The sequence below is a fragment of the Tamandua tetradactyla genome, chromosome 11 (assembly GCF_023851605.1).
Source record: "Tamandua tetradactyla isolate mTamTet1 chromosome 11, mTamTet1.pri, whole genome shotgun sequence".
NCBI classification, from domain to species: Eukaryota; Metazoa; Chordata; class Mammalia; order Pilosa; family Myrmecophagidae; genus Tamandua; species Tamandua tetradactyla.
In genome coordinates, this window is record NC_135337.1 from 29,753,440 (window position 1) to 30,041,797 (window position 288,358).

The 288,358-nt window shown below is 40.0% G+C and overlaps 3 protein-coding genes, 1 long non-coding RNA gene, 1 other non-coding gene and 6 pseudogenes across 6 annotated transcripts; 6 read left to right on the forward strand and 5 right to left on the reverse strand.

Annotated features, from left to right (window-relative positions):
- The first annotated feature begins 16,007 nt into the window (after positions 1-16,007).
- Positions 16,008-17,221, forward strand: LOC143650013 (homeobox protein Hox-D8 pseudogene; annotated as a pseudogene).
- Positions 17,222-23,205: 5,984 nt separating this feature from the next.
- On the forward strand, positions 23,206-31,756 carry LOC143649099 (retinal-specific phospholipid-transporting ATPase ABCA4-like). Its single transcript, XM_077119352.1, has 4 exons — positions 23,206-23,655; positions 23,818-24,008; positions 26,893-27,069; positions 31,284-31,756. Exons 1-4 carry the CDS (start codon positions 23,206-23,208, stop codon positions 31,483-31,485), a joined length of 1,020 nt encoding a protein of 339 aa, XP_076975467.1. The 3' UTR covers positions 31,486-31,756.
- Positions 31,757-71,907: 40,151 nt separating this feature from the next.
- Positions 71,908-190,494, reverse strand: LOC143650015 (uncharacterized). 2 transcript variants are annotated; one of them, XR_013159317.1, is made up of 5 exons: positions 190,141-190,494; positions 189,334-189,612; positions 184,736-184,820; positions 183,639-183,708; positions 71,908-74,632 (listed from the first exon to the last, which is right to left on the reverse strand). It is a non-coding gene; the product is annotated as an uncharacterized LOC143650015 (long non-coding RNA). The 2 variants fall into 2 exon arrangements; XR_013159316.1 differs by lacking the exon at positions 71,908-74,632 and having other exon boundaries at positions 178,199-183,708; positions 190,141-190,490.
- Positions 103,070-134,740, forward strand: GCLM (glutamate-cysteine ligase modifier subunit). The gene is made up of 7 exons (XM_077120224.1): positions 103,070-103,596; positions 114,330-114,395; positions 116,379-116,463; positions 119,338-119,397; positions 120,364-120,566; positions 121,549-121,663; positions 131,471-134,740. The coding sequence occupies exons 1-7, from the start codon at positions 103,471-103,473 to the stop codon at positions 131,638-131,640; spliced, it is 825 nt and encodes a 274-aa protein (XP_076976339.1). The 5' UTR covers positions 103,070-103,470; the 3' UTR covers positions 131,641-134,740.
- Positions 125,226-132,091, reverse strand: LOC143650011 (phosphoglycerate kinase 1 pseudogene; annotated as a pseudogene).
- On the forward strand, positions 151,197-151,978 carry LOC143650920 (cyclin-dependent kinase 4 pseudogene; annotated as a pseudogene).
- DNTTIP2 (deoxynucleotidyltransferase terminal interacting protein 2) lies at positions 160,673-178,200 on the forward strand. The gene is made up of 7 exons (XM_077120223.1): positions 160,673-160,794; positions 161,688-163,354; positions 164,623-164,761; positions 171,129-171,224; positions 172,274-172,438; positions 174,101-174,210; positions 177,005-178,200. The coding sequence occupies exons 1-7, from the start codon at positions 160,723-160,725 to the stop codon at positions 177,096-177,098; spliced, it is 2,343 nt and encodes a 780-aa protein (XP_076976338.1). The 5' UTR covers positions 160,673-160,722; the 3' UTR covers positions 177,099-178,200.
- TRNAR-UCU (transfer RNA arginine (anticodon UCU)) lies at positions 189,687-189,771 on the reverse strand. Its single transcript is given in 2 exon segments — positions 189,687-189,722; positions 189,735-189,771. It is a non-coding gene; the product is annotated as a tRNA-Arg (tRNA).
- Positions 190,495-242,511: 52,017 nt separating the features above from the next.
- On the reverse strand, positions 242,512-244,692 carry LOC143649100 (proteasome subunit alpha type-1 pseudogene; annotated as a pseudogene).
- A 1,004-nt stretch (positions 244,693-245,696) lies between these two features.
- On the reverse strand, positions 245,697-246,777 carry LOC143649448 (large ribosomal subunit protein uL13-like; annotated as a pseudogene).
- Positions 246,778-254,508: 7,731 nt separating this feature from the next.
- Positions 254,509-257,197, forward strand: LOC143649449 (USP6 N-terminal-like protein pseudogene; annotated as a pseudogene).
- Positions 257,198-288,358: the final 31,161 nt, after the last annotated feature.

The window sequence follows — 288,358 nt, forward strand, 5'->3', positions numbered from 1 at the left end:
GGGTTGGGAGAGATCCCATCGCAATCCTGCTCTCAGTGGCACGAATCACTTTTGTATCTCTGTCCAGCAATTGCCCAGCCTCTCCTTCAACACTTGTGGGGCAAGGGCGTTCACGACCTCTTAAGGAGCCCCTGCCTTATTGGCCTGCTCTGTATTTCTCAGTATAGAAAGTCCTACATTGAGTTATATATGCTTCTGTGAAATTAATTTGAAAGGACTCTGAAAAAAGGAGGGAAGTAGATGGGGCAGGGATGTGCTTTGTATAAGATGGCCTAAAATGGCATTAATTCCTTATATGGCCAACTCCCAATTCTAGATCTCTCTCCCCCCACCCCTTGTGAGAAAGAAGGGAATTAGAGAGAGTAGTTTAAATATATCAGAAATCCTAAAGTTTAGTATAATTTTATGCTCTTCTTTTATCTTGTCTTTTTCAGGACTATTGATAAAGACCAAATTACACTGATCTCAAACTCCTCTTTCATTTGTTCTTATCTCAGCAGCTAGAGGCACTAGGAGAAAAGAGGGGGTTGAGACAGTCCACGGACACGTACCCAGCTCCCTTTCCCTTTGTTTAGGCTGTCAGCAAAACCCTAGCCATGATTTCTCTTGGCTACAAACTAACCTACACATTTAGAAGGCACACAGTCCGATGAGAATGAGCAAAGGCATCACTCATTTCTAGGGATTTTCATCAACTTTGGGGCTGATGGTGACATATTGTTCTTGACTTCTATTAGGGAGTTTCCCTGTGGCGATTCAACCTCCTGGGAGACGCCGTCTGTGTCTCCGAACATCACCCACCTGTTCCAGAAGCAGAAATGGACGCCGGACAACCCGTCACCGTCCTGCAAGTGCAGCACCAGGGAGAAGCTCACCATGCTCCCCGAGTGCCCGGAGGGGGCAGGGGGCCTCCCTCCCCGCCAGGTGCCTCAGTCTCTCCAGGGGGAACCATTTGAGCCCCGACTCTGCCAGGACGGCAGGGCTTGGGGAAGTATTTGATGCCTTCTCAGTCTTTAGCCAACTAACATTTAAAGCTAACAGTTGAGGGAGGGACCACGCTGGGCTCCGTGGAGTCCTCTCCGGGGAACGTCCCAGAGGCCCTAGAGGAAGTCACTGACCCAGAATGTCATTGTCCATCAAACACTGCCTGCTCGATCTAGTGAGAAAAGAATTTTAAACTTCCATACGTAATACATGTTCATGATAGAAAAATTAGAAAACACAGATCAGCCAGAAGAAAAAAATCACCCTATCACTTGAAGATAACCACCAGTAACATTTGGTTTTTATCTACCCAAACAGTATTATATTCAAAATACTGTTTTGTACCATGATACTTCCACTTAATAACATATCATAAACATACTTCCATGTCAGTAAAAATACAGCTAATTATTTTTTAATGCCTGCAAACTGTTTTGATGGATTTACTTTAAATTAGTTAAGTAATCTTCCACTGTTGCACATTTAGGCTTTCAATTTTTTGCCACTATAAACAATGCTATGATATGCATTAGAACACATATATGTCTTTACAAACGTATTAACAGACTTCATTAAGAAGCTTACCATGCGTTATGTATCTAACGTTCACACACATATGCAGCCAGCAGCCTGTGTTTTGCAGGGACATCAACAATCTTGTTTCTGAGCTGTATCCTCTCTTGGGAGTTGATAATGGGCCTTCCAGATGCCTAAATAGAGCTGAGCACTTAGATGACCTTCTCTAATGACTTGTCAGTGAATGAATGATTCCCAGGGAAGGAGTGTGGCATAGTGGGGAGAGCGTGGGTATTGAAGGTAGAGAAGCATATGCTGATTATTTGGCTTCTCTGAACTTAATTTCCTCACTTATGCATTGGGGATAACTGCACTTATTTCATAGCATTATTAGGAAGATTTAATGAAATAATGTGGGTAAAGAAACTACATTCTTTAGAATTAGATTCAGCTCAAGTGATGGCAAACCCCAAACTATCCGTAGATAAAACCAGACAGGCTTATTCCTCCCTCACGTGAAGCTCTGCGTGTGGTCCATGATGTTCTCTTTAGTTGTGTCTCCATGCTAAGTAGGCCTTGGCCTTATTTTCCAACATGGCAGCATCTCCTTTCCAGACAGCAGAATGGAAGAAGGGATGAAGAGAAAAAAAGGGCAAGGTGTGCAAATGAGCTGCCTTTTAAGGAAGATTTCTATAAGCTACCACATAGAATTTCCACTTGTATACCATTGTTTAAAACTTAGCTCCAAGGGAGACTGTGAACTGTTGTCTTTATTTTACCCTTGTACCCAATAAAAAGGACTTACTATGTCAGAAAATAAAAGAAGATAATGGGGGACAACTAAATTTTGCCTTAGCAACTATCACAGTTACTGGTTTGCAAATGATTCTGTTTGTGTGTCTTTAATCTTTCTCTTTTTTTATATTCTAAAAGCATGTACTTTTATGTTTCTCAAGCTGTATATTCTCTCTTTGAATCACATGTTAACCACTGCTGCATCACAAGGACCTAAAAGAATTCAATGAGCTAGTCCTAATTCTCTGTACTCCAAGACAGAACTTTGCTTCTATTTGGTTTGTAGTCAAGTGTGTCAGGGGCCCTGAGTCTTCTATTCAAATACATCAAGCATCAGGACACTGTGCATTGAGTTCTTGGCCAAGAAAAGGGGGGAAGCCAAGCCTAACTATATAATGATTCATTTCCTAAATGAATCCTAATTTGCAGGCTGCCTGTTTATTTTAGAAACTTATTTTCGGTAATGTTAATACTTGGTCCCTAGGAAAATATTTAGCAGTCCACTGTAGCCAAAGTCCTGGAAAAAGGCAAACCAGTTCCTGTTATTTCCTTTCACTCCTCTGTTCACTCACTCTTAGCCATGCCTCTCTTTGGAGCAAAGTTGACTGTCACACATCTGCACAGGAGCTATTCCATCTACACGCACACACGCACACACTCATATTCACATCCAGTAGTCCCAATCACTCAAACACACTCTCCAATTAACCTGAAATAAGTCTGGAGGGTATGGACTTAATTTGGAGGTGGTAAATTATCCTCATCTGGAAAATAAAAGCTTTGGGTGTGGTCGTCTTTAGTGTGCCTTCCTGCTCCAATATTCTTTGAATAGTGAAGGATCCAGGGGTGGAAGTGTTCCTTTCCTGATTTCTAATAGCTATTGGAATATCTTATTTGTCAGAATTTTTAGAAAACAAACGATCATAAGCTGCCCTAGGCATTGCCAACTGTTCCAGCTTGAATTCCAGCAGAGGAGCTTGGCAGTTCCACTGGGCTCCATTTGCAGCTTGAGAAGCAAATGGATAGAGTGAAGAGAGCAAGGTCTATGGAGTCAGGCCGATGTAGATTCAAATTTTGGGTCACCCACTTACAAGGCCTGTAATCCAGTACGAATTACTGGATTAGCTTTTCTGGACCTCAGCTTTTCTGTCTTTAAAATTAAAGTAATAATTTCTTTTTTCAAAAGGGTCATTGAAATAAATGAGATAATGTATGTATACATGAGATAACGTATTATTTAACATAATATCTTGCAAATAGTAGGCATTCAATAAACACTAGTTCTCCTTCTTAGGGAGAGGAACAAGGTGAAGAAAATGAATACAAGAGGGAAAGTAAAATGGGAAATGGAAGGGGGAGATAGAAAGGGTATAAACATGAAAACAAAGGTGCATGATGGTGATTTAATGCCACCCAAAATTTCCTGAGCCACCCCTGGGTGGCACCCATGCCAAAGTGAGCAGTTTTGACTGAGATCAAAGCTTGGACCTATGAAATACAAACTGGCTAATACCAGAAACCAAACAAACCTGTGTGCTCCCAAATTTAAAGCAATATTGCCACCTGGTGGCCAAACTCAAGCACCTCTGAATTCTCCAAAGTTTTGTCTGTGTTTTTACTATGTTTTTATTAGAGAAGTTAATGGATTTACAGAACAGTTATGCATTCTAAGTCTTTTTATGTCCTAGACGCATTTTGAAAGTGATTTGTAAATTGTAAAGCACTACTCGAATTCTTCCATTCATGTCACAGGTATTACTGCGTGCTAACCATATGCCAGGCACGGTGCTGGGTGCTGGGGACACAACAGCCCCCATCCAGGGAAGTTGGCTGCTCTCACCGAGCTTATGTTATGCAGAGGTGCAGTTAAAAACAAGAAAACAGATACATTGGAAGTCAGTTTCAGTTGGAGATGAGTGCTGTGAAGATAATAAAACAGTATGCTATGATAGGGAGCCACCAGAAATAGTAGAAAACACCTCTCGGAGGAGTCAAGTTTGGGCTGAGACGTGGATGATGAGCTAGACGGGACGTTCTCGGGTAGAGCATTCCAGGCAGAGCAAACAGCACGTGCTGAGCAAAGGCGGGAATGAGGGGCGCCCATCCAGGAACAGGGGAGAGTGGCTGGGGGGGAGGGGGCGGCCAATGAGAGGGGCAGCAGGGGAGCAGAGCCAGCCTAACCCTCCCCCACCGCACCCCCATAGGCCTGTTTGGAATTGATGTTAGGGTTCACTGGAGTGTTTCAAGCAAGGTGCCTGGGATGTTCTGCTTGCTTTTTACAGCTCTATCTGACCTCTGGGTGGAGAAAGGTTGTTGGGAAGGCCAAGAGTGGAACCAAGAGACCAGTCTGGAAGTTTCTGTAGTGCCTAGGCCAGGGCGATAGTGGTAGTGATGGAGAGAAGCAGTGGGTCGGGGACTCTTCTGCAGTTAGCGCTGCCCCATCCTGTGGATGGAGTGAAGAAAATAGACCACAGATGATCCTGCGTCATTGACGTGGCAACCAGGGCAACACCGGTGCTTTATTTAGTATTTTTCAAGAAACTGGGTCCATATATATATATATTTTTTTTTAACTTGCATTACAAATCTTATTTTATTAGAATGGTTTTAGGTTTCAAAAAAAAATGCTGCAAGCACAAAGTTCCCATACACAACCCAGTCTTCCCTGTCATTAACATTTTCCGTTAATGTGGTGCGTTTGTTACAATTGATGAAATCATACTGTTATAATTGTATTATTAACTATGGTCTATAGTTTACATTAGGGTTCACTCTTTGCATTGTACAGTACTGGGTGTTGGGTTTCTTTTTTATTCTGGTAACATATATACAATTTATAATACATAACAATATATAAAATTTCCCATGTAGTCACTTTCAAGAATACTGAATTTCAGTGTTGTTAATTATAATCACAATATTCTGCAACCATCACCATCCATAAATACTTTTTGGAGAAGGAGCAATTTCTTCAAATTGTAAAGCCTTGAATTCCAAAGTAATCACCATGGTGGATTTCCAATTGCCTCAGAGACTATACCATAGCACTGAAACTCTCCAAGACCTTACAAACAGGAATGTTTCCGACTTCTTAGTAAAAACGTATCCTGCTCTTATAAGCAGCAGGTAAGAAGAAACCCTTTTATTCTTTTCATTCTGCCTTCATCCTTCTTTCCTATGGACCAGGGAAAGAAGATCATTTACTTTATGATTTATCTAGGGAAGTGGACACTTTTTTTTTTTTGACAGCCTCGTCCAACAGAAAAAGCAATCAAAAGTCATATACAAGTAAAATGCAACTTAAGATTAATTTAGCTTTTTGTTTAAGGCAAGCAGTCTTACTGTCTAACCCACAGACTATGAAAGGTAAAAGCAGAGAGCATAGAATTTAGTCAATAATGCTGCCTCACATTTAACTAGTTAAGGAAGAGAGACAAGTGACAGAAGGATGGAGAATAAAGGGAAAAGGTAGAGGAAGAAGATAGAATACGGAGGGAAAAGTAGGAAGCGCAAAAGAGAAAGTAAAAAAGTTAGACAAAGTCCTAAACAAAATTAGGAGCAAGGATGATGTCCCACTGCACCCATAGAGCAGGGGTTATCCAGATTAACCACACTTGTTACACCTGAACTGTAAACTGTCATCTGCTATCACTGTCCATTAAAGTTCCAGTGATCTCTTCACTGGTCTCAACTCTTCAGCTGTTGTAATCAAGCCTCAGCCCTGAATGGAACAGCTTTAGCAGCCACTATTACAGAAAGCAGTTGACAAAAGCATGCTTCCAAGAGAAGAACCGATCCAGTCCCCACATGTACTGGGGCTTTAAAATAAAACATGTCTAATTTTAGCAGTAGTTTCAGTTGCTTTCCCTACCAGAGGCCTGAACAAGGGATCAACTGACTCAATTAACTAGCATACACCGCAGATGGTGAAAGCAGTTGCTGAGAAGGCAGTGCCGAGAGAGCAGTCAGCAAAACGAAGCGCGCCATCCAAGCATAGAAATAAAAGCAGAGCACACAGTTTACTCACTAATGCAGCGAGGGAACAACCACCATCATCCCGAGCTTTGTTCTCAGCAGCGAATTTGCAATACGTAATTTTGGATTTTGTACTTGATGCTTGGTAACAATGACTGTTGGTGGTACAAACTCTGAGTTCTAGAGTTGATGTCTTCTCATTTCCTATTTTATAATTTTGTCCCTGATTGGCCAGAAGTCGGTCTCTTAACTTTGGGCTGTGAAGTAAACCAGAACTTCCCTCAAATGAGCAGGTTATTATTAAAGTCTCATTTGCACAGGAGTAAAGAAGGGAGGGCTGCAGCCTTCATCCATGGGGACATGGCCATTGCTATTTCGGGGTGTCCAGGTTTTAGGTGTCCAGATTTCCTGTGTAGGATGGAACTGGGCCTCTAGAATGGATGCAGAGTTGATGTCCACTTGATTTCCTGTGTAGGATGGCAAAAGGGTCATCTCAGGAGAGCTGGCATGGGGGTGTGAGTTGTAGAATTGTAGAGCTAATGATAGAAGACATGTAGTCCTTTTTCCGCATGTGTAATCGGGCTCAGTGCTGGGCGGGGGGGTGGGGGGCCTTCCACATTGTTTGCATGTCAGGAAAGGCAAAAACCCCACTAAAAACACAAACACTCATTGGGGAGAAACAGTTAAAACTAGTCCTGTACTTGTCTTCATTGTATGATTTCATTGTATGATTTTTCAGCTTAAAAAGCAAATTCTGCACATAACAAGGTCCAAGATGGCAGCTTAGTGAGGTGTGGGATTTAGTTCATCTTCCAGAGCAGATAGCAAATAGCCAAGAACAGTACAGAACAACTGCGGGGGCCACGTCAGTGACCAGACACACAGCGTACCCCAGTCTGGACCAGCTGGACCGGCTGCGAGCCCACCCAGAACCGTGAGTCCCCCAAGCCATGGTGGCCGAGCCCCTCCCCCACAGGCTGTTTCCCAAGGGGGAAAGGAAAGAGACTTTACCAGCAACAGGGGCTGAACTCAACCAAGCTCCAATTGTGGAATTAATTAACAAATTCTGATTGCTAAAAATAGAGCCCCAGCACAACAAAACCTCAAGTAGAAGCGAGGTTGCTGGGTTTTGCCCTGCACAGAGAGGGCAGGGCTGATGGAAAAAGAAAAAAAACAACAGAGGTATTTTTCGGATGAGACAGCACAAAATACTTGAAAAGTTCTACTCCCTGAAGGAAAGGTGAGGACACATAGGCCCTGGGGATACAAAGAGTAACGTACCAACTTAAGCCATTGATTGGCAAACCTGAGGAATGGGGGTCCTGCTCTGAAAAGGATTTTTTCTTTTCTTTTTTGTGGCTGTGTTTCTATGGCTTGACTGCTCTTGGATCCAACTGCTGGGCTTCTCAGGCTCCAACTGCCCCAGGTCAGGGTGGAATTAAGCTTGTCTTTTCCCCAGGTCAGGGGAAAAGGAGTAATTCCCGAGGAGCTGTGCCTTCCCCAGGAGAGAGGTGGGGCTCAGCTCGGGTGGAATCCCTCTCTCAAGGAATTCAGTTTTACCGGATCTGGAACTGAAACAAAGCCAAACTCTAACCTCTACTCCGACTCTACCATGCCCCAGCACAGAGAGTCTGCTGAAGTTAAAGCTTAGCCCCTTGCTGTTGGTAAATCCTCAGCAGAGAGAGTCTGCTAAAGCATCACTTTATGCTGGTGGGACCCGCAGGCAGACAAGCAGCACATACTGGGCAGGATAGGAAAAACAGAGTCTAGAGGTTTCATAGGAAAGCCTTTCACTCTGCTGGGTGTCATCTGCAGGGAAAACTGATGCAGGTGACTCTTCCCTCCTGAGAGAAGGCCAGTTTGGTCTGGAAAAATCAGACTGGGGTCTTTAATACCTAAGTACACCCATCTAAGGGGGGGAAAAAAGCACCATACAGGCAGGGCAAGAAACAAGAAAACAAGAACTGAAAAATTCTGATCTGTTAAACAAAACCTAAGCTAGAGGTCTAGAATAAGCTGAACTGAATGTCAAAGAACAGATAGACAACAAAGTCATCCAGCAAGAAAATCCTAGGTAAAAAAGTGAAAACAATCTCCAGAATAAACTAATTAAGAGAATTAAATGTCTAGATGCCAGCAAAAAATAATGAATCATACTAGGAAAATTGAAGATATGGCCCAGTCAAAGGAACAAACCAACAATTCAAATGAGATACAGGAGTTGAAACAATTAATTAATGAACAGAGGTAAGAAACTATTTTTATAAGATATTAAAATTTCAAATTGAGCCATTTTTAATTAGGTCCACATAAATAAACCATAAGGCACATGCGATGGGCTGTTCTGTATATGCTCAGGAATTCACTAGACATGCCCTGAAAGTTCTGCGGTTAGGGACACCCTGGCCTCAGAGAAAACACTCAGTCATAAATGGGAAAACATAAATGGGAGATGGCATTCCCTGAAGAGGAGTTCCAGAGAATTCTCACCTAAAGGGAGACTTCCAAGCATAATACAATTTAGAATGCTCCAATGAGAGAGCATGTAAGCTAAGACTTAGGCATTCCTTGGCCCATTCCTCCTAAGCCTAAGTGAGGGGAGTCTGGCCCAGTCCCAAACTCATCCCCTTCCTGGAGGCTCAAGTGGCTCCAGAGGCTTGGAGACTCCTGAAGGGATGTTCTAGGAGCGACCTGGCCTCCAGGTTCCCTTAGAAATTGGGCCTCTAGAATGGATGCAGAGTTGATGGCCACCTGATTTCCTGTGTAGATTCTAGACCATAACAGAATCGCCCCCTAAGTGAAATCCAGCTTTTAAAATTACCCCCAGGAGGGAACTGAGGAGGCTCAACTTAAGCAGAAAGTCGGGAAGTGGGGAACAATGAAATTCTAGGTCCGGAGAAGTAAAGATCTCCTCTGCTTTGCCTAATCCACAAATTAATTTTCTTCATTTGAGGAGTTTGACTTTTATCTTGCCATCAAAGTTTTTTTAAGCCAGAGTGAAATGCTTCGATCTGTGTTTTACCAAGATTGCTTTAAATTTCCAGATCAGTGTGGAAGATCTACTAGAGGGAGAGAGAGCCAAGGCAAGGATTCCAGTTAAGAAGCGAAGTAAGAGTCAAGGCAGAAGATGCCGAGGGCCTGCCCGTGGGTGGGATTGAGAGGTACTGAGAGATAAGGATAAAAGAGCTGGTCCTGATCAGATGTGAAGGAGAGTCCAATGATGCCAGAACTGCCTGCAGGAACGGAATCGTTGTTGGGGTGGGAATATGTAGAGAAAGAGATGACGCATAAAAGACAAATTTGAGTTGGCCAGATCCTCAAGAAGGGGAAAGACACCCCAGGGGCTAGTAGCCCTGCAAAGGCAGAGAAACAAGGAGGCAACTTGAACCATTTGAAACTCTGGAAGGGATGCAATAGCGCCAGAATATGCCATACAAGGAGGGATGAAGCTGGAGAGGAGGGCAGTGGCCAGGCTCAGAAGATGCGGAGTCTGGACTTCATCCCTGACCAATGGGGAAGAGAGTAAAGTTGCTTTATAAAGTGGAACAGTGTCACTCGCTAGCTTAGACAATTACCCCAAAAGTACGTTTCCCTTAAGTACCAGAGCTCCTGGTAGGCATGGAGTGTCACAGATGGCTCATGCCACTTAACTGAGGATTTGCTTCCTTATCATCTATGGAGGAATTTCCACTAGAGAAAAACTTCCCATTCTCCCATCACGGGGAAGCACTGGTTGGTTTTTTAAGCGACCTTGGCCAGATAATGAATGTGAGCAGGGTAAGTAAATAGTCTGGAGATTTGGATAAAAATTTTGACTTGCTCAGTTACCCTGAAAGATAAAATTATCATGAGTGTTAGACAAAAAAAATTAATACCCTCTTGATTATTTATTATGGTTTTCTATCACCAGAGAGGCCTCTAAAGAAATGTATGATTTCCTTAAATATCTAGAAACTGAAGACAACATCAAGCTACTTGACCTACATAATCTGCCCTAGAGCTTAAAAAATCACAAGGGCTGCTTATTTTGTTTTTATTTTCCCCGCTTAATTAAATTCCATCCCTCTTCTTGTTGAAATCTAGAGAGGAATGTCTTCCAGCTGCCAAACCCTTCCTCCTTCTCACATTCTTTTTCCTGCTGCTAATGTCTTCTCTGAGCAGCTGTTGTTAGTGCCGCGTCTCGGATGGCACGGCCGGGCATGGTCTAACACAGCCCCTTCTAGGTGTGGTTTAACAACAAAGGCTGGCACGCCGGGGTCAGCTTCCTCAGCGTGGCCCACAACGCCGTCCTACGAGCTGGCCTGCGGGAGGACCAGGACCCCGAGGCGTTTGGCATCACCGTCATAAGTCAACCCCTGAACCTGACCAGAGAGCAGCTCTCAGAGATGACAGTGTGAGCCTCGGCACCCCCATATCTCACAACTTCCTTGTCACTTTCCTACACTTTTGGGATACCCTGAGAGAATTTTTACTGACTTGGGGTGCTGGGCTCAGTGGGATCACTGCCAGGCACTTATGACCACAAGACTTCCAAATACCTCGTGCACCACACTGCTCGGCCATTCTTTCTCCCTCATATTTATCTGGAAAGTAAGCTTACGTTTGGTTCCATTGCCGTTTGGCTCCTGACAGCACTCTGTTCCAGGAGCTTGCACAGATATTTTCTTTGCCAATATGTGAAGTGACTGCTTGGGAACTGGGAAAGTTCAGTAAATCTTTCATCTCCCCAGTACCTTAGAGTCCAGTAATTTCCCTCAGATGGCCAGGCTTTGGACATGTCTGATGGGTCCTTGCCTTCCTCAAGCTTAGACTCTTACTGCACAGCTTCAGGCAGTGAAAGCATCAATCTTCTGCATTTTATAGTATGTTTGTTGTGTTCGACGTCTATATTGAAGAGAGCTTGTTTTTTTTTGTTAATGGAGACTTCTTCTGGAAGTTTGTTAGGGTCCTCCTCTTTCTATTCCCAGTGTATTCTGAGTGAAACTGAATATACTAGTATCATCTGGTAAAATTTGGGCCCTGGCCCCTTGGTACCTTTCCTTGGACACCCTCAGGTCCTTAGCCTGGGCAAAAATAATCCACCCTGAAGTAATTCTGACAGCCCAAGTTTCTGTATCTCATGACAAGACTTTTCAGGATATATATGAAATGTAGAGGGTTTTTTTGTGATTATAAAATAGTATGTGTTCATTAAATAAAGCTTATAAAACAGAGTCGAGAGTGGAGCAATGATTCAGTGGCAGAATTCTCACCTGCTGGAGACCCGGGTTCGATTTCCGGAGCCTGCCCATGCCAAAAACAAAACAAAACAAAACAAACAGATTAGAGTTTTAAGAACTTGTTATCTATAAACCTGCAGAGTTTAGGGCATTTCCTCTAAACATTTTTGCGTGTTTCCATTCAGCTATTTGTTCTGTGCTTACATTTGTGTGTGGTTCGGGCTATTTGTAGTTTACCAGGACACTTAGCACGTTGGGTGCCTTTGTGTGAATTAGTAAAAGGTGCTCCTTTCTACAGGTGGGCACCACCCCCACGAGGTTCACAGCTTGAATGCAGAGTACCAGGCTGGATTTCAGCCTCCACTTACCCCCTTAACCAGGCACCATCTATTTAATCCAGGAAAGGGTTAATAACGTCAAGCTCTTATATAACCTGCTTTTTCTCTTTTCATTTAAATTTACATTTTGAACATTTCCCCATGTAATGAACATACTTCTTGAAAACAGGATTTAGCAGTATACTTTATTTCATTTAACAAAAGAAATATATGTCACAGACCATATGGCTGTTTGCATAGAAAATTCAAGGAAATCTATAAATTAGACATCCATCAGGAGCATTGTAGCTTATAATTATGATCAATATAAGAATATTTTCCTGCACACCATCAACAAAAAATAACAAAATATAATTAAAAGGAAGATTGTCTAGGAACATTAATAAGAAATAAAAAGGCAACCCATAAATATCTCTTAACATTGACTCAGATTGATTAAGACAATTTGGTGGAATGGGATGCTTCAGTACAGGAGAGTCTGGCAGCTCATTACCCGGGGATTTTAAAGTCAGGTCGATATCTGACTCCTGCCCCTCCTTCTTCATATCTCTCTCCCTGTGTCTTCCGGTTCTGCTGCAGGCTGACCACTTCAGTGGATGCCATGGTTGCCATCTGTGTGATTTTAGCCATGTCGTTCGTCCCGGCCAGCTTTGTCCTTTATTTGATCCAGGAGAGAGTGAGCAAAGCCAAGCACCTCCAGTTTGTTAGTGGAGTGAGCCCCATCACCTACTGGTTGGCCAACTTCCTCTGGGACAGTTCATGGCGCCTCCTTCACCTCCGGGGTCCCAAGGTGGGCATTTGTGTCTGCTCTGACAGAGGGGACATGGCAGGACAGGGTTCTCACAGTGCTAGGGCTGCTGGGAGGTGCTGTGCCAAGAGCCTTGTGTGGCTCCTTTCACCTGAACATCTTCTTAGAAAGTCACAGGACCAGTCGTCCACGCTGGGGAGGGACACATGATATGGCTTACCATCTGTAAAGTGTGGCGTGCAGTGGCCTGCTCCAAGAGGACTTCTGACCCATGGAATAATCACTGCGCTATGAGGCATGAGGCTGGCCTTCCTGAGAATATCCTAGAGCTGAGGGGTAATCCCAAGGGATCCTTTACCCTACAACCCCTTATTAAATCCTGCCCTTACCACAAAAGGGTGAAGGTGCAACTCTTCCAGAGATAGCATTGCCAGATAATAGAACACATAGGTGAATCTGAATTCCAGACAATGAATAATTTTTCAGTATACATATGTCCTGTCTTGAATATTCCATGAGACATACATACACTAAAAAAGTATCTGTTTATTTCAAAATTCAAATATAACAGGGCATCCTCTATTTTTATTTGTCAAATCTGGCAACCATGCTTATTTTGCTTTCCCAAACACATCAGATCTTCCCTATATCAGATTCTTACATTTAGCCACACTTTAGGAAAAATAAGGAGAACACTGTCAAATCAAGAGCAGACAACCACCTCTCTCACAACCACTGCCAGAACTGGTTGCAGAGGAGAAGCAAAGCTGAGGTGCTTTATAACGGGCTATAAGGTCAAAATTAATTGATAGCATAGGTTTAGTTATGATACACCAGGGTTCATTATGACAACCCCAGTCTATTCTGGGTGTCTCGTGAAATGAGACTCTGATTTATCGCAACATTCAAAGACCAGTGTGAGCCTCCATTTCATGTGATGATAAGATGTATCAACTGATGGGGACCAGCACCATCAACCTTCTCCATTATGGCTTTTAATAATGAAGGTGAAAAGGAGGATTCCTGAAGACACGATTTTTTTTATGTCACTCAACTCACTAAGCAGCTGTTCCTTAATAATACAAAGCCAGAAATTATCAGGAGCAACTAAACTCTTTCACCTCTCTTCTCTCCATGAAAAAGCACTCATGAATATACGGGAAGGAGGTCAGAGCCTGCCAGCCTCACTTTGGACATGAACATCAATTGTAGGTGGCCATATCAGCCCCATGCTTTTTCACATGAAAGGAGCTAGAATCACCTGTACTGGAAAAGTACTTGTTAAAGTGCTGATTTTTTTCTGCATTTTTTAAGAGACTAGGAATAGAGTTTACATTTGGGGTGACGCATGAGTGTGGCTAGCTACAAACGGATCTCTGAACCTTGGGATAGATATGTGGCTGGAAGGAGAGAGCAGGGGTCTGGATGGGGGATGATCTTGGTAATGTGGCTACTTGGCAGTCCATGAAGAGTTAGCAGAATTGCAGGTACTGTGCTGGCAGGTTCCCCGATGCGCTAGAATTGTAAAGCTAACCTGGAATCTGAACTCTAGGTTCTACAGTGTTGGAGCTTAGTGTTCTTGTTAGTCAATGGCAAAGAGACAACACACTCCTGAAGGTCACTGTTGAATGAGCACTTATTATTTATATCATTTACTCAGCATATATATAATATTTAAAGTTCTATATTTTATAGGCCATCTGATTTTCTATTTAAATATTGAAAAAAATTCACAAATTTACAGAAAAGTTGTAAGCAGAGTTGGAATTTTTTTTTTCTGAACTGTTTGCTGGTAACCTTCCAACAAGATGCTCCTTCACCCCTTACCCCCAGCCCCCCAGCACTCTAAGGTGCCCTTCCTACAGACGAGGACACACCCATACAACTACAGTACAACTGTCAACAATCAGGAAATAACACTGATACATTACTACCTTCTATTCTCATGCCCACTCAAGTTTCCCCAATTGTCCCATGCATGTCTTTTACATAAAAAGATCTAGGTCAGAAAGATGCATTACATTTACTCGTTCTGTCTCTTCAGTCCCTTGCAGCTAGGAACAGTTCCTCAGTCTTTCCTTGATGCTCATGACTTAGACACTTTTGAAGATTAAATGCCAGTTATTTAGCAGAATGTCCTTCAACTTGGGCTTGCCTCATTTTCTCATGATCAGATTCAGCTTATACATCTTTGGAAGTGACACTGTGATCTCAATGCATCCCATCTCATACCTTATGACTGTCATTTGTCCTCTTACTGATGATGTTCACTTTGGTCATTTGATTAAGGGGATGTCTGCCAGGTCTTACTGTAAACTTATTCTTTCTTTTGTAATTAATAAGTATTTGGGGGAGAAGTACTGTAATACTATGTAAATATCCTGCTTGTTATCAAACTTTCCATTTATTGATTATATCTGTATGGACTCATGGTTCCTTGGTTATTCAGTGAATTACGATCCATTTTCATCATTTATTTTGGTGCTCAAATGGTCCCCGGTTTGGTCAGTGTAAGATCCTTTTAGCTAGCTTCTGTCCCCTCTTGACTTGTGCTCCCATCCTTCTTTCTCAAACACTCCTGTGCTTTCTGGCACAGCAAGATGTTCCAGGCTCGTGCTGCATCACTTCTCACCCCAAACCTACAATCTGCCATCTCTCCAAGGAGTGTGGGTTCCCTCTAGTGGAAAATGGCCATCAGAAGCCATGATCTGGACACTAGATACATTTCTTACCACTGGGGTATCAATAGCCCCAGGCCCGCTCAGGTAACAGAACTAGGGAACATATGCATGTATATACATAGGTATACACACATTTTCCTCCATATTTCTATATCTATCTATAAACTGAACACTACGAGTTCACACTAAAAACCTCACTTCCAATCCAACACCCCAGCACTCATTCTAGTTTTCTGTCTTTCCATGTTAGTAGCTTTCTTAGTGACCAGGCTTCCATCACCCTCAGTTTATTTGCCCATTTGATAATACTCTTGTGTGTAATAAGTCCCCCATCTCCACCAAGTCCCCCTCCCACAAGCATGCCGTCCTCACCTGCTTGAGCTTTGACACAGCCCACCAGACTGCCCCTCTGCAGGACGCCCTCCTCTCCCCACCGGGGCTCTCGTCCTGCTCTGGACCCCTGGGGCTCGTCCCCTAACCCTCCCACAGCTACCCCACCTTGCCCTGACCACCTAATGCCTTTAGGACTGAATTGTTCTGGAAAGGCAGATGAAGGAGAAAGAGATAAAAGGCGGGCATCTACTTGTGCTCAGTGAGGCCAAGGACTGTATTTTACCTTTTTCTGAATTCTGGAGAGATGCTTGGGAAGTAGAATCAACAGGAGCAAGCAGAAGGAGAGGGTAAGAGATCAGGTGGAATTTTATGTTTCTCTCTTTAAAAGATACATGCTGCCCTAGCCGCCGCCGCCCCGATGAGCTCGTACTTCGTGAACCCGCTGTACTCCAACTACAAGGCGGCGGCCGCAGCCATCAATCCCACTTACTACGACTGTCACTTCGCGCCCGAGGTCGGCGACCGCCACGCCGCAGCCGCCCTGCAGCTCTATGGCAACAGCGCTGCTGGCTTCCCGCACGCGCCCCCGCAGGCGCACGCGCACCCGCCGTCCGCGGGGCCCGGGTGCGGCGGCGGGGGCGGCCCAGGCCCCCGCCGGGACTATTTTCACCCCGGCGGGGGCAGCCCGGCCGCTGTCTACCAGGCTGCCCCCCTCCTCCGCCTCCGCCTCCGCCGCCGCCTCCCCCCAGCGGCGGGATTGCCTGTCACGCGGAGCCCGCGAAGTTTTACGGATACGATAACTTACAGAGACAGCCGATTTTTACAACCCAGCAAGAGGCCGAGCTGGTACAATATCCTAACTGTAAATCGTCCAGTGGTAATATTGGCGAGGACCCAGACCATTTAAATCAGAGTTCGTCTCCTTCTCAAATGTTTCCCTGGATGAGACCACAAGCAGCTCCTGGTAGACGAAGAGGAAGACAAACCTACAGTCGTTTCCAAACTCTAGGGTTGGAAAAGGAATTCCTTTTTAACCCTTATCTGACCAGGAAGAGAAGAATCGAGGTTTCCCATGCTCTAGCCCTCACCGAGAGGCAGGTAAAAATCTGGCCAGAACAGGAGAATGAAATAGAAAAAAGAAAACAACAAGGACAAATTCCCTGTTTCTCGGCATGAGTCGAAGGACGGGGAAACCAAAAAGGAAGCCCAAGAACTGGAGGAAGACAGAGCTGAAGGCCTGACAAATTAACTTCCACCTTTAAAATGTTAACACAGACTATTAAAACTAATGTTCAACATATGCTGGTAGACACCATCTATTTTCTTTGTTGGAAAAGACCTTACCTGCGTTTCAAGCTACCTTCATGTCACTCACTGCTCTTGAGGTTTCTGTGCTTTGAGAGGGTTTTGGGTGTTAAAAAAGTTTCTAGTACCACATAGAAGCAGCCCTTGAGCTGTCCTGTGTAAGGGTAATTTGATACTGACCTTGTAGCTATATTTTTATAATGGTAGTTTTTAATGTCTGAGCTGGTGATTTGCCTCAACAACATAAACTTTCTAATGATTAGCACTAAATAGTTGAATATAAAATGCTTTATTAATCAAACAAGTGCACTTGAACATTTTAAATCTTTTTCCTTACGGAATTAAATTAAAAGAATATTAAATTTAAAAAATTATGCCTGCAGAATATTCACTTTATCTTGTTTGGTTAAAAGTATTATTTATGTTTTTTTTTTCTTTTTGCTTAATGGTTTGGATGCCTTTTGTTTACTCTTAAAGAGTTCCTTTGAGTATTTTGTATGTGTAATTTCTCGATGAAAAGTCTGGGCCAAATATTCGAAAAGCACATGTTAGCTGAAGAGTGTAATATGTAGTCTTGCCTCTTCAGCTTCCTTAATCTTCGGGAAACTGTTGGGTCGTTGACAAAGTTTCAGGACGATGTCAAAGTTGACGTTTAATCATTTTTCTATAGTCCATACGCATTATGGCAATTAAATCGTCTAGCGTGAATGAATACTTGAAAAGCCAATTGTAACATTTCACTCAACTTTTCACTCTGCAAGTCGCCTTGAGGAATGCCTTTCCTACTTTCGCTTTGAACCGCGCTTGTAATCGCCTGAAATCGCCAGCCAGCCGCGCCGCCGCTGTGATTCCCTTTTTTTGACTAGGTGCCATATTTATTTGTATTCCCTGCGCTCTGTTCGCACGCCCATTTTGGGCCAACTTGCTATGCGCACCTCAGATGTCGGTTGGTACGTCCTCTGTTCTTCTCCAGGAAAGCTATAGCCTCTCCTATTTGAAATAAGCACTGAGAGCAAACGCAGAAAAATCCGAATGTAAACAACCGCTCCAGAATATATCTAGTTCCTTAATAAATAAAAGAATCTCTTTCTAGAAAAAAAAAAAAAAGATACATGCTGTGGGTTCCCTGAGCAGAGAGGGGATGGGTGGGGGGAGACTGGAACCTGGCTCACCTTATGTTTACTAACCAAGAACTGTTTTGACAAATAGAATCAAATTCCCCAACCACAACCTGGAGGAGCCTGGTCTTACGCACTCATTTTAGAGAAGGAAAAACAGAGGTCCCAAGAAGTTATACAACTTGAACCCCTTTTTGCCTCTTAAAGATGAATTACGCTGTGAGTGCCAGCCTGGTGGCGGGCATCTTTGTTGGGTTCCAGAAGAAAGCATACACTTCTCTCAGCAATCTTCCTGCCCTCGTCGCTCTGCTCATGTTGTATAGGTAAGTTGTTTGGGCCATTTGCTAATACCACCAAAAGAGAAGCCAGGTGAGAGGGAGTTTTATCTTCTGACAGTGAACCTGGGGTTTCTGGTGGCAGAAGTATGTAGGAGCTTTTAGTTCCAGCTCTGGGCAGGTTCTGCAGCTGCTATACAAAAATGAGCCTGGCTTCTGATTGTGACTCTAAGGACTGAGGTGTTTCTGAGCTATGGTCCATTCAGGCACAGTGGGAGAAGCCTTTCGTGGTCTGAATCTTCTCTCAAACGGTGGCCTGACTGAAGTCTGGGCACCAGTCATATTCCAGTTCCTCTCCAGCACTAATTCCAACTCCTCTGTGGCCCATCTGTTCATCTCAGCATCCGCATCTGGACTTGCTAAGAGTGGTTTGCACACAGTTGAAGACTCCTGCTGAAAAGCTGCTCTTGTGCCAAGGCCAGGGAATGACTTGGGGATTAAGTCCAGTCAAATTATAGAGCAGTGCATGCAGTTTTATAATGCAGGTCTACCACCTACTACATGTGTAAAGGTGAGCCAGTGACTCATCCCATCTGGGCCCAGTTTGCTCATCTGTCAAACGGAAGTAACGACTGCCTGGCTATTCTTTTGGGAGACAGCAGACTCTTGCTGGAGGAATGGTGTCCATTTATACCTCTTGGAAATAGAGAATTCAGGAACCAGCATGACTGAAACGACAGCTCCAGCAAACTGTGAAGATGATCTTGTTGGGACCTTCAGCTCTGCCTGGCTGACTCAGACCAGGGTGGAAAGAATTGCAGGGTAGAGAAGTATGCTATGCATTATGCACGTTTTCATAATTTACAAATTATATTCACAGCTACTGTCTCATTTGTTCCATAAAGAACCCCATGAGGTGGTCAGGTGGACAGTATCTCCATTTTTTTTTCTTTTTCTTTTTTTTATTAATTAAAAAAGTTTTTTAAACATAACAAACACATTCTTACCATATGATCATTCCATTCTACATATATAATCAGTAATTCACAATATCATCACAGTTATATATTCATCATCATGATCATTTCTTAGAACATTTGTATCAATTCAGACAGACATAAAAAGAAAACAGAAAAAAATTCATACATACCATACCCTTTACCCCTCCCTTTCATTGATCACTAGCATTTCAATCTACTAAATTTATTTTAACATTTGTTCCCCCTACTATTTATTTTTAATCCTTTTACCTACATGTTTTAGGTAGATAAAAGGAGCATCAGACATAAGGTTTTCACAATCACACTGCGAAAGCTATATATTATACAATCATCTTCAAGAAACATGGCTACTGGAACACAGCTCTACACTTTCAGGCAGTTCCCTCCAGCCTCTCTGTTAAGCCTTAACTAAACAGGTGATATTTATTTATTTAATGCGCAAGAATAACCTCCAGGATAACCTCTCGACTCTGAAATCTCTCAGCCACTGACACTTTATTTTGGCTCATTTTGCTCTACCCTCTTTTGGTCGAGAAGGTTTTCTCAATCCCTTGATGCTGAGTCCCAGCTCATTTTAGGATTTCTGTCCCACATTGCCAGGAAGGTCCACACCCCTGGGAGTCAAGTCCCACATAGAGAGGGGGAGGGCAGTGAGTTTGCTTCTTGTGTTGGCTGAGAGAGAGAGGTTCTGAGCAACAAAAGAGGTTCTCTTGGGGGTGACTCTTAGGCCTAATTTTAAGTAGGCTTAGCCTATCCTTTACAGGGTTAAGTTTCATATGAACAAATCCCAAGATTGGGGGCTCAGCCTATTGCTTTGGTTTTGTCCCCACTGCTTGTGAGAATATCAAGAATTCTCCACTTGGGGTAGTTGAATTTTCCCCCTTTCTCACCATTCCCCCAAGGGGACTTTGCAAATACTGTTTTATTCACTGTTCAGATCACTCTGGGCATTATCTCCATTTTTAATTGAGGCACAGATACTATGGGAAGGAGTACGTCTTTCATCCCACTGGGTCTCTGGCCTGTTCAGGCATTTCACCTCATATAGGAGGAAATGCATATATCTAGAGGTACAACTGATCCAACGAACATTGGAACTCTCTCCCACTCAGCTGTGTCATTTCAAACAGATGGGCAGTCATCCCCATGATGTACCCGGCATCCTTCCTGTTTGATGTCCCCAGCACGGCCTATGTGGCCTTGTCTTGTGCTAATCTGTTCATCGGCATCAACACGACCGCCATCACCTTCATCTTGGAATTATTTGAAAATAACAGGGTGAGCATGACTTTGTTGGCTTCCTTGTTTAATTGGCAGAATACTAGAGAGAATGTGTTGATAAGCAAGGCATTGGGAAAGCTTAGTGCTCAGATGAATCCCCCTTCCTTTCCTCCTTCCCTCCTTTCTCCTGCTCTCCCTCCCCCCTTCCTTCTTCTCTCTCCCTTTCCCTCTCACCTTCTCTCTCTCTCTTTCTTTCAGTCACTTGTTCATTTGCATGCTCTCAGTATCAAGGGTGTCTTAGCTCATTTTCTAAATTGACCTTTCATAATCCAAAACTTTTAGATTTGTTTGCTTTCAAGGTTGCCTCTGGGACCTTGGGTATTAGGTTTTATATAAATATACACATGTAATCCATTCATGTAATTTCAAAATTTTAAAAGGATAAAAGGGCATAGAGTGAAAAGTCTCCTTTCTGTCACTTTTCCCCAGTCACCAGTTCCCCACTCTAGATGCAACAGTAATTCAGTTTCTTATGTGTTCATCTAGAGATGTAAATCCATATATATTGTTTCTCCCACTTTCTTACAGAAATTGTAGCCTATACTAACATATACTATTCTACATGCAAGTTAATCCTGAGGATAGGATTAGGAATTTATGGTGTTGAATGACTCATTTCTCTATGAACCACAAAGTCTAGTTGTCTCTAGACTTCTCCCTGCCCAGAATGAGCTGGTCAGATCTGAATCCTAAAAAAAATAAAATAAAATGTCAGTGACAACAGGGCTGTCTTGACTCCACTCCCCTAGTCCTCCCTGCTGTGCTTGATTGACTCCTGGCCACAACTGTCCTCAGAAAATTCTCAAGGATTGGCCTACTCACCATGTGCCTATGGCCCCAGTAGCCTTTCAAGCTTCCCCGTCCCTTATTAGGTCTTTACTGTTCCAAGGGTGGGCGCCAGCCACCACTTCTGCACTGCCGTACTGATGCCCTCATCCCCACTACTGCCTCTCGGCCCCTCTGGGGGAAGAGAAGGCAAATCTGAGGCTGGGGTCCCACAGCCAACCACCTCTTGGGATCAGTTGTTTCCCAGATCGTGTTAGGCTTTCTGTAGCCACTGAGCAAGAAGTGACATCCCATCTGCCTCCATCACAGGCAAATCTTGTCAAAGTCAGACCCCAGAAAAGGGATGGATGAGCGCACAGATCCAAGCAATGGCCAGAGTGTCTGGGGGACTGGAAATCCACGTCGTGAAGCTGTTTCTTTTTCACAGACTCACAGCTCATTAAGTCTTAAGAGCATGTTTCACTTCAGAATAATTGAACAGCAAGCCTAAAACAACTTAAAAACATTCTTCCTCCTGTGGCTACACTCATTTAGCCAACATTTACAGACCATACCCTCAACCCCTATAAAAGCCTACTGCTTTCGTGTAAATTATTAAGTAGGCAGAGCCAAAGAAATTCTCAGAACCCCACAGGGAACTACCCAGATCCTAATAGCTGCCAACCCTGCTCAGTCAAAAGATAATTCCTAAGTGTTCAGCATGGAATGGATGTGCCAGTATAAACAAGTGTAACCCATGAGCCCTGCCCTCAAGGAGCTCCAAGTCCAGTTGGGAAATGACCTGCATACCAAGTTAACAACTGATATAAACTGTGGTACAAGAGATCGCATAAGACAGAGTATGTGTGATTGAACATCCAAGGAGCAAAATGATAAAATGCTACAGATCAGAACAGACAAAAAAAGTGGGCTGCAGGATCAGGAGAATCTTTGTGGAGCCTTGCCTAGAAAAAGTAGAATTTCATTATCCGATTGAATAAATATAGGCAAGCCCACTGTGAGCCAATCACAGTGAAGAATGTTTAGGAAAGACCCAAAAATAATTAGGACACAGTTCCTGCCTTCCTGGATTAATAAAGAAAATAGGCAGGTAAGAAAAATGAATCATTGTGATGCGATAAGTACTGTAAGAGAGAAATGGATCTTTTAATTTGGAATTTCCATCCAAATGGAATTTGGGAAGGTTTATAAGAAAAGGGACTATTTGAGCTAGCTTTCCAAAGAAGAGTAGGAATCTGAAAGGGAACAGAAGGAAAAACGAGCATTCTTTCCTGCTAATAGCAGCAGGTAATAGCGGCAGAAGGGGAGCGTACCTCTGGCTCTCTTGAGGGACGCTCTCTGACCAACACTCCGAGCCTGGGGCACAGCAGGGTCTGGCCACCTGTGGACAAGTCCCCTCAGCCCAACACAGACCTCAGATTGAGTCTCCAGCTTTCTTTTCTGCTGGTGACAGCCCCTGATCATGGTAGCTGCCCCCTGTGAGGAGATGCTAAGAGCTCCCAGGAGTGAGGCACTTTGTGGCTCCCTCCAGTACTAACTGGGCTGAGATAGAGCTGAAGGGAGAGTCTGAGTCCCCCACGATGGTTCACAGCTGTACCAAAGGGAAGAGACCCCAGCCGTGCTCCCTGCAGCTGCTGCGTCTCCTGGGGACAAATGCCTTGGAGGGTCAAATCCAGTGCAGCTAACAGGTGAGCCTGCTAGAGTTCCCCAAGGGAGACTGTGGGAAGGCTGCTCCCTGCAGATTTCTGCTGTGGCCCACAGCCACCTGCAGTTTGAAGGAAAATAACTGGGAAGTTCTCACACTGTCCAGTTCTGGGCATGGTTGGTTTTGGAAAACGCAGCTTGGCCAGATGAAGGGAGCAGCCCCTGCCCTCCAGAAGCTTGCAGGAAGCCGGGGTCACCTCTCGGGAGTCCTTCAGGACGTCCACATCAACCCCGGCGTTTCCTCCTCTGGCCAGCCTGGCTGCACAGATGGCTTTGCCCGTGGGCCTTCCCTCTGTCCCGCCCCCCGAGGGCGACGGGACCCCACCCTGGTCAGGCAGGGGGCCTGGCGGGCCCGTCCCCCACAGGCCTGGTTCTCTGTGTTTCAGGCGCTGCTCAGGCTCAACGCCATGCTGAGGAAGCTGCTCACGGTCTTCCCGCACTTCTGCCTGGGCCGGGGCCTCATGGACCTGGCGCTGGGCCAGGCCGTGACGGAAGTCTCTGCCCGCTTGGGTGGGTGGTGGGCGTCGCCGTGGGGGGCGGGCCCGGGATGGGATTCCTGTACGAGCTGCGGCCTGGGCTGGGCGCTGGAGCCCCGTGTTGGGCCGGGATCGCCCTGCCTCTTCACAGGGCTCTGAGGGCCTCTGTGTCCGTGGCTGAGGAGCCCAGGAGGGTGAGGGCCACTTTCCCTTGGACTAGAGGAGCCCAAGATGACGCTGTCAGGGTGAGGCCTGGTCCGGCTGGGCCGCGCGTCATCCCAGCTCTCACACGGCGCGGGGCAGCGGAAGCGGAAGCGGACTCACTTCCTGTCCCCCCTCCCAGGCGAGGCGCGCTCTCCACAGCCCCTCCAGTGGGACCTGGTGGGGAAGAACCTGGTCGCCCTGGCGGCAGAAGGGGTGGCGTACTTCCTCCTCACCCTCCTCATCCAGCACCGCTTCTTCCTCGAGGGACGGTAAGGCTGCCCGTGTCCCTGGCCCGAGGTGCCTGCGCCTGCCCACTGCCTGCAGGGTCACTGCACCCTCCCGTGTCTCTTTCCCCCTGAGCCCCCCTCAGAAAGTCTTTCTTTTTTTGCATGCCGTATGTGGGGGTCACATTTCATTCTATGTGAGTAGCCTGTTATTGCAGCACCATTTGTTGAATTTTTTTTTAGGGGGGCAGGAAAGTGCATGGGCTGGGAATCGAACCCAGGTCTCCCACATGGCAGGTGAGAATTCTTCCTCTGGACTACCCTCGCACCCCTAAAATATTTTAAATGCATTATTACTTTCGATCACTAATATTTCATCCTTCTCATGCAATTAACAGTCATTTTAATTTGGATGATAACATTGCAAATACCAATAGTTAAGGGATACCCAAAGTGCTAGGAAATAGATTGATGTATTCAATAGAAAGTAGACAAAACTGGCCCTATACTAATTAGAGACTGGGGAGCGGGTTATCAGGGCAGGGAAAGAGGCGTCATCTGGGTGCAGCGTGTGAGGCCAGCGTGCCAAGGGCCTGACCCCTCCGTTTCTGGTAGCAGTCGGCCATTCTTCCCCAGGCCCTGCCGGCCCCAGCTTTCCTCTGAGTCTGACTTTATGTACATAACGGTTCTGAGGACTTGTTTTTATTTTTTATTTTTTGCCATGATGATTCACTTTATTTTTTTTAAATACAGTTTTATTGAGATATATTCACACACCATGCAGACCATCTGAAGTATACAATCACTGACTCACAGTATCATCACATAGTTATCCGTACATCCCTATGATCAATTTTGGAACATTTTCATTACCCCAGAAAGGAAATAAAAATAGAAAATAAAACCAAAATCTCCCATACTCCTTATCACCCCCCACCATATTATTGGTGTGGTACATTTGTTAACTGTTAATGAAAGAATATTAAAATATTACTGTTAACCATAGTCCGTAGTTTGCAATAGGTACATTTTTCCCCATGTATCCATCTATTATTATATTTTTACATTTGTTCCCCCTATTACTTATTTATTTTTAATCCATACGTTTTACTCATCTGTCCATACCATAGATAAAAGGAGCATCAGACACAAGGTTTTCAACAATCACACAGTCACATTGCGAAAGCTTTATCATTATACAATCATCTTGAAGAAACATGGCTACTGGAACACAGCTCTGCAGTTTCGTCACTACCTCTAGCATCTCTAATACACCTTAAACTAAAAAAAGAGGATAGCTGTACAATGCATAAGAATAACCTCCAGGATAACCTCACAACTCTTTGAAATCTCTCAGCCACTGACACTTTATTTTGGCTCATTTCTCTCATCCTCATTTCGGTGGAGGAGTTTTTTCTCTGAGGACGTGTTTTTAGGTTTTTGTTGTTTTGTTTTTTTTTTTAGTGTTTTTAGGTTTTGATCCACAGGGAATTCATTTACTGGAAATGAGTCCACCTTCTTCCTCGCACAGGGTTGTGGTGATGATTAAATGAGCTAATGGGTGTCAACACACTGGGAATAAAATGACATGATCTGGAAGTGGTTCTGGTTATGGGAGACAGTGTGAGAAATTGTCCTTGGGGTCCCTCAGCCTTTGCAGGCCCCCTCTAGAGTTTCAGCCACATCTTTAAGAGGCGTGTAGGGTGGGGGGAGGGGGCGTTACTAAAACAGACTCATTTTTCAAGCTGATATGAACACAGTTGAGGGAATCCTGCTCTGCGTTAGCTCTGAAGGGGACGCGAGAAGCAAGGAGCAGTCTCTGGAGTCAAGAAGTCCACAGCTGGGGAATGGGATAATGGGGCGGCGGAGGGGGGCAGGTGTCAAGCCAGGCGCATACAGAATGGTAACCAGGCAACAAGAGGGGACAGGAAGATGACAGCACTATTTCTACAGGACACTATTTCTAAGGGAAGAACTAGGAAGCTTGTTTGATAGTAACTCAGGATTACTATCCTGGATTAACTAATTTCATCTTTTCCACCATCCTATGAGATAGATACTATTATTGCCCCTCCCCCATTTTCTGGTTGAAGGAACCAAGGGTTAGAGAGGTTCAGGGACATCCCGAGGCCCCATGGGGAGGCTGGGTTTGGAACCCAGGGCTGACCCTGGAGGTGAGCCTTGATTTCTCTGCCTAATGCACCTCCTGGTGGCAGCCCTTTTTAGAATCCAAGCTTAGAGGACAGAAGCCCACGCTGGGGCAGAGGTGGGAGGACAGTAAGAAAGGTAAGAAAAGGACAGTCCCAAGGACGCTGTCCACCCAGCCCAATCCTGTCTCACGTCCTTCCCCTAGGATTGCTCAGCCCACCATGGAACCCGTTATCGATGAAGATGATGATGTGGCTGAAGAAAGACAAAGAATCCTTAGTGGGGGAAATAAAACTGATATCTTAAGACTAAATGCACTGACCAAGGTAAGGGAGGGAGTTTGGAGGTAGATGCCTGCAGGACCCACAGGCACAACTTTGTAATCTGCCTTCTGCAGAACAAGCAAGCAGTTAGTTTTCCTTATTTTAGGTGGGGTCTTCATCTCTGTTTTGAACTTGTCTTCTGAGACCATCTGATTTCCGTGCATTTTTCCTGCGGTTTATCCTGCATCCTGGCACAGGGCCTCACTGGGAGCCCCTCCCAGATCTTTCTCTGCTCATCTCTGCCCAGTGCGGGTTAACTCCCAGCCTCAGCTCCTGGATGATGGGGCCCTCCACGGTTCTTTCTTGGTGTTTACAGCACTGCTCTGGATGCCTGCGTCAATATTTAACCTCCTCATGCTACACGTTTTTACCTAAACCATCCTTTGACTTTGCTCCATCTTCCCCTCCCTGCTGTAATCCTGTCTCAGTTCTAAATTTGGTTTCCCTGCATCTTGCAGATTTATTCAGGCACCTCCAGCCCAGCAATTAACAGGCTGTGTGTTGGAGTCCGCCCTGGAGAGGTGGGTACTCTGCAGACCACACGTGAAAGAGCTTCTGATTATCAATTCTGGTACACGTCTCTTCTTCCCTCTAAAGCGCCATTGTCCAGGGAAAATACAGCACAACCCACATAGGTAATTTTAAATTTTCTAGTAGCCACATGAAAACAGGTGAAATTCATTTAATTTAATTACTATATTTTATTTTATCCAGTATATCCAGCATATCATCATTGCAACCTGTAATCAATATAAAACATTATTAATGAGGTATTTTATATTCTTTTTCTCATGCTCAGTCTTTAAAATCCAGTGTATATTTTATACTCAAAGCACATTTCAGTTCAGACTACATGCTTTCAAGTGACTGTGGCCATGCATGGCTGATGGCCTCTGTGATGACAGGTCCATGTGCCTCTCCCCACCCATATACTTGCCTTGGGGCCTGACATCCCAGACCTTCTTGGTACCTGTTAAGACGTCCAGACATGCTGATGCTGCCTCTTTATCTTCTTCTGCAGCCTTCCATAGCTTTTCAAAACACTCACATACATTGTTTCACTTATCCCTCAAAACAACCTTTTGGTATGGGTCTTATCACCAACTATAAATAAGGAAACTGAGGCCTGGGGAGGAAAATGTGGCTGCTCAAGATCATACAGCAGGCAATACAAACCCAAATCATTTGACACCTAGTTCAGGCCTTATACCACTAGAGTGAGTCATGATCCAGTCATCTACATAGCAAAAATTCTGTATACATTTAAAAAAAAGGATCTTGAGCAAAAGGTATTGGAAATTATAATCTGGTTTGGGAAATAAGCCCTTAAGGTGTAGGAAGCAAAATCAAAGAAGTCAGCTCATGGAGGACCTAGATGAGATACATTGAGAATATACCTTGCAATAGCTGTTTTTGCTAGATGTTTAGATGCTTTTCATATGTTATCCTACATCCGATTTATCAAAAGAAAAAAGAAAGACACAGAATTTTGCTACAGCTAGCCCTGCTCGAGGAACTGCAAGCACTTATGTCTTTGATTCCAACTTTAAGTCCTCTTTCATTCTCCAAGTAGAACTGTATATAGAAACTGTGTTACCTCCTCCTCAGTTTCTGACTATGGTTAAATCTACCCCCTGCTCACCACCCTATAGCTCCTTCTTTGTTACAGCCCCTATTTCCATTTCTCTAAGACAATTACCATAGTCTTCCAACTATTCTTGAAGCTTCCAGCCTTGATCCCTTCCAATCCATGCTATACGCTATAGCTGAGGCCTTTCTAAAATCCAGTTCTGAACCTGTCACCACTTAAACCCATCAGCACTCCACGTTGCCTCAGAGTGAAGTCACCGCCCCTTTGGCCTGTGAGTCCCCCACAGTCTGTTCTTCCCCAGTCCCCAAGATCATCTCTCTGTCTCCAGCTCACTTCCCATATTCCTATCAAACCAAACTGTGTGCAGTTCTGATTCATTATAGCTTCTTTCACCATTGCTTATCTTGCCCCTTTGCCTTTTCAGAGTAGATCACCTGTAAAATATGTCATCTTTTAACACTCAAAAGAAAGTCACATCCTCTTTGAAGCTTTTCCTGGCCCTCCATGTAGAGCCAACCCTAGTGAACGCTGTTCATAATCAGAGTTCCTATGGTGGGTAAAGCTCTCATCTGTTTCCCATCTTTCTCTCCCTGATAGACTGTAAGCTCTTTGGGGGCAGAACCCTGGCTTATTTGCTTTCATGTGGTATCATCCCTGGCATATTGCAAGGCTGAATAAATGAATGCATGAGTAGAAGGAAGGGAGGGGAGGAGGAAGGAAGAGGAAAAATGAGGAAACTCCACCTTGTTAGGGTGGGGCCAATTCTGGCTTTCTGTCTTAGTGCTTTGGCCTCCTGGGAGTGAATGGTGCTGGCAAAACAACCACATTCAAGATGCTTACTGGGGACACCACAGTGACCTCAGGTGATGTCACCATGGCAGGCAAGATGTGAGTGTCCTACTCTGCCTCTCGCAGGGCCTGGGCCATTGCCCTGTTCCAGGTGCACAGGAAGGGTGATCACCAGACTCCATATCTGAAGGGGACTCTGAGGTCCTGAGAGATCTGTGTAGAGAAATGTACCTCCTGGAGAGCAAGATCCAAAAAAGTCCGAGACATAGACTCTTTGGAAAAAATAAGCAGAAGTGCAATTATTAAGAGTATTCTCCTTTCTTAGAAAGTTTGGGGAAGCACTAAGTTACTAGTTCTTAATCTTTTAAAAGTCATGGACTCCTTTGAGTGTCTGATGAACATTTGCATCCTCTTCCAGAAAAAATACTGTTGTTCCCCATTATCCACTTGCATCCAAACTTGCAAATAGGTTCAAGGAATTTATTGAGCTCTGAAGCACATTCATGATCCTGCAGCAATCCCTGAGTCCCAGGTTAAAAACCCCTGTGATGAAGCATCTTTCCTTTGGCTCAAACTTCTAGATGGAAATGGGCTGAAGGGCACTTGTAAGCCCTTATCTGCATGGCTTCTTCTGTGCTGGTGCTTGGCATTGCCAAGCCTAGGACTATAAAAGGAAAACAGGCTGTAGTGGAGAGGCTCGAGGGAATTGCCTGAAAATGTAGTGCTGTGTTCCAGTAGCCATGTTTCTGGATGATGATTGAACAATGATACAGCTTTCGCAATGAGACTCTGTGAATGTGAAAACCTTATGTCTGATGCTCCTTTTAGCTACTATATCAACAGAAGAGTAGAACATATGGAATAAAAATAAATAATAGGGGGAACAAATGTTAAAATAAATTCAGTTTGAAATGCTAGTGGTAAATGAAAGCAAGGGGTAAGGGGTATGGTATGTATAGTCTTTTTTTTCTCTATTATCATTTTATTTCTTTTTCTGTTGTCTTTTTATTTCTTTTTCTAAATCGATGCAAATGTACTAAGAAATGATGAATATGCAACTATGTGATGATATTAAGAATTACTGATTGTATATGTAGAATGGAATGATTAAAAAAAAAAAGGAAAACAGGCACGTGCCCTTGGATTTTGGGGTGGGGGGCGGTGACTACTGACTGCACTGTGTAATAAGGCATGTTTGGCCAACTAGTCCTCTAAGGGACAGGACAGAGAGGACAAACTCTTGCTTGTTTGCCTCTTTCCTTGCTGCTCCTTAAACAGTAATGTTTGTACACATTAGATGTGCCCAGAAGCCCCTGCCCTGGTTTTTAAGTGGGTCAAGCACTTCTGACATGGCATCTTCTTGACTGGGCCTCCTTGCCTCACCTGAGGGCCACTGTTTGCATGGAATTGGTTCCCTGGCCAAAGAGATTGGCAGAGGTAGAAGCAGGCCATGGCTGGGTCTGTTTCACCTGCAGATCCAGCATAGACTGCAACCCAGCAGATGACTTCATGATGATAGCAGAATGAGTCATGGTGGGACAGGAGTGAGATGCAACAGGAGTTTACCATGAGACATCAAGCCATAATCCAAATGAGACACAAGTCTGATATCCAGAAGACAAAACTGAGCTGGACTAGAAGCTAGGAAAAACTATAGGTTTAAGTCACAGGATTGGGAGTGCCAGGGCGGGGGGAGGGTAACTCTTATGAATTTGGCTAAGCCTCCTTGCTTCTCTGGGTGGGGTGCCCAGTCATATGTGAAGTAGCTTTTGTCACAGTGGGGACTACATGGGCTTTCTTTGCCCCAACCTATTATATCCAGCCTTTAGTCATAGGCCCTAAGCTGAAAGGGGGGGTGGTGGGAGAGAGGTTAGACCAAATAGTCTGTGGGCATTTATTTCCCTCTAGAGCGATATATTTTCTAGTGGTGGAGAGTGTGTTAGTTAAAGGGAATTGAAAGTACCCAATCCACTCCATCCCTGCTCCCCACCTGACTCCTGCTCTGCGTAATCTGATTAATTCCCCTTTTATTTACTGTATTTGCCAACAAATAAGAATGGAAAAGTTTACTTTTGTTGGGAGCACACATCTTCTCCAGTTACTCCTTAAATATCTGAAAAGGAGAAAAACCTGTGATTATTTTCATAAACCTGATTCCCCCTTTGTTTTTAAACTTGCATGTGAAGTGAGGCAATAAAAAACAAAGATGACTTGGGTAACAGGTATTAAATTTATCCTAGACTTCAAAACTGGGAAGGATCTGACTGGATGCAACGCTCAGGACTTCTGAAGCTCACCAGTTTCTAACCAAAGGGCCCCTGCTTAGATTCCCAAAAGTTGGTGACATTTCTCAAGCAAAGTGGGAGAAAAGACAGCTTCTTTATTCTGTTGGCAGAAGTCTCTCCTGCCCTAGCTCTTTAGTAACGCCTCTGTGAAGGAGACTCATCAATTGTTTTTTTCTTCTTGCAGTATTTTAACCAGTATTTCTGATGCCCATCAAAACATGGGCTATTGTCCTCAGTTTGATGCAATCGATGACCTGCTCACAGGGCGAGAACATCTTTACCTTTATGCCCGGCTTCAAGGTGTACCAGCAGAGGAAACTGAGAGGGTAAAGACTGGTTTGCTGTGGCCACTTTGGAGTTTGGTAAACCATAAGCCTGTTTCATAAGAGCAAATTCATCACTGAGTGCAAAAGCTGGGACATCACTATCAATTCATTCATTTAACAAATGCTTACTGAGTGTCTAGTATGCCAAGTACTATTCTAGGAGCTAGGGATGTAGCAGTGAACAAAACAGACAAAAAAAATAAATCCCTGCTCTCATATCTAAAAACTGTATATGCATTTACCTTTAGACCAAGCAGTCCCACTTCCAACATTACAAAATGCATATGTATAAGGTGCATTTGTAATCCGAAAATATTGGAAACTACTTAAATACTCAACTATAGTATATGGGTTGAATAATTTATGGTACATAAAAACAATGAAGTCTTATGCAGCTATAAAAAAAGAATGTGGACGATCTGTATGAACTGATATAGAGTATTTCTAAGAGATATTGTTAAAGGAAACAAGCAAAGTGGAAATGAATGTATGTGGTATACTGCTTTTGTTTAAGAAAAAAGGAAAAATAAGAAGAATACACATACTTCTATCTGCTTATCTTTACAAATAGAAATACAGGAAAAATAAATCAGAAAACACTGAGTTTGGTGATCTTGAGAGAGAAATGAGGGGAAAGGGAGATGGGAGAGGATAACACTTCTCTGCAGATATTTTTTCATATAGTTCAGACTTTTGGAAGCATGTTAATGTTCTACATATTCAAAAAATAAAATTAAATTATTAAATATGGGAAAGGGGTAAAAACAAGAACAAACACAAAACCTAACCACTTTAAGCAAAGTGAAACAGAATAACCAAGTCTTATTTCAAATGAAAACCCAATCACACTGAAAGAGAGAGAAAAGAAAGAACTAATACACATAAGTGAGGGACATAGTATTTGACTATATATCCTCAGTCTTATGCAGAGTGGGATAATGCAGAGGAAACTATAGACAAATTCTGAGATCTTTTTAGTATGTTTGTTTTTTACAGTTTTATCAGCAACGCAATTCTAAAACAATTTTACATGTGTTTTAAGATTGGGCAAATGGGTAAATGTGTCAATGTTGTTGGAAGCCAGAATTTTCATGGAAGGAGCCGGAACTACCAAATATAGAAGGGATGGGGAGCAAGAAAGAACACCATGAAGATGGACTGGAATGGGAGATATCACTGGAAAGTCATGGTTTCTAAAATATTTATATATGTTTATGTTAGTGCATGATGTATATATGCTCATATATATTGTATATAGGCTGTATATGGATATGCACATATGTATGTTTGTGTATGCATACATTTATATGCATGTATATATTTCTTAGCTTGGTCCTTTGAAAGGGAACAAGAAGCAAAAATATCCCAGTAGCAGTGAGCACACTTAGTGCCCAGATTTTGAACTCTAATACCATTCCCAACTTAAAGGGACCATGGCTCCTCAGATAAATGACTGATTGCAGCACTGGGCCAACATAGATATAAAATGAGCTGGAACATCTTATTATGCCAGAAAGTTAGGCATAATAAGATATGATATGTTACATATATACATGGCATGTTACAAGAACATAGGAACCAGGAAGAACTCCCAATGACTAATTATGGGACAGTTTGCACATCAACATAATTAAATACAATGTTAAATTATAAGTAATTGGGAAAAAGTAGGAATTCACAAGTCTATTTAGTTCATAAATAGATAAATAAATAGAAGAGAAGGAAAGTCTCTTGATACAGTTAAATGCTGAGAGCCAACTTATAGTGTGAAAGAAGTTTTAGAGTTGGTAAATCAGCATTTTGCAATCATCATAGTAAAGCCATCTTTACATTATTCAAGATGTATGAATGTGTGCTAAATTGAAGGGACATTTTTTATGAGCAGCAGGATATCTGTATAGTTTAAAAGTGTCTCCCCACAAATGTCTTATTGGTTGCCAGGGGAAAACATAATAATACAATAGAGAAATTAGATGACACTTTGACTGGGTTGTGAAAATTAACATCACCAGTGAGGAGCAGAGGGATATCTCATGCCTCCAGATGTGATACTTGGAGAAGGACACAATTTTACCTATGTAGTATTCTGATTGAAAATGTGTGACCTGACTCTTATCATGAGGAGACAACTCCATATGAGGAACATTCTATTAAAGCTGGCACTGTATCGTTCAAAAATATCAAGGCATAACCAGAAGAGGAAATACGGATGGCCAAGAGGCACATGAAGAGATGCTCAATGTCCCTGGCCATGAGAGAAATGCAAATCAAAACCACAATGAAAAAAAAAAACCACAATGAGATATCATCTCACACCCACCAGAATGGCCATTATCAACAAAACAGAAAATGACAAGTGCTGGAGAGGATGCGGAGAAAGAGGCACACTTATCCACTGTTGGTGGGAATGTCAAAGGGTGCAACCACTGTGGAAGGCAGTTTGGCGGTTCCTCAAAAAGCTGAATATAGAATTGCCATACGACCCAGCAATACCATTGCTAGGTATCTACTCAAAGGACTTAAGGGCAAAGACACAAACGGACATTTGCACACCAATGTTTATAGCAGTGTTATTTACAGTTGCAAAGAGATGGAAACAGCCAAAATGTCCATCAACAGAAGAATGGCTAAATAAACTGTGGTATATACATACGATGGAATATTATGCAGCTTTAAGACAGAATAAACTTATGAAGCATGTAATAACATGGATGGACCTAGAGAATATTATGCTGAGTGAGTCCAGCCAAAAACTAAAGGACAAATACTGTATGGTCCCACTGATGTGAACGGACATTCGAGAATAAACTTGAAATATGTCATTGGTAACAGAGTCCAGCAGGAGTTAGAAACAGGGTAAGATAATGGATAATTGGAGCGGAAGGGATACAGACTGTGCAACAGGACTAGATACAAAAACTCAAAAATGGACAGCACAATAATACCTAATTGTAAAGTAATCATGTTAAAACACTGAATGAAGCTGCATCTGAGCTATAGGGTTTTTTTTTACTATTATTACTACTTTTATTTCTTTTCTCTATATTAACATTTTATATCTTTTTCTGTTGTGTTGCTAGTTCCTCTAAACCGATGCAAATGTACTAAGAAACGATGATCATGCATCTATGTGATGATGTTAAGAATTGCTGAGTGCATATGTAGAACGGTAGGATTTCTAAATGTTGTGTTAATTTCTTTTTTTTTTCTTTCTTTCCGTTAATTAAAAAAAAAAAAGTTAAACAGAAAAAATATATATATATCAAGGCATAAAGGACAAAGAAAGGCTATGGAAATGTTCCTGATTACAGAAGACTAAATGGACGTAATGATGAAATAATACCTGACACTAGACTACATTCTATGGTGGAGATAAAAAAATTATGAAGAAAATTATTGGGCCAATTGACAAAACCAAACTATTAACGGTAGATTAAAAGTCTCATGATAACATTAGTTTTACTGATGTCAATAGCTGTCTTGTGATTATTTAAGAGATTATCTTTATTCTTAGAAAATGCACACTGAAGTATTTAGGAGTGAAAGGCCATGATGTATAACTTATCCTCAAATGGATCAGAAAAAATTTGCGTGTGTGTGTGTGTGAAAGAGAACGAGTGTGTGTGACTGTTACTTGTGCTGTTCTTACTGTTCTTAACATTTCTGTAGGTTTGAAACTATTTCCAAATAAAACTTTTTAAAAAAATAGTAAGATCCCTTCCTTTGTGGAGTTACATTCTAGTGGGAGAGATAAACAATAAATATATAAATATTAAAATATATAGTTTATTAGAGAGTGAAAAGTCCTTAGGAGAAAAATAAAGCAGGGAAAATTGTTGGGGTGGAGTTTGCACTTTTAGGTAAAGTGGCCCAAGAAAAGCCTCACAGAAGAGGCGAGTTTTGAGTGAAGACCTAAAGGAGGTGAGAAAGTGAGCCATATGGATGTTAGGGGAAGAGCATTCCATGTAAAGGGTACAAGAGGTAAAGAAGCCTGGTGGGCTTGTCTTCATTGTTTTCATTCACATACACACACACACAAACACACACACCTGTTATTCTCTATCATAGTTTCCTGTTGAGTTCCTTCAAAGCACTGTCATAATCTAATTATTCTGTTTATTTTGATTTTCTATCACTGTACCCTCCCCAAGTATGAGTAGAGAGGCAATGGCTATGTTCACCATTATTCTAATACAGTGCCAAAGGTGACACCACAGCTTTTGGAACAGCTTAGTTCCTCTAATGTGCAATGTACATATACATGCACAAAGCATATGTCTTTATAAGTGTGTTCAGAAAACATTTGGATCTTAGAGCCATAGGGGCCCAAGAGATTATCTGACCATTTCACAGATAAATAAGCTGCCCATAATCTTGGTAATGAGGCAGAACCTCAATGCCTTGGCTGAGCTTCCTTCAGAGATTGATTGCCAACTGTTTAACCTCCACAGTCTAAAAGCAATTGCATGTCTCTCCTAGATGATGAGTGTCCATCTGCTGTTTTCCACAGGTCTGCTGAATGGCCCACACTGCTCCATCGCTGCAGCAAGAAAGGAACAATAGGCAACCGAATGTGTGTGTGTGTGTGGGGGGGGGGGGGGACCTTGGCCCATATGGTCCTCTGAATGAACCAGTCAGCATAACATAATCCACCCGCAGCAGAAAACAAATGCATGGGGAGGGTGCAGTGAACTCCAAATGGCTCTTTTAAGAGGAAATCAAAAGTGATGGCTCACACAGAGCACAAGTCATGATGGTGAAAGTGACTAAACAAATACGAAACCCGTTGCATGCAAACCACAGAAGAAGAAATCCCAGTCCATTCTACTAATAGGTTTTGTCTCAGCTTCTCTCTCATTCTCAAATGGACCTGCATTTCTGTGTGTGTATGTGTTTTATTTTTAAGGAGTAAGTAAAATACAAATGTACTTGTCACAGACTATCTTAGTTCACTAATGTCCCTGGTATGCACCATCTGGCATAGTTTTAGAAGTTCTTTGTATGCATGTGCAACTCCCAGTCGTTGCCATAAGCATCTGGGAGATTTATTGTCATGGGGGTACTAGTCATAGCAAGATTCTGCAACAGTGGGGTAGAAGCGAATGACCTAATTTTGATATTCCGTGCCAAGTCTACTTTATAAGGTTTGAAGAAAACAACCAACTGTTAATGGAAGTAAATATTCTTTATTGCCAATAGAGTATTATCTTAATCTGGGTTTCACATCTGTTTGTCCAGTTTATTTGTGTACCTACCTCATAGGTGTAATTAGGACAGGAGGCAGAAAGAAAAGAAAGAACACATGAGAGTGCATTCTTGGTTGGAGTAGAGATCCAACGTGTTTTTGTAACTTTTAGAGAAGTCAAGGCCGCACTCTTTTAATGTGTTGTTGGATACGATTTGCTAGAATTTTATTGAGGATTTTTGCATCTATATTCATTAGAGAGATTGGCCTGTAGTTTTCTTTTTTTGTAATATCTTTGCCTGGTTTTGGTATGAGGGTGATGTTGGCTTCATAGAATGAATTAGGTAGTTTTCCCTCCGCTTCGATTTTTTTGAAGAGTTTGAGGAGAGTTGGTACTAATTCTTTCTGGAATGTTTGATAGAATTCACATGTGAAGCCGTCTGGTCCTGGACTTTTCTTTTTAGGAAGCTTTTGAATGACTGATTCAATTTCTTTACTTGTGATTGGTTTGTTGAGGTCATCTGTGTCTTCTTGAGTCAAAGTTGGTTGTTCATGTCTTTCCAGGAACCCGTCCATTTCCTCTAAATTGTTGTATTTATTAGCGTAAAGTTGTTCATAGTATCCTGTTATTACCTCCTTTATTTCTGTGAGGTCAGTAGTTATGTCTCCTCTTCCATTTCTGATCCTAATTATTTGCATCCTCTCTCTTCTTCTTTTTGTCAATCTTGCTAAGGGCCCATCAATCTTATTGATTTTCTCATAGAACCAACTTCTGGCCTTATTGATTTTCTCTATTGTTTTCATGTTTTCAATTTCATTTATTTCTGCTCTAATCTTTGTTATTTCTTTCCTTTTGCTTGCTTTGGGATTAGTTTGCTGTTCTTTCTCCAGTTCTTCCAAGTGGACAGTTAATTCCTGCATTTTTGCCTTTTCTTCTTTTCTGATATAGGCATTTAGGGCAATAAATTTCCCTCTTAGCACTGCCTTTGCTGCGTCCCATAAGTTTTGATATGTTGTGTTTTCATTTTCATTCGCCTCGAGGTATTTGCTAATTTCTCTTGCAATTTCTTCTTTGACCCAGTCGTTGTTTAGGAGTGTGTTGTTGAGCCTCCACGTATTTGTGAATTTTCTGGCACTCTGCCTATTATTGATTTCCAACTTCATTCCTTTATGATCCGAGAAAGTGTTGTGTATGATTTCAATCTTTTTAAATTTGTTAAGACTTGCTTTGTGACCCAGCATATGGTCTATCTTTGAGAATGATCCATGAGCACTTGAGAAAAAGGTGTATCCTGCTGTTGTGGGATGTAATGTCCTATAAATGTCTGTTAAGTCTAGCTCCTTTATAGTAATATTCAGATTCTCTGTTTCTTTATTGATCCTCTGTCTAGATGTTCTGTCCATTGATGAGAGTGGTGAATTGAAGTCTCCAACTATTATGGTATATGTGTCTATTTCCCTTTTCAGTGTTTGCAGTGTATTTCTCACGTATTTTGGGGCATTCTGGTTTGGTGCGTACATATTTATGATTGTTATGTCTTCTTGTTTAATTGTTCCTTTTATTAGTATATAGTGTCCTTCTTTGTCTCTTTTAACTGCTTTACATTTGAAGTCTAATTTGTTGGATATTAGTGTAGCCACTCCTGCTCTTTTCTGGTTGTTATTTGCATGAAATATCTTTTCCCAACCTTTCACTTTCAACCTGTTTATCTTTGGGTCTAAGATGTGTTTCCTGTAGACAGCATATAGAAGGATCCTGTTTTTTAATCCATTCTGCCAATCTATGTCTTTTGATTGGGGAATTCAGTCCATTGACATTTAGTGTTATTACTGTTTGGATAATATTTTCCTCTAACATTTTGCCTTTTGTATTATATATATCATATCTGATTTTCCTTCTTTCTACACTCTTCTCCATACCTCTCTCTTCTGTCTTTTTGTATCTGACTCTAGTGCTCCTTTTAATATTTCTTGCAAGCTGGTCTCTTGGTCACAAATTCTCTCAGTGACTTTTTGTCTGAGAATGTTTTAATTTCTCCCTCATTTTTGAAGGATAATTTTGCTGGATATAGGAGTCTTGGTTGGCAGTTTTTCTCTTTTAGTAATTTAAATATATCATCCCACTGTCTTCTAGCTTCCATGGTTTCTGTTGAGAAATCTACACATAGTCTTATTGGGTTTCCCTTGTATGTGATGGATTATTTTTCTCTTGCTGCTTTCAAGATCCTCTCTTTCTCTTTGACCTCTGACATTCTAACTAGTAAGTGTCTTGGAGAACGCCTATTTGGGTCTAATCTCTTTGGGGTGTGCTGCACTTCTTGGATCTGTAATTTTAGGTCTTTCATAAGAGTTGGGAAATTTTCAGTGATAATTTCTTCCATTAGTTTTTCTCCTCCTTTTCCCTTCTCTTCTCCTTCTGGGACACCCACAACACGTATATTTGTGCGGTTCATATTGTCCTTGAGTTCCCTGATACCCTATTCAAATTTTTCCATTCTTTTCCCGATATTTTCTGTTTCTTTTTGGAATTCAGATGTTTCATCCTCCAAATCACTAATTCTATCTTCTGTCTCTTTGAATCTATCATTGTAGGTATCCATTGTTTTTTCCATCTTTTCTACTTTATCCTTCACTTCCATAAGTTCTGTGATTTGTTTTTTCAGTTTTTCTATTTCTTCTTTATGTTCAGCCCATGTCTTCTTCATGTCCTCTCTCAATTTATCGATTTCATTTTTGAAGAGGTTTTCCATTTCTGTTCGTATATTCAGCATTAGTTGTCTCAGCTCTTGTATCTCATTTGAACTATTGGTTTGTTCCTTTGACTGGGCCATATTCTCAATCTTCTGAGTGTGGACAGTTATCTTCTGCTGCTGGCGTCTGGGCATTTAGTCAGATTTCCCTGGGTGTCGGACCCAACAAGGTTGTAAGATTTTTCTGTGAAATCTCTAGGTTCTGTTTTTCTTATCCTGCCCAGTAGGTGGCGCTCGTGGCACACATTTGTCTGCAGGTCCCACCAGTAAAAGGTGCTGTGGGTCCTTTAACTTTGGAAAACTCTCGCCGTCCGGGAGGTTCGCTAGCCGAAGTGGCTTGGAAGAGTGCCAGCCGGCCTGGGGTCCGAACGCGGGGAGGGTCGCTGGCCGCCGCAGCCCGGGAAAGCGCCTGTCCGAATTTCCTAGTCAGCCCGGGGCTCCAGCGGCAGCGGCCCGCCCGGAAGAGTGCACGTTCCTGGAGAGTCACGGGTTTGGAAGGGGTTCCCCCCCCATCGCCATTCTCCGCGGCCTAGGGGTTTCCGATCCAATTCTCTCAGTTGGTCCGGGGGGCCGCGCGTGGTGTGGGTGCCAGCCGCCACGGTTTGAGGGGACCGCCTGTCCAATTCTCCCAGCCGGCCCGAGGAGGGGGAAGGGAGTGACTCCGGCCGCTTGCCGCCCCGCCCGGTGAAGCCCGCGCCCCTCGGCGATCTCACCAGAGCGGGTTCTCTCAGCCAGCCAGCCATTCCAGGATGGGGTACGCTGTCTTTTTTATCTCTGTCATGGCTTTGGGAGCTGTTCTGTATTGTTTCTACTCCCCTAGTAGCTGTCCTGGACGAGAAACTTAAGATCCGCGTGTCTTACTAAGCCACCATCTTCTCCGGAAGTCCAAGGCCGCACTCTTATAGTGCAGTGCTATTCAGACACAGTGGAGGTGTGCACCTTTTGCAGTGATAGTAGAAGAGAAAGGTCACAGGACATCTAGTTGTGCACATAAAACTCACCAAGAATCAGACAAACAATAGTTTTAACTAAACCACTTCAAGAGACTTATGGATGAGGAGAGCAAACGGACTTCCTTGCCAAAGCTGTCTCCTCTCCATGACCTAAAATAGTGCTCCTTAAATCATGTTTTACTATGGATGGACCCCAGCCCCCAGAGGCGAGGGAGGGAGGGGACAGAAAAATGGAGTTGAATCCCAGTAACTTTTACTGAGGAAAGAACATGACAAAGTGGGAAAGTTTTACCTCAGCAATGAGAATCGCATGCTTTTCCAGGGGGCAGAGGGCTACATGACTGTAAATCCTGCACATAATAGATGCTTGGCAGCTAACTACCAATCAAGATTATAAACCACTTAGATAGCCTCACAGTTTACTCTGGTTTTGACTTTTTTTTTTTTAATCTACCAATTGACCAAAACCATAAAACCATTTCCACTAGGGTCAGAATTGAAGGTTGAGAAAGCCAAGGAGTGTGCTGCTGATCCTTACATCACACTGTGGCATGCTGTGTGGTTTTGAAATTTAAATTAGCAACTACAATGTTATGGGGAAGAAGACCGAATAGGAAGGAGGACACCAGCAGTCATTTGTGGTAGGTTGTGCAAGTTAGAAGAGAAACATCCTGACTGGAAATAATTAGGTGTAGCCAAACAGGCCAGAATTGAGCCAAAAGATCCACTGACAGCTTAAAAGAGCAACAAGAAAAGGAAGAACAAGAGAGGAGGAGAAATTAGTCCACTGGTATGATGAGAGCTGGGGAAAGTGCTGTAGCCCATTTCCCTCATCCTGTGCCTTCAGGTCAAAGGGGCTCGGGCTGACCCAAGTCAACCTTCTTTCTCTCAGGAGCTTTTCTCCCCTTTGGCCTCACCCTGTTACTCTCCAAAACGATCCCTATCTAAACTCCTGTGATTAAAGGTTGAATTTACTATGTAATACTTTCCCCCACAATTTTTGGACAGCCCTTCCAGAAGAGGATGGACACATTCCACATCAACTGTCCGGCAGTGGTGCCCCACCCAAGGCCCTTCCTTTAAGAGAAAGAGAAAAAGTCTTTCTTGCCCTCTGGTCTGAGATGGTTGCCTACCTTAGCTGCCAAGAGACTTTAATAAAAAGGAAGGCAGAAAGAATCGCTACTCAGGAGAATTGACAGCTTCTGGGCGTACCCTTCACTGACCAAGAGCATTTAAAAACTGAAGCCTGGCCTAGTTTTTCCCTTGAGATCATATAAACTGAAATAAAATAGAAGGATTAGTCTGTTTTCACCAATTTAAGATGAGAAGTGGGAATGCTGTCCCTGAGTGCTTTTAGGCACTAACAGTCCTAGGAAAGGGGTAAATCCCACAGAGGGCCATGGAAAATTATATCTCATTTGGACCAGGGCAGATAACCTGCCTTTAAGAAAGGACATTATTCCTCCCAACTTGAAAACTTAGCCAGCCCGGAGACTTAAGTGTGATTAGGCATTTTTGGTGTGGTTAAGATACATGGTGAACAGATATGACGAGAACAGAGAAAATATAATGATCCTTTTCCTTTCCAAAACTCAACCTGAGACAGGCAAGGGCAGTCCTTAAGCAAACAAATGGCTCACATTTTTAACATTTGCTGTTGCTGTTCTTGCTGCTGCTGCTGCTGCTGCTGCTAATATCCAGACTTGCTGGGGCCAAAGGAAGATATCTACATGGCCATGGCCACTCAGCAACAAATATCCAACGTGTTTGCCATGTTTGACCAGTCACAGATCCAGGTGTCCAAAGAGGCCTTCAGAATGATCAATCAGAACAGAGATGGATTCATTGACAAGGAAGATTTGCATAATATGTTTGCTTCTCTGGAGAAGAATCCAAATAATACATACCTTGATGGTACAAAGAATTTCACCATGTCCTCACTATGGTAAGATAAATAGCACTGACCCAGAAGATGTTATCAGAAATGCTTTGGCTTGCTTTGATGCAGAAACAACAGTCCAGCTGAGATCTGCTGACAACCGTGGGCGATTAGATTATAGAAGAGGAGGTGGGCGAGCTATACAGAGAAGCACCTACAGACAAAATAAAAGCTGGGTGGGCAGGGGATGTGGATGTGGTTCTTTAACTACCCTGAATTCATCTGCAAAGGACAAAGATGACTGAAAGAACTTTAGCAAAAACCTTCCAGTTACTTTGTCATTCTATATCCAAGGCTCTTTTCCCCACCCTCATAAAATCTCTTACAAGCATTTAGCTTCACAGCATTGTCTCTTTTCTTTTTATGCATTTATTCCAGAACTTTCTGCTACTTAGCACTTGTATAATCAGACCAGAAATGAGAATGAGGTTGTAAATTGTATTAAAAAAGAGATCATGAGTAAAACTTAACACTCTGGACCTCCTCTGCTTGCTTCACTTCCCCAGAGTGGTGTCCACAGAGTCCCTGCCCGAAAGGTTTGAAGCCTGCTTTTAGGACCTGTGTGGGCATCTTTCCTGGTCAAGGATGGCCCTTTTACATGCAGGCTAGTGTCTGTAGAAGGCAATTGAGACCCCCTGGTGAAACAGGGAAGGGAAGAAGAGACGGGACATGAGCCATGAGGCAACTGATTCGGCACCACCATAGTCCAATGATGAATTCCAAGAAATCCAAGAAGTCTGAATTTGAACCTAGGTCACTGTGAAGGGCCCTTATTTAGCAGTTTGTTAGCTTGATTTATAACTTTTAAGTATTAAGACATATATCGTATGAGGATCCCCTAACAGCCTTTCTCTCAGAGCCTTTCCAAAGGTCCAGCAGCATACATGCTCAGCTTTCTGAGCAGTTGCCTGATACCAAGGCATTGAGGTATCTGTCCAGTGACTCAAGCTTTAAGCAAACTAGAGCCACCCTCTTGGTTTTATACTTTTGTGATTAATAAGTGATCACAACTTATTGTCACCAAATCCCATAGTTTGGAGTCCTACTGAGTTTCAGAGGGCAGTTTTCATCCACAAAGCATTGCACAGACTTTACCTTGTCAGACAACATTCCAGGCATGCCACTTAGCAGTGATGCTGTTCTCATTTTCCTATAGAGCTTGTCAGTCTCTTTGGTCCTGAGTAGTACTAATACCAAGACAATCCTCTTACAACTACCAGAGAAGTAAGAGTAAGGGAGAAAGGGGAGGAGATGACATTGAGGTCCGAAAAGAGAAAACCAAGAGGGGCAAGTCTCCAGGTTCTGGGACTATAGTGGTGAACAAAACCCAGTCCTTGTCTTCATGGTACTGACGTTTTAGTGCAGAGATCAGCAAACTTTTTCTGCAAAGGACCAGATAGTAAATATTTCAATTTTGTAGTCTCTGGCCCAGCTACTCAACTCTGCTGTTGAAGCGCAGAAGCAGTCATGGACATTCCATTAGCAAATGGCCACGGAGGGGTTTGGCCCACAGGCCATACATTGCGGACCCGTATTCCAGTTAGTAACTTAGCCATGTTTTTTACTGCCTCTCATATCTACCATGCCTCACACAAGAGGTCCTACAGTATGTTGTCCTTAAGCTCTATGTCTTACCGCCAGGGCACCACCATGTAGGGAGGGCATCGATTCCTACTTCAACCTGTGAGTGTCTGAAGGCCTAGCTCCAAACAGCCATGCTTGTCCCTACAGCTGACTGTATAAGGAGTGCTGTAGAAACAAAGTTGCATGATTGGTAAGTTGACTGATTTTTTAAACTTGGGCAAAAATGTCACCAAAGAACTAGGAAAATCCTGAAATACTTTAAGTCTCATTTGGAGGGGGGTTCCTTTTTTGGATTAGCCAGTGGTATTTAGCACTCCAAAGGTGAGGAGCTTTGAGAACTGCAGAATTCTATACAATTATAAGGTACATTTATGATTTTTGCTATTTAATGGGCATCACTCTCTGAAATTCTGAACTGATTTTCTTGTTCTGTTAAAGCGTGATTCTTCTCCCTGTACTAGAGGCTCAAAATCTCAGAACCCCCCTCCTGCTCCTTCACTCTGTTTTCTGCCAGTTGCCAAGACACAGCTTCCAACATAAGAAAGTTGTTTCCAAATGCCCCCTTGTTTTGCTTTTATCACAGTCCTTTCTCTGATACAGACTTTTATGACGTCTTACCTGAGCACTGTTCCAGCTCCTAACTGGGCTGGTCTGTCCTTTCCCATATCCACTTATACTATACTCTGCTTTCTGAAATTCAGCTCTTGAGTCCTGTTCAGAAACCATTATTTGACACCTACTATGAGCCAGGCATTGTGCTGATTGCCAGGATGCAAGAACCAGGACCCAGCACAGTTCTGGTTAAGAAACTGTCTCAGAAATAGACCAGGTCAATGCAGGGTGGGGGGTAGAATGAATAATAGGAGCCGAGGAAGCACACCCAAACCTGATGGGCAGGAAATGGGTAGAAGAAGGAAGTCTTCCCAAAAGGATCACTCACTTTCTCAAGTTTTCGATGGTTCTCATAACCTACAGAATTAAGTACAAAACCCTCAATGTGGCATTAAGACCTTTTATGATTTGACTCCAACCTACCCTTCTAGCTATATCCCTTCTCAGTCCCTATACATGAATTGCAATCAGTCAGTCCAGCCAAACTGAATCCCTGAAAGGCCCTCCTTTCCTGTCTCCATGTCTTTGATGCTGCTCTTCCCTCTGCCTAGAATATTTTTCTAATCTTCACCTTCCACATTTGTTTTCAGCCTTAACAACTGGTTATCTACATAAAAAAAAAATACAAAAATAAAATTAGTTCTCTCTTCCTCCCACCATACACAAAAAATAAATTCCAAATGGATTAAAATTATTCTTTAAAAAAAGTACACTCATTTTATTTAATTATTTAAAGTTTCAGACAATCACATATTTACAGTAGAATTATTTTCTGAACCATTTGAGAGAAAACTGACAACCTGATGCCTCGTCACTCCTGGATATTCAATTTGTCCCTTTCTTATAACCAAGGATATTCTCCTACATAATCACAATACAACAATTAATGTCACCAAATTAACATTGATACATCACAACCATTGAATCCTAAGACGCCGTTCATGTTTCAGTTATTTTCCCAGTAGTGTCCTTTAAAGCAAAAGGACCAGTTCAGAATCACACCTTGCATTTAGATGTCACGTTTTTAGTCTCTTTCAGTTGGTCAGTTCCTCGGTCTTTTGAAGATTACAGGCCAATTATTTTGTTGTGCTCTTCAGTGTGGACTTGTGTGATATTTCCTCATAATTAGATTCATATTATCTATTTGGCAGAATATCTCAGACGTAATGTTGTGTTCTTCTCATTGCATCCAATAGATGGCACACAATTTCAATTTGACCCATTGCTAATAATGTTAACCTTGATCTCTTAATTATAAAGATATCTGCCAAGTTTCTCAAGTAAAGTTACTCTTCTCCCTTTGTAATTAATAAGCTTTTGTGGGGAGGTACTTTAAGCCTATGTGACTATCCCATTTTTCATCAAACTCTTAATATATTCATTTGTTTATTTATATCTGATGGATACAATGACTTTCAGAAAAAATCTGTATTCAATGAATTTGATGCTTTATTGCCATTATTTATTTGGATGCTCAATTATTCCCTGATTTAGCCAGTGCAAACCCATTCAAGCTGGCTTCTGTGTTGTTTTAAAGTTTTTATCATTTTATCTAAAGTTTAATCCTCTGGTGAAAAATCTGCATAATCATCAATCAATTCATTGCAGAACCTTTGCTCTCTCTTTTTGCCAGCACTAACATTGGCCTTTACAGCAAAACCGCCCCCCCCACAATTTCCTTCATTCTGTTCTGCATTCCTTTCACTGTTTTGTTGAGGTCTTTTTCTTCTCATACAGGTCATGTCTTGCATGACCTGTGTTTGGGCTTATTATTCTTTGAAAAATCCAAGGAATTGTAAATCATGCTGAAGCCAATTGTCTTGCCACCAGCAAAATGGGTTATGAATCCAAATACAAAGATGACATCTGGTATAGTCTTGTACATTTTTCCTCGTTTTTCCTGAATTTCTTTCTTAGATACTGTTGTCTTACTAGGGTGAAAAACATTGATGGCCACTTATTTCCCCTGAAGTATGTAGTTGTTTGGTCATGAACCTCTCAGTTCAGATAGTTAATGTGGCACTTGTGATCCTCAGGCAGCCAGGGAGGAAAAGAGCTGACTTCTGTTTCCTTTTGACATATCCCATTATTCTTTGAGTGTTTCCTTGCTTTGGGACACTACAAGATGTTCAAGGTTCATATTGTCTTTTCCTAACCTGAGATCAGCAACTTCACCAAGGAACCCTGACTATTTTAGTGGACAGTTTGGAAATATGAATGTATCTATATATAAATAGATAGTGATCTATTTACATCTATATTTCACTATATATTTTACACATAACTGCACACTGGCACCTCCAACTCCAATCCAGCACTACAGATTCACTTTAGTTTTCTACCTTTCCATATTTTTAACTTCTTTTCCTGACAGTGGCTCCCATTATCTTTAATATATTCACTTATTTTATTGATCCTCCTAGATGAAACCACCTCTCCCCCCGACCACATCGATACCCACCTCACACTGCCGGGGCTTAAATACCCATATCTCCCTCCCTCAGTCCAGGCTCCGACTCCCTGTGCTGGACCACCCCACCGCATGGATACCCTTCTCAGCCTGCTCGGCGTCTGACACTCATACCAGGCCACCTTCCTTCACAGACACTCTCCTCCCCTCACTGGGGCCCTGATATCCTGTTTAGGCCCACTGAGGCTCTCCTCTCAGCCCCACATGGACATCAGTCCTGTACCCCAACTGTGTTAGCCAGGATTCTCTACAGAGACAGAACCAACAGGAGGAAATATCTGTAAATGTGAGATTTATAAAGGTGTCTCATGCAATTGTGGGAATGGAAGAGTCCAAAATTCATAAGACAGGCTTTGAAGCTGATAGCTCCAATGAAGGGTCTGGAGCCCCACATGGACACCAGTCCTGTACCCCAACTGTGTTAGCCAGGATTCTCTACAGAGACAGAACCAAAGGAGGAAATATCTGTAAATGTGAGATTTATAAAGGTGTCTCATGCAATTGTGGGAATGGAAGAGTCCAAAATTCATAAGACAGGCTTTGAAGCTGATAGCTCCAATGAAGGGTCTGGTAGAACTTCACAGGAGAGGCTTGCTGGCTGAAGAAGCAGTGAAAGAGTCCCCCTTCTTCCTTAAAAAGTCTTCAACCGATGGAATTATCTCATTGTGGGAGGCACACCTTAGTTGATCACAGATGTAATCAGCCACAGATGCAATCAACTGACTGAGGATTTCATACACCAGCCTTCTGGTTTATCAGCCAGCCATGAAATATCCTTGCAGCAATGGTCAAGCCAGTGCTTGCCCGACCAGACAACTAGGCACATTCATTTGGCCAAGTTGATACCAGAAGCTAACCATCACACCACCTGACAGCCTAAAGAATGATTTGTTCTAGAAGAGAAGGGAACAGAAGAGAAAAAAGTTAACTAAAAGACTACTTTCAAAACACCAAACTGAAAATTTTAGGAAAAAAATATAAGATCTTCATCAGGTTGTGATAAAGAAAAGTTTCTTAAGCAATAATATTGGTTCCTAACATTTACTGAGCCCTAATTAGGTGCCAGGGACTATTAAGCACTTTACATATTAATGATATCATCCTTACTACCACCTAATAATCTGTAACTATGGCTGTTTCCATTTAACAGATGAAAGAACTAAGGCTTGACTTAATTGTACACTAAGTGATGGGACTGGGAATTAAATCCACGCTGTCTGGCTCCAGAGCCCATATATATATATCTTTTTTTCTGTTTTTCCTTTCTTGAAGATTCATTCATAAAAAAGCTCTCAAGGTACAAAACAACAACAAAAAAAGATGCTATCAAACTTGCAACCTGGCAGAGTGGGTCCAAGAGATGTGGACCAGCCGGCCATACCAGTGAATGTTGTTGGCATCCCTGAGAAAAGTATCCACAGGAAACAAGCCAAAGGAATCGGAAGACAGGAAACTCCGAGGTGGCTTGGATTGGAGAAATAAAGAACTGGCAACTCCAGGGGGAAAGTAGAGGGAACATGAAAGCTCCAAGCGGGAGAGTAGAGATTGCAATGTGAAGATACCTAGGAAAGGAGGAAAAAGCTCTGAGAGAGAGCCTCTGGGGAAGGTGGGGTTTGGTGGGAGGGGACAATAGATGCCATGTGTCCACTGGGGGCCGTGAGAAAGGAGGTGGTGTAAAACAAAGCAAGACACATAATGAGAATGAAAGAAGGATGACTCACCAAGTTCTCCTCTGAGTACTATGCATTCAGATAAGGTATGGTCCCCATTTCTGAACCAGGACGAAATCCAGTACATCTCAGACTGCCCCCAGAAGATTTGCTCATTGCTTGCCTCCAGAAACTAGTATGTCTGCCAGGGCATGGGCCGTCATGGAAATGTCTAGGAAAGCTAGAAGCACGTCCAAGAAGTGAGCCCACAGCATGGGCCCTACCATCAACATCTTGGTCTTGGATTTGATAACAACATAACTTGTTCAGAGGGGATCCAAGGTGGCTGTAGGGAAGAACCAGGTAAGGTTTGGCATACTGCTCTCTCATGCTCCAAAGTTAAAGCTGGAAGAAATTCTGAACAGTACTATGGAAGGTGCTGGTGAGTCCTAAAGGTGCTCCACCTTCCACTAACCTAAGTTGCCCACTCTTCATCCACTGCCCTGTCCCCTTACACTTCAGTCTCTGCTATGGCCCCCTCTGAAAGACTTCTGGGCCATGATGTAGTCTTCCAGGATGTCCCTGTCTTACCACCACCAACAAAATTATAGTTGGTCACAGTTCCAGCCCAAGATGGCCAGTGAATTGTAGAGTGACATGAGGAAGCCTGTGTTTAATTCCTGGTGGTATTAAAGCTGGGCACAATTTCGGTTCCCTTGGGGTCAAGTTTACAGTGATGGATGAAACTAGGTCCAATATACAAAACCTAGTAGCAATCCTTCCTGCCATAGGTGTCCAACATGCTGTGCTGAGATGCATCCACTAGTTCTCCTTCCTTCCAGGAAATAGCAATACACTGTTTCCTCACTGGTGGGCTGTGAGGTCCCAGGCCCAGGCAGCTGCATCCTCTGCACCGGCTTATTCCAGAGGGCACTCTTATGGCAGATGTGGCTCATTTTTGCTACCACCCTGCACCAGTAGGCCTGGAAGATGGAGCCGGGACATGGAGTGGAGAGCCCATATTTTTTGCCACTCCTCCTTACAGCCTCTGAAAAGATACACAACAAGACAAAAACATACATATACATACATTCCATAGAGAAGGAGATTTATTAGAGTACATTAAAATGAAAATTTCCCTTAAGAGAAAACACACTACAAAAGACACCACAGATAGGGAGAAGTTTTTTCAATGCACATAGCCAACAAAGAGTTAGCATCTAGGTATAAAGAAGTTCTATAATTCAATAAGATAAGCAAACTAAAAAGAAAAATTAACAAGACTATGAATGGGCATTTCATAAAAACGAACCTTAAATAGTTGCTAAATATAAGAGAAGATGCTCAATCTCACTATTCATCAAGGAAATGCTAATCCAAATAACAATGGAATACTATCTCACACTTATTCAACTGGCAAAAATTAAAAAGTGGGACAATATCAAATCTGGCAAGATTTCCTAGCTGAAATGGAAAAATTCATAGAAATGCCCAAACTATCTACACTGACTCAAGAAGAATTAGAAGAGCTCAACAAACCAATAATGATTAAGGAGATTAAGTTGGTAATCAAAATACCAGCAAAGAAAAAACCAAGATCAGGTAACTTCACAGGAGAGTTTTACCAAACATTCCAAGAAGATGTAATACCAACCCTCCTCAAACTCTTCCAAAACATTGAAGAGGAAGGGAAACTCTCTAATTCATTCTATGAGGCCAATATCACCCTCATATCAAAACTAGAAAAAGATATCACAATAAAAGAAAATTACACACCAATATCTCTGTTCTAGTTTGCTAGCTGCCGGAATGCAATATACCAAAAACGGAATGGCTTTTAAAAGGGGAGTTTAATGAATTGCTAGTTTACAGTTCTAAGGCCGAGAAAATGTCCCAATTAAAACAAGTCTATAGAAATGGTCAATCGAAGGCATCCAGGGAAAAGATACCTTGGTTCAAGAAGGCCGATGAAGTTCAGGGTCTCTCTCTCAAGTGAGACGGCACATGGCGAACACAGTCAGAGCTTCTCTCTCAGCTGGAAGGGCACATGGCGAATAAGGCGTCATCTGCTAGCTTTCTCTCCTGGTTTCCTATTTCATGAAGCTCCCTGGGAGGCATTTTCCTTCTTCAGCTCCAAATGTCACTGGCTGGTGGACTCTCTGCTTCATAGTGTTGCTCTCTCTGAATCTCTCATTCTCCAAAATGTTTCCTCTTTTATAGGACTTCAGAAACTTATCAAGACCCACTCAAATGGGTGGAGACATGTCATCCCTAATCCAGTTTAACAACCATTCTTAACTAAATCACATCAACCAGGGAGATGATCTCATTACAGTTTCAAATCTACAGTATTGCACAGGGATTATTCTACCTTATGAAATGGGACTTCTATTAAAACATGGCTTTTCTTAGGGGGCACACTTCCTTCAAACCAGCACAATCTCTTATGAGCACAGATGCAGAAATCCTCAACAAAATATTAGCAAAGCAAATCCTACAGCACATTAAAAAAATTATATACCATGATTCTGTGGGATTTATTCAGAAATGCTAGGATGGTTCAACAAAGAAAAACAACTAATGTAATATACCACAGTAATACAACAAAGGAAAAAAAACACATGATCACCTCAATTGATGCAGAAAAAACATTGACAAAATCCAGCACTCCTTCTTGATAAAAACACTTAGAAAACTAAGGAATAGAAGGAAACATCTTCAGTATGATAAAGAGCATATATGAAAACCAAGTTAACATTGTGCTTCATGGTGAAAGACTGAAAGCTTTCCCTCCAAGATCAGGAACAAGACAAGGGATGCCCAGTGTTATGGAACATTATACTGTAAGTTCTAGCTGGAGAATTTTATTTGCAGATATGATCCTATATACAGAAAACCCAGAAAGATCCACAACAAACCTCCCAGAGCTAATCAACAAATTCAGCAACGTGACGGGATACAAGATCAATATCTAAAATCAGTAGTGTTTCTTTAAGTATGAACATACTAAAGAAGAAATCAAGAAAAAATCCATTTACTATGGCAACTAAAATAATCAAGTATCTAGAAATGAATCTAGCCAAGGATGTTGTTCTAGTTTGCTGGCTGCCAGAGTGCAATATACCAGAAATGGAATGGCTTTTGAAAGGGGAATTTAATAAATTGCTAGTTTATAGTTCTAAGGCCAAGAAAATGTCCCAATTAAAGAAGTCTATAGAAATGTCTAATCACAGGCATCCAGGGAAAGATAGCTTGATTCAAGAAGGCTGATGAAGTTCAGGGTTTCTCTCTCATCTGGAAAGGCACATGGTGGGCAAGGCGTCATCTGCTAGCTTTCTCTCCTGGCTTCCTGTTTCATGAAGCTCCCCGGGAGGCATTTTCCTTCTTCATCTCCAGAGGCCACTGGCTTGTGGGGTCTCTGCTTCTCGTGACTATGTCTTTCTTCTCTGCTCTCTCTGACTCTCTCTCTTCTCCAAAATGTGTCCTCTTTTATAGGACTCCAGAAACTAATCAAGACCCACCCAAATGGGTGGAGACATGCCTCCACCTAATCCAGTTTAACAGCCACTCTTGATTAAATCACATCTCCAGGGAGATGATCTAATTACAGTTTCAAACATACATTACTGAATAGGGATTAGAAGAAATGGCTGCCTTTACAAAATAGGATTAGGATTAAAACAAATGTAAAGGATTTATATGCAAAAAAGTATAAAACATTGCAAAAAGAAATCAAAGAAGACCTTAATAAATGGAAGGATAGTCCATGTTCGTGGATTGAAAGACTAAATATTGTTAAGGTATCAATTTTACCTGTGATGGTTAAGTTCATGTGTCAACTTAGCCAGGTTATAGTGTCCAGTTGTTTGGTCAAACACACACTGGCCTGATTGTTACTGTGAGGATATTTTGTGGACTTAAACTATCAGTCATTTAATTGCATCCATGGCCAGTTACATCTACAATAAACTGATGGGCTTTCCTTCAAAAATGAAAAAGTCTCATCCTTTTAAAGTTAAAGGCTTTAAAAGAAGAAGTTATTATTTCAGCAGTTAGAAGAGGGAATTTCCATCTCTACTTCAGTCAGCCAGCTGGGCAAGTGCTGGCCTGTCTGTTGCAATGAGGACATTTCATAGAATTAAATCATGATCACATCAATGAATTCTTGGGGAATTCATTGAAAACCTTCATCAGAGTTCCCAGCTTGTGGCCTGCCCCATCAGTTGTTTCGCTAGATTACCCTGACTACTACAGTACCCAAAGTGATTTACAGATTCAAAGCAATCCCAATCAAAAGTCCAACAGTCTTCTTTGCAGAACTAGAAAAGCCAATCATTAAATTTATATGGAAGGTGTATTAGTAAGTGTTCTCTAGAGAAACAGAATCAACAGGGAACACTCACAAATATAAAATCTATAAAAGTGTCTCACATAACCATGGGAACACAGAGTCCAAAATCCACAGGACAGGCTGTGAAGCCGATGATTCCAGTGGAGGGTCTGGATGAACTCCACAGGAGAGGTTCACCAGTTGAAGCAGAAAGAGAGCCTGTCTCTTCTGAATCCTCCTTAAAAGGCTTCCAGGGCTTAGATTAAGCACCACTCATTGCAGAAGACACTCCCCTTGGCTGATTACAAATGCAATCAGCTGTGGATGCAGCTGACATAATCATGATTTAATTCTATGAAATGTCCTCATTGCAACAGACAGGCCAGCACTTGCCCAACCAGACAAACAGGTACCACCACTTGGCCAAGTTGACACATGAACCTGACCATGACAGTCCACCCCTTGTCAACTTGGCAGCTATACATATCACCTTAAACCATACCTAATTTCTAAATAAAAAACAATAAAACACACATCTTTTTTCTTTCACCTAATAATACTCAACTGTCCTGCATATAACTGGAAACACATTAAATCTCTCCAGAATAGGGTATAAATCCTTGGGTAATATTCATTCCTAAAATTGATATCTTACAACTTAAATAGTATAACAGGAACAAAACAGCATTACAGTCCTTGTTTCTGAAACTGATCATGTGGTCATAGTTCTTATTTATCACTACTTCTTCCACTACCCATTCCATGTTCCCTTTACTCTCAGCAAGCACTTCAGCTGGCCGAGGTTCTTTGCCTGGTGGGGTGACCCAAACCTTCATTCCTGAAGTTTCAGAGTCATTGGTAATCCTGCCTGGACTGGGTTGTTACAGTTTTCCATTGATTTTAATCACAGGGCATGGTAGTACTAAAAGACGCCCTGGGGATCTCCTATATTCCAAGAAAATTCTTCATTACCTCCATTGTGTAGTTGCAGTCCTATTTCCCACTGATAGTCAGGGTCAATCACCCAGAACAATAATGTAATCCCCTTCTTGGCTTGTTGATCCAGGGGCATGAGTAGCCCAAAGTGACCTGGTGACAATGGAATCATTGTTGTTTCTCCTGGTGGAAGCACTCCCCCTTTTGGAACTGAAACCTGTAGACCAGCAGAGCTTAGGGTGGCAGGGACAGGAAGCAAAAATTTTTCTAGTGGATCACTAGGGGTTATAGTGAGTGATACCACTCCCATTTCCACCCCTTGGTTCCTGGACCCATGGATCCTGGCTATGGGAGAGACAGCACCATACAGTGGATGCTGATTCAGAGCATATTCAGCTTCCTGGAGAACATTACCCCAGCCCTTCAAGGTATTGCCACCTAGTTGGCACCATAATTGAGTTTTCAAAAGGCCATTCCACCGTTCTGTCAATCCAGCTGCTTCTGGGTGATGGGGAACATGGTAAGACCAGAGAATTCCATGAGCATGTGCCCATTCCCGCACTTCATTTGCTGTGAAGTGTGTTCCTTGATCAGAAGCAATGCTGTGTGGAATACCTTGGTGATGGATAAGGCATTCTGTAAGCCCACCAATGGTAGTTTTGGCAGAAGCATTGTGTGTGGAGAAACCAAACCCATATCCAGAGTATGTGTCTATTCCAGTTAGAACACATCACTGCCCCTTCCATGAAGGGAGTGGCCCAATGTAATCAACCTGCCACCATGTAGCTGGCTGGTCACCTCAGGGAATGGTGCCATATTGGGGGCTGAGGGTGGGTCTCTGCTGCTGGCAGATTGGGCACTCAGCAGTGGCTGTAGCCAAGTCAGCCTTGGTGAGTGGAAGTCCATGTTGCTGAGCCCATGCGTAATCTCCATTCCTGCCACCATACCACTTTGTTCATGAGCCCATTGGACAGTGACAGGAGTTGCTGGGGAAGGAGGCTGATTGGTATCCACAGAATGGGTCATCTTATCCACTTGGTTATTAAAACCCTCCTCTGCTGAAGTCACCCTCTGGTATGCATTCATATGGGACGCAAATATGTTCATGTTTTTAGCCCACTCAGAAAGGTCTATCCTTCTATACTTCTTCCCCAGATCTCTTTGTCACCATTTTCCAATTATGGTCTTTCCAAGTCCGTGACTATCCAGCCAAACCATTAACAACAGTCCATGAGTCAGTATACAAGTGCACCTCTGGCCAGTTCTCCTCCAAGCAAAATGAACAACCAGGTGCACTGCTCAAAGTTCTGCCCACTGGGAGGATTTCCCCTCACCACTGTCCTTCAAGGACACCCAGAAAGGGAGTAAGGGCTGAAGCTGTCCACTTTCAGGTGGTACCAGCATATTGTGCTGAACCATCTGAAAACCAGGCCTTTCCTCTGCCGATTCACTGTAAGGAAATCCCCAAGAGGCCATAGCTCTGGTCTGGGAAAGAGAAGGTAATGTGGCAGGAGTGGAGACCATGGGCATTTGGGCCACTTCTTCGTGTAACTTACTTGTGCCTTCAGGACCTGCTCTGGCTCTATCTTGTATATAACATTTCCATTTTACAATAGAATGCTGTTGTGCATGCTCAACTTTATGGCTTGGTGGGTCAGACAAAACCCAGCTCATGATAGGCAACTCAGGTCTCATGGTAACTTGGTGGCCCACGGTTAAGCATTCAGTCTCTACTAAGGCCTAGTAGCAGGCCAAAAGCTGTTTCTCAAAAGGAGAGTAGTTATCTGCAGCAGATGGCAAGGCTTTGCTCCAAAATCCTAAGGGTCTGCATTGTGATTCTCCTATAGAGGCCTGTCAAAGGCTCCAAACAGCATCTCTATTTGCCACGGACACTTCCAGCAACATTGGATCTACTGAATCATACGCCCCAAGTGGCAGAGCAGCTTGTACAGCAGCCTGGACCTGTCGCAGAGCCTCCTCTTGTTCAGGCCCCCTCTCAAAAGTAGCAGTTTTTCTGGTCACTCAATAAACGGGCCAGAGTAGCAAACCCAAATGAGGAATATGTTGTCGCCAAAATCCAAAGAGACCAACTAGGCATTGTGCCTGTTTTTTGGTCGTAGGAGGGGCCAGATGCAGAAACTTATCCTTCACCTTAGAAGGGATATCTTGACATGCCCCACACCACTGGACACCTAGAAATTTCACTGAGGTGGAAGGCCCCTGTATTTTTGTTGGATTTATCTCCCATCCTCTGACACACAAATGCCTTACCGGTAAGTCTAGAGCAGTTGCTACTTCTTGCTCACTAGGTCCAAATCAACATGATATCATCAATATAATGGACCAGTGTGATATCTTGTGGGAGCAAGAAATGATCAAGCTCCCTGCGGACAAGATAATGACATAGGGCTGGAGCATTGATAGACAGTGAAAGTATATTGCTGACCTTGCCAGCTGAAAGCAAACTGTTCCTGGTAGGCCTTACTAATAGCTATCGAGAAAAAAAACATTTGTCAGATCAATAGCTGCATACCAGGTACCAGGGGATGTATTGATTTCCTCAAGCAATGATACCACATCTGGAACAGCAGCTGCAATTGGAGTTACCACCTGGTTGAGTTTATGATAATCCACTGTCATCCTCTAAGACCCATCTGTTTTCTGCACAGGCCAAATAGGAGAGTTGAATGGAGATGTGGTGGGAATCACCATCCCTGCATCCTTCAAGTCCTTAAGAGTGGCAGTAATCTCTGCAATCCTTCCAGGAATCCAGTATTGCTTCTGATTTACTATTTTGTTAGGTAGGAACAGTTCTAGTGGCTTCCACTGAGCCTTTTCCACCATAATAGTCCTCACTGCATGAGTTAGAGAGCCAATATGGGGATTCTGCCAGTTGCTCAGTATGTCTATTCCAATTATACATTCTGGAACTTGGGAAATCACTAAAGAATGGGTCTGGTGGCCCACTGGACCCACTGTGAAATGGACCTGAGCTAAAACTCCATTGATCACCTGGCTTCCATAAGCCCCCACTCTGACTGGTGGACCAGAGTGACGTTTTCGGTCCCCTGGAATTAATGTCACTTCTGAACCAGTGTCTAATAATCCCCCAAATATCTGATTATCTCCTTTTTCCTAATGCACAGTTACTCTGGTAAAAGGTTGTCAGTCTCCTTGGGGAAGGCTTGGAGGAAGATTAACAGTATAAACTTGTGGCACTGTAACAGGGTTCTCCCTCAGAGGGACCTGGCCTCCCCTTCATTCAAGGGGCTCTGGGTCTGTAAACTGTCTCAAGTGTGGAAATTGATTAAGAGGCCATGACTCTGTGTTTTTGTAATCAGGTTAGACTTCTGTTCACTTGACCTAGACCTCTTTTGTTTATACATCTTGAACAAGAATTTACTAGACTAGACCTATTTCTAGGTACCCCATGATTTACTAGCCAATGCCACAAATCTCTGCGTGTCATATAATTTTGATGCCTACTTTGACTTTGCTGTCCATTATAATACCCTGACTTTGGTGATCAAGTACTGCCACCTGGCCTCTAGCAACTCAGGATCTGGTCATCCCCATTGTGTTTAAGGATTCCAGCTCAGTGACAGCAGTTCCTACAATAATATCTGACCTACAGAGAAGTGCAACTACAGAGCTCTTTAGGGATGATGGTGCTAGTCTCACAAATTTATTTCTCACTGTTCTGGTTAAAGGTGCATCCTCCGGACATTCCTGGGGTGTAAGAGCAGGCTTTGTATGATAAATCCACTTTAACATTACAATCTCTCTAAACCTCTGGATCCCCTCATCTACATTATGCCAGAGCAGTTCTGGCATTTCAACCTCAGGTAATGTCAGCCACCTTTTGATCCATGTTTCAACCAACCATCCAAACTGTCAATACCTTTTATAACCCCTTGAGCTATAACATTGAATGCAGATTCTCTGCTTAGTGGGCCCATATCAATAAATTCAGCCTGATCCAGCCTCATATTCCTCCCACCATTATCCCACACCCTTAAAATCCATTGCCACACACATTCCCCTGATTTCTGTCTATATAAATTGGAAAACTCACTCAGTTCTTTTGGAGTATAATGTACCTCCTCAAGTGTGATACTTTGTACCTCATCTTTAGGGGTCTGTTGGGACTTTAGTCTAGTTATAGGTCAGAAGAAATGAGGGGTGGTAGGAGTGGGTCATGAAAAGAATTAGAAATATCTTCCAAGCCATTTGCTTCAGGGCATTCATTTGCAGTTTCATCTGGTGAAACAGGATTAATCACTCTAGGGCTAATCCCTTCAGGAGGAGGTTGGGTGGCCAACTCCTCAAGGCAGGCTGGAGGTGGGGCAGCTGTGTCCTCAGGCTAGACTATTACAGGGTTATCTAGAGAAGACTCAGCATGACCTAGGATTTCAACTGCACCCTCGACATTATTATCAATCCATATGTCACCATCCCATTTTTCAGGGTCCCACTCATTCCAATCAATGCCCTCACTTTAATGGCAGACACCATGCAACACTGAGATTTCAGTTTACATTGTTAAGTTGCTACTCTAACAGTAAGATTCTGAATCTGATTTTCAGAGATCTCAAGTCTAGGCTGCAGGAAATAAGATTTTCCTTCAGGATACTCATAGAAACTTCTACATCTGTCAGACGGTGCTTAAGCTTCTCATTTGAAGCCTTAAGCCCATTCCTTTCACTCCTTTATGTATCCATGTATCTAACAACAACCAGCCAACATCTCTATACCTCTTATTTCCACAAAGCTCCATAAAAGTGTCAAAAACATTATCCCACAGAGCCTGGCTTTGTACAAGTGAAGTATTAGGAGAATTGAAGGGTGATATTTTGACTATCTCTTTTGCCAACTCACTCCATGGACTGGGAGTGTCATTCTGATTATGGGAATCAGAGTCCTTAGTGCCTTTGAGTTCAGTCAGGGTAGAAAACCATTCATAAAAACCCATTTTTAAGATTCTGTTTCTTGAGAACCACTCCTGGCACCAAGTTGTGTGAGTTAGGGTTCTCTAGAAAAACAGAATCAACAGGAAACACTCGCAAATATAAAAGTGTCTCATGTGACCATGGAAACACAGAGTCCAAAATTTGCAGGGTAGGCTGTGAAGCCAACAATTCCGATGGAGGGTCTGGATGAACTCCACAGGAAAGATTCACCAGTTGAAGCAGGAAGAGAGCCTGTCTCTACTGAATCCTTCTTAAAAGGCTTCCAATGATTAGATTAAGCATCACTCATTGCAGAAGACACATCCCTTGCATGATTACAAATGGAATCAGCTGTGGATGCAGCTGATGTGATCATGATTTAATTCTATGAAATGTCCTCATTGCAACAGACAGGCCAGCACTTGCCCAACCAGACAAACAGGTACCACCATTTGACCAAGTTGACACATGAACCTGACCATGATAGAAGGGTAAGTGGCCCTGAATAGCCAAAGTTATTTAGAGAAAGAAGAATGATTTTGGAGAACACACACTTTTCAATCTTAAAACGTTTTACAAAACCATAGTAATCAAAACAGCATAGTACTGGCACAGAAACAAACATTCAGACCAGTGGAATTGAATTGAAAAATTTGAAATCAACCCTCACATTTATAATTTTTGACAAAGGTACCAAGTACACTCAATAGAGAAGGAATGGTACTGGGAAAGATTGAAAAATTGGAAATTTCATATCCAATTTATATAACGTAATTTTGTGTATGTCATACCATATGCAATAATCAACTCAAAATTGATCAAAAACCTAAATAAAAGAACCAGAACTATAAAACTAATGTAGGAAAACATCTTCAAGACCTTATGTTAGGCAGTGGTTTCACATCCAATGCAGAGCAACAAAAGACAAAATAAATAAATGGGACCTCAACAAAATTAAAATTTTTATACCCCAAAGGAATTTATCATGAAAGTAAAACAATAACCTACATAATGGAGAAGACATTTGGATGCCACATATCTGAAAAGTGTTTACTATCCAGAATATATAAAGAAATCTTTCAACTTAATGACAAAAAGACAAGCAAACTAATTTTAAAATGGGCAAAGGACTTGAATAGCCATTTCTCCATAGAAGATATACAAATGACCAAAAATCACATGAAAAAATGTTCAACATCATTAGCCATTAGAGAAATGCAAATCAAAACTACAATGAGATATCATTTCACACTCACTAGAATGCCCGCTGTTAAAAAACTGAAAATATACAAGTGTTGGAGATGATGTGGAGAAAAAGGAACATTCATTCATTGTTAAGTGGGGATATAAAATGGTGCAGCCACTGTGGAAGACAGTATGGTGGTTCCTTAGAAAGTTAAATATAGAATTACCATATGACCTGGCAATTTCACTTCTAGGTATATATGTAGAAGAATTGAAAGCAAGGATTCTAACACATGTTGGCATTATTCACAATTGAAAAAAGATGGAAGCCACCCAAGTGTCCATCAACCAATGAATGTGGTATGTACACACAATGGAATATTACTTGGCCATGAAAAGGATGAAGTTCTGATACATGTGACAACATGAATGAAATTTGAAGACATTGAAGAAATAAGCCAGACACAAAAGGACAAATATTGAGTGTTTTCACTATTATGAAATCAATAGAATAAGTAAATACATAGTCAGAAACTAGAATACTAGTTATCAGGGACCATGGGGAATGGGCAGTTAATGCTTAAATTGTACCAAGTTTTTTTTATTTGGGATGATGGAAAAGTTTCGGTAATGGATGGTGGTAATAGTAGCACATTTTGAACATAATTAACAGTAAGAAAGTATGTATATAAGTGTGACTAAAAGGGAAAACTTTATGTTGTATATCATTACTAGAATAAATATTTTTAAAAATCTGTAAGACTGTACAACATAGTGAACTCTAAACTAAACCATGGACTATAGTTAATAGTACAATTACAAACATGGTCTTTTCTCAGTTGCAACAAATGTACACTACCAAGCCAGGTGTTAACAATAGAGTGATATATGGTGTGCTGTTTTGAAACTGTTACATATCTCAGAAAAGCCATGTTCTTCTAATCCAATCTTGTGGGTGCAGACCTATTGTGGGTGAGACCTTTTGATTAAGTTGTTTCCATGGAGATGTAATTCCACCCATTCATGGAGGATCTTAATCCACTTACTGGAGTCCTTTAAGAGAGCAGACACAAACATTTAGAGATGCTTGAAGACAGAGAGAAGCTCAGAGAGGAGGCCACTGGAACCAGGAGCTGAAAGCAATAAAACCCAGGAGGAAGGAACAGCAGATGTCACCTTGTGCCTTCCCATGTGACAGAGAAACCCCAGATGCTATCAGCCTTTCTTGAGTGAAGGCATCCTCTTGTTGATGTCTTAATTTGGACAGTTTCATGGCCTTGGAACTGTAAATTTGTAACGTAATAAATCCCCTTTGTAAAGCCAATCTATTTCTGGAATATTGCATTCCACAGCTTTAGCAAACCAGAACACGGGAACTCTGTATTTTATGCATGACTTTTCTGTAAACCTACAACTTCTCTAATAAAAGATAAAAAAGAGATAGTTCTCAAAACATAATGGCTATATACATGATGCCCAATGATTGGTGGTGGGTAAAGGATGCACTGACTGAGTAGACTCGCAAACAATGGTGTATATATATGATTGAATATTGTGCTGCTACAAAAAGGAACAAAGTCATGAGGCATGGAACCTTGTGAATGAACCTGTGGGTCATTTGGTAAGGCAAAACAAGCCAGAGACAAAAGAGCAAATATTGTATGTTTTCATTTAGAAAATGCTTACAAGAGAACAGGGGCCTAGATTATAAACTCTCATAGAAGTCATATTTAGTCCAAAGCAGTAATTGCTATTTCTGGAATTTGAGAAGCTATTTTATATATGTATAACCTGGTATTTAGAGATAAGAATGAAGTCAATTAGGTCAGGATTAAGGTAATTCAGAATATGGGTATATGGAAGACATTGTCTGTATTTTAAAACCTCATCTACTCTTTGAGATCAAAGGAAGGACCGTTTATTGTCCAGAACCTAAATTTTCTGCAGCACATAACCTAATTCAACCTGTCTGAATAGATCATTTAAACAATCCAAATGCAGGGAGCCCAGAAAAAGAATGAGGGACTTTAATCCTGTATAATTTAGTGTATTGCCTGGATATATCCCAGAGTATATTAAGCAGATAATCAAAAAGTATTGGCAAAGTTCCTTGAGCGATAGGAGAAAAAAATATGGAAATACTAAATTTTACCACTCGGGAAACCTCTGATACAGTGTCAACTTGAGGCTTATTCTTGTGAAGCTTATGTACGTGGTAGAGAAGCTTAGCCTATCTATAGGTATGCCAAAAAGTTACTTCCAGAGGACCTCTTTTGATGCTTAGATGTGGCCTCTCTCTCTCTCTCTCTCTCTAAACCCGACTCTGCAGGTGAAATCACTGCTCTTCTCCCTACATGAGACATGACATCCAGGGGTGAAAATCTCCCTGGGGGTGTGGGAGATAAGTTCCAGGGATGATCCTGGCCCTGGCACCATGGGATCAACAATGTCATCCTGACAAAAAGGGGGAAAAAGTGTAACAAGTAAGGTGTTATTGGCTGACAGAGTTCAAATAGGAGTCGAGAGGCTACACTGCAAGTCACTCTCACGCATGCTTCAGTTAGACATTGCTACCTACCATAACTTGCCAAACCCCAACCAAAACCATTCCTACCAAACCTAAAGAACACCTAGGGTGTCATAAAAGATTCTACAAAGGTTCCATGTACTAGGGTAACTTTCCAGAAACCTACAAACTCCAGATGGGCCCCTGGACCAGATAAATCCTGAAATGCAGAGGGGCCAGCCTCTCCAGAGCATCAACTAGTTCCATTCCCCTATCCCATATTACTGATAGCCCTTTCCAACACAAAAAGTTAGAATGGGTATAGCCCAAATACCCCTAAAGATTGGGAGAAAGATCGAAGGTGACAGTGGAGTTACACAGAGAAGGTAGGGTTTAACAAATGAATATGAGTGCTGAATCATTATATCGATATTTCTTTTAGTCTCCAGTGTCTTGAAGCAGCTAGAAGGAAAAACCTGAAAGTGAGGAACCCATAGGAAACTGAGGAACAATGACAGAGCATTGTTCTATAACCACTTGTTACAATATACTTTGAAATTTATTGTTTTCTTGTATATATGTTGTATTTCATAATAAAAATGTTTTTTAAAAAAATAATGGTTAGCAATAATGGCAAACTGATGGTTGTAGCAAGACCTTCCCTGGCAACTATATCTGTAATTTGTTGCTCCTACCTTCATACTAACATCATATCTCTCTTCCCTGATTTTTCCTGTATCCCTAGCAGTAATCATTATCTAACATACTATATAGTTTTTTACTTACTTTACCTTATTCCATGTCTCTCTGCCTCTATACAGTATAAATGCCATAAGGGCACACATTTTTGTCTATTTCATTAACAGATGTATCCCCAATGCCTAGACAGTGACTGGCCTTAATAAGGTACTCAATAAGTATTTGCTGAATTCATGAATGAATGAAATTTGAGGCCATTTGAAACAGAAAAAATATTAAAGCTTATTTTGGGTACATGTATAAGTATTTTTTTAATGACTTTTTTAAAATATGACATGCCTGGGAATTATAAACACTAAATTCAGGAAATGATTACTTTTAGATGGAGAGGAAGGAGAATGAGATCAGGGAGAGATACAAAAGAGGCGTCAACTGTATCTGTAATACTATAATTTCTTAAAAATATCTGAAATAACATGGCAACATGTTAGGAATTGACAAAATTAGGAGGTAGGTACATGGACATTTACAATACTATCTCTATATTTTTTATTTGCTGGAAATAATTTACTTTTTAAACATTCTGTCTGAGGCTAATCTCTTGCACCACAAACCACAACCCCCCTGCCAACACCACCACCAATCGTAGGCTGCCTCTCAATCTTTTGTAACTCACAGCAGTGTGTAGGCAACTCTTTTTGTTTTTTGCATGGGCAGGCTCAGAGAATTGAACCTGGGTCTCCAGCATGGCAGGAGAGAATTCTGCCACCGAGCCACCGTCGCACCAGCCCTAGGCAACTCTTTTGAATGGCAACTTACTCCACTTCTCTTATCCTCCTACTAGAAGTTAAGATCCCTGATATTGAATCTCCTTTGCAAAATCCTTTTATGGTGCCTTACAAAATAATTTTTCAGTAAATATTGCATTGAGGGAAATGAAACTTCTAATTTGGGACCAGTCACGTATTTGGAAGCACAATACAAAATGAAAATGCAGGGCTCTTGTTTAAAAATTATTAAGAATTTCAAGGCGGCAACATCAGAGCATTAAATCAAGCACAAGGGCCTTCAAGCGTGTGCCCTGTGTGACCACAAATCCATGAAACCAGCCCTGATAGTGGACCTTGAACACAGAACTCAAAGTATCTGAATGATTTTAAATGATGGAACGTGGGGCAGCTGCTAGCTGTGAACCAAAATCCATTCTCCTCTCCTTCCACAGTAACAGAGTAAGGACTGGGTATGTAGCTGCAAGGCTAGGAATTGCAATTCTTGAGTCTCGCAGTCAAGTCACTAAATTCTGACTGGCAAAAGGGATGTGGGCAACATTCTCCAGCTCTCTTTTCCACTCTGCCATCTGAAACTTGGATTTTTTGTAATCCAACTTCAACCATAAAAGCAACCTTAAGGACCCAAGGGTTAGCAGAGCCACGATGGAAGGACTCTGGGTCCCTGAATGTGTGCACGGAGCGGAGCTCTCCAGGAATGCTGCATGCTCCCCTCAGACCATTAGTGGCCCAGAGTAGTGCAGGTTTCCGGTTCCAGCAGCTTAGTTTGATTGACTTAAGGATTGTGATTGATATACCCAACCACCAAAAGTAGGGCCTTCCATAACTAAACTAGTGCTATTAGAGGCCCCTAGGCCCTGCAGGACTACTGCACCTGCAAGGATGGGATCTGGACCAGCCCCAAAGAAGAATCATGTCTCAGAGGAGAAATAAACTGTGCTCTCTGCCCCAGATGGGAAGCATGCTCACAAGCTCCCTCCAGGGGAACTCAAGCAGCTGCTTAGGACATTAATGTCCCTCAACAGAACAAGCCTAGAACCCCAACATGGATGTGCATGAGTCCTCAGGAATACCAGAACCCTTTCTGTTAGTCTGGATCGGGTGCAGCAAGCTCAGCAGCCAGACTCCTCACTGGCCGTTCAGAACCCTTTCTTCCAAAAGTCCAGGAGCTATTGGAACTGATAACCAGCTAGGCTATGTCAGACCTATTAGAGGAAGAGAGTATTTACAAAGCAAGATTGAAACTTCACAGGGTCATCTGGCTCCCAGCAAGGTTTCAAGCAGCTCCTGAGGCATGTTAGATCAAAGATCAGAAGTTACATAATACAGCACATGGCCCTCAGCAGGAAAACTCACACACACAGAGGCTGTGGCCTTTACAGCCACATTTTACTTGGATTTGCTTGTGCATTCTTAAAATGTCTCCAACTAATGAATGTCCAGGTATGATATTCCTATTTCCTTCTTAGGCAGAGGGAAAACAGGATATCTGACCCTGGGCCCTGAAAAGCCAGAGGAAGACTGAAAGGAATTTGGATGCCAAAAGATACAGCTGTGCAAGTGAGAAGATATTTTCAATGATATTTAGCATTTTCAACAATATTTAGCATGTCCGCCAGAACAACCTAGACTATTCAGCAGAACCAATAAAAAGGGAAGATTTAAGAGCTTGCCCAAGGCCAGAGGGAGACTGCATGTCAGAGCCAGAATCAGTTCAAATCTTCCCCATCCCAGTCCTGTCTTTAGTCCATATTCACACCTCTCTCCCTTTTAATTACAAAAACTACATGGAAGTAGAAAGATATTTAAAAAAAAAAAAAAAAAGGCCAAAACTGCGTGTATATACTTGTCAGACTCTCTTTAAAAAGCACAATATTTCTAAAATTACAGCCAAAGAACTGGAAGGAAGAGACGAGAAGCATTGCAGTGCTTAGACTAATGAAGAAAAATCCCCAGGACTGGGTCAGCAGGGAAGAATGGAGGACTACAGAGCCAACAGGCTCTAAAACTATTTGCAGAGATACCAGGGGTGGACATTCACCACCTGGAGGCAGTCCTGTGGACACACCCTAAGGACCTGTGAACACACCTTGAGATCATCCATACGTGACAGAGGCTGGGGGAGCCAGAGGGACAAACCGCCTTCACAATGCCCCTAATGTCATGATTCCATGCAGAATCCAATCAACAAACATCGCTTCATTCAACCTTTTGATAAATTGAAAAGAACAACAGATACATGCCAAGCTAGAAATAACAAGACAAAGGCTTTAAGAAAGCTGAAAAAATATGAGCTGTAAGACCTCTGGAATAAACACTCTAGTGCTGACACTCCCTGGAGCTCTGGAAACAGGCTTGGTTAATACAGGGAGGCTAGGTCTGACCTTCTTTCAGGTTCAAGTTGAAAGGCATGCAGAGGTAAAGCAAGAGATAGGTGTTTAGAGAACCTGCATCTTCTATCACAAACACCTGCACAAAGGAAAAGGTTCACGACTTTGGTAGCATTAACAAAGTTTCAAACATGCAAACTCACAGGCTCACGTTTTCATGATCTGACTTCATTTGGGGAGGGCAAGAGATAAAGAAGGGACCATTTATGGTGGCCAGAGCAGAAAGAGAGATGATGGCTTTTTTATATTTCACAAAAGCCTTGGTCAATAGCAGAGTCAGAGAAGGGAAGCTGGTAAGAATTTTCTCTAGGGTTTCCTGACCACCATGTCCAGAAGCCCATCCTCTCCCATGGTTCATATAGCCATGAACATACTCATCCAGGGCCCCCACTGTCCTGCAGTGTGACAGCCTGAAACAAGGCATTCAGATAAAACCTCACCACGAATACCTGCATTCATGAACACCATGAACATCCTGGAGAGCAGTTGTAGCCCTGCCTTACTAAACTCTTCACCGTTCTTGGCCCACATTTTGTCTGATTCCTCACCCTTGATGATGGTGTTGTCCTTGGGTAGGTGCTGTGAGGAGAAAAGTAGATGGAGTTAGGCAGAGCCACTTCCTGTTGGGCCTTATACCCCAAACTAGGCAGTTTGGATTTATCCTGTCATGTTTGGGTCTCAAACTTCAGGGAACTTAAGAATCACTGGGGAACTTATTCCTGAACCCTGCAGGCAGCAATTTAATTAAGTCAAGGAGGTTGTTTCCGTTTCCTGGGCTACTCAAGAAAATACTATGAAATGGATTAGATTAAACAATGGCAATTTATTTGCTCACAGTGTTAGGATAAGAGAACATCCAAATCAAGGCATCAGGCGATGCTTTCTCCCCAAAGACTGTGGTGTTCCATGACTGGCTGCTGGTGATCCTTGGTCCTTAGCTTGTCACATGGCAAAGCACATGATGTATGTCCTGGTCTCTCTTCTCTTAAAGATTCTGTTGATGTTCAGCTTCTGGCTGCTCCCTCTATGCCTTCCTCTCTCTGTGTGTCTGAATTTCATCCTTTTAAAAAAGGACTCCAGCAATAGGATTAAGACCCAGACTGATAAAAATAAATAAATAAATAATGGGGGGGGGATAAGGGGTAAAAAATTGGGTAGATTAAGGGGGCACAAGAGTAGCTCAGTAGTAGAATTCTCGCCTGCCATGAGGGAGACCTGGGTTTGATTCCTGGCCCATGTAATTACCCCCCTCCCCACCAAAAACAGAAAAAACTTCAACAAATTGTGCTGCAATAATGGGACAATCACCTGGAAAAAGAATGAAATGTGACCCCAGCCATACAGCATCCAAAAAAAAAAAAAAAAGAAAAAAAAATTGGGTAGATTGAAATACTAGTGGTTGATGAAAGGGAGAGGGTAAGGGGTTGGATGTATGAGTTTTTCTTTTTATTTTTTTTTCTGGGGTGATGCAAATGTTCTAAAAATGATCATCACTACTATGTGATGATACTGTGAGCCATCAATTGTATACTATGTATGGACAGCATATGTGTGAATATTTCTCAATAAAAATATTAAAAAAAAAAAAAGGGCAGTGCGCTGGTAACTCAGCAGCAGAATTCTTGCCTGCCATGCTGGAGACCCGGGTTCAATTCCTGGTGCCTGCCCAAGATAAAAAAAAATATATATATATATTTAAAAAAAAAAAAACCCATCCTGAGTATCTGCTGTAGTCTTAACACCTCTTACACAAAGCTTCTAGACTTTTCCGACCTGGCCTGCCACTTTTCAGCTCTTGGGCAAAAATGCTGTAAGTTGTATTGTGTTCCTTTTGGTGCTGTCACCCAACTCAGCATTCAGGCAGCTGTCCCTTTGGCCATGGGCTGGCAGCAGGGATGGGGGACTCAGGGTGGTCCTTGTCGTGTCCACTGCAGGGCCCAAACCAGCAGACTATGCTTTTGTTACCCTGGCAAGTGGACTTGGCAAAAATAAAGAGTGACGACTTATTCGGGGGGGGGGAGGGGGGCGAGGAGGAAGACCCATCTTGATTGGTCTGGGCCACACCTTAACTGAAGTAACCTCATCAAAAGGTTCCTGCCCACAGGAATGGATTATGTATAAGAACATATTTCTCTGGGGTACATACAACCCCAAACCACCACAGAGGTGGACCCAGGAATCTGAATTTTAGTAACTACCCCCTTCCTTGGGTGATTTTAAGGTAGAGGTTAGTTGGACAACACTTTTCCAAACAAAGCTGTAGGAGCCATGCTTCCCTAAAGGGCTGACAGATCAGATGTTTTAGAAAAATCACTCTGGCAGAATGCACCCCGTTCACGCTCACTCAGCAAAGCCCCTAATCCTTTGATAATCCTCCAATAACCTTCTGTTGCCCAGGAGTTTCAAAGCTCAGAAATGGCTCTGAAAGTACCAGTCACTGGGAAGAGGACCCATTGGAAAGGTCATGCCTGAAGGTTCCTGGACTGTCCCCAAAACTCAGGACAACGAGAGGAGCTGGTTGTGAAGGCCTTGGATCTCAAAGTCCACTGATGGGCTTCCAGATTCTGGAAGATGAAAGCTGTTCTGCAGACTGGAGCCTCAGGAAGATTGCAGGTCAAATCTTGTTGGGGGCACAGGAGCTCTTGACAGGACAGAACTTGTGCTCATTTGGTTAACAAATACCAGGGGGAATTTGGGTGCAGGCCAGGCCAATTATTCACCCCTGAAAATGCCAGTTATATCATCTCAGAGAGCTGATGTAGTATAACTTCCTGTAGCCAATGGAGGTAAATACATTGATAAATATTCTGTGGAGGCTACAACAATGACATTCCAACCGAAGGCCTTCCCACGCATTCCCTAATCCATTGAAGTGATTTCTACAGAAATTGCCTCCCGGAAAATTGGTCATTCTGAACATGGTAAGAAACCCAGCCAACTGACACTGGGTGGCAGCACAAAGGCTAGATGAAGATCATACTAGCTCAGTGCTCACCTCCCACATCCACACCAGGTTCCAGGCCCTACCAAGCCTTCAGGACCTAGCGCCTGTCCCATCCCCTCCCCAGACCCCTTCCACAGCAAAAGTCTCATCTCTCCCAAAGTTGGACAATGCTACAAAAAGTAGCTTTTTTTTTTCATACTGATGCTCTCACAGGGCTCTTTTTCTATCCCTCTGCACCAAGCAGCTACTCAGATGAGCAAGTCTAAAATGAGCTGGAAGCTTCTATATGGGTAAGCTGGGACTCACTTTTAGCTCCCTGGCCAACATGCTCACAAACTCAACTCCAGAGCACCCCAGTCGCCAGACTCTATACTGAAACCATTTGTTTTCTGAAGACTTCCCACACAGTTTTTTTTTTTGGGGGGGGGGGGCGGGGAGACTTTTGCTTAACAAGATTTCCTTTTTGCCTACTGAATCCTAATTGGCTCTTGTTGGGATTAAGCCTTATTGACTGTCTAGCTTGATACCATTGAGGATCTGGAGGAGAAAATGGAAAACTAATCATGTTCAGGTGCTTTAAATAATCATAAAGAGATGGTTCAATTTTAATCAGCTACAGGGGACCCAAATCAAATATTTGACTTTTCTATGTTAGACTGTCAGTTTCTAGGCCAAGGAATGTCCACAAACATTTAAACATCATTATTTTGTGCATATGATCTAATGAGATTTGTAAGTGTGTAGAACAAGATACAGAATTTAAGAAACATCATCCTGATATTATTGATTGAAGGATAAGTTTCAACGTAGATGTTTTGGTTTATTAAAGCTGCCGGAATGCAATATACTAGAAATGGAATGGATTTTAAAAAGGGAATTTATTAAGTTGCAAGTTTACAGTTCTAAGGCTATAAAAATGTCCAAACTAAGGCATTCAGAAAAAGTCTGATGGGTCCAGAACACCTCTGTCAGCTGGGAAGTGATGTAGTTGGCATCTGCTCAAATGTCTGGGTTTCCTGTTGGCTCTGGTGGCTCCACCACTTCTGAGGTTTCTCCAAAATGTTTCTCCAAAGACTTCAGTAAATTAATCAAGACCCACCTTAAATGGGTGGAGTCACATCTCCATCTAAACAAAAATCACACCCACAGTTGGGTATATCACATCTCCATAGAAACAATCTAATCAAAAGGTCACACCTACAATTGAGTCTCCATGAAAACAATTTAATCAAAGGTTTCCACCCTAAACAATAGGTTTGACCTGCAGGATTGGATCAGGATTAAACCATGGCTTTACCTGGGTACATAATAGTTTCAAACCAGTACAATAGGTAACAAAAGTATAATTGACAAAGTCCTTCTAGAGAGTTGATCATTTGGAATCAACTTTCAATATCAACATAAAAACTTGAAGAAATGGCTATCAGGGATACTATTCTACTGTAAAAAACTAAATTAATAAAAGGATTACAATTAATTTATATGAGGAGTCGAGTGCTTTGCCTTAGTGAAACTTAGCTAAATAAGTGCTAGTGCAGAAGCCAAGAGGCTGGTGAGCCAGGACTACTCAATGTCCATTTTCTTTCTGCTGCTTGCGACACCTTAGGAACAGGTGTTTGGAACTGACCCAAATGGTGGATGCTGTCACTATCCATTCTAATCTGGGATAAACATACCTGAAATCTCAAGAGAACTTTAAGATCTGGGTATTGGTTTTGATTAAAATAAGTAATCTTCAAAATGATATGTTTCAGAAACAGGAAGTTTAAAATATGACATATTTGTGTCATTTTACAGCTATTTTGTAAAAGGAAAAAGTAAGAGCATATAGGTCAGACATTTTCACATATGTCAAACTCATTTCATGCCATTTAATTCTAGATATTATTATCCAGCTTTAATTAAGAGGCAAGTAGGGCTCAGAGAAATTCAAGATTATATAGCTGGAAAGTATCAGAGTTGGGATCCACCCAGACCTGTTTGTCCCAAGGTTCCATATTCTTTCCACCACACCACACCTATAATAATTGGGTTTGCCTGTCTTGTCCAGGAAACACAGCCATTTCTTAATCCAATAGTCAAGAATTTCCACCTGTTGTAAACATTAACTACAGAAAAAAAAAACCAAAAAACCCTCTCTACTTACTAACCATGTGTGACCTACAGCCTAGGATCTCTTCCAGTACATTTATACTAATGCCAACAAGGCCAGACTTAAAGGTCAGTGGGCCCTACTGCCAAGCCGCCACCCTTCCCAAAGTGCCCTCAGCTCAGGGACCCCATTCAGGAAAACAGGATGAGCTTTCAAGATGCCAAATAGTGAAGGTACATTTCAGGAGATCAATATTTACATACTTACACGTGCACACACACAGACAGCTGGGCTACCCACCTTAATAGACACACAAAGGGCTTTATATTCACCTAGCTGGTTCCTCTCGGAGATTGTCTTTCAGATGGGTTGGGTTGAGTCCTTTCCATTCTCAAAACTGTCATCTCAGCTTATAAATTCTGACTGCCCCAAGCTGTAATAATTATGGGGTGAAGGCAATGCCTCTGGAACCTACCCCTGGCAAACAGAGAAAGCTTAAAAGACATAATAAGAATGGGAGAAACACTAACATTCGTCCAGTTCCTATTATGAGCCAGAAGCTTTCAAAATAATTGTACAATGAGTCTGGCCCTGGTGTTGTGGTATCAACAATTCCATCCTGACCATAATGGGGAACAGAAGTGCAACTAATAAAGTATCAATGGCTGAAAGAGTTCAGATAGAGTCTAGAGGCTACTCTGGAGGTCACTTGTACACAAGCTTCAGTTAGACATTTCAACCTATCATAACTTGCCAAACCCCAACCAAAACCATTCCAGCCAATCCTAATGAACACCTAGGGCAACATATAAGATTCTACAAAGATTCCATGCACTAGGGTAACTTTCCAGAAACCTACAACCTCCAGTTGGGTCCCTGTATCAGATAAGTCCTGAAATGCTAAGGGGCCAGCCTTTCCAGAACACCAATAGTTCCATCTCCCTATTCCATCTTATCAATAACCCCTTCCAAGGCAAAGTTAGAATGGGAATACCCCTAAAGATTGGGAGAAAGATCAAAGGTGATGGTGGAGTTATACAGAGAAGGTAAGGTTTAACAAACGAATATGATTGCTGAATCATTAAATTGATATTTCTTTTAGTCTCCAGTATTTCAGAGCAGCTAGAAGTAAAAACCTAAAATTGTGGAATTGCAATCCATGACAAACTCTGAAATCTGTTCTACAACGAATTGAGCTGTGGTTTGAAATTTATTGATTTTTTTGTATATATGGTATTTTTCACAGAAAAAGAAAAAAGAAGTCAATTGTAGTGATAAAAAGTATTTTTTTTTTAATAATTTTAAAAAATAACAATCCTGTGAAGCTGTTATTCTTACCCCCAATTTTGGGGCAGTCACCCAAGCTCTGGGAGATTTAGTGACCTTCCAGGCTCATACGGCTAATGAGTAGAGCTGGGATTTGAACCCAGCTCTGTCTCTCTTCATATTCATATCTTATCTCATTTTATTTCATTTAATATAAGCTATTCCTCCTCATATAATGAAGATATCATTATATCTACAGGTGAAGAAAATGAGGTTGCTCAGCAAAATGCGGCTCTGAAAACAACCCTCTCCAGCTCCTTGACTAAATCACAAAGGAAAGGAGGGTTCTAAAAGCAAAGGCTGAGGGTCATTCTCAGCAGGAAGCAGATTGGTCTCTGAGTTGTCCAACAGCACAACTCTCTGCATTTTCAGCCAACAAGCTTCCCCATATGGGGGGGAGGCAAGAGCCACAGGAGGTGAAAACCATCTCTTCTCTTGGCTTTTTCTAAACCCAACTGCATGGGCAAATTTAAAGACATTACCACACAAGAACAAATTCCAGATGGATTAAAGAGGATAACAAATTTAAAATGACTACCTTACTAGAAGAGAATATATTTGTAATCCTTGGGGTGGAAGAGGCCCTTCTGAACAGATAGAACACAAGGTCTGGAGGCCATAAAGAAAATAATTAGACAAATTTGACTGGATAAAATTTTGAAATTTTTTTGCAACAAAATATACCACTAACAATGTTACAAACTGACAAAAATATTTCCAATATTGATAAATAAAAGATTAATAGACTATATAAAGAGCTTCTGCAAATTAATATAAACTCTTTAAAGACAAAGGATAGGAGAGAAGAGACTTTTTTAGTTGTGAAGGTAGACAGAGACAGAGAAAAGGGAAAATAATGATGAAAGACAGAAGACATTCCCATTTAGAAAAACAAAGAACTAACAAGATTTGGGATTAGCTTTCAAAAATTGAGCCCTTCTCTGTCACATATGGCTGGTGACAATAAGAACCACAACAATGTCATCTACGGTACGTGTGTGACCCATGGCAGGGAATAAACCACAGAGCAGCAGGATGCATGGGACTGTCCCTGGCCCAGTATCTGAAACAAAACAATGTCCAAGGGCAAAGTCTGGTTTGGCGGCCTGTATGGAGCAACAAGTTTAGTTATTATTCCTGGCATAAATCTCCTGAACTTGTTCTGCCTCTAGGGCTCTTAAAAATTTTTTTTTGTGTGTGGGCAATTACCACAGGATTCAAAGGGTTTCTCTCTCATGCATGCTTAGGTTTTAAGTCAAAGAAGAAACCACACTCTCATGTTCCACTCTTCTCAGAGAAATGCCCAAGTCTTCCTCAAAACTTGGCCTTCTCCTTTATCAAGACATGGGCTGATCCTGCTTTCCTCACCAGCCTCATCTCCCCCTGCTCCAGCTCTGTGCTTTGAGCTCCACCAAACTAGATGTGGTCCTCAAAGTATCAGCTCTCCCTAACCTAGAACACACTCAGCTCTCCCCAACTGCTTCATTCATTCTCCTGTTACCAACTGAGTTACTACTCCCTGCAGAAAATCCTCCCTGAGCCCCCCACTGGGTCGACATCATCAGTTCTGCTCCCCCAAACACCCTGAGGTCATCCTCTCAAACATTCACCACTCTCTAGAATGGTTGCCTGATTATGAGTCTGTAGCTCCCACCAGACTGTTAGTTAGCTCTTTTGCTGGCAAGAGCTGTCACATTGACCACAGTAGCCTCCAGTCATGGACACAAGGCAGTAGCTTGAGACATATTTGCTGAATGAGAAACCTGTTGGCTTGGTGTGATCCTCCATGTGCTCTCTTCACATCAGTCCTGGAACATCTGTGGGTGGGGCTCTCATTACACCCACCTGTGAGGTCCACACAGTTCCTGGGGGAAAGATGGCAGAAAGACTCCAAAAAATAGCCACATTTACTGTCTCTTCCTGGAAGAGAAACGTCAACACAAAAAGAGAGTTAAGAACCAATAGAGATGACTTGGACTGCAGACCTCTCACACAAAGTTCTTGAAAAAACTCCAAGTGGAGTTACCAGGAACAAAGAGGAATTACAAGGACCGGCAGTAAGGAAAGAGCATTAGGGGGTTGGAGTTCCAGTTATGACTTCACCCCAAACTAGTGTGACTTCAGACAAGTCCCATCACTTCTCAGGCCCGAATGCCCCCAGGGTCTGTGCAGTAAAGGGCAGAGTTAGGTGCTAGCCAAGATCCTGGAGGTAGGGGAGAGGCTGGCTAATGGGAGAAGCACACAATTTGGGCTCCACCCAACCTTGACTTCAGCTCTGGAAACTACCCAAACCACATCCTCCCACCTAAAACAAACTCTCCTTGCATCAAACATTTATTCTGGGTCACAGGGCACACACATCAGGCAGAGCCCTGCAATTGGTGCTTCTTACAAACGAGCAAATCTAGACTGGAGAGTACCTTTCTACACTCCATTTCTCACAGTTCAGGTTTTTCTCCAAACTTGTCTCTATCTACAAAGACCAGAGAAAACCGGCCTCACAGTGCTGGGGGGTATTGCCAGCCCCAAGCCTCCCTCCCTGAGGCTTCTACTCTAGAGGAAAACCCATGCCCCTATTCTAATGTTTTGGGAATTGGGAGGCTGCTGACTATGTTGTAAGGATAACAGGAAATGTCTATTCCTACTGATTCCACTGAGCCAGAGGAAAAGGGAAACAGCTATTATTATATATTCCTCTATTCAACTAAACGCACAGGCTTTGGCAACAGACCTGGGTTCAAGTCCTAACTCTGCCATTTTCTAATTGATTGATTTGGGGCCAGTTACCAATTTCTCTGCAGCTCAGTTCCGAATCTGCAAAGTAGATTGCAGATTGTTTTTATGAGGAGTAAATGAAACAATGCCTGTCAAGGACACAGCACAGGCTTGCCTCGCTCAGCATAAGTGCTTAACAAATGTTAGCAGCAGTTAACAGCTTGGAAAGGTCTGGCATGGAGCAATGGGGCTTCTGCTTTTTAAAAAATTTCCCCATGAGACATTATCTTTGGGCTTATATCAAGACCAAATCCTGATCCCACAGTCCAGAATTCAAATCTTTTCATGCCATGCCACCCTATACTCCCTAGCTCCTGTGACTTTTAACTGAACTGAGAACTCAGAATTGTAAAACTAAAAATCCTTGTGCAAAGGACTGGCCTGTTCCTGATGACAGTGGCAGACACAAAGCCCAAGGATTCCCCTGGCTCAGGTCTGCCATTTCTTTCTGCCCTCAGCAGCCCAGTTCTGAGACAAAACACCCCAAACTTCAGTAACCGACTTTGAGCCTGCAATGCCTGTGCTTTTATTTTGCTTACTCACAATGCAACTTGCTGATCAGTTCACTTTTAATATCATGAAAAATTCCTGCAGTCTGCTTTGGGAGGATGAGAGAGTTTGGGTGGGAGGTAGGTCCCAGGAATCTGGAAGCAACCTTGGGATGCATGATCATGGATGGCACCTGGAACAGAGAAGCAGATCCCCAGATACCCCTGCTAGTGCCAGGCCAATAAGCCTTTTTTGTTCTGTTTGGGTTGGTTTCAGTTTTTGCATTTAAATAAAACCAAAGGATGAAGATGAGCCAGGTCTTAGGGTGAATAAAGACTAATACCCTAAGTGTAAGTTAGGATCTGCAGGCAAACTCTCCCTGACTTGGTTAATAAGTAAGCCAGTGATTAGCTGTTCTAGCATATTCTATTCTGTAGTGCAGAAGGGATCCTCCCCATTACCAAAGGACATAAACATAGGTTAGTAACTTCAGTCCCTGCCAACTTCCCTGTGTCATGCCTGCTGTATGTGGTGGGTGACAAGGCCACCTCCAACCCCAAAGTCACTGCTAAGATACCACCAGGACCAGAGAGGACCCAGAGGCAAAGGCAAAGGGATGCATCCAGGGCCCTATTCTATGGGATCAGTAGACAAGGGCTTGGTATGTGCCTGGCATTGCACCAACCACTTGACGTATAATCCTAAATTAATCCTCATACAATACCATATGGCAGGAACTATTACTGGTGTCCTCCTCTACACATGAGAAACTGGAGGCTCAGAGAGGTTAAGTAATGTGCTCAAGAAATTGCCAGAAACTGGTCTTCGACCCCACAATCTATCAGAGGACATCATATAATACTGTCTTAAACATTTCACTACAAATTACAAATGTGGTAGTATTTCCAAAAATCAAGATTAGTGAGGACTAGAGTTACTTGGAGAAGCTCAATGGAACAGGGGGAGGGACTGGGATGGGCCCAGGGTAGAGGAAACGGGAGGAGGCAAAGAACTCCATGTGCAGGGAATGATAGGACATGCTCAGGAAATGGGCAAGACCAAACACAGACAACCCTTCTGACAGCCCTGCTGAATGTATTTAACCTGTAAATTACAGCCTAACTGGACATGTAAGAATGTGTGCTATTAAAAAACACTTGTTAATTTTAGCAGCTCTTATAAACACCTCATCACCAAACACTCGGGATGAAAGGGCTTCAGGACAGGCAAGGATGCTTCCTCCCCTGCAGCTCTCCTCAGGCAACCTCTACTGACGTCCTGTTCCCTCCGTGTAAGCGAAGCATGGCGAACTGGGGAGTCTCATGATAGCTTCCTCTGCACAAGCTCTTTAGACTGAAAATCCTTCTGAAAAGGAAATTGCTCAATCTTTGAGAATTCCACTGTTCAAGATGGTACTGTGAGTTTACTTTCTTCACTCTTCGGAGTCATGAGAAATGTTTTTCTTTTTTCATAGGCATCTTCTCCAAATTAAACACATAATGTTTCCTTCCCGTCGAGGTCATCTGGCTGACTGGTTTGAGATTCAGAACAATCTCATTTCAGCTTGTCCTGACACAATCAGAGGGCAGTTACGACCTCGTGGGAGATGTTGGGCCACACGGCGGTCAGCTCCAGCTCCCAGTCACATGAGTCCCTCACTGCTCCCCAGACCCTCAGCCCTGGGTCTGTATCTCTCCTGAAGTATCTGCCTCTGACCTCCTGTTTTAGCTCCCTGTGACCCTGCCACCAGGAGGAAAGTTCCTGGGGTTGAGGGTCATGCTTCACCCACTCCTCCACAGAGTACGCATTTAGTGCCTTCTAAGTGCCAAGCAAATCACTAGACTCTCCTAGTATTTGGAACAGGGTCAAGCTTAAGAGTATAGACTCTAGAGCTTGACTACGTGGGTGAGAATTCCAGCTCACAGCCATTTGCCATCTGTGTGAACTTGGGAAAGTCCCTTAATCTCTGTGTGCCTTAGTTTCCCCATCTGTATAATGGGGATGATAATGGTACCTACCTTATAGCAATGAGAGGATTAATGAGTTCATATATGTAAAGCATGTCTATTGTTAGGACCTAGTGATCCCTATAAATAAGTTAGTAGTACAGGCCGTAACAATAAAGAAATTGACTGATGCAGTAAGGTGTAAGTGCTCTCTGTAGCAAAGGGAAGTACAAGATGTTTCAGGAGAACACAACAAGGATGCATGAAAGGGGAGGCTAAGCCTACCTATGAGTAAGCCTAAGAGTCACCCCCAGAGAACCTCTTCTGTTGCTCTCTCTAAGTCAACTCTCTCTCTCTAGGTCAACTTCTCAGGTGAGCTCACTGCCCTCCCCGCTACGTGGGACATGACTCCCAAGGGTGTAAATCTTCTTTACAATGTGGGACATGATTCCAGGGAATGAGCCGGGATCCAACATCATGGGATTAAGAAAGCCCTCTTGACCAAAAGGGGGAAGAGAAATGAAACAAAAAGTTTCAGTGGCTGAGAGATTTCTAATACAGCTGGGAGGTCATTCTGGAGGTTATTCTTATGCAGTATATAGATATCCCCTTTCAGTTTTTGGCAGATTGGAGGAGCTAGACAGAAATACCTGAAACTGGTAAACTGTATTCCAGTAACCTTGATTTTTGAAGATGATTGAATAACTATAGAGCTTTTAAGGTATGATTGTGTGACTGTGAAAACCTTGTGACTGACACTCCCTTTATCCAGTGTATGGACAGATGAGTAAGAAAAACTAAGTAGATAGATAGATATGGATAGATAAATGGATAGGTAGATAATAGGAGGAGGGGTGTAGGGATGTTTTGGATATTCTTTTTTTTTTCTTTTTTTTGCATGGGCAGGCACCGGGAACTGAACCCAGGTCTCCAGCATGGCAGGCAAGAACTCTACCTGCTGAGCCACGGTGGCCCACCCTCTTTTTTAACTTTTATTCTTATTTTTATTTTATTTTATTTTTGAGTAATGAAAATGTTCAAAATCAATTGTGATGACGAATGCACAACTATATGCTGATACTTTACTGATTATACAATTTGGATGATTATATGGTATGTTGATATATATCTCAATAAAATCACATTTGAAAAAGAAGAAGGATGCTATAACCCAGACTTAGAAGGGTTTCCCAAAAGACTTGACACACTAAACACAAACATAAAGAACCCTTAACCATAGGAAGGGGAAATGGGGACAGAGAAAAGAGGATTCCAGGGGAATAGCATGTGCAAAGGCATGGAGGAAAAGGACATGCTTTCTCTGGCTAGTTTGCCTCATCAGAAACAAAACAAAACAGTAATTCAGTCACTAAGTAGCAGTTATTACAGAATTTATTATGTACCGTCTAGTTGTTAATGCACAAACTACAAGGAATTCAGATTAAGATCACAGAGAGCGAGTCTGAGCTGAATTCATCTTTGAAAGTTATATCAACAAGGTCAAAATAGCACACAAGTTCTCTTTTTATTTTTGGTAGGAAACAAATATTTTGAACCTCAGAATTTTAAGGTAATTTTATTGTTCCCTAGAAGATTTCTGATCTTTAAACTCCCCAAAAGAAGACATTGTGGAGCCTTTGTTTTTTACTTCCCACTGTTACCTCCAGCATAGCACCTAGTGGGTACCCAACAAATTCTTATTAAATGACCAATGTTTAAAATGACTGCTGAGAGTGCCAAATGCATCTCTTCCCACTCAACACACAAAAGGCAAGTTGGAGACTGCCTGATTTCTTAGAGGACCAAGCTAATCTTCAAAATGACATCATTACAGAGATGTGTTTTTAATCAGCCAGCAAATCTCAACATGAACTGAGAACAAAGATCGGAAAGATGCAATATACAAACAAGCTAGGATGTTACACACAGTCGGTTTGGAGAACCAGCTGGATGAATGGTTAGATTTTTTTTTTTTACATGGGCAGGCACCGGGAACCAGGTCTCTGGCACAACAGGCGAGAACTCAGCCTGCTGAGCCACCGTGGCCCAGCAGGTGGCTTAAAATCAAAATCTAGCCCACCCTAGATTTTGATTTTAAGAAAACTAAAGGGGAAATCTTCTCAGCAGGTAATAATCCTTTACAGAAGACCAGCAAAGCCTTTTGCTTATTAACAAGGGAGGAACTCTGTTCCCTAACATTATAGAAGGTGGAAAAGGACTTTATAATTTATCCAGGAATTTTTAAACAGGTTTTGGCTGAGGAACTCTGTTCAACTGAATTATTACCAAGATGTGTAAACAAAGAAAACACACCGAGACAAGGCTGCTGTGGTAAAAGGTAAGGTTCAGGCCTCAGTCTAGCTGCTTGCCCTCTATACTGGGTTGTCTAGTGTCTCCCCCCAAAATTTGTGTACACATGGACCTCAGAATGTGACTTTAATTGGAAATAGGGCCTTTTAAGACATAATTACTTAAGATGAGGCCATACTGGATTTGGATGGGTTCTAATGCATTCACTGGTTTCCTTATAAGAAAAGAAAACAGTTAAGGGAAGGTTTGGATTTTCTATTTGGTGAGGTTGTGTTTATTGGTTATCTTTCTCTTGGGAACAATGAAGTTATCTGAAATTGAAAGTGTTGATGGACTGTGGACTTTGGTCATTACACATGATGCCTAATGAATGCAGGTGGCCGAAGAATGTACCGACTGACAAGTATATTGGCAAATGATAATGTATACATATGATTAAATATTGTGCTGCCACAAACAGGAACAAAGTTGCGAGGCATACAATGATGTGAATGAACCTGTGGGTCATTTGGTGAGGCAAAATAAGCCAGAAACAAAACAGCAATTATTGTATAGTCTCATTTAGAAAATACTTATAAGAAAACAGGGGCCTAGATTGTAAGCTCTTGCAGCAGTCAGACTTAGTCCAATAATTGTTATTTCTGGATTTTGAGAAGCTGTTTTATGTATGTATTAAGCTGGTATTGAGCGATAAGGACAAAGCTGATCAGGTCAAGATTAAAGTTATTAAGAATACAGGGGTAAGGAGGACATTGTCTATATTTTAGAATCTCAGTCTACTCTTTGAGACCAAAGAAAGAGAGGTTTATTTTGTCCAGAAACAATTTTCTGTAGCACATAATCGGATTCAACCTGTCTGGATAGATTCTTTAAACAATCAAAGACAGGGAGCCCAGAATAAGAATGAGGGTCTTTAATCCTGTATAGCTGAATGTGATGCCTGGATACATTCCAAAGTATATTAAGCAGATAATCAAAAAGTATTGGCAAAGTCCCTTGAGGGATGGGGGAAAAAATATGGAAATACTAAACTTTATCACCAGGGAAACCTCTAATACTGTTTCAAACATTAGGTACACCCAAATCAATAGGCCAAGCATATGTATGTAGCAGAGAAGCTTAGACCACCTATAGGTATGCCTAAGAGTTACTTCCAGAGAACCTCTTTTGTTGCTCAGATGTGGTTTCTCTCTCTAAGCACAACTCTGCAAGTGAAACCCTTACGTGGGACATGACATCCAGGGGTGAAAGTCACCCTGGAGGCAAGGGAGAGGACTCCCAGGGATGAGTCTGGCTTTGGCACAGGGCAATCAACAATGCCATCCTGACCAAAAGGGGGAAAATAAATGTAACGAATAAGGTCTCAGTGGCTGAGAGAATTCAAATAAAGTCAAGAGGCTACTCTGGAGATCACTCTTACACAAGCTTCAGTTAGACATTGCTTCATATCATAGCTTGCCAAACCCCAACTAAAACCATTCTTGCCAATCCTAAAGAACACCTAGGGCATTATATAAGATTCTGCAAAGGTTCCATGTACTAGGGTAACTTTTCAGAAACGTACAATCTCCAGATGGCTCCTGGACCAAAACTTCCGGATGGCTCCCTGGACCAGCTAAGTCCTGAAATGCAGAGGGGCCAGCCTCTCCAGATCATCAAATAGTTCCATCCCCCTATCCCTATTATTGACAGTCCCTTCTAACATGAAAAAGTTAGAATGGGCTTAGCCCAAATACCCCTAAAGAGTGGGGGAAAGATCAAAGGTGATGGTAGAGTTACATAGAGAAGTTACGGTTTAACAAATGAATATGATTGCTTAATCATTATATTGATACTTCATTTAGTCTCCAGTATCTCAGAGCAGCTAGAAGTGAAAATCTAAAATTGTGGAACTGTAACCCATACCAAGCTCTGAAATCTGTTCTACAACTAATTCTTGCAATGTGCTTTAAAATTTCTTGCTTTTTTGTGTATATGTTATTTTTCACAAAAAAGAAGAAAATAATAAATTGTGATGATAAATGTACAACTATGTGATGATATTGTGAAACCATTGTACACTTTGGATGATAACATAATATGTGAATATATAATATATAGCAATAAAAAATTTTAAATGCAAAAATAAAACAGAGGCACAGACAAACTTACACACAGAGAGAAGACAGAGGCAGAGATTAGAGTTCTGCTGCCATAACTAAGGAATGCCAGTGAATACTGACAACCACCAGAAGCAACGAGAGGGATGTGGAACAGATTCTCCCTCAGAGTCTCTAGACAGAACCAGTCTTGATTTTAGAACTCCTGCCTCCAGAACTGTGAGAGAATAAATTTCTGCTGTTTGAAGCCACCCAATTTGTGTACTTGTTACAGCCACCCAAGGAAACTAATACAACGCACCCCCCCCCCCCCACCCAGCCCCTGAGCATGTCAAAACCACTAATAACCCCCCTTCCCCACTTTATAGGTGGGAAACCCAAGGCAGAGGAAAAAATATATGACTTGTCCAAGATCACACAGCATGTTGGTAATGGATCCAGGATGCGTTCCTAGGCTTAGTGACTTCAAATTCACTGTCCTTCTACCACGTCATGCAGATGGTATGAAAAATACTCTTGCTGATATGGACATGGTGGCTAATAGAAAGTGGCTGGTGTAAAAAGGAGGATTGTCTTGTCAAATATGCAGGGGGATAGGGCAGGGCAAATCACAAAGTAGTTACCAGCTGTTTGGGTGCTCCAAGATACTGACTTAAACGAGAAGACAGTACATCTCATCTGTCTGCTGAATCACCAGCCTGCGATTATTTATTTGCAGTTCAAGTCAACAGACATTTACTGAGCAACTGCTATTAGGCAGTGTACTGGGCACAGTGATACAAAAACAAATGAGCAGCCTCCAGCCCTTGATGGGACACAGTATGGGACTGGGTCTCTGTCTCCGCTTTATTAAAGGAAAGGGTACAGGCTGTTTTCCCTGTTGGGTGCAGAGCTTGTTTTAGCTCTCTGCCCTGAGGGCCTTTAATAAGTAGAATTTGCTGAAATTGTGTGTTGGATGCTTTCTTTTTTCCTAAGCTATCTAGGAGAATCCGAACGCTATCAGCTTTTACCACAAGTTAGCTAGAGAATGCAACCACACCCCAAAGAAACTGTTCCTCCGTTATATCTGAATTCAGAAGCAAATTCATTTAAAGCACTAATAAAAATACACAACACTGAAAACTATAGAGCATCTTTCCAATTTAGCTTCATCCCATTGTTTTATGAAATAAAATCATCACCATTTGCAAACGTGAAAAGTAAGATCTGAAGAAGATAAATGTACAAGGCTTACTAAGCCAAGGAACCCTGAACACACAGAATTGAATGAGGTACACAGTCACGCAATCAATATATCTTCACCAAGAAAAATATGGCATTCAAGACAGCACTCAGAACCATGGGAGATATTTAAAAAGAAGAAAATGAAGAAGCAGCCTAACAAATAGCACACCACACCAGAAGCTGATAATTAATTAGCTAAATAAGCAAAATATAAAAATAATGAGAATTTAAGGAACTATGTGACAAATATCTTTAGAAAGAAAATGCCAAACTTCAAACGTTATAGAAAATATAAAGTTTGACCAGAGAAATGAGGAAAGATTCATGAAGAAGAGGTATCATCTGAATTTAGTACAAAAGGATGAGTTGTATTTCAACAAATGTAGAAGAGAGCAGCCTAGCAAGGAGGGAGAGAAGGTATGGCCAAGGGTACTGCCAGTGCTTCAAGACACAGAGGAAAAGATAGTTTGGTTGGAGCAAAGGATTCAAACACAGGAGTGACCTGAGACAGAAGTGGACTAGGGGCTCTAACCCCTGTAGAAGATTATCACAGAGGTCATAGACAAACCCTGAAGGCTTCTGAACAGAAAGGACATGGAACTTCAGAGAGATGGAGTAGTTGCAAATAATAGGACAATATGATTAATCAATAATAATTACCCAGGGAAGAATAGAATAAGGACTTGAGAGGGGCAGCACAGACTGGAGGCAAAAGGGTGGCCTCAGGGGGTCTTCATGAAGAAGAGAACAGGCAGGATAAACATTGAAGGTTAGGGTGTGGAAATGGAAGAGCACATCAAGGGAGGCTGGCAAACAGCACAGAATGGGGAAAGGCACGCGATCCAGTCTGCCTTACATGTAGGGAGTGAGTAGAAGTCAAAGGGATGAGGAAGAAAGGCAAGCTGGGACCTCGAGCGCAGGGCTAGAGAATTTGGACTTTACCCAACAGGCAGTGAAACTCCTTGGAAGCATTTGATAAGGGAGCGCGCCAGATGGGCACCTCATTTGAGGAACACTTGGTAATGACAGCTTCCTTGCTTAACAGTTGGCGATAGTTGTGGAATTTCAATTTAGTGGAAAGGATGATCAGGACACACCAGAGAGAGCTACCAAAGCCGGACAGAAGAGGTGGCAGGAGCTAGGCACAAAGCTGTGCCTACCTACATGTGGACTCTGGGAAGAGCAGGAAGGAGGCTGCTGTGAGGGTCATTTGAGGGTCCAACCCAAAAGTCTGAATGTATTAGGGGAGAGGAGGAGAGGATGCCAGACACAAATACCCCCGTGGACCTTCTGCTTCTGTGAACACCAACTATTCCAGCATAATGTATGTATTGATGTCTCCCAAACTTTCCAAGCGTAAGGAGCCACCCTTTTGGCTATTTAAAAAATTCTCTATACTCACATGCTTGACAGGTCCTAAGAGTGTAGTGACTTCTAAAAACATTTTTAAATTGTGAGACTTATCATCTCTACAGGAAAAGTGAATAAAACACATATGTTCTGCTTAAAGAATTATCGTAAAGTGAACCCCTGTGTAACCTCCCCCAGGCCAGGAAATAAAACATTGGTCCCACCCCAGAAGCTAACCACGTGCACCTCCCCAAACAACCCACTCTCCCTCTTAGAAATCCCCACTATCCTGAAGTTTGTGAGTGCCATTTTCCTTTACTTTCTACTTTTACCTGTGTATGCATGCTTAATGGTATAGTATAATTTTATCAGCTTTCTAATCTTTATATAAATGAAGCATCTTTTGAGATTAAAATTAATGAAATAAAATAAAATACCAGACAGTGCCACTAGATAAAAGACAGAGCAATGGAGAAGAACAAAAGTCCAGAAATAGCCCCATGTATGTATATGAATTGGATGCCTAGTTCACATTCATTATCAAAATTAATTCCAAACGGAATAGAGATTAAGTGTAAAAACTTTAAGCAATAAAAGTACTAAAAGAAAATAGAGGGAAATATTTATGTTATTTTGATGAAAAAAGCCTTTTTAAGCACAACAAAGGCAGAAGCCATAAAGAAAAAGAAAGGTAGTTCTGCCTAGGTCAAAAATAAAAAAAACTTTTGAACATCAATAAACACAGTAACCAAAATGAAAATGAAAATGCCAAACAGCATAAATTATATGTGGCATAAGACTAACAAAGCAATTATTTTCTTATTTCTTACAAATCAATAAGTAAACTGGCTAGGACATTATATTAGCTAGGGGCAGGAATTTGCTGAACAATCCAAACCTCACCAATCTCAACAGGCTACTCATAAAACACAAATGATCAATGAGCATGTGAAAGAAAGTGCAGTATTGTTAATATCCAAGAAATAAAATAAAATACAAATTAAAACAAAAAACAGAAATGATCACTTTTGGCCTATCAGATTAGCAACAGCAAATTGACCATTTTTAGTATCGGTGAGGATATTGGAAAATGGACCCTCAATTTCCTGTTGATAAGACTCAAATTGGTATCATATTTTGGGAGGTAATTTGCCAATATCATCCAACATTTTAAATGCATATTCCTGTGACCTACAATCTTTCTTTTAGAAAACTATTTTACAAACTTGATAGTGTGACTGCCAAATGATGTGTCTGCTGCAAAAATATTCAATACAAAGTAGTTTGTAACAGTAAAAACCAGAAACAATCTAAATGTTGGACATTAACAGGATATAATATTGTGTGAACAAAAGCAAGAATTGAGATCATTTTCAAATGGGAGGTGATCAAAAGAAATGATAATAACCAGTGTTGTCATATAATTTAAAGTGAAATGTACAAAGGTTTGGCTACAAGGATATTTATCAACAAAATCACAAAAAATATAAGGTCTAACAATATGAGATTTTGTTTAAATAAATTATGCTACATCTGTAAGATTGAATGTTATACTATTCACCATTATAAATATGTAGGTGCATATTTATTAACATAAAAATATTCACAACATAGTAAATAAAAATAAGTTCAAAATGATTCAAACAGCATGATCATGTTTTGTGTTAAAAATAACTATGAATATTGTACATATCTCTAGAAAGAGATACAGCATAGTATATCATAAGATGGTAGGATTGTGGGCTTTTACTTTCTTTTTTATTTATCTGTATAGTCTATTTATATATAACAAATAGGCATTAATTTTGTCATGAGAAAATTGCAGATTTAGAAATGTTAATAATGGATTAAATAGTTTTTAATGATGAGAAGAAATTTCCATGATATTGAGTTGGAAAAGGAAGACAATTTTTGAGTCAGTATGAATTATAGTCGTGTAAAAAATATGAATTTAGGCAAGATCTGTATGAATGGAACCACTGGTGGTGCACTAAGGAATTTAAAAGATACTGCCCTCAGGGAGTTTAACGTCTAATTTGGGAATGGGAAAAGGGATATGAGTGGGGTGGTGGAAGAAAGTAACCTGACAAAAAATATATACACAGGATGTCTTGAATCCTATATAACAGCAGTTTTCTAGAAAAATTTAAAAATCTGTTAATTCACAACACATCTAGAAGAAATCTTTATTTATATGTTACAAATTATCTAAATTACGTCATCAGTTTTAAAAAGTACCTATGTTAGGAGATAATCCAGTTTGTGCTTGTAACCTCGATTTCTCATATATTATTTCTTCATATATGAGAATGAAAATATATATTTGCTATCATTGTACTCTAGTTTCAAGTAAATAAGCTTAATATTTCCTGTCTTAGTCACTTATGTTGGGTGAATGTACTTATTTAATTATTTAAGAGAAGATGTTTTAACATTTCCATGTTCCTTGTCATTCTGCTTTGTAATTTATTTAAGGACGTCCAAATACAATTCCATATATTTATTGGTTCAACTTTCACTCAAGAGAAATCTGCACATTTGTACATTTGAAGATATTTTTCTTGTTTTTGTGTTGGTTGACTATACCTCCTAACTAAATAGTCTTAAATATCAATTAGAAAGTACATTTTTTTGAAGAAAGGGGTAGATTAAGGAAAATGGTAAGGAAAAAGTTAAAAGTTGCAATTTTTTATTTAACTCCCAGCATGAATATAAATGGAAATACCCATTTATAAAAATAGGATCAAGTTTAGAGCATAAGGCAGATTTACTGTATATACATATGATGTTAAATTTTAACTATTTGTTTTTTAATAGAGTTCCATTGAGTAATATGTATTTCTTTTTAAATTCTGTTATAATAATATTTTCTCTAAGGTTCAAGGCATCAGTGTCCTTTACTCCTTCAGATATTTTTTATTGTGGTATAATACAAAGCTTGGGAAATACTATTTGTGAAAGTTTAGTACCATATAAAAAAATGGAGATGGGATTTATATGCAGCATCATTTTCTTAAAATAAGGGAAACATTACTTGTCAATAATTCAGCATGAAGTTGTTTTATTATAAATTATGCATTTAGGTTTATAATTGATACACATTCTACTGTATGCTTTGTATATCCAAAATATTTGGCATGTTACTTCTAGAATTCTTAATTTATGTTCTCACTTGAAAGTTAAGTGAAACATAACTGTGTCATGCACTGCTATTTTAGGCATAGCATTTGCTTTTCATCTTTATACTTTCAATTAATTTGCATTTTTAAATTCCATGATTGTATGAAAATAACCTGGCTATAGTGTATCAAAAATTCAAAATCAGCTTTTATTTAAAAATGAAAATCTACAATAGATTCATTAGGCTAGAAGTTTCATAATTATTTACTATTTTAAATACTTCTGCTGCTGTAGAATTATTAAACAAAGCAACTTATACTAGACTGGAATTTTGTCACCATACAATGTATTGGGGCAGAGAAAACTCCAGGCTGTCTTATTATCTACACAAAGAAACGGGGAACCTTTATGGTAAATCATCTGAAAGTCTGCCATTATACAAAGTTCTAGTAAACAACTTAAAAGCAGTTGGCAGTGGGTGCAAGGGTGGTTCAGTGGTAGAATGCTTGGCTTCCATGCTGAAGATTCGGGTTCAATTCCCGGACCATACACCTAAAAAAAAAAAAGTGGCTGGCAGGGAATAGCTTTTGATTGATTATTTCAAATGAATATGAGCTTTTTAAATTTAAATAAATTTATTTAAAATATGTAAATTTTATTTCCCATCAAGAAAGTAACACTGGGAAATGAGTAAAAGTTGCAGTTGATGTCTTCAATAATCAGTCCTTTAATAAAGTCATAAATACAAAAAAAGTATTTTAAAAAGATATTTTAAAATATTTTTAAGTGTATTTTAGTTGTCGCTGAGTAGTATGAATCGATGATTTTTCTTCTATCTTTTCTGCAATGAAATTAAATTCTTTTTATAATTTAAAAAAATTATAGAGAAATACTGGGCAATATAATTACAGTACCTCAACAAATTGAATTTTCTATATGGCTAGTAGTCGAAGAAAACAAGACCAATGGTTTTCAAATGGTAGTGACTATAGCAAATGCCTGGAGGACTTGTTTGGAAAGGAGATTTCCAGTTTCCATTCACAAATCCAAGGTAATCACAATTTGGTTGGTACACAGCTTTTAAGTCTTTGATTCCTACTATATGAATTGCATTTGACAATCCAATATCCAAAATAGCATAATGGACTAATATGAATATCTTTTAATATTGACAAAGTTCTCATTGTATTTATAAACATAATATTGCTCCTTATTTTATCTCTGAATTTACAACCCTCAGGATTATAAACCTTTAACAACTTCATTTTCTCAGGTGCTAACTTCAGGTGCTTTCTTTTTGGTAAATGCTAGTTTGGGGGAAATATATCATTCAAACCAGGTGCTTCATTTTACAAATGAGATTTTTACACCAGAGAAAACTCATGGTTTGTCTTGGAACCTCCACTGCTTACGGCTTGGGCTGGTTTGAATATATTACGTACCCCAGAAAAGTCCATGTTCTTTTAATCCAATCTTGTGAGGGCAGACCTATTGTTGGGTGGGACCTTTTGATTAAGTTGTTTCCATGGAGATGAGACCTTGCCCATTCAAGGCGGATCTTAATCCACTTGATAGAGCCCTTTAAGAGAGACAAGAGCGTTTAGAGAAGATAAGAAAGAATACACCACAGGAAGAGAAGCAAGAAGGACCCCCAGGAACTGAGAGAGCCACTTGAAACCAGAAGTCAAGAGAGAAGGACAGCAGATGTCACCATATCCCTTCCCATGTGACAGAGGAATTATGGATGCCAGCTGCCTTTCCTCTAAGAAATGTATCCATTGCTGGTATCTTAATTTGGACATTTTCATGGTCTTAGATTTGTAACTTGTAACTTAATAAATCCGACTTGTAATCCATCTCTGGTGTATTGCAATCTGGTAGCTTTAGCAAACCAAAACGCTGCCTGAGCTTTCGCTAGGACTCTGAGTTCCTGATTCTCTGGCATTATCAGGGTTCCCTCCAACCTTTTCAGTTTCTCACCAGTAATTCTTCATATTTTAAATAATGGCAAAGATGTTATTCTGACTTTAGTCTATGTTCATCTTAAGATGGAGCCATTTCTATCTCTAATACACTCAGCAGGTGAACTCACTGTCCCACCCCCTACTATGGGGGACATGACCTCCAGGGGTGTAAATCTCCCTGGCAACATCGGACAGGACTCCCAGGGATGAACCAGGACCTGGCATCATGGAATAGAGAAGCCTTCTTGACTAAAAGAGGGAAGAGAGAAAGAGATAAAATAAAGTTTCAGTAGCTGAGAGATCTCAGAGTTGAGAGATTATCCTGGAGGTTATTCTTACGCATTATACAGATACCCCTTTTTAGTTTATGGTGTATTGGAGTGGATAGATTGAAGTACATGAAACTGTTGAACTTGATTCCTGAAGACAATTATATAACTATATAGCTTTTACATTGTGACTGTGCTGTGAAAACTTTGTGTGATGCTCCCTTTATCTAGAGTATGGACAATGAGCAAAAAAATAAGGCATATAAATAAATAGTATGGTGGGGGATAAGAGGTAAAAAAAAAAAGGGGGGGTATATTGAAGTACTAGGGGTCAATGAGAAGGTGGGGTAAGGAATGTGGGATACATGAGTTTTTTTCTTTTTTCCTTTTATTTCTTTTTTTGAAGTCATGCAAATTGTTCTAAAAATGATCATGGTGATGAATACACAACTATGTGATGATATTGTGAGCCACTGATTGTATACTTTGGATGGACTGTATGTGTTTGAAGATATCGCAATAAAAATAAAAAATAAAAAAGATGCAGCCATGATTAAGGACAATAAAGAAGGGAATCCAGGTGATTTCGTTCCACCATGCACTTGATTCTAACTTAGCTCGACTGTCCACAAATCAACCAACAACCTAATGAAAGTCCAAAGTTGGCTCAGCACCAAATAAAACGTGTACAAAATTAGCAAGTTTTAGCAGGTTGTGTAGAAATAACCAAGACGAGAAATCAATAAGCATAGTTTCCTTGCCAGAAAGTTCAAGAATCTTTGTTCTAAAAATACAATAGTATTTTATAGATCCACTTTATAGATGAGAAAACTGATATTTAGAGGGAATAAAAATTTTACCCAACCACATGCTACTAGCAACATTAGAACTAAGCCTATCTGACACAGTGTTCTTGCTCTCCTAGGCATTCTAAGCATTCTACTACGGGCTTCTCTAGCTATCCATCATTTATCTATCTACCTATAATTTATCTACCTGTTTATCTATTAACCTACCTACCTATACATCTATGAATATAATCCTCAAAGATATATATCAGAATTGTGGGGGTTTCCCTATTTTGAATTTGCCTAGAACTTTGCTGTTATATTTTTATATAAAAATAAATTTAAAATCTGTGTATCAAACTTATGGGTACCATTTTGTGTACATAATTATGAACTAAAGTTAGTACTTTGTTCAAATGTATAAATACTCATACTAAAGTATACTTTAAAATTATAAAGTGATATGTTTTTCAGATATATGAAAAAATTTTAACTATATTACATTTCCAATGTATTAGTACATAACGAATGTTATAAGAAGAGAAATGCTATCAGTCAGGGTTCAGTTGCAGGAAACAGTAACCTGCTCTAGTTTAAGTAGAAGGTATTTATGGGGGTTTGGAGCTGTTATGTACCCCAGAAAAGGGCATGTTCTTTTAATCCATTCCTGTGAATGCAGACCTATTGTAAGTGGGACATTCTGATGAGGTTATTTTGACTGAGATGTGCTCTCCCACTTCAAGGTGGGTTTAATTCCCTTATTGGAGCCCTTCATAAGAGGATAAAACACATACAGAAGCTAAGAGATGAATCCAAAAGAAACTCACAGAGACGAAATCCCCGGAGAAGCTAACAAAGGATGCACAGAAGCTCATATAGGAAGCCACTGGAACCAGAAGCTGAAAACAATGAAACTTGGGAGCAAAGGAGCAGCAGACACCAGCCATGTGCCTTCCCTTGTGACAGAGATGTCCTGAATGCCAGCAGACTGTCTTCACAGTCCAGGTACTATCCTGTTGAAGCCTTGATTGGACATTTTCATGGCCTAAGAACTATAAATTGTATGTTAAATCCCCATTTCTGGCATATTGCATCATGGCAGCTTTAGCAAAGTGAAACAGTGCTTAATACAGAGAATTAAGTGTTTATAAAATCGTCCGAAGACTAGACAATCATGTTCAGTCTAGGCCTTGCTAATAACTCCCAGAATGACACTGATCAACCATCCTTCCAGGCGAGCGGCTCCTGGACCACAATAAGAACCAATTAGGATGTTACCATTGAGTCTGCTGAGTCTGAGAGTCCATTACTACACTGATCTAGGTTTGGGAAAGGAGCTATAACTGCCCGATACCCCTGAAACTGAGAATAGAACATCAGACCACAATGGCAGCAAAACTCAACAGCTAAAGAAGTTGCCCTCCATTACACTAGTGTCTTGGAAACTTAAAGCTAATGAATGATATTGGTATAATGTGTACCCAGAACCAGAGCTTCAGGGGATACTTAGAATTATATAGTTTAAAGCTTTCCAGGCTTTGTAGTACATGAAGGCACGAGAGAAGGAATTTGGGGATTGAGTGCCAAGTTATGATCTCCACCCAGAGCAATTATCAAATAATGTAACATGGGATTCCACTGAGTGTAAGGTAACGTGGTCTGAGAACCGCTGATAAACTCAGTAATTAGCAGACTCCAGTGCTTCATGAAGAGGTATGCATGGCTCCATAGGAATTGTTGAAACAGGAACCAAGAGAGAGGAAACTTATTTGGCTTGTGCAATTATTTTTTTAATGTGTCTATATCGCCTCTTACTAAAAGCTGTTTGTCTCCCAAGATTACATACTACCAATACAGTATATGATAGCTGCCTTGATAAATCATCTTTTAGGCCAAAAAATAGAACAAGAATTGACAGTGTTCTTTTGTCTGTATGTGTGTTAAAAGATTAGAAAATAACTCAGTATAATAACATGGGAAAAGTTCTTATAATATATTAATTTTAAAAGGACACACAATTATATGGAGTATAATTACAACATATCATAACGCAACGCAATTTTCATTAGTAACCAAAGAATAATGAGATACCACTTAACACCCATCAGATTGGCAAAAATTTTAAAGACAGATAATATCCAGTTTTGGTGACTGTGGGAAGAAATGAGTATCTTATGCAATTTAAGTTTGAGTGTAATGAGTTCAGCATACTCTTCACAGCAGCAATTCTACTATTAGGTAACTATCTAAGAAAAATAATTCCCCATGTGTAATGAGGCAAGCACTAAAAATGTTCATTACTGCATTGTTTATTCTAGCAAAAACCTGAAAAGAACCTATATGGCCATCAATATAGAGAATAAATAATTGTATATTCATATAATAGAACTATTATATATTAGTAACTAATAGTTACTATTAGTAACTCAATAGTTACTAATATGTATGAGGTAAACATCTATGTAACTAACCAGGAAAATGGTAAATACAAAGGCCAGGAGAGGGTACCATGTGCATTGCCATGTGACAGAGAAGTCAAGGATCAAGGATCACCAGCAGCCAGTCCCAAAATGCCAGTCTTCAGGCAGAAAACCTCAGTTGATGATGTCTTGATTATGATTTCTCCTAGCCCCCAAACCATGAGCCAAAAAATTCCTGTTGTGGAAGCCAACCCATTGTATGGTATCTGCTTTACCAACAATGAAACTAAAACAGTGCCCTTGCCCTGTCCCCGGAACTGTGTGGAGGCAGATTTCACTCCTATTTTGGGTCCCTGACCCTATTCCAGAGGGAATAGAAACCCCTCTAGGCACACACTGGAGTGCCTGTATGTTGGTAACAGTGTATTAGGTAGCAGCATAAAAGTATGAACCAGGAAACTCATCACTATAAAAGTCTGAACCAGGAAACTCATCACGGACTCACCCTTCCAGAAGTTGTGCTGTACGCAAAAGCAACTTGCAAACAGCGAAGCAGTTGAAGAAACAATTAAGTCAAAGTGACCTGAGGCAAAGGATTACCTGCTTTAAGTCATAAAATAGCACACCTGGGAAGGGGAGAAAGTATATTTCATAAGTATTAGAGGGGCACTTGAATTCCTATAAATAGAGGAATTCCTAAAGCCACAAACAAGCACAAGCCAAGGCAGAGGCAATCTTGGAAAAGATGGCGAGGACCCTGCACTTCACTTTTGCCTTGGGCTGTTCTTCATAGGAGAGCTAAATGCTGAAGAACACCAGCCAAGGCAGAGACAATTTGCAAAGATTGCAAAGGGTAGGGTTTTTTCAACTTTTTTTTTTTAGTTGTAGAAGTCGTGGGTTAACAGAAAAATCATGCATAAAATAGAGGATTCCCATGTACCACCCCACCACCAAACTTTGCATTGGTGTGGAACATTTGTTACAATCGGTGATAACACATGTTTATAATTGTACTGTTAATTAAAGCCCATGGTATAAAGTAGCAGCCTCTGTATAGTGTTGTTCCATGGATTATTATTTTTATTTTTATAATTTATGCATTCTAGCATTTCCCCTTTTAGTCACATTCAGATATATATTTCAGAGCTGATAATTGCATTCACAATGTTGGCTACCATCATCACCATCCATTACCAAAATATTTCCATCATTCCAAATAGGAACCTTGTATATTTTAAGCAAGAAATCTGTGCCCTGTCCCCTGATAAACCTATATTTTAAATTCTGATTCTATGAGTTTGCTTATTCTAATTGTTTCAAAACAGTGAGATCATAAAATATTTGTGTTTGGTGTTTTTGCATTTTTTTTATACCTCCTGGCAGTCAAGGAAATCTCTTTCATATAACAAGGTGGACAAATACATGAAGGACAGAGGGCTCGGGGGCTAAATCCCAGTGTTAGCACTTAAAAACATTAAAATGTACAGTGTACAACAAAAGATTATAAGACAAATGAAGTAGCATGAAATGATGGCCTATCCAAAGGAAAATAATAAAAATCCAGAAACCATCAATAAAGAATAGCAGACTTTGCATATACCAGAACAAGACTTTTAAAAAGTGATCCTCAATATGTCCAAGGAAATAAAGGAATACACATAGAAGAAACTAAAAAATATCAGGAAAACAATGATGAACAATAGGAGAATCTCAATAAAGAGAAATTCTAAAAAGGAACCAATGAATTCTGGAATTGATACCAAAGTGAAAAAATTCCTGGAGGGATTCAAAAGAAGACTGGGCCTGGTAGAAGAAAGAATCAGTGAACTTGATGATAAGAAAATTGAAATGATTCAGACTGAGAAGCAGAAAGAAAAAAGAATTTAAAACAACAAAGAGAATCAAAGAGACCTGTAAAACACCATCAAGAATACCAAAATGGCATTATGGGAGTCCCAGAGGAGAAGAAAGAAAGGTACAGAAGCATTATTTAAAGAAAAATGGCTGAAAACTTTACAAATTTAACAAAAGATATAAATATACACATTCAAGAATATACGCTTTCAAACTGGATGAACTCAAAGAGAACCACATCCAGACAAATAGTAGTCAAATTCTCAAATGCCAAGGACAATAAGAGAATTCTAAAAGTTGCAAAAGAAAAGCAATGCGTTACATAAAAGGGAGTCCCAATAAGATTAAGTTCTGATTCCTCATCACAAACCATAAAAGCAAGAAGGCAGTGGGAGGAAATATTTTAAATGCTGTAAGGAAACTATTGAAAACCAAGAATGTCATATCCAGTGAGAATGTCATTAAAAAATGAGGGTGTCATTAGACCTAAACATAAGAACCAAAACTATAAAACCTCTAAGGGAAACATTGTTAGGACCTGTGTTAAGCAGTGATTTCTTAGACTTTACACCAAAAGCATGCACTACAGAAGAAAAAAAATAAATGGGACTTCATAAAAATGAAAAGCTTTTGTACATCAAAAGACTTCATCATGGAACTAAAAACACACATATCTGATAAGGGTTTAATATCAAACTATAGTAAGAAATCCTATAACTCAACAACAAAAAGACAAACAACCCAAATAAAAAATGGGCAAAAGTCTTGAATAGACATTTCTTCCAAAGATAACAAATGGCAAAAAAGCACATGAAAAGATGCTCCATATCATCAGCATCAGGGAAATGCAAATTGAAATCACGAGATACCATTTCATACCAACTAAAATGGCTATTATTTTAAAAAGGAAAATAATAAAGGTTAGAGAGAATGCAGAGAAATAAAAACATGCATTCTTTGTCAGTGGGAATGTAGAATGGTGCTGCTGTTCTGCAAACAGTTTGACAGTTCCTCAGATAATGAAGTATAGAATTACCATATGACCCAGCAATCCCATTTCTGGGTATAAACCATAAAGAACTGAAAGCAGGGACTTGAACAGATATTTCACAACAATGTTCATAGTGGCTTTATTCACAATTGCCAAATGATGGAAGTCACTCATGTGTCCATCAACTGATAAATGGATAAACAAAATGTGATATATATATATATATTCATTCAATGGAATATTATTGAGCCATAAAAAAGAATGAAGTTTTGATACAGGGTACTAAATGGATGATCTTTGAAGATATCATGTTGAGTATAATCAGCCAGCCAAAGGACAAATATTGTATGATCTCACATATATGATATAATTAGAAAATGCAAATTCATAGAATCAGCAGCCAGAATACAGGTTACCAGAGGGTGTTAATGTTTAATTGGTACAGAGTTTGTTTGGTGTGATGAAATAGTTTGGTCATGGATGGTGGTGACAGTAGCACAACATTTTGAATGTAATTAATAACACTGAATTGTTTATTTGAATGTGGTTCAAAGGGGAAACTTTAGGTTGTATATATGTTACCAGATTAACATCTTTTTATTTTTATTTTTATGCATTTTTAAAATAAATTGCATAAAATAATAGTATGTCACATTCATTTCAAACACACACACAAACACATACAGAACTAACATTTTTTGGCATTTATTATGTGCCAGGCACTGTTCTAAGAAATGTAAGGGTTTTAATCCTTCCTTTGACTAACCTCCACAGTGCAGCAGGACAGGGAGAGGTGAGGCCAGGGCTGGAGGATAGGGGAAGAAGGGTTGCTTGAGCCCTGTGCTGGTTTGAATCTGTGGTGGATGCCAGGAAAGCCATATCCTTTAATCCTCATTCAATATTGCTGGGCAGGAACATTTTGACTGTTCCTATGGAGATGTGACCCACCCAATTGTGGGTGGCAACTTTTGATTAAATGATTTCCATGGAGGTATGTCTCCACCCATTGAAAGTGGAGTTGCTTACCGGAATCCTTTAAAAGAGGAAACATTTTGGAGAAAGTTCCTTTTGCAGAGCCATGAGAAAGCCAGTAGACACCACCATGTTCACCATGTGCCATTCCAGCTGAGCGAGAAATGTTGAATGTCATCGGTCTTCTTGAACCAAGGTATCTTTCCCCGGATGCCTTAGATTGGACAATTCTATAACTTGTTTTAATTGGGACATTTTCTCAGCATTAGAACTGTAAACTAGCAACTTATTAAATCCCCCTTTTAAAAAGCCATTCCATTCCTGGTATATTGCATTCCGGCAACTAGCAAACTAGAACAAGCCCCCTTTTTCTTCCTTAGCTCCTATTGCAATTGTTTAGCAGCATTTGAGTTAAAATGATTAATCTGAATGATTGTGCCATCAGAGAATAACCAAGGTGGATACTCTTCCCACCTCTGCAACAAAATATCAGAAACAGCATACATTCATTCATTCATTTAACAAATATTTATTAAGCACATGCCATGTGCCAGGAACTTTATTTGTGCTAATAGGAATACTGTTTATATAAAGAAATAGATCACTCTTTCTGATGTTTCTCATAATCCTCAATCTGCTAAGTAATAGAAAATTATCATAATTAACTTCACCCAACTGCACAAACTCAAAAACAAGGCATGATAAATGAGGAACAGACTGTGCTAAGATTTCACCAGTTTTGCTATGTTTTTACCATTATGGAAAAATAACATTAAAAGACTTACAACTATGCTTTGGGTCCCTGACTTTTCTCTGCACCCTATTTCCTACATCGCTTGATCTAAGTAAATCTTAACACTTTCTGATCCCATCACAGTAATCTGATTTCTGTTCTTTCTAAGGCAAAATGAAGGCATGTGCACTCTATTTTTTAAAGCCTGATTTTTAATTTTTAATTTTTTCCAAACACACTCTCTCTCATCCCTTCTCCTCCCATTCCCTGGTAACCTCTAACCTACTTTCTATCTCCGCAAATTTGTTTTTTCCACTCATCTCTTATAAGCAACATCACTCAACATTTGTGCTTTTGTGCCTGTTTATTTCACTGAACAAACTATTTTCAAGGTTCTTCCATGTTGCAGCAAGTTCGTTCTTTCTTATGACCAAATAACATTCCATCATGTGTGGGGGCCACATTTTGTCAATCCATCCATCTGTTGGACACTTGGGTTGTTTCCACTTTTTGGCTATTGGTATTAATGACACTATAAAGATTGATATACAAATATCTGTTCGAGACCCTGTCTTCACTTTCTTCAGGCATATACCTAGAAGTGGAATTTCCAAGTCATATGGCAATCTCTATTTAACTTTCTGAGGATCGTGCAGTCTAGCTTACACATCTTCAAAGCCTTTGTTCACCATGAGCCTGGTTCTCACTAACCCATATCCAGATGACTCCCAGGATTTTCTCATTGGTCTCTCAACATTAAGCCATCCCCTACTACAATTTTACATACCATTTGCAGATAAATTATGTTTGTACTCCTTCGTCACAGTAATGACTACAATATAATTCTGTATTTATTTGTAATTAGATTATTAAAGTCTGCCTCTTCCACTAAACTGTATTACATGAGGGACAAAATCTTCTTGCTCACTATGAATCTGGCACACCCTAGCCCAGTTCCTGGCTGTATGAGGTACTTGGGAAACATCTATTGAATAGATGAATTGCTTTTTAAATATAGATATATTTTTTTGCCAGTTTAAATATTGCTTTAAAATGATGCTTTACTCAAGCTCAAGAGCCTTCCCACTGCCTCTTAGACAAAACCCAAAAGCTCAGCTTGGTGATGATGGTCCTCCACTAATCATACCTTCCTTCCCTTCACCATGAAGGAGTACCCGCTTCTCAAGGTAGTTGCTTCTTTCCTGTCTTCAGAATGAGCTGAGGTTATCTCTCCTCCTCTAAAATTGCCCATTTTCTATCCCAAATCACGGTCTGTTTTTCCAAATCCTTAAGAAGGTAGTAGGTGATGATAACTGTATTATTTCCAAAAATGGGATTTCAGGAAAACCCTAGAGAAATCCTTTTAGAATTCCTTACCTTTCGGTGGCCATAACCTATTAGTGGCTCCCGAATATAGTAGCATAAAAATAGTAATTACAGCAATTTCAGGAATTAAAACAAAATTTGAGAATTTAAATCTATTTAAACTTAAGAATAAAATGAACCAGGTAGTCTCTCTCTCTTTTTTTTTATTTTGTATGCTGTATGGTGGGGGTCACATTTCATTCTTTTTCTATGTGAGTGTCCCCTTATTGCAGAACCATTTGTTGAATTTTTTTTTGTTTGGTTTGGTTTTTCATTTGTTTGTTTGCCTGTTTGTTTAGGAAGTGCATGGATCGCGAATCAAACCCAGATCTCCTGCATGGCAGGCAAGAACTCTTCCACTGAACTACCCTTGTACCCTCAGGTAGTCTCTTAATAAGGTAAATAAATTTAAATTATTAAATTTTGTTTGTTCTTATAAAACACAAAAATACACTATGAATTAAAATATGATCACTTCCTGTAGCAATTAATTCACCCATGAGTACATTTTTGCTGCCTGCTTTAATCTAAACACTACTAGTGAACTCCTGTTGGTTTCCTACAGTACATTATAACTTTTAAAGCATTCTGTGATCAAATACATTGGGGAAACTCTGGTGTGGCATATTACAAGACAAGGAAGGAGAATGTGTTTTTAGTCTGTTGGTTCATTGTTGGTTTTTGTTGTTGTTTAATTATGGTAACATAAGAGTAGTGGTAGGGAATGGGGAGTTAATTCGTGAATTGCACAGACTTTCTATTTGGGTTGATGGAAAAGTTTTGATAATGGATGGTGTGATGATAGCACAACACTGAGAACGTCATTAACAGCAATGAATTATATATGTGAATGTGGTTAAAAGGGAAAATTTTGGTTGTATTTGTGGTAAAAGAAAATTTTTTTTAAAAATCTGTGAAATGGCACTACACAGTTGAAACCATGGTCTATTGTTAATAGCACAATTATAAAAGTGTGTTTTCATCAATTGTAACAAATTTAACACCTAATACAAGCATTAAGAACAGGGTGGTATTCTATGGAGGTCATGACTCCCAGAGGTGTAAACCTCCCTGGCAACATGGGACAGAAATCCTAGAATGAGCTGGGATGCAGCATCAAGGGATTGAGAAAATCTTCTCAACCAAAACGGGAAGAGAGAAATGAGACAATATAAAGTGTCAATGGCTGAGAGATTTCAAACAGAGTCGAGAGGTTATCCTGGAGGTTATTCTTACACATTAAGTAGATATCCCTTTCTAGATTAAGGTGTATTAGGCTAGAGGAAAGTGCCTGAAAGTGTAGAGCTGTGTTCCAGTAGCCATGTTTCTTGAAGATAATGTGACTGTGTGATTGTGAAAACTTTATTCTGATGCTCCTTTTATCTACGGTATGGACAGATGAGTAAAACATATGCATTAAAAATAAATAAATAATAGGAGGAACAAATGTTAAAATAAATTGAGTAGACTGAAACGCTAGTGACCAATGAAAGGGATGGGTAAGGGGTATGGTATGTATGAGTTTTTTCTTTTTTATTTCTTTTTATTTCTTTTTTCTTCTTATTTCTTTTTCTGGAGTGATGTAAATGTTCTGAGAAATAATCACAGTGATGAACATACAACTATGTGATGATATTGTGAGCCACTCATTGCACATCAAGAATGGAATGTTCATACATTAAGAATGTTCTGTTGTATGTTGATTGGTTTTATTAATAAAAATTGAAAAAAAGAATAGGGTGGTATATGGGAAGTCTATATTTTCTGCAAGATTTTTCTGTAAACCTAAAACTTCACTAATAAAAGAAACGTAAAAAAAAAAAAAGAACTGTTTAGAAACTCTTGATCTTTATTCAGTAATTTTAATGTTCATATTAATATTATATTTTTTTGGAACAAATGTATTGTCAAATCAAACAACAAGGTAATTTATTTTGTTAAGAACCAACATTTTCTGTATAAGTGAAAAGAAAATTAAATTACATCCTCAAAAGAAAAAAAGAATTACAGTTACCTCAGTAAATGTATTTAACACTTCATAAAGTATGAAAGAGTAAGGAGTGTGAAATTGAAGGATCTAGGTTTTGATTGGTGCCCCAACAATTATCACTAGCTAAGATTTTAGACGTTACTTAACCTAAGTTTCTTCATTCATGAGACGGATATAAAAACATTACCCATCTCACAGAGTTGCTGTGAAAAGTAAGTGAGTTTACATATGTAAATTTTAAAAACATACTATGATGCATTATGAATTTTCTAATGTTGTAAGAACTAGAATGTACGGAGGAAGGAGTAGAGGTATTTAATTATAATAGCAGCTCTCACTTACTGAGCATTTACTATGAGCCAGATAAGGGCTCTTCCTGGGTTCTGTCATTAACTCCTCACACATACTCACTGGTAGATACTGTATTATTAGATGGAACCATGGGAACCTGCCACTTCTACAGGTCAAAAATACCCAATTACCAGCAATCCCATATGGTTGAAACCATTATTTTCCTGGTTTGGAGAAAGTAAGACACAGAGAGACTAAGTGACTTACCTAGAATAAAATAGTCAGTACCTGGTAAATTCAGGTTTGCAAGCGGCCATACAAGCTGATGCCAGTGCCAACATTCTTGATTTATATGCTATGTAAATTACGAGCAAAGAAGCAGGTCCAATAGTTGAGGAGGTGTAACCTCTGAGGCCTATCACATATTATTACATGGTATTGGAAAGGATACAAAAATATCACGATGCCCAGCAAATTCAGCATAAAAATAGAATATTTATATGAGTTAAAATTGCCCATGTTTGTTCTTGCTACTGGGATTATCCTTCCCTTCAATGAAACTTTCATTTACTCAAGATCAGGCTCAATAGCTAACCTCTTACTAGATGGATCTTCTTTTTAAACATCTCTCCCCTAATTCTAACCAATGTACACCTGGAATCCATTCTTTTCAAAAGTATTTTGTAACCCCTTATAATGAGAAACCTATTTTGTCTTTTAATATATCCGATTCCACCTAACAAAACTGACGTCTTCTTAAGGAAAACTCAATAAATGTTCTGATGTTCCCACCAAGTCTACCACATGAAATTTATAGGAGTAAAGAATCATAACCACTTCTTATAATAAAGCTTTTCCTGAGCTCAACGGCTATTTAATCTGAATTTCTCTGGAAACTAACCACTTTATGACATTCTTATACAGTACTTAGCTTTTCGTATGCTTAGGCTACGTCTGGATTTAGAACTGAAGTTTTTCAAGGACAAAGATTAAGTCTTATTCTTTGACTCACTCATTGTTCAGCAAATAATGAAAATAGATATACTTAATTAAAGGACATGAAAAATTAGCAGCTTGAGGTAGTCCTCGAGGAAGGAAATGAACTAAGGAGGTAACCCAGAAAGGGAGGAAGAGAAAGCAGCACCTGTGGTTTAACATCTGCTTTTGAGAGCTGAAGCCCGTGTCTGAAAACCCTGCCTTTGGCGTCTTTAAAGAGGAATGGAAAGAAATCTTCACTTGATCGCCCATTGGCTGAGCGAGAGGAGAGCCCGCGAGCGCGATTTACCGGGTTAGAGTGCGTCCGCCAGCGCTCCGTCCTCTCACCGGCAGGGGGAGCGCTGCTGAGCGCTGGCTCCGTGCCGCCCCGCCCCGCGCGCTGGGCGCTCTCTCCGCCCGCCTGCCCGCCGGGCGCCACGCCCGCCGCAGGCCGAAGGCCAGTCACCCGCGGGTCGGCGTCTCCCAGACCCTCGCTGCCCCGCCCCTGCCCCGCCGCGGGACGGTAACGGTTACGAAGCACTTTCTCCGCCGTGATTTCTGCTTAGTCATTGCCTTCCAGGAAACAGCTCAGTTGGGAGCCAACTCTCCAGCGGCGGCCGCGAGAGCGGTAGCCGGAGTCACCAGCGCCTCCTTCCAGGGTCACCGCTCTGCCGCAGCGCCCCCTGAACCCGAGAGCAGGCCGTGGTCCAGCCGCGCGGAGCGGCAACAGCGCGCTCGGCACTCCGGCCCAGGGCACCGCGTCCTGCGGAGCGGCCGCCTTTCCCATCCGCCCGCGGCCCTGTAGCTGCTTCACTCTTTCCGGCAGTGCTGCCATGGGCACCGACAGCCGCGCGGCCGGGGCGCTCCTGGCGCGGGCCAGCACCCTGCACCTGCAGACGGGGAACCTGCTGAACTGGGGCCGCCTGCGGAAGAAGTGCCCGTCCACGCACAGCGAGGAGGTGAGGGCGGGCGGACGTCGCCTATAGAGCCGCGGGGCTCCTCCGGGCAGGCCGCGGGCCGGACCGAGCGGGTCCAAGAGGAGAGGAAGCGCGCGGAGACCCGGGCGGGTGACCGGGCAGGGGGCGCCCCAGAGCGGCGCGCGCCTGGGATCCGCCCGCGGGAGGAGGCTGGGGCTACTGTGGACCCAACATCCGATCCAAACCTGCTGCTGGGGGTAAAACTTGACAGGTGCAGCTTCACCTCGGGAGATAATGCCTCCATCAGTGCCCACGGCTGATATCTAAACTCTCACTGGGGTCAAAGAGGGCAGTAAATCGCTCCATTCTTCACCCCGCCAATCGCCTCTTTCCCCCCCAACACTGTCTAGTTAAGGAAATAATTTAGAGGTGTGCTTTTGGTGGATTCGTGAAGAAGCATTAATAATAACTTTGAGAATGGTGACAGTATTTTCTCTGTCACTGTGAAGCAAACTGCCAAATGCTCAAATTTTGTTTGGAAATAAGGTATATGTTTTTCTGGTCGAATATTAATCTGCCTAATTGTATTTGCAAGAAGATTAATTTTACTAGATTGGATTGGCAGAGATTAATCTGGAATTAGACACTTATTATATATATATATTTAATGCTGGTCATTCGCGAGTTGATAATCAACCATGGTGCACAAATAATTGCGGGGACATATTGGTGGTAGGGGACAACTTTAGAATTAAAGTAACCTTTAGTTGGTGGAACCCTGTGACTTTGGGAAAGTTACTTATCTAAGTCTGTTTCCATAGTTTTCAAATTGGGTAATAAAACCTTCCTGGTTAAGTTGTGAGGATTAAAAAGAAATACCTTATCACCTGGTTCAGTAAAAAAGATAAAATAAATCGTGATTAAAAGAAAAAAATTCCTAAAATATTTCATATTAGGATGTTATCTGCTGTGTTCCTAGGTGGTTTCTGCTGTTTTGTAGAATATGGTGGTGTTACACTGCAGCACCGCATAGCATCCCTCTGCCTAAGCACTGAACCTGTGCCCCTCCTGGTGTTAGGATTCAGCGCCATCTGGAGATGAGAACTCTTGGGTGTAGCTTTAATAGGATCAGAATACACACCAGTTTCTATATCCAGGTCCCAACTCAGTTTATATATGTTTTGCATTTTTTGTTTTTTTTTCTTTTTTTAATTAGCCCCCTTTTAACAGTTCTCTCCCCAAGACAAGTATTTATTTCTGTATTTCGTATGCAGACCCTTATTCTAGTGCTGATGGTGATGGTTCCATAGGGCATTTTGCATGCATTTTTATAATAGTGGGTGAAATTTTCTCTCATCTCACTACAACACACTCTGAACTTGTGGTTTTCAGTTTTTTAATATTCTGGGTTGTTTTTTTTTAATTGATTTACTAATGCACTGATGAGTCACATCTCAGAGTTTGAGAAACATTGTTCCAAGGACTAATTCTGCTTTAAGTGTTTTATTTGGGGGATTGTATGAGAGAAACTAAAGAAACTAGAAAACATTTAAGGAAAACTGGAAGGAATAGCAGCATTTTGTGCAGAAAATATGAGAGCTTAGTTAGAATAGAAAAGGTATGTTCAGATTCTTTAAAAAGAACTTTATAACAACCAGAGCTCCAAACTGGGATGTGCTACTTGAAACATTTCAACTTCATTGTTGATTAAGGAAACTGAGGGATCCCTCATTATTGATAAAATGTTTGCCTTGGGTAGAGAGTTCAATAAAACTCCCTAAAAGATCTCTTATATATAGCTTAGTTTTTTTTGTTTGTTTCACTGGAATTTTATGAAATCAAATATTTTTAAATAGGCCATTATAGGACTCACAGAATAAAATTTTGTTTTGCCCAATTCTTTGTCATATGGGAATTTGACCAGTTGAATCATGTGGCATTTTTAGAACTCTTATATAGCTCTGATCTAAGGATATGTTAAACTGTAGCAATATTTATCTTCAGTAATATTATCTGTGTATGATAAGAATGAAAAGATAAGAGAACAAAAAAGTATAAGATCAATGGTCAGTTTATAGAGATACCATGTAAAAGATTAAAGATCATTAGGTTTGTGATATAGTCAATGATTTCTCAAATTATAGTCAATGACTTTTACAAATTAATTGCAATGTGATTGTTATATGGTTTGGCCTGGCATTTTACAGAATTCAAGATTACTTTAAAAAATGGTTTCAAGCTGTAACCCATACCATACTTTAAAATTTGCTCTATAATTACTTGTTAAAATGTACTCTGAAATGTATTGCTTTTTTGTATATATGTTATATTTTACAATTTAAAAAAAACTTTAAAAAGAAAGAAAGAAATGATTTCAAAAAGGGAGCGAATACTCATTTCCTTAGCTTCCTGAGTTGAGGAATTTGTCAGGAAAGCCTTAAGTATGCACATGCACTGTCCTTCCTGAGTGAATTTTCTTAGAACTCTCCCTAGATGTGAGGCACAGCACTCCTGATAGAATTGTTAACTTCTCGTTGGTCCTGCTGCCTCAACTTTTACTGCTTTTTAAAAGAATACGGACTTACTATCTGTAATTATCAAGTAATTTTTGCCTACTGACTTAAATTTGATTTTAAATATGCTTTCAAAAATATGTAGACCTTGTCATTTGAATTCAAGCGAGCTTTTCTAAGTAGCACATAAATTGCTGTGAGTTATGACTTAACAAAAATGCCATGTGCTTTTAAATTGATAAATCAGTTTTCCCTTGTAATTACTGGTACTAAAATATAAGCAGTCAAGTGCTTGCATCAATTTTCATTGTAAGCCATCATGGTTCAAATAGTTGAGTTCAGAAGTTGGGTCTTTTGTTGCTGTTAGGAAAGTGCTTTTGTAATGCAGGGGACTGATTTTAGTTACTCATTTAATTTTTTCATTGATTGCCCACACAGTGCAAAGCGATGTATCTGTGGATATTTATAAGGCATTGATTTCATACTGCTTATGTTGGTGCATTAGTGGCCATTAATCAGTTTGAGTCGTGGAGCAGCATATTTTTTTTTCTACTTAGTAGAATAGAAGCCAGCAGAGTGCCTGACATGTAGTGAGTGTGAATATCATTTTGTCAAATTTTTGTTCCATTGTATGTATGTGTGTGTACTTGCAATGTGAATGTATGTCTTATTTTGGGCCACTATCAAGTAAGTTTGAAATACACAGTTATAAGAGATACAAAGATGAATATGCACTTCAGTGAGTTTACAACCTGCCATAATGTTAGTGCAAAAATTTTTGTGTTTAGATAAGAAAACACTGAAGACAAGTTTTAGGTGTACCTAAGGTTAGAAAATGATTATGGACCGAAATTACACAAGTTAACTTGAACAACATCTATACCAGCGGTTCTCAGACTTCAGAGTGCAGAGCAGTCACTTGGGAGGCTTGTTAAAAGGCAGATTCTGACTTCCTTTAGAGAATGATTCAGCAAGTCTAGGGCAGGACTTAGGAGTTTGAATTTTTAATAAGCACCACAGGTGAGTCTGATGTAGGAGTTCCTCAAAGCTATACTTTAGAAAACCATTTGTTTGTCTATGAAGAATAAGCATAGTGATTAATATGAATTCTAGTCAGTCTGCTGTGTTGAATCCAAGTTCCTCCATTTATAAACTCTGTATTAAAGAAAATTATGTAACCCCTCTGGATTTCACTCTTCATGTCAATAAAATAGTATTTACTTCATATAGTTGAGGTTTTATTAGCAACCCCATCAGCTCAAAATTCTATGTGTGTTATTATGTACTTTGTTTTTTTTTTACATTTTTTATTAATTAAAAAAAATTAACTAACACAACATTTAGAAATCATTCCATTCTACATATGCAATCAGTAATTCTTAATATCATCACATAGATGTATGATCATCATTTCTTAGTACATATGCATCGATTTAGAAAAAGAAATAGCAAGACAACAGAAAAAGAAATAAAATGATAATATAGAGAAAAAATAAAAATAAAAAATACAAAAATATATAAGAAAAAAAATTTAAAAAAAACTATAGCTCAGATGCAGCTTCATTCAGTGTTTTAACATAATTACATTACAATTAGGTATATTGTGCTGTCCATTTTTTTTTTTTTTTAGAAATCATACCATTCTACATATGCAATCAGTAATTCTTAACATCATCACATAGATGCATGATCGTTTCTTAGTACATTTGCATCGGTTTAGAAGAACTAGCAATACAACTGAAAAAGATATAGAATGTTAATATAGAGAAAAAAATAAAAGTAATAATAGTAAGAACAAAACAAAACAAAAACCTATAGCTCTGATGCAGCTTCATTCAGTGTTTTAACATGATTACTTTACAATTAGGTATTATTGTTCTGTCCATTTTTGAGTTTTTGTATCTAGTCCTGTTGCACAGTCTGTATCCCATCAGCTCCAATTACCCATTATCTTACCCTGTTTCTAACTCCTGCTGAACTCTGTTACCAATGACATATTCCAAGTTTATTCTCGAGTGTCGATTCACATCATTGGGACCATACAGTATATGTCTTTTAGTTTTTGGCTAGACTCACTCAGCATAATGTTCTCTAGGTCCATCCATGTTATTACATGCTTCATAAGTTTATCCTGCCTTAAAGCTGCATAATATTCCATCGTATGTATATACCACAGTTTGTTTAGCCACTCGTCTGTTGATGGACATTTTGGCTGTTTCCATCTCTTTGTACATAACGCTGCTATAAATATTGGTGTGCAAATGTCCGTTTGAGTTTTTGCCCTTAATTCCTTTGAGTAGATTCCCAGTAATGGTATTCCTGGGTCGTATGGCAATTCTATATTCAGCTTTTTGAGGAACCGCCAAACTGCCTTCCACAGTGGTTGCACCATTTGACATTCCCACCAACAGTGGATAAGTGTGCCTCTTTCACCGCATCCTCTCCAGCACTTGTCATTTTCTGTTTTGTTGATAATGGCCATTCTGGTGGGTGTGAGATGATATCTCATTGTGGTTTTGATTTGCATTTCTCTAATGGCCAGGGACATTGAGCATCTCTTCATGTGCCTTTTGGCCATTTGTATCTCCTCCTCTGAGAGGTGTCTATTCAAGTCTTTTTCCCATTTTGTAATTGGATTGGCTGTCTTTTTGTTGTTGAGTTGAACAATCCCATTATAAATTCTGGATACTAGACCTTTATCTGATATGTCGTTTCCAAATATTGAATCCCATTGTGTAGGCTGTCTTTCTACTTTCTTGATGAAGTTCTTTGATGCACAAAAGTGTTTAATTTTGAGGAGCTCCCATTTATTTATTTCCTTCTTCAGTGCTCTTGCTTTAGGTTTAAGGTCCATAAAACTGCCTCCAATTGTAAGTTTCATAAGATATCTCCCTACATTTTCCTCTAACTGTTTTATGGTCTTAGACCTAATGTTTAGATCTTTGATCCATTTTGAGTTAACTTTTGTATAGGGTGTGAGACATGGGTCTTCTTTCATTCTTTTGCATATGGATATCCAGTTCTCTAGACACCATTTATTGAAGAGACTGTTCTGTCCCAGGTGAGTTGGCTTGACTGCCTTATCAAAGATCAAATGTCCATAGATGAGAGGGTCTATATCTGAGCACTCTATTCGATTCCATTGGTCGATATATCTATCTTTATGCCAATACGATGCTGTTTTGACCACTGTGGCTTCATAATATGCCTTAAAGTCAGGCAGTGCAAGACCTCCAGCTTCGTTTTTTTCCTAAGATGTTTTTAGCAATTCGGGGCACCCTGCCCTTCCAGATAAATTTGTTTATTGGTTTTTCTATTTCTGAAAAATAAGTTTTTGGGATTTTGATTGGTATTGCATTGAATCTGTAAATCAATTTAGGTAGGATTGACATCTTAACTATATTTAGTCTTCCAATCCATGAACACGGTATGCCCTTCCATCTATTTAGGTCTTCTGTGATTTCTTTTAGCAGTTTTTTGTAGTTTTCTTTATATAGGTTTTTTGTCTCTTTAGTTAAATTTATTCCTAGGTATTTTATTCTTTTAGTTGCAATTGTAAATGGGATTCGTTTGTTGATTTCCCCCTCCTCTTGTTCATTGCTAGTGTATAGAAATGCTACAGATTTTTGAATGTTGATCTTGTAACCTGCTACTTTGCTGTACTCATTTATTAGCTCTAGTAGTTTTGTTGTGGATTTTTCTGGGTTTTCGACGTATAGTATCATATCGTCTGCAAACAGTGATAGTTTTACTTCTTCCTTTCCAATTTTGATGCCTTGTATTTCTTTTTCTTGTCTAATTGCTCTGGCTAGAACCTCCAACACAATGTTGAATAATAGTGGTGATAGTGGACATCCTTGTCTTGTTCCTGATCTTAGGGGGAAAGTTTTCAATTTTTCCCCATTGAGGATGATATTAGCTGTGGGTTTTTCATATATTCCCTCTATCATTTTAAGGAAGTTCCCTTGTATTCCTATCCTTTGAAGTGTTTTCAACAGGAAAGGATGTTGAATCTTGTCAAATGCCTTCTCTGCATCAATTGAGATGATCATGTGATTTTTCTGCTTTGATTTGTTGATATGGTGTATTACATTAATTGATTTTCTTATGTTGAACCATCCTTGCATACCTGGGATGAATCCTATTTGGTCATGATGTATAATTCTTTTAATGTGTTGTTGGATACGATTTGCTAGAATTTTATTGAGGATTTTTGCATCTATATTCATTAGAGAGATCGGCCTATAGTTTTCTTTTTTTGTAATATCTTTGCCTGGTTTTGGTATGAGGGTGATGTTGGCTTTATAGAATGAATTAGGTAGTTTTCCCTCTGCTTTGATTTTTTTGAAGAGTTTGAGGAGAGTTGGTACTAATTCTTTCTGGAATGTTTGATAGAATTCACATGTGAAGCCGTCTGGTCCTGGACTTTTCTTTTTAGGAAGCTTTTGAATGACTGATTCAATTTCTTTACTTGTGATTGGTTTGTTGAGGTCATCTGTGTCTTCTTGAGTCAAAGTTGGTTGTTCATGTCTTTCCAGGAACCCGTCCATTTCATCTAAATTGTTGTATTTATTAGCGTAAAGTTGTTCATAGTATCCTGTTATTACCTCCTTTATTTCTGTGAGGTCAGTAGTTATGTCTCCTCTTCCATTTCTGATCTTATTTATTTGCATCCTCTCTCTTCTTCTTTTTGTCAGTCTTGCTAAGGGCCCATCAATCTTATTGATTTTCTCATAGAACCAACTTCTGGCCTTATTGATTTTCTCTATTGTTTTCATGTTTTCAATTTCATTTATTTCTACTCTAATCTTTGTTATTTCTTTCCTTTTGCTTGCTTTGGGATTAGTTTGCTGTTCTTTTTCCAGTTCTTCCAAGTGGACAGTTAATTCCTGCATTTTTGCCTTTTCTTCTTTTCTGATATAGGCATTTAGGGCAATAAATTCCCCTCTTAGCACTGCCTTTGCTGTGTCCCATAAGTTTTGATATGTTGTGTTTTCATTTTCATTCGCCTCGAGGTATTTGCTAATTTCTCTAGCAATTTCTTCTTTGACCCACTCGTTGTTTAGGAGTGTGTTGTTGAGCCTCCACGTATTTGTGAATTTTCTGGCATTCCGCCTATTATTGATTTCCAACTTCATTCCTTTATGATCCGAGAAAGTGTTGTGTATGATTTCAATCTTTTTAAATTTGTTAAGACTTGCTTTGTGACCCAGCATATGGTCTATCTTTGAGAATGATCCATGAGCACTTGAGAAAAAGGTGTATCCTGCTGTTGTGGGATGTAATGTCCTATAAATGTCTGTTAAGTCTAGCTCATTTATAGTAATATTCAGATTCTCTATTTCTTTATTGATCCTCTGTCTAGATGATCTGTCCATTGATGAGAGTGGTGAATTGAAGTCTCCCAACTATTATGGTATATGAGTCTATTTCCCTTTTCAGTGTTTGCAGTGTATTCCTCACGTATTTTGGGGCATTCTGGTTCGGTGCATAAATATTTATGATTGTTATGTCTTCTTGTTTAATTGTTCCTTTTATTAGTATATAGTGTCCTTCTTTGTCTCTTAACTGTTTTACATTTGAAGTCTAATTTGTTGGATATTAGTATAGCCACTCCTGCTCTTTTCTGGTTGTTATTTGCATGAAATATCTTTTCCCAACCTTTCACTTTCAACCTATGTTTATCTTTGGGTCTAAGATGTGTTTCCTGTAGACAGCATATAGAAGGATCCTGTTTTTTAATCCATTCTGCCAATCTGTGTCTTTTGATTGGGGAATTCAGTCCATTAACATTTAGTGTTATTACTGTTTGGATAATATTTTCCTCTAACATTTTGCCTTTTGTATTATATATATCACATCTGATTTTCCTTCTTTCTACACTCTTCTCCATACCTCTCTCTTCTGTCTTTTTGTATCTGACTCTAGTGCTCCCGTTAGTATTTCTTGCAGAGCTGGTCTCTTGGTCACAAATTCTCTCAGTGACTTTTTGTCTGAGAATGTTTTAATTTCTCCCTCATTTTTGAAGGATAATTTTGCTGGATATAGGAGTCTTGGTTGGCAGTTTTTCTCTTTTAGTAATTTAAATATATCATCCCACTGTCTTCTAGCTTCCATGGTTTCTGCTGAGAAATCTACACATAGTCTTATTGGGTTTCCCTTGTATGTGATGGATTGTTTTTCTCTTGCTGCTTTCAAGATCCTCTCTTTCTCTTTGACCTCTGACATTCTAACTAGTAAGTGTCTTGGAGAACGCCTATTTAGGTCTAATCTCTTTGGGGTGCGCTGCACTTCTTGGATCTGTAATTTTAGGTCTTTCATAAGAGTTGGGAAATTTTCAGTGATAATTTCTTCCATTAGTTTTTCTCCTCCTTTTCCCTTCTCTTCTCCTTCTGGGACACCCACAACACGTGTATTTGTGCGGTTCATATTGTCCTTGAGTTTCCTGATACCCTGTTCAAATTTTTCCATTCTTTTCCCAATAGTTTCTGTTTCATTTTGGAATTCAGATGTTCTATCCTCCAAATCACTAATTGTATCTTCTGTCTCTTTAAATCTGTCATTGTAGGTATCCATTGTTTTTTCCATGTTTTCTACTTTATCCTTCACTTCCATAAGTTCTGTGATTTGTTTTTTCAGTTTTTCTATTTCTTCTTTATGTTCAGCCCATGTCCTCTTCATGTCCTCCCTCAATTTATTGATTTCATTTTTGAAGAGTTTTTCCATTTCTGTTCGTATATTCAGCATTAGTTGTCTCAGCTCTTGTATCTCATTTAACTATTGGTTTGTTCCTTTGACTGGGCCATATTCTCAATCTTCTGAGCGTGGACCGTTATCTTCTGCTGCTGGTGTCTGGGCATTTAGTCAGATTTCCCTGGATGTCGGACCCAACAAGGTTGTAAGATTTTTCTGTGAAATCTCTGGGTTCTGTTTTTCTTATCCTGCCCAGTAGGTGGCACTCGTGGCACACGTTTGTCTCACGTGTTTGGAATGGATCCCCCCGGTCACCGATCTCCGCGGCCTGGGGATTTCCGATCCAGTTCTCTCTGTTGGTTCAGGGGGCCGCGCATGGTGGGGGCGTCAGCCGCCACGGCTTGAGGGGACCCTGTGGCTGGTCGCCGGCTGCAGCGGGCCCGGGGAATTTGCCACCGGACCAGGAAGTCACCCGCAGGGGAGGGGCGTCGGTCACCGGCCGCCGCGGCTTGGGGAATTCCCCACCGGACCAGGAAGCCGCCCGCGGGGGAGGGCCACCGCGGCTTGGATAGCCCTCTGATCCGAGACTTGTAGCCGCGGACTCGAAGCCGAGACTCGAAGCCACCTGCAAAAGAGGGGCGCCGGCAGCCTCGGCTTGGGAAACTTGCCTCTCCGAGACTCTCAGCCGGCCCGGGAAGGAGGGAGGGAGTAGCTCCGACCGCTGCAGCTGCCGCTGCTCGGGAAATCGCGCGCCGCTCGGGGATCTCACCGCAGCCGAGTCTCGCAGTCAGACTAGCCAGTCCAGAATGGGGTACGCTGTGTGTCCATTCCCTGCCGTAGCCCCGGGAGCTGTTCTGCACTGTTTCAGTTCACCATTTCCCCTTTCACTTCGGACTCCGAGATGTGGCCGAGCCAGACTGGCTGGTCCCTCAAATGATCCACTCAGTCTCAGGCATGAACAAGAAGCAATTTATTCCCATGCACGTGGCCTAAGTACTCCACAAACTTGTACTTTGTTTTTACAAGACAAAAAACTTATTCTTGAAAACTTTTTGCTTCTTTATGAATGCTTTTGTGTCTAAAAAGTTTTATTTTTCATATGTTCTAAAAATGATCATGGTGATCAGTACACAACTATGTGATGATATTATGAACCATTGATTTTATACTTTGGATGGATTGTGTGGTGTGTGTGAATATATCTCAATAAAACTGCTTTTTTAAAAAGTTTTCTTATTTTAGATTTCCATTGATAACAAAGTCTTCAAAAATAATTAGGCTTAAAAAAATAATAATAATTAGGCTTAGGGCAAGAAGGGTTGCGAATTAAGGGCAAGAAGGGTTGCGAATTAAGGGCAAGAAGGATTGCGAATTAAGAATAGGATAAAAACAGGTCTGAACTTATCTATATTGAAGAAAACAAAAACCTTGTCAAATTAAAATTTTGTTTTATATTTCCTATTGCTACTTCTTTTTTCCTACTTATCAAACTAGTAACATTCTTATTGTAGAAGTACAGAAAAGTATAAAGAATCTGATTAATAATTTCAATATGTATTCCTTCTGCAGCTTCGAGATTGCATCCAAAAGACTTTGAATGAGTGGAGTTCCCAAATCAGCCCAGATTTGGTCAGGGTAAGTGAAATGTGAATGCAGAAATCATGTAGATCAAAAGGGAAGTGAAGTAAGCAAGAAGATTATTTTCTTGGTTTGGACAGGGAAGTCAAAGAGGCAATTCACATGAAACTCCCTGTTGCTGATTTGCTGCGATGTCAGACTGACTCAGTGGATTTCAGCATAAAACAAAATCTGGATGCTACTGCAGCTTGACTGCTCTTCTACCTGACAAATATATTAAGATTCTTTGTGCTTCAGTTTGAAATGTTAGGGATCAATGAAAGGGAGGGGTAAGGGGTATGGTATGTAAAATTCTTTTTTTCTTTTTCTGCTTTTGTTTTATTTTTCTGTTGTCTTTCTATTTCTTTTTCTGAATTGATGCAAATGTTCTAAGAAATGATCATGATGATGAATATGCAACTATGTGATGATATTGTGAATTACTAATTATATACGTAGAGCGGAATGAGCATATATTAAGGATATCTGTGTTTCTTGTAATTTTTTTTATTAATAAAAAATTATTAAAAAAAAAATTCTCTGTGCTATTCCCTCCACAGTTTCCTCACCATCAATGTTTTGTTCCAGTTTATATTTGGTGCAGTAGGGCAATGATTATCAAACATTTTTGGTTGGTAAACTGCTTTGGTAGAATATCAGCCCAATAATCTAGTCACTAGAAGTAATTTTTTTTAACATTTTTAGTTGTGAAATATAACATATATAAAAACTAAAAAAATAATAATATTGAAGAAAAGGAGTAATAATTTTCAGAGCACATTTTTAAAAGTAGGTACAGGACAGATTTCAGTTTGGTATGGATTACCATTCCACAACTTCAGGTTTTGCCATGTAGCTGCTCCAAAACACCAGAGCCTAACCCCAAACAGCATCATTCCTGTTACCCTAAAGAACATCTGGGGCTCTAACTGAGACTCTGCCAAAGTTTCATGCACTAAGTTTACTTTCCTGAAGCTTATAACCTTCAGACATTTCCTAGGACAGGTAAGTCCTGAGACCCAGAGGGGCCAGCTTCTCCAAAATAACAACTAATTCTATCCCCTTGTCCTACATCATCAATTTATTTTTCCCAACATGAAAAAGTTAGAATGGGCATACCCCAGAGACTCCTATAAATTAGAAATAATTTTTTAAACACCAGTTTTTTATTAAATAATAAGAAACTGTGTTTCATTAATTGTCAGTATATGGCTATTTCCATAAATGTTAATATACAGAACAGCTCATAACAAATTACATAGAAGAAGGTATGTGCTAAAAATACTTGTCCACTGGATAGCCTAAAACTGGATAATTCTATAGCTACTAGGCAGAGCATTGATTCATGAACTCTACTAATCTTTTTCTGAAATGACTATTGATTTATGCATAATTTTTAAACACTTACTGAGTCCCTGTTGTGTTCATCCTCAAGATTCACAGGAAAGGCCTTACTGTTTACTTTGTTTTAATCTTCCAAATGTAAATTAATAGGTTCCTGATCTATATGTGCTAGCGTTTTACCATTTTCCATATAATTTGTTCATTAATTGTTCCTCATAATGTATTAGAATAGAGTTGCCTTCACTTTATTTTGTTGTACTGAGAAAAAAAAATTGGGGGTTGAAAATTTTTGTAATTATTGTAAAAAGTTTTTCACGTGTTGTTATCCAGATAGGTAATATTTATTAGTTTTCATTGTTTTTCCTCCTAAATAAAACTATTTTTCTTCTTTATTTTTTAATCATCCATCCCTCTGAATATCTGCTCAAAACGAGACACCACTTCCCAAAAATGGACATACACATGCAGCATTTGCCTTTAATTTTAGGGCTTTACAAACTTTGTAATACCCAGCCAGACCTCAGATAAAGAAAACTGTTGTTGTGTAAATGTATTTTCTACTTCTAAAGTGAAGAGTTTTACAGATAATAGAAGATATTGAAGTTAATCAGAAACATTAATTTTATAATATTTATTCTAAACATGTGTTTATTATAGGAGTTTCCAGATGTCTTGGAATGTACTGTATCTCATGCAATAGAAAAGATAAATCCTGATGAGAGAGAAGAAATGAAAGTTTCTGGTAAAGTCCGGCCATTATAATTCATTTTATTATAGTGGAAGTGATAGTAGGTTTTGTCAGGCATGGGAATAAATCTTTCTCTGCATGTAGTAATCAGTAACTAAGTGTGGGAGTATATGAATAAATATTTTTTAACATGATGTTAATGTTAACTCTAAGAGGGAGTTATAAATAGTATTAGCTACTTTAGTGAAGTCAGATTAGAATTTCAACTTGTATTCTTCATGATTTTCTTATTAGCTTATGTGTCAGACTTCAGAGTAGTAGAAACATTAAGTGGGGGGAGTAGAAAAGATAAGAGGAAGGCTTAAAAGCAGTGTCTGCCCAAAGCAAGCATTAAGCCATTCCTTCCTGGAGAGGTACTGGTAACCAATGACTGAGTTCACTTGGGAGTAGAGAAAGAAGTCTGGGTAACAAGTTGTATATCCAAAAATAAAACATGTATTACAACTATCCAACAAATAATAGTAAAAGACTGCTATATTCCAGAAACTCTGCTAGACTCAAGGAATATAAAAATAAAAGGATGCACTGTTACTGCCCTGAGCTTAGTCAGCATAGCATGGTCAAAAACAGCATGAGCTCTGGATTTAGACTGACTAGACTGAAATTCCTGGGTTTGCAGATTACTGAATAGTATAATCTTAGGCTAACAAATTATTTAACCTCTCTGAATCTCAGTTTCCTCATTTATAAAATGAGAAGGTATCTGTTTCACAAGCTTCCTTTTCAGTTGGATGAGATTACTCAAGTAAAGCACTTAACAAAATGCCTGAACATAATAAGTGCTACGTAGCTATTATTTATTACCATTTGTTATTGTTGTGGTTACTGCTGTTTTGTTAGGATTATTGGAATGGACATGTAAGAAGAGATAGGACATTGCCTTTCAGTGCTAATAATAATAGCTACCATTTATTGAGTCATGCTTTGTGCTAGACACTGTTCTCAAAACATTTCTGCAAGGTAAATATATTATCCCCATTACCTAGGTAACATTATGTAGCTATGAAAGTTATCATACGGCTGGTAAGTGTTTGAACCAGAGAACAACTCAGGGATACCTGATTTCAAAACCCATTTAAGAAAACAACATTCTTCTGTCGTTGTTTGTAATTCATCGTGGTATAGATACATCTTTGCTCTCTCAGAGTTGTCCTCCAGTTCCATAGGACTTGACATTTTTGATAGGCATAACAATTCTCCCCACCTAAAAAGTTTACCTCTCTCTACCTATCTAAAAATGCCTCATCTTATAGAGAGAAGAGGCCATTTCAGGCAGTGTTAATGCATGGCCAGGGGAATGGTGATGGAGAGGGTTTTCATAGAAGTTAATTATAGGAGCTAACTTTGGGCTCAGAATGAAACTGTGATAATTTTTAACTAGGGGAGTAATGTAAGGAAAATAATGTTTTAGAAAGATGATCAAGCAGAAGAAAAAAGGGACAAATTCACCAGATGTTGAATACCAGGCACTTTATATATGAATATGTCATTAGCTATTTCTTTCCATTTCCTTTTTTTGATTTTTCTATTCTTTGCTCTTCTACTAATTCAACCCATTTGCCTAGAATGACTTTTCTTCAGTGTGTTTGCATAAAGTAAACATTTACATGTAAGGTTGAGTTTAAATCAAGGCAAAGCCAACCTCAGTCTTACAAATTTAGAAAACTTTTCATCTACCCAGGTAATCAAAGAAATGACAATTAATCTGGGCCTACACAGGTATATACTATAGTAACTAAATCAGCAAAAATATTTTTTAATAATAGCATCCAGTATTGCTAGGAGAATAACACTTGAATGTTGGTGGTTTGTTAAACTGGTACAAATCTTTTATAAAGTAGAATGGTAAATAAAATAGAGGCTTACAAAAAAGGTCATATCCTTTGACTCATACTCACATTCCTGACAATTTATTCTTGGAAAATGACTCAACATAAAGTTGAACAAAAATTACCATGATTTTTTTAGCATTATATGTGATAGGAAAAGACCTGGTTGTTCAGTCAACAGGAAATTATTTAATAAATAATATGCTACCAGAATTATAGAATAACATTCAACCATTAAAAAAAAGTATGTAAAATTAAAAGCACAAAATACACAGAAATCTAAAGAGCACTGCTTTGGGTGGTTGAGACTATTGACGATTCTTTTTGGTCTTTTTATATTTATAGGTTTTCCTCATTTTCAGAGTGAGCACATTACTATGACAAAAAAATTTAAGATAGCTAAATACTGTATATCATAAATACTGTGTAGAAGTATAAGAAATATTATATAAAGTTAAGCCAAAAAATAATAGAAGAGATGTTATTATATTCTGCTTCATGTGATCAAGAACTGGAAGATGCTGTGCAAAAATTAAAATGATTATATTAGGAAGGTGGAATTGTAGAGTTGTTTGTTTCTGTTTTCTTCTCAGTATAAACAGTATTTAGTTTTTCTGTAGATTTTAGTTTATTGAAGAAAGCAAATAATTGTCCTGATCCATTAATGTTTAACTCTTATACAAATATGCATTTCAGGTAAGTTAAGCTTTTATGTTTATCTATTGTGCATTCTAATAAATGGTAAATTAATATTTGCTTTTTTGTTTTGCCAAACAGATATTTATTGACAACTGGCATATAATTAAAGAATTACAATGGATATATATATACTCTTATGTCTTAAAATGAAAATGAAAACAATTTTTAAAATTATTTGAATAAGAAGAAAACCTAAAACCTAATTCATTCAGGATTATCTGTCATCTATTTTAGTATTTAGCAATATTAATATAATATTAATACTGATAATACTATATTAATACAGTCATAGACTGTGTACCCATATGTACTAATTGGATTTGTTTTCTTTGTTACCCAGCCAAACTGTTCATTGTAGGATCAAACTCTTCATCATCAACTAGAAATGCAGTTGACATGGGTAAACAAAAATTTAACTTTTTATGTTATAGTGAACTTTAAATTAAAGTTCTAGCCTAACTTCTTAATTCTAATTTCTGTGGAATATTTGACTTTTGCAGGATCATATTTTAATATATAAGAGCAATATAAGAAGTATAAAATATAACTAAATGTTAATAATATGTTTGGGGGTAGACATTCTCCTTAATCATATTCTTAGCCTCCCTCTCCCCATTTTTTATAGATAAGATACCAAAAACAAACAGTTCATTTTATATCTATTTTCAACAGTCTGTTGTGTTATTGTGACATTATAATTACTCACACTTTTTCTTTTAAAGCATTCTTCCACTGTGTATATATGTTGAAAACTTAAATTATGATTCTTTAATCTAACTGTGGAATGAACAATAATCATTTAAAATTAGCTCTTAAATCATTTTTTGTAAAAGTAAGTTAAGAAATTATTTACCTCTATAAATATAAATTCACTTCTTTAGCTTCTTAAGCTTATTTTTTTACTGTGACTACTTGTCAGAATATCAGGTCAGAATTCTTGTGCTCATCCATATGAGATACTAACGAGCAAGGAAAATTGAAGAATAAGTTGTAGGAAGATGAGAAAGCCACCAAAAAATCCTGGTGCTTATGAAACAAGAACACTGTTCCCCAGAAAAGGGAGCCTGTAATAGATGTAAGTTCTTGGAGGAAAGGCAGGTCAAATAAACCCATTTGTCTGCCACACAGAGCAAGCAAATGTTAATGGGTACTTAAATTTTTTTTAAGAAGGAAGTGATTTAAATGAGAGGTAAATTATGAAACTGAACAAAATAACCTATTATATAGAAAGCTAGTGAACAATATGGACAGTATACAGTGGGGTACTTTGAGGACATTTGGTGGGATCTTTGAGGACATTAGAACTCTTGGGTTTTTGTTATGTAACAAGTGTTTATCCTCTTTATGTTCCCCCCCCCCCCATCAGCCTGTTCAGTCCTTGGAGTTGCACAGCTAGATTCTGTGATCATTGCTTCACCTCCTATTGAAGACGGAGTTAATCTTTCCTTGGAGCATTTGCAGCCTTACTGGGAGGAATTGGAAAACTTAGTTCAGAACAAAAAAATTGTTGCTATTGGTACCTCTGATCTAGATAAGACGCAGTTGGAGCAACTGTATCAGTGGGCACAGGTAAAGGACAGTTAGATCATCAGCGCTCTGGGGAAGGAGCCTGCATTTTACAGTCCTTGCTGCACGCTGTTGAGTATCACGCACACAGTGGTCACTCACTGTTCCAAATGTGGGAATTTTGAAGCAGGCTTTGTGTAAAGTATTTTGTGTTTTTTTTTTAAATGTATGTCTAGGTGTACTTAATATTAATCCCATGTAAAATGAGTGACCAAAAACACTAGAAAATGTGTGTTGAAGCATTTTAGCCAAAAAGTTTGAAGCTGTTTCCTACAGTTTTACTTATATGATAAAAAGACTACATTTCTTTTTAGATGTTTACAAAGTCAAAGCTCTTAGTAGTTCCTAAGTAAGGAACTATAATAAATAGCAAATATTTTACTGACTTATATGTAAAGACAACACTCTCAGTTCATACAACTTGATTTGGAATGGGTGTAATTGATTAATCACCCCTACCCTCTGATCTAATAACATACAAAATTATTGAGAGAGTTGTTTGTTGGTATTTTGCCCTTACTCTCTATTTTTTCTTTGTTTTTATTTCATGTTCAGCCTTCTCCTCTTCAGAGCTTACAGAGTTTGGTATGGACAGGAAGATTCTAGGGAAAGTGTTACTTCTTCTTCCTTGACTTGGGGATATCCAGAATGTGACTAAATACTAGAGATTTGGATGGTGTTGATTGTATATCTGAATTAATCAGTGCAGCTATTAGAAGTTATTTAATTCTTGTTTTTTAAAATGTATCGCCATTTGATTCCTGGTGCCTGCCCATGCCAAAAAAAAAAAAGTATCACCATATTTATCGTATTTTAACAGTAAAAGTACTTAAAAATTTGATCCTCTGCCTTTAAGACATACTCCCTCTGTAGCAGGAGCCATCACACCTAGAATCATATTTGTTTTCAAGGCAGATGTGTTAGATTGCTAAATGGTATCAGGGAATGCTTTTGTGTAATGTCATGATTTTTTTTCCACTTCTAGGTAAAACCAAATAGTAACCAAGTTAATCTTGCTTCTTGCTGTGTGATGCCACCTGATTTGACCGCATTTGCTAAACAATTCGACATACAGCTGTTGACTCATAATGATCCAAAAGGTAACACTGATATTTTCATTTATAACGATTGATCATGAGGTTTTCGCCCTACAAAAAGTTTAATTTTTAATTGTGTGCAGTGATAAATGCACAAAGCTATTATCTAGACTTATTCTTAATGGTTTTTTCAAAACATATATGCCTGTGTTTTATTTTCAACAGCTTCATTTTTGTTTTTGTACCAATGGGGGAGAAATGGAAAAATTTTCTGAGCATCCTGTTCCTAACATTTGCAAATACTAAACCATACAGAAAAAAATATTTTATAACATTCCAAATAGTTTCATATATAATCACGTCTAGTACAGCAAAGATTGGACCAAAGGACCACTTAATTTAAAAGAATAATGACTATCTGGAAAAAGATGCAGATAAAATTTAATTCAAGATGTGATAAGCATAGTAGGAGAGTAATAATTTATTTTATTAAGCATTAATATCAGGACATATATTTGGTGTTATCAGAAACGTGATTAATGAGAATGTCTCATCTGCCTCCCATAGAATAATTTTCAACATTTTAAAAGATAACTGGAGAGGGGGTGCAAGGGTTTTTCAGCGGTAGAATTCTCGCCAGCCATGCGGGAGACCCTGGGTTCAATTCCCAGCCCATGCACTTCTCCCTCCACCCCCCCCCCAAAAAAAAACTCAACAAATGGTGCTGCAATAACGGGACAGTCACATAGAAAAAGAATGAAATGTGACCCCTACCATAAGCAGCATACCAAAAAAAAAAGAAAAAAAAGAATACTGAGAAGACTGGGAAAAGAATGTTTAACTTACAAAGGTAAATGCTTCATAAATTAGGACTATCTTGTGAAAGTTTTTAACTTTTATGGATCCAGAATCTCATTGACAGTTTTTTGGAGATTGTAATTTAATAAATATTGAGGAAAATTATATTTCACAGATGGTTCTGGGAAAAAAAACAGCTTTTACTTCCATGTCTAAAAAGATAATAATATTGACAGTTTGATTGAATTTGTTCATTTTTAGAATGTTTAAGAATCATCTGTAAAGATTGTGTACTGTTTTTTAGCAGTCTGCCCTGTTTTGTTTTGTTTGTTTTAGTTTCATAGTAGTAGCAGTATAGGAGGAGTAGGAGTTTTAATAGCTATTTTTCTTTGAATGTCAGGTATCATTCCATATGCCTCAGGATTATCTGGAATCCTTGTAACAGCTGAAACTAGGCATTTTATTAACTAAGAAATAAAGCCTTAGAGTTTATGAAACTAGCCAGGGTCATCCAGCTGGCAGAGGGCAAAGTTCAAATTTGGACCTAGATTTCAGGCTGGATTTGGAGTCCTGCTCCCTAAATTGTACTATCTCTCTGATTTGAAATGTTAATATTGTAGTATTTCAGTCTGAAAACTTTTCTTTTTTATCAGTTTCCATTTAAATGATTCCAGACTAGGAGATAGTGACTTTTGGCCCCCGCGTTACTCCCTGTAGTGCTTTCAGAAGTAAGTAAATAGATTGATTTTTTTTAAAAGTCATTTTAGTGGGAGTCTAACAGATTAGAATCTATGCAAATTTTTTCTGAAATATAAAACATTTAAATTTTAATTTTCCATATGCTGCCAGATGTCATATCATATATCCATTTATTTTTGGGGAGCTGTTCCAGCAGTGATTGTTACCAACAACTGATGAACCTGTACCCCTTCTAGCTCCACTTGAAAAACCTCAGTCCTTCTTCCAGTAGGAAAGGAAATAGAAAAAGACTTAAACTGTAATATTTTATTTCCCTGTAATATATTTGTCATTGTAATGACAAAAATTTGTAATGTACATATATTACAAATATATATGAGAGAATTTTTTTTTATGTTTTTGAAACATTAAAATGAATTTGAAGCCTGATTGTCTCTTTTATTTTAATTCTGAAGCCTTTGGCTAGAATTCATAGGCTGCTCCAGGGTATACTATTAACAAATCTTGAAAAACCTTGCCCTCTAGTGAAGGAATTCTTCTTTTAAAAGATTTGTAAGTTTCATTAAATTCTAAAGAATTAACAAAGTTGAATTAAAGATGTAGTTAAGTTAATGGATAGCATAGTTACCTGATTTTGTGTCAGTTTTTTTCTAATTGAGTCAAAACATTTAACACTGTTGATCATCTTAAATAGAATTTTGTTTATAAGTTCCCTGAAGGCTTGTGTCTGTTCTAAAATTACCTTCTTCCTCAGGGTTTTGTTTTCCATTACTCTTTATCCTAAAGGTTGTGTTAACAGTTTAACTATAGTCAGGATAAAATTGTGAAGTAGGTAAACCTCACTTTAGAACTTTCCCCTTTTTTATATGCCTTCCCCTTCCCCCACTCCCATCACATCTAATCTTGTATTATGCTTCTGTGCTGGTTTGAATCTATTATGTAACCTAGAAAAGCCATGTTTTAATCCTGATCCAATCTTGTGGGAGCAACCATTTCTTTTAATCCTGATTCAACATGGCAGGACAGAAACTTGGATTATCTCCATGGAGATGGGGCATGCCCAATTGTGATCATGACCTTTTGATAAGATGAGATGTGACTCCACCTATTCCAGGAAGGTTTTGATTAATTTACTGGAGTTTTTTAAAAGATAAAACATCTTGGAGAGACAACAGAGATGCTTGGAGAACAGTTGCTTCACAGAACAGAGACACAGATGTTTGGTGCTGCTTGGAGCTTAGTAGACATTCATGATATTTTAAGCAAGCCAGCAACTGGAGAGAGCCAAGGGAAGACAAGAGATGAAAGCCAGCCCCAGAGAAGCCAGTGAGGGACCCCCACAGGGACAGAGGTTGAAAGCCAACAGGGCCCATGAGCAAGGGAAGGGACCAGGGTGCCTTCCCAGCTGACAGAGGTATTCCAAACATGCCAGCTTTTCTTGAATTAAGGTATCTTTACCTGGACGCCTTAGTTTGGACATTTTCATAGGCTTAGAACTGTAAACTTATACCTTACTAAATTCTCCTTTTTAAAAGTTGCTCCGGTTCTGGTGTATTGCATTCCCAGCACCTTGCAAACTAATACAGCTTCTTCAGTCCTTCAGGCTCTTCGTCTCAGTTAAACCAATCCAAAGTAGTGTTACTTTTCCAATGAAAGATTTACACATTCTGTTTATGAAGACTACCACTTGCAAGCTGTGTCACCTTAGCAAATTACCTCTTTGCTTCAGTTTTCCCATATAAAGGGGGAAAATAGTATCACACGTAGTAGGTGAAATGAGTTAATACATGTACTCAGAAAAGTGCCTGGCACATGTTAATAGGTAACAATTACCAAGAGTTTACTTTTTTTTTTTGGTATGGACAGGCACTGGAATCGAACCTGGGCCTCTGGCATGGCAGGCAAGAACTCTGCCTGCTGAGCCACCGTGGCCCACCGAGTTTACTTGTAAAGCAATTGAAGTATCACAGCATATCATTTTGTGCAGACCCTCCCTTTAGCCTCCCAGATCAGACTATAAAAATGGTCACCTAATCCCCATCAGTATAATTGGTTCTGAATCCAGTATAATCCTTCCATACTAACTGAGTCATTGAACAGATACATAGTATTAGAGATAAAGGGCCAAGTTAGACAAATCCAACCCTTGTGGAATATATGTATATATATGTATACATATGTATTTTTTAAAATATTTTTATTAAGAAATCTTCACACATACACAATGAAATTTGTATTTCTAATAGGAAGAGACAGACAAAATTAATGTTAAATGTGTTAAATGGTAGGAAAATATATACAATGAAGAATAAAGTTGGTTGAGGGAGAAGAGAATGCCTAGGTTAGTGGTGTTCTTTTATATAGGGTGGTCAAGGAGGCCTCTCTGCTAATGGTGGCATTAATCAGAGACCTGAAAGAAGTAGAGGAGTGAGCCACGTGGGTATCTGGGAGAAGAGCTTTGCAAGGAAATAGCTGCAGATTCAGAGGCCCCAAGGTATAAATGTGCTTGAGGTTTTCAGGATACAGCAAGGAAGCCAGTGTGGCTGGAGAAGAGGGAATGAGGAAGGGAGTGATAGGAGATGGTTCAGAGCAGTAGTAGAGGGCTTGGATATAAACATAGAAAAGGAAAATAATGATTTCATCAAAGAAATGCACACTAGAGGATAACCACTGGCAAAGATTTTTTTAAATGATGGCTGGTACTAATGAGAATATAAGATTGGCACTCTTACATTGTCAGCTGCTGGTGGAAGTGTAATACAACCTTTCTGGAAAGTAATTGGCAATATAATATTTATCAAGAAATGAGAATGTACTTGTGCTTTGACCCTGTTGTTCCATATCCAACATAAATCCTAAAGATGTTCAGCATAGCATTATTTATATAGCAAAATATTAAAAAATAAATCTAAATGCTTTTGTCCAGTAATAAGGAAATGTATAAATTATAGCTCTATAATATAGATTGTGGGAATTATTAGAAATAATATTTTCACAGAATATTTAATTACATGGGAAAATATTCAAGGAATAAGTGGAAAAAATCAGTAAATTACACTGTTATTATGATTTCTAGTTTTGTATGCTATGAATACACATACACACACACAAATAAGTTGGAAGGAAGTACACGGCAGTGGAAATGCTGCCATCTCCAGTTAATAGGATTATGAGTGATTTTTTTTCTTCTTATATTTTCCTTTATTTTCCAGATGTTCTGAAGTGAACATGTAGTACTTTTATAATGATACAACAGACATTTATTTTTCAAAGCTTAAAGTGAGGTGTATGATTCTCTCCCATATTAGTGTTTTTTTTAGTGGATACTTTTATTATCTATTTATAGATCATCAACTTTGTCCCCCTTCTTACCTGCAAATGGAATTTTATCTTGTTTCCATGCAGAGTAGTGAAATGGTGACAAAGCTAATCAGAATAAACTACTTCAAAAAGAGAACTAAAGAATAGAATGATCATATGGTAAGAATGTTCATGTTTGTATGTTGTTATGTTTAAAAAAAAATTTTTAATTAAAAAAAAGAACTAAGCTAACATAACTCACTTTCTTTTAGCAGGCAAAATATAAATATACACACTCTAGAAAGTACAATGGTTTAATCACTAAGAAATTCAAATGGGATTGTGAAGAATGTAGGCAAATCCAGAGTGCAGTAAAAATGAGTATGCTGTGCAGCTGTTTAGGGGTTCCTGATGCTGCGTCTCTTGGCCACAAGCTGAACCTTGATGTGGCTGAAGATGTTGGCTAATGCCAAGTGGCAAAGCAGAAAACACCAAGTTAACTTAGAGGATAATGCACAGGAAGCAAAAGGCAGGGAAGTACTAAACACTGCTGACAGCATCCACCCCAAGAAGGACTTTACCTTCCAGGAGCTCTAGACTAGCACCATCCCCCATGCTGACATGGCTGATTTTACCCTCTGTGTTCCATTTGGCATAGCAAGTGGCAGTGTCTCCACTTCTATGATGGTGATACAGCCCCTGGAAATGGCTTTCACCAGTTCATCCATGAGGGCTTTGGTTCCTCAGGCAAAAGCTTCCCATTCAAATACCCCCGCAGGTCCTTCCCACACAATCTGCTTAGCCCTTGTGACAGCCTCAGCATACTCCTTGCTACTCTCAGGACCACAGTCTAAACCCAGCCAGCCAGCTGGTATGCCAGGGGCCACCGTTGCTTGGCCAGTCTTGGCATTGTCATCAAACTTGTCAGCAGTGACAAAGTCAACAGGCAAGATAATCTTCACACCATTCTTCTCAGCTTTGGACATTAGATCTTTGACAGTCTTGGCTCCCTCTTCATCAGACAGGGAAGTGCCAATCTCCATGTTGTTGCGCACCCTGAGGAAGGTAAAAGCCATTCCACCACCTATAATCATCTCATTGACTTTGTCCAACATATTATTGATCAGCTGAATCTTGTCTGCAACTTTAGCTGTGCCCAGGATGGCCAAGAGTCGTTCTGGACTCTCTCAGGTCTTGGCAAAGTAATTCAGCTCCTTCTTCATCAAGAAACCATCAGCCTTTTGTGCCAGATTCACTCTCACCACGGAGCTATGGACTCAGTGAGCAGTGCCGAAAACATTGTTGACATAGATGTCCCCTAACTTGGAAAGTGAAGCCTGGAAAGCTTCTGTTTTGGCTAGCTCCACTTTAACCTTGTTGCCAGAAGCATCTTTTCCCTTCCCTTCTTCCTTTATTTGAAAGCAGAGGTTCTCCACTAGGATCACAGCACCAGCAGCTGGGTCAGCACAAACTTTCTCCACTTCTGGGCCCATGCAGTTCTTTAAGAACAGAACATCCTTGCCCAGCAGAAATCTGAGTTCTACGGCAGTTGGCTCCAAGGAGTACTTGTCAGGCATGGGACACCATCACACTGGCCCAGGTGGCTCATAAGAACAACTTATTTGGCTCCATAGTCCAAGCAGTACTGGATGCTTAGGACAGCAGCTTTGATCCTTTGTTTGTTATCTGGTTGTTCTTCATAGGAACATTGATTATCCGCTTCCCCTTCACATCCAGTTTGTCCAGGGCCAACTTGTTGGAAGGAGACATCTTGATAATACAGCAGGGGTGAGAGGCTTGGGGCGTAGAGGACAACAAGAGGCTGTTGTATACTCACCACATGTGTGGAGTGCCAAGCACAGTGTGCCAACCAGGACTATAGTGCCTCCCAATGCTCCTCCTCTCCCCATATTAGTTTTTGTAAAATAAAGATTAACTGAAATAGTGGGTAACTATATTTAATATATTTCTGTAGAATTTATTTACTAGACTACAACTGTATTAGGGTTCTCTAGAGAAACAGAACTAACAGGAGATATCTGTAAATATGAGGTTTATAAAAGTGTCTCACACACCAGGGGTTGCAAGAATCCAAAACCTGTAGGGTAGGACCCAAGGCTGACAACTCCAATGGAGGTCTTTGACAAACTCCACAGAAGAGGCTGACTGGCTGGCTGAAGGAAAAAAAAACTGAAAATTCTATCTTCTCCTTTAAAAGTTTTATATCTTGATTGGATTAAATCCAACTGATTGGTTTCTCTCCTTGTAGAATACACACCCTTAGTTGATTGTAGATGTAATCAGCCACAGATGCAGTCAACTGACTGATGATTTACTAAATCAGCCTTCTGGTTTATCACCCAGTGACAAAGTATCCTTGCAGAAATGGTTAGACCTGTGTTTGCCTAACCAGACAACTGAGCACTATCACCTGGCCAAGTTGACCTGAACCTAACCATCATAACTTTCAAGTGGCTGCTATCTAAAAAATTTATATAGGTGTAAGCCTTCTTTTCCTCCTTTTTTAAATCCTAAATTGTTTAGTAGACATTTGAGGGTATCATGTGCCAGGCACAGTTTTGCCTGCTGGGTATACAAAAGTTAAAGATAATGTTCCATACGGGTGCACAGGTAGTTCAGTGGTAGAATGCTTGCTTGCCTTGTGGGAAACCTGAGTTTGATTCCCGGCCCATGGACCCCCACCAAAAAAAAAGATAATTGTTCCTACCCTCAGATAACTCACTTTGGTGAAATAAGAGATAACAAATCATTTTTAACACAATGTTTTGGTTTACTGATACTGCCAGAATACAATATATCAGAAATGGATTGGCTTTTACACCTGGGATTTCTTAGGTTATAAATTTAGTTTTAAGGCCATGAAAACATCCAAATTAAGGCATCAGCAAGAGGATACCTACACATAAGAAAGGCCAGTCACTTCCGGGGTTTCTCCATCACATGGGACAGCACATGGCGCTGTCTGCTGGCCATTTGCTCCAATGGTCTACTCTCTGAGCCTCTGTCTTCAAGCATCTGAACTCTCTGCTCTCTGTCTTAGTTCTGAGCTTTCTCCCTCTGTAAGCTCTTTTAAAGGACTCCAATAAACTAATTAAGACCCACCTTGAATAGGTGAGGTCACATCTCCATGGAAATATTCTAATCAAAAGGTCCCACCCATAATTGGATGGGTCACATCTCCATGGAAACAACCTAATCAAAAGATCCCACCCAGATCTATGAAAGGGAGTGGTAAGGGGCATAGGAAAAAAATAGGGGAAACAAAGGCTAAAATACATTGGGTAGATGGAAATACTAGCAACCAATGAGAGGAAGGGGTAAGGGGTATAGTATGTATGAGTTTTTTTCTTTTTCTGAATTGATGCATATGTTCTAAGAAATGATCATGGTGATGAATATACAACTATATGATGATGTTGTGAATTATTGATATATACCAAGGATGGAATGGTCATATGGTAAGAATGTTAGTGTTTGTATGTTGTTATGTTTAAAACATAAATAAATAAATAAATGAAAATCAAAAGATCCCACCCACAATAATCTGCCCCCCTACAAGATTGGATTAGAAGAATGTGGCTTTTCTGGGGTACGTAACAGTCAGCACATACAGTATTACAGCTATGGAAGTATTTATAAGATATTGAGAAAGTGGTCCTCTCTGCCTTCTGTGTTTGGGATGCTATGGGTATTTTTCCCCAGCCCTGAGGAACAGATTCTTTGTTGTGGGGGAGGCATGGGCAACAGCAGATAGAGAGGTATGTAAGGGTCCTGATTAGCCATCTGCTGCTAGGTTTTGTGAAGACCTCAGCGTGCCACATAATGGCAGCTTTTTTCCCTCTTTTTTTTTTTTTTCAATGATTGCTCTTTCTTGAGCAACCTTATCCATTGAACCTATATATCACATGGGGTATATTCTTTCCCCAAACAGAAATGGGGCCATCACCTGTTTGAGACACCAGCTGGTCACAGGGTAATGGTCTTTCCTCTGAGCCTAGCATTCAGTCATAGCATATCCATTCTAAGGCACACAACCCAGGTCCGCTTTAAGGAGGGCCTAATCCCATATTCCTATACCTAAATGCCAAATATTGAAATTTCAAACTTGAGTTGGCTAAATCTATAATGAAAGCTTGGTAGAATTCATCAGGGCTGTAAAACCATTTTTAGTGTACAACTCAGTGGCTTTAGTTAATTTACAATGTTGTTCTCCGATCACCATCATCTATTACCAAATTTTTTCATCACCCCTAATAGAAACTTAGTGCCCATTAAACAATTACATCATATTACCTCCTCTCCCCAGACCCTAGTAACCTCTAATATACTTTTTTCCCTTAAGAATTTGCTTATTCTAAATATTTCATATTACTGTCTGGCTTATTTCACTTAACATAATATTTTCAAGGTTCATTCATGTTGTAGCAGAACTTTAATGTTCCATTGTATGTATATACCACATTTTGTTTATCCAGTCATCCGTTGATGGACATTTGGGTTGTTTTCACCTTTTGGTCATTGTGAATATTCTTGATGTGAACAAACAATACCTGTTTGAGTCCCTGCTTTCAACTCTTTTGGGTTTTTGGGTATAGGAGTGGAATTGCTACATCATATGGTACTTTTATGCTTAACTATTTTGAGAAACTGCCAGACTTTTCAACAGTGACTGCACCATTTTACATTTCCACCAACAGTACACAAGGGTCCCTATTTCTCCACCTCTTTGCCAGCACTTATTTTCTGTTTCATTTCTTGTGTGCATGTGTGTATTTTTGGGTAATAGCCATTTCAGTGGGTGTAAAGTAGCCTCTCATTGTGGTTTGAATTTCCATTTCCCTAATGACTAATGATGTTGAGCATCTTTTCATATTCCTGGCCATTTGTACAACTTTTTTTTGGAGAAATGTCTATTCAAGCCCTTTGCCCATTTTTCATTTGGGTTGTTTGTCTTTTGTTGTTGATCATTTGTTATTTATAAATACTTGCCTATATTGTGAAGTGCTTTTGTTACAGGATTTAACACTTTGAATTTTTGTTTGCTTTTTTTAGAACTGCTTTCTGAAGCAAGTTTCCAAGAAGCTCTTCAGGAAAGTATCCCTGACATTCAAGCACATGAGTGGGTACCACTGTGGCTTCTGCGTTATTCGGTGATTGTTAAAAGTAGAGGAATTATCAAATCAAAAGGCTACATTATACAAGCTAAACGAAGGGGTTCTTAACTAGGATCCATGATCTAATCTATTGACTTTGTATTTTTCTTGCATATAATATAAAATTTAAATATGTAGAAATCTAGTTACCACCTGTAAAGAGTATCATTGAGGCAGGTATCTTTTAGTCATATTTGACAATTTTTTGTCTTGTCCAGTATCAGTTCCTTTTCTTGCCTCCGTAACAATTCATTCACATGAGCCATTATATTGTTTGCATTAAACTATTGTTTTCTAACTGATATTGTCTATAAAGAAAATACTTGCAATATATTTTTTCCTTTATTTTTATGACTAATAGAAATCAAGAAAATCGTTGGTAGATACATTTTGGCCTAGACATCAGGGTAATGTATATACATATTTTTTATTTCCAAAAAAATTCATTAATGCTTCTTACTCTCTAATATATAACTAAGCAATTTAATAACAGTTATTAAAACTGAAATACTGGAAGATATTTTTCTGTCATCGATAATTATATTTTAGAGTAACTGGAGTAGTTAGGATCTACTAGTAGTGTAAATAAAATTCATTTCTTCAATACATGAATGGAAATTTAAATTTTTTTATGTGTCCTTTCTTATAGTTTAGCTGTAACGACTTAATCTGGCAGCCTTGTGCTATATTTTCTCTTGCTATTATATATAAAGATAAACCAAAGGAGACTGGAAGCATTTGAAAATTATTGTTTGGGCATTTTATAAAAGCAAGTACTATCAGATTCTTTTTATTTCTTAATTCATCCTTAATATGTTATTACTTATTCAAGAAGTATTGAGGCTTACTATTGCTGGGCACTATGGGCTCTGGAGACAGGAGGGGACATAGTGGATAAAGAGCCAGCAATTAAAAATCAGTTGAGTAAAATATGTGATATGTTCCCCACTAATAACTAAGAGGGACTAAAAGCCATAATAGGGGTGAAAAAAATCTTTGAAATAGGGTCTTAACTATGTATTTAAAACAAAGCAATATAATCAGAATTTTAGAGATAGAAGAGACTATAGATCATTTAATACTATTCCTCAGTTTAAGAACCAGAATATAGCAAACAAATAAGCTGCTACCTTTGGTGTGTATGATGGGTCTCCTTATTGCTATAAATTCATGTCTGTAACCCAAATAGTTTGAAAAATTCTTTAAAATTCTCTTGTATCTCAATATCTTTAAATCATGGGACTATATAAAACTAATTTTACTCAAGTTTTTCAGTTTAGAGAAAAGAATGAGATATAAACATTCCATATTCAAAATAAATACATCAGATTCTTTTCTTAGGTTTTTGTTTTATTTTGTTTTAACTAAGGTTTTTGGTTTGCTGGTTGCATAATTTGAGCATTAGATTGTAATGTGAAATCAGCTGACTTATCTGAAAAAGTTTGTTTAGACAGCTTCCTAAATAGCCTTTATATTAGTTGTATATAATGTTTTCTATATATAGTTAATTTTATTTGAAAACGCACAACCTTTTTTTAAATAACATGAGTTTTAAACATGCTAATTTTATTTTAAACCTATACAGTGAAGTGACTGAGATATTTTAAGACAAAACTTTATCACATTTATTGTTTTTTAAAAACTTGTACTTATAGAAATGGATTGAGAGCTTATATATTGTTAATGTATCTATACTTAAGCAGAAGCATTTTTATGTTCTTTTTCCCCCTATTCTTGACAAAAAAAGCAAGGTTATAGATTCATTTTGTGAAAGGGATCATGTATGGAAAATTTTCATGATTTTTTTGTATTACCTCTGTAGTCTAAATTTCTATTATTGAATAACCTTATTAATTTTTAAAGGATTTATAATTTTCCAGGTTGATGTTCAGATGATCCTTTTTCATGAACTATCAGAATATAGTGGTTACTTTTCAAATATTTAAGAACTTAATGTTTTAAAAGCCATAATATAAAGAACAATAATATTACCAAATAATAGCTTAAAACTGAAAGCTAAGTTATCAATAGTATATGACACATGTGTTTTCAGATGGGAAGATATGTATCCAGTGATCAAAGGTAGAAATAATTATTACAATTGGGTTTTATTTTTTCCCAGTAAACATGAAAAGAAGCTGCAACTTGTTATTACATTTTGAAAATACACTGAAGCCTTACTTTAACATAATGTATTATATATTGGAATTTGGTCTATGATGAGTCTGTCATGAATTCTCATCCAAGAAATTGTTGTCACCAGAAGGGCCAAGGTGTCTTATAAAAGATATTCACATGCTGTAAACCACAAAGACCACATTGTACGAGTATACTAATAGAGTATCTGGGTAGGGATGGCCAATACTAGAACTTGAATCTATAGTAATAGCTAATAATTTTTCAATTCTCAAAAAAAGAGAAAATAAAATGTATTTTTTTTAATCTATTTTTGCATGAATGGTTCCAATTTCACAGCCAAGTAGTAACTGAAATAAATTGTGTTTTCCAGGTCTGAGGCTCAATTAATTGCGTCTTTTTAAAACAAATTTTCTTTCTAACTTTTCCACCGAGTATTTTCCATATTTGGAGATGTAAGAAATTGACATATTTGTTGTATTACAATGGCTGACAATTCATTTTTCTGCCAAATGTACTTGTAGAAAAATGTGAAGCTGTTCTAATGAGAATTTAAACCATTTGGGTCATGTATGTGTTTTTATACTGAAATACACCAGTTTATGAATCTGAACCTATTTTTTTCATAGTTAACTTCCTAATGTTCCAGAACTTGTATCTGTTGTTCCGATAAAGTTGGTGATGGAATATGTCAATTTTGATTTTCAAAAAATATGTAACATGGCTTTCATTAATATTTTTGTAATTTCCAGAATTAGAAGTACACTTAGAAAGGGAATTAGATAATTCTTCTTTTTCTTATGTGTCTCTAGTGATGTACTATAAAATAAAAGCAAAATATAAAGCATTATTAATAAAATATTTATAGTAGTTTTAATTTTACCTATACTATGAGTTTAATTAAAATAAAGTATGAAGTTTGAGTTGTATTTTTTTTAATTGTTTCAATGGTTGGAAGCATTCTGGAATACAATATTGATTTTGAACTATTAGAGCTCAAATTAATTATGATTTTAAAATAAATTGTAATTTTTAAAAACCCAAGCCATAAAGCTATTCATATATTCATTCATTCAACAAACATTTACTACCTAAGATATGTCAGGCACTGTGCAAAGTGCTGGCAATACACACATGAAAAACAAGCTATCTTCAAGGAGCATATCTGGGGAGGGAGAGAGAGAATGAGAGCAGTAAAAGGTTGCATCTGTCAATGATGAAAGTGGTGAAGAGGACTTGGGAACATGTGGAAGGAAGTGGGTCTTTGGGGCTATAAATACTCTATGTCCCATTTGTCTGAAAATGTCTTCATTCTATCTTCACTCTTAAGTGATCTTTGACATTATAGAATTCTAATTTCCAAAATACTTCCCCTTAGCATCTTAAAGACCATATTCCATTGACTTCTGGCATATGTATTCTTGATGATGAAAATCTGGGTTCCTTTCCTTGAAATAATCTGTCCTTTCTCTCTGGTTGCTTTTTTTTTTTTTTTTTTTTTTTTAGTGAAAAAAATCTATTTTGATGTGAATGGAATTAAAACACAGCAAGAAAATAAAAACTCCAATACATTTTTACTGCACCTATTTTAAGATATCATACACTTTTTGTGATTTTCACTTTATACTGTAAATTTAAATGTGGCAAAACAGCTAGTTATATTCAGACAGAACTGAATCTATCACATGCCAAGACAAAGGAAAAAGGAATTGAAAAATAGAACATGTCTATAACTCTAATCTTGAGAATTATTATCTCTTACATTTAGATACTATCAAAAGTACTATTCCAAAGATGAATAATAGGGGGAACAAATGTTAAAATAAATTTGGAGTGAAATTCTGGTGATTGATGATGGGGAGGGGAGGGGTGTATGGTATGTATGAATTTTTTTGTTTTCTTTTTATTTCTTTTTCTGAATAGATGCAAATGTTCCAAGAAATGATCATGATAATGAATATGCAACTATGTGATGATATTGTGAACTACTGATTATATACGTAGAATGGAATGATCAAAAGTTATGAATGTTTGTGTTTGGTGTTTTTTGGTATTTAAAAAAAATTTTTAATGAATTAAAAAAAAGTACTATTCCGATTTAAATTAGGCCTGTGAAATTGGCAGAACTGGCAATATTGTCCTTAATTCCATATTTGAGATCTAAAGTTCACAGATGTTAGGTGACTTGTTCAAGATCACATAATGGTAAGTTAGGGTTTGGACTGGAATCTGATTTTTCTGACTTCTAGTGCTGAACCTTTCCCCTCCAAAAGTAATTACCTGAAGGTGTAGCACAGAACAGATTAACAGTATTGAGCGAAATACACATGGGCACCAGGAATTAACTGAAGTCTAAATAAATCATTTACTGAAAAATTATTCAGCAGACTCTTAGAAGCCATTGCTTTGGAATCAGATAGACTCCAGTTGATATCTTGATTCCACAATAACTACTTGCATGATGACCTTGGGTAGGTAACTAGCCCCAGTTTTCTCATCTGTAAGTGATCCAAGATACGTAAGGCTAGTAAGTACTGCTGCATAGCAAACCCTTAGTAAATGTTAGCTAATTACTATATGACTAGTAATATTTTTAAACATGCAATTGGTGTTGTCATTACTAAGGACAACTCAAAATGTAACTGTTTTAAGTAAAAAAAAGTCTGTCAGTTCTTTTGTCACTAAAAAGAGATTAAGTTAACAAGTTGCAAACCACCATTCTACCCCAACCATGTCTCCGACACCTTTTGTTTTCCAGATGTGTAGGTTAGTTGTATTCATATTTCCGAGTGCTGAGATTAAGTATGCCAAACAGTTACCAGTTGGTTTTAGTTCCATGTTTTATGCAGTTTTCAAAATAGCTCAGTAGGAAAGAAACTGAAAATAACCTCTCAGGGCAGCAGAAAGGAGATGACAGCACACTGTTGATATTAATAAGAGACCATAATTATTACAACAGAATGTAGTGAAATAAGTGTGTGTTCAATGCATATTTGAAACCTGTCCCAGAATGTGTGGTGAAAATATGCAAAAATTTATCTAGTCATTTAATCAGATTATTTTACAAGATTAAAATGTTTTTTGTTTTTTTAAATGAAGCCATCATTCCTGAAAATACAAATTCACAATATTCTGGAGGGAAAGTGTTATAAATTTTTCACATGGCCTATGAATAAAAGAGAAACAATTTCTCAAAATTTTTTTGGTCTATGAGCTAGTGTTGTGCTAGCACTTTGGTGAACAGAAGTCTTTTTGTCAGACACTGAAATACATAGTCATTATTCATTCTAAACATTTTATTTAGAATCTGTACCAAGCAATATTCTAAGCAACACCCTGTTGGGAGTTAATTCTCCATGGGGTCACCCTGTCAGCATGTCTTGCATGCAGAGGTACTGACAACTTTTGTTTTAAATTCTTTTCAAGCATGTTTGTCTAGCAGATAGCCTTGGAAGATAGAGATAGCATCTCCATCTGGAGCAAAAGCCAAATTTGCTTATATTCCACTATAATAAAGAGAATGTCTCCCTGCAGAGACAAGTGCTTGCAACACAATCCTAAGATTCCAGTTTCCTAAGCATGGTTTCTCTCTTGTAATGTAACCTACTGCATGGGCAGACATCATCTGATTCTCATTCTGTTATTCTGTGAGGACTGGGGATTGGGGAGCTACTGGAAGAAAATGATAATATTCTGACTACTGCAATTGCTAGGACCCAGGAGTCTTATGTTTTGTCAGCATCCATGAAACTGGCATGCTAACTTCTCAGCTTGCAAATAGGGTAAAATCTCAGACCCCTCACAGTTCTTACCATAGATAAAATGGTAAATAAGAGTCCTTACCCCATGGATCATTTATTCCAGTGAGGAAAGATTGATAATAAATAAGGAAATATATAGATAATTGATATTGAGAAAAAGGTATTGAGAAACCCAACTTAAAAAGGGAATGCTGGGGGTTGGGGATGCAATGTTCAATAGGTGGGTCAGGGAAGGCCCCACTGAGGTTTTTTTGTTGTTTACAATCAACTTCATTGGGGTACAAGTTACATACAAAATGCACCCATTTTAAATATACAATTTGATGAGTTTAGTAAATGTAAACACCAACCCACCAAGATCCAGAACATTTCTAATATGTCCCCAAATTCTTTCATAACCTTTGCTGTCAATCCACCTACCCCCAGACAATTGCCGATATGCTTTTTGACATTGTGGTAGGCCACCTCTCAAGTGGTTGGTCCACAATCATCCCCACCTCTTCATCTTCACACCCTTATATAATCTTCCTCGAGTATGGGTTGGACCAAAGGTGACTTGCTTCCAATGAAAAGAATATGGCAGAAGTGGTGGATATAACTTTCAAGATTTGGTTACAAAAAGTACTTGTTCACTTGCTCTCATTTTCTTGATCATTCACTCTATGGGAAGCTAGCTGCATATTGTAAGCTTTCCTGTGTAGAGGACTGTGTGCCAAGAACCAGCCTGCAAGGAACCGAGGTACTCAGTCTGACAACCTGCAAGGAACTGAATCCTCCCAACAACCACATGAGTGAACTTGGTAGCATATCCCCTTTAGTAAAGTTTTTAGGGAGACTACAGTCCCTACGGACACACTGATCACAGTGTTGTGAGAGATCTTGAGGCAGAGGCACCCAGCTAAGCCATTATCCCTATTCCTGGTCCACAGAAACAAGATAATAAATGTTAGTTGTATTAAGCCACTAAGTTTGTGACAACACAACTGTTAGGCAGCAATAAATAACCAATATAGTCACTATAGATTAATTTTACCTATTCGAAAATTTTCATGCAAAGGAAATAATACAGTAACACTCTTCTGTGTCTACCCTCCTTCATTCAGCATAACATATCTGTAATTTAACCATGTTACTGTGTATATCAGTGGCTCATTCTCTTTCACTGCTGAGTAGTACTTCTTTGCATGATTAGTCCATAGTTCATTTATCCATTCAATTGTTTATGGATATTTTGGGTTTTTCCCAGTTTTCAGCTATTATCAATAAAGTTGTTATAAACATTCATATAAAAGTCTTTTGGATACAGGTTTTTATCTTGGACAAATATCTAGGAGTAGAAGTACTGGATCGTATGGTAAGTGTATGTTTAATTTTCTAAGAAACTATCAAGTTTGTTTTCCATAGTGGTTGTACCATTTTACATCCCATCAGCAATATGTGAGAGTTCTGCCTGTTTCACATCTTCACCTGGTATTATCAGTCTTTTGAAATTTTAGCTATTTTAGGTCCTGCCCCAATAAAGATGGTGGAGTAAGATGCTCCACAGCTGCTCCCCAACAGAAGCTTTAAACAACAAGCAAACAGCAGAAACATCTTTCTCAGACCTCCAGAAAACAGTTAAAGAACTGCAAAAAGGAATCACTAAATCAAGAAGAACACTACTTAAGATATATAGGACCTCAGAAAGCCCTTGCTGGCCTCTCCTCTGTGCCCTCCCCAGCTTGGTGCAGAGCCAGTCCACACTTTGAGTGTGGGTCCCTGCACCTAGTTGAGGAGAAGTAAACTTCATACATATACTGGGTGCATTTATGTCTGCCAAGCTAGTAGCATCCTGAAGCACTGAACCAGGACATGCACTGCAAGCTTATCATTCTAGAACTTGCCCGCATGTAGAGGCAGCCCACAGAGCTCTCCCACATAACACTTCAAGAGAACAGTAAAATCACAGCTACCTGGAGCAAAGGAATACTGGTTTTTGGACATACAGTGTAGTGCCTGGGACTGTGAGAAAACAATGTGTTGTAGGGGGATGAAGGCATTCATTTGTGTAAATTTACATTTGTGTAAATTCCTAAGGCCACACACACACACATCTCCAGACAATCCATGTACATAGAAAAAACCTAGGAACACCTTATGTGTTTACTTTGGGCTGTTCTCTAAACTCATTATTAGATGATTAAGCTGTAAAGGAGAACACTTGCATAGGCCAGTTAGAAAATACTGGGAAGGTGTTTTCCTTTTTCTTCTGTTTTGTTGTTCTTGTCATCATTGTTATTAGCTCCTGGCATTCAAGGAATACTCTCAACACAAGCTGGATTGAAGCTTAATAAGCAGACAACTCAAGTGTCTAGAATACGGAGGTAACATTAAAACGTCAAAATGTCCAAGTTGCAACAAAAGATTACAACACATACAAAGAAACAGGAAGCAATGGCCCATGTTTAAAGCATTAAAAGACATCCACAAGAAGACCAGATCTGGGACATAAGAGATAAAGACTTTTTAAAAATAATCCTAAGTATGTTCAGAGAGCTAAAGGAAAACATGGGCAAAGAACTAATAGATATTTGTATAGTAACAGGTGAACACAAAGAGATGATCAAAAGAGAGATAGAAATCATGAAAAGTAACCAAACAGCTGGAAATCACAGTAAAAAATTAAAAATAACCCTAGAAAGGTTCAACAGCAAATTGGCCCGGGCAAAAGAGTCAGGGAACTTGAAGATAAGACAATTAAAATCACTCAATATGACAAACACAAAAAGAAAGAATGAAGAAAAGTGATCAGTGCCTGAGAGTCCTGTGGGTCACCATCAAGCATAGTAATATATGCATTGTTGCAGCTCCTGAAGGAGAAGAAAGGTGCAGAAATAATATTCAAAGAAATAATAGCTGAAAACTTTCCAAATGTAATGAAGGGATGAATATACCTATATACACAAAGCTCATGCACTCCAAACAAGATAAACTCAAACAGACACCACTAACACATATTATAATCAAACTATCAAATGCCAAAAATAAAGAGAAAATCCTGAAAGCCACAAAAAAACAATTTGTCACATACAAGGAAGCTTTAAGAAAAGTAAGGGCCAATTTCCCATCAGAATCAGTGGAGGCAAGGCAGCACAATGACATTTAAAGTGCTGAAAAGAAAAAAGTGCCAACCAAAGTTCTTTTTCCCACAAAACTGTCTTACAAAAATGAGGGAGAGATTAAGACATTACCAGGTAAACTAAAGCTGAGGGAATTCATCATCACTAGACTGGCCTTATAAGCAATGTTAAAAGCAATTCTTCAGATTGAAAGGACATGAGACAGTAGATTGATGCTGCATGAAGAAATAAAGATCTCCTACAAAGGTAATGACATGGGTAAATATAAATGCCAGTATACATCTATACTAATAAATGTATATATTAATTATGTATATATTATATACATATATAATGTATTCTGATGCGTGTATTAATTTATATATTTAAATGCATATATTAATGTATATATTATAAATGTCAGTATATATTTTTAGTTTATAACTCCGTTTTGTACTTCCTACAAATCTAAAAACTAAATGCATAAAAAATGATGATAGAGGGTGCAAGGGTAGTTCAGTGATAGAATTCTCACCTGCCATGCAGGAGACTCGGGTTTGATTTCCAGTCCATACATTTCCCAAAAAACAAACAAGCAAGCAAAAGAAACAAAAAACAAAGAAAAATTCAACAAATGCTGCTACAATAATGGGAGACTCACATGGAAAAATAATGAAATGTGACCCCATCATACTGCATACAAAAAATAAAGGAATGATAAAACAATGCTTTGGAACTCCTAATGTATAAATATGTAATTTGTGATGAGAACTACATGGAGGGATGGATGGGGTATAGGAACATGTTTATGTATGCTACTGAAACTAAGTTGGTATCAAACCAAACAAGAATATAGATTTAGGGTGTCAGATGTAAGCCCATGGTAACCACAAAGAAAATACTGGAAAAACATATGCAAAAAATAGAAAGGATTCTAAAGGGTTCACTACAAAAGATCAACTAAATATAAAAGTATGTACTAATGGAGGAAATGAGGAACAAATCAGGTATACGGGATAAATAAGGTATAAGAGCTACAAAAGGAAAAGTAAAAATGAAGGAACAAAGTCCTGCACTATCAGTTGTTACTTTATATAAATGGGTTAAACTCTCCAGTCAAAAGGCAGAGATAGGGCCAAGATGGCGGCTTAGCAATGTGCACGTTTTAGTTCATCCTCCAGAGAAACTAGTAAATAACCAGAAACAATACAGAACAGCTCCTGGGGCCACGTCAGTGACCGGACACACAGTGTACCCCAGTCTGGACCAGCTGGACTGGCTGTGAGCCCCCCCAGAACCATGAGTTCCCCAAGCCTTGGCGGTCGGCGCCCCTCCCCCACGGCTGCTTCCCAGAGGGGAAAGGAAAGAGACTTGACCAGCAGCAGAGGCTGAGCCCAACCAAACGCCAATTGTGGAATTAATTAACAAATTCTGACTACTAAAATAGGCCCCCAGATCAGGTGAACCTGGTCAAAGCAGAGGTTGCTCACTTTTGCCCCAGCGCCAAGGGGGCAGGGCTGATGGAAAAAGGAAAAAAAAGAAGGAAACAGAGGTTTTTGTGGCTGTGTTTCTACAAAGGCTTGACTGCCTTTGGATATAGTGACAGGGCTCCTCGGGCTGCAACTGCCCGAGGCATAGGCAGAAACAAACTCATTTTGAGGGCTTGTCTGGAAACTGTGCCTTCCCCAGGAGAGGGGTGAAGCCCAACTCAGGTGGAATCCCTCTCTCAAGGAATTCAGACACCAGGGGTTGGTAATTTGAAGCCATTAAAACCAGCCTACAACCTCTCCTCTGTCTCCACCATGCCCCCAGCCAAAGTTAAAGGTACCACATCATCTTATGCTGGTGGGACATGCAGGCAGACAAGCACCACATACTGGGCAGGATAAGAAAAAGAGCCCAGAGACTTCATAGGAAAGTGTGTCAACCTGCTGGGTCTCACCCTCAGGGAAAACTGACACAGGTGACTCTTTCCTCCTGATGGGACGTCAGTTTAGTCTGGGAAAATCCAGCATGGATCTATAATACCTACGTAAACCCTCCTCAGGGTGGGGAGAAAAAGGCACCATACAAGCAGGGCAAGAAACAAGAAAACAAGAACAGAAAAATTCTCCTCCATTAAACAAAACCTAAGCTAGAGGCCCAGAAAAAGCTGAACTCAATGTCAAAGAACAGGGAGACAACAAATTCACCCAGCAAGAAAACCCTAGGTAAAAGAAGTGAAAGCAATCTCCAGAATAAACTAATTAAGATAATTAAATGCCTAGATGCCAGCAAAAAATAACAAACCACACTAGGAAAATTGAAGATATGGCCCAGTCAAAGGAACAAACCAACAATTCAAATGAGATACAGGAGCTGAAACATTTAATTCAGAATATACGAACAGACATGGAAAACCTCATCAAGGACCAAATCAATGAATTGAGGGAGGATATAAAGAAGGCAAGGAATGAACAAAAAGAAGAAATGGAAAGTCTGAAAAAACAAATCACAGAACTTATGGGAATGAAAGGCACGGTAGAAGAGATGAAAAAAGCAATGGAAACCTACAATGGTAGATTTCAAGAGGCAGAACACAGGATTAGTGAACTGGAGGACAGAACATCTGAAATCCATCAGGCAAAAGAAAATATAGGGGAAAAAATGGAAAGATATGAGCAGGGACTCAGGAAATTGAAGGACAATATGAAACATATGAATATACATGTTGTGGATATCCCAGAAGGAGAAGAGAGGGAAAAGGAGGAGAAAAACTAATGGAGGAAATTATCACTGAAAATTTTCCAATGCTTATGAAGGACTTAAAATTACAGATCCAAGTAGTGCAGCATACCCCAAAGAGAATAGATCCAAATAGACGTTCCCCAAGACACTTACTAATCAGAATGTCAGAGGTCAAAGAGAAAGAGAGAATCTTGAAAGCAGCAAGAGAAAAGCAATCCATCACATACAAGGGAAGCCCAATAAGACTATGCATAGATTTCTCAACAGAAACCATGGAGGCAAGAAGACAGTGGGATGATATATTTAAATTATTAAAAGAGAAAAACTGCCAATCAAGAATTCTATATCCAGCAAAACTGTCCTTCAAAAATGAGGAAGAAATTAAAACATTTTCAGATAAAAAATCACTGAGAGAATTCGTGACCAAGAGACCAGCTCTGCAAGAAATACTACAGGGAGCACTAGAGACAGATATGAAGACAGAAGAGAGAGGTGTGGAGAAGACTGTAGAAAGGAAGACCATGAGTAAAGGTAAAAAGAAGGAAAATTAGAAGGACATATAAAAGCCAAAAGGCAAAACGGTAGAGGAGGGTACTGCCCGGGCAGTAATAACACTGATGTTGATGGATTACGCTTCCCAATCGGGGGACATGGACTGGCAGAATGGATTAGGGAATGGGACCCATCTATATGCTGTCTCTACTCAAAGGACATGAGGGCAAGGACACAAACGGACATTTGCACACCAATGTTTATAGCAGCATTATTTACAATTTCCAAGAGATGAAAACAGCCAAAATGTCCATCAACAGATGGGTGGCTAGACAAACTGTGGTATATACATACAATGGACTATTATGCAGCTGTAAGACAGAATAAAGTTAGGAAGTATGTAACAACATGGATGGACCTTACAGACATTATGCTGAGTGAGATTAGCCAGAAATAAAAGGACAAATACTGTATGGTCTCACTGATACAAACTGACATTAGTGAATAAACTTGGAGAATTTTGTTGGTAACAGAGACCATCAGGAGATAGAAATAGGGTAAGATATTGGGTAACTGGAGCGGAAGGGATACAGATTGTGCAACAGGACTGAATGTAAAAACTCAGAAATGGACAGCACAATACTACCTAACTGTAATACAATTACGTTAAAACACTGAATGAAGTGAATGTGAGAATGATAGAGGGAGGAGGCCTGGGGGCACAAATGAAATCAGAAAGAAAGATAGACGATAAAGATTGAGATGGTATAATCTAGGATTGCCTGGAGTGTATAATGACAGTGACTAAATGTACAAATTTAAAAAATGTTTTTTCATGAGGAAGAACAAAGGAATGTCATTATTGTGGGGTGCTGAAAATAGATGGTAATTAATATTTTAAAATTTCAACTTATGTGTGAGACTAAAGCACAAAATGTTTATTTGGTACAAAATTTATATTTTGATAGTGCATTTCCTAGTATAACTTATGTAGATAGCTTGGTTGAACGACATAAGTACATGGAACCTTGGGTAGGACTGGAGATTTTGTTGATTTGTCCAGAGTGATGCCCCAGTGAATCCCAGAGTGATTTGATCAGTGAGTGGAAAAGTATTTGCCAAGTCCCCTTCAGGGAATGGTGAGAACAGGGGAAAATTCAACCTCCCCAAGTTGAATTCTTGATATTCTCACAAGCAGTGTGGGCAGCCAAAGCTATAGGCTGAGCCCCCAGTCTTAGGGTTTGTTCATACGAAACTTAACCCCACAAAGGATAGGTCAAGTCTACTTAAAATTTAGGCCTAAGAGTTACCCCCAAGAGAGCCTCTTTTGTTGCTCAGATGTGGCCTCTCTCTCCAGCCAACACAACAAGCAAACTCACCACCCTCCCCCTGTCTATGTGGGACAAGACTCCCAAGGGTGTGGACCTTTCTGGTAATGTGGCCCAGAAATCCTAGAATGAGCTGGGACTCAGCACCAAGGGATTGAGAAAACCTTCTCAATCAAAAGGGGAGAGAGAGAAATGAGACAAAAATGTCAATGGCTGAGAGATTCCAGAGTCCAGAGGTAATCCTAGAGGTTATTCTTATGCATTAAGTAGATATCACCTTGTTATTCAAGATGTAATGGAGAGGCTGGAAGGAACTGCCTGAAAATGTAGAGCTGTGTTCCAGTAGCCATGTTTCTTGATGATGATTGAATAATGATATAGCTTTCACAATGTGACTGTGTGATCATGAAAACCTTGTGTCTGCTGCTCCTTTTATCTACCTTGTCAACAGACAAGTAAACATATGGAATAAAAATAAATAATGGGAGAACAAATGTTAAAATTTAAAAAAGGGAAAAAAAGTCGATTGTGATGATAAAAAATATCTAAGCCTCCTATATTATGGAGCAGCTAGAAGGAAAAATATGAGAAGACTGTATGGTAGCCCATGACAAACTCTTGGTCTGTACTGTAATTACTTGGTGAAGAGTGCTTTGAAAACTATTGATTTTTTATTTCTTTGTTTTGTATATATGTTATACTATACAATAAAAAAGTTTAAAATAAAAAAATTGTTATCTTTTAGTCTCCAATATCTTAGAGCAGCCAGAAGTAAAAACCTAAAATTGTGGAATTGTAACCCATGTCAAACTCTGAAATATTTTCTACAACTACTTGTGGTGCTGTGCTTTGAAATTTATTTCTTTTTTGAATATATGTTATTTTTCACAAAAGGAAGGAAAAAAGTCAATTGTGATGAAAAAAAATGATTTAAGCCTTCTAGCCTCCTATATTCTGGAGAAGCTAGAAGGAAAAATCTGAGAGGATCATATGGTAGCCCATAACAAATCTGGGATCTGCCCTGTAACTATTTGTTGAAGAGTGCTTTGAAAACTATTGCTTTCTTATTTCTTTGCTTTGTATATATGTTATACTATATAATAAAATAGTTTAAAATAAATAAAGAAATAATAGGGGAAATTAAGATTAAAATATATTGGGTAGATGGAAATACTAGTGGTCAACACGAGGGAGAGGTAAGGAGTATGGTATGTGTGAGTTTTTCTTTTTCCTTCTTTTTCTGGAACGATGCAAATGTTCTAAAAAATGATCATGGTGATAAATATGCAACTATGTGATGATATTGTGAACCACTGATTGTACACCATGTATAGAATGTATGTTAAGGATGTTTGTGTTTGTAAGTTGTTATCAATAAAAATATTTTTAAAAAAAAGACAACCTACAAAATGGGAGAAAATATTTGGAGAGCTTTTATCTGGTAAGGGTTTAATGTCCAGAACTCTTAAAATCAACAACAGAAAGACAAACAGCCCAGTTTTAAAATGTGCGAAAGACTTTAATAGACATGTCTCCAAAGAAAATATACAAATGGTCAATAAATACATGAAAAGATACTCAACATCATTAGCCATCAGGAAAATACAGCTCAAAACCACAGTGAGCTCAAGGTTGGCAGCTTCTGGCCAGCCCAGTCCTCACCTGGTTAGCTGCTGTGGACTGGGAGAGTCAGGGAAGCCCTCCCCCTGGGAACAGAGAGGGATCATAGCAAGTTCTGATCCAACTTCTGGTTAGCAAGATTGGATCTCTGGGTTGTGAACCCTTGGTCTTTTCCAGACAGACACAGGCTTTCCAGCCTGTGGCACCATTGTTTCTACAGTTGAAAAAGCTGTAGTGGGGAAACTGTGATGAGATGAGTGACTTGCCTGGCCGCGCAGTTCCCCAGCCCATCCCCCACACTTGAGGCCAGCAACTTCTGGTCAACCTGCTTCCTGACCAGCTGGTTGCTGCTGACTGGGAGAGTCAGGGAAGCCTTCCCCAACCAGGGAATAAAGGGGGACATAGTACAATTCTGATCCAACTGTTGCGCAGCGAACTTGGGCCTCAGGGTACCACAAACTTGCTACTTCTTTGACCCATTATTAAGTATGTTGTTTAACCTCCATATATTGGTGTACTTTCCAGTTCTCTGCCTGTTATTTTATTGATTTCCAGTGCCATTCTATTATGATTGGAGAAAGTGCTTTGTATAATTTCAGTCTTTTAAAAGTTATTGAGAACAGTTTTGTGGTCCAACGTGTGATCTATTCTGGAGAATGATCATGAGCACTTGAGAAGAATGTATATCTTGTTTTGGGGTATAATGTTTTATATATGGTCTGTTAGATACAGTTCATTTATCATATTATTTTGGTTCTGTTTCCTTGTTGGTTTTCTATTTAGATGTTCTATCTATTGATAAGAGTGGTGTATTGAAATCTCCAACTATTACTGTAGAGTTACCTATTACTCCTTTCAGTTTTGTCAGCATTTCCCTCATGTACTTTGGGGCAACTTGGTTAGATGCATAGATATTTATAGTTGTCATTTCTTCTTGTTGAATTGCCCTTTTTATTAATATATAATCTTCTTTGTATCATAACATTTTTACATTTAAAGTCTATTTTATCTGATATTAGTAGAGTTATCCCAGCTCTTTTTTTTTTGGTTACTGCTTGCCTGGGATATCATTTCCCAGCATCACTTTCAACCTATTTCTATTTTGGGGTCTAAAATGAGTCTCTTATAAACAGCATATAGATGAATTATATATTTTTTAGCCATTCCACCAGTCAGTGTGTTATGATTGGAGAGTTTAATCCATTAACATTCTATACTATTACTCTAAAGACAGTATTTTCTTCAACCATTTTATCTTTTGGCTTTTATGTGTCATATTTTTTTTTTACATGTCATATTCTATTTTCATCTCTCTTTTCACTCTTTTTAGTTACCCTTACTGCTATCCTTCATTAGCAGTAAGTAGTACCCTTAAAACCTCTCTCTCCTGTCTTTTCCTATCAGCCTGTAGCATTCCCTTCAGTACTTCTTGTAGGGCAAGTCTCTTGTTAAGGAATTCTCTCTGTTTCTGTTTATCTATGAATATTTTAAACTCCCCCTCATTTTCAAAGGACAGTTTGGCTGAATACAGAGTTCTTGGCTGACAATTTTTCTTTTTCAGAATCTTAAACATATTATACTACTGCCTTCTTATCTCCATGGGCTTTAAAAATGAGAAATAGAAAATTAGCCTTATTAGGTGTCCCTTGTATGTGGTAAATTGCTCTTCTCTTGATGCTTTCAGAATTCTCTCTTTATCTTTAGGATGTGATCATCTGATTAGTATGTGTGTTGGAGAGGGTCTATTCAGATTCATTCTGTTTAGACTAAGTTGTACTTCTTGGATATGCATATTTATGTTTTTAATAAAGGTTGGGAAATTTGGGGCCATTATTTTCTCAGACATTCTTTCTGTCCCTTTTTACTTCTGTTCTCCTTCTGGAACACCATGACACTTTATGCTGACCCACTGTTTTCTTTATCTGTTCTTTTGTCTGTTTGATTTCTGAAGTCCTACCTTCTAGATTACTGATCTTTTCTTTTGCCTGTTCAAATCTGCTGTCATATGCCTCTAGCATATTTTTAATCTCATCTATTGTGCCTTTCATTCCCATAAAATATATTATTTTTCTCTGCATGTTTTGAAATTCTTCTTTATGCTCATCCAATGTCCTCTTTTTTTTTTAAGATTTTTTTTTTTTAAATTTTATTTTACATGGGCAGGCACCAGGAATCAAACCCGGGTCCTCTGGCATGGTAGGCAAGCATTCTTGCCTGCTGAGCCACCGTGGCCCACCCCTCATCCAATGTCTTCTTAATATCTTTTATCTCTTTAGTCATACTTTCCTTCATTCCCTTGAATTGACTTAGGAAGCTTGAACATCTTTGATTAGTTGTTCCAAATTCTGTATCAGCTAAGTTTTTATTTGTTCCTTTGACTGGGCCATATCTTCCTGTTTCTCAGTATGGCTTGTAATTTTTTGCTGATATCTGATAATCTTAATGAGTTTATTCTGAAGGTCGTTTTCTATCTCTTGGGTGGGATTTTGTTGTTGATTGGTTTTGTGGTAAGGTTCTTTTTGACAATTGGTTCACCAGTGTTTTCCAGACAAAACAGGATCAGGTACCAATGCAAAGAGTGCAAATGAGATCCAAAAGGCCCTGGGAAGAGGGTCAGGAAAGACTCCGAAAAGCCTTTTCTTCCCCGTTAAGCTCCCCAAAGCTGTATTTTCCTGGCCTGCCAAGCAGATGGCACTCTTTACCAAACCTCCTTTTTTGACATTTCCCCAAAAGTGTGTTTTCCTGATCTTCCCAGCAGATGGCACTCCTAAGTAACATATTCCCCTCAGTCTTACTAAGACAGGTTATTTTTAGCCCTTTGCCAGTTCTGCCTCTGACAGTCAAAACTATGACATGGCAGTGCCTGACCAAATGGGCTAGAATGGTGTGATTCAGCAGTCTAAATTTGCCAGCCAATAGCTGAATCAGTACTGAACTGTGTCCCATTCTACACTTGGGGCGGAGGACTCCCATGGCCATCCCAGTCCACCAAAGCCTGCCAAACAGGGATTGGAATGCTCAGTGCTGCTTGCCAATGAAGGAATGGGGAATGGGCACCAGGATCCCACAGATGGAACTACTCACAGTCTCTGACCAGTTTCTCAGTCTCTTTGTCTGACATTTCCCTAAATGTTGCACAGAACTCCCCTCGTCTCCAAAGCCCCAGAAGAGTTGATCTGGACAGTTTCTGCCTACCCACTTGCTGCTTTGGGGGGAGAGTGAGTTCTGCAATTCCATCCTTATTTTGCCATTTTCTCATAAGCCCCAATTCAGTTGTGTGTGCACGTGTGTGTGTGTGATTTCATGATTTATTTTATATTGATGAGTGCTTTTTACATCCTAGGCAATAGGGATAGAAGAGTGGATAAGACTAACATGGTTGCTACTTTCAGGGAATTTAGCTGAGAAGACATGAAACAAGCAATTTACAATCAAGTCAGTAGGTGCTACTATGGGAAAGTCAAGGGTAGTACGGGGACACAGCACACAGCAACCATCCTAGTTCTGTGGGGAGGGTGACAGGTAGAGCTTCTTGAAGGAAGTGAGTTTTTTTTTTTTTTTTTTTTTTTTTTTTTTTTTTTTTAAAGGAAAGACAGAGAGAAGGAAGGAAGGAAGGAAGAAAGGGAAACATTTTTAAACATTTTCTTGTTTTATTGTATTCTGTTTCTCCGTTTTTGTTACATGGGCTGGGGCCGGGAATCGAACCGAGGTCCTCCGGCATAGCAGGCAAGCACTTTGCCCGCTGAGCCACCGCGGCCCGCCAGGAAGTGAGTTTTAAGTTGCTATTTGAAGAGGGACAAGCCCAAAGGGACAAAAATTCCAGATGTAGGTAAATGCAAGTGCAAAGTCTGGAGGTGACTGAGCATGTGGTCCATTCAGGACAATGAACTGTGGCATGCTAGTGGCGGTGGTGGGGCAGGGAGTGGTAACGTGAGGCTGGAGTAGGGAGGTTGAGGCCCTTGTTGTAAGCCCAATTAAGGACTTTTACTGTCATCCCCAAGGCATTAGGAAGCCTGTGAAGGTATTTAAGTAGTGGAGGGACTAGCTTTGATTAGCATTTTTAGCGGATCATTCTAGCAGAAGAAAGGATGGATCCTGTTGAGGGCTGGGAGTAGAATGATGGAAGAAGACCCAATTGACTTTTGACAAGGGTACCAAGCCCACTCAATGGGGAAAAAAGTCTCCTCAACAAATTGTGATAGGAGAACTGGATTTTCACATGCAAAAGAATGAAAGTGGAGCAACATTGGGGGGGGATGGGGGTTCTCTAGCCTGCAACCTCTGTCTATTGACTAGCTCATCACATCCAGCTGCCCAGAACTGAACTCAAGTGTATGGTGCCCAGGAAATGGCTCCCAGACCCTAACAACAGGCTGCCCCTACAGCTCTCAGTTAAGGAAAGAGTGAAGGTCTTTCCTTAACTGAGAATGGCCACCCCTTAGTAAAAGCCAGGGTTAGTGCCTATGGGACAGGGGTTCAAGACCTGTGATCCCCACAATGACCACTTTTTGGCCCTCAAGATTGTGAGAATCATCAATGGAGGAGGCACTGTAGGAGGCCTTCCCATCAGCACACTTCATAAAGTGGCCTTACTGAGGCAGCTGGAAGCTTTTGAACATCCCAATTTTGCTGACTGACGAATATCTATATCATAGCCCAAACTGACCTGGAGAACAAGATGACCTTGGTATTTGAGCATGTGGACCAAGCCCAAAGGACTTATCTGAACAAGGCATCTCTTGCAAGTCTGCCAATGGAGACCATAAGTATCTGATGCACCAGTTTCTAAGACGCCTAGATTTCCTTCGTGCCAGAGAACATTCTGGAGACAAGTGGTAGAACAGTTCAGCTGGCTGACTTTGGCCTGGCCAGAATCTACAGCTACCAGATGCCACTTAACACCTGTGGTTGTTACACTCTGGTACGAGGCTCCCAAAGCTACTCAGAAGTCTGTATATGGAACACCTATGGACACATAGAGTGTTGGCTGTATCTTTGCAGAGCTGTTTCATCAGAAACCACTCCTCTGTGGAAACTCCAAAGCTGATCAGTTAGGCAAAATCATTGATCTGATCAGGCTGCCCTCAGAGGATGACTGGTCCTGAGATGTATCTCTACCCAGAGGATCCTTTTTTCCTAAATGGCCCTATCCAGTGTAGTGATGCCTGAGGTGGAGGAGTCTGGAGCACAGCTGCTGCTGGAAACGCTGACTTTTAACCCCCACAAGCAAATATATGCTTTCTGAGTCCTATAGCATCTTATCTATAAAAGGGAGAAGGTAATCTGGAGTGAGCAATGAGGTGGCTGCAAAAGAGCCAGGAGAAGGAAGAGCAGTTGTCATTTCCCTTATTTGGACACAATTACTGGAGAGATCACAGAAAGTGATTTCTGCCTTCATATTTAAGGCCATGAAGACCCCTCCCTCCAACTTTTTAAAGATAACTTTTTGCTGCCTTAATGACATGACATTGCTCTCCCACTCCTGCATTTTTTTTTTTAAACATGGGCAGGCACCGGGAATCGAACCCAGGTCCTCTGGCATGGCAGGCAAGCATTCTTGCCTGCTGAGCCACCGTGGCCCCCACTCCTGCTTTTGAGGCATATCCTTCTCCTCCCCCTATTTCCCTACACCAAGAAGTGAGTTTCCTCTTCTTCTCTCCCTACCTTGATACGATTCATTTTTATATAGGAAAAACAAATAGACAAACAAAAACTAATGAAAGCGGACCCCTACCTCATACCATATACAAAAATTTACTCAAAATTTATCAATGACAGAAATATAAGAGCTAAAACTATAAAACTCTTAAAAGATTACTGCTGGCTTAAATCTGTGGTGTACCCCAGAAAAGCCATGTCCTTTAATCCTCACTCAATATTGCTAGGTGAGAGCTTTTAGATTATCTCCATGAGGACTGACTCACCCTATTGTGCATGGTAACTTTTAACTAGATGACTTCCATGGACTTGTGACTCATTTCAGATGGGTCTTGATTAGTTTACTGGAATCCTTTAAAAGAGGAAACATTTTGGAGAAAAGGGACTCTCCCTTTTCAGAGTCATGAAAATGATGAGCACCAGAGACCTTTGGAGATGAAGGACTATGGCCCCAAGGGAGCTTCATGAAACAATAAGCCTGGAGAGAAAGCTAGCAGATGTTATGTTTGCCACGTGCCTTCCCAATTGAAAGAGAAACTCTGAACTTCACTGGCCTTTCTTGAGTGAAGGTAACCTCTTCTTGATGCCTTAAGTTGGACATTTTTATAGACTTGCTTTAATTGGGACATTGTTGTGGCCTTAGAACTGTAAATTCGCAACTTAATAAATTTCCCCTTTTTAAAAGCCAATCCATTTCTGGCATATTGCATTCTGGCAGCTAGAAAACTAGAACAACAACATATATAGGGAAATATATCAGGACCTTGTACTAGACAATGATTTCTTAAACCTCACATCAAAAGCATGAGGAATAAAAGAAAATATAGATGTGTACTTCACCAAAATGAAGAACATCTAGTGACTTTATCAAGTGACTGCATCTAGTGACTTTATCAAGAAAGTGCAAAGACAACATAAAGAATGGGAGAAAATGTTTGGAGACCATATATCTGATAAAGGTTTAATACCCAGAATATAAAAAGAACTCCTACAACTCAGCAACAAAAAGACAAACAACCCAATCAAAAAATGGGCAAAGGACTTGAATAGACATTTCTCTGAGGAAGTTATATAAATGGTTAATAAGGACATGAAGAGATGCCCAACATCATAGCCCTGAGGGAAATGCAAATCAAAACCACAATGAGATATCACCTCACACCCACTGGAATGGCTATTAAAACCAGAAAATAACTAGTGCTGACTTTCTCCTATTTCTCCTATTATAGAGAAATAGGAACTATGTGGCTTGGAGTTCTTAATCTGAATCCATTCCTGTGGTTTTGAGGTCATTGTAAATAGGACATTTTGATGAGATTACTTCAGTTAAGGTATGGCCCAACTGAATGAGGATGGGTCTCAATCCTATTAATAGAGACCTGATAGAGAAGACCACAGAGAAAAGCCAAAAGGATCAGCCTGGAGCTGGAAGTCAGCAGATCCCAGAAATGAAAGCAGAATTTCTATCTCTTCTTCAGTCAGCCAGCCTCTTCTGAGGAATCCATCAAAATCTTCATTGAAATTCCAAGCTTGCAGCCTGCCCTATGGAATTTGGACTTGCCAATACTGTCACATAAGTCAATCCCTGTAATAAATCTCATAATATGTTCCATCCTGTTGGCTGTGAACCCTAATGAATATAGGAAACCTTGTACATTGTTGATGGGGATGTAAACATGGCACAGCCACTATGGAAAACAGTTTGGTGGTTCCTCAAAAAGTTAATCATATTCTTGAAGATAGAATGTATAAGAACAGCTTTTACATTGTGACTGTGTGATTGTGAAAACTTACTATCTGATGCTCCATTTATCCAGGGTATGGACAGATGAATAAAAAAATACGGGTAAAAAAATAAATAAATAATAGAGGGGATAAGGAGTAAAATAAATTGGATAGATTGAAATAATAGTGATCAATGAGAGGGAGGGGTAAGGGGTATGGGATGTATGAGTTTTTTCTTTTTTCTTTTTCTGGAGTGATACAAATGTTCTAAAAATGATCGTGGTGATGAATACACAACTATGTGATGATATTGTGAGCCACTGATTGTGCACCATGTATGGACTGTATGTGTGTGAAGATTTGTCAATAAAAATATTTATTTTAAAGTTGATCACAGAATTACCACGAGACAGCAATCCCACTTCTCAGTATCTACCTAAAAAAACCGAAAGTAGCAGATATTTGTATCTCAATGTTTAGAGCATCATTATTCACAATAACCAAAAGATGGAAGCAATTCAGTGTTCATCAGCAGAAGAATGCATAACCAAAATGTGATGAATACATATAATGAAATATCAGCCTTAGAAAAGAATGAAGTTCTGATTCCTGCTATAACAGATGAACCTTGAAGATATCATGTTGAATGAAATAAGTCAGACATAAAGGAACAGCTATTTTATGACTCTACTTAGATGAAATATCTAGAAAATGCCAATTCATAGAGACAGAAATTAGAGCATAGTTTACCAGGGAAGGAGGGAAGAGAAATGGGGAGTTAATATATAGTAGCATAGGTTTTCTGTTTGGGGAATCATGGGAAAATTCTGGTAGTGGATAGTGGAAGGTGGTAAATGTAGCACAGCATTGTGGTTGTGATCAATCCCACTGAATGGTATGCCTGGGTATGGCTGAGATGGGAAAGACTGTGTCACACATATTTCCGTTTTTAAAAATCCATTAAAGAGACAATGGCAATTAAATATACATGATCCTGGACAGGATCTCATAATGGGGGTGAAATGGCCCTGTTCTAGTTTGCTAGCTGCCAGAATGCAATACACCAGAAATGAAATGGCTTTCAAAAAGGGGAATTTAGTAAGTTGCTAATTTACAGTTCTAAGACTGTGCAAATGTCCAAATTAAAGTAAGACTACAGAAATTTTCACCCAGGGAAAGATACCATGGTTCAAGAAGGCCAGTGATATTCAGGGTTTCTCTCTCAGCTGGAAGGGCACGTGGAGGTCTGCTAGCTTTCCCTCCTGGCTCTTCCTGCATGAAGCTCCCCCAGGGGCATATTCCTTTTACATCTCCAAAGGTCTCTGGCTGTGCGGGCTCTCATGGTTCTCATGGCTATAACATGGTTCCTCTCTTAAAGGATTCCTATAAACTACTCAAGACCCACCTGGAATTGGTGGACTCACATCTCCCTCTAATCCAAGGTTAAAATCCTACAATTGGGTTAATCACATCTCTGTGGAGATAATCTAATGGAGTTTCTAATCCATAGTACTGAATGGGGATGAAAAGAAACAGCTGCCTCCACAAGATGGAATCAGGATTAAAACATGGTTTTTCTAGGGTACATTATCCTTTCAAACTGGCACAGGCCCAAAAGGACATTAGTGAGATGCAGAAGAAAGAGAATATAGTCTGTAAGCTTTATATCAATGTTACATTTCTTGAACTTGATAACGGTACTTAAGGGGGTTACAAAGTTGCTATAGCATGATGTGTACAAACAACTACCAAATGTTAAGAAAATGAGTAGATGGAGAGATGGATGGGTGGATAGCTGGATAGAGAGTTATCAATAGATACAGTAATTCAGCAAATGTGGAACAATGTTAAAAGATAGTGAGTTGTGTTTGAGTGTTCTGCATGGGTTTTGCACTTCTTGAAACTGCCTTTTAAGCTTGAAATTATTTCAAAATAAAAAGTTTAAGAATGAAAAAAATTTAGCTATTTTAGTGGGTATGTAATGGTATCTCATTGTAATTTTAATGTACACTTCACAGATGACTAATGATATTGTGTATCTTTAAATGCACCTTTTGGCCATTCACGTATCTTCTTTGGTCTATATATCTATACTTTGTTCTTTATGTATGTTTTCGGTAACTTTTTTTATTGTATAGTATAACATACATACAGAGCAAAGTAATAAAAAAGCAATAGTTTTCAATGCACTCTTCAAAACGTGGTTACAGGATAGATCCCAGAGTTTGTCATGGGCTACCATATGATCCTCTAATATTTTTCCTTCCAACTGCTCCACAATATAGGAGGTTAGAGGATTTAAATACTTTATCATCACAATCAACTTTTTTTTCCTTTTTTTGTGAAAACTAACATATATACAAAAAAGCTATAAATTTCCAAGCACAGCAGCACCACAATTAGTTGTAGAACATATTTCACAACTTTAGGTTTTTACTTCTATCTGCTCTAAAATACTGGAGACTAAAGGAGATATCAATTTAATGATTCAGCATTCATATTCATTTGTTAAGTCCTTTCTTCTACGTATAATTCCACCATCACCTTTGATCTTTCCATATCTCTCACTGGGGTTGTTTGGGCTATGGCAATTCTAAGTTTTTTACATTGAGTCTTTCACTAATATGGGGTAGGGATATGGAACTATTTGATGTTCTGGGGAGGCTGGACTAGGTTTCAGGACTTATCTGGACCAGGGAACCATCTGGAGGTTGTAGGCTTCTGGCAAGTTACTCTAGTGCCTGGAACACTTGTGGAATCTTATAAATTGCCCTAGGTATTCTTTAGGATTGACTGGAATGGTCCTGGTTGGGAGTTGGCAGGTTATGATAGGTAGCAAGGTCTAACTGAAGCATACATAAGAGCAACCTCCAGAGTAGCCTCTCGACTCTATTTGAACTCTTTCTGCCACTGATACTCTATTAATTATACTTCTTTTCCCCTATTTGGTCAGGATGGAATCATTGATCCCACAGTGCCAGGTCTGGATTCATTCCTGGGAGTCTTCTCCCACGTCGCCAGAGAGACTTTCATCCCTGGATGTCATGCCCCACGTAGGGGGGATGGCAGTGATTTCACTCGCAGTTGGGCTTAGAGAGACTGAGGCTACATCTGAGCAACAACGGAAGTTCTCCAGAAGTCACTCTTAGGCATGCCTATAAGTAGTCTAAGCTTCTCTGCTACCTACATAAGCTTCACAAGAGTAAGACTCATGATCGAGGGCATGGCCTATTGATTTGGGTGTCCCTAAAGTTTGACACAGTATCAGCGGATTCCATGATGGTAATGTTTAATAGTTTCATAGTCTTTCTCCCCTCCCTCAGGGGACTTTGCCAATACTTTTTAATTATCTGGTTAATATACTCTAGGATGTTTCCCGGCACAGGATTAAAGGACCTCTTTCTCATTTTGTGCTCTCTGTTTCAGTTCCTCAAATGAGCTATACAAATAGGTTGAATTAGGTTATGTACTACAGAAAACTTCAGTTCCAGGTCAAATAAATCTTTCTTCCATTGATCTCAAAGAGTATGTGTGGTTCTAAAATATATACAGTGTCTTCCTTACCCCTATGTTCTGAATTACTTGAACCCAACCTGTTCAGCTTCGTTCTTATCTCTAAATATCAGGTTATACCTATAAAACAGCCTCTCAAAATCCAGAAATAATAGTCACCACTCCAGACTTAATGTGTCTGCTCTAAAAGCTTACAATCTAGTTCCCTGTTTTCTTATAAGCACTTTCTAAAGGTAACCATACCATTGTTGTTCTTTTGTTTCTGGCTTATTTTGTCTCACTAAACATCCCACATGTTCATACACATCGTTGCATGCCTCATGACAACATTCCTTTTTGTGGCAGCACAAGCCTTCGTTCCTAAGTATACAGCATCATTCGCCATTCTACTTCTCTGTCAGTGCATCCTTCAGCCACCTGCATTCACCGGGCATCACGTAGAGGGCCCAAAGTCCACAGTCCATCAACATTCCCAATTTTAGATAGTTTCATTGTTCCCAAGAGACAGAAAACCAATAAACACACCCTCACCAAATAGGAGATCTAAACCTCCTCTTAACTCTTGTTCATCACTCCATTGTTTACTTCTGTTGTTGCTGTGGTAGTGTTGATGGTTTCCTTTTGAACATAGCTCCTAGCATGCAATAGCTGTTTCCCCCTGTATGCTGGACTTAACACTCCTTACAGAAGAATCATATCTTCGAAGTAATTCTTACAAGAACTCATTCATATTTCTAGTGTGAGTTAATGGGACACGTAGGTCTATACAACCCCGTTCGATCTTGTTCATCTTCAATATGGTAATATTACTTCTAGACCCACTAGAGAATCACCTTTGCTCCTATCTATTCCCTTGCATTAGAGTTCAACTAATTAGCTAACGGTTCACCCATCTCTAGCTTCTATGTATCTCTAAGTTCCCTGTATTCTACCAGTCTCTGATTACACCTTTACGCAGGTCATAAAAGTGGAATCATACAGTATCTGTCCTTTCGAGTCTGGCTACTTTCATTCAGCATTATGTCCTCAAGGCTTATCCATCTTGTCATGTGCTTCAGGACGTCATTTTGCCTTACGGCTGCATAACATTCCATCGTATGCATATACCACATTTTGTTGATCCACTCATCTGTCGATGGGCATTTGGTTTGTTTCCATCTTTTGGCGATTGTGAATAATGCTGCTATGAACATCGGTGTGCAAATGTCTGTGTCCTTGCTTTTAGCTCCTCTGGGTATATACCAAGTAGTGCTATTGCTGGGTGATAGGGCAGCTCGATATTTAGTTTCCCAAGGAACCACCAAACAGTCTCCCATAGTGTTCTTTATGTTTTGATGAGTATAGCATTGCAATGATTTTCAAAATCAGGAAGTAAGAGCCCTCTATCTCTATTCTTTTAAATACTGTTTGGAGTATTTGGGCTCCCTTGCAATTCCACATGAATTAGAGGGCAATATTTCCATTACGTTTAATGGAAATTAATATTTCCAACGTTTCCTAAAGCTTTCAGATAGTAGATTGTTTGGTGAACTGATTTTATTTCTTTTTAACTTCCAAGGGTGCATTACCACTGAATAGTTTTCTAACATTCCCTCAATTTCTTATACTACCACTTATCTTAATTTCTATTTTCACGTATTTGCTGTGTTAAAGTTATAAAGGTTAATGAATTAATATATTTTAAGCACTAGAAATGTAGCCAACAGCAGAGAAATGCTTAAAACTATTATTATGGTTTTTGCTGTTATTCTCTGCTGATTCCCTGCTACCCATCTCCAACTAGTTCACCTTCTTTCTCTCCCCATTCTACCTCCTCTTGAAATATAGCCTGTTTTCTCTTCCACTCATCTCTTTACATAGTCTCATTGCTACTTTGCCCTATTAAAATTCCTTCTTTTTGTTCCCTGCCACATATCCCACAAGTCTCTTAAGGGAAAGAATTTCATAAAGATGTTTGGAGTTTATATGGTACCTTTACACCATTGTTAGGAACCTCTGTTGCTTCTCTTCTCTGCTCTCCCATCTCTAAACTATGGCTTTCATCCTCATTGTCAAAAATTGTTGCCTGAAAACCATCCAAATCAAATTTCCTAGGCAGTAAAATTAAATAAAGAAGGCAAAGTGGTGGTGGTCTCTCATTTTTAAGGAGACTTCCTGAAAAACTACAGCCACTTCATTTATATATAATTGGCAAAAACTTACTCATTTAACCACATGTGGCTGCGAAGGAGACTATGAAAGGAGCTATTTCATTGGGTGTCAATGTGCCCACCTAAAAACAAAAACCTACGTTGTGAAAGCTTAAAGGGAGCAAAATGGTTTCAGTTACTAAAGAAGCTGGGAAGAAAAAAAATAGTGGGGAACCTATCCTTTCTCACCTCCAGCAACAGTTCCATTTACCGGCTGCTTCAGTCTTTTCATTCCCCTCACACATGTTCCAGCCCTCCAACTTTCGTCCTAAAAGAAAACCAGATTCTCTTGATTCTGGAAATTGTCTTCCTTTCATCAGAAAATTACTCTTCTTGTTCTCCTTTACCATTTCTTTCACATTTCTTTCTTCTCATTCCTAATTTCTACTTATCATCTCTTGAGACTATAGTTTTCTAACCAGTCCTCCAGTTACCACCGCGCTTAATATTTTATGCAACCCTCTGTCTTATATTTAACTATACAAAAAAAAAATGAGTATACTTAGAAGTATATATAAGTACTGCAAAAATCTCCGGCCACACCCACGGCTATTTTAAACCACTTAGAATTTCTGAACAAATGTGTGGACAGAAACTGCGGCAGAAGATGGGATTTTCCAATTCGTTCATGTGGACGAGAATGAAGGCCCTATATCACTGCACATTTCTTAGCCTCACGAAGGACACTCCCATATAAATTTCGTCTTTCACCTACGGCGGTAAATTAAACGTAAAATCACTCTTCTTCCGGAACACGACCTGCTACCGCCTCCCATCCAGGAGGTACGAGAGTATCGCGAGTTTCGGACGATAAAACGCGAGCGGGGCACCTCTCTGACGCATTTCCGGGACGCCCAAGCAGACGGAAACCGCAGTGGGTGACGGGGAATCCGAACTTGGGAAGATGGTGGTAACCAGGTCCGCGAGGCCTCCGGCCAGCATCCCAAGCTCGGGAGCTGAAAACTCACCGCAGAAGGTAGGATATCTCTAGTCTCTTTGTTTCTCTCGCCCCTTCTCAGAACATCGCTGTTGGAGATGGAGCAGCACAAGAAGTCGCAAGGGTTTCGCGGATAGTAAGGAGAGACCGTGGGGAGGACCGGGCCTTGCCGCGCGCTCCTCTGTACCGGCATTAAGAACCTTACCTGTAGTGTCCTGTTTGGTGCTCGTCACGGTTTTTTAAGGCAGTTCTTAATAATCACAGGGAGATTAGGTAAATTGTTTCTGGTTGTTCAGCTCTGGGATGCAGATGGGGAATTCAGAATTTTTAACCTTACAATTAGCATTTTACCCAAAGAGGGCTAATTTGGCCACCATGTGGGAGCCTCATTTGCCGGGGTTGGAGAGTAGGACACCGTTTTCACGCGGGAGGCCAGCGGCGGTGACGGCACCTGTGGCTTTTAGGGGCGCTAGTTGTCTGCTGCCTCATTCACTGGGGAGGGAAACGAAATGTCATTTCCCTTGCAGGTAAATACGAAAGAAGCGACCAACATCATAGATTACTAAACACATCTTTGCTTAGACAGAGTTGGTCTTCTCCTTTTTTTCCCTATATATGGGTCGAGACTGAGTCTTTCTAGCAGAGAAAATTCTTCTTTTTTAATTATTTGTTTTACATTCAAAAGTTGGCCAGGACTAGGGTGAGGGGAATAAGGTAAGACCTTGCAAATTCAATGTCCATCCAGTCTTACTTTTTAAATGTTTTTTCTTTGCATTAATTTTGACTTTTTAAAACAGCATTAAAATTTTTTTATTACTGATTTTTTATTGTCCTCTTAAAGTTTGCTTCTAAGGGGAATTCCTCACTTACAGTGCCTTAGTCCTAGTCCTACCTAAGTTAATTTTTCCATCCTGTGTTTTTCCATCTTGCAGAAGTCTGCTGGTAGTGGAATCACCAGGAGTAAAAATAAAGAGCATCCAGAAAGCCCAGAGAGCAAGAAGAAATCCCAATCTGATGCCTGTAGTACTGCTAAATCATGTACTACCCAGAAACAAAGTCCAGTCCCTAAAACTCCTAACACTGGAAAGAGGAAAATCAGAACCGAGGCCTCATTACCACAGATGACTGCTAAACCATCTGCTGATGGGGAGACCTCTGAAGCAGAGTCAAATTGTTCAGTGTCTGAGCTCCAGGATCCCATTTTAAGAGTAACTAGGAGAAGGCAGATATTAGTTGCACGCACCCCAGTGTCCAGTGTTAGGAAAAGAGTGAAAATAACTCCGATAAGTGAGTCTCATACTGAAGAAGTCTCTGAAACAGAATCTCATGTTTCAGGTATTTCTAGTATTGTGCCTTCCAGAGTAATAACTACAAGAACCAGAAAGTGTAAGGCTAAATTGCTAAGAGATCCAAGGCAAGAATCACACGCACAAGATATTTCTGATGCTGAGTCATCATGCTCAGACATTTCTTCATTTTCAGGAATTCTAACTAGGAGAACAACCAGGAGTATGCAGAGGAAACTACAGGCACAGACTGAGGAGAAAGAGTCTAAGAGTATGCCAGGAAATGAAAAGCAAATCATAGCTACACCTAGGCATTCAGAGAAATTAGATACTAGACAAACTTCTCGGTCACTAGCAAGTTCTCTTGCTCAAATAAACAAGACAAACTTCTGTAATGATGAAACTTACAATGACTTTGATGATGATTCCTTCTGTGAAAATTCAGAAGAAATATTAACAGAGCAAAAACGTCCAAGTGTTAATCCAAGAGAGGAGGAAAGGGCCAATGTTATACCTTTGAAAGAAAGAAAGCAGAATTCTAAGAGTTTAGATGAAGAAGCCAAAGGAGTAATGGATGAGGGAAAAGAAACTAATGAGGAAAGTTCTCAAATGAAGAGTCTTTCTGAACTACAAGACACTGGACTTCAGCAAATAACTTCTCAAAGGCATTCAACCCCCCAAACTAATAAAACCACATCAAAGCCCTCAAATCTGAACTGTGAGGCTATAATGAAATCACTAGCTCGAAGATTTGCAGTTGTGGAAGTGGACAGATGGGATGAAGAGAAAGAGCATACCTTAAAAACAAGTTACTTGACACAAGTTGGTGATGGTGGTGATAGTGATGATGATAGAGAAGAGTGCACAATTTCAGGTGTTAGTGAAGACATGAACAATGAAAGGAATGTAGATTTTGAATGTGGTACCAAATTATACACATCTCAGGAAAAGGGTGATTCTGTTTTATTAGTTCTTAGCAGTGATGAAAGCCAGCACTCTGAAAACAGTGAGAATGAAGAGGACACCATATGTTTTGTTGAAAATGAAGGTCAAAGGGAGTTGTTGAATAGAGACTCAGGAAATACATCATGTGACAATACATTGTTTGTAATTGACACTACTCCTGGATTGAGTATTGATAAAAATTTTTATTTAGAAGAGGAAAACAAGGCAGGTGAGGTCATTGAGGAAGAGCAAGAAGAACAAGAGGAAGAAGAGGATGAAAAAAGTGAAGCTCCATCAGATTATGACAAAAATAAAGATAGTGAACTCAGTGATGAAGATGACTTACTAAACAACACAAAATCTAAACTGTAAGTTATACCTTATTTTTAAAAGTAAATTTTTGATACATATTTCAAGTAGGCAATTTACCATAAAATATAAAATATCAGAAAGCTATGAAAATTGAGGGCAAAATAATTGCTTTAGAGTATCTGCCGAAGATTTGTTCTAACCAGCATTTTCTTTGTCTCTGTGGGTGGCTTTGTTAGTCGTATTTTTCCCACCAGTGATGTATAAAATGTTCCTTTGGTGATATATTAGAAATAAGCTGATAACAAGGTTTTCCTGCATGATTCTTAAGAGCAGCATAAAAGGGAGGGGAAACTGTTTTTTTTCCTATATGTTAATTGTAGAGAAATTAAACAGTTCAGAAAATATTCATCTATAATTCCATGACCCATTGACAAGCGCTGATATTTTGGTGGGGGGGGGGGCGCTCTTTTGTTTTTCTATTTTAAATTTGTTTTTCTTAGGCACAGGATCCCCAGTGACAAGGTATCCATTGGAGATATAGAGAATGTAAGGAACTGTATCTTAACATATGCTCAGTCTTCACTCTAGATCAATGATATTTGAGGTTGGACTAGGGCATATATCTATTTTTAAATACATGTGGTATTAGGTTAATACTAATAAGTCCAAGTTTATTTGCTTATAGAAAGAATTGCATTTAAAAGGACCTAATATAATAGGAGACCAGATCAGTTGCAGAGCATTCTCATATGATAGGTAATGGGGGTGTTACCTTGGTATTTTGAGAAGGCTCCAATGGAAAATATGGATGCTCATTCCTGTTTAAGACTCACTCTCACTAGTTTCGTGACTACCAAATGCTATTAGTTGCTCAGAAAAATATTCTACATGGGATAAACTTAAAATTCAGAGTAGAAGAATCTTATTGATTTCAGAGATTAAGATATGTATGTTTAACTCACTACTGTAATCAAGTTGAGCTGAATTATGAGATGCCTTCCATTTTCTGTTAATTCTTTTCTTTATGAAATCTATTGGTGTATTATAATTAAAAACTCTGTTAAGAAATCTGGGGGATATATTTGGATGTGCTCCCTGAAAAGCTTTTTTAATCTATTATTCATCCCAGGATATCTTCTAAATGACTTTATTAGTAGATTTGAAATAGGTTTGTTCACAGTTTCTTAGGAATCATCCATTGTGAAAATAAGATGAATCTTTGTCATTGATGGTAAAAGTAGAGAAGAAAAAGTGATTTTATAAACAGTATTATTTCCATTTTAATTTATTTACTAGATCTTTTAAGTCATAATTTCTCTTTCAGTCTGAAGTTGACAAGCAGCAGCATAGATCCTGGTCTGAGTATCAAGCAGTTGGGTGGTTTGTATATTAATTTCAATGCAAACAAACTACAGTCTAACAAGAGAACTCTAACACAGATCAAGGAGAAAAAGAAAAATGAGGTAAGTTACATGAACTAATCAGTCAGAATGATTAGTTCTTGGTAAAGATTAAATTTCCCTACAGTGGAGCCACATTAGCTTAATGTACTCACATTCTCCCGTTTTTTCTACAACATTCTCTTGCCCTTTTTTTAAAGAATAAAGTCTTACCTATAAAAAATGATGTTTGAAAACATCAATAAAAAATCAGGAGCCCACCAATTATGATCCCAGGAATTTTGTTTTCTCCTCTTTTCTTTCTGTATTTTTGGTTTTTAACTGTTCCGTTTTTGGACCCTTTATGCAGATCTGAATGCTATGAGTGCTCACTCTTCCTTCATGAGAAAAGAAAAAAAGCACATAGACACGAAATTTTACATATAATTTCAGAAGGAATCACTGTTAGGGTAACCTCATCCAAGTTCTTAGCTTACAGTTTACTCCCAAATCTTTATTTTCTAGCCTGAATGCCCTTTCAGATCTTTAGGTGCAGGTACCTATTGTCTGTTCACATAAATGTGCTCAGGCACTTGACCTCACTAATTTCCCTTCTCTTTCCTCTCTGACCAGCTCCTCTTGTATTCTCTAGCTAGCTAATGATACCAAAACCTCTCTTTTGCAGTCAATCTTCAAGCCTCAGGAACTATACCTCTTACAGACCTTTCTACTGTCTTCTCTTCTTTTCATTCCCACTGTCACTGGCTAGTGCAAACTCTTATTTCTCACCTAGACTACTGAAGTAGGCTCCTTATTAGATTTTACCTCAACTTTCTTTGTTCTGCTAACCATTCTCCATACCCCTGGTAGATTTCTAAAACCATAAATTTGACCATGCCGTCCTTCTGCTTAAGTCCTCAGAGCCTCCAGAGTGTCCACAGTATCTCTGTACCTCTAGCCCAATCTGTCCATCCACTGCATTCCTGCAGTTGCTTAAAGTTAATAGTAACAGAATGTTACTGTAACATCCTGCTCTTTCCCTGTCCTGGGCAGAGATCATAAATCACTCTCTTGGAGAAACATTCCTTGGCCCAAGCCCTTCCTCCCACCTCCTCTGTACTTCTGTAACACCCAATATAAATCTCATTTTTTTATTGTGTGTGATGTAATTGCTGCTTTACTAGCTTTTATGTTTGTGTCCCTAAAACAGCATTTCTCAGCCTTACTGCAACTGGCATTTGGGGCTGAGTAGTCTTTGTTTTAGAAATACCCACTGGATATTGAGCAGCATCCCTAATCTGTACCCATTAGTTGCCAGTAGCACTCTCTCCCCACCCCCAGATCAAAAATGTTTCTAGACATTACCAGATTGCTCTCAGTTGAGAACTACTTTCGTAGAACCTAGTATAGTACCTGACACAGAAGAAGCTCTAAATAATTATTGGTAAATAAATGACATACAATCTTTTCTGAATGATATAGCCTAGACTGCTACCCTCTACCTAGAAATTTCCAGACCTAAACCTAAAGTGGGTGACTGACTGATAGTTTCTGAAATTGATCATTTCAAGTGTTATTGGCCAAACTAATGGCTTGAGCTATTTTCCTGTGAACTATTTTGATTGCCTAAAGAGCAGTAATACTTGGTTCTTGCACTAGAGAAAATAATTACTCTGAGGCTCCTTTTAATCATCCTAGGCAAATAAAAAGAAGAGGAAAAGATTTAACAGATCTGACTACATAAAATTTAAACCATGCATGACTGAAAACACCTTAATCTGCAAAGACAAAAGACTATTCTTAATCCAACTAAGGTACAAAATAAATTTCTACAAATTAGTAAGAAGACAACCCTGTAGAAAATAAAGATCCAAAACAGTATAGGCACTCCATAGAAGAGGTCTTGTGCCTATTTAACAAATACATGAAAAGATGATCAACAACAGATTAAAAGTCATGAGGTACCACTGACAGTATACAAAAGATAATGACCAGTGTTGGTGGAGGTGTTAAAAAAGGGGGGCACTGATCTGTTGGTATGGGTTTAAGCTATACTGCTTGAATGTGAGGCAGTTTAACAGTGGCTCTCAGGATTTAAATGGCAGCCTTTTGGGATGTGTTTCACAGAAATAATCACCATTGTGCAGAGGTGATTATAATATTTAATGGAAAAAACGAGACTGTTAGTTAAATGTCAAAAGTGTAAGTAACTGAAATATAGTGCCATTTAGCTATTTAACAGAATGAAGTGGCATCTAAGGTAATGTTCATTTGAAAAAGTAGATGCAGATCAGTATGGAGAGGATCTCATGAAACATTAAAAGTGTATAGTTAATCAAAATTTATATTGCTGTTTTTATTAATGATTTACCTGGGCTCTTCAGACTACAAGAAGCAATTTTACCAATAACAAAAAGAACCTATCAGACTCTAGTTGGGACTTTTTCGGGGATTTCACAGGTTGGTAAAACATTATTTCTGTTGTCCTTTTTTTCCAGTTGTTAACTTTTTGTATTATATAATATAACATATATACAAAGCAAAGAAAGAAAAAAAAGCAGTAGTTTTCAGAGCACTCTTGAACAAGTAATTAGTTATAGGGCAGATCCCAGAGTTTGTCATGGGCTACCATACGATCTCAGATTTTTCCTTCTAGCTGCTCCAGAATATAGGAGGCTAGAAGGCTTAAATATTTTTTTATCATCACAGTCGACTTTTTCCTCCTTTTTTTGGTGTGAAAAATAACAAAAAAGCCATAAATTTCAAAGCTCAGCACAACAGTTGTAGAACAGATTTCAGAGTTTGGTATGGGTTACAATTCAGTAATTTTAGGTTTTTACTTATAGCTGCTCTAAGATACTGGAGACTAAAATAGGTATCAATTTAATGATTCAGCAGTTATATTTGTTAGTTAAACCCTATCTTCTCTGTATAACTCCATCACCTTTGATCTTTCTGTCCCACTCTTTAGGGGTATTTGGGCCATGGCCATTCCAATTGTTTCACGTTGAAAGGGGCTGTCAGCACTATAGGGTAGGGAGATGGAACTAGCCAATATTCTGGAGAGGCTGGGCCCTGTATGTTTCACAATATATCTGGTCTAGGGACCCATCTGTAGGCCACAGGCCTCTGGAAAGTCACCCCAGTGCACAGAACCTTTGCAGAATCCCATATATTGCCCTAGTTGTTCTTCAGCATTGATCGGGAATGGCCCTGTTTGGGGTTCACCAAGTTATGATAGGCAGCAGTGTCCAACTGAAACTTGCCTAAGAGTGACCTCCAGAGGAGTCTCTTGACTCTATTTGAACTCTCAGTCACTGATACTTTATTAAGTTATACTTTTTTCCCCTTTTTGGTCAGGATGGAATTGTTGATCCCATGATGCCAGGACCGGACTCATACCTGGGAGTCATCTCCCACACCTCCAGGGAGACTTTTACCCCTGGATGTCATGACCCAATTAGGGGGGAGGGCAATGATTTCACTTACAGAGTTGGGCTTAGAAAGAATGAAAGAATGAGGCCACATCTGAGCAACAAAAGAGGTCCTCCAGAAGTAACTCTTAAGCATACCTGTAGGTAGGCTAGCTTCTCCACTACCTACAAAACCTTCACAAAAGTAAGCCTCAAGGTCAAGGGCTTGGCTTATTGATTTGGTCATCCCTAATGTTTGATACAGTATCAGGGGATTCCCTGATGGTGAAGTTTAATAGTTCCATATTTATTCTCCCATTCCTCAAGGGACTTTGCCAATACTTTTTTTTTTTTTAATTTATTTTGTGCTATCAAACCAAAACATACATTCTTAACATACAAACATTCCGTGTATGGTGTGCAGTCACTGGCTCACAATATCATCACATAATATATTCATCACCATGATACCAATACTTTTTGATTATCTGCTTACTATATTCTAGGATGTATCAAGGTATTACATTAAGCTATACAGGATTAAAAGGCCTTCATTCTTATGCTTGGGTCCCTGTGTTTCACTTGTTCAAATGAGCTATCCAGACAGGTTGGGTTAGATCTTGTGCTACAGAAAATTTAGGTTCCGGACAAACCTTTCTTCCTTTGGTCTTCAAGAGTAGGTGTGGTTCTAAAATAGAGGCAATGTCTTCCTTACCCCTGTTCTGAATTACCTTAATCCCTACTTGATCAGCTTCATTCTTATCTCTAAATACCAAGCTATAGATAAATAAAACAGACTCTCAAAATCCAGAAATAATAATTACCACTCTGGATTAAATATGTCTGCTATAAAAGCTTACAATTTAGGCCCCTACCCTCTTAGAAGCATTCCGTAAAGGAGACCATACAGTAATTGCTCTTTCATTTCTGGCTTATTTTGCCTTACCAAATATCCCACAGGTTCATTCACACCGTTGCATGCCTCATGACTTCGTTCCTCTTTGCAGCAGCACAATATTCAATCAGGTGTATACACCATCATTTACCAGTCTACCCCCAGTCAGTGCATCCTTCAGCCACCTGCATTCATTAGGCATCATATAATGCCCAAAGTCCACAGTCCATCAGCACTCTCAACCCTAGACAATTTCATTGTTTCCAAGAGAAAGATAACCAACAAACACACACTCACCAAACAGGAAATCCAAACGTCCCCTTAACTTTTATCCTTCCCCCCACCATTCACCCCTGCTGTTGCTGCGGCACTGCCAATGCCCTCCTGTCAAACATAGCCCATAGCACGCAATGGCAGCCTTCAGCCTGCACCATGGACCTAAACACTCCCTATACACAAATCATACCTTTGAAGTAGTTCTTGCAAGGACTTAATTTTATTTCTAGTGCTAATCAGTGGGACACATAGGTCTATACCACCCCCCCAATTTCGTTCTCCTTCAAAATAGTAATATTACTTATAGACCCTCTAGAGAACCACCTTCACTTCTATCCATTCCCTTACATTTGAGTTCAACCTCATTATCTAACTGTTCACCCATCCAGCTTCCATGTATGTCCAAGTCCTCCACATTCTGTATTACAAGTCTCTGATTTCACCTTTACCATGGTCATGATAGTGGAGTCATACAGTATTTATCCTTCTGTGTCTGACCTACTCCATCGTATGCACACACCACATTCCATCAGTCCACTCATCTGTTGATGGGCATTTGAATTGTTTCCATCTTTTGGTGATTGTGAATAATGCTGCTGTGAACATCAGTGTGCAAATGTCTGTTTGTGTCAGTGCTTTCAGCTCTTCTGGGTATATACCAAGTAGTGCTATTGCTGGGTCATAGGGCAACTCGATATTTAGTTTCCTAAGGAACTGCCAAACTGTCTTCTATAGCAGCTGTACCATTATACATTCCCACCAGTGATGCATAAGTGTCCCAATTTTTCCACATCCTCTCCAACATTTACAGTTTTCTGTTTGTTTAATAGTAGCCATTCTTATAGACGTGAGGTGGCATCTCACTGTAGTCTCAATCTGCGTTTCCCCTATAGCCAGTGAAAACAAGCATCTCTTCATGTGCTTTTGAGCCATCTGTATTTGTTCTTCAGAAAAATGCCCATTCGTATCTTTAGCCCATTTTATAATTGGGTTATTTGTTCTTTTGTTGCTGAGTTGTATGATTTTTTTTATGTATAGAGGATATCAAACCTTTGTCCAATATGTGATTTCCAAAAATTTTCTCCCATTGGGTTGGCTGCCTCTTCACCCTTCTGACAAAATCTTTTGAGGTGCAAAAAAAGCATTTGATTTTTAGGAGTTCCATTTTTCTATTCCTTCTCTTGTTGCTTGTGCTTTAGGTATAAAGTTTAGGATGCTACCTCCTATTACTCTGTCTTGAAGATGTTTCCCCACATTTTCTTCTAGAAGTTTTACGGTGCAGATCTTATATTTAGGTGTTTGATTCACTTGAGTTCATTTTTGTATAGGGTATAAGGTAAAGCTCCTCTTTCATTCTTTTGGCTATTGATATCCAGTTCTCCCATGCCCAATTATTGAAACGACAATTTTGTCCCAGTTCAATGGATTCAGGGGCCTTCTGAATCTGATCTGCTGATCATAGATTTGGTGTTCTATTTCTGCACCTTGATTCAGTTCCATTGATCAATACTTATATCTTTGTGCCAGTAACATGCTGTTTTGACCACTGTGGCTTTATAATAAGTTTTAAAGTTAGAAGTGTTTATCCTCCCACCTCATTCTTCTTTTTTAGGATACTTTTAGCTATTTGGGACCTCTTTCCCTTCCAGATGAATTTGGTAACTAGCTTTTCCACCTAAAACATTTTTAATTGATGTAATACACAAATTTAAGGACAGGGACAACTTTGTAATAGTAATGCTATGGTATAAAGAAGGTTATGTGTTTGTTGTAGTCTTCATCATGGGGGATATTTCCCATACTAGTCAAAAACATTGAAAAATTATGCAATCTAAATTATTTTAAAACCAATTTAATATTTTTATAGCTTCTGCAGAAAACCATCATTACACCTGATTTTGAAAAAAATTACTGTGTCCCACCATACAGTGAATCCAAATTTCAACTTCAGAAAAAACGCAGAGTAAGTACAGTAACTTATTTAGAATGTGTATGTGTTTATCACCAAAATCATACATTTACATATGTGTGTGTGTGTGTGTATGTATATATATATATATATACATATATATGTGAGGTACCAAAGAAAATTACCACAGATGTGTAAGGGCCCATAAAATATGATTCCTTAAACATATATATGGACTTTTAAATTTTTGTACGAAAGCAGCACGCATAGGGATAGCTTTTTTTTTTTCCTGTCTTAAAAACACACAAGTCTAGGAACTATGTTGTAGGCTGTTGTAGGGAATTTAACATAGGCATCTAAAAACACTGGTCTTTTTAGCCTGTCAAGTGAGAGATAAAAAGCACTTTCTTTATTAAAATAAAGGGCATTTTTTCCACTTGCCATCTAAACTAACAGGCATAAAGAAGTTATCAAGAGGGCTTATAGAGGATGGTACTCCTGTGTTGACTTGTCGTTAATATTGAGTGCCTTTTATACTACCTGGCCCTCAATAAGTATTTGATGTACATGGCACTCAATAAGTATTTGATGTATGAATGTAACAAAGAATAAATTTAAATAACTTGCTGGGGGTTTTTCAGAAGACTAGCATTTTTTGTTTTACTTTAGAAATAATACACAGAAGTGTGTGGCTTTCTGAGACTCTTTTGGGATTAAATAAATGTTACATTTATATATAAGTCCCAGGAGTGAAATAGTTTTTATCCATTATCTATTATATGGGCTATTTTAGACAATAAAATTGAAACTGTGGGTTATTCTCCCAGCAAGTCGGCAGTTAACTTGCTAAGATACAAAACAAGGAATCTTCATCATGAACCTCATAATGCTGTATTTAATTTACCAGAGAAGTCACTTGTGATTTGACTTAAATCCTCTTAGAAAAGATGATGACTCTGGAGACTAATAGTTTCTGTAAAGTAACCTCATTTGTTTTGATTTCATAAAATTTTCTTTATGTATAATTTTGGGAGAGATGAGGTATAATTTATATTCTTCATTAAATAAAGTTATAATGCTTATTTTTGAAATCTGAATTTCAGAAAGAGCGACAAAAAACAGCAGGTGATGGCTGGTTTGGTATGAAAGCTCCAGAATTGACAGATGAACTTAAAAATGACCTCAAAGCACTGAAGATGAGAGCTAGCATGGACCCAAAAAGATTTTACAAGAAAAATGATAGAGACGGCTTCCCTAAGTATTTCCAGGTATGAAGCAAACAATAATGGTGATGATATTCTATCAATTTTAGTTTGGAAAGCATTATGAGATCTTTTTGTTTATTCTTAAAATAGAGGAATATTTACAATGTGTACACCTAAGGTATGGGCCATATCTGCCTTGGCCATATAATAATGGCCAGAATCCAATTCAGACAGCCACCAGCTGGTAATGGGTTTTCATATAGTCAATATTACAAATGGTAACCAGCTTTACAGGTCAACTCTAAAATTTACTGAGCCTATAAGATGGTTTATTGTATATAAATAATACTTGCCTAGGAGTAAGAATCCATGCAGGATGGAGGAGGAAAATAGTCATTTGCACCAATCTGTTCTTTTCAAAGTAGAGGGACGTCCCTGATCATATTCCACAGATAGCTTAAAAGTTGGTTTTCAAAGTATTTTCAGAAGAAAGCCCAGTTGATTCATCTTCTGGTACCTCTCAAAACCAATTCATTCTTTGATCTATCTTTTTGTAACTCAACAGGATTGTTATAATGTTCTTTTGCCTGCAGGTCTGCCCTCTCTTCTCATCTGTCCTCCTTATTGTAGCTAGTCATCTGTTCTGAAAAAAAACCTGTCCATATCATACCTTTGCTCAGAAACCTTCAGTGATTCTTTATGGTCTATAGCATATGGTATATATCCCTTTATCCTTTTATGTGACCCTTCACAATCTGTACCCAACCCAGTTCACCAGCTACTCTGTCTTCTCTGCACATGCACATACCAGTCTTTGAATTCTTTGACTTTGCATGTGCTTTGTTCTGCCTTTTCCACCGTATTCACTTGGTGAAATATTGCCCATTCAAATTCAACCTAGAATGTCATTCTTTGTGAAACCTTCCCTGCCTTTCTTTGGTAGAGTTCTCTGAGCATCTCCAGTACTTTGCTCAGCATATATTAGTTTGTGCTTTATTTTTTTGGTAACTCCTCTGTTGATCCTAAGACTATGGGCTCCTCACTAAGATGAACCAAGAACCAGATGATCTTTGTCTTTGTTTCCCTTACACTTGGCGTAGTGCCTGGCATGTAGTATTCATTCTGTAAATTTCGATTGAATGTGTTTCAACAAATGCGGAGTGATCACTGAGTACGTTCTAAGCTGGCAGCATTTATGATAGTCTGGGTGATCGAATGGGTATGTAATAGAATATGTGTCTGTTTCATTGAATTGAGAAACTAGGCAAACAATATATATAATGTGTCCCACTTTTTTCTCTAGTTACACTGTTCATCAAGAATTTACTGTTTTTTTTTAGCATTAAATTGTGTAAAACGAATCCTAAGTCTACTATAAACTTTTTTGTGTGCTCTGTAGTAGAGGACGGGGTCACATTTCATTCTTTCCCATATTGAATCCCATATTGCAGCACCATTTATTTAATGTTTTATTTTTGGAGTGCATGGGCCAGGAATCAAAAATATACTATAAACTCTTAACAAAATGCCATTAGTAGAAGAAGTGTGCTGATGAGTAGGTTTATTTTTGCTTTGAAAAAAATGGCAAAACCAGCCTTAATATTGATATAAAGCCTGTTTTTTTCCATTTCTTTCTGTAAACAAACTTCGTTAGAGACCCTGATATATGAAAGCAACTTGGTGTCCAGATATTACATGACTTAACTTCAATTGAATTGTTCACAGATTGGAACCATTGTTGACAATCCAGCTGACTTCTACCATTCACGAATTCCCAAGAAGCAAAGGAAAAGAACTATTGTGGAAGAACTCCTGGCTGATTCTGAGTTCAGAAGGTAAAGGAATTTATATTTCACTTTATAATATGTATGCTTCCCTTAAAAATATGCATAAATATGCATAAATTTTTTAAGTGTCAGGTAATTGTAGTTGCTTTATAGTCGAGTTTCTCAGCAGCAGTATCAACATTTTCATTTAGATAATTGTCTGTGGGTGGGACTGTCCTGTGCATTATGTTTAGTCCTCTATATGAAAGCAGTATCTCTCCCTTCCCCTCCCTATTCAGCGAAAATGTCAGCCATATATTTTGGCCATGACAGCCAAAAAGGCCTCTAAAGGTACCCTAGGAGGCAAAAGCACTCTCAGTTGAGAACACTGGAGACAGTTCTTTGAAGAAGCTTGGTTTTGAAGGGGAAGAGAGGGGTAGGGCTAGAAATAGGTGTAGACTTAGAGGATTTATATGATGAGAGCAATCTGAATATGTTTAAATGTCTAGAAAGCAGCTGAATATATAAATGAGGAGAGATTTTTAAAGTATGCCTTATAGAGAAACATCTGCTGAACTATATAGATATATATAGACTGGTCTAATATATATAGAGATGGAAAGATTGGTCTAATAGCAAAGGTAAAAATGCTTATAAGGGATTTGAAGAGTAATGTAGTTTTATGACATGGAAAACAAATTTAGATTAAAATGTTAGATATTTAAAGGCATTAAGCGGTCTGAGTAATTTTCTAAAAAACTCAGAAATAAACAATGTTCTTTTCTCACTCAGTAGTCTCATCTTGGAGATCTCATCCCCTTAGGCTTTTATTACAATCTACATATTGTTAAATTCTAAATGTATATCTAAATGTATATCTGGTCAAGTCACTAATTTATATCTAGTTCAGCTCCACATATCTGACTGCCTCTTCAGAACCATCAAATGGATATCTCAAAGCACCTCAAAGTCACTATATCTGAGAATTAAGTTGTGATCTCCACTGACCTTACTCTCCCTGTGATGCCTGATTTTCTCCCAATGTTCCTGTATCTCAGTGACTGAACACCAACACCATCCATGTGTTAGGGCAAGTCCTTGACACTTCATTTTCTCTTGAATCCCATTTTCTGAGTGTCACGGAGTTTTCTCCTTTTCCTAAATGTTTCTTAAGCCTATCTCCATCCCACAGAGGAATGGTGCAAGCTGATTAAGTCTCTGCTTACCCCTAAGTTGCAAATAAAAACTGTCCTATGTATTCTAATCTTTGTTGATTAGTAGTCTCAGAAATAGAAATGTTAATGTTTTCACTAAAAAAAATGATACTAGAATAAGGAATTTGGGACAGGAGACTAGAAATGTAGTAGAATGAAAGTCAAAATTACAGAGTAGATTGTCTCTGATTGTTTTCCATACTTCAGTCATTTGGATACCACTTTAATGTTTGCATTTCCTGTATACTGTCTACTTTATTTTAGAAGGAAACTTTATAGTGCTATTGTAAATAAATGAGTTTGTTCTAATATTTTTTCCTAATGTACATTAAATAACTTCACTTAAAGTGAATAGTTTATCACCTGAATTTATGTCACACACCAGATGAAACACTCTTCATGGAATATTTTAATCCTGTCTACAACATTCTCAAAAGATTTTCTGGTCTCAGTACTTTGAGACAAAGAACATTGTATATACTTAAGGCATCATATATTCATGAGTGAGAGTATCCTAAGATAGAAGAAATAAGTGTAATACACAGAAAAATGTGTTTCTGTGTTGTGTTGGTTTTTTGGTTTTCATTTTTAATTTAACATTAAGGTTGTTGCTATGTTGCTGACTTCTTGTGGGTTTGAGTAAGCTGTTAATAATGGTTATCCTCAGCCTCAGTAGTAATGTAATAAAATTTGAATTCTATATCACAGTGAAAGTGCTTTGGAACAAAGATATTTTGTTTGTTTAGAGAGTTTTCAACTTTTCCTAGTTAACTTACTGGCAGCCCTGCTTTTGTTGAAACTCCTAGCTACTACATTGCTAGAAATATAGTCTTATAGCAACAGTTCTCTTGTCTTAGGATCCTTTACACACTTAAATATTATTGAAGACCTAAAGAACTTTGGTTTTTTGTGGGTTATATATCTATTTGTATTTACCATAATGGAAATTAAATCAATTCATTTTATAATAACAAACCCATTCCATAGTAACAAATATTTTATGAAAAAACAAAACAAATAACTTAGTGAAAAATCTCTTAAATGTCTGGTTTAATTAAAGACAAGTTAAAGCCTTATATCTGTTTCTGTCTTCAGTCTAACACTGTACATCATGTAGCTTCTGGAAAACCCCACTGTAGGATCCAGAGCAAATGAAAGTGGAAAAAGTAGCTAATGTCTTAGTATTATTATGCAAGTAGTTTTTACTTGATGGACGCCTTGGGAGGGTCTCATCCGTGAACCACACTTCAAAAATCACTGTTTCTTAATTTCTTTTCCTAAGAAAAGTTTTAATTTCCTAGGAATCTAGCAAATATATATCATATTGTGTTTTCTGGTAAATGTTGACTTTTTTGGTTTGCATTTTTATCCCACAAAAATGTTTAAAGCACTTTACATCTGGTAGCTCTCCTGTACAGTGGATGGGCCTTTAGGCGCTGAACATTTTCAGAAGTCTTCCCCACTGTAGGAACTATAGCTGTCTAGTCTACTGTTCTGTCCCCAACTACTGGTATGGCTCCTGACACATGGTGGCAACTTAAGTATATATGGAGAATAAATAAATAGTGAAAATATTTAATTTTGAGACTTAGAAGCCTCCCAAAAAGTAATTATTAGCAACTTAAAATGTCTGATTTTTCTTTTCCCAGGTATAATCGAAGGAAGTACTCTGAGATCATGGCTGAAAAAGCAGCAAATGCAGCAGGAAAGAAATTTCGAAAGAAGAAAAAGTTTCGCAACTAAGATTCACCAAGCAAACCACAATATTTTACAACTCCTTTTATTTATTTGCTAAAGATGTTTTAAAAACTAACAGCATCACATAAATTAGACTGGCCCTGTTTATATAGGGATTTTCACACTGATTTTTGGTTTATAAATGCAGAACAGGTTGAATTATTCAGTTCTTCAAAGCCTACAGTTATGACCAAGTTCTTCAATTCATTATTTTTTAATGTAATTTTATTGAGATATATTCATACACCATACAGTCTATCCAAAGTGTACAGTCAGTGGTTTACAATATCATGACATAATTGTGCATTCATTACCCTGATCATTTTTAGAACATTTGCATTACTCTAGAAAAACAAATAAAAAAACAACCGAAACATCCTTACCCCTTACTTTGCCCTCTTATTGACCACTAGTGCTGCAGTCAACCCAATTTTAAGACAGTGTAGCATTGAAGAAGATAAATACATCAGTGGAACAGAACAAAAAATCCAGAAGGCAATCCATATAAACAGAGGCATCTAGCTTTTTTGCAATATAGTTAAATAATCATTATCAAAAATCAAGCTACTGGATTATAGTTCAACAACTTCAGGTATTTCCTTCTGGCTATTCTAAAACACTGGACACTAAAATATCTATATAAGAGTCTGTAGTCATGTGTTAAGTCTTAATTTCTCAGCTACACCTTCCCCCCTCATTTGATCTTTCATTGATCAATAACTGTAACTTCTTCATACTGGAAAGAGGTGTTGGCCTTTTGGGGTAGAGGAATGAAACTGGTTGATGTTCTTATAGGGGTGGGGGAATGAAACTGGTTGATGTTCTTGGAGAGACTGGTACATCTGGCTTTCAGGACTTATCTGGCCTAGGATAAAATCTGGAGGCCTCAAGTTTCTGAAAAAGGTAACTTCCTAAGAAAACCTTTTTTTTAGAGACTTAGAGCCCAGGATACTCCATAGGGTTTTCAGGAATACTGTTGGTTGGGGCATGGCATACTGTGGTAGTTTAAAATACCTGGCTGTAGTTTACGTAAGAGTAGCCTCCAGAATGACCTCTTACTCTGTAGTCTCTCAGCCACTGAAACTTTTTGTTCCATTCCCCCGCCCCCCCCCCCCCCCCCCCCCCCCACACACACACACACACTGCCCTTTTGGTCAAGAAGGCATTCTCAATCCCACGATGTCAGCCAGGCTCATCTCTGGGAGCCATATCTTACGTAGAGGAGATGAATAGTGAGTTCACTGCAGGAGAGAAGCTACATCTAAGCAACAAAAGAGGCTCTGGGGGTGATTCTTAGGTGTAATTACATGCACGCCTAGCTTTGTCATTGCAGAAATAAGTTTCATGAGGGTAAGTGTTAAGATGACGGGTTTGGCTTCTTAAATTGGGAGTTCTCTATGAATAAGAATATCAGGAATTCCCCAGGTGGGGAGGTTTAGTATTTCTACCTTATTCCTTGTCCCTCAAGGTGATTTTCTGTAATTTGTTTTTGAGTGGGAAATCAATTTATGAAGTAACAACTGGCAACGGAGTTTTTCTAATATTCAGAAAGTTTTTAATGATTTTAAAATTATAGTGCATTTTGCAGGGTAAATACAATTAGTATCTTCTCTGCACAAAGCAGGAGAGCTTTCTGGGTTGGAAGGCAGTAGTAGGGAAAAAGCATTGAAACTAAATTTTATGTCTAGCTCTTAAAAATAACCCACCTCATGATGTGCCTTTTGAGTGTTATATTTTTATATTTGTGCTTTTGGATTTTGTCTTTTGATTCATGTTTAATTTTATCTTGTTATATATTTACATCATTCAGTGAAGTCCACTGATAGATATTATTCAACTAAAAAAAAAAGCACCTAAAGGATGCGTGCGTGGTTCAGTGGTAGAATGTTCGCCTTCCATGTTGGAGACTCATGTTCAAGGCTTGACCATGCACCACCACCCCCCAAAATGCACTTGAAGTAACCTATATATTTATTATAAGTAGTTAAAACCTAAATAAACACTGGTAGTATATTTAGCTTTTTCATCTTAAATGTGACTGTAACAAACATTTTCAAATCCTCAACACTAATGAAGAATATATCTAAAAATACAAAGTTCAGAAGGTAGAAAATTATCCAGAAAGAAATCTTTTAAGTATTTAGCTCAGAGCTCCTAGCCTTCTACAAATATCTGGATATTTAAATAATAGATCAATATGTGTTTACAATGCTTTTTAAGCAAAGCAACTTATTTGAGAAACATTGTAGTGACTGGCCTGTCATTAAACTCAGTTCACTTATTGGAACTATTTTAAAGCTTAAATACTAATAGAAAATACCTTTTCCTCAAGTGAAAAGCATTACAAAGCTGTACAAAGTGCTGATATATTAGCGTGTGCTAATGAAAGAAGGGCCTTAAAATACCCTAAGTCTTGAAAGACTTCTAAATATTCTGTATACCCCATCTCACTCCAAAAAGGCTTTTTAGACAACTTATTAAAAAAAAACCTACAACAACTAATTTTTTATTCTTTTCCGTGAAGAAATTAGGGCTAAGAAAATGAGGATGGAAAAAATTAGTTGAAGCCAGGGTGAAGTTAATACAACAAAACAGATGTCAAATTACAGTTGACAAGAGGTAGGTTCTGGGCTTTTCTAGCATGTAATGCAAGTCGGTTGGTGTGACCAGTATTTATCCATGACAACCAACTGTTCTAGAGAATACCACTCTGGCTACTTAGACACGAATTAATATGTTTTCACTGCTGATTCAAAAGGCTCTCTAAAGCTAATCAATTCCCCAAGCCTCTGGCTAAATTAAAATGTAAATATCTCAGATTCTAGTCAGATCTTGTTAAACAATTTAAGAACTGAAGAATTATACTCCAATTACTTCTAGCTGTCAAAAAGCAAGGCCAACAGCATTACCTGTAATTAATTTAGTTACATAATTTAATCCTAAGTAAATCCGGTGTTTTATCAAAAACTGAAATAATTTATTTGAGGCCACTAACTTTATCTGGAAATCAAGTATGAACTTTGAAAATAAGGGGAAAGGTGAAAAGGAAAAGTGTTACCAATAACTGAATACCAACTACAAGAAAGGTACAGGTGGTAGATATATAGTATATGGTTCTTACCATTACCTATTACCACATAACAAATTATACCAAAACTTGTGACTTAAAGCAACCACTGTTTTATATCTCATGATTTTGTGGGTCAAGAATACAGACAGCTTGGCTGGGCAAGTCTGCTCCACCTAGCATCAGCTGGTATAGCTGGCTCGTATTCAATGACAGCTAAGCTGGTCTGAATGGTCCAAGACACCTCACAACTGGCACCTTGTAACATTTCCTTTTAAAAGCATGATGTCTACTGAAATTTCTCCTCAGTTTAAGAATGTAGCTTAGAAATTACTATAAAACAAAAAAAATGTCTCTCATACTTTGCAGTTGTGTGGCACCGAAGGCTCTAGCATGGTTAACTGGGCTCAAAGCATAGTATTTGAGAGGTCCTACCCCTCCTTCCTAGTTACCCCTTCTAAGGAAAGAGGAGTTGCTAACGCAATTGATGTTAGCCCGTGATATATTCATTGGGCCGTATTCTTAGAAATGACAGTGTCACTGTATTAACATGTCAGAAATTATGCACAGTCACTTGATTTTCTAGCTGCTGCAGTGAAGCCTAGAACCCTTTTACAGTGAACCCTTTTACAGGTAGGCCTGTCATCCTCTCTTCCAACCAAGGTGGGAAATTGGACACAGCTTCCCTGGAGGAAGGCTTTCTTTATTAGGAATAGCAGATGTTGGATGGAGATGATGGGAACATACAATTGATTCTTGTTATTTGCAACAGAGACTATAAAGTCTGCAAACACTGAATTAGTGAATACTGAACCACTGGTCCTAGGAGAAGAAACAGATAAGTTCCTCTCAGCCTCTGGTTACATTTTTGTAACCAATACATAGCCTTGTCTTATGTATGTTCTGTGTCAAGACATCTCGCTTAATAGATATTTTGTACAGATTATTATACGCAATGTTCCTGGTAAAACTTTCAATTACAGCATTTTTGTGTAATGCAATCAATCATGATCTCACTACATTAACTCAGTTGTACACACATAGTCCATATGTACAGTGTTCACAGTAAACAGTACTTTTTAAGATATAATGTAAAGTAATGCAAATAAAATCCTAAAAATTAAACAGTTTATAAAAGCATTAATTAATGTGTAAATAATTAATCTTACTTTTGATGGAATTGCAGTATGTGCAGTTGGGGCAGTGCACTATATAGTTCAACCTTTCAAATTTCACTTGCCCACAAAAACCATGAAAGATTATTCTACAGAAGAGGAAAACATTAGTGAGGATGGCATGTAGACATCTGGCAGTTCTACTTCAGTAGTTTGATTCTCACAACTTGTTGCCTGTGTCAGTGATTTTCCCTCTGGAACAGGCTTTAAAAATTTCATCAGCTTTGTCTTCTTGGCTTTTCGCCTCAAACCTTTAAGCATCTCAGCGTAGGGGGTAGATGCAATGGTGGTCAGGTGCTTAAAGTTGAGGCTGCATTCAAGTATAGGGTCACATTCTTCCATGTCATTTACAATTTTTTCCAAGGCTGAATTCCATTCTGATATTTTGGCCGCTGTGAGAGGGATAATTACTGGAGCCTTAGGCCAATTTTCATTTCGATTCTCAACATCAGTGAAGCTCATGCCTTGCTTTGTCATCTTATCCAGGTCTTCATTGGTGGGTTCTACTGCCCTCTCTGCCAAAATTTCCTCTACATCTTCCTTCATGTCATCAAAGCCTTCTCCACTTATTTGCCAGGCAAGAAGCATTATGTTTTTGACACTGTTCTTAATATTTTCTGTAACATTTTCAAAACCTTTGAAGTTTTTCACACAGCCTGGCCAAATTTTTTCCAACAATTATTGATAGTAGCCTGTTTGATGCCGTCTCAGGCTGTGCAGCATAACAACATTGAGTATAGTGACAGACTTCCAGTATTCCATCATGGTAGTTTCCTTGTTGGTGTTGAGAGCCTTGCAAGCCTTGCTATAAAGCTCCCTCATGCAATATGCCTTGAAAGCTTTTATTATGCTCTGATCAAGGGGTTGGATGACAGACGCTGTGGGGGCATGAAAAGAACTTCTACATTGGGGTGGGCATTTTCAAGTTCTTCATGGCAATGGACCGGGGCATTATCCAAAATTAATAAAACTTTGAAAGCAAAGTTTTTGCCTTGGGGATAGCATTTAACTTCCGAGATGAAGCACAGTGGGACCAATCCCAGAATATATCAGACATCATCCATGCTTTCCTGTTCCACCTCCAATAGACTGGTGTGCAATTCAGGTTTTTCCCTTTAAGTGCTCATGGATTGTGAGCTCTGTACACCACTAGGGGTTTGCACTTAAAGTCACCCTTGGCATTGGCACACAATAGCAAGGTTGCACCGTCTTTGAATGATTTAAAGCCAAGGGTTTTGGAGGCCATTTATGTTATATAGGTTTACTTGCCAATAAGCCAGTCTCATCAGCACTGAAAACCTGTTCTTTCACATAACACTTTTTGGATATTACACTTAACAGGTATTTTTAAAATTCTTCCATAGCCTCCTGATCTGCAGAACCCGCCGCCCCTGGAAGTTTAAGATTTTTAACACCATATCTTCTGAAACATGTAAGCCAACCAGCACTTGCAGAAAAAGGTTTAACATTCTCCTGATGCTGGGCAACGTGACTGTAAATTTCTTTAGCTTTCAGCCTCACAATGCTGTCCACTACTTTTTATCAGCTGTCATCTCATGAATCCACAAATTTAGCCGTTTTTCCATCTTTTCCATAGTTTCATCACATACTATCAATGTTACTTTAGCACTTTCTGGAGCAGCCTCACGTACTGATCGATGAATTTCTTCTTCCTTTTTCTGTTTGTACCGTATTGTTGATTCACTGATATTAAATTCACAGCCAACAGCACTATAACTCATGCCTGAAGGAAGATTGTCTAACATACGTATTTTCTCTGTAAGGCACATAACATACTTCTTGTGCTTAGGAACACTAGACAGCTCTTCAGCACTATGCTTGGGGACCATTTTAAATAGTGGAAAATAAAAAGCTAAAAAATAAAAAAAAATGACACCAGATAGACTACAAAAAATACTTGTTTATAGTATGAGAGCTGAAAATAGAAGGTGAAGCATTGCCTTGTTCAACCTCAACTGAGATGTGCACATTGGGTGTTTCAAAATTTTCACCACTCTGCACATGTCCATGAATAATGGCAAAAGCACTGTGAATATTGATTTTGGAGTTATGCACAAATTTTAGCAAGTAGGCAAATTCACAAATACAGAATCCATGAATAATGAGGCTCAAGTGTATACTGAATTGAAGATAAATGAGGTTATAAAATACTAATATATATATATATATATATATATGACAATAGATTTAAAAGGTCCCAGGTTCAGGAGGAAGTTGAAACGAAACCACTCCTGGCCCCCAGTCCTTTAGAATCTGTATTGGCCACAGAAGGCAACAAGCTACCTTAAGATGGGAGTATCTCTATTCTTTGAGGCAACTTCCACTTCTGGAATCCTAGGTATGTAAGATGGAGCTGTAAAAGAAAGCAAAAAGAAAACAAGTCCTCAAGCATGAATACCTTCAACTTTCCATTCTCCATGCTCATGCTTTTCCTTATCTTTGCCTTCTTCCTACTTGTCTCTGAAGAACAGGCACTTTTCTGTCATCCCTAAACTAATCCTTTTACCTTACACTCCCATAACATCTTTGATCTTAATTTTTTTTATTTGTAAAATGAAGGTAATTCATACTTCATAGGCTTTGGGGAAATAATTAAATGGCAAGGGTTAAATAAAGTTGGTGGCATAAAACACACGATCAGAAAAATGTTAGGTATTTCCCTTTTCCTATTGACTACCTTCCTGGAAGAAACTTGCTCCATCAATTCTCTGATCTTTCTCAGAAATAACATCTCCTGGTTTTCTTCCTATGTCTCTGGCTACTCTTTCTTGATCACTCTGAAGAGCTATTCATTCTTTCCCTTTCTTTCAAATGTCCACACTCCAGGTTTCTCTTCTCAGTCCTCATCTCTTCCTACTCTGCACTCTGTGCATGAGTTCATCTACATCCAGAGCTTTAAGTGCCATCTGTAGGTTAATGAATCTAAAAAGTTCCAGCCTAGATCTGTCTCCTGAATTCCAGACCTCCTCCTTTCTCTCTCTCCCAATGTATGTACCTTCATTTCTTTCCTTCCTTCCTGCATTTTTTCATTCAATAAATATCTATTGAGTACCTGCTATGTGACTAGCATTGTATATCCAATTGCCAACTGTGCATCTCCAGGATGTCCCAGAGACCTCAAACTCAACATATGCATGCATATCTGTACTAATTCCCATCTCAAACCACTCTTCCCTCCTCCACTTTTTGTCTCATTGACTAGTCCAGTACCCACCCACCTGCCCTTAGCAGAAATGGCAGTTATGTCCCTCCCTCTCCCCATAGCTCTCTCTCAATACATCAAGTTCCATCAATTCTGCCTCCCTTAAAATCTGTCCAATCTGTACACTTGTCCCTCACCCCAAACTATCTCCCTAGTGCCGGCACTCATCATTTCTTACCTATATGACTTCCAACTGTCCTAAATTTGTTATCCGGACTCATCTTGCGCTATTTCGTCTTGTTCATATTTCATGCTGAAATATGCTGCAGCCAGAGGGGCGATAAAAAACACATTATCTAATCATGTTGCTTCCCAGCTAAAACTATTCAGCTGCTTCCTATTGCCTTTAGAGTAAAATCCACCCTCCTTAACTTGGCATACAAGACTTTCAGGATATGGTCCTTGCTTAAATCACTCCACAAAGAAATGTTTTGTTTACATTTTACATGTTTCTCCACTCCTAACAGGAAGAGCTCTTAGAGGTGCTCAACATGTGAACTCCTAAAGGGTTTATATTTATCACTGAGATTCAGCATATAGTAGAGTGTTAAAGAAGTCCATAAATGTTAAAGTTCGGAAAATCTTTGTGGGTAAACAACATAGGGGCTGCCTATCTGAAAGTGATCTGAGGAGCAAGCATAGACACTTTTTTCTTACCTTAGCATTAGGGTTTTTTTTTCATTACCTTTCTATTACTAGGATAAGATGGGCTTACTATGAAAAAAAAATCAAACATTACAAAGAGGTACAAGGTAAAAAAGGAAAGACCACTTCCTTCATAGCATGGCCCTCTCCTGCTCCAGCGCTGCCCTGAAGTAGCCACTGTTAACCATTTGTACAGCCTTCCCGAAATTTTCTATGCATGTAATCATAGTAATAAATATATATCATTATGAGTGTTATTATTTAACACAAATGGAATCATTAAACATTCATTTGCATCTCAGCCTTTTCATATAATAAATCTTGGACTTTTTCTATAGCCATATATATAGATCTTCCTCATTTTTTCAAGGTCTGCATACTATTCATTTATATGGCTCTATAACACCTTATTCGAAAGACCATTACTGATAGATACTTAGGTTATTTCTAGTTTGGATCCACAACACACAATGCTGTGTTTTGCAATTCATTTTATGAGAATTGGTCATTATAATTGTTAATAGATAATATGTGGCAATCTTTCTAAATGTGCAAAATTCACAAATAAAGTATTCAAATATTAAGATAAATATACACCACAACCAAATGAGATTCATTTAAGGAATGCAATAAGAGTTGAAAATTACAAATTATTATAAAATATAATGCACAATATTATTAAATCAAAGGAGAAAAATCTGCACAGATTATTGACAAATAATAAGGAACGGATATTTTTGTAATGAGATAAATATATATGGATGTGTTTGTGGGTATGCCAATCCAAAAGCCAAAATCATGCTTAGTGAAGAAGCTTTCCTATTAATAGTCAAGAACAAGACAAGAAAGTCCACTATCACCACTATCATGAAAAATTATTTTAATTCCTGATGCTATTAAACAAGAGAAACAATTTGAGGCATAAAAATTAGAAAAGAGAAGGTAAACTATCATTATTTGTGGATAATATATTTCTAGATAATACAACTAAGTTAACTAAAAAACTGTTTATGTTTTGAGATATAATTCACATATCATAAAATCCACCCCTTAAAGTGTGCAGTTCAGTGGCTTCTAGTATATTCACAGAATTATGAACCTTCACCAATATCTAATTCCAAAACATTTTCCTCATTCCCAAAAGAAACTCCATACCCATTAGCAGCCACTCCCTATTCCTTCCTTCCCCCAGCACCTAGAACCACCATTCTACTTTCTGTCTCTATAGATTTGTCTATTCTGGACACTTCATATAAATGGAATCATATAATATATGGCCTTATGTTTCTGGGTTCTTTCACTTAGCATAATGTTTTCAAGCTCATCCATGTTGTAGCATGAATCAGGACTTCGTTCCTTTTTATTGCCTTTGTATGGCCATACCACATTTTGTTTTATCAATTCATCAATTGATGGAACTTTGGGTTGTTTCCACTTTGCAAATATTTTATGAATAATGCTGCTATGAACATTCATGTTCAAGGTTTTTATGGATATACGTTTTTAATAGAATTGCTGGATAATATAGTTAACTCTATGTTTAGCTTTTTGAGGAACTGCCAAACTATTTTCCAGAGAGGCCGTACTGTTTCACATTCCCATGGGCAATACATGAGGGCTCTAAATTCTCCGCGCCCTTGCCAACACTTTATTATTATTATCGTTACAGCCATCCTAGTGGGTGTGAAGTGGTGTCTCACTCAGGTTTCGAACTGAAAGATTATTCTAAACAGTAATGTAATTCAATAAGATGGCTAAATATAACATTATTATTTAAAACATCAAAATTCATCTTATATACAAACAATAACCAGTGAGAAAATATAATGGAATAAAACATCTCCACAAAAATGATAAACTATCTAGGAATAAAGTTAAAATGTCAGGATCTATATGAAGAAATCTTTAACATGCTCCTGAAATGTTATAGAAAAAGGGCCCCTTCTTTATATATATTCTTCTTTACATATGCTGAACAAATGTAAAAGTATAGCTGTTCTTTTTTTTCCCTTGCTGCTCTTATATAGGAAGACTCCATATTATAATTAGTTCAATATTCCCCGTATTAATTTATAAATATAACAAGAACCCAACAAAGACATCTCCTAAGATTACTGCCACACTAGCCACACAAATCTCATATGGAAAGGCAAAACAGAATTGTAGTTTTTTGCCCACAGACTCAACCTTCATGGATTCCCATCCCATCGCTACTTATTACTTTTCTATTCCTGGGAAAGTTAACTCTCTGCATCTCAGATGCCTCTTCCTTGAAACAGGGATAATACATACCTGGTAGGATTGTCAGAAGGATTAAGTGCCTTAAAATGCATAAAGCATTTAGAATAGATCCTGATATTTAACAAGTGCTATTATTATCATATGGGAAAATATTCAAGAATAGACAGAAAAAATATTTTTAAAAAAAGTTATCAGGGGAGACTGGCACTACTAGATATTACAACAGTTTTCTGGTGAATCAGAATTAAAATAGTTCTATGGAATAGAATAGAGAACCCAGAAACCCAAATGCAAATGGGACTTTAGAAATTGATAACGGTAGCATTCCAAATTAGTATAGAAAAAGGAGGATTGTTCATTATCCATGATTCTAGGACAAAACTTTCACATCATCCCTCATACAAAAATACATCCCAAAAGATCCAAAGATAAAAATGTAAACACAGAGCTAGAAAAACATTAAATTACAAAACGAGGAAATTATTTAATCTGATTGCAGTATGATCCCATACCTAGAAGCCATAAAAGAAAAGACTGGTAAGTCCAAATACAAATTTCGGTAAGACAGAAAAACAAAATAAAATACCATAAACAAAAATCAGAGCACAAATAACTGGGAAAGAATAATTCTAACAGATATTACAAACAAAGGGCTAGTTTCCTGAAAATGCAAAGAACTATAAACTGTAAAAAAGAAAATGATTTGACAATAGAAAAAATGCGCAAAAAATCAAGAACATATTATGAAAGAGCAAAGAAATTGTTCTATGTGTGAAAAGGTGCTCAATTTCACTCATAAGAAATGACATGAATTATTGTAACTAGAAACCATTTTATACCTGTCTGAAAACATGTGAACTGTAGGGAAACAGGCATTTTCATATACTGTTGGTGAGAGTAAAGTGGGTATAATTTTTATGAGGGCAATTTGGCAATATCTATCAAAGAATGTACCTACTAAGAATGTACAAACCTTTGACCCAGTAATTCAATGTCCTAGGGCTCTATCCTACAGATATACTTGCACTTAAACAATAATATAAGAACAAGGATATTCACTGAAGCATTGTTTGTAATAAGAAAATACTGGACACCTAAATGCCCAACCACTGGGTACTGTTAAATCATTATGACACATACGTGCAATAAAACGAGACAGCTCGACATGCATGAATAAGTCAAATAACTAAGAATAACATACTACCAATTGTTTTTTATAAAATGCAGACGTGCATAAAGTGAATCTGAAAATATATCCAAAAACTCATTATCACTAATGACCTCTGGAAGGGAAATGTGAGGATGTGGCATAAGAATAAGGAGGATGTTACTTTTCCCTGTACCTTTTTGACCATGTGGATTGTGTATCATTTGCATGAATTACCTGGTTTTTTGCACTGAACTAGAAAAATTCCATTCATTTGTTAATTTATTCACATTTCCTAAGTTGGAACCCTAACCCTGTGTAAAGATACGAGTTGTCAGGTTAAGAGTACAAAGATAGGTAGCGATTCCTACCCTCCAGGAGGTGACAGGCAGAGCCCGTTACAGAGTGGACCTCGCACCCATGGCACAGTAATCAAGGAGCAAGGGAGCTTGTTCATCAGAAATATAGATTCCTGGGCTCCACCCCAGATCAAAAGAATAAGAGCCCCAGGATGACGCCCAGAAACCTGCATTTCTGACAGGATCCGATTTGTGCTAATTTTGAGACACAATGGGCTGGAAGGGCAGTCAGCCTGCACAGCGCACCGCAAACTGTGGGCGCCTTTCTCATTCCTCCTCTGTCCACGGTCGCGTTCTGGGTGCAGAGGTGTCGGCCCAGGGTGAGGGGCGTGGGGGCAGCCGCTGTCCCGGAATACCCGAGACTCCGGCCCTGCCCGCGCTCACCTTTAAGACGAAACAGCAAGGCAATGCGGTACGAGACCCCCGCTCCGCACGAAGAAGGCGAGGCCTCACTTCAATGTCGCCTTCTTTTCTCTCGTTTTGCCGTGGACGCCGCACCCCAGGTCACTTTCTGTGGGATTCGGATCCGGCTCCGGAGTCGACGGGGCCCAGGCCCTGAGTCACCAAGGCCAAGTGGAGCTGAGGAAGGGCGCAAACTACACGCGAGCCGCGAAGATCGAGTGCGGTGGGGGGCGGAAGCAGGGAATGGAAGCCGATTTAAAGCTTTAAGGAAAGGAAAAAGGAAGGAGAAACGGCACAGGTGGAAAATAGGTAACGGGGGGGGGAAGAAAAAGCTGCGACTCCGCCGGGACTCGAACCCGGAACCTTTGAATGCCTTCAGCCTCTAGAAGTCCAATGCGCTATCCATTGCGCCACGGAGCCACCTGTTGGAGCTCTTGCGCATCTGCCACATTAAGCCAGAGGCGACGGCCCCGCGCCCTACTCTAATGCCTGTAATGCTGAGGCCGGGTCGCCGCACTCAAAGCACTGCGGACCTGACCAGCCGCCACTAAACACGTGCAGCAGGAGGCGCCCCTCCTCCCCCAGCTACAGCCTCTTAATGAGGTCAGCTAGCCCCGGGAGAGAAGGGCTTCCGCGGATCCACCGCATCCTGACTAGTCGGTCTCGGTCAGGGCAGCCGCAGTCGGGTGTCCCGCCGGTTCCCGCGCCGCCACACCCGGCTGCGCAGGAGAAATCACCGCCGCCCACCTCCTCCCAGGCTCCCTTCCGGCCGCAAGCGCCCCTGCCTACCGGGTCTCTCCCGCGGCTGATCCCGCCCTGCCCGGGCCCCGGAGATGTTAGGCGCAGTTCCCAGGCCGGCCGTTGTGCCGTTGAGCCGGGCTGGTGACGCCGGGCAGTTACGTCGCACCTTTTAGCGGGCGATCCCGAGCGGCGGCCTTTCGGAACCCTCTCGGGTCGGGCCACAGCTGCGAGCTCAGTGTGCGCTCCAGTGCGTGTTTATTCGCGCGGGGTTCGATAAAACGGGGTCTGGGTTGCATTTCGCTCCCCACAGACCCAGAGCCGAATTTCTGAGGTATCCGGGCTCTGGTGGACTGAGGGGAGCGACGCGCCCCGCGCCGCAGCATCCTCCGAGAGCTCGAACGAGGGCTTCCAAGGGCACCGCGCGCCGAGGGCATGCGACTGCGTGGGCGGCTGCGCCCGTGAGCGTGGCACCGCGCGTGGGAGCGTTGGGAGCATGCGTGTGCCGGGTGCGTGCGGCGGGAGAGCGCGCGCCGGAGCGCGGCGGAGGGTCGCACAAAGGGCAGCCGAGCGCCAAGGTAGCGCAAGGTCTGGCGCAGCTGCTCGCAAGGGCGCGCTCGCCACGAGGAAAGAGGTGGTTTGTGGGGGTTCTTCCGTGCCCCACTAATCCCCGGGAACACGACCCCGAAGCCACTCAAAATAGAAGAACTACCGGGGTAGTTGCTACGCAACTGCAATACAAAGCACCTGGCTCCCAGGCGTTTACCGAACCCCACTTATGGAGAAATTGCGGAGCTGCCTTTGTGCGTGCGCTTTAGACTCTTCCACAACCAAGGTCAGCTGCAGCCCACTCTGTGGTCCACTCCATACCTCCTTGCCCAGCATCAGACATCAAAATAGCTTCTGACAATGTTTCTAAAGAGGGAAAGGGAACACACAGGAAGAGTCTAGCGTGGTAGGTATTTTCACATTTTTATTTCATAACAGCCCTATGAGGCTGGTACTATAGTCCCATTTACTAAGAATGGAAACTGCAGCTAAGAGAGGTTGAATATCTCGTGCATGGACACCCAGCTAGGAAGTGACAAACTGTGATGAGTTTGAGAGTTTATCCTATTTGCTGGCTAACATGTTAGATTGCCACAGTTTCATGTATGCTGACAAAGCACCCAAGACTCCTGGGTCAGAAATGAAATACTATTTGAGCAAAAGCAGTAGCCAGAACGTCATCATGTTCCGGTTAGTTCCCTTTAGCACCAGTTCTCACAGATGGGTTCAGATGCTTGCACAGAAATGGGTTGCATTACAGGAGAGGAGCACCGAGCCTGGGAAACCCACGATTTTCTAGCAAGCAGGTAAGCAAGCCTGCTTTTTTGTCGTGTAGGGAAACATTGTCTTATCCCTCAGTGCTGCCTGCTGCAAACAGGACCCTGAGACATGGCCCAAGTAAGGTGTGATCAGGGCCTAGCATTCTTGGCACACTCAGCAAAAATGCACAGGAATGCACACTTATTGACCCAAACCAAAATTTTTAGTTATTTGATCCCTTCCTCTAGTTAAGACCAAAAATCCCTTGTCTATGTTACAGAGAACACTACCAAAACACAGGTCTAACGGTCAGTATGGGAAAACCAGGCTAATGAGAACCACCCTGTGAGAAATCAAGATTGTACTTTTTACCTTCTGCAAATAAGAGATTGGGGAAGTCACCACAGAACAACCACACAATTTGTAACCTAATGTTGTTTGACAACTAATAAGCATTTTATGGTGAATCTGGATTTGGAGGCAGCAATATTAGCCTGTAAAGGGAATGGAAATATATATTCGTTTACCTTCTGGGGCGAAAGATCCAGTGGGTTTTGCCTCTCCTTTTCTCAAGGAAAACTGCAAGCAGTAAACAGCAGCCATTATACAATCTGAACCAAGAATTCTAAGTAAAGCATGACCTCTTCCTTCTTGCCAACAGAGGGAGCCAAAGGCTGGGCTATAACCACTGCCAGCAGGCTGAACTCGACCCACCTGCAGTTTGATTTCCCTGGACAGCAAAGCTCTAAATTAAACACTGCTTCAACTTGGTGTTTTAAAGTTCAAATCCATTATACACCTTTGGGAATCTGCGATTACATTTTTGTGTTTGTACAGTAGGATTTTTAAAAACTTATCTCTTTTATTAGTGATAGCTATTATGTTGTTCTATTCCCAGTGCTTGAGAGTTGTTTCAGCCTTCCACAGAAGCTCTAGAAATCTACCAGGCCGCTGTATTTTCACTGGTTTTGCCATACTTCAGAGGGATATGGTTGGTCAAGTACAAGCTTAATTTCAATCCAGTGACTGTTAAAGGAGGATAAAGTTAGGCTTACTGTGGGAGATAGAAAGTTTAAGACACAAACCCTACCTTCAAGGAGACTAAATTACTAGGGGAAATAGGAACTAGAATATGAAGCAATAAGTAAATGATGCAAGATAGCATATGAAAAAGTGACAAAATGTGATTGGATAGTCCTACTAGTAAAATTTGTTTGCGTATATACCATCAAATAACAAGAATTTACAACTGTACTAATTATAGCACATACCACAGAAACGAATTTTAAAAGAATGATATTTAAAAACAAACAAGCAAAAATCCTCTAGTGGTAGAAGTTAAGTATAGAGGCTGTGGAGTCAGACTTCTGGCATTCAAATCCTTGCTCCGTCTTTTATTTGCTAGAGAAGATCCTTAAAATTTCTGAGTCTTCTTTTCCTCATCTGAAAAGTCATAAAGTGGTGAGGATCGCAGGAGCTCATCCTTACAAGGGTTTATCTCAGTTCGGGCACACGGGAAGTCTGTAACAACTGTATGATATTATTATTAGCAAGCAGCTCTCTAAAAAAATAAAAAGGAATCCCACATCCGGCAGGAAATTCAGATACAACATCAGCCAAATTCGCTGTAATCAAATGTGACTTTGTGATTGTGAAAACCTTGTGTCTGATGCTCCTATTTTTTTGTTTTTGTTTGTTTGTGTGTTTGTTTTTAATTTATTTATTAATTAGAAAATTTAACAACAAACGAACAAAAACATTAACATATGATCATTCCGTTCTACATATATAATCAGTAATTCACTATATCATCATATAGTTGCATATTCATCATTTCTTAGAACATTTGCATCAATTCAGAAAAAGAAATAAAAAGGCAACAGAAAAAGAAATAAAACAAAAACAGAAAAAAAAAAAGATTATACATACCATACCCCTTACCCCTCCCTTTCATTGATCACTAGCATTTCAAACTAAATTTATTTTAACATTTGTTCCCCCTATTATTTATTTTTATTCCATACGTTCTACTCGTCTGTTGACAAGGTAGATCTGTAGACAAGGTACCATCTGTCCATGGTATGGACAGATGAGTAAAACATATGGATTAAAAATAAATAAATAATAGGAGGAACAAATGTTAAAATTAAAATACATATATTGGATAGATGGAAATACTAGTGGTCAATGAGAGGGGGGTAAGGGATATGGTATGTACGAGTTTTTTCTTTTTCTTTTTCTGGAGTGATGCAAATGTTCTAAAAAATGGTCATGGTGATGAATGTACAACTGTGTGATGATATTGTGAGCCATTGATTGTACACCATGTATGGAATGCTTGTCTCTTAAGAATGTATGTGCTTGTACATTGTTGTATCAATAAAATTTTTTTAAAAATTCGCTGTAACCCAAGAAATTCTCCACTTCCCTATCCCACTCATATTCAACTGTATGCATGATGTCTGTTACCAAACAGAACACTTAGCTTCTCAGACTGAAAATATCTACATTTAGGTTTGTGGTTTCTTCACAGTTCTCCCCTCAAAATTCTTGGGTAGATTTTTGTTTTCATTTGTTCAATCACTTGGTTTTCCCAAAATAAGGATGCAGTCCACCCCTAAAGGATTTATGAAGACTTGTCTCTTGCCAGACCACATCTCCTCACAGTATTTAAATAATGACCTTTTTTTTATCCCCAAAAGTCTTAGTGCTGATTTTCAGCCAGGCCACTAAACAAACTATACTAGATAGCAAGATGGGAATAGGAGAAGGAAAAGAATGATGTCCTGCATAAAGACAGAATAGAGGGACAAATAGGACCTGATGGAAGTACAGTTGAGGATAAGAGCAGGAAGTGTCAGGAGTTAATGTTGAGCAGATTGGATTGAAGCTGGATGTGTCAAAGGGGATGGGGGCAAGCTTGATTTGGGATGCGGAATTGGATTTAATGGGACAGGCACTGGAGAGCTACTAGTAAATTTGTGTGAGAAAAGCTGTGCTTTAGAATGATAACTATAGGAAGCAGTATGCAGGCTGAATGGAAGAGGGCCTCAAGGTCAGGGAGACTACTGCATCCACTTAATTTGTACTTGATGTTTTCCTATGACTTCAGCATTTTTTCTGCAGGCAGTGATTGGGGGTCTAGTTGGTACAGTTGTGACCTTGGCGTCATACAAAGATGGAAAAGACATGTGCCTGGCTTGCAGCCTAATAGAAATAAGACAAGTACACAAATAACTGTGATGCAAGTTTGAAAAGTTTTTTAGTGCGATCTAGCTGCCGTGGTATGGGACTTCAATGGAGAGACAGACATTATACCCGTTAGAGAATTAGGGAGTGAGGCTGCATTTTAAATGGGCTGTGTAACCCAGGCCAGATTTGCATGTAAGGAATGTTTGGGAGGTCAGCAAACAGATTGGGAGGATGTGAGGAAGAAGGTAGGATAAGGCTGGGAAAATAGTGGAGCCTGAAAAGTGTCTAGAAGAGTGTAACAAACTTTGCCTTGTTTTCAACAGGTGCCAATGGAGAAGGTCAGTGGGTCCAGAATGGTATTTGACAAAATTAGTTGAATATCAATCAGTTCCATGGTTTTCTGCCATCAGCCCATTCATAAAAAGAAAAGAATCTCAGCTGAGGATTAAGGGAACACAATCCAGCCACCAAGGATAAGGGGAGAGCTGGGATGGTTGAAAATGTCAGACTAAAAGGCTGGTGTTCAGAGAAGGGGTCTAGTCACAAAGGGAAACTGAGACAGAAGCTGCTATATCTTGTCTGAGGCAGTCAGCACCCCTTCCAAGTCCCATGACTGCTGACCAGGTTTCCGAGTCCAGGAGGGTTCAGGGAGGATAAAATACTGTCCCGTAGAGGTGGCAGTCATCTGTCTCTGCTGCAGTGATGGCTGGACTAAGGCCAAGCCTAACTTGGGTCCCCAGGGTTGGACAGGTTTTGAGCCTGCACAGAGCATATTTAATCACTGAGCATGGCTAAATGCCAGGCACTCTACTAGCCTCTGTGGACACAATGGTGAAGACAACACTGTCCTTGCTCTCACATACCTTACAATCTTGAGGAAAATCACAGAGACAGGGTACAAGAAATGGGCTTGACTAATCCCAGGGGTAGGAGGGGCATGTTAGGAGATAAGGCTGAGAGAGTTGGTGGAGTGAAGATCCCAAAGCACTTCAAATGCAAGGTTGTGGAACCTGAGATTGGTCAGCCCCTGCTACCTGCTCCAAGTGCTTTCCCAGATATCCTTCTGTAGCGTAGCCTGGTGGGGAGACAATGTAGAGCCGCTATTTTGGGTCCCCAAAGCACCTTCTAAGCTCTTCAATTATATTACATTTTCTATCTCCTTTCCCAGACAGTAAGCATCTTGGGAGAAGGAACCGTGTCTTCTTTCCTTCTTCATCTTTGCCATCTTTAAAACCTCCCTAGCATTGTGGCTAGCTCACAACAAGCTCCTTTACATGTGTAAACCCTCCTGAATTGAATACAAATGATGTACTCTTGTATCCCTAGTAGTGTGATTGTGTAACTGTGAATTTATTGGAATTGTTGTGAGGTCACCATGAATTTTTTCCTCAGCTCTCCAGTAGCAGACTTTAAAATGCTCAGAAAGTAAAGGGCTAGTTAATATAAAGTTTTCTAATGTTAGCAATGAGAAGGAATAAAGAGATGAAGCGAAGGCCCAGAGCTTCACCCTCTGTTTCTCTGAGTGATCCTACTTAGTAGCAGCCAAGGGTTTGTCATTTTTTAGTGTCTGGCAAGCAATAATGATAAACGAAAAGACCTCCGTGGTACCAGAACATATCAGCATTGAACATGATTCAAGCAGTTGTTGAGTAGATGAATGAATTGGTTAATTAATTAATTCTTTAGGTACAATGTGAAAAGAGCTGTAACTCAGCTGGTACATGCCTGTAAGGCAAAAGGGCCAGGGTCCAGTCCCATTGATCAGATCCCTAGTCTGCTGGGCTGGCATCCACACTGTACCAGTCGCTGCATACTTATGGATACTATTCTATCTGTGAGAATGTCACTCCACAGTGCAAACTGAGTTACAAAGAAAGATTTAGGACTCAACCTGATAGGGCTCACTCATTAGGACTGGTTGGAGGGAGAGGAAATAGTGCCTGGTTGACTGAGAATCTGGAAGAAGTGACTCACTAATGTGAAACTGGCAATCTCAACCTACAACAAGATGGAGGAGGACTGTACCTTAGAGAAGGAATCAGAACTTAAAATAGATCAAACTGAGAGCAGGTGAATGTAGCTGCTGAGTAAATATGATGGCATAAACCTGGGAGCAAGGCGAGGCTAGACTATAGCAGAGAAGTGCAAAGGAAGGGGAGACCAGGAGCAGGAGCTGGGTGGGCAGAGATTCATTGAAGTTGGGGGGAATAGAGATGGAGGAAGAGAAATGAAGGCATATCAGTTAGGATTAGATTTATCTGCAAGCACCAGAAAACCCAAAACAACAGAGCCTTAGATGAACTAGAACTTCATTCTCTTTCAGGAAATAAAGACTGAATATTAAGTTTTACATAGTTGGTATATCAGTTCTAGGATCATCAGGGACTCAGGCTCCCTCAACCTTGTTATTCCACCATGCTCAACATGCAGGTTCTACCTCATGGTCAGGTGGCAGCTCATACTACAGCCATCATGTCCACTCTCCAGTCAGCAGTAAAAAGGAAGTTACAACATAAGCATGTCCCCTTCCTTTAAGGTGGGGTTTCTCAACTTTGATGCCACTGACATTTTGGTCAGATAACTATTTGTCGTGGGGGCTGTCTTAAGCATTGTAAGATGTCTAGCAGTACCCCTCGCCTCTACCCATAAGACCAAAAGAGATTACACCAGTGTAATCTCTACAGGTGTGTGTTCTTCTGGCTGGTGAAGGAAGGAGCTCCCTGCCTTAAATAGTGTGAGATGGTTCAACACATGACCTCCAACACTGAACAGATGAGATTGACAGAGATTTATCACTCACATAGACTCATAACCTGGAGGAGGGGAAACTGCATACCATGTAGGATCACAGGGTGAATTGCCCTCAGGAGTTGGGTGAGTGAGAAGGGATCCTGGGAGGCAGGCTTTGTAGTAACAAGAGGGTAAAGTGCCTCCTGGTTCCTATGGGGAAATGTGATTGGCTTGTTTGAATAATTTCATGGGCTGGTCTAGAGATGAAGGTGAAATTCATTAGGTTAACAACCCGATGGAGTGTAGCGGGTCTGGCTAATAGAGGATATCATCAGGTGTGGGGAGGGGTGGGCAAATCTAGGGAGAATAGAGGAGCTCATGGTTAAGCCCTTAGAGCCCTGTGAAACTAAAAAACGTCAAGGTAGCACTTGAAATTCTAACTTATACGTACAGCATGACAACCAAAAATGTCTCAAGACATTGCCAAATATCCCTGGGGGACAATCACTGCTTTTAGTTGGTTTTCCTGAGGTTGTGAGTGATCCCTCGGCTTACATACATGCCATTAATCAGAACCTAGTTCCTGAAGCCAGCTTCTACCCACAGGGGGCCTTTGAAATTTTTCTTCCAGACAGCTATGTACCCAGCTACAAGAGAAGTTCTATTGTTAGAAGAAGGTAAGAAGAGATATTGGGAGATAATGCAAGTGCAAGGACTCAGATGAAGGTGGTTGTTCTGTTGGGGACATGGCCTGCAGTTGGATCCCAAATTCTAGATACTGGTTGAGGAATGGAAGAATCTTATGTAGGAGGCTGAATGGTCCCAACTGCAGTCAATGACAACTTGGATCTCTCCTCTCAGAGACTAAAACTCCATCCAAGGAAGATGAGCATTTTGTTCTTACTCATTGTTTGCTTTTCAACAACAGGCCTTAACTCAGGTTAAGAGTGTTGCAAGTTCAGTATTTCCTAGTCATCCTTGGACATAGAGCTCTTCTTTTTAATTTTAAATAACACCATGTTTCCTCCCTCCCTCCTTTATTCCCTTTAGATATGTGTATAGGAGCCTGACATGGAATCTCAGGAGACCTAGAGACTTTGCCTAGTTCTAGTCACTCAACCTCTCTGGCATCCTTGGCATTCTCATCTGTAAAATTAGCATCTGACCAAGTGTCTCTATGGTTCTCCCTAGGTCTAAAATGGTACAATTCTCTGAAGGCCACAAGACCATAGGGGGTAACAGAGAGACAGACCCTCTCTGATGAGTGGCATTAAGACAGCCCCCAGCTGGGTCTCTGTCTAGCCAGACTTTCCTGCCGTGTGGAGTTCCAGCCAGGCAGATGTCACTTAGATTCTCCCCCCTGGCTCCAGAGAGTCCTGCTTTAGATAAATGACACACTTGTCTTGCTGGATCTGACCAACTCAAATCACGCCATATGTACCTCATTACAAATCTGTTCCTGTGCCACCCAGATGGATGTGGCACATCCTAGGCTCCTAATTAAAGATTGAAATGGCCCTCATGGTGGCACAGCTGGCCCTTGACAGGTGGTTTTGTTTCAATCATCATACCCCGTGTCCTGTTTAAATTGTCTCTCTAATTTAAGTATTTTCTTTCATTTAATTTCTCATAACCATTTCTTGGGCACCTGATATCGGCCTGGCACTCTGTAGAGCCCCAGGAATACAAAAACCAATTTGTAGAAGTCCTCCCTCTTCTGGAGCTGGCACTGAACTAGATCTTCCTGGTATTCCAAGATTTCTTCCTACTGAACTCTCCAGCCTCTTTCCTTCCACTTGCCACACTGCTCTGCTTTTGTTCCTCCTGGCTGTCATGTGTCTCTTTCTCAGTGGAGGTTTAGACATGCACATGCTCAGACTGGACACAGACTCCGCTGTGCCCCCCACATACATGCATGCATTCACATGCACACACATACACAAACATACATACATGCACACCCACAGTCCCATTGCTCCCTGGCTATGGATTCCTCATTCTTCAGGTTTCAGCTTATATATTCCTTCCTTAGGGAGACCTTCAGTGAGCATGCCCCTAAACCCAAACAAGTAACCCCTGTTTTGGTTTGCTAAAGCCATGAGAATGCAATATACCAGAAATGGAATGGTTTGTAAAAAGGGAATTTAATAAGTTACAAGTTTACAGTTCTAAGGCCATAAAAATGTCCAAACTAAGGCATCCAGAGAAAGATACCTTGACTAAAAGAAGGTTGATATCTGTCACATGGGAAGGCATGCGGCTGGCATCTGCTGGGCCTTGTTCCTGCTTCCATTGCTTCCAGCTTCTGATGCCAGGGCTTTCCTCTCTAAGAGTCTGTGGGCCTTCACTTGCTCCTCTAGGACACAGTTCTGGGTTCTGGCTTGCTTTGCATCTCATGGGAAGGCACATGGCAGTGTCTGCTGGGCTCTGCAACTCCAAACATCTGTATCTAGGCATCTGTTCTCTCTGCTGGCACTCCAAGCATCTCCAAATATCTGCCTTTCTGTTGACTCTGAAGCACCTGTTCTCCTAGGGTCTGAGCTCCTTCCAAAATGTTTTCTCTTTTAAAGGACTCCAGTAAACTAACCAAGACTCACCTTGAATGGGCAGAGCCACATCTCCATCTAATTAAAAGGTCACACCCACAATTGGATGAATCATATCTCCATGGAAACAATCTAATCAAAGGGTCCCACCCTAAAATATTGAATCAGGATTAGAAGAACCAGGTTTTTTAGGTGAAAAACGATTTCAAACTAGCACTGCCTCCCCCTTATATACCCATAGCATCTGTCTTTTTAAAAATATTTGCCATTCTCCTAATTTCTGTTTAAGTTTTCTTCTCACTCACTGGCTAGCTTGTCTATTATCTGACAGCTCTCAGGAGCTGGTCCCTCCTGATCACTGCTGGATCAATTCCTGGTACAAAGTAGGCCCTTGATAAATGAAGAATGAATGAATACATTGACAAATGAAGCTGCAACAGGGAGAGACAATAGACAAATATACCCTGTCAAGGTCTACACCAAGAAATGTGAACAAAGACTGGTGGTCAGCCCAGTCCCTCTCTGCTGGTAAAGGGAAGAAAGAGGTGGGAAGGCCTCTCGGGAAATCTGTACCTGGACTTAACGAAGGAGTATAAACTAGCAAAGCAATGAAAGGAACAAAGAGCAGACCTGGTGGAAGAAAGGGCATGAATAAAGACAAGAGCCAAGAAGCCTCTAGTATGTCCAGGAACACATTGAAGTTCTGTAGGGCTGATTTGCAGTGTCCAGGGCTGGCAGGAGAAGCAGTGACCTCTCTGCAGTCTACCTACTCTCTCCCTGCACCTCCCTTATGCTTTATCTTTCTTCACTTGCCCTCCACTGGGCCTAGATATCTTGCTTGAAAGCTTTCAGTATCTCTCGCTCTGAAGACCCTAATGTGGTATTCCTCCCTCTTTTACTTCCTTTCCCAAACGATCATTTATTTATTGAGCTCCTTCTCTGTGTCAAGGGTGGGAGAGAGAATACCCTTCTCACTCTCTGCTTTGGAAGATGAATCCAACAACAAAAAAAGCAGAAATGGTTCCATAGGCTGGTAACTATACCTGGGAAGCAGATGAGGGCTGATGTGTAGGCAAACAAGGGCAGATAGAGGCTCTTGTCAGATCTTGAAGTAGGCACAGATTAAGATTGGTGAGAAGCTTGACATAGGTTTGTGTCAGTCGTTGGTTTTAAGGTTGTAGTACATTTACGGGAAGTGCTAGTGTTAGGGTTAGGTGAGGTTAAGGGTAGTGTTCTCCGAAGAAAGTCCTTTCAGTCCAAAAAGTGCATGGAAGTGAATGGATCCAGTAAGTCCCTCAGCTTTCAACACAGTTTTAGGTAATGGATTTGCAGAGCAATTGTTGAGTTTTCTGGGAAAATGCTAGTTTTCAGGCAAGACATGTATCCAAAGGAATGGAGTCTGAAGGTCACTCAGTTCTACAAACCCATTCACAGACTTTTTCAGCAAGAATAAGGTGAGATATGTTGGGCAATGCCGTTTTAATGTAAAAATAAGTATGGTCGTGTGTGGACCAGGTCCATTTCTCAGTTTCGGAAACCAATGATGTGAAGGCTAGCTCAGTGTCAGGGTTAGGCTTAGGGTTATGTTTCTGGCTGCGTTTGGGTGCAGGGTCAGTATACAGCTGAGGGTTGTGCTTAGGGTTGGCTTTGGATGTGGGGTGAGGTTTCGGGCTAGGGTTCGTGGTAGGGTTGGGTCCAGGTTTAGGGTTAGGGTTAGGGTTAGGGTTAAGGTTAGGTTTTGTGTTGGTGTTAGGGTTATGTTTATGGCTGTGATTTGGTGTAGGATTGGTCAAAAGTTGAGGGTTGTTTTTAGGGTTGGCGTTGGGGTTGAGGTCAGGTTTTGGGGGAGGGTTTGTGGTCGATTTAGGGTAGGGTTAGGGTTAGGGTTAGGGAGAGGGTTGGGGTTAGCGTTGGGTTTAGGGTTAAATTTAGGGCTGCAGTTTGGTGTAGGTTTGTTTATAAATTTGAGGGTTGGGTTTAGGGTTGGTGTCTGGGTTGTGGTTAGGGCAGGGTTAGCTAAGTTGCCCAGAACAGAAGAATGGCATAGTAAGGGCAGAACAAATCTCTCCTCTTATGTGAGGACACATTTCAAATGACACCTTCCTTTCTGTTCCTCATGGTGTGGGAATTGGTTGTCAAGTACCCAACCAGTGGCTACTGAATCAAAAGTCCTGGACCCAATTTGGTCACTCAGGCACACTCAATATCAAGAGTAGAGTAAAGGAGTAGAGGAAAGGGTCTCTTGATTTCCTACGCAAGGACCAAACAGAAAATGCAGAAAGGCAGGGAGCATGACCTTGCTTGCCTTTCACAAAAGAAATGTTACTTTCTCTTCTCAAGATGACCTCTGGTTTTCTCCATGAAGAGAATCAGTCTTAGCTCCCTAGCTGGTGAAACAAATACTTGTTGGCTTAACAACAGGTAATTTTTTCCTTGGTTTTGAGGCTAGGTGAAATCCAAAATCCAGACATGAGGATTGTGGTGCTTTCTCCCTGAAGATTGTGGCCTCCTGAGGCTGGCTGCTAACAATCCTTGGGTCCTTGGCCTTTCTGTCACATGGCAATCCATATGACAGTGTCTTTCTTTTCTCTTCCAGGGTTCTGTTGACTTTCAGTTTCTTTCCCTGTGGCCTTCTCTATAAAGCCTCTAGTAATAGGATCAAGACCCATTCTGATTCAGTTGGCCACACCTTAACTAAAAACAACATCTTCACAAGGTACTATTTACAATGGGTTTACAGCCACAAGAATGGATTAAGATTAATAACACCTTTCTGCTGTGGTATGTCACTCAAAGATACCACAAATACTATCTTTGAAATATCTTTGTTGATTTCTTCTACTGGGGAGAAGCTTAAACTTGCAAAACACATTACCTCCTGCAGACAAGAAAGGAAGTTGCTTAGAGCTCCTGAAAGCAATAAAGAGGGATAGGATGAGTTCAAGGCCACAAGGCTCATGATTAATGCACTATAGGCTTCATGTGTGCTGGGGAAGCTGCCAGCTAAGGTAGAGGCTCAGAGATGACATATTCCTGGAAATGAGACATAGACTTAGCACTCAAATGTTTTATCTTGTGTTACTAGGTGGAATTTCATGTATACTCCCTCATGTCAGCTCCTTGGGAGCAGAGACAATGCCATAAACTTTTGTATTGCCCAAAGAATCCATTCCAGAGGTTACTAAAACCTTTGAGGGGGGGCAGGCCATGGTGGCTCAGTAGGCAGAGTTCCCGCCTGCCATGCCGGAGATCCCGGGTTCGATTCCCGGTGCCTGCCCACGCAAAAAAAAAACATTGAGGGGGACCAGAAGATATTTGTGAGCTTATTGATGGATTGGTGGAGAGCTGAGGAAAGATATGGCTTGGAACAAAACACAGGTGTGTGGCCCACAGCCAAGCCTGACAAAGCTGCTTCTTCCACCAGATCTTCCTCAAGACAGCCCAGTTTTCCCACAGTGAGGTTGCCCCTCAGCTCACGTGGACACACAGAGCACAGTGCCCATAAAGAAAATGGTTCAAATCAAGATTAAGTGCATTTTTTGATGAGATGAAGACGTGAGGAGGAGGAAAGTCCCTCTGACTTATAGAGGGCATGAAAAAAAATATGTCAACTGAGGAATGGGGAGAGGAGACAAAGAGGTTAGTGTGACAGGGAGACTGGGAGGAATAGAGCCAAGAAGCAGAGCAGGAGGGAAAGAGGTCATGAAGAAAGAAGGAGGGCCTTTGCCAGGAGGAGGTGGAGGAACAAAGAGGAGATGGGAGGATAAGGAGGGAGGCAGAGGATGTCTAGAAATATTTGCCATTTTCCTGGTCTGTGTTTCTCCACTGCACTGAGAGTTGTCACCTGAGGCCTGTAGATTATAAAGACTTTACCTCCATCTTGAGGAGTACAGCCCAGCCCAGGCCCTCTTGGATAGACTTTCCCTACACAGAAGAAAGGAGGGCCCCCCTCAGTTAAAGGAGTACCTGATTGCCAGCCATCTAGGAGCTACTGCTCCCAGCCTCTTACTTGTGTGTACAACTGTCAAACAGGACTTTGAAATGGGAAGCAGTGGGAAAATGTGGACAGAAGTTTTTTTGTCCATATGATTTATTCTTTGGGAGTCATACACCTGCTGGCAGGAACAGCTCACAAGGCCACTTCAGGGGGCACTTTAGGCAGGTCAGGGAGGAACTGGGTGGCGTTGGCCAAGCCATGTAGGCCAGGCATGGGTGATGGAGTAGGCCCAGGGTCATATTTTTATTCAACAAACATTTGTTGACTGTCCATTAGGAATAGCGCAAACAAGACCAACAAAGTCCCTAATCTCTTGGAGCTTACAGGTTAGTCTGGAGTGACAGTTAATAGACAAATAAACAGTAAGATGCTTTTATGTGTGCTATTTTGTTAGTCTTTGCTCCCCAACCAGTTTGAGACTTTTGGGGACCAGGCCTCCTCAACTATGATGACAACAGCACAGAGCAGAAACACACAGTACTTTTGTGTGTCAATATATACTTGACTTTTAAAAAATATTTATTGTGGTCACAAATATACAGCAGAACATTTTATTCACTTTCAAGTATGCAATGCAATGCTGTGAATTACATTCCCAGTGTTGTGCCACCGTCACCACCATCCATTACGGACATTTATCCATCACCCCAAAACTTACTTGACTTTGTCAACTTTTTTTTGCCTTTTTTCCTTTTGCCACTTCCAAAATAGTCAATAATCCCTTCAGGTATGGGAGGAAAAGGACTACTTCCTAGGATGGACCTTACTAGTCCATCAGGACTTACTAGTCCATCAGGACTTACTAGATGGACTTACTAGTCCATCTCCCTTCAGGAGAAGGGACATCTGCATCCTTACTAGTACCCTTCTGCCAGCTTCTCCCTCTAATCCATCTTCCTGCACACCTGGTGAATCTTTGTAAAATGCCAATGTTCTCATGGACGCCCTGCTTTAAGTGTTTTGGGATGCTTTTGACTTGCAAGAAATAGAAGCCCCTTCTCAGCAGCCACAACTATAAGGACATTTATCATTTTGCCAACAAGTAACCTGGAGGAGGTGGCTCCCAGCTGGCTGATTCAGTGATTTCAATGACTCTTCCAGAAGCCCAAGTTCTTGCCTCTTTCAGCTTTGTTATTCTTTGGCTGGATCCCTTCAGGGTGGCAAGATAATTGCTTCATCCACATACCAAGCCCTACCTGCCTCTCTTAGAGACCCTTTTGTTCCCTGTGTGTCCCTTTTGTTCCCTGTGTGTCTCTGTAAGAAGGAGGAAGCCTACCCCAAGGCCTTCAGCAGATTCACCCTCATGACTCGGGCCAGAATTGAGCTGGCAGCCCTTCCTAAATCTTTGGCAAGGAAACAGGATTTCTATGGTTGCCTCTAAGAAGTGCAGGGCCATGCAGAGGTAGATTTCCTGATCCAAAAAAAAAGGGCTCTGTTAGTCAAGGAGGCAGGGGTAAATGTGTGACTGGTTGATGACTAGACTACCACATGTGTCTTACAGATGACTTCCCATCACTTTCAGGAAGAAACTCAAATTTTGTAGCAGGAGTTCAAAGGCCCATCATGAACAGGTACCTGCCTGCTACAACCAACCCTCTTTGTCTAGCCATATCAAAGTACGTACGATTACCTGAACCCTCTTTGTTCCCTAATGCCTCTGTGGCTTTGCCTATCCTGGCCCTGGCCGTATTCACTATGTTCTTCCAGACAATTTTTTCTCACCACCACTCTCCTCGAGTACACTGCATCTTCCCAGAAGCTGTCCTTGACTCTGATCTCCAGGTTGAGTTAGAAGCTGCTCTTTTGCAAGTGACTCAATTATAACAGACCGGTACAATGGTTAAACACACAGGCTCTGAAATCAGACTGCCTAATTCAAATCCAGCTCCAACTCTTACTAGCTGGATGACATCAGACAAGATATTTAAACTGTTTGAAGAAACAGACTGATTCTTCTTCTGTAAAATGGACCTAATAGTGGTACAAATGGGTCTAGTAATACCTCCTACTTCACTGGATTGCTGAGAGAATTATGAGGTATGTAAAGTGTTTAACACATATCTACCCATAAAAAGAGCTCAATAAACACTATTATTAAAAAAGAAACAAAATAACAGGTGTTGGAGAGGATGGATAAATTGGAACTCTAGTGAATTTTTGGTGGGAAGATAAAATGGTGTAGCCACTGTGGAAAATAAGATGGCGGTTCCTCAGAAAGTTAAATACGGAATTACCAAATGCCCCAGCAATTCCACTTCTGGGTATATAGCCAAAAAAAGTAAAAACAGGGTCTCAAACAGATACTTGTACATCACTGTTTATAGCAGCATTATTCACAATAGGCAAAAGGTGGAAACAACCCAAGTGTCCATCAGTAGAATGGATGAGTAAAATGTGGTTCATACACACAATGGACTTTTATTCAACCATAAGAAAGAATGAAGTTCTGAGACATGCTGCAACATGAAAGAAACTTGAAAACATTATGCTCAATGAAATAAGTAAGGCATATAAAAACAAACATTGTCAAATATCACTTATAGCAGATGACCAGAAATAGCAAATTTGCAGAGATAGAAATAGATTAGAGGATGGAGGGAAGGGGAAAGGGAGAATATTTTCTGAAAAAAATATTTTTTTTAATTTTTAATAAAAATTTTAATCCTTTCCACCCCCAAATGCTATTCTTGTTATTTGGTGGTGGTGATTAGCATCCCTTAAGGAGGAACATCTGTTGACACACTCAAATGTAGTAGCTTAGTGCCTAAACATGATTCTGAGACATTTTATCCCTTTAAAATGGCCCTAGTATTTCACCGCCCAGTTTCTGCTCCTTGAAAGATAGGCCCCTGCAGTCTTTTGGGCAGTGGTCTTCAGGGCAGACAGGTAGCTTGCTGGGTGTGGTAGATGTGTTTGAAGCCCCTCTCATCTCCCATCCCTCGGTTCTCTCTGCGTTGGAGGACTGCCTCTGAAGAGAAATTCAAGGTACTTGCACCCAGTTTCACAGAGCTCTGTTACCAGTTGTCTCCTCGATAAGGAGATCAGAGAAGGCTCTGTTTCTCGTTCCTGCAGATCCTGATCACTTCATTTTTGAACTTCAAAGGGTTATGAGTTAGGAGGATCTCAGGGGGAGTCTTAGAGAAGGACTGTAGAATCACCCACTCCAGACCCCTCAGTGATGGAGAAATACCTCCAAGAGACAAAATGATGATTGAAGTTTCAATAGGGTCAGTCCCCATAGATACTCCAACTGATTTCTGCAGAGATTGAGGTCCTGGTGGACTCTGGGTAATCAAGCATCATCTTCAGCTGTATTTATGTGTTTGTTTTCTGGGCTTTGGGTTGACTTTTTAAAGACCTGGTGAAGTTACAGTTATTTGTGGTGGGTGAAAAGATGCTTGCAAAAAAATACTTTCAAAAGACTGACTTCTCTGCAGCCACCTAATTTCCTTTATAATGTGCAAAGGCCCAATACTTAATATAGGTTATATTTTATGATTAGGGTTTAAACCTCTCTGCAGTAGTCAGCTTATTCCTGACAAAAATCCCAGGAAACAGCCAGGAGTAGGAAATAGCCTATGCATCTTTCACTAAGACCCAAATATTTTCATAGGTAAATGCAGGGTGAATCTTAGAAACAGACAAAGTGAGAGGAATGATCTGGGTAGGTGCTTTCTGCCCCAGAGTACCTCCCCTTCTGGTGTGAGCCCTTGCCTAAAAGTGTCACCATTACAGAGTCAACTTTAGGTCTAATGATTTCTATTCAGAATCAGTCACAGACATATGAATTGGTGAGCAGAGCCATTTCAACATGGACAATTCAGACAATACAATTAAAATATATTTTAATATAGTTAAATTTTAACTAAAATTTGTGTTTTTCAGTTAAGAATTATTATAACAAACATTTAATTGATGTTTTTGAAAAAAAAAAACCTCACCTATCTTGATAATACCTAATATCTAACAATTATTCAGCACTTAATATGTGCTAGACACTGTTTTAAATGCTTATATTAGTTTACTCATTTAATCATCTCAGCAACCCTAGGGGTCTGTGCTCCAATGTCACTTTATTGTGCTATTTAAACCACGGTTTTTCAGCCATCCATTTATTCTTTACTGCATTTATCACTCTCTGACATGCAGTCTGTTTACTTGATTACTTGTTAGCATCTGTGTCTCTCTACCAGAATGCAAGCTCCTGTGAGGGTGAGGCTTTGTTGTATGCTCAGCACCTAGAACGATGCCTGGCACATAATAGGCCCTCAACAAATAGTTAGTGCATGATTGGAAGTACTATTATCCCTCTTTTACAGACACTGAGTCTCAGGATAGTTAAGTAGTTTACCCAGATCACAGCTAAGAAGTGGCAGAGCTGGGATACAAGCCCAGACAATTTGACTCTGGAGACAACATACACACCCAGCACAGTGGACTGCCTCAAGATCTCCTTGAATGGGGAGAAGGAAGGAGTCAAGTGCCAGCCTGAGGTGGGGGCCTTGTAAAGCAGGAGTAAATCAGGGTATTTCGCTTATAGGAGGGAAAGGAAGGTCCTGGGAATGAAGTGGTCAGCACTGAAGATTAACTTCAGCTGTTTGACACTTGTGCTAAAAGTGCCAGGTATCAACTTGGCATGAACATAATCACACAGAAAACTTCAGATACTTATTGAATCCCTTTTGTGTACAAAGCACTAGCTAGGTGTCAAGAGAAATAGCATGAAGTATTTTAAAAAGACACTTGGCACTCAAGGAGCTTACAGTCTAATTGTAGATGCAAAGCACTGGCACATGAAAAATTAAATAACAAAGAAGCACATGAAAAATTAAATAACAAAGTCAGTAGTATTCAGGGAGTCATAAAACAACACATGGTTAACAGCCATACCAGGGAGCCAGAGAACCAGTGCTTGACCTTAAAGGAGGTCACTGTAGGTTTGGGAGGACTGGGAACCTTCCTGGAGGGAGTAAGGTTGCTCTGGGCCTGACAGAGCCAGGTGGGCTGGGGAGACTTAGAGAGAGTTGAATGGAAAGGGTGAGAAAATGGGGAGTAAGTTTGGGGAGGTGAACTCCTCAGGCAGTGAGTGCTGGGAAGGAAACCGCTAGGAGGTGCTGGATAGGGGCATGGCATGTAAATGGAGCCAGCTAGCTGCATTTAGGCTTGGGAATGGTGGAAGATACCCTAAAAAGTAGAGTAGCGTCAAATTGTGGAGGGCTTTGAATGCCAGGATGAAGAATGTAAAATGTGGCTTATGGATATATGACCACCTTGAATTGGAAAACAATCTAGAGACAGAAAGGGATGGAAAATAGAAAGGGAGTAAAAATGGGAACGCTGCCAGAGAAGTCTTGTGGGACTAAAGGAAGGCTAAAGGCCTTGCCCCTTCTGAGCCTTGTGAAAGGCCAAGTTGCTCAACCTTTCTGAGACTCATTTCCTCACTCATAAAATGAGAATAAAAATACCTATCTCATGGGGGAAAAGAAGTATAACAAATAAGTTACCAGTGGCTGAGAGAGTTCAAATAGAGTCGAGAGGCTACTCTGGAGGTCACTCTTATACAAGTTTCAGTTACACATTGCTACTATCATAACTTGCCAACCCCCAACCAAAACCATTCCTGCCAAACTCAAAGAACACCTAGGGCATTATATAATATTCTACAAAGGTTCCAAGCACTACGGTAACTTTCCAGAAACCTACAATCTCCAGATGGGTCCTTGGACCAGATAAGTCCTGAAATGCAGAGGGGCCAGCCTCTCCAGAATATCAACAAGTTCAATCCCCCTATTCCATATTATCGACAGCCCCTTCCAACATGAAAAAGTTAGAATGGCCATATCCCTAAAGAGTGGGAGAAAGATCAAAGGTGACAGTGGAGTTATACAGAGAAAGACGGGTTTAACAAATTAGTATGATTAATGAATCATTATTATATTGATATTTCTTTTAGTTTCCAGTATGTTAGAGCAGCTAGAAATAAAAACCTAAAATTGTGAAATTGTAACCCATACCAAACTCTGAAATCTGTTGTACAACTAATGATTGCGAAGTGCTTGGAAATGTATTGCTTTTTTGTATATATGTTATTTTTTTCATTATTTAGAGAATACTTTATTAATTTCTGTAATCAAACCAGTGTAGATAAGACCTTACATATTAAGTGTGTTACCCCTGTACAAATGGAAAAAAAATAATTTTAACGTTTCTAGACCAATATGGCTGTTAATTTCTGCCATATATGTTATTTTTCACAAAAAAAGAGAAAAAGTCAATATAATGATAAATGCACAGCTATGTGATGAAAAAATTAATGTAATCATGCACTGCATTAAAGAATAAAGAATTCTAAATCTTAAAAAAAAAAAACCTTCCTGGGGTGGCTGTGAGGGTTAAGTTAAGGAGATAACACATACAAAGCACTTGTATGTGTTACAAAGTGCTATGTACGTGGTAGCTTTCAAAACCCATGGTAGAGGCCCGCTAGCAAAGCTGAGCTCTCAGCTCCAAGAATCACAGAGCCATGACCAACTGGCCTCCCTTGGGTGACCCCTTTTGGCTCCCGCTCCGACACCCTGACACTCATTCTCTCCTGCATACACACAAGGGCACACTCACCTACATGGTTAAATGAAACTCCAGTAGAAACCTGACAGGAAGCTGAAATGATATCCTAAAGCTGCAGCAGGGATAGCCGTTATCAGGGTAGTGTTGGTTTAATAGGATGTGGAGGGACCAGGGAAACAGATGGCTGAGGGGTAAACATTGTAGAACAATCCAGGGAGGTATTGGTCTCCCAGGCTCAGGACAGACAGCCTACTTCTAATATTATAGCTTTTTTTTTTTGGATTCTCAATGTACTATTTTCTCACCTGCCCCTGAAGGCAGTTTTAGAACCTCAGCAAAATACAAGTTGGTGCCTGTTTTCATAATTACAGCTAAGATCGTTTAGGGGGATTTTGTTCTGTTCTGGCTTCTTTTTTGTTGCATTCCTAAATACCTCAGCCCCAGATATTGATGGTTGTTTTGATGTTGTCAATCTAGAATTTGGTGGGTAATAGTTTAAGTGCCTTCATTATTACTATCTATGGCTTGTTTAAAGAGAGTTTTAATTTTGAAAGGATTTTATGAATTACTCATCAACTAAAGCAAAGCTAGAAATTGTGGCATAATTTAAAAGTATTGTTTAGGGGATATGGTCACCATAAAACATAAACTCCATCCTCATGTCAATTCCTGAGCAATCTATGCTATAGCAATCCAAAAGACCAGGTCATGGTGGGCTTCAGCTATGGCTAATTTATGTGCCTACTATGTGCCAGGCATAGAACCAGGTTCCGCATGTAGCATGGTGAACAAGTTATCATAATACTTGCCCTCATGAAATTCTCTAGTATCCTTTCCTTAATAGCATAATATTTAGCTCTTTGCATCGCATGATGACCTAGTCACCCACCCACTTGCACTTCGTGAAGTAATGAGGAAGCAGTGGATGCTCTGTTCACGTGCTTCTCCAGCATCCTTTGCGTATCAAGAATACAGCCCAGGCCTGGACCGTGGCTGTTTCATCAGCACTCTGTTCTAACCATCTGGCCCCATCAGCTAGAGACTGGCTATCTAATAAACCGCTGCAAAATTCCATTATAAAGTCACTCCTTATTCACGTTTCTCCACACATATTGGTGGATACGGCATCTCTACACAAATAGAACATGTTTCACCCTTTGTTTTATTTCATTTTCTCTTCAGAAGAAGCCCATGAGGCAGAATGAATCAGACAGTGGTATCTCACACAGAGATGAGAAGAGAATTCCTTGCCGTGAAGTAGACAGGAAGCTAGGCAGGCATTGGCCATTCTCTCTTGACCATGCGGTTACCTCACCCAGCCAAGGCCCTCTCTCTGCCCTCTTGCAGCCCTAAGTCATCAGCTTTAGAATGAGGCGCACTTTGTAATTCAGCACATTTGAGCACCTGTTATGTGGGGCACCCGGATATGCTCATAATTCCGTTGTGGAGCCAGCAGTTCTCAAGAATCCCAAGATCCCCAAAACATGAAGACCCCCACAGATGCTCTGCCAGAATGGCTCAAGTTCTCTAGGACAGAGGCCTCCGCTCCAAAGGGTAAATTTTAGCAAGAAAGAGACAACTAATTATTTCCATACTGAGAAATGTTTCCTCTCTTCCTTTCTTCATCAGCTTCTCCTATTTTTCCCTCTTTGGACTTCTTCTTGGGGCCTATAAACGTATCTGTCTGGTGTCCTGGGAGTGCACTAAATAAATACAGAGCATTAATGAGGAGGCTCTGGGCCCGTGGGAGGTACTAAGTGTGGCTAAGAGTCATGGCAGGACATGAAATGCCTGCCTCAGAAGGCACAGGGATCTCATTTGTAAAATAATTGCTGCTCTGCGTGTTTCCAACGCCCGATAAACTATAAACTCTGTGGGGCAGTTGTGCATCCTGCTTTCCCTGTAATCCCAGTGCAGTGTCTGGCGCCAACGGTTGGTTCTCAGTAAATATTTACTTAAAGTAGGAAAGCAGGAAGGCAGGTCGGAAGAAATATGTGTACAAATGCCTAAGCTTCTGAGAGGAGGGTAAAGAAGGAGAGACCAAACGGCTGAGTAAGAAAAGAGTTGCCACAAAACCTTTGAAAATAGAAGACCCCAGGTTAGCGCAAGTGAAGAGGCCAGACTCACCTTGGGTTTGGTGGGAGTCCAAGAGCGCATGCGCTGTCTCCGGCTGCGCGTGGGGTGAGCGCTCAGCTCTGCAGGGGCCTGGGAGCAGCGGTGAGGCAGTAAACCCGGCAGCGCCCGGCACAGACCAGTGTTGGTCCCCAGATGGACCCAGAGGACAGAAACACTGAAGGCCAGGCCTCTTTCTCCCTGGGGGCTGCCGTGAGCTTCTTCACAGCAGTAGGAGCCGTGGAAGCCTCAGGCAAGGAGAAGCTCTGCCCTGATGCCACAGAGCTGGGACACCTTGGATGCTTTGCGGGTAGGTAGCAGGTTTGTGTACCAAAAGCAGCTCTGCACGCTGCGTTGGCATTTCAGGGACCTCTGAGGAGTCAGCATAGACATTAGCATTTCAGCCTGGACGTTATCTTAGAACAGCAACACACAACCACCTTTGTAGGACTCAACCACCCAGTGAGTCAAGCAGGGAAAGGACTGACATCCCCATTTTACAGATGAGGGAATCGAGATTCAATAAGGCTGAATAATTTTCCCAAGGCCACTTAACCAATAAAGTGCTAAGGCCTGTACTTCAGGGCTGGGCTTCCTTGTTAATTGTACCAGCAGGGGCACGGCAGCTGCAATGTTAAGAATGGCCAACAGAGGGCAGCCATTCACAAAATGGCTGTGGCCTGCCTGAACAGAGCTCAACGCTAAAACATCTTTGAGTCAGGCGGAATCCTAGGCCCGCGATAAGATGCACTGAGAAGGACACAACATCATCTCTGTGGTTTTCCTACCAAAGAAAGCGTACCTAAATTTAATAATTTAACACCAGATAAACAGCTTCAGGGACATTTCTCCCAAATAACTGGCTAGTGCCCTTAAAGAATGTCAAGGTCAAAAAAGTCAGAGGAAGTCTGAGGAACTGTTCCAGGGTAAAGGAGACTAAAGAGATGTGGCAACTAAATACATGATTAAGCCTCAGTTGGCTTTTGAGCTGGGAAGAAAGCAGTAGACATAAAGGACATTACTGGGACAATTGATGAAAATTGAATTTGGACTGTGGTTTCAGTAATAATGTTGTATCAATGTGAAGTTTCCTAAAGTTCTGCTGTGTTTAGATAAAAGGATGTTCTTGTTTTTAGAAATGTGTAAAGGTAAAGGGGCAGAAGGTCTCAAACTTGCTCTTAAGTGGTTCAGTAAAAAAAACACACAGTGAGAAAATGATAAAGCAGTAAAGGAAATGGAACAAAATGTAAGCGATTAGTGAATCTGAGCAAAGGGTATCCAAATAAAAAGTTATACGCACATATAAAGAATCTGTCCTAGTTCTGCAGGGTTTGGGCCTTGGGGTAGCCAGGCCTTTGTGGAGGCAGAGAGTGCTTCAGCAGTGGCTGTGGGGGCTCACAGAGAGGCTGGTCACTGAATTGTGGCTGCAGCCCACTGTTGAGCCTTGAACTTCGTACTGGGCTGGCCAGAGTGACTGCAAACAAGGCTTACTGGATAACAGTATTATTTGTAGGAGATGACTTTTGCTGCAAATGTTTTTGAAAGCGTGACTAGAATTCCTACTTCTACATAGGAGAGAAATGGATGGCAGTTGAGTGCAGAATTCAGCTGCAGGCTCCACATCTTGTGGCTAGAGACGCAGGGAACATTCCAGGACCTGTGAAATATAGAAAAAGAGTGTGACTTGGGATGGGTGAAGCCCATCTACAGCCATGCTGGAGCAATCCTTCCAGAAGATAAAACTGCTAGAATCTGAGCACTGAAGAATCGTAACAGTGGAAAGACGGCTTTGAGGAGCAGCCTTTAAAAAGAACCCAGAGTAGAAAAAGCCCATGAGAACGGTGTTGAGTAGACCAGCCTTCCTTGGAATCATCTCTAAGGCTAATTAACACAGATTGCTGCCCCTCTCACCCTCACCCCCTTTTCCCAGAATTCTGATTCTTTTAGGTCTGGGAATGTAGCTTGAGAATTTATATTTCAGACTCCCAGATGCTGCAGTTTGCAGACCACACTTTGAGTTGCAGTGATGTAGCAAACAGTTGTGTGCTGCCTTCCCTGGAGGGGCTGTGGCTGTGAGGGACACATGAGAGTCCTAACCAAAGTCCAAGGGTGACTGTGGTCACCTCTGGCTGGGCAACAGGGATAGACATATGATAGTTGAAATGCCACTTAAACTGGGTTTCAGAGGGAATGGGTTGGAAGAAGGCTTTCTAAGGAGAGGGAGCTAACGGCACATGCCCAAAGACCCCAAATCAGGAAAGTCCAGACCTAGTTTATCATTTGGGTTCCCTTAGGGAATCACGGGCAGAAAGGCAGGTCTGGATCTGGGCACCAGGTCAGGAATTTAAACCATGTGTGGCAACCAGAGCGGAATTACTCACAGGAGAGAGATGTGAACGCAGGCAGGGCTTTCAAAAAATGGACCCTATAGAGCTGTGTGGAAACCAGATAAGAGATCCAGCAATAGAATCCATGACAGGAGATAAGGTCCTGAGATAAGAGGATGACAATGAGCCTGGAAAAGAAGGGAGTCTTAGGGTTTATAGCTAAGTAGGGAGATGAGCTACAGAAATAATTTGTTTGTTTTACTAGACTTTTGGCCTTGAGTTACCACTAAAGCTAATATGAAGCCTTCAAGTTTGCAGAGATACAGAAATATGTATCAATCCACTAAGTGTAGTTAAAGAATATTTACCACTGGGAATTACTGGTGGCAATGGTTTCTTCAGTTTTCTGTTGCTTCTTCATGACTGTAATTATAAAGTTATAGGAAGCTTGGCCCATAAAACAGGAAAAAGTTTATCCAGCATCCAGCACTCAGATACTTTTCTAAAGGCCTATCATGTTTATCTCAGAAATTTTTGTAAGCGTTCTTCATTAAAAAATTTAGTTTATAATGTATGCAAATGCCATAAAATCAAATTATACCAAAGACCTAATAATGAAAAGCAGTAGTCTCCTGCCCACCCTGCCCATCGTCCTGTTCTCCTGAGGGAAATTTTAAGCATCGCTCTTCAGTTTGTTTGGTGATTACCTCCATATTTCTAAATAGTATGCTATTTATTTATTTAGCAACTGGAATACTGTCTGTGGACTTCCTGATAGATGAGTCAGCTCATTTACATCCCACTCCACCCACCTCCTTCTACTCCTCTAAGTAGAGTTAAATCACTGTTTTTGGATCTTTCCCTGGTGTTTACTGCAACTTCAAAGGACACACTTAAACCCCCATTTCCTGTCCATCAACCATAGATAGTATCTCTTTACTCTTCAACTTGGTAAGATAAGGACTTTGGCATTTCCATCCTCTCCTTTTCTCCCCTGCCCCCTACATCTCCTACCTCTCTCAGCCCAGTTTTATTCTATACTTATACATTTTATTCTGAAACCATTGTTAAGTTTTTTGTTTGTCTAAGATTGGGTCTAAGAGTTGAAAGCTGAAAAGTAATGTTTATTTCATTTTGACTAAGAAAATGTGGTTCACGGCAGATCAAAGTAGTGAACTAGGATTATATTTCTATTTTTATGGGACCAATGTCCCTACTCAGTGGAGAATATTTCTGGGACAAATTTTGCTATTCTCTTTGTTTATGTTCCACCAACATAATTCTCTATCTTATAATCTATCTATAATATTATAGCTATAATTATAATCTGTCTACAATATTCTCTGTTTTAAGTCGTATCACGTTTTCCACCATGCATTTTTCTATTGATTCCTCTCCTTTTACCACCTGTTCTAGTTTGCTAGCAGCCGGAATACAATATACCAGAAATGGAATGGCTTTTTAAAAGGGAAATTTAGTAAGTTGCAAGTTTACGGTTCTAAAGCTGAGAAAATGTCCCAATAAAAACAAGCCTATAGAAATGTCCAATCGGAGACATCCAGGGAAAGATATGTTGGTTCAAGAAGGCCGATGAAGTTCAGGGTTTCTCTTTTAAGTTAGAAGGCACATGGTGAACACAGTCAGGGCTTCTCTCTTATCTGGAAAGGGATGTGGCGAACTCAGCGTCATCTGCTAGCTTTCTCTCCTGGCTTCTGGTTTCATGAAGCTCCATGGGAGACGTTTTCCTTCTTCATCTCCAAAGGTCACTGGCTGGTGGCCTCTCAGCTTCTATTGGCTATGTCATTCTTCTCTGCTCTCTCTGAATCTCTCTCATGCTCCAAAATGTTTCCGCTTTTATGGGATTCCGGTAAACTAATCAACACCCGTCCAAACCAACCTTTACAACCGCTCTTGATTGAGTCACATCTTCAGGGAGAAAATCTGATTACAGTTTCAAACATACAGTACCAAATAGGGATTAGAAGAAACGGTTGCCTTCACAAAATGGGATTAGGATTAAAAATGGCTTTTCTAGGGCACATACATCCTTTCAAACTGGCGTTCCACCTCTCCCCCACACCCCACACCCTCCACAAAAAGCAAAGACAGAAACCTTTCCCTGTAGCTCTCAGCTGCTTTGTGTTTTCTGTCCTTACCATTCTCTCCAGGTCTGCAGCACAGCTGTCATGCTGCTATTTCCCTTCACTGCTTTCCATGATTTAGATTTACTCTTTTCTAGACCCCTTTAGCTTCTTCTTTCTTAGTTTATACCCTCATTTTGCTGGAATACATCCTTGGGAATATGTCTCTAGGAAAACACATATATATTGTATTATAGGAGATACAATTTTTAGTCCTTCATGTCTGACAATGCCTTCATTCTGCTTTTCACTTGATTAATAAATTGACTGGGTATAAAATTCCAGTTCAAGCATCATATCCCTCAAAGCTTTGAGTCTTTTCTCCATTGTCTTTTAGCACACAGTGTCACTGATAAGAAGTCTCATCGCAATCTGTTTTTTATTTTTTGTACAATAATGACCTCTTTTTACCCCCCTTCTGGAAGTTTTTAGCATCTGCTCTTTATCCTTGATATTCTGAAATTTTTTGGTGCTGCATCTAGATGTGGGTCTTTTTTTCGTCATTGGGCTGGACATTCACTGTGCCCTATTAATAAGCGACACATGCTGTGATGGTTTGAAGCCATATGTACCCCAGAAAAACATGTTCTTAAGCTTAATCCATTCCTGTGGGTGTGAGCCCCTTGTAGATTGGACATTTTGATGAGTTTACTTCAATTAAGGTGTGGCTCAACTGAATAAGGATGGGTCTTACACCTATTACTATCATCCTGTCTGGTTTTTTTTCAAATTTTTTAAAAATGTAGCAACATACAAACACATTCTTACCATATGATCATTCCATTCTTGGTATATAATTAATAACTCACAATAACATCACATAGTTGTATATTCATCACTATGATCACCTCTCAGAACATTTGCATTAATCCAGAAAAAGAAATAAAAAGAAAAAAATCATACATACCATACCCCCTTCCCCTCCCCCTCACTGATCATCAGCATTTCAATCTACTAAATTTATTTTAACATTTGTTCCTCCTATTATTTATTTATTTTTAATCCATATGATTTACTCATCTGTCGATAAGGTCGATAAAAGGAGCATCAGGCACAAGGTTTCCACAGTCACACAATCACATTGTGAAAGCTATATCATTATACAATCATCTTCAAGAAACATGGCTACTGGAACACAGATCTACATTTTCTGGCACTTCTCTCCAGCCTCTCCAATATACCTTAACTAAAAAGGTGATATCTATATAATGCATAAGAATAGCCTCCAGGATAACCTCTCCACTCTGTCTGGAATCTCTCAGCAACTGACACTTTATTTTGTCTCATTTCTCTCTTCCCCCTTTTGGTTGAGAAGGTTTTCTTAATCCCTTGATGCTGAGTCCCAGCTCTTTCTAGGATTACTGTCCCATGTTGCCAGGAAGGTTCACATCCTTGGGAGTCATGTCCCACGTAGAGAGAGGGAGGGCAGTGAGTTTGCTTGTTGTGTTGGCTGAGAGAGAGAGAGGCCACATCTGAGCAACAAAAGAGGTTCTCTTAGGCCTAATTTTAAGTAGGCTTAGCCTATCCTTTGCAGGGTTAAGCTTCATATGAACAAACCCCAAGATTGAGGGCTCAGCCTAACCAAAGCAATAGGCTATAGTCCTGTTTTAAGCAGAATGAAAAATTCAAACAGAGAGAGAGAAAGTCAATGTTGCAGCCAGAAGCTGAAAGTCAGTGGAACCTGGAAGAGAGGAGAGAAGCCAGGAGAGGTCACCATGCTCATTACCATGTGACAGAAAAGCCAAGGACCAAGGATCCCTGACAGGCAGCCCCAGAATACCACAGTATTCTGGGAGGAAGCAGCCCTTGCTGACACCTTGATTTTGGACTTCTAGACTAAAACTGTGATCCAATAAATTCCCGTTGTTTAAGCCAACCCATTGAATGGTATTTGTTTTAGCAACCAGCAAACTAAAACACATACTCTTCTTCATTTTAGGAAATTATCTCCTTCTTAATTTCATAATATCCTTCTGTTTTAGCTTTTTTTCTGTTTTTGGAATTTCTGTTATTTAGATCTCAAACCTCTTGATTACCCCTTTATGTCTTTTGCCTTTCTTGTCATATTTTGCATTTCTTTTAAAATCTATACTTGGGGGATTTCTTCAATGTGTCATCTAACCCTACTATTGAAATTATTTTGGCAAACTATTTTCAATTTCAAAGAGTTCTTTCTTGTTCCTTTTCCTTAATTGTTCCTTTTTCATAGCATCCTGTTTTTTATATATTGTATATTATATATATTTTCCAAGTTCTAGCTAAAGTTTTTAAAAGTTTTTATATATTGTTTAAATATTTCTCATCTGCAAATTATCTCTGTTTCCTCTAGACTCACTTATTCCTGTTGGTTTATCTTTTCTTTTTCATTTTGCAGACTTGTCAGTTTATCCTTGGTTTTTCACTTCTCTTTAACATTGAGGCAATAAGGAAACTGATAGGAAATTTTAAGAACATAGGCAGAGTCTGTTATTGGTCGGGGTTCTCATTAGGAAAACTGTCAGGAAGCCGTTCATTTTGTTGGTGGTTCCAAAAAACAAGGATGCAGAGGGCTCTACTCTGTATTTCCAAAACCCATAATGACTGCCTTAGTTATCCTTGAGACATTTGTACAATTTCTTCAGAGCAGCGCCCTCCAATGTTTTTACCTAGGGTTAAGTGATTGGCTACTGTCTACTTTGGGGAAGGATGAGTATTGGCTGTTGTGTACATAGAACCTCAATGATTTTCTGCCCCATTTTCCATTCCCACTATCTGTGATCCTTTTTATTTCCAGGCTGGGATGTTTTCAGTTTCTGAGAATAGATCTATACCCTGATTGGCTACAGCCCACTCCACCCTACTTTATTATTCACTATTCATCAACCGGTTTCTGTCCAGAAGAAATGTATTGAAATCACTGACTGCTAGTGGTCCCTTACCTGTTCTCTTCATTACTGCAAGTTTATACCAATTAAACTCTTTTGTTATTATTTTGTTGGCAGCCTCAGAAGATAAATACATATGCTAAGTCCATCCATCTAAACCGTAATCCTAAACTATCAATTCACATTGCCATGTGGTATTCCATAATATGGCTATATCTTAAATTACAGCAAATATGTAAACAATGTTGTGGTGAGGATCCTGATAGTTAAATCTTTGCATGCATATGTAGTTATTTATTTAAAATAAAGCGTAAGGGCGGGCCACAGTGGCTCAGCAGGCAAGAATACTTGCCTGCCATGCCAGAGGACCCGGGTTCAATACCCGGTGCCTGCCCATGTTTAAAAAAATAATAATAAAATAAAATAAAGCGTAAGAAGAATTGCTGACTCAAAATGTCAGCACCTGGATGGTTTCTATGGTGTGTGAATATATCTCAGTAAAATTGCATTTTTTTAAAAATGTAAGCACCTGGTTTTTTTTTATAAAAGTAAATATACATTTACCTTTGAACACAGAAATTCCATTCCTAGGTATTTACCCAAGAGAAATGAAAACATAATAATAGCATTCCTTTGTTTTGCTTATGAATCTGCAGTTTGGGAAGTCCTAAACAGGGATGGCTCATCTCTGCTCTACATGGTCCAGTAGGAACTGAAAGATCCACTTTCGGGATGACTGCCTCACGTGGCTGACTGGCTGTTGGTGAGGAGCCCTGCTGTTTGGGTGAGGGGGGCACTTCAGTTTCTCTCAACATGACCTTTTTATGGCCTAGCCTCAGAAGTCACATAGTGTCACCTCCACCATATGCTATTGGTTCAGGAAGTCATAAAGTCCCACTCAAGTTCAAGGGAAGGGGCCATAAGCCCCACCATTTGATGGAGGAAGTGTCAGATCACATTATAAAAATAACATGTGCGATGGGAGAGATTGTTACAGCCATCTTTGGAAACTACACTCTGTCAGCAGAACTTGACCTGTGTAGGTTTTTCTGATACATATTCACTAGTTAATTATTGTTGACTCTGCTCTCGTCTCATTTCATCCTCTCAACAACCCTGTAAAGTAGTTAATAATATCCCTGTTTTAAACACTTAAATATATGTTGGACTCATATACATGTTTGGTTTTTGCTGGTGTGTTATTTTAAAAGTTGGGACCTTTTACAAAAATATCTGAATTTCTGGCTTCTCTTCACAAACAGTGGAGGGGGTGAATCTAGGCCAGGCTTTCCTTCAGTGGTCTGGTGCCCAGCAGTGGTTGCCCCCTTAGCAAAGGCCTGATTGCTGTCCATTTGCCGTCATCCTCACTGCTCCATCTCACCACTTCCCTCATTAAATTTTATGCCTATACAGGCCTTTGAATTTGAGGCTTCCTGACTTAGAACAATAGGCCCAAATTCCACCATTGAAAATTAACAAATTTTCAAATTTGTTATACCTTTCCTTAAGACTTTTCAAAGTACTTTCTATTGAAACCTACATTTGGGATTTCTTTCTCTTTTTAAGTTGCCCTCTCTTCTGTTAGACCACCAGGTTTGAAGTGCACCTCTCTGCTCATTTGAAGAATAGAAATAAATGATGTGCTCCACTCCCAGAATGGTTCAGTGGTTCAGTTCCAAGCCCACCCCTTTCCATATGGGCTCTCTGGGAGTCCCCTGGGTGGAACACAGCTTTCCCTAAGGCTCCTAATTTGCCATCTTCACCGCCTGGTAAGTAACAGAGCCACAGAACTTGAAATTCTCAACTGGAGTCAGGGAAGCTCTTACTTCTCCAGCATTGAAGTTTTTCAACACCACAATCTTGCTGGAGCCAAGTCTGAACACAAAGACCTTCTCTCTGGAAGATAAGTGTCCAGTGTTCACTCCACTGTTTAGAACCAGTTCTAAATATTCCTCACAGCCCAGAGACACAATGCTTACTTTGTCCTTTCAAGAGTTCGGGGTTTTGTTTCCAAAATGTCAACAGATAACTTTAAGTGTTGATTAAACAACCAAAAGAGCATTGCCTAAAGAACGTGCTCAGAATACAGTCTTCTACCAGCCCTTCGGAGAAGCTCGGGTCTGTGCTGCAAGGGGCAGCAATCAGGCTGGGCCTTAATTGTGCTGACTCTATCTAATCAGGACACTTATTCTCCCTTTTGGGGCCTGGGATTTTCTTCAGCTCTTTAATACTAGAAAGAGGTGTTCTCAACATCCGGTGCTTAGGAGTGGGAAAAGTCTCTAGTTTCACTCATCTAACTATCAGAGGAGGCTCTGCCACTGTGCTTTAAGAACTTCTTATGGCAGGAGGTTCCCCACCTGCCCCCATTGGATCACATTCTCCCACACACACCGGTAATCATGAGCCAAAATTTTATATTTATGATTCTCTTGTTGTGGGTTAGATTTTTTTTACTTCTGTTGTGGCTATCTGTCTTAGAGATATCTTTCAGAGCTCCTGTCAGAAATATCACAAACTCGTTTCAGTTTCAACAGGAATTATTGGCTCATGGTTTTGAAGCTAGAAATAGTCAAAAATCAAGTATTCAGCAAGGCAATGTTTTCTCCCCAAAGTCTGTTGCTTTTTGATGGTGGGTGACTCTGGCAATCCATAGGGTTCCTTGGCTTATATTTCTGCCTCCCACCGCATACAATGTTCTCCTCTTTTTTGCTTCTATGACTTCTGTGTTCCCTTTTTTTTCTTCTTCTGGGTTCTTTTTAGAAGGCATCCAGTAATCTGGATTAAAATCCAACCTCTTTTAGCTGGGCCACACTTTAACTAAAAATAGCATCTTTAAGAGGTTCCTAACGTGAGGGGTTCATATGCACAGGGATTTGGGTTAAGATTAAGGTCGTGTTTGTGTTGGGGTATGTAATTCAACCTACTGTAATGTATATTGATGTGTTATAAACCACCCCAAAATTTAGTGACTTAAAACAACAATCTTACAACCTTTTTCCCCTTCACAAATTTGTAATTTGGGCAGGATTCTGTGGGGAAGGCTCACCCTCTCCTGAGAGCTGGAAGATCATTTCCAAGATGACTTGTTCACATGGTTGGCTTTTGGTGCTAGACTGAGTCCTTGGCTCTTCTCTACATGGGCCTCTACATGTGGCCTGAGATTCCTCTCATCATGGTGGCCAGGTTCCACAGGCAAACATCTCAAGAGAGAAAAACAAGCAAAAGACCATTGTATTGGTTTGTTAGACTGCTGGAATGCGATATACCAGAAAAGAAATGGCTTTTTAAAAAGAGAATTTATTATACCACAAGTTTACAGTTTTAGTGCCAAGAAAATGTCCAGACTAAAGCACCAACAAGAGGTTACCTTCACTAAAGAAAGGTTGATGCCATCCATAACACTTCTGTCAGCTGGGAAGGCACATGGTTGGCATCCCTTGGTCCCTTGCTCCTGGGCTCTGTTGCTTTCAGCTTCTGTTTCCTGTGGAGTTTCTCACTTGGCATCTGTGGGCTTTTACTCAATTCCTCTGAGACACAACTCAGGGTTCTGGCTTGCTTAGCATTTCATTGGGAGGCACATGGTGATGTCTGCTGTGCCCTGCATCTCCAAATGTCTGGGTCTTATGTTGGCTCTGTACGCTCTGAAGTAACTGTTCTCCAAGTGTCTGCATTGGCTCTGAGCTTTCTCCAAAATGTTTCTTCTTTTTAAGGACTCCACTAAACTAATCAAGACCCACCTCAAATGCGCAGAGTCACATTTCCATTTAACCAAAAGGCCATACCCACATTGGGCATGCCACATCTTCCTGGAGATGATGTCATCAAAAGTTTCCACCCTAAAAAAATAAACAATTAAAAACAAACAAAAAAAAAGATTTCCACCCTACAGTATTCAATCAGGGTTAAAAGAAACGGCTTCCCATACAGGATTAGATCAGGATTAAAACGTGGCTTTTCTGGGGTACATAACAGCATCAAACTGGCACAGGCTTTTATGACCTAGCTTCAGAAGTCACATAGTGTCACTTTCACCACACTCTATTAGCAGAGCAGTCACAGAGTCCCCCAGGTTCAAAGGGAGGGGACACTGACTTTACTTATTCATAGGGGAGTTGCAAGGTTCTGGAAGGGCAAGTGAGAACAAACAGATTGTTCCAGATATTTTTGGAAAATACAGTCTACCTCACCATCCACATAAATACCTGTAGACAGTATGCTACTTTGTTTTGCATGCTTGCAGGAGGGGACTCCCAAGATAAGCCTGTAGGCTCTAACTACAGCCAGGCCTACCTGTCCAGTGCCCCTCATGGCTGACCACCATTTAAGGAGAGCCTTGGACATCTCTGCTCCATTTAGGGCAATCAACCAGGACTTCTTTCTGCTTCTCTCCCCTTCCATTACAGCTCTGCCTATATCCTGACTGTTGATATCCATTCTCATTTAGATCCTACTTCCACTCTTTAGATTTCACATTGATCTGTTTTCCCTGGCTTTGACACTTCATATTTTGTAAGAGCTTTGGGGTAAAACTCACCTTTTGGCTTTGTAATGATTTGAACCTGTATGTACCCCAGAGAAGTGTGTTCTTAAAGTTAATTCATTCCTATGGGTGTGGACCCATTGTTGAAAGGATCTTTGGGTGAGTAGGATCTTAAGTTAGAATGGAACCACCTCATATAGGGTGGGTCTTAATCTTTTTATTGGAGTTTTTTGTAAGAGAATGAAACTCAGACAGAGAGAAAGACAATGAAACTGAGAGAGAAAGCAAGAAGTGAAAGGCAGTGAAACCCAGAAGAGAAGGGAGAGATCAGCGGCTTATATCTTGCCATGTGACAGAGGAGGTTAGGATCACTGGCTGCTGGTTTTCAGGGAGAAAGCATTGCCTGATGAATCCTTGATTTGGACATTTTCACAGCCTGTAAGCTAATAAATCCCCATTGTTAAAAGCCAACCTATTTCCATATTGCATTTTGGCAGCCTAGCAAACTAAAACAGGCTCCAACAAGTCTTCTCTGCTTGCAGAAAGGCACCATATCCTGGCTCAGGCCTCCATGGCCCAAATCCATGGATTTGGATTAAGTTGAAGAGATAGGTTTCCAGTTGCCCACTTGATAAGTGTAAGTCCAGGGAGTAAATTAACCTTGAACTGGAATAAAAAGAAGATGAAAGTAAAAGACAAAAAAAGCCAAACAGCAAGAAGAGAGAGAAGGATGGAGAGAGTGAGAGGACTTGAGATCCAAAGATATATGCATACAATGGAGAGCTAGCCTGGGAGGCATTATAGCATAAAGGTTAAGGCTTTGTACACAGGTGAGGATCTCCTAACCTTACTTGTTGTGTAATCTCATGTAGGTTAATTATCCTCTCAGAGTCCTGGTTTCATCATCTATAAAGTGGGATGACATAGAAAATTGCAGGATGTTATGAAGATTAAATGATAAATAGTAAATCATTCACACAGTATTTGGCACAGAATAAGTATTCAAAAAATGACAACTGTTGCTGTCAATATTAGTCCGTGAACAGGATGCCAGCTGCCAACTTCCTTTTGGGTATGTTGGCATAAAACATTGTTTGGCGGAGAAGTAGATTGGCGAACGATGGTGTATACTTATGAATGAAGGTTGTAGTGCTACAAAAAGGAACAATGTTGTGAGGCATGCAAGGATGTGAATGAACATGTAGGACATTTGGTGGGACAAAATAAACCAGAAACAAAAAAATAACAATGGTATGGTCACCTTTAGAAAATGCTTATAAGAAAACAGGGGCCTAGATTGTAAGCTTTTAGAGCAGACATATTAAGTCCAGAGTGGTGATTATTATTTCTGGATTTTGAGAGGCTATTTAATATATATATATCCTGATATTTAGAGATAAGAACGAAGCCAAATATGTTGGGGTTCAAGTAATTCAGAATATAGGAGTAAGGAAGACTGTCTATATTTTAGAACCACACATACTTTTGGAGACCAATGGAAGAAAGGTTTATTTGATCTGGAACTGAAATTTTCTGTAGTGCATAATCTAATTCAACCTATCTGTATAGATCATTTAAATAACTGAAACCCAGGAAGCACAGAATAATAAAGAGTTCCTTTAATCTTGTATAGATTATTGTAATGACTGTCCTAGATTATTAAGCAGATAATCAAAAAATATTGGCAAAGTCCCCTGAGGGAGGGGAGAAAGACTATGAAACTATTAAATCTTATCATCAGGGAATCCCCTGATACTGTGTCAAACCTTAGGGATACCCAAATCAGTAGGCCATGCCCTTGATTATGAGGCTTACTCTTGTGAAGCTTATGTAGGTAGTGGAGAAGCTTAGACTACCTATAGGCATGCCTAAGATTTACTTCTGGAGGACCTTTGTTGTTGCTCAGATGTGGCCTCAGTCTCTCTAAACCCAACTCTGAAAGTGAAATCATTGCCCTCCCCCCTATGTGGGACATGACATCCAGGGGTGAAAGTCTCCCTGGCGAAGTGGCAGAAGACTCCCAAGGATGAATCCAGACCTGGCACCATGGGATCAACAATTCCATCCTGACCAAAAAGGGGAAAAGAAGTGTAATTAATAAAACATCAGTGGCAGAGAGAGTTCAAATAGAGCAGAAAGGCTACTCTGGAGGTTGCTCTTATGCAAGCTTCAGGTAGACCTTGCTACCTGTCATAACCTGCCAACCCACAACCAGGACCATTCCAGCCAATCCTAAAGAACACCTAGGGTAATATACAAGATTTCACAAGTGTTCCAGGCACTAGAGTAACTTTCTAGAAACCTACAACCTCCAGATGGGTCCCTGGTCCAGATAAGTCCTGAAACCTAGCCCAGCCTCTCCAGAACATCAGATAGTTCCACCTCCCTACTACATCTTAGTGACAGACCCTTTCAATAGCAAAAAATTTAGAATTGCCATAGCCCAAACAACCCCAGTGAGAGGCATGGAAGGATCAAAGGTGATGGTAGAATTATACATAGAAGATGGGACTTAACAAATGAATATGAATGCTGAATCATTAAATTGATATCTCTTTTGGTCTCCAGTATTTTAGAGTAGCTAGAAGTAAAAACCTAAAGTTGTGAAATTGTAACCCATGTCAAAGTCTGAAATGTGTCCTACAACTAATTGTGGTGCTGTGCTATGAAATCTATAACTTTTTTGTATATATGTTATTGTTCACCAAAACAGAAGGAAAAAAAGTCAATTGTGATGATAAAAAAGTATTTAATCCCTCTAGCCTCCTATATTCTGGAGCAGCTAGAAGGGAAAATATGAGAGGATTGTATGGTAGCCCATGACAAACTCTGGGATCTATCCTGTAGCCACCTTTTGAAGAGTGCTTTGAAAACTATTGCTTTTTTATTTCTTTGCTTTGTATATATGTTATACTGTACAATAAAAGGTTACTTTAACCTTCTCCACAAATTTTGTCATAGAATATTATTTCAGAATGTGGCAAAACAAACTCTTAAAACTGACCTCTGAAATTCTTTATAACAATTTGCAATACCATTAGTCTGGCAAAACCCTTTTTTGTTCTACTCTAACCATGCATATGATGGGCTACGGGAAATTTAATTTATTTTAAGGCAAATGATAAGTAAGTCAGAAGTAATTGCTTTGTAATTTGTATGTAGAAACAGAAATTTTTAAGGTAGAAAGAAACCAAAAAGCTTTTTCAAAGTTTGGCTCTCTCCTTTTTAAATGCAACTATATGATGTGTTTGTCTATTTTCTTCTCATTAGGACAGTGGAGTAATTCTGGTTGCTCTGTTTTGCTGTCTTTGTTTGTGCTAATAAAATAATAGCAATTTGGAAAAAAGAAAAAAACAGGGGTTGTCAAGTGTTCTGGTTTACAAGCTGCTCGGAATGCAATATGCCAGAAACAGAACAGCTTTTAAATAGGCAAATTTATTAAATTGCAAATTTACAGTTGTAAGGCCATGAAACTGATAACTGGCTTTCTGAACAATGAGCCTGAGTCATTGCAGGGGGCACCAGAACAGAGCTAAGATGAGATAAATGTACAAAAGTGTTCTGTAAATGCAAGGGATGTTACTGTTTAGTGGATAGTGGTTAAGTGATATTAAGTGAGGTTTTTGTGTATTTCGTTCTGCTATGCATGTTTAGTAATGCGTGTATGGTCACTTTCTTTAAACAAAATGTTTTCCCAATCAGAATGCTCTAATTTCTTACCAAACCATGTAAACCTTAAATCGAGTTAAGTCCCATGTAAAACATGCCAAAATTATTCTCAAAATGAAGTCTTGAGCTTCTAAGTCCTGTTTGTAGAGAAAATCTTGACTCTTCACTCCTTATTTTTGCCTCCCCTTTGCTTCCTGTTACAGTCCTGGAGTTACCAATCTCCATTTACTTTTCCTGTCTTGGCACTTGTGGTTTGGAATACATAATTATTTTGGGTGGTTACAATAGAGCACAGATGAAGGTCAGTGGGTTTGAAAGGGCCTAGGAATTTTGAGGCCAGGATGTTAAGAGAATCATCAGCCAAATGTTGTCTTTTCCCAAGATGATGGTTAAGAACTAGAGTGGAAGGAACTTTATGAGCCAATTCCTCAATAAATAATAAGTGAGACCCAGAAGTTGGGGGAGGATATTGATGAGAAAAGGCAGAGGGGACAAAGATGGATGGCATGAGAGTCAAAGAACATTTTTATAAAGGAGGGGATGAGCACTGTATTTAAATATCAGTGGAACTAAGGATACAAAAGACCTGTACACAGAAAACTACAAGAAATTGCTAAAAGAAATCATGGAAGCCCTAGATAAATGGAAGGGTATACCATGTTCATGGATTAGAAGACTAAATTTAATTAAGATGTCAGTTCTACCCAAATTGATTTACAGATTCAGTGCTATACCAGTTAAAATCCCAACAACTTACTTAGCAGAAATAGAAAAACCAATAACCAAATTTATGTGGAAGGGAAGGGTGCCCAAAATAGCTAAAAAAAAAATATCTTGAGAAAGAAAAATGAAGTGGGAAGTCTCACACTACCTGAGTTTAAAGCATATTACAAAGCTACAGTTGTCATAATGGCATGGTACTGGCATGAAGATAGATACACTGATCAATGAAATCAAATTAAGTGTTCAAAAATAGACCCTCTCATCTATGGACAATAAATCTTTGATTAGGTGGTCAAGCTAACCCAACTGGGAGAGAGCAACCTTTTCAATAAATGGTGTTTGGAGAATAGAATATCCATATGCAAAAGAATGAAAGATCCATATCCCACACCCTATAAAAAATCAACTCAAAATGGATCAAAGACCTAAACATTAGATTAAGACCATAAAACTTTTGGAAGAAAATGTAGGAAATGGCTTATAAACCTTGTGATAGGAGGTGGTTTCCTAGGCCTTCCACCCAAAGCATGAGCAATGAAAAAAGACACAGATAAATGGGAACTCCTCAAAATTAAACATTTTTGTTCATCAGAGAACTTCGTCAGGAAAGTAAAAAGGCAGCTTCCACATGGGAAACAATGTATAGAAAAAACATATCAGATAAGGGTTTAATATATGAAGAAATTCTTCAACTCAACAAGAAAAAGACAACCCCATTTAAAAATGGACTAAAGACATGAGCAGACACTTCTCAGAAGAGTAAATACAAATGGCTAAAAGGCACATGAAAAGATGCTAAACTTCACCAGCTATTAGGGAAATGCAAATCAAAACCACAATGAGATATAATCTCATACCCACTAGAATGGTCATTATTAAAAAAGAAAAAACAGAAAATGACAAGTGTTGGAGAAGTTGTGAAGAAAGAAGCACACATTCACTGTTGGTAGGAATGTAGGATGGTGCAACTGCTCTGAAAGGTAGTTTGGCTGTTCCTCAGGAAGCTAATTATAGAAATGCCACATAATCCAGTAATCCCATCACTTGGTATATATTCAGAGGATCTAAAGGCAAGGAACAAACGGATTTTTGCCCACCAATGTTTATAGTAGCATCATTTACAATTGCCGGGAGATGGAAACCACCTAAATGTCCATCAACGGATGTGTGGCTGAACAACCTGTGGTATATACATACAATGGAATATTACACAGCTGTGAGACAGAATAAAGTCATAAAGCATATAACAACCTGGATGGATCTTGAGGACGTTATACTGAGTGGAATTAGCCAGAAACAAAAGGACAAATACTGTATGGTCTCATAAATATGAACTAACATTAATGAGTGGCCTTTGAGAGTTAAAGTTAAGAACACAGATTATCAGGAAATAGAAAAAGGGTAGAGATTGGGCATTTGGTCTGAAGGAATATAGAACGTGCAAGAGGACTGATTGTAAAGATTCAGAAATGGATAGCGCAATACTATCTGATGTTAGCATAATAATATAAGTACATTGAATGCAGTTGAATGTGAGTATGGTCAAGGGAGAAAGGCTGGGGGCATGTATAACACCAAAAGGAAAGAGGGAGGGTAAAGACTGAGACTGTGTAGTTTAGGAATGCCTAGAGTGGATGAAGGGGATTGGTTAGCATGGCCAGCCTCACCTTCTGGCCATACACATGGCACTGCAGGATCTCATTGATGTTGTTGCTACTCTAATGGTTCTGTTAAATCAACCATTGAGTAGGCGCCTCACCACACAAAAAATGAATTGGCTAAAATTCAATGCCCACAGTGTCTCTTCAAAGTTTTATACCATTAAATATGACCGCTAGAAACTTGGCCACTTGCCTTGACCATTCTCTTGTTCTCCCCATCTTGTGCTCCATCCTTAATTGCTGTTTCTGATGTTGGCCTAGATGTCGGAACATGTGATTAGAGTCAGAAATTGGGCCCTTACCATGTCCCCATACTAAGGCTGTAGGTTTTTAAACAACTAAGACAGTCAGAAACCTGCCTTTCCCCAAGAGCCTATAGGTTGTAGTACATCAATATTTAAACACATAATTGTAAGACAGTATGATAAGATCAGCATCAGGGTAAGTGATATTTGCAGAAAAGCATCCCTGAGGAATGATACCTGAGAAGGAAGCTGAAGGATGAGTAGGATTCAGCTGAGCAAAGAAGGGGTGGGAAAAACAAGCTGATTGCAGGAAAAGTCCTTGAGGCCAAAGAAATGGGGCCTTTTGGCTAGATGTTGAAAACCAAGTGAAGGCAAGGAATGGAATAACGGATATAACTAGAGCTGTGGCAGGAGATATTATCAGATTAGAATTCCAGCTCCAATATAGTAGCTGTGTGACCCTGAGCAAGATAATTATCCCATTTGGGGATCAATGTCTTTATTGTGAAACAAGAAGAACAGTAATATCTAGGGAGGCTATGAAGATGAGGCAATATATGTAAAATGCTTAGCAAAGTACCTGCCACAGACTAAATACTCAGTAAACGGTGGCTATTATAACTAATAGTATAGTTTAGTGTCCTGGTGTTCAACAGTTTTGATGAACTGCAAGCTCCCAAAAGTAGCATTTCTCCATCTCCCTCAACTCTTTACCATGAAGAAACCTACTCTGCTTGCTAGAGTCTCGTCCTTTCCTGAGCTCCAAATACCAGAGAAGTTGCTTCTTACCAGACAGGCGTAGTCCAGCCAATAATGAAAAAAGAATGTCATCATCTTGCAAGCCCTTAAAGAAATAATGGACTAAGAAAACAGAGTGAGCTTCTTCAGGGTTTTATCCCTACCCCCAGCCCACAGAAGTTTTGAACAAGTCAAAACTTGCAGAAACAAGTTCTTTCCTGGGGTAAGAAGGGAATTCAGGAGAATTTATAAAACACAAGCATGCCCAGCAGAAGACACATGATGAGAAGATCAGAGAGAACCTATGTTTTCACTTCAGGCTCCTCTTTAAGCTCATTATAAGGGGGCTAAGCTCTGCAGGAGAGCACATACCTGGAGCCAATCTGCAAAGACCAGGAAACGTGTTATCTTTCAATCTGTGGGGAATTTGTGTGTGTGCATGTCTGTGTTTATAAGAAGAGTTGTAGGTTTATAGAATAATCATTAAGAAAGTACAGAGGTCCCATATATACCCCTCGCACACACAAAGATTGCATTATTATTAACTTACTGCACTAGTGTTGTAACTGTGTTATAATTGATGACACATTATTATTGTAATTTTACTATTAATTATAGCCCATAGTTTACATTAGGATCAAACTTTGTTCGGTACAGTTCTATGGATTTTGTGTGTCTGTGTGTGTGGTAACTTATATACAACCTAAAATTTCCCATTTTACCCACTTTCAAATATACAATTTAGTATATTAATTATATTCGCTGAGTGTGCCTCCATCACCGGCATTGCCAACACTGTTCCATCACCCCAGACAGAAATTCTGTATCAATAAACTCCTCAAGCCTCATTCCCACCTAGCCCCCAGTAACCTATGTTCTAGCTACTGACTTTATGAATGTGTATTTTCTGCTCATTTCACATAAATGGTATCATACAATATTTGCCCTTTTGCATCTTGCTTATTTCACTTAACATGATGTCTTCAAGGTTCATCCATGTTGTCACATGTATCAGAACTTCATTCATTTTTGTGGTGCAGCCACTATGGAAAACAGTTCGGTGATTCCCCAAAACGAACTACCATATGACCTGGCAATCCCTTTACTAGGTACAAACCCAAAAGTATTGAAAGCAGGGACTTAAATAGATATTTGTGCACCAGTGATCACAGCAGCCTTATTCGCGATAGCCAGATGGTGGAAGCAACCCGAATGTCTATCAACAGATGAACTGATAAACAAAATGTGGTGTATTCTTACAATGGAATATTATTCAACCATGAAAGCAAGAAGTTCTGATATATGCTACAAATAGTTGAACCCTGGAGATATCATATTGAGTGAAATAAGCCAGACATGTAAAGACAAATATTGTATGGTCTCATTCGTATGAAATAACTAGAATATGCAAATCCATACAGCCAGAAGGTAGATTACAGATTACTAGGGGCAGGAGACTGAGGAATAGGGAGTTAATGCTTATTGGGTACAGGGCTTCTGTCTGGGGTGATGGGTAAGTTTTGGTAATGGATTATATTCAATATTGAATTGGATTACATTCAATAGTGAGTTGAATTACATTAAATATTGTGAATGTAGTTAATACCACTAATGGTATACTTGAAAGTGGTTGAAATGGGGAAAATTTATGATCTTTATCTGTTGCCACAATAAATGTTTTTTTTTTAAAACCATGACTTAGGCAGTGATCATCCAGGGCAGCTAAAATTGCAAACAGAAAGATATAGGACATTATTTATATGTTTCCTGATGAAGGTACCATCAACAAAATCCAGAATTTAAGAAACTATAGGACTTAGCTTCTTCAATAAATTACAATAAAAAATAGAGGAAGAGAAACATAAATTAAAATGGATAAAATAGACATCAAACAAATGCAATGTATAGATCTTGTTTGGAAATTTGAATACATACTAGATATATTTAGTGATACAAAGGAATTATCGACCATATTTGAAACATTTGTTAACTGTGGTCATATTCAAAAACAGAAAGTCCTTAATTTTAGAAGTACATACTCTCAGATAAAATATGTTTGTGGTTGGCTTTAACCTGGTGGGAAGAGAGTGAGGGCTGTGTTACGTATGAAACAGGATTGAATTTGTTATCGAAGCTTGGTAATGCATATATTATGTAGAGTAGAGTTCATTCTACTATTCTCTCTATTTATATTTCATATTTTATATGCTGACATTTTCTAACATATAAAGTTAAGAAATAGGCAGTTTAAGTCAATTGTTCTCAACTTGAGGCAGGTTCAGAATCTGTCTGCTGAGAACACCTCCCTCGTTCAGCCAGATGAGATCTCCTGTTGCACATACTTCTCTAGAAAATCGAGTATCTCTTTCTAAGATCCTCCACTGCAGCTTGATTGCTGTTGGAGAAATTTTGTTTGTTGGAAGCTCCTGGTTAGGGGACAAGAATATTTTTCATTGGGCAAGAAAGGAATTGTTTTAAACTCTTTTTTTATTATAAAAGTACTATGTACATACACACAGTAAAAAAGAAAATCTATAAAGGGCAGAAAAAGTAAAATCATTCCTCCTGCCCCAGTTTTACTTCCAGAATGTCTACTGTTCAGAGTTTCTCGTGAATCTCTCTAGACATTTTTCCAAACATTTACAAAAATAAGCACGATTTCAAGTTTGCTGTAAAAATTGTTTGCAACTTGCTTTTTCTTTTCACTCAGCAGTATATATTAGAGACGTTTTAGTAGCAGCAACTACGGAGGCTCCTCTACCTCATTCCATTGTATGGAAATGCCATAATTTATTTCAAAACAGTCCCAAGTTGGCAGACATTTTTTCCAGTTATTTCCTCTTACACACAATGTTGCAATGCAACCTCTTTGTGCATGCATAGGAAAGGAATTTTTTAAAAAAATCTGCATCTCCTAAGAAAAAGCCCTCCTTCATTCTTTCAGATTGGGAGAGGAAATGCCCTGTGGCATGAAGCAATCACATAGCAAACCCCCTGGACCTCACGTTACTGACTCACCAGACACTGAGGGCTAGACAGCTGGAGGCTGAGCCATCAGCAGCGCCTGGCTCTACTAGGTGTTCGGAAGCCAGGAGCACCGGCCCCAGCTCTGAGGCTTTGCAACTGAAAGTGGATGGTTACCCCTGGGCCAGGGGTCGCTGATGGGACCCTGAATATACAGTGCTTCAGCCTGTGACAGTTAAAGCATCAGCACCAAAAGATTCACCTGCCCACCATCATTAGGTAAGTCTGCTGGCTTTAAAAGATCCTGGGGTTGCGAGAGGTTTAAACTTAGTTAGATTTATCTGGATACAGAATTGCTCAATTAGTGTTATGTTTAAAGTTGAGATTATACAGTGCAAATAAGGCCAAGCAGGTCTCAGTGCAATTCCCATGCTGAGTGGGTAACCGTGGTGAGTGGGTAACCAGAAAAAGCTTTTATTTAACTTGTTCTTTTATTATTTTTTATTACTATTATTTTAATGTGGTTTATGATGTATCCATTCAAGATCCTCTATGTCAGCAAGACTTTTTTCTTTCCTGCTGTGAAGGACTTTATGTGAGGCATCGCTTGCCAGATTTTGGAATTTCCTGGCAAGGAAGAGAAGCAGTTTGAGTAATTTAGATACAAATACATTTCATTTCAACAAAGCTTTTCAGGTGTCATTGAAGATGTGTGAGAAACTGGAGAGTAAGCTATAGAATAATAATACTTAAAAAAATAAGTATGCTCCAGTTAGCGGCTTTAGTGAAGTGCTTGCAATCTGATCTCCTGAATGGGATAACTTCAGGTAGTCACTTTGCCAAAGAGAGATTTCTTAGATCATAGGGAAAGAGTTTGGGAGATTGCCCGCTTTCTTAGTCCAGGCTGCATGTGCTGTCCTTCTGGCTTGGACAATAAGTAGCAGGACTCAGCAAAATGCAGAAAATTTGGTTTGTTCCTCCTGTAAAAAAAAAAAAACTGCTCATGTTACCTGTTGTTTGAAAAGTAGATAAAAACTTACCTAGTTTCTCCCTGAACAGTTCTGGCATCGTACTTTATTGCTCCTAATTCCCTTTGTGAAATTTTGCCAATCAACATTTATTAGAAGATAAAGTATATGCTTATACTGAAGAGACAAATAATGTTTTTGCTCATCTATTAACTCTAATGCTTTAATATGGCATTTGGCTTAAAAATAGAGAAGGATATTGTGAAAGTTGTGCACTGGTGGCACTTGAGGTAAGGGATTCCAGTGAGGAATGAGGTAGCAGGCTGTGGGGAAAAGGTGGTTTCTTGGGAAAAGGTGGATTTGGAGTCCCTATGAGTTCCACAGAAGACATGCAGGATGAGCTGGTTTGGAGTAGAGGGCTAGTTTGTTTTAAAAAAAAAAAAATTATCAAGGAAAGTTAGAAAAATAGGAAAGAGCTGAGGGAGGTGTGAAGTGTGCGGAATGGGCTGATTTAGGATACACTGGTCAAGCTGGGGGGCAGGACTGTGGACTAGTTCACTGCTCATTCCCATAATCAAGGGAAAAGCTGGTCAGAAACCCTCAGTGAGCAGGGTCCAGTCACCGTGTTTCTTATGGAAAGAAATTTTGACCAGAGACTGAGTAGATTAAGTCCCACAGACAATTCTGCTTTTCTAGGGATTCATCTGGGGAGGCTGTTTGTCACCCTCTGCTACCTATAGGGTTGTCCCATTTCCTTACATGCCCATCCTCTCTCTCCCAACAGCTTTTAGTTCAGTTCCATACAGAAGCTTTTGTTGAGTATTCATTAGCTTGTAAGAAATTTTTTTACCCTCAGAATTTTCTCAGCCTTCTGGTAATTTCTAGTGTTTCAGTAATTGGGTTTAAACAACTGTGATCTTCGGCTGCCTGAAAAAACATAATGTCATCCCTATGGATTGTTGATTCAAACTCAGGGATCATTTTAGTCAGTAGGAGGAAATACTGGGAAGAGGTATATGGCACTCCCTCCCTGCCTTCGGGGTCTGTAAGCTAAAGCTAAGACTTGTTCTACTTAATCTTAGTCAGTCATGAATCTAGTTTCTCTAACAGATCAATTTCCTTTAGAGGCAGAATAACAGGGTGCCTAGTCTAGGAGTCAGGAAACCAGTATTCAGTGTTGGCTCCACCACCGATCACTCATGTGCCCTTCAGCAGATCTTTCGATTTTTTCCTTTAAGAAAAAATGATGCACAAAGATAGCATCAATAGTCTACAAGGAAGGGCTGAAACTAACAAAACTGAATTTTAATGAGAGGCACAGAAAGATGATTGGAATGAGCTAATATTGTCCCTAACATTGCTCCTGAGCTGAATGTGAAACAAGGTTTTTCGCCTCATATATCCTGAGGCTACCAGGGTAGCTCACGGTTGCTGGGCAGTATTAGGGAGAAGCTCAGCTTCCAGAATAAGGAAAGGTAGTCTTGCTGGCTCTGGCCATGGCATCTTCGGCCTCCTTTCTCACAACTATCTCCAGTCCTCTTTCCAACTGCATCTAGAGTGATTTTTGCTAAAATCCAAATTTGATTGAGTTGCTCTCCTGCTTAAAAGCTTTCATCGGCCCCTTGTTGTCTCAGAATAGTCTCCTACAAGCAGGGGCCTTCATGATCTGGCCCCTGCTTACCTCTCTAGGTAACTCAACCTCCATTGCCCAATAGCCTGACTCGAGTAGTTCTAAATGACTGAGAGTTCCCGGAGTTGGTCCTTCTCTCTCCTTTGAAATGTAGTTTGCAGTATCCCCTCTTCCTTTGCCCCCACACCCTCTACCTTTCCGTTTCTTCACCCTTTGAGATCCCCAAACCCCCTGGACTTGCCCCTGTCATAGCCTTCCTCATACCATATTGCGATTGCTTGAGAGTCCCCTTCCCTCCATCCCAAGACAGTGGTTTGTCCAGGCATTCTCAGCATCTTCTGTCTGCCTGATGGGCACTAAGTAAATATCTGTAGAATAACTGGAGGTTTAAACATATCAAGGGGGACAAATCCAAGCCCATTCAGAGAAGGTCAATAAGGATGGCGAAGGCTATGGAAATAAGATTGAATGACAAATAGATGAAGAAGTTGAGACAATTTAGCCCTGAAGAGAGAGCATTAGGAGCAGCATAAGCACTTAACTTCATGTCAAGGGCTGCCATGAAGAAGTGGAATAAGATTAACTCTTGCCTCTCCAGAGGGCAGAATTAGGATTTCTGGTGGGAGGAAGATGAATATGGTACAATATAAGGAGCAGCTTTGGAGCACACTGTAAGTGCTATATTTTGGCACCACTTGGGGAGGAAGGGTGCAGTTCCGAGAAGGAATGGCTTCCTGGTGACCTAAAGAGCAGCTGTTCCTGAGGAGCCCCAGCACCATCTTAGGGGTGTGGTCAGAAGGAGTTTTGAGTTAGGTGAAATACTGGACTGGATGAACGTTGAACATTGAAAGTCTTGCAGAACATGGATTCTAAGGAGGTCTGCAAGGGCCTTATAGCTCTAAAAGTCTGATGTTCTCTCATCTAGGCCACAATACCACAAAATTTAACAAATTAAACAGACAATCTAAATTCAGGCTTTTCTTCCTTAGCAACGTTAGGGTATTTTACCTTTTCCAAATCTACCCGTGATGACTGGCCCACTTAGATGTTCCACTGGACTAGGAAATAGGGACCCAGAGAGGTTGTTTAACTTGCCTTAGTTTTTTTTTGAAAAATAATGTATATACAAAAAAGCAATCAATTTCAAAGCATATCACGACTATTAGTTATAGAACAGATTTCAGAGTTTGGTATGGGTTACAATTCCACAATTTTAGGTTTTTATTGGAGACTAAAAGAAATATCAATACAATGATTCCACAATAATACTTATTTGTTAAACCCGGCCTTCTCTGTGTAACTCTACCTTCACCTTTTATCTTTATCCCACTGTTTAGGGGTATTTGGGCTATGCCCATTTTAACTTTTGCATGTTGGAAGGGGCTGTCGACAATATAAGATAGGGGATGGAACTAGTTGATGTTCTGGAGATGGTGGCCCCTCTGCATTCCAGAACTTATCTGGTTCTGGGACCCAACTGGAAATTGTAGGTTTCTGGAAAATTACCCTAGTGCAGAATCTTTTGTAGAATCTTATATAATGCCCTACATGTTCTTTAGGATTGGCTAGAATGGTTTTGGTTGGGGTTTGAACCTGCCTTAGTTTTTGCAACCAATAAAAAGAGGCATAATCTTAATAGGAAACAAAATTCTCAATTACTAGGCATTAAAGCAGGTGACTTTTCCTGATCCCTTGTAATTGCATGTACCAAGTTGCCCTATGAAGTTTCATAGGTGGATTTGTCATTTTGTCTTGTTTTTTTTTTACCATTTTGCCTTCATTCCACATATAAAGATCAAGAGCATACCATGACGGAGTGGCTCTGGGGATGGGCTTGAGAATTAAATTGCCTATATGACCTCACTTAATCTTTCTGTGACTGACTCGGTTTCCACATCTACAAAATGGAGATATTAGCCTCATAGGGTGTTGTTAAGAGTAAATCATATAGGCTGAGCCCCCAGTCTTGGGGTTTGTTCATATGAAACTTAACTTCACAAAGGATAGGTCAAGCCTACTTAAAATTAGGCCTAAGAGTCACCCCCAAAAGAACCTCCTTTGTTGCTCAGATGTGGCCTTTCTCTCCAGCCAACATAACAAGCAAACTCACCACCCTCCCCCTATCTACATGGGACATGACTCCCAGGGGTGTGGACCTTCCTGGCAATGTGGTACAGAAATCCTAGAATGAGCTGAGCCTCTGCATCAAGGGATCGAGAAAACCTTCTCGACCAAAGGGGAGAAGAGTGAAATGAGACAAAGTGTCAATGGCTGAGAGATTCCAAACAGAGTCCAGAGATTACCCGGGAGATTATTCTTACGCATTAAGTAGATATCACCTTGTTATTCAAGATGTAATGGAGAGGCTGGAGGGAACTGCCTGAAAATGTAGAGCTGTTCCAGTAGCCATGTTTCTTGATGATGATTGTATAATGATATAGCTTTCACAGTGTGACTGTGTGATTGTGAAAATCTTGTGTCTGTTGCTCCTTTTATCTACCTTGTCAACAGATGAGTAGAACATATGGAATAAAAATAAATAATAGGGGGAACAAATGTTAAAATAGATTTAGTTTGAAATGCTAGTGATCAATGAAAGCGAGGGGTAAGGGTTATGGTATGTATATATTTTTTTATTCTGTTTTCATTTTATTTCTTTTTCTGAATAGATGCAAGTGTTCCAAGAAATGATCATGATGATGAATATTCAACTATGTGATGATATTGTGAATTACTGATTTTGTATGTAGAATGGAATGATCAAAATCGGAATGTTTGTGTTTATTTGGTGGTTTTTTTGGTATTAAAAAAATAAAATAATTTTATTTTAATAATGAAAACATAGTACATAAATATATCAAGTGCTAAATGAACATTAGCTAGTATTTTTAGTATAGGAAGAGGACAGGACTTGGAAGTAAAGAGAATTGATTTTGCATTCCAGTGCTGTGTAGTATAGTAGTCTTCAGATAATTTTTTGCAGAGCTTCAGAAGTCCCACAGAGTTTCTACCCTGGGCTGAATGTAAGACATGTGAGTTGACAGGTTAGGTCTCCAAGACTCCCTACCCTCCCACAATACAACCATTGGCTTAGAAGAACTGAAATGGGGGTGTGTGCACCCAGATATGGCTATCATGCTGCTGTCTGTGGTCCTGAAACACGATTTGTCTTTAGGACCTAGTTGATACTCTAGAAAATGGAGGTGGGGGTAGGGGTTGCACCCCACATCCCAATGTCCTTCCTCCCTCTCCCATAATTCTTTATTTATGGCCATTTCTACCACCAACTGAAGTTTGGATAAATTGTTGATAACCCTTTTGAATCATTAGTTTATTGTCTCTGAAGATGTTCACAGGTATGTTTCCAGGTTAAATGTCATCCCATATATGTTATGCTTCCCCAGGTCAGAAACACAGTCAGAAAGGAACAACATAATAGCAACCAAAATATCTTTGGTTGTGAGTTCTCTGCTAGTACAACCACCAGAATCTAAAGCCCATTGGAGGCACAGTCTAGTTTCTGCCTGACTGAGTCCCAGGAGAGTCACAGTTTCAGCCACATCTTTTGGTGCCCATGTTGCTGAGACAGGGTAGAACTCTCTCCCACCAATGTCACAGCTCTTCTAGCAGATCCTCAGAGGGTTCTCTTGCTGTTTCAACTTAGAATCTTCTCACCAAGGACTTTGGATTGACTTCCAGTGGAGTCTGGGCCAAGGGACAATTAAGACACACACACACCCCCATATGATTTTGCTTAAAAGCCTTTCTCCTTTCTTTTTCATAAGTGTGTGTAATCTATCATAGTCCTGGAACAAAGTCTAGTCTCCACCAGTGCAGAGATGGGGAGCGTACGGCCTTTGTCCATGTTCTTTGTATCAGAGTTTTATGTAAAAATACCTGCAGCCCAGCTATATTCCCCCAAACTCTCATCAGACAGCTCTCCTGGAGACCTGTGAGGTGGGCAGAGCCATGAGGGTAGCCTGCCAGTGGGACTCCCTGAGGGACCCTAGTCCAGAGGTATAAAAGTACTTCAGGTTTTCTGCACTTGCAGAATTCTCCAAACCTGACAGAGTGTTATTACAAGAAAGGTATTATAAGAATTTCCTTTTCATAGGTTCACAAAACAGAAAAAAAATTAATGTTGATTTGGCCCATTTCTCTAGCCAGGGTTGAGCTCAAACAATAATTGTTTAAAGTTAAAAAAAAAAAAAAAAAAACAACTACAGCAAGAAAAGAGTACCTCCCAGAATTTTCAATTCTAACTCCCCTCCCCCTCTTATAGGTCAGAGGCTATTTTTCTAATGGCCACATTAATTCCCTGCAATTTGAGCCCTTTACCTATTGTTCTGTCTTCAAAAGGAATCAGGGGGAAGCTCCTTGCCTTGTGTTAACTCTCTCTGTGAGTCTTATCCACCACCAGTCTCCTTCTCCCCAACACAAACACTCTCATACATACCTATACATGACTTTAGTACTAAACTGTAATCACTTGTGCCTACCTTGGCTCTTAGAAGTCTAAAGGGAGCCCTGTGTGTGCAATACCATAAGCATATTTTCCCCTAGAGATGCTTATGCAGCAATTCACACATTCTCCTTGTTCTGCCTTTTGATTAGGTCAGGGAGTTACAAGCTAATGGTATGGGTGTGCTTGCCAGCTGTGCTTTTTGGGAAGTTATATGGCCTGCCGCGCATTCTTTCTCCTCCCTCGGTATTAGGGTATTGTAGAGCCAAGTTTCTTTGCTTGGCTTGGAAGAGTGTGCACTGACCTTACCCCACAGAACCTGGGACACTTCAGGTCCCTTCTGAGCCAGCGTTGAAAGGCCCTTGGGAACCAATGTGGCCACATTCCAATCTCAAGTCTTGCAGCCTGCTGTCTTTGAGCAGGGAAAGAGAGGACAGCCTTTGAACTAGAAGGGATTGTTTGAGGAGGGCCTTTGAGCTAAAAAGGATTGTTTACACCTGTTATTGTTCAGATCCTTATGGCAGGATCAGGTTTGAGGAGTCAGTGTTCACTGGGGACCAGAAGAGGAATTTTATGGCTTGAGGGAAACTTGTATCTCTCCCAGGAAAGGCCCCATCCCAGAGGCTGCCAGATACCTTATCCCCATGAAATGAGAGGCCCTGAGGAATCCTTCTGGCCTTCCTTCCTCCCAGGCTGTCCTATCTCTGCTTCCCCACCACTTGGCTGAAATCAAATATCTCATCACTGCTGACTTTTTTTCCCCCACCGGCAGGTGAAACAATTTACTATTTTATTAAAAACAGTAGTAGTATATTCCATTCCAGGACCATGCACCCCCCCAAAAAAAAAATTTTAAAAGCAGTAGTACAGACACCCTATACTTTCTAGAAAATTATTATATTGACCCTCTTAAGGAAAAAAGTACCCCACTGTATGGTTTCTATTAGGTTGCTTGGAAAAAAAACTCATATCCGGACTGATTCCTAAACATACCATACTACCGCTCTGCATTTTTTGGTTCAGAGTAAAGATTGTTGTCCTTCAGGTATGTGTTCTTGCATTGTTACATATTTGATAATACGCCTATAGATTGGTTTATCACCTAATCTTCCATGGACCATCTGCCTTTTCTGCAGTTTCATCAGAAAGGTTGAATAGGCTGTTCCTTTCTCTGTGGTCTTTCCTCAAGACCTTCCAGGAATGGAAATACATCATCATCATCATAGATCATCAACTCCAAGGCTTTACCAACAATTTTAATGGATACATTCATGTAGGTAGGTTCTGCTTTACAGGAAGTATCTCTCTCTTAAGGCATGCAGACCATGCTTAACTGATTCATACAAATTGTACTCCATAAACTCAGACATATATCTCTCCAAGTAAGTATGAGCTGATTGAGAATGATCTCCAATGGACATAGCTCTGCAGTCAAAATGTCCACCTGGCAGACGGACAGGTTTGGAAGATGTGAAGACACATGTCATCAATACCAGCAGTGAGCAACCCACACCATATGGTCTCTGGCCATATCTGTTGTGTTGGTTGCTTCTGATTAGAAATACAAGATGAGACACAGGAAGGGGTCTATCAAATACAAATCTGGAAACCAGACACTCCTGGAACATCAAATTACATAACAGTCTAGATCAGCAATAAGCCCTGCAGCTGAGGTACCAACACAACTGTCAACATGGATAATTTATTTTTGATGCAAGCTGTGACTGTGCCTTCTTCCATGAGAACAGCACTGCATGGGTTTTTTATTTCAGACCAACTGTGGCTGAATCTTGTTTAATACTTCCACTGAATATTCAATTTGATGAATCCTGCCCTGAGAGCTCCAAACAGTGACATACTGATTGCCGAAGATGGTTCCAGTGCTTTTGGCACCGGCCTGGCTGTAGCCTTCTACAAAGTTGTGGATCAAGGCGCCAGCTGCTGACTGTTAAATTTATGCTTTTTTTCTCTACACAGTCCCATCTCATCTTTTTTATGTGTTCTCCCTCTGGGTGAACACATCACACTTTCTGCCCTGATTTTGACTTCTCTGCTTTCCCAAGGTTCAGAATAACCCCTTCTTTAAATGAGTTAGTGATGGTGTTTCTTCTGGCTATATTGGTTTGCTAAGGCTGGCAGAATGTGATATACCAGAAATGGAATGGCTTTTATAAAGGGAATTTATTATGTTACAAGCTTATAGTTCTGAGGCCAGAAAAATGTATAAACTAAAGTGTCGAGGAAAAGATACCTTGGCTCAAGAAAGGGTGATCTGGAAAGGCATGTGGCTGGCATCTGCTGGTCCTTGTTCCTGCTTCCATTGCTTCCAGCTTCTGATGCCAGCGGTTTTCTCTCTGAGCATCTGTGGGCCTTCACTTGGCTCCTTCAGGACATAACTCTGGATTCTGGCTTGCTCTGCATCTCATGGGAAGGCACATGGCCACATCTGCTGGGCCCTGCATCTCCAAACATCTAGGTCCTTCGCATCTGTTCTCTCTGATGGCACTCCAAGAATCTCCAAATATCTGCCTTTCTGTTGACTCTGAAACACCAGTTCTCCTAGCTTCCGAGCTGCTTCCAAAATGTTTCCTCTTTTAAAGGACTCCAGTAAACTAACCAAGACTCACCTTGAATGGGCAGAGCCACATCTCCATCTAATCAAAAGGTCACACCCACAATTGGGTCTCATGTTGACTCTGTCAGCCCTGAAGTAACAGCACATTCCACCATCTGGACCCCCCAAAAGTCCTATTCCTTCTATATTCAAAATACATTCATTCCATCACAACATCACAAAGCCTTAAACCATTTCAGTAACACTACAAATATAATACAAAGTCAAAACCAGTACAAAATTGCATCAAAGTCAGTTACAGGTGTATTCTCAGGCAAAAAAAATTCTCCTCTGGCTTTTGACCTGTGAAACTCAGAATAAATTATCTGCTGCCAGTATACAAAGGAGGGATGGTCATTGGATGCGTGTTGCCATTGCCATAGGAAGAAATCGAAAGGTAAACAGAAGTTACCAGACCCAACAGTTGCCAAAACCTGCAGAGCAAACTCCCATTGAGTTTCAAAGTCTGAGGGTTATTTATCCTCAGGGCTTTAGAAAGCAGCAGTCCCACCCTTTCCAAGGGCCTACACAGTGGCCCTGTTCTCTCTCCAAATGCTGGGGTGAATTGCAAGACTGGGGTGCATTAAGGGTACCGCTTTTTTCTTTGCTTCACCCTCTCTAAGCTTCAAAGCAGCACCTGGATCTCTGCCATCTCCAGGGCACATGCTCAACCCCTCGAGAAAATGGGATGGCAGCCAGCTCCCCCCAATCCCTGGTTTGTGTACTTCATCCTCTCCAAGACCTGGGGCACCAAAACTCTTCTTGAGCGTTAAGGCAGAAGGCCCACCCTCTGCCTTTAATGCAAACTTGCCTTCTCCAAGTGAATGGGTGGGTCCACTCTCTTAGCCCGAGGTTTCTTGACTTCAGACCTTAGCTTCCATGATTCTGCCTGCGAAGTAATTTTTCCTTTAATTTGTCCTTTTTCTGTCCCTTTTAGGCCAGACTGGCAGTGATTCCATTTATACAAATCCTGCAACACTCTTGTCAGTTTTATATATAGTATGCAGGGATTATAACCATCAGACAATAGGACTTTCCACAAATCCTTTCTGGATAACTCCATTTCCAATCATGGCTTTTCCTGAAATGGCTGCCTGCTTCCATTTTTGCTTAAATCCTCATGTGGAGCTCTATTCACTGGGATCTCATTTTTTAGAAGCGCAGAATTTTCAAGACCATTAGTTTCTGTTTTCTTTGTACCTAAGAGTTCAGTTCTCAACTTATCTTTTTCCTCTCACATTTTCCTATAAGCTGTAAGGAGCAACCAGACTGTATTTTCCACATTTGAAAATTTCTTCCACTAAATATCCACAGGTTCCTCACTCTCAAATTTTGCCTTCCATCCACAAAGAGTGACTTACTTCCAGTTTGCAATGAAATGTTCATTGTTTCTGTCTAAACGCTAATCAGAAGTATCCTTAGAGTCCAAATTTCTACCAACCGCCTCTTCAAAGTCCTCTAGGCCTTCTCTGTCAAGCTCCTTAGAACTCACAGAATCTTCCCCTTGTCCATTTAAAATGCTGTTACAACATGCTTGGTATTTGCAAACCTCAGCAGCACCCTATTTCTCTGGGACTAAATCTGTACTGGTTTATAAAAGCTTCCAGAATGTAATACACCAGAAGTGGAATGGCCCTTTATTTTTTGAGGAATAATATCTTTATTGGGCTCAGACTAGGAGTCCATGGGCCTTGAGGACCTCTGTGTATTTGCCAATTTTCTTCTCTACATTCTTCTCAGCCTATTTTTGCAGCCTCATGAACTGCTTCTTCTTCCACTGGGGGATCTTGGCCTTCTCCTTCCTCTTCTCCTCTAGGGTGGCTGTCACTGCTTGATACTTCCTGCCAACCTCATGAGCCGGGCATCCCAGGTAGGCAGACTTTTGGGTGAGCTTCAGATGCACAACCTTGAGGGCAACAGAAACCACTGTCCATTTTTTCTTGTCTTAGGGGGTGGGGTCCCATCGAATACCTTGAGGTGGTCCAGGGTAGCCTGGCCCTGCTTGGTCTTGTGGGGCAGCATGCCTTGCACCATCCACCAAAAGATGTGGCTGGGGGCCCAGAAGTGGTAGGGACTGTGGGAGGGATTGGTGTTCATGTGCTTGTGAAGGAAGGCCAGGTACTTCAACTTATTGCTGTACAAATTGCCAGAAATGTTGATGCCCTCTGTTCTAGTTTGCTAGCTGCTGGGATGCAACACCAGAGATGGATTGGCTTTTAATAAAAGGGGATTTATTTCATTAGTTCTTCAGAGGAAAGGCAAATAACTTTCAACTGAGGTTCTTTCTTATGTGGGAAGGCACAGGGTGATCTCTGCTGGCCTTCTCTCCAGGCATCTGGGTTCCAACAACTTTCCCTGGTGTGATTCCTTTCTGCATCTCCAAAGGCCTGGGCTGAGCTGTGAGTGCTGAGATGAGGTATGCTGAATTGCTTGGGCTGTGCTACATTGAGCTCTCTCATTTAAGCACCAGCCAATTAAATCAAACATCAGTCATTGCAGCAGGCACACCTCCTAGCCAACTGCAAATGTAATCAGCAATAGATGAGGTTCACATGCCATTGGCTGATGTCCCACAGCCACAGAACTAGGTGCCTTCACCTGGTCAAGTTGGCAACTGAATCTAACTACCACACCCTCACAGCACACAACCACCATCTTCTATCCCAGTAATATCTGCTTGGCCACAGTGGCCACCAGGTGACCCAGGAGATGCCTCAGTCATTGAACACCAGGATCTGACCCTCCATCATCTTCAGCAGTTGCCTGGGAAAAAAGCGGAGTGGCTTTTATAAAGGGAATTTATTATGTTACAAGTTTACAGTTCTAACCAGAAAAATGTCTAAACTGAATCATCCAGGAAAAGATACCTTAGCTCAAGAAAGGCCAATCTGGGAAGGCATGTGGCTGGCATCTGCAGGTCCTTGTTCCTAGTTCATTGCTTCCAGCTTCTGATACCAGTGGTTTCCTCGCTAAGCCTGTACTTAGCTCCTGCAGTAAAAACTCTGGGTTCTGGCTTGCTTAGCACCATGGGGAGGCACATGGTGATGTCTGCTGAGCTCTGCCCATGTCTAGGCATCTGCTCTCTCAGTCAGCACTCCAAGCATCTCCAATCATCTATGTCTCTGTCAGCTCTGAAGCAGCTGTTCTCCAAGCATCTGAATCTGAGGTTTCTCCAAAATGTTTCCCCTTTTAAAGGACTCTAGCAAACGAATCAAGACGTACCTTGAATGTGTGGAGTTACATCTCCGTCTCATCAAGAGGCCACACCCACAACTGGACCCCATCTCTGTGGAGATAATCTAATCAAAAGTGTTTCCACCCTATGATACTAAATGAGGACAAAAGAACTTGGCTTTTTGGGGTACACAACAGTTTCAAACTGGCACACTGGCATTCTTCCATTGCCTCTCCATTTTACCCATATGGTTGTGTAGGTTTCCACACCTCACTTTCAGCTCAGACTCATCAGAGTGCAATTTTTATTTCTTCACTTAACAGGCCACTTCTCATCCTTTGGCATGGGATCCACTTATTGTTTCCTCCCATTTCACATCTGCTTTTTTGGCTATTGTGCTCAGCCCACACTAACCTGCTCAGTTTTTTTGGCAAGCCTTAGCCAGCTTCTCTCTTTGGTATTTGACTTCCTCAGCGGGGCTTCTCTCTGCAAATGGGGTCATTAGTCTTTGCTCTGGCTCTAATACTACTCTGATACTACAGCCTTTCAAGTAGCTCCTTGCTTGCTTGCCAGCTGATCCGAGCACATCTTGCTGATTTTCACTGAGTGATCCTCGGCAATGCCTCAGGGGCACCAGCCCTGCAGAGGGCTTTAGAGGCCTAGACTGAGGCAGAGCCCAAGTGAAGGGACTCAGAACTCCTTGGTGAATGGTGTTATTCACACCTACAAGTATACATTTTAGTAACCCCATCTAATTTCAGAAGATCTGCCCAGTCGAAAAGGTGTCTTGGACAAATCAAACCTAAGATGGATTTTTTGTTTCGTTTAATAAAGAAGTAATACATTTGCATGATTCAAAAACCAAGAAGTATAAAATCTTGCACAGCAAAAACAGTCTTTTTCCCGTGCTTTCCCTCTCCTGCTCAGTACCCACCCTGTGTGAGTAGCTACTGTTCTTAGTCTCTTGTGTTTGAGATGGATCTAGATACTCTTTTACCAGATTCAAAATCAGCACACTGCTTCAAACTAGTCCATCTAATGGAAATTAGTCCATCTTTCATTCTATCACATGTCCACTGTGTCCCCTCCGTGTGGCTATATAGTGTCCTAAGATTTTTCTATTTCTGTTAGTCTCTACAACATAGCTTTTGTTGTACTATGAGTTTTTGTTTTTAAATCTGTCTTGAAGTTTGAAGCAGATTCCATTACTTGGGAGCTTAGTGAAGCAGCTCTAGTTAATTGGATAAGCACTAGATAAATTCCCTGGAAACTTCCAATAGTAAGACTTGAAAAGATCCCCCAGCACAATGCTTTATCATGCAAGATTATGACTGATACCATAAAAAAAGAGGAGCCTCTGTGGTTATCTGAATATGAAAAGAACTCCAAGAAGGAGAAAAAAGTCAGGAGTAAAGTTTGGGCAAGCAAAGTGTCCTGCCTCAGTGGGACTTGCTCTGGACAGAGGTCAGCTGACCAAGCAGCAGAAGTGACCAGCATTCTCATAGTCAGACAAAATTCATCTGGGCAGATGAACTTCTAGAGAGTTCAGGCCACCCATTTCCTGGGCCTTCTCACCTCTCACGCTGGTAGGCACCCAGTCCTCCCTGGCACCTTCTCTGAGAATACCCAGGGCAGTCACACACACTCTTAGTGTCACCCCGATACATCTGTCCCAAATCTTTGCTTCTCTAAATTGGTTTTCTTCACTGATTTGTGTGATTCTGAGTTAGTGTGGAAAGGCTCCCCAGTGCTATTTGAAGCCTTGACCACAGAGCCAGAGCCTCTCCTAATAAACTTACTCTGTATTTGCAGGGACCCACCCCACTGTTAACTGTCTGACATTCTGCCATACATATCTCTGCAAACTGACCCAATATTTGAAGATGATAATGGCAATAATAACAACGGCCCCTAGGTATGACAAGATTCAGAATGACCACGCTCAGGGATGGTCTGCCTGTGTTCTCAGTGGGATGCGTTATATTCAGTTGTGAGCCTGTGAAAACTGGCCATTCTTAAATGGTGTATGTGGTTATGCAGTAATACCCTATCAAATATTTAATTAACAAGAAGGTGTCACTACCAAGCCACTCCCCAGTGGGAGTAGGTTATTACACCAGAGACACAATGCACCAAAGGGAAAGCAAGGACTTGCCTTGAATAAACCATCTAGTCTTTAATTAGGGGTTTTGAGGAAGACACAGGGTCCTGGCCACTGAGCTGCGCCTCATCTCTAGCCCCTTTCCCTAGGATTAGCTCATGACTGATGTTAGGGAGATTCTCCAGCTTCTGAGTAGGGGATGTCAGTCCTGAGGTAGGGTACTGCCTGGGTTAAGGATGAGTTCTTCCTCCTTGATCAGGAGATGAGAACAGGCTATTGTGCTACAAATTGGTGGGCACACTCACCTGAGACTGTGGGCAGGGCCTTGGTTATTCTGACCTAGAGGATTCCTTGGGCCAGGGATAAAGGGGGCATCTCATTTAGTCTCAGTCTGCTGACACTAAATCAGGGACATAGTCAGAGCCCATAGGCGAGGTGGAGACCAGAATGGAAAAGGGGAAGAATCTGATTGTCACCCAAACTAAAGGACTTAAGTGCAGATATCAAAGCCAAGGTGAGAATCAAGGAGTTTGAAAGCTGAGGAGAGAGGAGTGGGAGTGGCAGGCTCAGTATATCAGGGAGCAGAGATTCCCAGCAGTGACATGAGGATGGACTGGCAGGGAGGCATCCAGGAAGAAGGCTATTGCAGCAATTCAGTAGGAAAGGGGTGACGTCCTGAATTGAAACTGGACTCTGGAACTGGAGATGTGGAAAAGATAGACGCTATAGACTTGGTGACTAGGGATATGCCTGTTTTAGTTTGTTAAGCTGCTGGAACACAATATACCAGAAACAGGAACAGCTTTTTTTTTTTTTTAAACATGGGCAGGCACCAGGAATTTAACCCAGGTCTCTGGCATGACAGGCGAGAACTCTGCCACTGAGCCATTGTTGCCTGCCTGGAATAGCTTTTTAAAAGGGAATTTAATAGGTTGCAAATGTATAGTTCTAATGCCAAGAAAACATCCAAACTAAGGCACCCAGAGAAAGATAACCTTAATTCAAGAAAGGCTGATGGGTCTGGAACACCTCTGTCAGCTGGCAAGTCAGGTGGCTGGCATCTGTTGCTCCCTTGCTCCTGGGCTCTTTTGGAGGTCCCTCACTTTGCCTCTCCAGGGCTGGCTTCCAGCTCTTGGCTTCCCTTGGCTCTCTCCAGGTTCTGGCTTGCTTAACATCTCATGGGAAAGCACATGGTGATGTCTGCTGAGCTTCAGATATCTCCAAACAGCCATGTCTCTATCAGTTCTATTCTGAGTTCCCTCCAAAATATTTCCTCTTTTAAAGGACTCCAGTAAACTAAACAAGACCCAGTTTGAATGGGTGGAGTCACATCTCTATCTAATCAAAAGGTCATACCCACAATTGGGCACGCTACAATTCTGTGGAGATAATCTAATCAAATGATTCCACCCTACAACACTGAATCAGAATTAGAAGAAAAGGCTGCCCCACAAGATTGGATCAGTATTAAAACATGGCTTTTCTCAATAGGCTGAACCCTCAATCTTGGAGTTTGTTCGTATGAAACTTATCACTGCAAATGATAGGCTAAGCCACTTAAAATTAGACCTAAGAGTCACCTCCAGAGAACCTCTTTTGTTGTTTAGATGTGGCCTCTCTCTCTCAGCCAACACCACAAGCAAACTCACTGCCCTCCCTCTCTCTATGTGGGACATGACTCCCAGGGGTGTAAACCTTTCTGGCAACATGGGACAGAAATCCTAGAATGAGCTGGGACTCAGCATCAAGGGATTGAGAAAACCTTCTTGACCAAAAGGGGGAAGAGAGAAATGAGACAAAATAAAGTGTCAATGGCTGAGAGATTCCAAACAGAGTTGAGAGGTTATCCTGGAGGTTATTCTTATGCATTATATGGATATCACCTTTTTAAGATATATTGGAGAGGCTGGAGGGAAGTGCCTCAAAATGTAGAGCTGTGTTCCAGTAGCCATGTTTCTTGAAGATGATTGTATAATGATATAGCTTTCACAGCGTGACTGTGTGATTGTGAAAACCTTGTGTCCGATGCTCCTTTTATCTACTGTATGGGCAGATGAGTAAAACATATAGATTAGAAATAAATAAATAATAGGGGGAACTAATGTTAAAATTTAAAAAAAGGAAAAATTAAAGAGTAATTGTGAAATGAAAAAAAAACATGGCTTTTTGGGGGTACATAATAGATTCAAACTGGCATAGTGTCCAACACCTGGGATGGAATTAGGGAGAAAAAGGGAGATGACACCCATATTTCTGGTTTGGCTGACTGGGTCAGTGAGATTGGGGCCTGTGGATAGAGCATCAAAGCAGCTGAGAGCTGCTAACCAGGAGGAGCCTGTGGGATATCAGAGGAGGGGGTGAGTAAAATGTTGGGTGTAAGCAGAGAGGGCCTGAGACATTTATGTTTAGGAATCATTATCTCATGTGGGTGGTGGAAGTCATGAGAGGGATGGGCCCCTGGAACTGTGGGTGGATTGAGAAGGGGAAAGGCTGTGAATAGACCCCAGAGATGTCCGTAGATGAGATGTCAGGACCTCTCTGGACGGGACTCATTTGCGGCAGCAGTGAGGCTCTGAGGCTTGGGCATTAGCAGTGGGCTGGGAGTTCTGGGTGGAGGATGGCAGAGGCTGTGGAAAGTAAATCCTGCAATGGCTAGCAGGGGACAGTGGCTCCTTTAGGGGAGGGGCAGTGGACTTTCTGTGGAGCTTTCCAGATTCATGAATGAACCATGGGTTAGTGATCAGGGGAATGGGCAATCTAATGTCCTCTGTCCTTGATGAACAAAACCATGGTGAGTAGTGGAGATGGGAGGAGCCAGCAGCATGCTGGAACCAGCTCCTACCAGCTCGCAAGAGCTGATTGTGATATCTCTTCCCAACTCACCGTTTAATGACATCATATTCGTAGCTTGAAATCAGCCCCAGAGGGAGTAGTTGGACAGCATGGAAATTGGCAAATCCTACAAATCATTTTCTGGAGAGGCAATTGTCAAGCATTTACCAGCACATGTAGAGTAAAGGGCACACGTAGGGCAGTAAAAAAGGAGGAGTTTAGAGAGGTGGGCAGGAGCCAGAAAATGAAAGTCCTTAGACTTCATTCTGAGATCTGTGGAGACCCTTTGAGAAGCAGTATAATTAGTGCATTGTTTGAGAGTTCGGACTTTGAAGCCTTGCTGCCTGGGTTCAAAGACTGGCTCTGCCACTTACTAGCTGTGTGACCCTGGGCAGGTTATTTGACCTCTCTGGGCTTCAGTTTCCTCTATTATAAAGTGGGAATAATACCTGCTTCATAGGTTATTGTAAGACTTAAACAACTTCTATATGTAAAGCACTTAGCACAGGGAATGGCACACAGTAAAAACTCAAAAAGTGTTAGCTATTGTTCAAGAGTTTAGACAGGCAGTGTCCTGATTGTATTTATTTTTTGGAATAAACACTGCAATGTGGAGAATGTGAGAAAGGGGCAGGACAAAAGGCAGGAAGACCGGGAAAGGAATGGTATTTAGGCAAGAGATGGTAGTAGCTTGAACTAAGGTGAGAAAAGAAAATAGATTTGGGGGATCTTAAGACGGTAGAAAGAAGAGAAGTAGGAGATGAATTGGAGGTGTTGCAGAAGGGAGAAAGAGAAGAAGGAAAAATTAGAGCCATCAGGGTTGAGCAGGAAAGGCTTTGAGGAAAAGGTAGAGCCTAGGCTGGGTCTGGAATGGGCATATCAGCAAGAAGAGGGAGGAGGACCTTATCAGTAGAGCAGAGGTGTGGAAGAGAGTAGGGTTTTTCAGAGAGCATTGAGGGTGGGGGCTACAGGAATGGTAAATCAGAAGTTTGGCCTGGCAGTGATGGGCTGCAGCTGTGAGGGGTGTCGTTTCTGTTAAAATGGCAAGTTCATTACATAAACCTATCTGTGGCCTGGGGCTGCCCGTGCCTGGCTCTGGGTCTCAGCGGTACTGCTGTCAGCACACATCTTCCTGCCATCCATCCTGACTTGTCTGGGTCCACTGCAGCCGCTGCAGATGCATGCAAGTTCTCAGCCTGCAGGATGGCTCAGAGTTACCACCCCCAATTTTGTGGTTTGCAGGACAGGGTGCCTTGCAATTTTTTTCTGCTATGTCTGTGGATGACAGATTAAGCAGAGCTAAGAACAGTGATCCTCCAGGGGTCTATTAGCATGAGTTGATGTGTATGGGGGCTTTTGCTTTTTTGGCAAAGATTGAAGAAAGCCCTCTTGCTTGTCAACTTGTATACCAGAGAAGTGAGAAAAGGACAATGAGGTGGTAGAACGGAGCTTCCCTCTGCCTGCCGTCTTGAGCTGTTTTGAGCCACTACAGAAGAGAGTTTGAAGGTAAAAGTTAACCTGTTTGCAGGAGGGACTTTATGAGACTTAGAGCACAAGTCCTGCTCCTGGGAGGCCAAGGTGACAAAGCGGGACACAGAGCTGGGGAGAACCATGCTCCCAACAGTTATATGAAGCCTGAGTCTGGATGCCAGTGTTCTCATGGTGAACCCTGACAGAGCTGTATGGTTCCAATGTCATCTGACGGTTCTCCAGAATAACAGAACCAACAGGATATATATATATATATATCATATATATGCTATCATATATATGATATATGATAACTATGATACATTTTAAGGAACTAGCCATGTGATTGTGGGTCTGCAAGCATGAAATCTGTGGGGCTCAGTTGATATTGCAGTCTTGAATCTGAAATCCTGGCTGGCAAGGTGGAAATTCAGATAGGACTTGACACTACAATCTTGAGGCAGGATTTCTTCTTTTCCAGAAACCCCCAATGTTTTGCTCTTAAGGCCTATAACTAATTGGATGAGGCCTATCCGTATTGTCAAGGGTCATCTCCTTAACTTAAAGTCAACTGATTGTAGATGCTAACCACATCTACAAAATACCTTCCCAGCAATATTTAGACTAGTGTTTGACCAAGCAATTGGACACCATAGCCTAAACAAATTGACAGATAAAATTAACTATCAAGAAGGGGTATCAGAAGGAAACAGTGGGGCAGAGGGCAAAGCAGTAGCTGCCACAGCCACGCCAGGACCTGTTTGGCGGTGTGGGACCTCGGCTCCCCCTGCCCCCACTCAGGCTGCTCCCAGGCCTCCTCTTATGGGAAAGTCCAGAGGACATGTCTTCTTCTGAGAAACCTTGGACTGCACATTTTGGTTTAATATCTGGTTTGGACAACATACAGAGACATTTCCAGTCATGACTAATTTATCTTCCTTTTGACTACTTGCAGAAAAAGAACCTTTGCTAACACAGCATCACACTAACCTGGACAAACCAACAAGATCTCACTCCCTATTCAAGATTCCATGTACTTATGTGTTCAACTAAACTGACCATGCAAGTTAAATTAGATTCAGACCAAGAAGTAGCAGGCAAACTTGCCCAGGAACGAGCTGAAATAGTTGCTGACTATGACAGAGGACGAAAAGGTGCAGAGATTGAGCCTTGGGAAGTAGCTGATTACCTTGTTTACAAAGTCACAGATAGATTTGGCTTTTTACATGAAGAAGTGCTCCCATATCATAATGCAGTTATGGAACGACAAAAACACCTCGAAACTGAAAGAACTACAAAGTGGCTAAAAATGCTGAAAGGATGGGAAAGTGTAACACTGAAAAGTTTCATAGGAGAATTTACAAAGGAATCCCACTCCAACTCAGAAGGGAAGTCTAGGCTTTACTTCTTGAGATCCCTAAAATGAAAGAAGAAACGAGAGACCTTTGTAATAAATTAAAGCACAGAGCATGGGGTTGTTCACCTGATATCAGACAAATTGACCTTGATGTCAACCGCACATTTAGGGACCATGTTATGTTTAGAGAGAGATATAGAGTTAAGCAACAGTCCTTATTCCATGTTCTTGCTGCATATTCTATTTATAAATATGGAAGTTGGATGCTGTCAGGGAATGAGCCAGATCACAGCTTTACTCCTTATTAATCTGAATGAAAAAGATGCCTTCTGGGCCCTTGTCAAACTGTTCTCAGGCCCCAAACATGCCATGCATGGCTTTTTAGTCCTAGGTTTTCCTAAACTCTTGAGGTTTCAAGAACACCATGAAAAAATACTGAATAAATTTCTGTCCAAGCTTAAGCATCACTTGGATCGTCAAGAAATCTATACAAGTTTTTACACAATGAAATGGTTTTTTCAATGTTTCCTCGACCGTATTCCATTTACACTAAACCTAAGAATATGGGATATCTACATCCATGAAGGAGAACGAATTCTTACTGCTGTGTCTTATACGATCTTAAAATTGCACAAAAAACATCTAATGAAATTGTCTATGGAAGAACTTGTGGAATTTCTTCAGGACACACTGGCAAAGAATTTTTTCTTCGAAGATGACTTTGTAATAAAGCAACTTCAACTTTCTATGGCAGAACTAAAGCAAACAAAGTTACACCTCCCAGAACCTGGTAAAGAGAATGAATATCCAGGTAGCGTCCACCTGAAAGGCAGTCTGCTGGCATTCAGCACCTGAGCAATGGACAAAGTGTTGGCAGGACAAGTCCCTACCCAGGCAGCAAGAGAGAAAGTGGCCCCTCCCCTTACCAGAAGCAAGAGCACTCCCCTCACCATCAGAATAGATTTGGCACCGCAGAAAAAGTGAGGCAGCTGAGACAGAAATCAGGGGATGAGGATATTAATAAGCTTAAGGGTGAGGTCAACTTTCAAAGGAAATTTCCATCAGTGCCACAAGACAATTCCAAGAAATATAATAATGCAGCTGCTAACCACAATAGCAATGCTACCTCAAATATCAGAAAGAAATTTGTGCCTAAATGGAATAAACCTTCAGATAATTCAGCTATTGAAAAAACTGTGAAATATGCTGTTGAAAGCAAAAGTAGACCAGTGAACCCCACAGTTAAAATCATTATTCCAAGTTTAGCTGATCCTCGAGTATCAAATGTAAGGCAAAAGATGAAAGTTCTGGATGCAGATGAAGGGAAGCAGGGCTCCAATGCCTCGCAGTATGATAATGTCCCTGGGGCTGAAAGTGAACATGGCATGCCATGTTGAAGAGGCACTTGAAGGGCTTACTTGCAGAGCCCAAGGAACATGGGGCACACTATTAGTCCAAGAAAACAGGTGGAGCTGGGTACTGGTCCATCAAAAGTATCAAACCATTTTACTTTTAAGACTCAGCCTCCAGATTACCCCAGATACCCCTCTCGGTTAGAGGAGGAAGATCCTGGAACGGTACCCCCACCCTCCTACAGTGACCCCCCCACCCCTTACCATGAGAACTCCCAGAAGCATGGCCCGGCAACTAACAGCAGCTTCGTGCTGCCACACTCCAGTCGAGGCTTACAGCCGAGTCCTTCTTGGAGACTGTTTGGTTCTGCTGTGTCAATAAACACATCTCCGGAGAAATCCTGCAGCTGCCCAGCACCTCTTATACTACCTTCCAATCGAATAGAAGTTTTCCTGTTGACGTTGGTGCTGGGACCAACTCAGGGTTGCCAAAGAATGGAAAATTTGTCCTTCCTCCAGTGAATTATATGCCAGATAACAGAAAATGGTCCGAAGTTAGTTACACATACAAACCTGAGGTGCATAGGCAATCCTGATATCAAGATGGTACCTGTAGCCACTTAAGCAACTTACCAAAATATCCACCCTTTCAACCCGTGACCTTTCAGGACCATAACCTCCCGGCAGTTTCAGTGGATAGTCCAGTGTGGTGTAGAATATTGCCAGATTTAGAAGATGCCAGTTCATCTCAGTATCAATATTCAGGCCCCTCACCTCCAGCTTATCATTGCAGAAATCCTGATGCACTTTCCATTCGAGAGTCAGCCTTGCTCTGAGAATTTGTCTATACTTGCTAGAGACAAGAGAAGAAAAAACAAGTAACTCCTACATTGCTATGCTTGTAATTGCCAAAGCAGTATTTTATGATTGTAAACAACTTGTGCAATTCTAATGTACATTAATAATAAGAATATATGGACATATTTTCATTCCATGTAGATGCTGCTTAAGATGAGCTTTTTAAATGAACCTGTTAGAAAGAATTTAACTTGGAAACATAGCAATAGCATTTAGGGATGCACACACAATAACAGTTCATTTCTCAGTTTCATGTAGAGCTTTTGCAAAACCTGAACATTTTTATTCTATTGGCCCCTTCTATTTTGAGTAATGTTACAAAACACTGAAAATTTGTCTGTGTAGAATAGATATTTTTAAGGCTATATGCAGTGTATGTGTCCTTCAATAGATAACTGTAGGCTGCTACATTTACGTTTGAACACAGAACTAAAGAAATGTTTAAATTTTAAACAACTACTTTTAATCTATATTTATGCCATAACTTGTTATTCTTCTTTTCCTTAACTTGTCTTTTAGTCCAGTTTTTAACCCCCATTTTTTTATCCCAGTTCCTAAACCGACTAAAGGGTTTGCCCTGACCTTATTCATTCACCAACGCACAGAGTGCTCATTGTTCTCCTTCAACTGCTGCTGTTTTCTTTCAGTCTGACAATTAAAGACCTTGAAGGGAAAGGCGACCCTCTGAACGGTGCTTAAAAATCAGGGCAGTTACCTTATGGACAAATGAGTAAAACATATGGATTAAAAATAAATAAATAATAGAGGGAACAAATATTAAAATAAATTTAGTAGATTGAAATGCTAGTGATCAATGAATGGGAGGGGTAAGGGGTATGTTATGAATTTTTTTCTTTTTATTTCTTTCTCTGAACTGGTGCAAATGTTCTAAGAAACGATCATGATGATGAATATACAACTATGTGATGAAAAAAAACATTAGGGCAGTTAAAGTAAATTATGGTCCAAAGTGCAGGTTGATTCTGTTTGCCCTGAGATCAGAGAAGCACTTCTGTGTCCTGAGTTCTGGTGTGACTTGTCAAGCTTAGAGTGGAACCTTCCATGCCAGGTGCAGAGGCAGTGCTGCCCTCTAGCTGCCCAGCGGCGACCAGCAGGAAAAGGTACAAGCCTTCCACACGGGCCAGAATTAACTGCTCTGAAAGTCATTTGAAAGCAGGATTGACAATATGGTTACTTCTTCCTGCACCCCTTACTTTTTTATAGGGTCTCACCACAAAGGGCCCCAGGGGTCATTTACACCTTCTTTTCTTGAATATAGTCAATGCCTATTGCTGCACTTATCGGGCCATTAAATTATCATTGTGAAATTGTAAAAATTATTTACCTAATTATTAATAGGAATCTAAGATTTTAGTATTTTAAAGAAATTAATGTCTTTCATACTTTCTGAAAATCTTTCTTTTTCAGTGAAAAAAATCAGGCTCATGGTAAACAATTACTGATATTCAATTTAATTAAAAATATTCTATTTTACACTACACTTACCAAAACACTGACAAAAAAAAAAGTTTTGGGTACCTAAGAAATTGTGACTTTAATTTAATTGGAGAGCTTGTTTCCAACATTGCTTTGCTCCTGTTTGAATACTAGAGAGTAGAACGCCCATTATTGAGGGCTTTTTTTTCTTGCAAGTTGGGTCTTTAGACTTATGAGGTACAGAAGCATGTCTTTTAAAATGAAAGTAACATTTGTTTAGTTAGTGAATGTGACAATATTTTTATGTATATAATGAGTCTAATGTAATTTTAATCAGCTTGATAATGATGTTATTAAATGGCAAAAGAAATGCAGTCTATTATCAGCTAAGCACTACACTGAAGTTCAAGCAAACTTTGAAATTATTATCACTGGGCCCTTGGTTTTGACCATGTGGAAGCTTAGAAATACATGTTTATAAAACTGTAGCTGGGTGGTTTCCAGGTCAAGATGGCGGCCTAACAACTTGCGCATTTTAGTTCATCCTCCAGAACAACTACTAAATAACCAGAAACAGTACAGAACAGCTCCTGGGGCCACGTCAGTGACCAGACACACAGCGTACCCCGGTCTGGACCAGCTGGACCAGCTGCAAGCACCCCGCCCCGAACCGTGAGTTCCCAAAGCTGCAGTGGCCAGCGCCCCTCCCCCACAGGCCGCTTCCCAGAGGGGAAAGGAAAGGACTTTACCAGCAGCAGGAACTGGGCACAATCAAACACCAATTGTGGAACTAATTAACAAATTCTGAATATTTTTAATTTTTATTAGGCCCCCAGCTTAGGTGAACCTGATCAAAGCGGAGGTTGCTCATTTTTGCCCCGGTGCCAAGGGGGCAGGACTGACAGAAAAAGGGGAAAAAAAAAAAAAAGAAGGAAACAGAGGTTTTTGTGGCTGTGTATCTACAAAGGCTTGACTGCCTCTGGATACAGCGGCAGGACTTTTCAGGCTGCAACTGCCCCAGGCATAGGCAGAAGTGAGCTCTTTTGGGGGCTTGTCTGGAGCTTGTGCCTTCCCCAGGGGAGGGGTGAAGCCCCACCCAGGTGGAATCCCTCCATCAAGGAATTCAGACCCCAGGGCTTGGTAATTTGAAGCCATTAAAACCAGCCTACAACCTCTCCTCTGTCTCCACCACGCCCCCAGCAGGGACAGTCTGCCAAAGTGAAAGGTTCCGCATCATCTTATGCTGGTGGGACCTGCAGTCAGACAAGCGCCACACACAGGGCAAAATAAGAAAAACATAGGAAAGTCTTTCAACCTGCTGGGTCTCACCCTCAGGGAATACCGACACAGGTGACTCTTTCCTCCTGATAGGAGGCCAATTTGGTCTGGGAAAATCTGGCTAGGGTCTATAATATCTAAGTAGACCCTCCTAAGTGTGTGTGGGGGGAAGGCACCACACAAGCAGGGCAAGAAACAAGAAAACAAGAACTGAAAAATTCTCCTCTGTTAAACAAAACTTAAGCTAAAGGTCCAGATAAAGCTGAACGGAATGTCAAAGAACAGATAGACAACAAATTCATCCAGCAAGAAAACCCTAGATAAAAGAAGTGAAAGCAATCTCCAGAATAAGCTAATTAGGGTAGTTAAATGCCTAGACGCCAGTAAAAAATAACAAATCACACTAGGAAAATTGAAGATATGGCCCAGGAACAAACCAACAATTCAAATGACATACAGGAGCTGAAACAATTAATTCAGAATGTACGAACAGACATGGAAAACCTCATCAAAAACCAAATCAATGAATTGAAGGAGGATATAAAGAAGGCAAGGAAAGAACAAAAAGAAGAAACTGAAAGTCTGAAAAAACAAATCACAGAACTTATGGGAATGAAAGACACAGTAGAAGAGATGAAAAAGCAATGGAAACCTACAATGGTAGATTTTGAGAGACAGAACATAGGATTTCAAACCTGGAGGATGGAACATCTGAAATCTGACAAGAAACAGAAACTATAGGAAAAAAAATGGAAAAATATGAGCAGGGACTCAGGGAATTGAAAGACAATATGAAGCGCATGAATATACGTGTTGTGGGTGTCCCAGAAGGAGAAGAGAAGGGAAAAGGAGGAGAAAAACTAATGGAGGAAATTATCACTGAAAATTTCCCAACTCTTATGAAAGACTTAAAATTACAGATCCAAGAAGTGCAGCATACCCCAAAGAGAATAGATCCAAATAGACATACTCCAAGACATTTAATAATCAGAGGTCAAAGAGAAAGAGAGGATCTTGAAAGCAGCAAGAGAAAAGCAATCCATCACATACAAGGAAAGCCCAATAAGACTATGCACAGATCTCTCAGCAGAAATCATGGAGGCGAGAAGACAGTGGGATAATATATTTAAATTATTAAAAGAGAAAAACTGCCAACCAGGAATTCTATATCCAGCAAAACTGTCCTTCAAAAATGAGGGATAAATTAAAACATTTTCAGACAAAAAATCACTGAGAGAATTTGTGACCAAGAGACAAGCTCTGCAAGAAATACTAAAGGGAACACTAGAGACAGATACGAAGACAGAAGAGAGAGGTGTGGAGAAGAGTGCAGAAAGGAAGACTATGAGTAAAGGTAAAAAGAAGGAAAATTAGATATGACATATAAAACCCAGAAGGCAAAATAGTAGAAGAAAGTACTACCCATGCAGTAATAACACTGAATGTTAATGGATTAAACTCTCCAATCGAAAGACACAGTCTGGCAGAATGGATTAAAAAACAGGACCCTTCTATATGCTGTCTCTACTCAAAGGACACGAGGCCAAGGACACAAATGGACATTTACACACCAATGTTTATAGCAGCATTATTAACAATTACCAAGAGATGGAAACAGCCAAAATGTCCATCAACAGACAGTTGACTAAACAAACTGTGACATTTACATAAGATGGACTATTATGCAGCTGTAAGACAGAATAAAGTTATGAAGTATGTAACAACATGCATGGACCTTAAGGACATTATGCTGAGTGTGATTAGCCAGAAACAAAAGGATAAATACTGTATGGTCTCACTGACATGAACTGACAGTAGTGAATAAACTTGGAATATTTCCTTGGTAGCAGAGACCATCAGGAGATAGAAATAGGGTGAGATATTGGGTAATTGGAGCTGAAGGGATACAGATTGTGCAACAGGACTGAATATAAAAACTCAGAAATGGACAGTACAATACTACCTAACTGTAATGTAATTATGTTAAAATACTGAATGAAGCTGCATGTGAGAATGATAGAGGGAGGAGGGCAGGGGACATAAATGAAATCAGAAAGAAAGATAGAGGGTAAAGATCGAGATGGTATAATCTAGGAATGCCTACAGTGTATAATAATAGTGAAATGTACAATGTACAAATTTTAAAAATGTTTTTGCATGAGGAAGAACAAAGGAATGTCATTATTGCAGGGTGCTGAAAATAGATGATAATTAATACTTTAAAATGTCACCTTATGTGTGAGACTAAAGCAAAAAATGTTTATTTGTTACAAAATTTATATTTTGACTAGAGCATTTCCTAATATAACTCATGTAGATAATTTGATTGAATGTCATAAGTACTTGGAATCCCAGGTAGGACATGAGATTTTGTTGGTTTGTCCAGAGTGATGCCCTGATGAATCCCAGACTGATTTGATCAGTGACTGGAAAAGTATTTGCAAGCCCCCTTCAGGGAATGGTGAGAGTGGGGAGAAATTTAACTTCCTCAAGTTGAATTCTTGATATTCTCACAAGCAGTGTGGACAACCAAAGCTATAGGCTGAGCCCCCAGTCTTGGGGTTTGTTCATATGAAACTTAACCCCACAAAGGATAGGTCAAGTCTACTTAAAATTTAGGCCTAAGAGTCACACCCAAGAGAGCCTCTTTTGTTGCTCAGATGTGGCCTCTCTCTCCAGCCAACATGATGAGCAGTCTCACCACCCTCCCCCTCTCTGCATGGGACATGACTCCCAGGGATGTGGACCTTCCTGGCAACGTGGGACAGAGATCCTGGAATGAGCTGAGACTCAGCATCAAGGAACTGAGAAAAACCCTAGAATGAGCTGAGAATTAACATCAAGGGATTGAGAGAACCTTCTTGACCAAAGGGGGAAGAGTGAAATGAGACTAAGTGTCAATGGCTGAGAGATTCCAAACAGAGTTGAGGGGTTATCCTGGAGGTTATTCTTATGCATTAAATAGATATCACCTTGTTGTTCAAGATGCAGTGGAGAGGCTGGAGGGAACTGCCTGAAAATGTAGAGCTGTGTTCCAGTGGCCATGTTTCTTGATGATTGAACAATGATATGGCTTTGAATGTGAAAACCTTGTGTCTGATGCTCCTTTTATCTACCATATCAACAAAAGAGTACAACATATAGAATAAAAATAAATAATAGGGGGAACAAGTGTTAAAAGAAATTTAGTTTGAAATGCTAGTGGTAAATGAAAGCGAGGGGTAAGGGGTATGGTATGTATAATATTTTTTTTTCTCTGTTATCATTTTATTTCTTTTTCTGTTGTCTTTTTATTTCTTTTTCTAAATCAATGCAAATGTTCTAAGAAATGATGAATATGCAACTATGAGATGATATTAAGAATTACTGATTGTATATGTAGAATGGAATGATATCTTAATGTTTTGTTTAATTTCTTTTTAATTAATAAAAAAAGTTAAAAAAAAACAAAAAAAACTGTAGCTGAAGATATTAATTCCAAATTTTAAACCATGATTTTGTGATTTGTAATAAACGAGGCTGTACAATTTAGTTTATGATAGCAGCACCTGAATTTCTCCAGAATATATGCATATATAGTAACCGTGGTAGATATTGTATATATATATATATATATATATATATATATATGCAAAACATATATGCACACACACTGTTTTATTATGTCATCTATGACTTTTTTTAATGTTTACCTTTTTTGGGATGTGATGTTCTTAACATGCTAAAAGTAATAAGTTAAAAAAAAGGAGGGGGAGGTATCAGTTAGAGGAAACCAGAGGAGGAAAGGAATAGCAGGGAGGATGTGATTGATGTAAGCAAGAGACTGATATATTGGCATATTGACAAGTTGGGGCAAGACTGTGAATTTGTGTTCTTGAAGTTCTTTTGAATTCAGCTGGATCTCCAAGAACCTGAACTAGGATATTCAGGTGACCTGTGACAGTAAAACCTGAGAAAACCACATCTTCCTTTGCCTGGCTTGGCCTGAGCTTGTGGGTTTGCCATGGCTGCCCCTGTGGGGATAGTTGAGGACCCCCAGTGATCACGGGGCTCCTTCTCCTCAAAGTAGTGCTTCTGTTCCCAAGGCTGCCTGGTTGGCGAGTACGGAGAACAGCCTCAGCCAAGGACCAGCCTCTGGTTTCAGCAGGCTCATGGAGGACCTTGCCTGAGCCAGAGTCCTTTGGTGATAGGATGGTACTTCCTGGGTAGTAGGCATTAATCTCAACAGCAAAGGGCTGGGTCAGTTGGGTAGACAGTTGGAACATTAGCACTTCGGAGCTCACAGTTGTGGTCACCCTATTCTCTGAGTGGTCTAGGCTGGATGTGCCCTCTGGGTTAACCTTTGTAAGGGCTTGAGTTGGTACAGGGTATTGGGGTTGGTGCAAGTAGGTGGAAATTCCTGTGGTGATTGAGTGGTGGGAGCAGAGGCCCCATGAGCCAGGGTCTGTGTCTCTATAAGGGGCAGGCTTATACCCACCAGCTCTTTCCCAGCCACTTCCTTCATCAGGCCAGCCCTCTGCCACCTGCTCTGAAAACAGCCCTGGAAGGCAGTTCATATTTTAGGCTTATAAGAGAGAGGGCTGTCGGACACTGTTCTAGTTTGAATCTGTTATGTACCCCAGAAAAGCCATTTTCTTTTAATCCAATCTTGTGGGGGCACACCTGTTGTTGGGTGGGACCCTTTGATTAGGTTGTTTCCATGGAGATGCAACTCTGCCCATTCAAGGTGGGTCTCAGTCCGCTTACTGGAGTCCTATAAGAGAGACATTTTGGAGAAAGCCCCAACAGAAACGTCCTGGGAGATGCTAAGCAAGGACCCATAGAACCTGAAGGACTCAGAACCTAGAAAGGGCCCAAAGAAGCAAAGAGTGAAATCCAGAGTTTCCCCCAGAGAAGCTAAGAAAGGACCCACAGATGCTTAGAGAGAGAAACGCCTCAGAGATGCTAAGAGAAGTCCCACAGGACACAAAAAGAAAGCCACTGGAACCAGAAGCTGAAAGCAGTGAACCAGGAGCAAGGACCTACGTGCTGGCCACATGCCTTCCCAGCTGTCAGAGGTGTTCCATTTGCCAGTGTCCTTTCTTCAGAGTCTAGGTAAATGCCCTTTAGAAAAGCCAGTCCATTTCTAATATTTTGCATTCCAGCAGCTTTAGCAAAACGAAACAGACATTTAGGCAATACTGACTACTAAAGTCAAAAGCAAATGAAAATGATGAGTTTTCCAAGTGATGGGAGAATTGGGGACCTCATGGCCTGTGGTTGAATGAATGAAGTTATGTTCTGCAGTTATCTCACACTCCATATGCCTAAAACCATCATCTCCTTGACCCCAAATTCCTAATTCCTACATTTGGGCTAATGGCCCCAGCAGAAAACTATAGCTACGATTTTTGAATATCCCATCTGGCTTCTTCCAAGAGGAGCAGTTCAGTTTTGTTTTGTTTTTTTTTTTTTTTTTGAGTACCCACTGTCCACCATTCCTTATGGTCCATGTGGACCAGAGAGGCCTTTCTCCTCCCTGGCTCCAAGGGTGGCACGTGAAATCCAGAACTGGTGAATCAGGGAACTCCATTCCTTGGGAGTGATGGCTTCTCCTCCTCCTGACTGAGGGTTGGCCAATCAGAATCTTGTCTGAGATGTTCCCACCAGAGTTAATGGGAAAGCCTGACTTTTTTTTCCCTGGGAGGTTGGGTCTGGGGCTGCCTAGGACACTCTTACCTGCCGTGAGAGAGCCTATCTGAAGAGTGAAGCCAGGCTGAGAGAGAGATGCTCAAAGAGCTAGAGCAGTGGTGACATTGGTGACAGACATGGGCCTGCAGAATGAAGTGTCCTATATATTCCTAGTTATGTTAGCTAATAAATTCCTTTTTTTGCTTGAGCTAGTTTGGTATGGATTTCTGTCATTTGCAACTCCGTTGAATGCAAGTACTGTAGCATCATATTTGATTCTTCATATATGTCTTTGTTTTTCAGTTTTCATTGTCTCTTGCATCTGTCCCTTCCTTTCTATTCCCACTAGAGTGAGAAAAACACACACCACTGTGCTTGATATGTGGCTAAAACATGTTCACCTGTTCCTAATTTCCCAGTGCCAGCACCACAGTTAGGTCAGAATTTTATCACCTAATTAGCTGGATTATTAGTGAGCCTCCAATTTGCCCCTTAGTCTATTGTCACCCTCACTCTTGGTGTGGAAATAGGTATCACTCTGTCCCCTCAAACAATAGTGCAGCTCAGTATCTCTGAAACAGTTTTTACTTTGTCATTCGTTTTCTTCATCTCACCTGCAAGATCTTTGCACTCTTAGTCTCACCAGAGAAGAACATTTCGTTAAACTTGACTTTTTGTGCCACAAATTGTGAAAACCAGTAGTGTATTGAATAGGCTTTTCAAACTATACATAATCTCTCCTCTTCCCCACCTGCTTTTATATTCTGATACAATCTCCCAAGGGGACATGTGCCCACTGAGAATCATAAAAGAACACATTTGCATACCTTAGTTTCTCATTCATGACTCAAATTCCAAACAACCTTTTCAGTCCAGCACCCCCACCCCCACCCCAGCCCCAGCCCCCACCCCCCTCCTCCACACACACTTCTCTCCTAGTTGTTCTCTGATTAGTCAGTCTATAAACTCCAAAAATGCTTTTTTGTTGTGGCCCACATTTATTGAGTCATGCATCATACATTTATTGATGGCCTACTATATGCCAGGCACTGTGTCAGGTCTCCTTGCCTGGAATACCTTCACCCTTGCTTACATGAATTCTGCCCCTACTTCCACGTGCCTCCCTCTAGGAAACTTTCCCTAACCCACTGACCCAATCTCTGGTCTGTTCAAGCCCTAAACCTACTATATGTGTGCAGTGTTCTTGTACACTTGTGACAACCTGGCTTGTGTAAGGTTTTTTTTTTAATGAACTTTATTTTTATAACAGCTTTAGGTCTACAGATAAATTACACACAAAGTACAGAGAGTTCCTATATAACCCACCCACACCCAACCCTGCAACACATAGTTTCCCCTGTTGTTAATATCTTACATTAGTGTAGTACATTTTTTACAATTGAAGCACCAATATTGAAACATCCTTACCTACCAAAATCTGTAGTTTCCATTAAGGTTCATTCTTTGTACAGTACAGCTCTATAGGCTTTGACAAATGTATAATGTCATGTATCTACCCTTACAGAACATTTTCACTGCCCTAGAAGTATCCTGTGTTTTACCTCTTCATCCTTCCCCCTCCCCTTTTTAACTCATGGCAACCACTAATTTTTATTGTCTCTATAGTTTCACCTTTCCAGAATGCAATATAGTTGAAATCATACTGTATGTAGCCTTTTCAGATCATCTTTTTTTCCACTTAGCAATAAGCATTTAAGGTTCCAAATGTCTTTTTGTGGCTTCATAGCTCATTTCTTTTTTTAAAAATATTTTTATTGAGAAATAGCCACACATGTACAGTCCAACCATATTATACAATCAGTGGCTCACAATATCATCACATAGTTGTGTATTCTTCACCATGATCATTTTTAGAACATTTGTATCACTCCAGAAAAAGAAATAATAAGAAAAAAAACTCATACATTCCATACCCCTTACCCCTCCCTATCATTGACCGTTAGTCTTGCAATCTGCACAATTTTTTTTATCCCTTATCCCCCCCATTATTTAATTATTTTTGTACTCATCTGTCTATACCCTGGATAAAGGAACGTCAGACAAAAGGTTTTCACAATCGCACAGTCACATTGCAAAAGCTATATAGTTATACAATCATCTTCAAGAACCAAGGCTACTGGAATACAGTTCAACAGTTTCAGTTACTTCCCTCTAGCCACTTCAATACACCATAAACTAAAAATGGATATGTATATAATGCATAAGAATAACCTCCAGCATAATCTCCAGACTCTATTTGAAATCTCTCAGCCACTGAAACTTTATTTTGTCTCATTTCTCTCTTCCCTCTTTTGGTCAAGAAGGTTTTCTCATTCCCCTGATGCTGGGTCCCGGCTCATCCCCCATGACTCAGGTCCCACATTGCCAGGGAGGTTTACACCCCTGGGAGTCATGGCCCATGTAGTTGGGGGGTGGGGGGTGGGCAGTGAGTTCACCTGTCAAGTTGGCTTAGAGAGAGAGACCACATCTGAGTAACGACAGAGGCCTGGGGGGTGGGGGGAGGTTGTGATAAATCTTAGGCATAATTATCAGTAAGTTTAACCTCTCCTTTGCAGGAGTAAGTTTTGTAAGGGTGAGCTCCAAGATTGAGGGCTCAGTCTATTGAATTGGTCGTCCCCACTGCTTGTGAGAATATGAGGAATTCTCCATGTTCTAGTTTGCTAGCTGCTGGAATGCAATATACCAGAAACGGAGTGGCTTTTTAAAAGGGAAATTTAATAAGTTGCTAGTTTACAGTTCTAAGGCTCAGAAAATGTCCAATTAAAACAAGTCTATAACAATGTCCAATCAAAGGCATCCATCCAGGGAAAGATACCTTGGTTCAAGAAGGCCGATGAAGTTCAGGGTTTCTCTCTCAAGTGAGAAGGCACATGGCAAACACAGTCAGGGCTTCTCTCTCGGCTGGAAGGGCACATGGCAAACATGGCATCATCTGCTAGCTTCTTCTCCTGGCTTCCTGTTTCATGAAGCTTCTCGGAAGGCATTTTCCTTCTTCATCTCCAAAGGTCGCTGGCTGGTGGGCTCTGCTTCATGGTGCTGCAGCATTTCTCTGTGCTCTCTGAATCTACTATTCTCCAAAATGTTTCCTCTTTTATAGGACTCCAATAAACCAATCAAGACCCACCCAAATGGGTGGAGACATATCCTCACCTAATCCAGTTTAACAACCACTCTTGACTAAATCACATCATCCAGGGAGATGATCTGATTACAGTTTCAAACTTACAGTATTAAATAGGGATTGTTCTACCTTTATGAAATGGGGTTTTGATCAAAACATGGCTTTTCTAGGGGGCATATTTCCTTTCAAACCAGCACATCCCAGATGGGTAAGTTTAATATTTCCTCCTTTCTTCCCAGTCCCCTAAAGGTACTTTGCAAATACTTTTTTTATTCTCTGCCCAAATTACTCTGTATTATATCAGGGCATCACACTAACCTGTGCAAACCAACACGATCTCACAGCCCTATTCAAGATTCCACGTGATTATGATGTTCAAGTAAACTGACCATACAAGTTAAATTAGATAATGTGCTACAAAAATATAAATTTTGCACCAAACAACATCTCTCCCTTTGGTCTCGCTCAGAGGTTGAAATTTGAAAATATGTGCCATATCATCCTTTACCCAGTATTCTGATTTACCTTAGTCCTATTCACATCAGCCTCATTCATATCTCTCAACGAAGTCTCATCACTTTTTTCAGCATTTTTAACAGTTGTTGAATGGGGTAACGCTGACTTTCATCACTTCAGAGCTCTAACTTGAGTCTCAGGTGTCATAAATACGCAAAGTGTCAGGGAATGACCAAGTTCTATACAAATAACTCAGTATCTCAGAATTTAGAAATATCAGTTACAACTCCTAAATATATGTGACTGCTGTAAGAGTTTACAATCTAGGAACCTTTATAGCAGTCCCCAGTCTGATAACCCATATTCTTGACTTCAATTCTCTGAGTTTGTATATTATAGTAAGTCCAGGTGAGTGAGGCATGATAATATTTGTCTTTTTGTTCCTGACATTTTATTCAACATACTATTCTTAAGGTTCATTGACCTAGTTGCATGCCTCACAACTTTATTCCTTCTTGTAGTCACTCAGTAGTCTGTTGTATGAATACACCGGTTCCCCCTCCCATTCCTCAGTTGTTGTTAGATTACCTCCTTCCATTGCAAATCGGAACACTGCCACCATAAAACCAGTGTGCATGTCTATTTTTGTCCCCACTTTCGGTTCCTCCAGGTATTTACCTAGTAACGGGGTTGCAAGAACATATGGCAAGCCCACCCCTAGCCTCCTGTTGAACCACCACACTGCCCTCCAAGGGGCTGCACCTCTCAGTTTCCCAACCAACAGTGAATAGGTACATCCTTTCTCCACATCTCAAGCACTTGTTTCTCTCTGTTCATTTTTAAACAATTTTATTTGCACATCATACAATCCAACCTAAGTAAATAGCCATGCCTTCACCACCATAATCTATATGAAGACATTTCCTTTTATTCAGCATAAACCCCATACCCCTTCCCCATGCTCCCCCACCCCCAGTTTGTTTACATTTAGTTTTGGCATAGTGCCTTTTCAGTGGAAGCATATTACAGTGTACTGTTTAGCCATTTCTTATTCCTGAATAACATTCCAGTATATGGGTGTACCACAGGTTGTTTTTCCATTCACCTATTGAAAGGCATCTTGGGTGCATCCAGTTTGGGGCAATTATGAATAAAGCTGCTATAAATATTCATGTTCATGTTTTTATGTGGACATAAGTTTTCAACTCCTTTGGGTAAATTGCTGGTATGTATGGTAAGCTTACATTGAGTTTGTAAGTAATTGCCAGACGGTCTTCCAAAATGGCTGCACCATTTTGCATTTCCACCAGCAATGAGGGAGACTGATATTCTACTGATCTCCACTGGCATTTGAAGTTGTCAGTGTTTTGTATTTTAGCCCTTCTAATAGGTGCATAGTGATATCTCATTGTTTTAATTTGCAAGCCCCTAGTCATATATCATGTTAAGCATCTTTTCATATGTCTTTTTATCTTTTTATGTGTATTTATTTTCTTCCTCCAGATAACTTGAAAACAGGTATTTTCTGTGTTTCCCCTGCTTCATTTAATATGGTTTAGAGGCTTTATGGACCCCGAAAGATTATGTTCTTAGAGCTTATCTGTTCCTATGGATGTGAACCTATTATAGATGGGACTTTTTTAATGCAATTTTATTGAGATACATTCATTTACCATACAAACCATTCAAAGTGCATTCACTGGTTCACAGTATCATCACATATTTGTACATTCATCACCATGATCAATTTTCATTACTCCAGAAAAAGAAATAAAATTAAAAAAGAAAATTCAAAACATCCTATACTCCCTTTTTAGGTGGGACTTTTTGATTAGGTTATTTCAGCTGAGGCATGCCCCATGTGGGTCTTTTTTTTATTGAAAAAAGTGAAAAATAACATATATACAAGAAAGCAATAAACTTCAAAGCACACCACAATAATCAGTTACAGAATAGATTTCAGAATTTGGTATGGGTTACAGTTCCACAATTTTAAGTTTTTACTTCTAGCTGCTCCAAGACACTGGAGACTAAAAGAAATATCAATATTATGATTCAGCTCATAACAAATCATGCTCATTTGTCAAATCCTATCTTCTATGTTAGAACTCCTCCTTCTCCTTTTTTGATCTTCCTCCCAGCTTTTAGGAGCATTTGGTCCATGACCATTCTAAATTTTTCATGTTGGAAGGGGCTGTAGATACTATGGGATAGGATGGAACTAGTTGATGTTCTGGAGAAGCTGACCCCTCTGGGTCCCAGGTGGGTCTTAATCATCTTAGAAGAGTTTTTTGTTAGAGGATGGAATTCAGAGAAAGTTACAGAATAAAAGACACAGAAGCTGGGAGAGAAAGACAGAAGCTGAGAAAGTCCCAGAAGACAGAGGCTGAAAGCAACAAAACCCAGAAGAGAAGGGAGAGATCTGCAGATGCCACTATGTGCCTTGCCATACGTCAGAGGAGTCCAGGGTCACCAACAACTGGTCTTCAGGGAGAAAGCATCTCCCGATGATGCCTTGATTTGGACATTTTCACAGCCTCAGAATTGTAAGCTCGTTTAAGCTTGTAAGCTCATAAATCCCCATTGTTAAAAGCCAGCCCATTTCTGGTATATTGCATTACAGCAATTTTAGCAGACGTTTCAATGAACACTTGTCATTTGATTATTTAAATGTTTGATTGCTACAGCTGGAATGAAAATGAGGTAAAAACAGTGGGATTAAAAAAGAAAATTACCTTGGTACCTGGGTTCTACAAGCTGTTCCTCTAGCACCTACAAAGGCTGTTTGGTAACATACCCGGGCACTATCCCTGATGGGGCCCAGCAGCAGCCTTCCAGCCAAGAACTGCTTCTGTCCCTGCTGGGTGCAGAGTTGAGGATGGAGCCATAATTGCCCTTAGGCAGTGCTGCTTAGGATATGCCAGACATTGGAGAGTTAAAAAGTGCCCCCTCTTTTTCATGAAGAGGAGAGAAAGAGAGAGATCTTCCCTGTCTACACTGTGCCTGGCTTTCGGCGCCTTCCTGTTGTTATAATGGTTCTTTGTTGGTCGCAAAGGCCCTTTCAGACCAGTGGGGCAATATTTCACCCCTGCCATACTTTAAACGCTGTTGCCAGGGGCCGGCTAACTGTGTCGTAGGCTACGGGTTGCATCAGCTATGCCCTGTGAGGTTAGTTTGGGGGATAATGACTGGCTTGTATTATATCCAATTCTTCATAATAGTTTGTTGAGGGGTGGGTAATTGGGATGCTGGGGGTAATTCTAGGGCATGCAGGTCCAGAACCTTCCACCGTTCACCTACCCCCTCCAGCCACTCTCCCCATCAGGCTAGAAAAGGATTGCCAGTGTCAGAGAATAGGACCTTTCTCCTGTTCTGGTCTCACACAGTCTCTCTTTAGCTACCATCTTATGTCCTCCTCCCAAATGATATGAAAAAATAGAGTGATGTGGCAGTGCCACCATGGAGGTAACCAGAGGGAGAGAATCAAGATTGGACCCAATTAAGTGCCTTGGTATATTCTTATAGGAAGACATTGCTCCTAGATTTGGTCAGTATTTCTCAAGAGCATTCTTCAGATATTCTCTGAAGTTTTCCATGCTTTAAAAACAACTCAAACCAAGGAAAGGGGGCAAGATGGTGGCATAGTGAGGTGTAGGATTTAGTTGGTCCTCCAGAGTAGCTAGTAAACAGCCAGGAATGAATCAGAACTGCTGGGGCTACATCAGTGACCAAACACACCGCATACACCAGTCTGGACCAGGTGAACTGAGACCCCACGCAGAACTGTAAACCCCCAATCTGTGGAGGCTGGCACTCCTCCCCTACAGGCACAGCAGCTTGGTTCCCCAAGGGGAAAGGAAATAGACTTTACTAGCAGCAAGAACTTAGCTCAACCAAGCTCCAATTACAGAATTAATAAATTCTGACTACTGAAAATAGGCCCCCAGCACAGGTCAACCTGGAATAAGCACTAAAGGTTTTAGGAGTTTTTGCCCCAGCAGAGAGGGGTCAGGGCTGGCAGAAAAAAAAAAGGCTTTTCTTTTCCTAGTCCTTAACAGCCCATTAGATAGAATTGGACGCCCTCTCAGGCTCCAGCACTGCCCCAGGCAAGAGCAGAATTAAGCTTCTCTGAGAGACAAAGCAACTAGTCCTGTGAAAGGAGTTAATTCCCAAGAGAAAGGTGGAGCCCAGCTCAAGTGGAATCCCTCCTTCAAGAAATTCAGGCCCCAGGGACCAGAAAAACTGAAGCAATTAATGCCAACCTACAACCTTACCTGTCTCAACCACACCTCCGGGCAGGGATGGTCTGCTGAAATTAAAGACACCACATCACTTCACACTCATGGGAAGCAGCAGGCAGACAAGCTCCACATACTGGGCAGGATAGGAAAAGCACAGAATCTACAGGCTTCATAGGAAAGTCTGTTAACCTTCTGGGTCTCACCCTCAAAGAAAACAGATGCTGGTGACTCTTTCCTCCTGAGAGGAAGCCAGTCCAGTCTGGAAAAATCTGACTGGGGTCTATAATATCTGAGGAGACCCTTCTCATGAAACAAAAGGCTCCATATAAGCAGGGCAAAAACAGAAAAAGAAGAACTAAAAAATTTTGATCAGTTAAACAGAACCTATGCTAGATATCTAAAGTAAGTTGAACTGAATGTCAAAGAACAGATAGAGAACAAAGCCATCCAGCAAGAAAATCCTAGGTAAGAGTGAAAACAACCTTCAAAATAAGCTAATTAAGGAAATTGGATGCCTAGATACCAGCAAAAAATAACAAGTCATACTAGGAAAATTGAAGCTATGGCCCAGTCAAAGGAAGAAACTAACAATTCAAATGAGATACAGGAGTTGAAATAACTAATTCGAGGTGTTTGAACAGACAGAAAATCTCATCAAAACTCAAATCAACCAGTTGAGGGAGGATATAAGGAAGACATTGGGAAAAAAAAGAAAAGACTTCCGGTGAACAAAAAGAAAAACTTGAAAGTCTGGAAAAAACAGATCACAGAGCTCATGGAAATGGAAGGCACAATAGGAGAGATGAAAAAAAAAAAAAACAATGGAAACTCTTAACAATAGATTTGGAGAAGCAGAAGAAGGACTAGAGGATTGAACATCTGAAATCCAACACACAAAAGAAATTATGGGTAGTCCAGAAAGTTTAGAGAAACCCCAGAGAAGCTAAAGTGAAATTAAAAGAAGTTCATAGAGAAAAGCCTGGAGCAGGACCCACAGATGCTTAGAGAGGAAGCCACTGGAACCAGAAGCTGAAAGCAGTTAAACCCAGGAGCACAAGACCAGCAGACACTGGCTATATGCCTTCCTATGTGACAGAGGTGTCTCAGATACCAGCTATCTGTCTTCAGAATCCAAGAAAATTCATCCACTTGGACATACCCTTTTGTCATTTGCCGATAGCATCAATACCTTGGATTTAGGATGCCATTCCTAAAAACAGAGACTGGAATGTGGACAGTGCAATGTGAAACCTCTTCAACTATGTAGAAGTGGACAATATCTTGGGAGATAGTAGAGCAACAAAATGAAAGGAACCTCAAGGAAAAGAGCCACAAAGCCTAGTCAGCTAGAGTCTGCACTGTTACACCCAAGGACAACACTTTACCTTTTGTTGAGCCTTTGTCACTGATGCCTGTTTCTGATGCTTTTTTTCACACCAACCAGCCAGTATCTACTAATACAGGTTCTCTTTCTAGCCCAATCACATCATCTGATAAATGACTCCTACCCTTATAGTGTCCTTCCTTCCTGTAAATAGGACTATACATGAATGTTTGAGAACAGTTAGCAGCTATCTCTAAAATTACATTTTGTATTAGCAACTGTAGTAAAGTCTGCCAGAGGCCCATCTCATCCCTGTATTTGTAATATATTTTGATGTAATAATGTATCATATGTTTTCATCTCTGATGAGTGAAGTATAACTTTGTAGAAAAACGTTTCATACGTTAAAGCATTGATGAAGAATGTGAGCTCTTAAAAAAAAAAGAAAGAAAATATAGGGAAAATAAAGGGAATCTATGAGCAGGGTCTCAGGGAATTGAATGACAAGAAGTGCACGAATATATGTGTTGTGGGTGTCCCAGAAGGAGAAGAGAAGGGAAAAGGAGAAGAAAAACTAATGGAAGAAATAATCAGCTGAAAATTTCTCATCTCATCTCATATGAAAGACATAAAATTACAGATCCAAGAGGTGCAGTGAATCTCTCAACAGAATAGATACAAATAGACATACTCCAAGACACTTACTAATCAGATTTTCAGATGTCAAAGAGAAAAAGAATTTTGAAGGCAGCAAGAGAAAAGCAATCCATCACATACAGGGGACTTGTATACAATAAGACTAAGTGTGGATTTCTCTGCAGAAACCATGGATGCAAGAAGGCAGTGATATGATATATTTAAGATTCTAAAAGAAAAACTGCCAACCAAGAATTCTATATCCAGCAAAATTGTGCTTCAGAAATGAGGGGTATGCAAAGGATAGGCTAAGCCTGCTTAAACGTTAGGCCTGAGAGTTACCCCCAAGAGAACCTCTTCTGTTGCTCAGATGTGGCCTCTCTCTCTCAGCCAACATGACAAGCAAACTCACTGCCCTCCCCATCTCTACGTGGGACTTGACTCTCAGGGGTGTGGACCTTTCTGGCAATGTGAGACAGAAATCCTTGAATGAGCTGGGACTCAGCATCAAGGATGGAGAAAACCTTCTCGACCAAAAGGGAGAAGAGTGAAATGAGATGAAATAAAGTGTCAATGACTGCGAGATTCTGAACAGAGTTGAGAGGTTATCCTGGAGGTTATTCTTATGCATTAAATAGATATCACCTGTTTAGTTAAGGTGTAATGGAGAGGCTGGAGGGAACTGGGTGAAAATGTAGAGCTGTGCTCCAATAGCCATGTCTCTTGAAAATGATTGTATAATGATATAGCTTTTGCAATGTGACTGTGTGGTTGTGAAAACCTTGTGTCTGATGCTCCTTTTATCTACCTTATTGACAGATGAGTAAAACATATGGATTAAAAATAAATAAGTAATAGGGGGGCAAATGTTAAAATAAATTTAGTAGTTTGAAATGCTAGTGATCAATGAAAGGGAGGGGTAAGTGGTATGGTATGTATGAATTTTTTTCTGTTTTCTTTTTATTTCTTTCTCTGAATTGATGTAAATGTTCTAAGAAATGATCATGATGATGAATATACAACTATGTGATGAAAAGAAAAGAATCTTCATATTATATGTTGATTGGTTTTATTAATAAACATTTTCAAAAAATAAAAAAACAAACAAACAGGACCCTTCTATAGGCCATCTACAGAAAACTCATTTTAGACCCAAGGACAAATATAGGCTGAAAGGTTGGGAAAAGATATTTCATGTAAACAATAACCAGAAAAGAGCAGAGGTAGCTATACTAGTATCTGACAAATTTGACTTCATATGTAAAGCAATTAAAAGAGACAAAGAAGGACACTATGTATTAATAAAAGGAGCTATTCAACAAGAAGATATAATAGTCATAAATATTTATGCACCAAGCCAGAGTGCTCCAAAGTACATGAGGCAAACACTGACAACACTGAAGGGAAAAATAGACACCACTACCATAATAGTTGGAGACTTCAATTCCCCACTCTTATCAATGGATAGAACACCTAGACAGAAGATCAATAAAGAAACAGAGAATTTGAATAGCACAATAAATGAACTAAACGTTACAGACATTTACAGAACATTATACCCTGCAGAAGGTACACAGATAGTTAAAATATCAATTCTAGGGCGGGTCATGGTGGCTCAGCAGGCAAGAATGCTTGCCTGCCATGCCAGAGGACCCGGGTTCAATTCCTGGTGCCTGCCCATGTAAAAAAAAAATATATATATATCAATTCTACCCAAATTGGTATATAGATCCAATGCAATACCAATTAAAATCCCAACAACTTATTTTGCAGAAATAGAAAAACCAATAACCAAATTTATTTGGAAGGGAAGTATGCCCTGGATAGCTAAAAATATCCTTAGAAAGAAAAATGAAGTGGGAAGTCTCACACTACCTGACTTTAAAGCATATTACAAAGCTACAGTGGTCAAAAGAGCATGGTACTGGCATAAAGATAGATATACTGACCAATGAAATCAAATTGAGTGTTCAGATATAGGCCTCTCATCTATGGACAACTGATCCTTGATAAAGCGGTCAAGCCAACCCACCTGGGACAGAGCAGCCTCATGAATAAATGGTGCTTGGAGAACTGTATATCCATATGCAAAAGAATGAAAGAGGATCCATATCTCACACCCTATACAAAAATTAACTCAAAATGGATCAAAGACCTAAACATTGGAGTTAAGATCATAAAACTTTTAGAAGAAAATGTGGGGAAATATCTTATAAAACTTGTTAATAGGAGGGGGTTTCCGAGACCTTACACCCAAAGCACATGCATTGGAAAAAGAAATAGATAAATGGAAACGCCTCAAAATTAAACACTTTTGTGCATCAAAGAACTTTGTCAAGAAAGTAAAAAAGGCAGCCTATGCAATAGGAGACAATATTTGGAAACCACATATTAGATAAGAGTTTATTATCCAGAAAATATAAAGAGATTCTTCAACTCAACATCAAAAAGACAAACAATCCAATTAAAAAATAGGCAAATAGAACTATTGGGAATCGCTTTATGTGATGGTGGAAAAGAAATGTTCCCTCAGTTTTTTGGAGGGAATAACTTTAAAAATGCTTAAAAGGCTAAGTTTACATGGTGCAGTTAAGAATTAAACTTGTCAATTTTAACATTGCTGTTACATCTGAAATAACCTTAGTGATATTCTGCTAGTAATCTGTGATGTCTGCTAAATGTCAAAGCAAATCCTGCATTGTATTGACATTTATGTTCTGGGATCAGCAACTATGTGTAGTCATTGATTACTGTTACCCATATTGTTTTGCTTACTTTCACATTTCTTTCAGATCTAACTCAAAACTCATTATAATATCCCAAGTGTAATCAAGGCCTCTTAACTCAGACCTTTTGGAGCTTGCTGAGAAAACTGTCCAATTAAAAAAATATTCTTATTTTCAAGTCTTTTAGAGTTGGGGAGGAGGATTTTATTTCTTTTAAATAGCTAACTGTATTCCAGATGTTTGTTTTTAGGAGACTACTCAAAAAAATGTGGCATAGTAAAACTTATTACAAATTTTAACTAAAATATGATCTAAATTTAAATTGCATGTAAAATTTATAATCATTTGACCTTGATTCTTTCTTTTGTAATAAGGAGGGTAAAGTAAATATTACCTACCTCAGGCTTAAGATTAAATGAAACTGTACATTTAAAATAAATTCTAAAACATAGGATAGTACCTAGAAAAAAATAAAAAATAGATAAAAGACTTGAACAGATGTGTCTCAGAAGAGGAAATACAGATGGCTAAAAGACACATGAAAAGATGCTCAACTTCACTGGCTATTAGGGAAATGCAAATCAAAATACAATGAGATATCATCTGGTAACAACTAGAATGGTTGTTATATTGAAACAACAACAACAACAAAAAAAACAGAAAATAACAAGTGCTGGAGAAGATGTGGAGAAAGAAGTACACTTAACCCTGCTGTTGGTGGGAATGTAGAATGGTGCAACTGCTGTGAAAGGCAGTTTGGCAGTTCCTCAGGAAGCTAAGTATAGAGCTGCCATATGATCCAGCAATCCTGTTGCTAGGTATATATTCAGAGGACATGAGGGCAAGGACACAAATGGACATTTGCACACCAGTGTTCATAGCAGCATTATTTATGATTGCCAAGAGATAGAAACAGCCCAAATGTCCATCCACAGATGAGTGGCTAAACAAGCTGTGGTATATACATACGATGGAATATTATGCAGCTGTAAGACAGAACAAAGTCATGAAGTATGTAACAACGTAGATGGACCTTGAGGACATTATGCTGAGTGAGATTAGCCAGAAACAACAAGACAAATACTGGTATTGTCTCACTAATATGAAATAACATTAATGAGTGAACTTGGAGAATAGAAGTTAAGAACACAGGTTATCAGGAGATAGAAATAGGGTAGAGAATGGGCAGTTGGTGTTGAAGGAATACAGATCGTACAACAGGACTGATTGTAAAAATTCAGAAATGGATAGCACAATACTGCCTGATTGTAGCACAATAATATAAAGTTCACCAAATGAAGCTGAATGTGAGTATGATAGAGGGATAAAAGCTGGGGACATATATGAAACCAGAAGGAGAGATAGAGGATAAAGACTGAGATGGTGTAATTTAGGGATGCCTAGAGTGGACAATGATGTCGATTACATGTACAAATTTAAAAATGTTTTTGCCTGGGGAGAACAGATGAATGTCAATATTGCAGGGTGTTGAAAATACATAGGGAAAACTACAATCAATGCAAGCTAGGGTCTATAATCAACAATAACATTGTAATATGCTTCCACTGAGTGTAACAAAGGCATTATGCCAAAATTAAATTTCAGTGGGGCAGGGGAGCAGAAAGGGAAAGGGATATGGATTCTTTGTGGTAGGAAAGGAAATGTCATCAGATGTCTATACACTTAGGTTGGGTTGTATGATGTGTGAATAAAACTTTAAAAATGGTCAGAGAGAAACAAGTGCTGGAGAAAATGTGGAGAAAGAGATGTATCTGTTCACTATCAGTAGGGAAATGAGAGGTAAAGGGAGCTGCCTTGCCCAAGGTTATACCACCACCCCTGAGACAACTGTATTCAATGACTGGATGTTGCAGAGGTCTCAAGACCTCACTCATCCCTTTGCCTCCATTCAAGACATCACCGAAGGGCCAACTCAGCTTCACAGGTCCCCTGTCTTGCAAGCGTACCATTGCTCAACTTCTCCCTGTCTGAGCCTTCTTTTCTCACTCCTTTACAGGTGGTGTTCCCAAGAGCACTTTCCAATAAACCATAAATAATCCCCAATAAACATGTAAATTGCCCTCTCAGAGTCTGTTTCCAGGGAACTCAGCCCCTGAGACATAGAGATAGTGGACAGGAGGACAGTCACCAGTGAGATCCAGGCTTTGACACTGCAAGTGTTACTTCACACCAGCCTAGAAGGCTGCATGACAGGAGCAGCAATGTGGGAGGACCCTGTTCCCCAAAGGTCAGGAGGCTGGTGAGGGAATGACCTAAGGAAGAAAGAGTTAACCCTCCACTGCCTATAGGAAACTGTGTCCTTCCTCTTGAAGAAAAGGAAGGGGAAGGGAGGTAAAGAAGATGATCTTGTCCGTCTGACATTGACCAAGAACATATGGCAGAAACAATATTTTTATGTGGCTGAGGTGACCTTACTTTACCAAGTCATCCCTTCCCTCCACTCTAAGTCAGCCCTGGGATGTTATGCAGTCAAACCTGCCAACAGCTATCTCAATGGGGTGAGATGCAAAGGTGGGGTTAAGGAAGAGAGAAACTGTGGGGAGCTGCTGTATGCTCCCGAGGATGCTGTGCTGCTCCTGTGGACCTGCTTTCCTGTAGGAGAAAAGAGAAGCAGAAGAGAGGTCTTCTGACTGCATGTTTTTAGCCAGGCTTCATCTCCCAGGCCCCATACCTGTCTGCTCATTTTGGAAGACCGATAAATTTCCCTGATCTGAACACAGATCCCATGACTATGATAGGAGTGAGAGTCATTTTTTATACCTCAGTAAGGAACCCAAAGGCACTGCTTCCTCCAAACCAAAACAACAAATATACTCACCTGCTGGACGGACCCAGAGCAGACTCCACCCCAACTTTTTCAAGCTGGTCTGGCACTGTGGCTAATCCTGGGTCCTCCAAGATTTCCCTTCAGGTCCTACCTGCTCCTCCCCAGTACAGCTCAGCATCCCTCCCTCTTCCATACAATGCAACTCTAGGAGCATAGAGTGTACATTTTGTAAGGCCAGGCACCCCACAGTTGGGGTTAACCTTTATGTAACTCCTGGACAGCGGCTCTGGAGACACCAGGGATCAGTCATAAAAGCTGTGTGACTCTGAGTATCATTGGTGCCAAAAATCATTCCAGTCCTTTCCAGAATCTGTACCTGGGCATTCCCTGGAGTGTAACTAATGGAGTAGAGACAATGGGTGCAGAGATACTTCTGTTCAAATGATATATTACCTCTTAATAACTGTTCTAGTTTACTAGCTGCTGGAATGCAATATACCAGGAACGGAATCACTTTTTAAAAAAGGGGAATTTATTGAGTTGCTAGTTATAGTTTTAAGGCAGGGAAAATGTCCCAATTAAAATGAATCTATAGAAATGTCCAATCAAAGGCATCAAGGAAAAGATAACCTTGGTTCAAGAAGGCAGTGAAGTTCAGGGTCTCTCACTCTCAAGTGGTACAGCACATGGCAAGCACAGTCACAGTTTCTCTCTCATCCTGAAAGGCACATGGCGAACACGGTCAGGGTTTCTCTCTCATCTGGAAGGGCACATGACGAACACAGCATCATCTGCCAGCTTCCTTTCCTGGCTTCCTGTTTCACGAAGCTTCCTGGAAGGCATTTCCTTCTTCATCTCCAAAGGTCACTGGCTGGTGGACTCTGCTTCTCATAGCTATGTCGTTCTGCTCTGTTCTCTCAGAATCTCTTTCATTCTCCCAAATGTTTCCCCTGTTATAGGACTCCAGAAACTAGTCAAGACCCACCCAAATGGGTGGAGGCACGCCTCTACCTAATCCAGCTCAACAACCACCCTTGATTAAATCACATCTCCAGGGAGATGATCTAATTACAGTTTCAAGCGTACAGTGCTGATAGGGATTAGAAGAAGCAGCTGCATTTACAAAATGGGATTAGGATTAAAACATGGCTTTTCTAGGGTACATGCATCATTTCAAACCAGCACAATAACTAACCAAGGCCCCTTAAGTTTCTGCTAATCTTTTTGTTTAAAAATAACTTTTTAAAGTATCTTGTAACGGTTACAGTTGAAGTTGGAAAATAAGCGCAAGACACTACATTGCTTTAACAGTTTATTTATCTACCCTCAAGAGATCCCAGAGAATATGAAGAATGAAGTGGAAAGTTTACGATAACTTGTATAACATAAAGCTCCTCAGAGGGTGATGGGCTTGCTCAGAGGCCCCAAGGTCTGACTGCAGGCTCTCCTGCGTAAGGCATCAGATTGGCTTCTAGCTTGTGGCACTAGCCACTGATGTCCTCTACAAAGGAGGGCTCCATACTCATTAGGGGTAGTTGGGTTAGTGACTAGACCTGTGGGTGGTACTGTAGAAATAGAGCGACTTGGGAGAGGGTGAAGGGTGAACATCCCAAGCACAGCCCTTGGATTGCCCTGGGCCAATCATGGTTTTCTAGAAGAGGGTGAATCCATGCTACCAAGGTTGCTAAATGGAGGGAAAAACAATCCTAGACTACTCTCCACTATTACAAACACTTTGATTTGCTTCTTTGAGGTTATACATAGTTCTAAAAATCTGAAGTTCTGTGCTGTTGGCAGATCTTCACAATCCACTCAAACGTCAGAGGCTTCCCACGTGGTGGGGACATATTCTCCCCTCTCTAACTTGTCAAGGGCAGATGAACTTCAGCTGCAGGCTGGCTCCTGCCTGTGGGGATTCCCACTGTGTTTTGGTCTCAGCCCTGGAGGCCAGATAACCCTGAGTGGGACATGAAACAAAGAATTAAAATCACGCAAAAGCCCCTGTCTTCAGATTTTATCTTAATGATTAAGTATCTCTTCCCTTCTGCTGAAAACACACAAGTGCACACACCTACCACCATCCTGTATCTCTTTATGTATTTATATACTCCTGATTCTTCATTCACATAATGACAATAAAAAGTCTGGCTCATTTGCACATCTGAGATATAGTGTATGGGTCAAATGGTATCATGCAAGCCCTCCAAAAAGATTAAGTGCCATAGAAATGGAAGGTATTCCCACTGATAACCATATTTTCATGATTTGTTATTTGATTACTCTGTATCTTGCCCTTTGTGTTCAGGGAACAAAAGAAGGCTGAGAGTTAGTTGTGTCCTGTGTCAACAGGACCAAAGCTGGAGGGATACAGTAGGACTCTGGCCTATTTTTCTGGAAGACTGACTGAGCATTTCTCTAAATTTTTGCAAGTTTAGGGCAGAACTCCATTTAGCCTTCAAAACTCAAGCCAAGACTCAGCATTAACAAAGCCAAAAGTTTCATTTATTTGACTGCGGGTATGCTACCATCACCCTTTAAATGGCCACTCAGATTTAAGTTCAATAAGCATTTGTACTAAGTAAACACTTTTACCGAAGGGTAAAACATTCTTTTTTTTTTTTTTTTTTTTTAATTAAAAAAAGAATTAACAAAACAATTAGAAATCATTCCAATCTACATGTACAATCAGTAATTCTTAATAACATCACATAGTTCCATATTCATCATTTCTTAGTACATTTGCATCAATTTAGAAAAAGAAATAAAAAGACAACAGAATAAGAATTAAAACAATAATAGAAAGAAAAAAAAACAAAAAAAACAAAAACAAAAAACCTATACCTCACATGCAGCTTCATTCAGTGTTTTAACATAATTGCATTACAATTGGGTAGTATTGTGCTGTCCATTTCTGAGTTTTTATATCCAGTCCCGTTGTACAGTCTGTATCCCTTCATCTCCAATTATCCCTTCTCTCTCTTTTTTTTTTTTTAATTAACGGAAAAAAAGAAATTAACCCAACATTTAGAGATCATACCATTCTACACATGCAATCATTAATTCTTAACATCATCACATAGATGCATGATCATCATTTCTTAGTACATTTGCATTGGTTTAGAAGAACTAGCAACATAACCGAAAAAGATATAGAATGTTAATATAGAGAAAAAAATAAAAGTAATAATAGTAAAATCAAAACAAAACAAAACAAAACAAAACAAAAACCTATAGCTCAGATGCAGCTTCATTCAGTGTTTTAACATGATTACTTTACAATTAGGTATTATTGTGCTGTCCATTTTTGAGTTTTTGTATCTAGTCCTGTTGCACAGTCTGTATCCCTTCAGCTTCAATTACCCATTGTCTTACCCTGTTTCTAACTCCTGCTGAACTCTGTTACCAATGACATATTTCAAGTTTATTCTCGAATGTCCGTTCACATCAGTGGGACCATACAGTATTTGTCCTTTAGTTTTTGGCTGGATTCACTCAGCATAATATTCTCTAGGTCCATCCATGTTATTACATGGTTCATAAGTTTATCTTGTCTTAAAGCTGCATAATATTCCATCGTATGTATATACCACAGTTTGTTTAGCCACTCTTCTGTTGATGGAGATTTTGGCTGTTTCCATCTCTTTGCAATTGTAAATAATGCTGCTATAAACATTGGTGTGCAAATGTCCGTTTGTGTCTTTGCCCTTAAGTCCTTTGAGTAGATACCTAGCAATGGTATTGCTGGGTCGTATGGCAATTCTATATTCAGCTTTTTGAGGAACCGCCAAACTGCCTTCCACAGTGGTTGCACCCTTTGACATTCCCACCAACAGTGGATAAGTGTGCCTCTTTCTCCGCATCCTCTCCAGCACTTGTCATTTTCTGTTTTGTTGATAATGGCCATTCTGGTGGGTGTGAGATGATATCTCATTGTGGTTTTGATTTGCATTTCTCTAATGGCCAGGGACATTGAGCATCTCTTCATGTGCCTCTTGGCCATCCGTATTTCCTCTTCTGAGAGGTGTCTGTTCAAGTCTTTTTCCCATTTTGTAATTGGGTTGGCTGTCTTTTTGTTGTTGAGTTGAACAATCTCTTTATAAATTCTGGATACTAGACCTTTATCTGATATATCATTTCCAAATATTGTCTCCCATTGTGAAGGCTGTCTTTCTACTTTCTTGATGAAGTTCTTTGATGCACAAAAGTGTTTAATTTTGAGGAGTTCCCATTTATTTATTTCCTTCTTCAGTGCTCTTGCTTTAGGTTTAAGGTCCATAAAACCGCCTCCAGTTGTAAGACCCATAAGATATCTCCCAACATTTTCCTCTAACTGTTTTATGGTCTTAGACCTAATGTTTAGATCTTTGATCCATTTTGAGTTAACTTTTGTATAGGGTGTGAGAGATGGGTCTTCTTTCATTCTTTTGCATATGGATATCCAGTTCTCTAGGCACCATTTATTGAAGAGACTGCTCTGTCCCAGGTGAGTTGGCTTGACTGCCTTATCAAAGATCAAATGTCCATAGATGAGAGGGTCTATATCTGAGCACTCTATTCGATTCCATTGGTCGATATATCTATCTTTATGCCAATACCATGCTGTTTTGACCACTGTGGCTTCATAATATGCCTTAAAGTCAGGCAGCGCGAGACCTCCAGCTTCGTTTTTTTTCCTCAAGATGTTTTTAGCAATTCGGGGCACCCTGCCCTTCCAGATAAATTTGCTTATTGGTTTTTCTATTTCTGAAAAATAAGTTGTTGGGATTTTGCATTGAATCTGTAAATCAATTTAGGTAGGATTGACATCTTAACTATATTTAGTCTTCCAATCCATGAACACGGTATGCCCTTCCATCTATTTAGGTCTTCTGTGATTTCTTTTAGCAGTTTTTTGTAGTTTTCTTTATATAGGTTTTTTGTCTCTTTAGTTAAATTTATTCCTAGGTATTTTATTCTTTTAGTTGCAATTGTAAATGGGATTCGTTTCTTGATTTCCCCCTCAGCTTGTTCATTACTAGTGTATAGAAATGCTACAGATTTTTGAATGTTGATCTTGTAACCTGCTACTTTGCTGTACTCATTTATTAGCTCTAGTAGTTTTGTTGTGGATTTTTCCGGGTTTTCGACGTATAGTATCATATCGTCTGCAAACAGTGATAGTTTTACTTCTTCCTTTCCAATTTTGATGCCTTGTATTTCTTTTTCTTGTCTAATTGCTCTGGCTAGAACCTCCAACACAATGTTGAATAATAGTGGTGATAGTGGACATCCTTGTCTTGTTCCTGATCTTAGGGGGAAAGTTTTCAATTTTTCCCCATTGAGGATGATATTAGCTGTGGGTTTTTCATATATTCCCTCTATCATTTTAAGGAAGTTCCCTTGTATTCCTATCTTTTGAAGTGTTTTCAACAGGAAAGGATGTTGAATCTTGTCGAATGCCTTCTCTGCATCAATTGAGATGATCATGTGATTTTTCTGCTTTGATTTGTTGATATGGTGTATTACATTAATTGATTTTCTTATGTTGAACCATCCTTGCATACCTGGGATGAATCCTACTTGGTCATGATGTATAATTCTTTTAATGTGTTGTTGGATACGATTTGCTAGAATTTTATTGAGGATTTTTGCATCTGTATTCATTAGAGAGATTGGTCTGTAGTTTTCTTTTTTTGTAATATCTTTGCCTGGTTTTGGTATGAGGGTGATGTTGGCTTCATAGAATGAATTAGGTAGTTTTCCCTCCACTTCGATTTTTTTGAAGAGTTTGAAGAGAATTGGTACTAATTCTTTCTGGAACGTTTGGTAGAATTCACATGTGAAGCCATCTGGTCCTGGACTTTTCTTTTTAGGAAGCTTTTGAATGACTAATTCAATTTCTTTACTTGTGATTGGTTTGTTGAGGTCATCTATGTCTTCTTGAGTCAAAGTTGGTTGTTCATGTCTTTCCAGGAACCCGTCCATTTCCTCTAAATTGTTGTATTTATTAGCGTAAAGTTGTTCATAGTATCCTGTTATTACCTCCTTTATTTCTGTGAGGTCAGTAGTTATGTCTCCTCTTCCATTTCTGATCTTATTTATTTGCATCCTCTCTCTTCTTCTTTTTGTCAATCTTGCTAAGGGCCCATCAATCTTATTGATTTTCTCATAGAACCAACTTCTGGCCTTATTGATTTTCTCTATTGTTTTCATGTTTTCAATTTCATTTATTTCTGCTCTAATCTTTGTTATTTCTTTCCTTTTGCTTGCTTTGGGGTTAGCTTGCTGTTCTTTCTCCAGTTCTTCCAAATGGATAGTTAATTCCTGAATTTTTGCCTTTTCTTCTTTTCTGATATAGGCATTTAGAGCAATAAATTTCCCTCTTAGCACTGCCTTTGCTGCGTCCCATAAGTTTTGATATGTTGTGTTTTCATTTTCATTCGCCTCGAGGTATTTGCTAATTTCTCTTGCAATTTCTTCTTTGACCCAGTCGTTGTTTAGGAGTGTGTTGTTGAGCCTCCACGTATTTGTGAATTTTCTGGCACTCTGCCTATTATTGATTTCCAACATCATTCCTTTATGGTCCGAGAAAGTGTTGTGTAAGATTTCAATCTTTTTAAATTTGTTGAGACTTGCTTTGTGACCCAGCATATGGTCTATCTTTGAGAATGATCCATGAGCACTTGAGAAAAAGGTGTATCCTGCTGTTGTGGGATGTAATGTCCTATAAATGTCTATTAAGTCTAGTCCATTTATAGTAATATTCAGATTCTCTATTTCTTTGTTGATCCTCTGTCTAGATGTTCTGTCCCTTGATGAGAGTGGTGAGTTGAAGTCTCCAACTATTATGGTATATGAGTCTATTTCCCTTTTCAGTGTTTGCAGTATATTCCTCACGTATTTTGGGGCATTCTGATTCGGTGCGTAAATATTTATGATTGTTATGTCTTCTTGTTTAATTGTTCCTTTTATTAGTATATAGTGTCCTTCTTTGTCTCTTTTAACTGTTTTACATTTGAAGTCTAATTTGTTGGATATTAGTATAGCCACTCCTGCTCTTTTCTGGTTGTTATTTGCATGAAATATCTTTTCCCAACCTTTCACTTTCAACCTATGTTTATCTTTGGGTCTAAGATGTGTTTCCTGTAGACAGCATATCGAAGGATCCTGTTTTTTAATCCATTCTGCTAATCTATGTCTTTTGATTGGGGAATTCAGTCCATTGACATTTAGTGTTATTACTGTTTGGATAATATTTTCCTCTAACATTTTGCCTTTTGTATTATATATATCATATCTGATTTTCCTTCTTTCTACACTCTTTTCCATATCTCTCTCTTCTGTCTTTTTGTATCTGACTCTAGTGCTCCCTTTAGTATTTCTTGCAGAGCTGGTCTCTTGGTCACAAATTCTTTCAGTGACTTTTTGTCTGAGAATGTTTTAATTTCTCCCTCATTTTTGAAGGATAATTTTGCTGGATATAGGAGTCTTGGTTGGCAGTTTTTCTCT

What these genes read in the sequence shown, in the direction of transcription:
- DNTTIP2 (XM_077120223.1), top strand. Translation starts at nt 160,723, where the DNA reads ATGGTGGTAACCAGGTCCGCGAGGCCTCCGGCCAGCATCCCAAGCTCG. An exon ending in AACAACACAAAATCTAAACT is followed by an intron (nt 163,355 to 164,622) that starts GTAAGTTATACC and finishes TTTCTCTTTCAG; the next exon opens with TCTGAAGTTGACAAGCAGCA. An exon ending in AACTTCAGAAAAAACGCAGA is followed by an intron (nt 171,225 to 172,273) that starts GTAAGTACAGTA and finishes TCTGAATTTCAG; the next exon opens with AAAGAGCGACAAAAAACAGC.
- LOC143649099 (XM_077119352.1), top strand. Translation starts at nt 23,206, where the DNA reads ATGAAGGGAGCAGCCCCTGCCCTCCAGAAGCTTGCAGGAAGCCGGGGT. An exon ending in GCTGGGCGCTGGAGCCCCGT is followed by an intron (nt 23,656 to 23,817) that starts GTTGGGCCGGGA and finishes GCGTCATCCCAG; the next exon opens with CTCTCACACGGCGCGGGGCA. An exon ending in ATACAGCACAACCCACATAG is followed by an intron (nt 27,070 to 31,283) that starts GTAATTTTAAAT and finishes TTCTTCTTGCAG; the next exon opens with TATTTTAACCAGTATTTCTG.
- GCLM (XM_077120224.1), top strand. Translation starts at nt 103,471, where the DNA reads ATGGGCACCGACAGCCGCGCGGCCGGGGCGCTCCTGGCGCGGGCCAGC. An exon ending in CGTCCACGCACAGCGAGGAG is followed by an intron (nt 103,597 to 114,329) that starts GTGAGGGCGGGC and finishes TTCCTTCTGCAG; the next exon opens with CTTCGAGATTGCATCCAAAA. An exon ending in GACTCATAATGATCCAAAAG is followed by an intron (nt 121,664 to 131,470) that starts GTAACACTGATA and finishes TGCTTTTTTTAG; the next exon opens with AACTGCTTTCTGAAGCAAGT.